The sequence below is a fragment of the Oncorhynchus clarkii genome, chromosome 23 (assembly GCF_045791955.1).
Source record: "Oncorhynchus clarkii lewisi isolate Uvic-CL-2024 chromosome 23, UVic_Ocla_1.0, whole genome shotgun sequence".
Taxonomy (NCBI): Eukaryota; Metazoa; Chordata; class Actinopteri; order Salmoniformes; family Salmonidae; genus Oncorhynchus; species Oncorhynchus clarkii.
This window is the reverse complement of record NC_092169.1, coordinates 821,815-1,098,735: the sequence shown is the minus strand read 5'-3', so window position 1 is coordinate 1,098,735 and position 276,921 is coordinate 821,815. Positions and strand designations below refer to the sequence as shown.

Genomic DNA, 276,921 nt, shown 5'->3' with positions numbered 1-276,921 from the left:
AGAGTATCGTTCAGTACATTACAGCACCGTAGGTGAAGTACAGTAAAGAAACAGCACCAGTCAACGGTTTGGACACACCTACTCTTTCCAGGGTCTACATTGTAAAATAATAGTGAAGACATCAAAACTATGAAAAAACACATGGAATCATGTAGTTAAACAAATCAAAATATATTATATTTGAGATTCTTTAAAGTAGCCACCCTTTGCTTTGACAGCTTTGCACACTCTTGGCATTCTCGCAACCAGCTTCATGAGGTAGTCACCTGGAATGCATTTCTATTAGAAGGTGTGCCTTGTTAATTTGTGGAATTTATTTCCTTAATGCGTTTGAGCCAATTAGTTGTGTTGTGACAATATAACCCTATTTGGTAAAAGACAAAGTCCATATTAGAAGCGACAGTCCGTCATTACTTTACGTCATGAAGTCCAGTCAATCCCGGAAAATGTCAAGAATTTGAACGTTTCTTCAAGTGCAGATGCAAAAACCATTAAACGCTATGATGAAACTGGCTGCCATGAGAACCGCCACAGGAAAGGAAGACACCAGGTTATCTCTGCTGCAGAGGATAAGTTAGAATAACTGCACCTCAGATTGCAGCCCAAATAAATGCTTCACAGAGCTCAAGTAACAGACACTTCTAACATCAACTGTTCAGAGTAGACTGCATGAATCAGACATTCATGGTCGGACCGCTACTTAAGGACAGTAATGAGATGGTCGGACCACTACTAAAGGACAGTAATGAGAAGAGACTTGCTTGGGCCAAGAACCACGAGCAATGGACATTAGACCAGTGGATATCTTTCCTTTGGCCTGATGAATCCAAATGTGTGTTGTTGTTTTTTTCAGTGATATGCCATCCCATCTGGTTTTGACTTTGTGGGACTATCATTTGTTTTTCAACAGGACAATGACCCAAAACACACCTCCAGGCTGTGTAAGGTTTATTTGACCAAGGAGAGTGATTAAGTGCTGCATCAGATGACCTGGCTTCCACAATCACACGACCACAACCCAATTGATATGGTTTGGGATGAGTTGGACCAACAAGTGCTCAGCATCTGTGGGAACTCAAGAGAGGAAAAGCAGAGTGCCAAGAGTGTGCAAAGCTGTCATCAAGGCAAAGGGTTGCTACTTTGAGGAATCTAAAATATTACATGATTCCATAGTTGTTGATTCATAGTTTTGATGTCTTTACTATTATAATACAAATTAAAGAAAAACCCTTGAATGAGTAGGTGTTTCCAAATTTTTCACTGGTACTATAGTTCAGTACAGTGAAGAAAAGTAGAGTTCAGAACAATACACAGTAGAGCACACAAGTTGAGTACACAAATGACTGTACTGAACTACACTACACTACCGTTCAAAGGTTTGGGGTCACGTAGAAATGGTTCATTAAAATAACATCAAATTCATCAGAAATACAGTGTAGACATTGTTAATGTTGTAAATTACTATTGTAGCTGGAAACAGCTGATTTTTTTTTAATGGATATCTACATAGGTGTACAGAGGCCCATTATCAGCAACAAACACTCCTGTTTCAATGGCACGCTGTGTTAGCTAATCCAAGTTTATAATTTTTAAAGGATAATTGACCATTAGAAAACCCTTTTGCAATTATGTTAGCACAGATAAAAACTGTTGTGCTGATTATAGAAGCAATAAAAATGGTCTTGTTTGGTGGCATAGCTCATTAAAATAATAGCCAAGTATGCAAAGAATGATATTGCATATTTCTACCTTTTGGTCTAACTATTTAGGATACATCACCATGAACAGAATTACATCCATCATTTTGCATTTCTGTGTAGTACAGATCAGGGACCCATGATAAAATTCTGTTACCAGGTGTAAATCCACTTCACTTATTGTAATTCCAAACTCAAGCTGTTATCATAGCTGACACCACATTCTTTCTGCAGACATTGAATCTAGATATTTAAACGTTTTTGAAAATGTGGTCATGTAAAAAAACTGAGGGAGATTTGAATGAAATTATGTTACTGAAATTTGCACCTGCACAGTTCTTCCAGTAAATGTGTTTTTGTAAAATGTTCAGTGTAAATTGTTGAAAGTTTTCCTTGTGCATAGATGTGTATGGTTTGTTAAACTTTGGTATCAATGGTTTTTGTTTGGCATAGATTTGAAGTGTAAAATCTGACTCAGCGCAATTCAGTTTACCGTGGAATTTCCCCCCTACAAAATGTTTAAAACCTGGTCCTTGTTGATGATTAACTTACAGGAGAGTGAGACCAAATCATGGATGCTGGACAGAGTGGATTTCAGTTGTAACAAAAAGGCAGTTTATTGAGTCAAAAGATATCTTGTCCTGCAGTTTTAACGTGCACGGACCTGATTCATATAGCTCAAATGGAGTTAGCTGAAAAAAGGCTTAGACAAAGGTTACAACAGTTTTTATACATAGAATGATGTAGGTGGAGTCTTGTCGTGTCGCCTTCTGAAGGGTTGGAGGCGGACCTGCTCCAGCCAGAGCAGGAGCCCCAATGGTGCACAGCAGAATCTTCTGCTCTGGGCACCCGACCAGTAGAGGGGGGATGGAGTGTGTGTGTTTATGCAAGAAGGTATTTGTGTGTCAGGGGATCGTGAGGTAGGGAGAACTGAGAGGGGCAGTTTAAGGTTGGGGGTAGGGTGCTTCCTGTTTGGACAGGGGTGCGTGCAATGAGTCAAGCGGATAAGTTTGGCGCTGTATAATATATGAGCTATGTGTATGAATATATGTATATATGACAAATCCCCCTCTTCACATCTTTTAAGACGTGAAAACTATAGCAGAAACAAGAAGGAGGATATGATGAAAACAAAAAACCCTCTATTATGCAGCGAAACTAGGCAAAAGGTGGTGCTTCTAACCTTGTATGGAGTGCATTGTTGGTCTGTAGGTGTAATTCTGCGTTTGGGACGGGAGTGATTCGAGTGAGTGATGTTAGAGACGGTGTCAGGGATAGGGGACTGGGTAAGTGTACGTGATGTGGTAGGGTGTGATAGTTGTTCTATTAACCATGTGAAAGTGCCCAGGGACACCTCAAATATCAGTAGGAATATCACAAACAAAGGCCCAGATATTCCTAGCCTTGCCTAGGGAGAGAGAAATATCCCTCTAACTGGGCGAGGTTCTTTTGTCAGGGGAGATGTAGTTTGATACTCCATCACCTGAGTCAGGAGTGTCTTAATTTGGTATCGAATTAGGCTGCTCAAATCAGCTCAGACTTCAGTCAGTGTTCTGGAAGGAGTTGGGGCTGGGGTACAATGTGTAAGGTGGTGCCAAGGTGCGCCTGATTTACCTTTGACCTGGACTGAGTGTGAAGTAACCTCCTTCACTTCGTACGGTCCAGTCCACCTGGGTTCCAGCCACTTTCTCTTGTGGACTTTAACCCTCACCCAGTCTCCCCCTCCTGGACCTTGTGAACCTGGGTAGAGAGTGCTGCAGAGAGAACCGTCAGTTTTTCACATAATTATACCTCCTTCCTTGCATTGGTGTTCTCGCTTCTGGGAGGTGTTCCCTGGATGTGGAGTGGTGGTGGTGGGGAGTGGCTCTCACTCTATCTGCCCTCCTGTTATTCCGAAGCTCATAGCCCCATTGAGCTGGCCTGCCTGTATGCTTAGGACTGGGGCCTGTATTGCGGGAGGTGCCCTGGTGAGGAAAGGGTTGTTACCGTGGAATGGGTTGTGTGACGGGCTCCGGTGATTTTGTCCCTTTGAGTATGGCGGGGGCTGAACTGCCTCCATTGACAATTTTGGGTATAGTGAGGGAGAAGCGGCCTCAGGGGGAGCCGTGGGCAAGATCTCAGGCGGGGCTTTAACATCCCCCGACGCCACAGTAGCCACGCACATCATGTCTGGTTTGTTTTTTGGGCTGCACCCTCCTACACTCCTCTAAAGCCCATGTCCCTACCTTCAACTCTGCTTCTGCCCGTTCTTTCTCTCTTGTCCCTTTCTTTTGGAACAAATGAGCTTTGTTCCTCTCTGTCTCACTTGCCGTTGCTTTCCCTACGTCTTCCTGTAGCTCTCTCTGCATAGCTTTGAGCCGCTCCTCAACAGGAGGGGCTCCGCTAAGGTAACCTGCCTGGGTCCATTTTAATTTTATTTCCTCCCATACCGACTTTATTTTGTTATACTGTTCTTTCGCTCCAGCTCTATCCATCATGCTTTGATCTAAAAAGTAATTGAATTTGAGTTTGGGCGTGGTGGCTGCAGACATTTTATCTAGTTCGTCTGATAATGTGTATAATGCGTTATTTAGGTATATTCAATCCTTACTATGTGGTGTTTATTTCTATCGTTGTATGCTTAGCCCGTCCCTGGTCGAAACCAGGGACGTATTCGCGGTGTCGGCACAAACTTATCTCTTCCACCCCCACCCTCGCATACAAAGGGGGTTATCAGTATGTGACGCCCAACCACGTGTGTGTTTCTCCGGTATTTTATTTGAATTTGTTCAACGATTTATTTAGGTATTTTCTAGAAATGATTCGGTGATTTCCTTTTGGAACAATATACTAGTGAAATCAAGCGATCCTATAACAATTGTCAGAATAATTTTATCACTTTGGGAACCAGTATTTTTTATTCGGATTTGTTCAGTGAATTATTTAAATACTTTCCAAAAATAATTCAGCAATCACCTTTTGGAACAATATATTAGTTCATTCAAGCGGTTCTATAACAATTGTCAGAATAATTCTATCTCTTGGGGAATACCGACAGCAGAAAGAGGGGAAAATAACAACCAGTCAGCATTCAGCACGGCGGCTGGGTTAACTCACAGCTCGGCGACTGGTAAGAACAGTATTCAGCTCAGTGTCCGTCAATATTACACCGTTTATCTATTCACAGTATGGCAATCATTCCCCAACAAATGTTTTGTCTGAATGGGGCACAACAAATTTGCGGAATGTCAAATCTGGTTATATTAATTATAGTTTGATGTGCAATGGTCACATCATTCCCGATCTCTGTCTTGTGGAACGCCAAATTTACATGTACTATATCTATTCGACTACACCTCTAACATAACCAATTAAACAGTTTACAACTTATTTAATAGGATCTTTTACATGCAGATTCAGTCGATCTATTAATTAACTACACCTCTAACACAACCAATTAAACAATATACCACTTATTTAATAGGATCTTTTACATGCAGATTCAGTTAATTATCTGTTAACTACACCTCTAACATAACCAATTAAACAGTATACCACTTATTCAATAGGATCTTTTACATGCAGATTCATTTAACCAGTCTCTATTTATGCAAGATATCTTTTAACCATGCCTTGATTTCTTAAAAGCAATTTAACAGCAATTCATACTCACGCTCAGTACTACTGATCAAAATTTGGCAATTGACTAAAATATAATATGCAGATTTTTGATTTAACAGGCTCTGCTTACCTTTTATGTCGAGCGCTCTGATCAGTTTCCTGAGGCAAGTTGAATGGCCGATGACTCCTAGCGAGAGGTCACCCTTCCGTTTGGTTTGCACCCAATGATTTGTCTTCTCTCACATCAACTTGTCCTAGATCGAATTCAGATGTTTAAACCATCCTCTGCTACCATTTTTGTTGATGATTAACTTACAGGAGAGTGAGACCAAATCATGGATGCTGGACAGAGTGGATTTCAGTTTTAACAAAAAGGCAGTTTATTGAGTCAAAAGATATCTTGTCCTGCAGTTTTAACGTGCACGGACCTGATTCATATAGCTCAAATGGAGTTAGCTGAAAAAAGGCTTAGACAAAGGTTACAACAGTTTTTATACATAGAATGATGTAGGTGGAGTCTTGTCGTGTCGCCTTCTGAAGGGTTGGAGGCGGACCTGCTCCAGCCAGAGCAGGAGCCCCAATGGTGCACAGCAGAATCTTCTGCTCTGGGCACCCGACCAGTAGAGGGGGGATGGAGTGTGTGTGTTTATGCAAGAAGGTATTTGTGTGTCAGGGGATCGTGAGGTAGGGAGAACTGAGAGGGGCAGTTTAAGGTTGGGGGTAGGGTGCTTCCTGTTTGGACAGGGCTGCGTGCAATGACTTGAGTCAAGCGGATAAGTTTGGCGCTGTATAATATATGAGCTATGTGTATGAATATATGTATATATGACATCCTCTTAAAAAAAACAATAAAGGAGAGCCGCACACTCAAGGAGCTCGGACGCAAAAAAATATTTATGTCCAACGTTTCGACAGACAGACAAGCTGTCTTCATCTGGGTATAATGACAAACACTGCGGGATGACTCATTTATATAGTGTCAAAAGACACACGTGTCTGTAATCATGGCCGGGTGTAGCCTGATATCATTGGTTAATTCTCATATATTAAAATAGCATAAAAAAACAAATGGGTAGCATACAATCATAGATACAATTTGGCTACATAAGCCTACAAACATTTACAATAGCAAAATCACAAGAATGGATTCAGATCAAAGTCTATGTTGAGACCGAAGGGAGCAAGGGTTCCCACAAGGACAAGTTATAAGATAAATAACTGCTATAGTGGAGCACGTGATAACATCTTTGATTGGGATCTGTTTCCCTGTTTGAATTTCCCTGTTTGTGTTTGAATGATCTACATTTATAAGTGCCATTGCATTGAGCACAGCCATTACACGTAGTTTCCACCCTGTAGTGGCGCAAATACACGTTGTGCAGGGATATCTTGGGGTGGTAAATCAGAGTTTACCAGTTGATCTCTGAGGTTTCTGCTCCGTGAGAATACGACCAAGGGAAGGTCTGAAAACACATTACCGATACCGTCATCGGATCTTAGAATGTGCCAATGTTTGTGAACGATTCCCTTAATTTGTTCAGAGCACTTTGAATAGCGGGTAGTTAGAACGCAAGAATGCTTAATTTTACGATTTTTACCTTGAAAAAGGTAATGTCTCGTTTTGAATTTTCTCAATGGCAATATTAATCTGACCATTTTTGAACCCCCTCTCCTTGAATTTTCTTTGCGTCTCAGTCATATTTCTGTCGAAATCTGATTGTTTTTTTTACAAATTATTTTGATTCGACAGAATTGGCTGTAGGGCAAACTGTTTTTCAAGGGAAGTGGGTGACAACTATCAGCCCTCAACAAACTGTTACGATCAGTGTATAGAACATTATCTTCACACACGATCAGAAGATCAAGAAAACTGATTTGAGGTGTATCAGATTGCATAGTAAATCACAGATGCGCAGAACAGGAGTTAAGAAAAGCATGGGACGCCTGGAGCTGTTTTGCATCACCCCTCCACAGAACAAAAATATCATCAATCTACCGTTTCCATATAATGATATTAGGCAAGAAAACATTTGTTTCTCCATGTAACCCACATACAAATTAGCATAGTTAGGAGCCAAGGGGGATCCCATAGCAGTACCCTTCGTCTGAATAAAGAAATAATTTAGGACCATGAAGTGTGTGAGTACTATTTCAGCCAATGTTATAATGCATGCACTGGAAGGTAGTTCATTATGGTCACGTTGCAGAAGAAAATGTTCCATAGCTTCAATACTGCCCTCTTGTGGAATATTTGTGTATAACGACTCGACATCAAAAGTAACTAACAAAGTATTATCTGGGAAAGGATCAAGAGATTCAATAATAGAGATCATACTGCTGGTGTCCTTTACAAAAGAGGGGAACTGTTCTGCGAATGGAGTAATTAAAAAAGGCAACAAAAGTCAATAAAGGAGCCTTGGAGGTTTTGTAACATTGTGTAATTTTGGCAAAGTATAAAAAGTGGCAATTTTAGGGTGTTGAATAGCCAAAGTCATGTTTGATTATCTGACCAGAACTTAAATACCCATTTTGGACAGTAAAGATCGTGTTCTGAAATTGGGCAGTGGGGTCACTTCTGAGTTTCTTGTAAAAGGTGTTGTCAAACTGTTGTCTATGACACTCATTTACATAAACTGGCCTATCTATGAGTACAACCGATCCACCCTTATCAACATGGCGGGTAAGGACTGGCGTATCGGATTGTAAATCAAGCAAAGCTAGTTTTTCATCCTTAGGTAAATTATGGAAAGATATGTACTTCTGTTTGTTCTTAAGGAGATTAACAACATCTTTTTGAACAAGTCTGCAATATGTCTCGAGTGATTGCGATTGGCTGGAGGTACAAAATAACTCTAACTTCTAAAAGGAGTCGGAGTATGTGAGCAACCTACATGTTCAATAGAAATATCACGATTAGGGGAGCTAAACTATTTCCTTAAACTGATTTTTCTAAAAAAACTTAAACATGTCTACCTTAACATCGAAATCGTTGCACTGAGTTGTAGGCACAAAAGATAACCCTTTATTAAGCAAGGAGATATGGGCAGCGCGCAATATCTTGCTTGATAAATTAAAAACACTCAGTCCTGTGGGTTCTGGGACCGTGTGAACGGTCTCCTTCTTCTTACCCAACTACTTCAAGGTCTCAGAGCAAGTGACGTCACTGATTGAAACGCTATTTAGCGCACACCGCTAACTAAGCTAGCCGTTTCACATCCGTTACACTTGGTTCTGGGCTTGCGTAATAAAGGCCTACCACACTCCAGTACTTGTTTTTTTAAATTATTTAAGACACTCTTTAAAAAGTTTGACATTTTTTTGATATGATGGGCAGGGAATCTGCTGTCTTAGCTTCAGGGGGAAGCTGGTTCCAACATTGGGGTGCCAGGACAGAGAAGTGCTTGGACTGGGCTGAGCGGGAGCTGCCCTCCCGTAGGTGTGAGGGCCAAAAGACCAGAGATGACAGAATGGAGTGTTCTGGTTGGGGTGTAGAGTTTGAGCATAGCCTGAAGGTAGGGAGGGGCAGTTCGTCTTGCTGCTCCGTAGACAAGTATCATGGTCTTGTAGTGGATGCGAGCTTAGACTGGAAGCCAGTGGAGTGTGTGGAGGAGCATGGTGACATGGGAGAACTTAGGAAGGTTGAACACCTGCCTTCAGTATTTTGTATAAATTGCAGGGATTTGATGGCACAAGCAGGGAGCCCAGCCAACAGCGAGTTGTAGTAGTCAAAAAAGGAGATGACAAGTGCCTGGATTAGGACCTGCGCCGCTTCCTGTGTGAGGTAGAGTCGTACTCTACAGATGTTGTAGAGTATTAACCTGCAGAAGCGAGTCACTGCTTTGATGTTTGCTGAGAACGACAGGGTGTTGTCCAGGGTCACGCCAAGACGCTCCGTCTTCTTGAGGTTGAGCTTGAGGTGGTGGGCCAAGCTGAGATTTCTGCGAGGCACACAGAGATGCGTGTTTCCAGCCGGGTGTCAGAAGGGGTGGGAGGAGAAAAGTAGTTGTGTCATCCGCATAGCAATGATAGGAGAGACCATGTGAGGATATGATGGAGTCAAGTGACTTAGTGTATAGAGAGAAGAGGAGAGGGCCTACAACCAAGCCCTGGGGGACACCAGTTATGTGAGTATGTGGTCCTCTCCACGTCACCTGGTAGGAGCAGCCTGCCAGGTAGGATGCAATCCAAGAGTGCAGAGCCTGCCACTCCCAGCCCTGAGAGGGTGGAGGGGAGGATCTGATGGTTCACGGTGTCAAAGGCAGTAGATAGATAGATATTTCGCTTTGGCAGTGCGGAGAGCTTCTGTGACACAGAGAAGAGCAGTCTCAGTTGAGTGAACCGTCTTGAAACCTGACTCATTTCTCTCTCAGAAGATAGTTCTGAGAGAGAAAGCGAGAGAGTTGGTCAGAGACCACACGCTCAAGTGTTTTGGAAAGAAAACGATTACAAGTCTGTAGCTTTTGATGTCAGATCATTCTAGTCTTGGTTTCTTGAGGTGGAGCGACTCTGAACATGTTTAAGTCAGAGGGACCGCAGTCAGTGGTCAGGAATGAGGAAGTTAGAAATGGGAGAAGGTCTCCAGAGATGATCTGGAGAAGGGAGGAGGGAATGGGGTAGAGTGGGCAGGTTGTCAGGCGGCCGGGCCTCACTAGTCAGGATTTCATCTGGAGAGAAAGAGGTCAATGCGTAGGGTAGTTCTGTGTGAGTGAATGAGAAGTGGATGTTCTCAACCTTTTTTGTCTGCAGGTTAGAGGCAATAGCTCGAAATTTAGAGTGATAGAAAGTGGCTTTAGCAACGGATACAGAGGGAGTGGAAGGATGGTAGGTCCTCCGGAAGTGTAGGTTTCCTCCATTTTCACTCAAGCTTCCTGCAGACCTGTTCTGTAACCTCGCAATGAGTCACTCAGTCACAGAGCAGGAGGGCAAGGCCAAGCCGGCCGGGAGGAAAGGGGACAGTGCGAGCCATAGGATGAGGAAAGGGAGAAGAGTAGGGTTGAGAAGGCAGAATCAGGAGGGAGAAGGATTTAGCAAAAGGGAGAGATTAATGGGAGAGCGAAGATTGCAACAGCTCATGGCCATCTGGGTAGGGGCTGAGTGGTTAGGGTTGGAGGAAAGTGAGACAGAAAAGGAAACAAAGTAGTGATCAGAGACCTGGAGGGGGGTTGCAGTGAGATTAGTAGGTGAACAGCCTCTGGTAAAGAAGAGGTCAAGCGTATTGCCTGCCTTGTGAGTGGGAGGGGACTGGGAAAGGGTGAGGTCAAAAGAGGCAAGGAGGGAAAAGAGAGTTGGAAAGAAACAAATCAAATGCAGACGTTGGGAGGTTGAAGTTGCCAAGTACGAAGAGAAGTGAGCCATCGTCAGGAAATGAACTTATCAAAGCGTCAAGCTCATTGATGAACTCTCCAAGGGCCCCTGGTGGGTGATAGATGACAACAATGTTAAGCTTGAGTGGACAAGTGACAGTGACAGCATTTAATTCAAATGAGGAAATGGACAAGTGAGAGAATGAGAAAATAGATGTGATTTAACTTTTTAATTGAGTGATTTATCAACATGTACACCCAATGTCTGTGGGACTTAAAATGCACTCTATTTGTGGTATTACCCATGTACACTGTAGGAGGAGATGGAGTCTTTGATGTCCCACAAACTATTACGAACACCAAGGGCCTGTAATTGGACCCTATTTCCTGTATAATGCACTGCCTTTGGCTGGAACCTTTTTTAGCAGAACCTTTTTGGCATAAGGCCAAATGTAATCTGATTCTAATCATCCATATCAGACTGCCAAAATGGTAGAGAAGCTGTGCTTCCACAATATCTGAATGTTTATCTGTATTTTTTATCTTTAAATTAAATGCTTTTTACCCTGTTTTCTTTACATCATTAAAGAGGTTTGTCTTTTCTTCTCTGGCCTTTTCTCAAAAGTCCATTCACTCCTCCGTCCTCTTCTTGGGTGATAACTGACCAATGCAAGGGTGAAGCTTGAGGAGTTAGGGGTAAAGCTTGACTAGTGCAGGGTTGATATCAAATAATACTGTATTTTATTTGTCATATGCACCAAATAAAACTGTTGTAGACTTTACTGTGCTTTACTTTGCTTAAGAGCCCTTCCCAATGATGCAGTTTAAAAATAATAATACAAATAAAATAGTAAAACGAGGAAAAACATTTAATAGACAATGGAGCTATATACAGAGAGTACCAGTAGCAGATCAATGTGCAGAGTTACAAGGTATTTGCGGTAGTTAAGTACATGAAGGCAGGGTAAAGTGACTAGCCATCAGGATAGAAAATGATAAGAGTAAAATAAAGAACAGAGTAGCAGCAGCAAATGATAAGTGTAAAAGTGCGTGTGCGTCATATGTATGTGTGTTTGTGTTGTGTCGGTATGTGGGTGTGCGTATGTAGTGTATGTGTGTGGGTTTTGTGTGGGAGTGTCAATGTAGTGTGTGTGAGTGAGTGTATACAGTGCATTTGGAAAGTATCCAGAACTTTTTACATATTTTGTTACAATACAGCCTTGTTTTCTAAAATGTATTAATTTTGTCATCAATCTACACACAATACCCCATAATGACACAGTGAAAACAGTTTTGTAATTTTAGCAAATGTATTAAACATAAAAAAAACAGAAACCTTATTTACATAAGTATTCAGCCCCTTTACTATGAAACTCAAAATTGAGCTCAGGTGCATCATGTTTCCATTGGCCATCCTTGAGATGTTTGTACAACTTGATTGGAGTCACACACCTGTCTATATAAAGGTCCCGCATGAGGTCAAAGAAAGTGTCAGTAGAGCTCCAAGACAGGATTGTGTTGAGGCCAACCGAGCAATCGAGGGAGAAGGGCCTTGGTCAGGCAGGTGACCAAGCACCCGATGGTCACTCTGACATGGCTCCAGAGTTCCTCTGTGGCGTTGGGAGAATCTTCCAGAAAGACAACTATCTCTGCAGCACCCCACCAATTAGGCCTTTATGTTAGAGTGGCCAGACAAAGCCACACCTCAGTAAAAGGCACATGACAGTCCTCTTGGAGTTTGCCAAAAGGCACTTAGAGACTCTCAGACGACGAGAAACAAGATATTCTCTGGTCTGATGAAACCAAGATGGAACTCTTTGGCCTGAAATCCAAGTGTCCCGTCTGGATGAAACCTGGCACCATCCCTACGGTGAAGCATGGTGATGCCAGCATCATTCTGTGGGGATGTTTTTCAGCGACAGGGACTGGGAGACTAGTGAGGATAGAGAGAAAGACGAACAGAGCAAAGTACAGAGAGATCCTTGATGAAAACCTGCTCCAGAGCGCTCAGGACCTCAGACTGGTGCGAAGGTTTACCACGAGCCAGAACAGCTTCATTGCACCTTGGCATAGATTTTACAAGTGTCTGGAACTCGTTTGGAGGGATGTGACACCATTCTTTCACGAGAAATTCCATGATTTGCTGTTTTGTTCACCAATGGTGGTGGAAAACGCTGTCTCAGGCGCTGCTCCAGAATATCCCATAAATGTTCAATTGGGTTGAGATCTGGTGACTGAGACGACCATGGCATATGGTTTACATCGTTTTCGTGCTCATCAAATCGTTCAATGACCACTCGTGCCCTGTGGATTGTAATTTTATGGGGAATTATTTATCTCAAATGTTCTTCATCTAAATAAAAATCAGGAAATATATGGCCTGAACAATTTTCTATTTGATGTAGGGTTCTTAATGAACTATATTTACATACATGCATGTATACCATTTTATGGCTGTCTGTTTTAAGAGAAATGGTTGATTAAGCTAAAAATTATATTTCTTGCTGCTGCTGTTTATACTGCGCATGCGTTTCCGATTAATTTGTCGTCGGGACAGTGAACGCCGAGTGAAAGGCGATTAAATCTATAAACAAGCTGCAGATTGATTGCATGGATGAATCCACATGTTTACCTTATCAGACACGGCGCAGGGCGTTTTCAATCTATTGCAAGTACACCAACTCTAGCTTTTATACCGCGGCCTTTTTTATTCGAACGAAAAGATAATCTAGTTTTGGGACGCAGGGGTCAGAGCAGGCACAGTCTTGGGCCTGTGTGAAGCTAGCCACAATAAGGATTAGCCATGCTAGTGGAATGCCTTCAAAATAAAAGTTGCCTCGTTGAAAGTGATTCAAACGGATACAACAAATAGTGGAACCATTTCATATTTTGACCAGATAACGCTTAACAAGGTCGGAATGTTATAAATTAAACAAAATGCAATAATGTGTAGATTGAGGGGGAAAAAACGAATGAATCAGTTTTAGAATAAGGCTGTAACGTACCAAAATGTGGAAAAAGTCAAGGGGTCTGAATACTTTCCGAATGCACTGTAAGTCTCCAATGCAATTCTAAAGTCTAATACATCCAGAGTACTAATTCAACGGATGTTTTCTTTTTTGTGTCAAATTAACTAAATCTTGTCTTTCGTTGAATTTTTATAGAACATTCCGACCCTGTTTAGCATGATCTAAATAAAGTTTTTTTATATATATATATATTTTAAATCTAGTCCATGATTCCACTATTTATATCCGTTTGAATCACGTTCAATGGGGACCTTTATTTTTAAGGCGAACCTCAAATATCACGATTGTGGCTATTCCTTATTACGGCTAGCGTCACACAGGTCAGGCTTGGCACAACGGCTGTGAGAATAGGCACCTGTTGGCGCAAAGGTGACAGGACAGACACAGCGCAAAGCTGCTGACTCGTGTCTCATCTCACGTATCGCTGCAGCTGAATCCAGAACTAACTTTGGAGTTTAAGTTATTTGGATGTGGCAAACCAACTGCAGACAAATGCTGAGTTTAACGAACTGGATATCTGGTAAATAAAAACCTGTTTTGTTGAATTGATTGTTTACAAATGCAATAATTGCAAATAACAGCGCTGACAGAATTGTCTAATGTGTGTAGTTTTTAAGCTACGGTTGCATTGATTTGATAGATACAAAACCAAGACATGTGGAAACAGCCTGAAGACCCGATATCGAATTGCATTCAATTCTACATCGGGCATAAGTGAGCATGTATGTGGATCAGAAAAATTCCTTTCAATCCCACAATCCAGAATGTTGAATGAAATTTGCCTGGGAAGCCGCTAGTGGTTTTATGGATCTTTACTATCATCTTGGCTTGATGTGCACAGCTGGTGATACACTTGTGACCCCCCAGCGACCGGTTCGTACATACACCATTCTCCATTCATGCAAGGCTTGGATTTCCTCCTTAACTAATATTTAATTTTGAAATGGCAGAAAAAAGGGGGTACTATGCTTACTTTCTTCCCCTTCAGTTTGATTGATGCAACCGGATTGGCTGAATGCGACAGGCAACATCTGGGACTAGCATTCCGAGGCTAGAATACAATTATATTGTAATTTACTTTACTGGTTGTCTGTGTGGTTCGTCATTTTGCAGGTAGGAATGTGAGACAATATATCCATAGGACAATATAATTACATTAACGTTTCAAAGTACTATGCCTTCAGATTTATATCATCTAAAGCATCAGCAGGAGCTCGTGCATGTGTTTACATGTTTCTGCAGGTGCTTCAGGTGACTACCAGTGCTTTCCAAAAGTTAGTGTAATCATACTTTCCTGTGGATATATTGTCTCACATTCTTACCTGCAAAAGGACCAACCACGCGACAACCAGTAAAATATAATTTTATTAAACATACTGGGCTTGTAGAGGTTGAGAGAGAACTTCCCTGATCCAAATGCACATTTATGCGGAATGTTGAATCCAATCCAATGCAATTCAATGTCAAGTCTTCAAGCTAATGGAAACAGCCATCTTGCTATCTTAATTGCAGTTTGTGAGCTCGAGCTGTCAGACACATTGACAGCTCATGGTAGATGTGGCATGTAAACGTTGCCATTACAGCATCACCAATTAAACAATGAGCCAATGTCATTGACCATCCAAATCTGAGATGTGTTTTGCAGGTATATATCATACTGACAAGTATTGTCTTTGGATGAATTAAAAAAACACAATGTTTATGATTTGTTTTGTTTCTATATTTCAATAGCTCCCCTTACATTTGTTTGGCAACATTATAACTGATTGATAACTGTTAATCTTTTATCTCTTTCCTGTGTGTGTGTGTGTTTTCCTGATGTTATGTAGCTACTGATGTTATGTAATTGTATGGCTCTGCAGAGACCGTCATGGGCGGGTGTGTGGGGAGGGATCAGCTGGACAGACCAGGGCCTGCCAGGACCTCTACATGGAGAAAAAAACGAGGAGGTAAGAAATTCTGACTGTATAATGCTCTGCAGACAGTGGTGTAGTGGAGGGTATACGTCATATACCCACTTTTCTTCAGTGGGCATTGTGTATACTTCACTCAAAGTAGCCTATGCCTACCAGGCAGAATTATATCATGATTATTTGCATCAATCCAGTGGCCATTTGTTTTGCAAACTCCATCTCAGGTTACAGAAACACCGGTAACTAGGGCTGTTATGGTGACCATATTTCCGCTGGCAGTCAGGAGTCATTACCGCAGTGAAATTCCACGTGACCATTGAGTCACAGTAACTAGACTTCTCCAAAACTGTGCTCTGATGCTTCCGATGGTCATTAGTAGTAGCCTACCAAACATGCTAACTGCCAGTTGCTAGTGTCCCTCTAATCACTCTGACATCAATGCAAATGCAATCAGAAATCAAATCAAACACTTCATTAGAGCCCTGTTATTCAGAGTTATAGCAGAATATGATCACCTGTTGCGCAGAGAGAGCCAGCTCCTCATAGCTGGTTGATGCATAAGATGAAATGTGTTCCTGTTGCGCAACATTTCTATAAACTGTGCTATGAAATTGTGTGAGAAAACAGAGTTTTGATTGCCTCTATTAAAAAGAGAAGGAACCCATCAGCTTTCAAACAGAGTTTAAACTTTGAGCACCTCTAATTCCTAAATATTTTGGCATTCAGGCCCAAAAAGTCCCTTTCTGACCTTCTATGGGCAAACACGTATTGAAAGTTTTGTTTAAATGAAAAGGGGTGTGGTCAAAAAGTGATTTAATTCAAATGGATTTACCTATATACTACATTATTTGTTTACAATGTCACCTATGATAACAAAAACATTTGGTCCTTTTTGTTAGGATTATCATATGATTGTACGTGGTCCTCTGTTGCTCAGTTGGTAGAGCATGGCGGTTGCAATGCCAGGATAGTGGGTTTGATTCTGTGGACCACCCATACATAAAATGGATGCACGCATGACTGTTAGTCACTTTGGATAAAAGCGTAATTGGCATAATATATAAATGATGGTTAAGCTAATGTAAAACCCTTCTACAGAAGCTATAGTCTCTGGTCTAGGCTGGTCTGCAATGGATCATACCTGGAACTTTCCAAGGCCAAGTTTGTTTCTTAACAAACAGGTAACCTATACATTGGATTATACCAAGAAGTACCCCCCCCCCCCCTCCCCCCAAAGAGATGTACAATGGATTCTACCTAGAACTATCTACCCCCAAACAGTTGTACAATGGAGTATACCTTGAACTGCCCATCAACAGGTGCAATCCCATTCACAGCAGATTAGCATGGTCTGACCAGAGTTTAAAGTCTATAATGGGGTTGTGGTGTTGACTTGGGTTATTCTTGACCTCTTCCCCTAAATAGCTAATTGGATTTGTGCTGTTGTGTAAGCATTAGCTGCCTACCTAGCCAATCTGGATAGGATACTATTGATAGATGCTGTTTATGGCATATGCAGCCAGATATTCCATCTGTCATATATTGATCCTGTGGTTTTTTGGGTGGCTGGGTGTGTGTGTGTGTTATTAAGGCATTCGTTAGTAAAGAACTAGGGAAGTGTCACAACAGCTAGCTAACCTAGCTCAGATTCCACAAGGATAACTGTAGTCGTCACGGATAGCCAAAGCGGGAGAATCTAGTCCAGGTGGTGGGATCATACCCTTGACCACTGCAACCTTAGACGTAAGCTTCAATTTCTGGTTGGAGTCTCTGAAGGGCTGTTTTTTTCTGACGCTGAGTCAGTGTTGTGTTTGATTTAAACAACGGTATCTGGAACTAAGAGATTGTGTGTCTAACACACACATAAAATCTCTGGGAGAGAGAAGGAGAAGAACATGGGAGTCGCTAACTCTAGGGACTACCATCCGTACCACCCCTCACAGTCTCCCATTAAGGTGGTGCTGAAAAGTGAGTATGGATGCAGATGGACTATGGATTGTTGGAGTGCTGGATGACTGTGCTAGTGAGCCTCATCGTTCTAGAGCTTCAATTGCCAATAACATAAAAGTATTAAGTCTGCGTGTAGTTTGTTTTCCAACATGTCAAATTGAAGAAGTGTAAGATGTGGTCATTTAGATATTAGTAACAACTTGTTATTAGGTTGTAATACATCTGTCTTAAGCTATAGTGTGACGAGTTAATATAACCTACCTCATTTCATGAATTCAGTTAACAGGGGACAGGGGATGTTTATGAAGGGAAAGGGAAAGGGGGATAGCTAGTCAGTTGTCCAACTGAATGTATTCAACTGAAATGTGTCTTCCGCATTTAACCCAACCCCCCTGAAGGGTTATGAGGAGAAGGAAGTATGTAGTGTAAATAAGGGGATTTAGACTAATTATTATGGAAATATACTGTAGTAGTATCAGGAGTCAAACGTGTGTAATAACTATATAATAGTGACTATTAAAGGGCAATTCCACCACTTTTCAACCTAGTTTTCATTATCTCAAACATAATACCAGTATCTAAATATGTGAAAACGGCACATTTCTACCTTTTTGTAGGAAGAAATATAAAGTTAAAAAGTTCTACCCCATGACATCTTCAAAAGTTAAAACATGATTTTAAAACACTATGAGATCCACAGTGATGTGGGGAGCAACAAAATACCATCCCTCTTGCTAATCCTACCCTGTGGTGTCAGAGAAGCATTTTTTAGGACCTTCTTATTTTCTTTCAAACACAGATCATAGAAAGGCTCTGTTTTCACATATGTAGGCACTGGTTTGGTGCTGGAGATAATCAATATGAGGTTGAAAAGTGGCGGGATCTCCGTTAAACTCAGCCTAACCTGCAGCACACAAAGGATTTGTATGTTTCCCAGTGATGTTTGACTGTTGATGTATTGTGCACCATCTGTCAGGGCTGGAGACCAGTATCAAACTTCCATTATAGCCACTGCCTGTATGAGGGAAACATACATTCGTTAGATTTGCATGAAATATGAGTGCATTGATGCAAGGATTTTTGTTGACTGGTATTCAAGGGAGTCACACATTTAAACTTTAGGGGTCAATGTGCTTTTGGCTGTGCAGTAAGTATTATCCCATTCATCAGAACCTCCAGTTTCTGATCTATTCCTCTAATCTACTTCCTGGAAAGGGTTTGGTAGACGGGCTGAAGTCCAGGTGGCTGCCCTGGGATCATTCTGTTAGCTCTGACCTCTCTCCTATACTACTATACCAGTGCCATCACCCAAGGCATTGTAATGCCTATTATGTGATTCTAGGGGCAAATCAGCACTTTGTTCAGTGTTTTGCAGTCCCTGATAGACACTCCATAGCATTCACTATGTCCCTTTTATGAAATAGTTACATTTACATTTGTCCATTACAGAATAGGAGGCCATGTCTCAAATATGGCTTTTCAGACAATCACATTTCACAGCGTTTAGAAAGTTCTCACAGAGCTTGTTTTCCCACTCACAGTTGTCCGCCAGTGTTTGTTATGACATTTTGAAGATGCCCGAATAGAAGTGTCTTGAGTTTTATTTGCTAGTTATTATGTCTTGTGAAGATAGGGGTGTGATTGGGACAGGCGACGTTACATGTAAAATATGTCAAATATGCCTCTTACATCAGATCGTCTTGAAAATAAAGCTCTCTTTCGTCAAGGTTTTATGTGGTTTATAATTGTTCTCTTTTTTTTCGGTATCCTTTTTCAGCGTTATTATATCCGTAACATCCATAACGGTTGTGGATGTGATGGATATGGATGTATCATATCTTGGCTTCAGAAGCATGTGCATTCACCACATTTTGTATGCTTCTTCTGAAATGTATTCTTTAGACTTACAGTGGGGCAAAAAAGTATTTAGTCAGCCACCAATTGTGCAAGTTCTCCCACTTAAAAAGATGAGAGAGGCCTGTAATTTTCATCATAGGTACACTCCAACTATGACAGACAAAATGAGAAAAAAAATCCAGAAAATCACATTGTAGGATTTTTAATGAATTTATTTGCAAATTATGGTGGAAAATAAGTATTTGGTCACCTACAAACAAGCAAGATTTCTGGCTCTCACAGACCTGTAACTTCTTCTTTAAGAGGCTCCTCTGTCCTCCACTTGTTACCTGTATTAATGGCACCTGTTTGAACTTGTTATCAGTATAAAATACACCTGTCCACAACCTCAAACAGTCACACTCCAAACTCCACTATGGCCAAGACCAAAGAGCTGTCAAAGGACACCAGAAACAAAATTGTAGACCTGCACCAGGCTGGGAAGACTGAATCTGCAATAGGTAAGCAGCTTGGTTTGAAGAAATCAACTGTGGGAGCAATTATTAGGAAATGGAAGACATACAAGACCACTAATAATCTCCCTCGATCTGGGGCTCCACGCAAGATCTCACCCCCTGGGGTCAAAATGATCACAAGAACGGTGAGCAAAAATCGCAGAACCACACGGGGGGACCTAGTGAATGACCTGCAGAGAGCTGGGACCAAAGAAACAAAGCCTACCATTAGTAACACACTATGCTGCCAGGGACTCAAATCCTGCAGTGCCAGACGTGTCCCCCTGCTTAAGCCAGTACATGTCCAGGCCCGTCTGAAGTTTGCTAGAGAGCATTTGGATGATCCAGAAGAAGATGGGGAGAATGTCATATGGTCAGATGAAACCAAAATATAACTTATTGGTAAAAACTCAACTTGTCGTGTTTGGAGTACAAAGAATGCTGAGTTGCATCCAAAGAACACCATACCTACTGTGAAGCATGGGGGTGGAAACATCATGCTTTGGGGCTGTTTTTCTGCAAAGGGACCAGGACGACTGATCCGTGTAAAGGAAAGAATGAATGGGGCCATGTATCGTGAGATTTTGAGTGAAAACCTCCTTCCATCAGCAAGGGCATTGAAGATGAAACGTGGCTGGGTCTTTCAGCATGACAATGATCCCAAACACACCGCCTGGGCAACAAAGGAGTGGCTTTGTAAGAAGCATTTCAAGGTCCTGGAGTGGCCTAGCCAGTCTCCAGATCTCAACCCAATAGAAAATCTTTGGAGGGAGTTGAAAGTCCGTGTTGCCCAGCAACAGCCCCAAAACATCACTGCTCTAGAGGAGATCTGCATGGAGGAATGGGCCAAAATTCCAGAAACAGTGTGTGAAAACCTTGTGAAGACTTACAGAAAACGTTTGACCTCTGTCATTGCCAACAAAGGGTATATAACAATGTATTGAGATAAACTTTTGTTATTGACCAAATACTTATTTTCCACCATAATCTGCAAATAAATTCCTAAAAAATCCTACAATGTGATTTTCTGGATTATTTTTCTCATTTTGTCTGTCATAGTTGAAGTGTACCTATGATGAAAATTACAGGCCTCTCTCATCCTTTTAAGTGGGAGAACTTTTACAATTGGTGGCTGACTAAATACTTTTTTGCCCCACTGTATGAGCATTTGTTGATATCTTGAAAATTATGTGATATCTTAGAGAATACAATATATGCAGAAATACATTGCTCATACATGGCATTAGTGTTTTCTTTAGATGTTAAGATGAAAATAGTGTTTATCCGCAATCTGTGAAACGTCCTGGAGTGTCTTATTCAAATGAAAACCCCCAAAATCTGCTGACTTTTGTGGTGCTGATTTCTTTATCAAATGAGGAGAGACAAAGTTATCACACAAGTCAGAGTTATACTTAAACTAAATATTTATTCACTTATTAATACGGAGAGTATGTCACAAACACACACAAGTGAATGATGTGAGGGCTCTGCAATAACGATGGCTGCTTGACAAACCACCCTTAGATGATTCGTTGAGAGCCCCGAGACAAAGAATACAAACACCTTTTATAGCAAAGATACTTAGTCTACATGACAAACAACAGATGTGTGGAATGGGTCACAACGTGAGACTTCCCATAAAATAATTTTATAATTCACAGCAGACAGTATCTGCCGTAAAGACTGTTCTGATTGTGTGGAAAACAGGGTCACACACAGAGTGTTCTAAGAAACCTATTCTATTCCATAAAACAACCATTTGATGCAATAACATTATTATAACATGATCTTGTAATTTTGCTCTCACACTTCATTTAGTGTCCAGAAAAGTGGTTTGGTGGTATAGGCACAGTATATTTCCTCATTTACATACTTAAATATAATATTTCAGAAATGGTGTAATAAAAAATTTAAAAATTAAACTGGTAAGGATCATTTAGGTATAAACAGTGCATTCGGAAAGTATTCAGACCCCTTGACGTTTTCTACATTTTGTTACGTTAGAGCCATATTCTAAAATTGATTTTCCCCCTCATAAATCTACATACAATACCTGTAGTGACAAAGAAAAAACAGTTTTTTAGATTTTTTTGTAAATGTATTAAAAATAAACTACTGAAATATCAAGTTTTCATAAGTATTCAGATCCTTTAGTCAGTACTTTGTTGAAACACCTTTGGCAGTGATTACAACCTCAAGTCTTCTTGGGTATGACGTTACAAGCTTGGCACACAATGCACACAATAAAGTTATGAAGCAATGAATGGCGGGAGAGAACACATTCTGGAGAGAGACATGCCTTGTGCATCTGAGCCACAATCTCTATAATCTTGGACCGTGTCATCTCTGTGGCCTCAATGGATTAGTCCACAAAAAGAAAAGTCCTCTCACTGTCAACTGCGTTTATTTTCAGAAAACTTAATATGTGTAAATATTTGTAGGAACATAAGATTCAACAACTGAGACATAAACTGAACAAGTTCCACAGACATGTGACTAACATAAATGGAATAATGTGTCCTTAACAAAGGGGGGGTCAAAATCAAAAGTAACAGTCAGTATCAGCTGCATTAAGTACTACAGTGCATCTCCTCCTCATGGACTGCACCAGATCTGACAGTTATTGATGTGAGATGTTACCCCACTCCTCCACCAAGGCACCTGCATGTTCCCGGACATTTCTGGGTAGAATGGCCCTAGCCCTCACCCTCCAATCCAACAGGTCCCAGATGTGCTCAATGGGATTGTGATCCGGGCTCTTCGCTGGCCATGGCAGAACACTGACATTCCTGTCTTGCAGGAAATCATGCACAGAACGAGCAGCATGGCTGGTGGCATTGTCATGCTGGAGGGTCGTGTCAGGATGAACCTGGAGGAAGGCTACCACATGAGGGATGAGGATGTCAGCGTTTAATATTGACTGCAATGACAACAAGCTCAGTCCGATGATGTCGTGACACACCGCCCCAGACCATGACAGACCCTCCACCTCCAAATCAATCCCGCTCCAGAGTACAGGCCTCGGTGTAACGCTCATTCCTTCGACAATAAACGCAAATCTGACCATCACCCCTGGTGAGACAAAATCGCAACTCGTCAGTAAAGAGCAGTTTTTGACAGTCCTGTCTGGTCCAGCGACAGTGGGTTTGTGCCCATAGGCGACGTTGTTTCCACTGATGTCTGGTGAGGACCTGCTTTACAACAGGCCTACAAGCCCTCAGTCCAGCCTCTCTCAGCCTATTGCAGACAGTCTGAGCACTGATGGAGGGATTGTGCATTCCTGGTGTAAGTCGGGAAGTTGTTGTTGCCATCCTGTACCTGTTCCGCAGGTGGGATGTTCGGATGTACCGATCCTGTGCTGGTGTTGTTACACGTGGTCTGCCACTGCGAGGATGATCAGCTGTCCGTCCTGTCTCCCTGTAGCGCTGTCTTAGGCGTCTCACAGTACGAACATTGCAATTTATTGCCCTGGCCACAACTGCAGTCCTCATGCCTCCTTGCAGCATGCCTAAGGCACGTTCACGCAGATGAGCAGGAACCCGGGGCATCTTTCTTTCGGTGTTTTTCAGTCAGTAGAAAGGCCTCTTTTGTGTCCTACATTTTCATAACTGTGACCTTAATTGCCTACCGTCTGTAAGCTTTTAGTGTCTTAACGACCATTCCTCAGGTGCATGTTCATTAATTGTTTATGGTTCATTGAACAAGAGTGCGAAACAGTGTAACTTCTTTGTGCTCATTGGGACGCTAGCGTCCCACCTCGACAACATCCAGTGAAATTGCAGAGCGCCAAATTAAAATGACAAAAATAGTAATAATAAACATTCATGAAAATACAAGTGTTAAAAATTGGTTAAAAGATGAACTTCTTGTTAATCCAGCCGCTTTGTCAGATTTCAAAAAGGCTTTACGCCGAAAGCATACCATGCGATTATCTGAGGACAGCACCCCGCATACAAAAACATACAAACATTTTCCAACCAAGCAGAGGCGTCACGAAAATAAATCACTTACCTTTGAAGATCTTCCTCTGTTGGCAATCCAAAGGGTCCCAGCTATACAATAAATGGTTGTTTTGTTCGATAAAGTCCCTTTATATCCCAAAAACTCAGTTTTGTTGGCGTGTTTTGGTCAGTAATCCACTGGCTCAAAGGCGGTCAAAACATGCAGATGAATACATCCTAATAGTACCGGTAAAGTTTGTCGAAACATGTCAAACGATGTTTATAATTAATCCTCAGGTTGACAATTAACTAAATAATTGATCATATTTCAACCGGACAATAGCGTATTCAATAGAAAGGAAAAATAATGAAAAGCGCGCACACAGTCACATGCAAAAACCAGTACTGCATGATTCCAAAAGGTCTTATTCTTCATAATTTTTCAGAAAACAAGCCTGAAACCATGTCTAAAGACTGTTGACATCTAGTGGAAACCATAGGAACTGCAATCTGGGCCCTAAACCCTTATATAGTCAATAGGCTTTCAATGGAAAACCACTCGCATCAAAAACATCCCATTTCCTGAATGGGCCATATCAGTTCTGTTATACTCACAGACATTATGTTAACAGTTTTAGAAACTTCAGTGTTTTCTATCCAATGCTTCCAATTATATGCATATCCTTGCTTCTGGGCCTGAGTAACAGGCAGTTTACTATGGGCACGTCAGTCATCCAAAATTCCAAATACTGCCATGTAGCCCAAAAAGGTAAAACTCTTTACAATGAAGATCTGTGAAGTTATTTGGATTTGTACTAATTATCTTTGAAAGACAGGGTCCTGAAAATTGGATTATTATTATTTTTTTGCTCAGTTTAGTATGTTCTATGGATGGTCTTAAACTGCAGTAGTTTATGGCTGAGATAATAATATGAACATGACTGGGCATTCAAACATATCTGTATCCATTCATAATCATCAATAGCTTCTCCCAGGTATTCCTCACAAGGACACCAATAAGAAGAAGAGACTTTCTTGGGCCAAGAAACACAAGCATTGGACATTAGACCGGTGGAAATCTGTCCTTTGATCTGATGAGACCAAATGTGAGATTTATGGTTCCAACCGCCTTGTCTTTGTGAGACGCAGAGTAGGTGAATGATTGATCTCTGCATATGATCTCCCATGAGGCATGGGGAGAAGGTATGATGGTGCTTTGCTGGTGACAGTGTCTGTGATTTATTTAAGATTCAAGTCACACTTAACCAGCATGACTACCACAGCATTCTGCATCGATACGCCATCCCATTTGGTTTGCGCTTAGTAGGACTATCATTTGTTTTTCAACAGGACAATGATCCAACACACCTCCAGGCTGTGTAAGGACTATTTGACCAAGAAGGTGATGGAATGCTGCATCAGATGACCCGGCCTCCACAATCACCTGACCTCAACCCATTTGAGATGGTTTGGGATGAGTTGGACCACAGAGTGAAGGAAAAGCAGCCAACAAGTGCTCAGCATCTGTGGGAACTCAAGAGAGGAAAAGCAGAGTGCCAGAGTAAAGTATTCCAGGTGAAGCTGGTTGAGAGAATGACAAGAGTGTGCAGCTGTCGTCAATGCAAAGGGTGGCTACTTTGAAGAATCTCAAATATAAAATACACTTTTTTGGTTACTACATGATTCCATATCTGTTATTTAATGTGTCACTGTTATCGATGTGTCACTGCAACCTTAAAGGTCCTCAATGATGTCACCATTGCCCTTGATTCTAAGCGAAGTTGTGCTGCTATTTTAATTGACTTGGCCAAAGGTTTTGATATGGTAGACCATTCGATTCTTGTGGGCCAGCTAAGGAGTATTGGTGTCTCTGAGGGGTCTTTGGCCTGGTTTGCTAACTACCTCTCTCAAAGAATGCTGTGTATAAAGTCAGAACATCTGCTGTCGCAGCTACAGCCTGTGACCAAGGGAGTATATGGGTCATGTCCCCCCTGTTCCCAGTGATAGTTGCACCCCTGGTTGTATGCTTTTCATTACTATTTCAGGTTTATGTTTGTTCGTGATCTAAGAAATATGGATTTGTTTCAGAATTCAGTTATCATCATTTTGAGGTCTGTTGAGTCTATAGCAGTCACCTGTCAGTCTCCACTCAGCACTCACCTCTCGGAGCAATGCATTGTGGGATAGCAGGAGCTAAATCCTGTTATGTGGTGCCTGATTACTGTGGTAATCCACTGGACTGTTGTCCACTAAAATGAGTGTCTGTGGATGTAACTCTGGATAGTCCACTGCACTATAAATAATCACTTTGATTTCCCCCTCTCTCTCTGAATCAAAGTGACCTTAGGTTCCTGTACTGTATACTCCACTATGACCACAATGACTACCACTATTATACTGAGTCTCTACGCTGAAGATGCTTACAGAGGGGGTACACACACGTCTTCTTGAGATGTGCTTCAGCAGTATAAAGTTAAGCCCCAGATATACCTGAACTCCGGCCAATCTTTAAACCTTGAGAGACCTAGGGACCTAGGCCAACCTGGCAACCACAGTGGAGATTTACTCAAAGGTTTCTGGTTTTCTCAGAGGCAGACATTGACAGAGTGTCTAAATAACTATTCCTGTTGAGGGTTACTTTCTGCCTCGTTACATTTACTTGTCACCTTTTTATATAATGATTGGTGTTTATTGTTATTCTGGAGTTCTGTCCATCTTGTAAGCTGATTGTTATCCACCTTGAAGATGAATGCATCTGATCTTCATGTTTCATGCAAAGTTTTGTTTTTCTAGAATGTGGTGTGCTTGCCAGGACTATTCACTTCTGTCCTATTTTGTCAAATTACACGATTCTGCTTTGGTTGCTTCTGTTCTCCCTATATGTTTTCTCACTCACTGTTCATCAATTGATGCCATGAGTCAAAGACAGACAAGACAAGACAAGAGAATAGTCTGTGGATGTCCTACTTCTGAATATAGACAAGCCCCCTAATAATCCTTTATATAATGGCTAGCTCCAGCCACACATGATTGGCATTTAAAAATGACAATGAATGAGAGCTAGTAAGCTACACTCTGTAATAAGTGTTCTATTACATGATATTCAGAGGAATGGCAGTGTACATTCAGATCGAAACGCTGAATTGAATATCCTCATTAAATATACGCAACCTGATGTATTTACTTTTTCTTTATTTCCATTCAGGACGCAATGAGCCCCTTAAGAAGGAGTGCCCTAAATGGAAGAGTGAGTACCCTATGACCGAGGGCCAGCTGAGGAGTAAGAGGGATGAGTTTTGGGACACGGCTCCAGCCTTTGATGGCAGGAAGGAGATTTGGGACGCGCTCCGAGCGGCAGCAGTGGCTGCAGAGGTTAACAACCTGGAACTGGCTCAGGCCATAGTGGATGGAGCCTGCATCACACTACCACACGGTGAGAAGCGCATACACACACACACACACACACACACACGTTCCATCTTAATAACTAACTTGTAACGTCTAACTAATATAAAATGAGTATTTATAACATTTGGCACCAACCTGACGGACATTATAATGCTATATCAATCATATGCCTAAACCCAAATTGACCCCAAAAGTGTTCTCCGGCTGTCCGGGGAACCCTTTTTGGTTCCAGTTAGAATAATTTTTGGTTTCATGTAGAACCTCCCTGTGGAAAGGGTTTTACATGGAACCCAAAACGGTTCTGCTTAGAACCAACAAGGGTTCTTCAAAGGGTTCTCCTATGGCAACATCCAAAGAACCATATTAGGTTCTAGATAGGGAGTGTAACTCCCTATATGCACTTGTGGAGATCTGAATGGATTGCACTGGCATCAATATAGTAATCGCTCCACCATGTATTTTTATAGCCTGGGTGATGTGTCCTGATGGAACCAGCCTGATCACATGACAGAGGGCTTACCATTTATGTTTCACTTAACACTGCGATCAGTCTGGTTCCACCAGGCTACGGGTGACATAATTCATGACCAGTTAGCTGATTTGAGATCTGTGTGTCTCTGGTTGTCAGATTACTGCTGTGTAGTTATATAATAGTCCTGGGCAGCATGACAAGACCTCAGGGATTTAGCTACATAGACATTATGGACACAGCAGAGGGGGAAAGCTCCTCTCTAATGTATGTGCATGTTTGACATGTGGTATTGCGTCATTCTAGTATTATTTTCTAAACAGATCATTGCAGAATCGGGTGTGTTTCAGCAGGGCTAGAGCAAAAGCCTGTGCTGTAGATCCGGGCAGAGGGTTGGCCACCTCTAGTCTAGGGGTCCCTAGAGGCTGGGGGTTGATTTCAGATAGGGCTTGTCACTGAGTGTTACTGAGGTTTGTTTTGTGTCTATCTGCCCCATCCAGGTACGCTGACAGAGGGTTATGATGAGCTGGGGAACCGCTACCAGCTTCCTGCTTACACTCTAGCCCCTCCCACCAACCTCATCACTGAATGCACCAATGAGAGCCAAGCTCCCAATCTAAAGGAGCAGAAAAAGCCTCCCCCTCCTCCTAAAGAGGAGTTCCAGCTACGAGTACGTCTCTCGTGCGGTAAGAGAGACACCCTTTTCCTTTTCTCTTTTGTCGTTTAGTTGTTCAATTTCTCTCTGGGGTTCTTCATTGAGATAAGAGGGGTATACTATGAATCTAGATCAATGTACTCAGGCTTTTCTGAAATGAGCTACCTTCAGTTAACTTCCCATTCAAGCTCAGGCTTCATTCATGTTACAAAGGTAAATATTGATCAAACACCTGCCTACATTTTATCATTACCAGCCTGCATGTTCATGTCGCACATGACTAGTTGCAAGTCAATTCATGGGGGAGTCAGTGCCACATTTTCATTTTTGCCCAAATCAAAATGAAAGAAAAGTTAACCTGCAAATTCAGCAGACTATGGGGTGAAATGTGCTATTAGAAGTTTTACTGCGTGTGATGTTTCAAATACATCCTATCAATTCTAACTGTGTCGTGTGATATGTATTTGAATATGACTATTAAAAAAAAATATATTCCTCAAATATGGTCCGGAGAACGAAGGGATGATGATGCACTTTTTGCGAGAGGGAGGGAATCTAATTTGATTGGTCCTCAACTCACGGCTCAAAGACTTTTGTCACCGGTTATCCCGAGTTGAACTCAGAGTTGACCAAAGTTAGCTCGCTTACTCCTCTATCTAGATTAAAGTAGTACACCACCCAGGATAAGTCTATGCCCAATCCCCAGGGTCATTCCAATACTAATAATCTGGAGTGTGAATGTCAGCCCCTCAGGCCTAGTTATTATCATCTTTTTTGACAGTGTGTTTAAAGGGGGCCTGAAGCTCTAGATTTTGCCTTGTTTTTTCGGCTTGGTCATGAAAAAGTACAGCTGCCATGACTAAAGCCAAACGAGAGTTTGGGGGGTATTAATGTGGGTGTCTCTTGTGGATGTGGCACGTCTTTGTACATTCACTCTGCCAAAACAGTACACAGTTAGTCACTCACCCTTTTAGTTAACTTGACACCATCTAACCAGGTTTTGGGTCTTGAAATCGCCTATGCCAGGGGTTCTCAAACTTTTGTGATAGCAAATTCATCAGGGACCCCCTCGTAACTTGAGTGAGATACAAAATAGCATACAAGGAGTTTTACTATGACTTCGGCAGTGTATGGCTGGGTGAACCAAGTCTCGGCCCTGGGAAGGAACTTTTTAAAGGCTCTCCTCTTGGCATCTTAGATGAAATGTTGCAGTTTTAAAGCTAATTTCCTGCGATTTTACACATTTTGCCATGAGGCAGAGAGAAATGTTGCCGTTTTAAAGCTTGAAGCTAGAGTCCTTAATTGAAAGATGCCATTCTATATTCCTGAACAGACCCAGATTGTATAAGTAACTTGACCAATGTCTTTCTCCTCCACAGGTAAGGACCTACGTATAAGCGCCTCCATGTCAGACTCCATTTCCCAGCTGAAGACAGCCCTGGAGGGGCAGGAGGATATTGAAGCGGCCCACCAACGCTGGTTCTTTGCAGGGAAACTACTAACAGATAAGACCCGGCTCCAGGACACTAAGATACAAAAAGACTTTGTGGTCCAGGTCATCGTGAACAACTACTCACCCGTAACCAAACTCATACCAAACTGAGAGAGAGAGATGTGACGCAAGGCCTTGTTTCACTCCTCTGGAAGTTAAGTGTTCATTAGCGCACACTGTAGGGAAATGTTTTGCAACAGAAAACCAACATGTTTTTATTGTACATGTTCAGATAGTTCCTCCAAGTTTCGGACCACTTTCTAACATTTCACGTCTAGTGGACACGACCCTGAACTGTTGGTTACTGCAAAGGAATCTGGGGTAAAATATTTGATGATTAGTTTACGTTTGCTTTTGTATTTCCTATCCTCTTTTTGTATTTCCCAATATTTTCCTAATAATCCCACATTGTTAATTTGTGTATTTTCACTCCGTATGTGTAGCCTGGCAAAGAACGGACAAACTGTAGACTGAACTGGAAGAGAATCATGGCATGAGGAGAATTTACTACAGTGCGTCTGTCTGTCTGTCTGTCTGTCTGTCTGTCCACAGATTATCCACTACCATTACACCTCTGTCCCCAACAATATATAAATGATTTCCCTTGTGATTGTGTCCTTGTGTTCATCTGGAACTTTAAACTATGAATAGGGTTGGACAGTGGAAAGTATCCTGCCTGACGATACAAATATTCTATTGGATCTCCATTTATACTGAAAGCCATTCTATTTGTACTATTTCTATTGTCTGATTGTTACATAATGGTAAATAAGAATATTGACAGATTTATGAAAGAATGTTTACATACTGTTTCAATGCGTGTTTAATTGTGAGTATTTATATATTTAATAAGCAGAAATGTATTTTTAAGTGAAAATGTTCATGAAAAGTCAATGTGATGAACAAGTGAAAATACTGGTTTATAAGGTGGAAATAGCTGATTTGAATTTCTCTATTTTTCCAACCAGGTATGGATAACATGCTGTAGTTTTGTATGCTCCAAAGTGCACTAAAAGTGGATGAATATTTGTGAATGAATTTATGAATAAACATTCTAAATGAATCAAATCAAAATTCATTCAGAATTTTGTATATAAAGGCTCTCCAAACAATTTTCTTTTTCATGAAGTAGGTAGATTTATAAATGCCTTCCTAACCCTAAATAATCTACAAGATTAGATGTTTTTAAATCTACTAAATGTCTTCATAAGGTAAGTCTGAATACCAAATACTGAGTGCTTAAATCAAAACGCTTTAAAAAATCATACATTTCCTAAGTCTGAATCGTCCCCTGAGTAATGACAAAGTGTTACTACAAATGGTAACAGTGTCAAAAACTGTTTTTAGGGTAGTCAAGTGTATACATTTAAATTACTAGTGTAGAAAAATTGTGGCTAGTAGTAGAAGTAGTGACTGTACTACAAATATACTGAACAAAAATATAAGCGCTGGTCCCATGTTTCATGATCTGAAATAAAAGATCCCAGAAATGTTCCATAAGCACAAAAAGCTTATTTCTCACAAATATGTTTAAAACCCTTTCAGTGAGTGTTTCTACTTTGCCTAAATAATCCATTCACGGGACAGGTGTGGCATACCAAGAAGCTGATTAATCAGCATGATCATTACACAGGTGCACCTTGTGCTGGGGGCAATAAAATGTGCAGTTTTGTCACACAACACAATGCCACATATGTCTCAGTTTTTTTTGCTGACTGCAGGAATGTCCACCAGACCTGTTGCCAGAGAATTTTATGTTAATTTCTCTACGATGAGCCACTTCCAACGTAGTTTTAGAGAATTCGGCAGTACGTCCAACAGGCCTCAAACCGCAGGCCATGTGCAGCCACGCCAGCCCAGGACCTTCCCATCCGGCTTCTTCACTTGTGGGATCATCTGAGACCAGCCAACTGGACAGTTGATGAAACTGGGGGATTGCACAACCGAAGAATTTCTGCCCAAACTGTCAGAAACTGTCTCAGGGAAACTCATCTACGCGCTCGTCATCCTCACTAGGATCTTGACCTGCAGTTCAGTGTCGTAACCAACTTCAGTGGGCAAATGCTAACCTTCCATGACCACTGGCACGCTGGAGAACTGCGCTCTTCATGGATGAATCCTGGTTTGAACTGTACCGGACAGATGGCAGACATACGTATGACCTCGTGTGGTCAAGCGGTTTGCGGATGTCAATGTTGTGAACAGCGTGCCCCATTGTGGCTGTGGGGTTATGGTATGGGCAGGCATAAACTACAGGCAACAAACACAATTGCATTTTATCAATGGCAATTTGATTGCACAGAGATACCGTGATGAGATCCTGAGGCCCATTGTCATGCCATTCATATGCCACTAACACCTCGTTTCAGCATAATAATGCAAGGCCCCATGTCGCAAGAATCTGTACATCATTCCTGGAAGCTGAAAATGTCCCAGTTCTGTCCCAGTTGGCCTGCATACTCACCAGACATGTCACCCATTGAGCATGTTTGGGATGCTCTGGGTCAACGTATAATGCAGCGTGTTCCAGTTCCCGGCAATATCCAGCAACTTCGCACAGCCATTGAAGAGAAGTGGGACAACATTCCACAGCCCACAATCAACAGCGTGATCAAGTCTATGCGAAGGAGATGTGTATCGCTGCATAAGGCAAATGGTGGTCACACCAGATACTGACTGGTTTTCTGATCCACGCCCTTGATTTGGGAAATCATCTTTTTTTAAGGTACTGTATCTTTGACCAATAGATGCATATAGGTATTCCCTGTCACGTGAAATCCGTAGATTAGGGCCAAATGTATTTATTTTAATTGACTGATTTCCTTAAATTAACTGTAACTCAGTAAAATTTTAGAAATTGTTGCATGTTGAGTTTATATGTTTGTTCAGTATAAGAGAACGGAGTTGAGAGTTACTCAGCTAAATGGGGCCATACTTTGAACTTTTGCTAAGACCATGGTTTAAACCATTTGTCTAAAATGGCTAACTGGTAGCTTTTCTCATTGGCCAACCTGACCAAACAGCTGAGCAGATAATTACGTTACACATTTTGTCTCAGCCAATTAAAATCGTCCAAGTAGTTGGACATATTCCAACATCTTTTCACAATAGCATCTTTACCAGAAGTCCACTTGCACATTATGATTCTCAAACTAACTGCACGTTTGGACACACCTGCTCATTCAAGGTTATATATATATTAAAAAAAAACTATTTTCTACATTGTATAATTGTCACGCCCTGATCTGTTTCACCTGTCATTGTGCTTGTCTCCACCCCCTCCAGGTGTCGCCCATCTACCCCATTATCCCCTGTGTACTTATACCTGTGTTTTCTGTTTGTCTGTTGCCAATTCGTCTTCAAATCAAATCAAATTGTATTAGTCACATGCGCCGAACACAACCTTACAGTGAAATGCTTACTTACGAGCCCCTAACCAAAAATGCAGTTAAAGAAAATATGGATAAAAATAAGAGAAAATAGTAACAAGTAATTAAAGAGCAGCAGTAACAAAATAACAATGTATATAGGGGGGTGCCGGTAAAGAGTCAGTGTGCGGGGGCACCGGTTAGTTGAGGTAGTATGTACATGTAGGTAATGTTATTAAAGTGACTATGCATAGATGACAACAGAGAGTGGCAGTGATGTGGGGAGGGGGGGGGGGTAATGCAAATAGTCTGGGTAGCCATTTGACTACATGTTCAGGAGGCTTATGGCTTGAGGGTAAAAGCTGTTTTGAAGCCTCTTGGACCTAGACTTGGCCCTCCGGTACCGCTTGCCATACGGTAGCAGAGAGCAGTCTATGACTAGGGTGGCTGGAGTTTTTGCCAATTTTTAGGGCCTTCATCTGACACAGCCTGGTATAGAGGATGGCAGGAAGCTTGGCCCTAGTGATGTACTAGGCCGGTCACACTACCCTTTGTAGTGACTTGCGGTAGGAGGCTGAGCAGTTGCCATACCGGGCAGTGATCCAACCAGTCAGGTTGCTCTCGAGCTGTAGAACCTTTTGAGGATATGATGACCCATGCCAAATCTGAGGGGGAATAGGTTTTGTTGTGCCCGCTTTGATAGGCTGTCTCATAGTTGTCTGTGATCAGACCTACCACTGTTGTGTCATCAGCAAATGTAATTATGGTGTTGGAGTCGTGCCTGACCGTGCAGACATGAGTGAACAGGGAGTACAGGAGGGGGCTGAGCACGCACCCCTGGGGGGGCCCATGTGTTGAGGATCAGCATGGCAAATGTGTTGTTACCTACCCTTACCACCTGGGGTGGCCCGTCAGGAAGTCCAGGATCCAGTTGCGGAGGGAGGTGTTTAGTCCCAGGGACCTTAGCTTATTGATGAGCTTTGAGGGCACTATGGTGTTGAACACCTACGGACTTGTTAAAGGAAAAGGTTTCTTCCAGTCAGAGGTGAGTAATCGTTTTTCTGATGTCCAGAAGTTATTTTTGGTCATAAGACACAGTAGCAGCAACATTATGTACACAATAAGTTAAAAAAATAAGTAACACAAAATGCAAAAAAAATACAAAATAGCACAATTGGTTGGGAGAATGTAAAACATCAGCCATATTCTTTGGCGCCTTATTAATGGGGTTATATAAATAAGCATCAACCAGTGGGTCTTGGGACGGGTATACAGAGATGACCAGTTTACAGAGGAGTATAGAGTGCAGTGATGCATCCTACAGTGCCAAAAGTATTCATCCCCCTTGGCGTTTTTAGCAAATTTTTGGTGGTTGCAGCCCTTTTCAACCCCTTTACGTATATAAATGTATTTATGTATGCAAATATGCCCAGTTTATATATTCAAATGAGGCACATATAAAACCAAATTCTTAGAAGGCACTTTATTTTATCACAAAGTATTAAAAACATACCTAATATACTAAGGTACAGTGCCTTGCAAAAGTGTACATCCCCCTTGGCGTTTTTCCTATTTTGTTGCATTACAACCTGTAATTTAAATCGATTTTTATTTGGATTTTATGCAATTGACATACACAAAATAGTCCAAATTGGTGAAGTGAAATGAAAAAAATATGGAAAGTTCTAAAAATAAAAAACGGAAAAGTGTGTGTGTGAATATGTATTCACCCCCTTTGCTATGAAGCCCCTAAATAAGATCTGGTGCATCCAATTACCTTCAGAAGTCACATAATTAGTTCAATAAAGTCCACCTGTGTACAATCTAAGTGTCACATGATCTGTCACATGATTTCAGTATATATACACACCTGTTCTGAAAGGCAGCAGAGTCTGCAACACCACTAAGCAAGGGGCACCACCAAGCAAGTGACATCATTTAGACCAATGAGCTCTCCAAACAGGTCAGGGACAAAGTTGTGGAGAAGTACAGATCAGGGTTGGGTTATAAAAAAATATCCAGAAAATGTGAACATCCTACGGAGCACCATTAAATCCATTATTAAGAAAATGTAAAGAATATGGCACCACAACAAACCTGCCAAGAGAGGGCCGCCCACCAAAACTCACAGACCAGGCAAGGAGGGCATTAATCAGAGAGGCAATAAAGAGGCCAAAGATAAACCTGAAGGAGCTGCAGAGTATCTGTCCATAGGACCACTTTAAGCCTTACACTCCACAGAGCTGGGATTTATGGAAGAGTGGACAGAAAAAAGCCATTGCTTAAAATAAACAAATTAGGCACATTTGGGCAGTCTTGATACAACATTTTCAACAGAAATACAATGGTTCATTGGATCAGTCTAAACCTTGCACATACTCTGCTGCCATCTAGTGGCCAAAATCTAAACCAGGGCTGGATAATACATTATGCCTTTCTCTTGCATTTCAAAGATGATGGTACAAAAAAATACAAAAGAATGGTAGGTTATTTCTTTGTATCATCTTTTACCATATTTATTGTGTTATATTATCCTACATTCCTTGCTTATGTCATTTTAGGCAGACATTTAAAAAAGGGGCGGATCCTTAAGAGGACACATTTGGTGTTCGCACAAAGTGCATGTGTGAGAGTCCCCAAACATATGGAAGAAGGAACTCTGGTCAGATAGACTAAAATGTAGCTTTTTAGACCATCAAGGAAAAAGCTATGTCTGGCGCAAACCCAACACCTCTCATCACCCCGAGAACATCATCCCCACAGTGAACAATGATGGTGGCAGCATCATGCTGTGGGGATGTTTTTCATCGGCAGGGACTGGGAAACTGGCCAGAATTGAAGGAATAGTGGATGGCACTAAATGTAGAGAAATTCTTGAGGGAGACTTGTTTTCAGTCTTCCAGAGATTTGAGACTGGGATGGAGGTTCACCTTCCAGCAGGACAATGACCCTAAGCATACTGCTAAAGCAACGCTCGAATGGTTTAAGGACAAACATTTAAAGTTCTCAGTTACAATTGCGACCTGGCCAAGATAAAGCAAAGAAGTTCGACACATACAACGACACAGAGTTACACATGGAGTAAAACAAACATACAGTCAGTAATACAGTAGAAACAAGTCTATATACGATGTGAGCAAATGAGGTGAGATAAGGGAGGTAAAGGCAAAAAAAGGCCATGGTGGCAAAGTAAATACAATATAGCAAGTAAAACACTGGAATGGTAGATTTGCAGTGGAAAAATGTGCAAAGTAGAAATAAAAATAATGGGGTGCAAAGGAGCAAAATAAATAAATAAAATAAATACAGTAGGGAAAGAGGTAGTTGTTTGGGCTAAATTATAGGTGGGCTATGTACAGGTGCAGTAATCTGTGAGCTGCTCTGACAGCTGGTGCTTAAAGCTAGTGAGGGAGATAAGTGTTTCCAGTTTCAGAGATTTTTGTAGTTCGTTCCAGTCATTGGCAGCAGAGAACTGGAAGGAGAGGCGGCCAAAGAAATAATTGGTTTTGGGGGTGACCAGAGAGATATACCTGCTGGAGCGCGTGCTACGGGTGGGTGGTCGGTAATCTGTTTGTTGACTTGGCTTTCGAAGACCTTAGAAAGGCAGAGTAGAAAAGATATAGGTCTGTAGCAGTTTGGATCAAGAGTGTCCCCCCCTTTGAAGAGGGGGATGACCACAGCTGCTTTCCAATCTTTGGGAATCTCAGACGACACGAAAGAGAGGTTGAACAGGCTAGTAATAGTGGTGGCAACAATTTTGGCAGATAATTTTAGAAAGAAAGGGTACAGATTGTCTTGGAATGGTCTAGTCAAAGACCAGACCTCAATCCAATTGAGAGTCTGTGGCATGACTTAAAGATTGCTGTACACCAGCGGAACCCATCCAACTTGAATGAGCTGGAGCAGTATTGCCTAGAAGAATGGGCAAAAATCCCAGTGATTAGATGTGCCAAGCTTATAGAGACATACCCCTAGAGACTTGCAGCTGTAATTGCTGCAAAAGGTGGCTCTACAAAGTATTGACTTTAGGGGGTGAATAGTTATGCACTCTCAAGTCCTGTTTTCTTGTCTTATTTCTTGCTTGTTTCACAAAAAAAATATTTTGTATCTTCAAAGTGTTGTGTAAATCAAATGATACAATAATACAAATCCATTTTAATTCCAGGTTCTAAGGCAACAAAATAGGAAAAATGCCAAGGGGGTGAATACTTTGGCAAGCCACTGTAGAAGGAGCATTGGTGGCATCTGATGGCCAAATGATGAAGAACATCTAGCCGCTCGAGAGCACTCTTACCTGCCGATCTATAAATTACATCTCCGTAATCTAACATGGGTAGGATCGTCATCAGAATCAGAGTTAGTTTGGCAGTTGAGGTGTATATATAGAGGAAATAGAGGAAACCAAGTCTAGACTTAACTTTAGCCTGCAGCTTTGATATGTGCTGAGAGAAGGACAGTGTCCTGTCTAGCCATACTCCCAAGTACTTGTGTGAGGTGAGAGATTATAAAATGCGATCTTACAGTGTCAGGCTTTAAAAGGCACTTTAGACAAACAGTTTGCAATTTAGGGGTACATAGACTGAGTGTATTCAAGTCATGAGTGTATTCAAGTGCGTGTTTCATGGAACATTTTCTTCACAATACGACAAATATAGGCTCATTGGGCCCGTTTCCCACTCAGGAAATTACGCCTTCCTTACACACTTACCTTATGAAGGTGCAGAATGGGCTTTGCAGGCATGGCTCCCTTGCATAAGTTTCTTAAGACATCTTTTACATACGGTGAACCATTAATTAGAATTTTGTCGACAGACTTGAATACATAAAAAAGGAATCAATAGCTACATTTCCATCCAATTGGCGACAGATTTCATTTGAATATTCTAAAATGAGCTTTAAAACAATGCACATTTTCCCTGCAAAGATTTGTTTCCATCAAATTGACTTGTTGGGGATAAAAGGCTGTGCGTGATGACATAGTGCACATAAAAATACTCTTTGTGGGTAAAGTAGGCTCCCGAGTGACGCAGTGGTCTAAGGCACTGCATCTTAGTGCTAGAGGCGTCATTATGGCGGACCCTGGTTCAATCCCGGGCTGTATCACAACCTGCTGTGTTTGGGAGTCCCATAAGGAGGTGGAGGTTTTGACCAGGGTAGGCAGTCATTATAAAATAAGAATTTGTTCTTAATTGACTTGCCTATTTAAATAAAGGTTAAATAAATAAATACCTGCCCATGTACTGAATAGAAAATGCAAGTTAAATGGGTTTCCATTGCATTTTCAACTCACCAGAATAAGACCCTCAATATTTATTGGAAAGGAGCACCAAGTTCATCACTTTCACCACCCTATGATGTTCATCATAACTTATTTAATCTGTATCCTAATAAACTGCATGACTTCCTGACGAGTCGTAGTGGGAGGACCACTACCAGTCATCGTGTGACTACAAGTTCACTTTGATATGATAGTTATCATATTAATATTTGTGCATAAAAGCATCAACATTTCTTGCCTAATTAATTTTACAGACACAAAAAGATCCCACCTTCTGTAGCGTATTTTGTTTTCTTTTTTTAATTTGGAACGTTTACCAACACATCTTCTGTTTCCATCAGGCCTGTCGTGACATTTTTTTTATCTGACATAAAAGATTGTATGGAAACCTGATTAATGAAAGAATGCCATCTTCCTCACCGTTTCAGCACCAACTGGTAGATAAAAAAATATTCTTATCTTGTAGATTACTTAGGCACATTTTAAGGTTAGGAGTGAATATATGAATCATAAAAAACTGGTTTAGAGAGCCTTTGGTGGTTTGATTCATCCTGAATGTTGTACTATTCAAATTCAATCCATTAAATATTGGAAGGTGGAAAAAAGTGTACAATTGGGGTTGAACAATAGTCCTATAAATGTACCCTGATTCTCACTAATCATGGAACTTTATGACACTAAAGTAATTGTGCACCGTGCTCCAGGCTCCACGTTTAACCTGCTACGTGTGGTTTGAGTTCCATAATGATTCAAATTGTCACGACTTCTACCGTAGTAGGACCCTCTGCTTGTTTGGGCGGTGTTCGGCGGTCGACGTCACCGATCTTCTAGCCCTCACTGATCCATTTTTCATTTCCATTGGTTTTGTCTTGTCTTCCTTCACACCTGGTTCCAATCCCATCAATTACATGTTGTGTATTTAACCCTCTGTTTCCCCTCATGTCCTTGTTGGAGATTGTTTGATTGTATGTTAGTGCTAGTATGTGTTGGTGTGTGACGGTTTTTGTACCCATTTTATGATTTTTTATATATTTCGGTTTTTGGAGTTTGTTTGTGAGTTCTTATTTAATGACTCTGTTTATACCAAGTTCCCTGCTACCAACACGCACACCTTACACAAATAGGATACATGTCCCAAATTATTTCACAATGTTAGCCTAATATGAACCACTAATGCTAGCGACCTTTTGGAACAACTTACACAGACATGACAGAGGGACGAAAGGTCAACAGAATGAAATAATGCAAAATGTAAGCTACAAATTTAAGAAAACTAAAGTGACAGTTATAAATGTATGTGGTATTTATGACGGTTTCTCTCGATATTGGCTAATATTTAACATGATACAAACTGTAAAATAAAACAGAAAAAAACATCATAGTCTATCATTAAAACCTCGGCAGGTTCAGCTCTACAGAAGCTTAGTTTAGCTTGGTTGTCCAAATTTTATCCACGCAAATTATAAGGGCACAATTCAAATTTGGAATAATGGCACAGCTATTTATAGCCTATTTCACTGAGAAAAAGGGGCCGCAATACATGTCATGTTGATATGATTTTCAGTTTGCTTCCATGTGACTGGTTTCACATTCATCTTCAGGGATCATATGGGAAAATCATCTAAAACAATTGCTATATGCATTTACAATCCTCTTCTCCAAACGGACTACCCATTTACCTAGCTCTCATCAATAGCTCTTATCCATTTCTAAATTACAGTGCATGGAGAATGCTGTTATTTCTATCCGAAAAAATGACGTAGATGCTTTTTTCACTTGGAACCGGTAGGTTTGCTCAACCTTATTTATGGTTTCCTCACCCGTAAAGGTAGTGGAATTATGGGGGAGGTCAGAATATGGTTTATCTGTAGACACAACTCCGCCACACCTTAATTTCTTAGTTCTCTACCCTGAACAAATAGCAGGTGAATAGCATGCTATTCTCATGCTAAAGTTCAAGGTCAGAATATGCATAGAGAGAAACGTGCAAAAAAGGTAATTTACGTACGCTTAACTCGGGTCGGAATCGGGGCCATTCTGTTCAGGACAACACAGGGTACAAGGTCCTTTTTACTGTGGCTCAAACATAGCGATCATAAGGGTTGATACTGTAAATGACATGAGTTTTCAAATATGGAGATGTTAAGTGTGCATTTGGACTCATGGGTGTGTGGTTTGCTTGTATGACATCAAACAGTATTTATTATAATCCTCAATGTCTCATCCTTCAGAACACATCGAGTCCTCTCGATTTACAGCATTTCCCTCACCCAGACAACAGCAAATGTGCAATAGTAGCCCAATTAGAGGGAGGGATGGGGGAATCTTCCTGTCGCACACATTGCTCAAGTTGCTATCATTTGTCAGTCAAACCCCATACAGCGCTGTGAATCGGAGAACCTGAGCTCTGGCGTCATGTATAGCATGTTACTGTACAGCCACTGGGTTCCAATTAAGGTACTTATTAATGACAAAATGTGCCATTTTCAATCTGTATACAGGATGACAGGGACTGTGAGTGAAAAGGGCTACATTGTAAAATAACCCTTATGATTTGTGTGAAAGATATGATGACCTTTGTAGACTAAATAGGGTAAACACATAAATGGCATTGTTCCGAAACTTTCTTATGAATCAACAACAACAGGCCTCGTTGTCTGGCCCTTCAGCTGTTCACAGTTGAGTGTTGTTGGTAGAGCGTGTAATAACGGGGTGACTCCGTAATAGTGCTGGGAACAACACAGAGCTTCATGGGCACCATTATGGGCACATAAATGGAGAAGCAGCACAATTATGCCTTGTTACACCAATTTGGGGTGGAGGTGAGGGTGTGGGCACAAGCCAAGACAGCCAGGTATTGACTGCTCCTTTCTACCTTTTTCGTTTTTGTGGAACAACAGAAACAAGGAGTTGGCTGATGCAGACTTATAATGACTAATAACACTCACCAAAACTATTTCTAAATCCACTGTCAGAGTAAACAAAGACACATACTCTTCTTGTTACAGCTTTAAACAAAAAGTGTCTTTAAGAGTGGTGTTGCAGTGATGAGTCTCTCTAACCCCAAGTCAAGAAAAGAGCAAGGCCTCCTCAGACATCTGAGTGACAACAACAAGACAGTTGATCACCTGCAGGTGTCTGTGGCTGGGGAACAGCGGTATAATCATGCGCTGGGCTGGGGGGAGTTTCTTCCAGCTCCCAGATCTTTCTCTGTCCCTTGAGAAGCTCTCAAACCTGGTGTGGCTCTTGAGGATGCTGGGGTGAAGGCTTTAGACATGGAGGTCCTCTCTCTCTCTCTCTCTCTCTCTCAGACCCCTAGCGCTGAACTGAGACCAGGCAAATACAGACACGCATAGAAAACTTCTCACCTCCCTAGTGACTGTGTTTACACACACCAGATGCACACACGCTCTGTCCGTCTCTCCTGCGTGTTTTCCAAGAGTCTAATTAAACCATGTTCCTACTTCTACTCCTCTCCTCCTCTATTCTTTCCTTTCCACTCTTTAACCCTCTTTCTCTCTCTGATTACTGTCTAAGCTTGTTAGTGGTGACTGATCACAGCAACAAACGACTTTGTCCCTAATTCGCTCAAACCAATCTACCAATCCAGCTGCAGTGGCAGAGCGCTAGCACTATCGTTACTGCAGGGCTGGAACTAATGCCTGTACGTCCTGTAGCTATACAAGACCATGTAGAATTGAAGTACACATTGGAATAATGTAGTAAGTAGAAGAGTAACTTACCTTCTACTCACTCACAGCAGGAACGTTTCCTCTATACCAGCAGGCCTCTCATCAAAAGATTAATTATAATCTGTTAATTAACATCACATTACTCTTGCAAATTAATACAGAAAATGTGTGTGTATTTGTGAGTGAGTGTGATTTTGTGTGTGTGTGTGTGAGAGAGAGATATTAATTAGACATGTTCTTAGTATTTATAATTATAGCCTAAATGACACCCCATTTTTCACATAAACGTGTATGTTTGTGTGTGACTAACCCAGAGTTTTTGTGTCGTTGAGTTTGATGCTACAGAGGACCTGGTTGGTGTTTCTGGCGTGAAGAAAACAATTCCCTCGAACCACTACCGGGTACAACTCAGAGAAAGAAACAGAAAGGGTAAAAACAAAATGACCCTAAAAAAAAGGAAAGTATATTCTAGGAAAGTATTCTAGTGAAAATCAATGAGTATCGCAGCAGCACTTCTCTTCCACTTATTTGTCTCATTTGGCCCTGTTTTACATTAGAAAGTGTTCACAGCCAGAGGCAGTGTGTGTGTGTGTAGCTCTTTGCCTGCTCTCTCATGTGCTCTATGCTTAACATTTCAGGAAGACTAAACTCAAGCAGCAGAAAAACAAACGGCATATGCTTCACTGGTGCTAACGCTAAAAGTACTGGTGTTTACAAATCCCCAACTGCACAGCCGGGAGAGATGTGTGTGTGTGTGGATGGGAATATGTGTGTGTGTGTCTCTGATCTTTTAGTCCCCGCAGGCACCACTAAAGCATATTGGCGTAAACTAACCAGCATATGCTGGAATGTGTGTGTGTGTGTGTCAGTGTGTGGATGTGTGTACAGCATATGTTGTAGAGAGGGGGGGGGGGGGCACTCGCTTAGAAAGCGGTCTGCAGGGCTACCAGCAGAGACAGAGTGGCTCTGACTTTACCTATGGCATCAATGGTGTGTCACACACACACACACACACACACACACACACACACACACACATACACACACACACACACACACACTCCATATTGAACATTGATTATGTCTGGTTGCCGCAGAGACAGAGCAGCAAGAGCACTCTGCAAAGAGAGTCCTAATAAGGTCATAAGAGTCCTAATAAGGTTAGACCTCATCGATCCTGCCGCCTCACACCAGACCTCCCTCCGTCTCCCTCTCTCGCTCGCTCTCTCTCACTCTCTCTAGCCTTCTCACGTCTCTCTCTCACTCACTCACTCAAAATGGAATTTTGTTTTTAGAAATGTTTACAAATTAATAAAAAATGAAAAGCTGAAATGTCTTGAGTCAATAAGTATTCAACCCCTTTGATATGGCACACCTAAATAACTTCAGGAATAAAATGTGCTTAACAAGTCATAAAAAGTTGCATAGACTCACTCTTTGTGCAATAATGGTGTTTAACATGCTTTTTGGATGACTACCCCATCTCTGTACATCATACATACAATTATCTGTAAGGTCCCTCAGTCAAGCAGTGAATTACAAGCACAGATTCAACTACAAAGATCAGGGAGGTTTTCCAATGCCTCACAAAGAAGGCCAACTATTGGTATACGGGGGGAAAAAAGCAGACATTGAATATCCCTTTGAACATAATGAAGTTATTAAGTACACTTTGGAAGGTGTATCAATACACCCAGTCACTACAAAGATACAGGCGTCCTTCCTAACTCAATTGATGAAGAGGAAGGAAACTGTTCTGGGATTTCACCATGAGGCCAGGCGTGATTTTAAACCAGTTAAAGAGTTAAATGGCTATGATAGGAAAAAACTGCTGGATCTAATCCCTGAGCCTACAAGGTAAAGAAAGATCTGTCGTTCTGCCCCTGAACAAGGCAGTTCACAGGGAGCCGATGACATGGATGTCGATTAAGGCAGCCCCCCACACCTCTCTGATTCAGGGGGGTTGGGTTAAATGCGGAAGACACATTTCAGTTGAACTATGCTTGAGGCAAATCCAAGAAAACACATCACTGAGTACCACTCTTCATATTTTCAAGCATGGTGGTGGCTGCATCATGTTACTGGTATGCTTGTCATTCCCATGGACTAGGTAGTTTTTTAGGATAAAAAAAGGAATAGATCTAAGCACAGGCAAAGTTCTAGAGGAAAACCTGGTTCGATCTGCTTTTCAACAGACACTGGGAGACAAATCAGCTTTCAGCATGACAATAACCTAAAATGCAAGGACAAATATTCACTGGAGTTACTAGTTGCAGTTTTGACTTAAATTGGCTTGAAAATCTATAGCAAGACATGAAAATCACAATTGTATTCTAATAACTCTTTCGCAAAAGCATCATATTCAAAGTCTCGATTCATCACATTTAAAATGTCCTACACTTTCGAATAACTATCATTTTAATAATGCATTATTAACATATATCATCTTCCTACAGACAAACCATGAACCATCATTTATTACCTCATTCCCTCTGGACCAGCGAGGGTAAATTCCTCCACCACCATGCGACAGTCCTCTACTCCAGTGTACATGTCATGTGCAACATCCCTGCTGGGGCACAGTTCGGCCCGTGCATCCTTCAGAACACGTTCCATGACACCATCGCCTTCATAGCGCTAAAATCCAGCGACAAGAGAAGCAAATCATACGTGTTCAGGGTAAATGTATTTCTATTTAATAACACATTCTGGCTAGCAAGCTGGCATACCACACAGAGACACAAGGATGCAAAACAGAGACTCATAGGCTAAATCAAAATCTTGTTCAAAAAATTATATACCACAAAATGGCTTGATTGTCATCCACGTACCAGTGGAAAATGATTGACCAGCCATTGCATTTACATCTTTACAAATTCCAATCAATTAAATGTTTTCACTATGATTGAGGAGAGGCGATCCTGATGTCTCTATGTCATAATGATTTCTCTGAACAGGTGGGCCCCGAGGCTATGCGGAGCTCTGCTCTCGTGCTGTCCTGGCTGCGTCTGGTGCAAGCGGCACGTCACCGGGAGGAGCAGAACACCGAAGCGTTCCTGAAGGGAGGCCAGCTGTATTTCCGGACCACTAAGGAAATCCATCAGGATGAGGAACTGTTGGTGTGGTATGACCAAGAGCTGTCACATCTACTGGGCTTCACTGACATCTCAACCAGAGGACATAATGCCGGTGAGAGACTTGGGAAAGTGCTATAGAAATACAGCTCTTAATCAGCAACCTAGCCAAAAAATCCTATAGGATTCCAATAAAACAACCCTAATAGACCATCCTATCAGATTTTGGAACCTCTCCTATAGGATTTTATCTCATAGGACTGGTTCCAAAATCTGATAGGATTACTGTATTGGAATCCTTTAAGATAAAATCCTATAGGAAAGAATCCCATAGAAGTCCAATAGGACTGGTTCCAAAATCTGATATGATTTGTCTATTGTATTAGAATCCTGTAAAATAGAATCCTATACTATACAGTAGAATCCCATAAATTCCAAAATGTGATAGGTTTGAATCACTCCGATATTGTGCTGGTATGTTGAAAAGGTTAAGAACCTCAGGGAATTATTACTGGTGTGAGTAGGCAAAGAGATGAAGATCATGCTCCGGAGAGACACGAGAGAGCGAGTGTTCCTCAGTTTACTGGTCTGATTGCAGTTGAACATAAATGTTTAGGTTTCCATGCCATATTTAGCTGTGAGATTGTCCAATAAAGCTACAGATTACATTATTTTATTTTAGAGCTAATTTCCTGTATGTGGACTGTATGTGTTACTAAATTACACAACCTCACGTTTTGACCACATCGAATTGAGGGTAATTACATATCCTTTTTACCTCAGATTAGTGATGTTAGTATAACCGTTTATAGTAATCACGACACAAAATCGATTGCTTAAAACCGATCAATATCTTTGGTTTTTATCATTTTCCAACTCAAATGGCAGGGAAAATGTAGGTCTCCTCTATAAAGGTCACTGGCCTCACACCAATAGATAGTTTGACTCTCAATCCATCACTCAAATAACAGCCAACCCTTGTCACTATTGATATCCTATGGCGGGTCGTGATTTGTTTAAGTTAAATAACAAAGCAACTGACCCATTTTTGGAGCCTTACAAAACTTCCATCCGACATTCTAGAATTTAGATGACTGTTTTCAGCAAATGATCTTCTAACCAGTGCTATACAAATTATTCTCAGATTCAGTGTGCCCTTTGAGTAGTGTTAGTTTAAATCATTCATACACACCAAAGTCTGCCCCCGTTCTATTGATTTCAAATGTATATGATAGTGTTGTGTTTATCTTTCTGATTTGGCGACCCACTTGAAACAAAATGCAACAATCCAAAATGTAGCTTGCTGTCTTCTCGAAGTTGTCCTCCTTTTTTTTTGTAAGGCTAGTTCTAACAGGACGTGCACTCGCCCCTCTTGTTCTATTGATTTCAATGAGACATCAATATGAGTGATTGACAAATAAATGTTGCGTCTCTCTCTCTGTTTTAGTGACTCCCAAATCAAAATTAATAATTCCAAAATGTAGCTGGTTGTCTTTAGCAGGTTTTCCTCTAACAAGAGATGCAAACAATATTTCCAGTTTCCATGTGGTTTTGAGTTGTGATAATTTCCCAATAGCGCATACAACCTGATTTTCCCCTAGTCAATATAAGTTTATTGATTAGGACACTTAGGGCTATTTATCAAAACTTATTGTCAATGGGAAGAATCGACAGCATCCTTTTCAACTTTCAACATTCATTTCCAATAGTATTCTACTTAATTAGGTAAAAACTGCTGAATGAGTCCACAAACGTGATGTTTGAAATCATGAAAACGTGTTTGCCTTGCCTATAATAAGGTACATATATTTAGCAATAACAAACAAGAAACATGTATCATCTGCTATAACAATAGTGACTCAAATGAAATACAAATGACTACAACTTAGCTAGCTAGTCAGCTGATAGGCAAAATGTGGCTAACAGTAGTTTCATAGCTAGCATTAAAACGAGTGCATAAAATACTGCACAATGACAAAATGACTAAAACATCGTCATCTTCATACGGAAACAAATACAAATAATAATGTTAGAAAACCAGAGATTTTCTGCACAGCCACAGGTGGAGGTAGTTAATTAACACTACAAGCCATGCTCGCTGTGACGTCATCAATCACTCTTAAAGGGACAGTTTAAAGGTGAATAAAACCAAAATGAATGAATATAGAACTGTTGTTTCCGGATCAACTAAAATATTGTTATTAATGTTGTTGTATTGTACTGGAACTTAAGACAACTTATAATTTATTGGGTTCAAATAAGAAAAAAGTTCTAATAGGATTTTGATTGGAGATCCAATCGGATCACTTTTGATTTCCAATAGGGGAAAAAGTTGTCCAATAGGATTCTGATAGAGGTGACAAAATCCTATAGGAATGTGAGAATCTATTCCTATCACTAATCCTATAGGATATTTTGACTAGGGCATCCTCATCTTCTTCATGATCATCCTTAAAAGATAGGCCTACTAATGTTACCCTTGTTGTTTCAGCATTTTGTCAGAAGTTTTGTTGTAGCCTGTGCGTAAATGCTTAATGGAAAGGACAAAATTAAGAGATGTACTGAAACTTTTTCAAAGATAATATATGTGGACTATTGTTATGTGCTTCATTTTGCACCAATGTGTTTTGTAATGTACATATTAACTAACAAAATGCATATATCTTCACAGAGCTCAAATGTGCAAAATGTAACCTGGTCTTCAAGAACGAGCATCCCTACTTGGCCCACTGCAGCTTCCTGTGCTCCCAGGTGAAGAATGACATTCCGAGCAGAGAGGCCTATGAACACAAACACATTGAAATAAAACGGCAACACCGCATCACAGACTTCCACAACATCGCCAGGAATCTGGAACATAAAGAATCCAGCGCCAGTGAAGAAGAAGAGATTTCTCTGCGGAAAAGGAAACATGAGGAGACAGATTACCCCCGATGGAGGAAACCAGTGTTACTGGAGAAAACCAACATCTTGAATGACAACATCACACAGATAACCAGAGACTACCACCTCATTGTGCCAGAGTCACCTGGCTCTGTTTTGAAACTGAAGGCGGCTAAGTACCAGCTCAAAAAGGACCAAGTGGAATGCAAAAATAGTGCGTTCACAGAAGTAGGAGCTGCAAAAAGGAGTGTTATGCACAAGAAAGAAATGCCAACAGAGGCTGATTCTGAGATAGTGAGGGCGATAAGCTCTGGTTTGAACTCCAAGAGCAACAACAGTGAGTTTTCATTCTTTCTGCTCAGTGGACAGGAGGAGCAGAAAAGCGCTTTCTGTAAACCCAATAAAGGGACTTCTTCTAACTGCTCTACAGCTCATCCATCCAACACACCTGCCCCATCGAACCACCTAGAAGATGTGAGAGACATTTTTACCTCAAAGACTGTTCTGGGATACAACAATTTGTTGGCATCTAATAACATTATGTTGAATGGTGATTTACCTGGCGCACAGACCCTACCCACACCGGTTACTTGCAATGCTTTTCCTTTCCCACCAGAGCACTGGTCCAGGATTATTGGAGCCCAAATACAAACAACATCATCTCTAACAATTCTTCCTCCAACATTTAGCTCCTTTGGGGTGTCAGTGCAGAACTGGTGCGCCAAGTGTAACCTCTCCTTCCGCATGACTTCAGACCTGGTGTTTCACATGCGCTCCCACCACAAGAAGGAGTTTCTGGAGCGGTCCCAGGTGAGGAGGCTAGAGGAGAAACTCATATGCCCTATCTGCCACGAGTTCTTCCGGGAACGGCACCACCTGTCACGCCACATGACTTCTCACAATTAAAGCCTATTGGACATAAGAAAACGGATATTTACTGAAAACGACATCGGACATTCTGTATCTATTTACAAGAGTAGACCTGAATAATTAAACATTTAATTACAATTTGAAGTCACTAACCCCTGAATGTAGGACCATCCACTTGTGACTATCGATCATTATGTGTAAGGGCACATAGGTGGCCATTCAGGATTGCACAAAGTGTCCACTAGATGTCAACAGAATATGAAATTGAATACATTGCACATTACTTTATTTATCTGCACAGTCCGTGATAGGAATATTTTGGATCATTGTCCTGTTGTATAGGTTGGAAAATGACATGTCTGAACTGTGCCTTATGAAACTCAGGGTGGGACTGGAGAGAGACTGAAGGTAGCTTAATTGCAGCTCTTGCTATAGACCTTTTATTGTTAAACATGTTATCAATGTCTGTTGCTCATTGTTTGACTAGAGATACAGTATTACCAGAGCTTGTATAGAGATGTGTAGATTCATTTAGCTGTTTTTGATGAAAAACATCAAAGCCAAACTCTACTAGCACTGTGTCTTTATACTTAGGCCTAGATAAAGACATTTTGTGTGAAACATATTGACCTTGTATTACTTGGCCCACCAGATTCACTGGGTCACCCATTAATGTGACACCCACAACCTGAACTATTTGACCCATTTCATTTTCATGACCTGAAAGGGGACATGTATTGCTGAATAAAGATATTAGATTTCACCTAACAAATGAAAATGACTGCAAAATAAGACAGTGGATAATAATGTGGAAACATCATTTATCTATTTGAAAAACCATTTTAGCAAGCTGTCGAACGTTTGAGATGGCATTGCCTTTATTCCCTTCTAGACACCAATTTTCCACAAATGCAGCTGCCAGTGAGTCCAGTAATTCAATCACATTCCAAGATACTTGTTGGTCTTTTCAACTTGTTTAATGAAGGTGGGTAATGGGGCCAAGTGGGGCTAGTACCAAAACCAACAATACGAATCAAAGTGTTACACAGGATTAGATCATTCATTATAGTGGTGAAAAACAACGGATTATGTTATGAAAAAAAAAAAAAAAACATTCCACCTGGAACATCACTCACAATAGTCTGAGTCTTGTCTTTATCATTCATCAAGCTTATAATCTAGAATGTACATGCTGCCAGCGATCTTAATCAATGACTTCATCTGTTAATTAGCACAATATCTGGTTAATCATGCTGAGCATTAAACACTGAATCTAATAGCTGGTTACGGTGGCCTTAAGGTAACCAGCCATCTGGACCCTGAAGACAAATAGAACTAATATTGAAAGGCACACAAGGTCAACTCTTTGGCAATTTCTCACATTGACAATGCTGGAAAGGTTACATTTCTTATCAGTTTTAGTAGAGCTCCTAGCACCTTAGAGTGTGTTATTTCCACATTTCAGAAATCAGGCCCAGTTACATTTCAACCTGCCCAAGTCCCTTTCCCCTGCCCTAAGTGTTCACAGATCTGAAAGAAGAGTGATGTCTCCAGGGTGGCGCTTTAGCCATATTGTTGACACCTATCTAGTCCCTTCAGATAGGCCTAGTGAACGCAACACCATAGGGTAGGCATAGAGGTTAGAGGTTGAAATGGAATAATCCCTTTGCAGTGATTCATTTTAAGACAAGTCTTTTGTTTTGCCAAAGTGAACTGAGTTATATCTTGTTGCAGAGATATGAAGACAGCTGACAAAAAGCACAAGTTCTTACAGAGTTTTCAGTTTCACTATTGTACAGTATAAGAACCATTCATTGAGGCTTCAGGGTGAACCTGGCCTACAGAAATGGCCTTTCTATCGCAGGTAAATGAGGTGGGAAGTGGCCACCAGGACCTGAAGGTTCATAGGAAAGTCGGGCATCGACCTTCTCAGAGTACAATCTTTGTAACGTCATTTTATTCACCATGGAAAGCACAAACTCTAACTGACTATTCAGTCAAACAATCATAGTTCTGTTTCAGACGTTGTAGAATAAATGTGAATGTGATTCTATAAACCGACACATTATTAGTCCTAATTAACAGAACGACGATTCGCTTTGGGTTCTAATCACCTGCGGAAAGAGCCATTTCAGGCGAGCACAGAAAACTGCACCCTATTTATAAAACAGGAGTACTGTAGTTTTTCCTTGAACTGTGGCTTTGAACTGTGGCTTTTAATTTTATATGTACAAATGGTCTAGTGTGAAAAGATGATTTCCCAAATTATTCTCAGCATGATTTAAAAGTAGAGTACAGGGAAATTTGAGAACTACTTCAAGTTGAATCCAGAGGCGCAACTTTCACTGGGCACAGGGGTGGACATGACCCCCCACATTCTGAAATTGCATGTTCGTACCCCCCACTTTTATCATTGCACTGTGATACAAAACGTGGCTCCGGTGTGCTTTAGTACCATGCGGACGCCTCAGAAAGGTTGGGTAGGCTGTTTTCCAGTTTCAGCCTGCTGGATTTAAGACCGAACAGGCACTGCAGAGCATGCGGACAGGCTGTGTGAAGGTAGAGCTTCTGCTGTCTGTTGCACTTTTTTCTCAGAGTTGTAAAAACAAGCAGAGCAGAAACTGGCGACTCTAGTCGACTGATCTAGCAGGCAAGGTAAATGATTTTTGACAGAAAAATATTTTTATTCCTAGAGCTAAGCTAATAGTGTAACTGACATGTTACATTAGGTAATGTTTAATTCCCTCTTGACTGAAGTGAATGAACTACTAGCAGCTAGTTATCTAGCTAGTAGCTACCACAGCCAGTTCAGCTCTAGCTAGCCTGTAGCTACAGTATCTGTCAGGTAGCAGTATCTAGCAGCTGTTGTATGTATGGAAATGTTTTGTAGCCTTTGTTTTGTCCCGTTTCAACAGAAGTACCATTAGCTAGCAGAGATAGTGAGCCAACTAGTTAGCTAAAGTCAGCTCACTAACTTTAGCTATTATTTTTGCCTCAATCGCACTTGACCTGAATCAAATTATTAAATCAACTATTCTGAATGTTTTTCAGTGCAATATCAGTTTTTTCTAGTCAGTATAGCAATGTTACGTTAATGATCTGTCAGATTCCCTACTTTCACACTGATACAGTATAAACAGCTCTACAGGCTTTATGGTCATGGTGCACAGTCAGTACACAACACTATGCTCATCGTATCTTAGCAGGATCAGATGGAGACAGGTGTCTCTGCAGGGTCAGACAGCCAGGGAAGACCAATCTACAGACCTCAGGACAATTTTAAAGTATATTATAACAATGGATACAAAGTTCCATCTTGAGTTAATGGGTAAGCTACAGTCTGGGATCTGGAAATAATGGTAATTTCACTTGTTTAAACATTGATTCTGTTCATGGATAATGTATAAATGTATAACTGTACACCAATGTAATTCTTTGTCATGCCTCATCTGAGAAGGATCAGATGGTGAAAGGGGTCTCATCGGGGTCAGGCAGCCAGGGAAGACCAGTCTGTGATGGAGCTGAGGTGAATTTTTGCAGATATACAACCCTTTATTTAGCTTTTCTTGAGACAATGTGTTGGGGAGAGAGTTGAGTTATTGACTAGACTGGTAGGGGTTGGGCTTGCAGGTGGCTAAGGCTGGCTGGGCGGTCTGGCTGAAGTTTTCAGTTTCAGCCGGCTGGATTTAAGACCGATACAATCCTTTGGGTAAAAGTCTTAACTTTATTTGTAAGAGTTGTTCATTTGTTAGGCTATTGGTTAAAGGTGCAACACAATATTGATTATTGAATTATCATTGATCTAGTTCAGTCTTATCACTTAAACATATTTAATAATGATCTCTTACCTAGCTTGATGAATGGACATTTCTGCTTTATGTTGTTCTAAATAAAGATGGCCAGAAAGGCCATGGGTCGTATTAGATTGTGTAGAAATTCAGGAAATGGGTCCCCCACCAAGTTATGTCCCCCCCACTTCTAAAACCAAAGTTGTGCCCCTGGATCTCACTACTACCCTATTTAAACTCACCAGTCTGTCAACATAGGGAATGTCCAGGCTACTGTTTTTAGTGTAAAGATCATGAACCTTTAAAAAGTAGATTTGCCTCAAAGATAGTGGAGGCCATCGTGTCAGACACGCACAAACAAGGTGTGTGCATGAACGAACAACGTAACAAAATGTGCCTTTTGAAAAAAAAAAGCTAACTTTAGAAGAGAAATTGGATCAGCAAGAAAACAGAATGAGACGTAACTACATGAGAATATTGTCTTTACTAGAAGACGAGGAAAAATGGATCTTTCCATTTACGTAGTCAAACCGATATCAGAGTAACTTGAGGTGGGAATATCACCAGAGCAGCTGGAATGACGCAATAGGATCGAACGCTAAATACCCACACAGAGTAATCTTCAAACAATGGAACAATCAGACCAAAGTCAACATTCTGAAGGCACAACCGGGAAAGGGGATGAGAATCCAAGGCTAGACCATTGGATTAGTCCAGGACCTGTCTGCAAAGCTGAGAAAGAAACGTAAGGATTACCTGCCAATCAGTCACTGGAGGAAAATAAGATCAAATCTCAACTCTGCCTTCCAGAAGTGCTGTGGGTATGGAAGGGAACGCAAAATATGGATTTCACAAGCGCTGATGAAGCCTTTATCAAGCTGCAAAAAACCTTTCCAGTTGATGGCCCCAATGAACTGTTCTCTATAGAAGTAGCCGATGCCAACAGGCTACATAGACACCGATAAGACAATGAATGTACAGCACCCACGGAAAGTATTCAGACCCCTTGACTTTTTACACATTTTGTTAGGTTACAGCTTTATTCTAAAATGTATTAAATTGTATTTTTCCTTCATCAATCTACACACAATACCCCATAATGAGTGGCCTCCGTCTAGCCACTCTACCATAAAGGCCTGATTGGTGGAGTGCTGCAGAGATGTTTTGTCTTTCTGTAAGGTTCTCCCATCTCTACAGAAGAACTCTTGAGCTCTGTCAGGGTGACCATCGGGTTCTTGGTCACCTCCCTGACCAAGGCTCTTCTCCCCCGATTGCTCAGTTTGGCTGGGCGGCCAGCTCTAGGAAGAGTCTTGGTGGTTCCAAACTTCTTCCATTTACGAATGGTGGAGGCCACTGTGTTCTTGGGGACCTACAATGCTGCAGACATTTTTTGGTACCCTTTCCCAGATCTGTGCCTCGATACAATCCTGTCTCGGGGGATCTACAGACAATTTCTTTGACCTCACGGCTTGGTTTTTGCTCTGACATGCACTGTCAACTGTGGGACCTTATATAGACAGGTGTGTGCATTTCCAAGTCATGTCCAATCAATTTACCACAGGTGGACTCCAATCAAGTTGTAGCAACATCTCAAGGATGATCAATGGTAACAGGATGCACCTGAGCTCAATTTCGATTCTCATAGCGAAGGGTCTGAATACTTATGTAAATAAAGTATTTCTGTTTTTTATTTTTAATACATTTGCTAAAATTTCGAAAAAACAGTTTTTGCTTTGTCATTATGATGTATTGTGTGTACATTAAATGAGGAAAACACACCATTTGATCAATTTTAGAGTAAGGCTGTAAGCTAGCAATTGAGACATGGATTGGGTATGTGTGCCATTCGAATGCCTTTGAACAGGGTATAGGTTGTAGGTTGCAACATATTGTTAAATATGGTCATGGCAATAAATTGGAGCTGGAATTACCGCGGCTGCTGGCACCAGACTTTCCCTCCAATGGATCCTCGTTAAAGGATTTACAGTGTACTCATTCCAATTACAGGGCCTCGAAAGAGTCCTGTATTGTTATTTTTCGTCACTACCTTCCAGAGTCGGGAGTGAGTAATTTGCGCGCCTGCTGCCTTCCTTGGATGTGGTAGCCATTTCCCAGGCTCCCTCTCCAGAATCAAACCCTGATTCCCCGGTACCCATAGTCAACATGGTAGGCACAGAAAGTACCATTGAAAGTTCATAGGGCAGACATTCGAATGAGATGTCACCGCCACAAAGTGTGCGCAATCAACTCAAGGCTATCTAGAGTCACCAAAGCGGCTGGGGCGTCCGAGCGCACCCCTCATGGGTTTTGGGTCTGATAAATGCACACATCCCTGAAGGTTGGAAATGATTTGCTCTAGATATGCCACAGTTATCCAAGTAAAGTTGGACTGATCAAAGGAACCATAACTGATTTAATGAGCCATTCGCAGTTTCACTGTACCGGGCCGTGTGTACTTAGACTTGCATTGCTTTATCTTTGAAACAAGCATATGCTACTGGCAGGATCAACCAGGTATCCCTCCCGCAATGTAGAGGTTGTCCCTGGGCGCGCTGGGCAGAGAATGGCTGGGGGGAAAGGTCCAACCCCGTGGGGGAAGGAGGCCCCGGTGCAATCCAGTTGGAGGCCCTGAACTGCCCGTGGCCTGAGCCACGGGAGACAGGGCGCGCTCGAGAGGTATTTATCTAGCTGGAGGGTTTAGTAGGAACCGAGCCAACGACAGGGTTTGAGAAACACACATGTCTCTGGCACCGGTGTGTAGAGGGGAGTGGCACACCCATTCAGTAATACCTGTAGCGGTTCCTGCTAAACCCTCCAGCTAGATAAGACCTCTCGAGCGGCGTACCGGAACACCAACGTAGGGCCACTGGGACAGACGGGTCAACTGGGTCTTGCTTGGACGGGGCTCGGCTGGACTGTACCGGAGAAACTGGGTGAACCGTCTCCAAAAGGGGTTCCACCAATAGAAGCGAATCCACATGGGGCGGGAGGAACCGTCCGTCTGAACACCGACCAAAGGCCAACCGACAGGGGCCCCCCCAGGTTTATAACGGGTGCCAAATGGTCAAATAAAGTTAAATAAAGGTTAAATAAAAAGAAATGCACTAAAGAACAGAAATGGGTAAAAAATGTAATATGCGCATGTACATCCCCAGAATATTTAAGTGTCTGTTTTCAAAGGATGGAGCTAAGAACGTTAACACATAAATGGTTAAGAACACTATAACAATATGGAAGAAAATAAAATATATTCTACAAGAACCAATACAATACCAATTACTCTCTAAAAACACACCCCGATGGAACATTTCTTGGATAGCTTAAACTAAAGGCATAGAAACCATAAATGTATATATTTCTTATTACCATGACAGAATTCAAATGCAATTTCGGACTGACAAATGTAGACATTTTAAAACACATGCAAGTTAAAAGTTTTACATTACAACATTTTGATCTGGAATCTTTTGGACGTCAGAGCAATGTTGAGAATTTTCTCATTTGAGTCAGAAAAGGATAGTCATATGATAGGTAATATATACAAAATCTTGCAGAAAGCCTATCCAGAATGTCTATCCAAAGACAGTGAATATCCCTTTTGAGCATGGTGAAGTGATTAATTACACTGGATGGTGTATCAATACACCCAGTCACTGCAAAAATACAGGCGTCCTTCCTAACTCATTTGCCAGAGAAGAAGGACATTTCTCAGGGATTTCAACATGAGGACAATGGTGACTTTAAACTCAAACTTTTTTAATGGCTGTGATAGGAGAAAACTAAGGATGAATCACCAACATTATAGTTACTCTACAATACTAACCTAATTGTACAGAATAAAACATATTCCAAAACATGCATCCTGTTTGCAACAAGGCAGGCACTAAAGTAATACTGCAAAAATATGTGGCAATGCAATTCACTTTTTGGCTTTAATACAAAGTGTTAAGTTCGGGGCAAATACATTACTAACTACCACACTCCATATTTTCAAGCATAGTGCTGGCTGCATCATGTTATGGGTATGCTTGTAATCATTAAGGACTAGGGAGTTTTTCAGGATAACAAAGGAATGGAATGGAGCTAAGCACAGGCAAAATCCTAGATTAAAAACCTGGTTCAGTCTGCTTTTTGACACTGAGAGATCAATTCACCTTTCAGCAGGGCAATAACCTAAAACACAAGACCAAATCTACACTGGAGTTGATTACCAAGAAGACCGTGAATGTTCCTGAGTTTCCGAGTTACAATTTTGACTTAAATCTACTAGGAAATCTATGGCAAGACCTGAAAATGGTTGTCTAGCAATGATCAACAACCAACTTGACAGATCATTTAGAAAATAATAATGGGCAAATGTTGCACAATCCAAGTGTCACGTCTGGAGGAAACCTGGCACCATCCCTACAGTGAAGCGTGGTGGGGGCAGCATCATGATGTGGGGATATTCTTCAGAGTCAGGGACTGGGAGACTAGTCAGGATCGAGGGAAAGATGAACAGAGCAAAGTACAGAGAGGTCCTTGATGAAAACCTGCTCCAGAGAGCTTAGGACCTCAGACTGGGGTGTAGGTTCACCTTCCAACAGGACAATGACCCTAAACACACAGTCAAGACAATGCAGGAGTGGCTTTGGGACAAGTCTCTGAATATCCCCATCCAGCTTGACAGGATCTGCAGAGAGTAATGGGAGAATCTCCCCAAATACAGGTGTGCCAAGTTTGTAGCGTCATATCCAAGAAGACTCGAGGCTGAAATCGATGCCAAAGGTGCTTCAACAAAGTACTGAGTAAAGGATCTTAATATTTATGTACGTTTTTCATTTTGTATACATTTTCAAAAATGTCTAAATACCTGTTTTTGCTTTGTCATTATGCTGTATTGTGTGTACGTTGATGAGGGGAAAAACGATTTGATCAATTTTAGAATAAGGCTGTAGTGTCACAAAATCTGGACAAAGTCAAGGGGTCCGAATACTTTCTAATGCACTGTACATAGCTAGCTCAAAGCTAGGATAGGTTAAAGATACTACTAGTAGCTAGCGACTCTGTTGCCACCTAATCATTAGCGTCACAATAAACGGGAGGCAACGGTCATATAATATAATTGGCTTAACAGCCAATGTGTATGATTTAACATAAATATAAAAATAATACCCACTTATAGGAATGGGTCATTTTTTACAAGTTGCTAGCTATTCCATGAAGCCATAACCGAAAATCAAATATTTTCATCTTCAGTGGTTTGTTCTTCTACAGACTCTGGGTGGACTTAAAATGCCAGCTGGTCAGCACATGCTCTGTACGCGTTCTGGTAATCCATCTGTGAATGTTAACCTGTTTAAAGGTCTTACTCATATCGGCTATGGAGAGCATGATCACACAGTCATCCTGAACAGCTGGTGCTCTCATGCATGGTTCAGTGTTGCTTGCCTCGAAGCGAGCATATAAGGCATTTAGCTCGTCTGAAGGCTTGCATCACAGGGCAACTCGCGACTGGGTCTCCCTTTGTAATCCGTGATAGTTCGCAAGCCACGTCACATCCGACAAGCATCAGAGCCGGCATAGTAGGATTCAATCTTAGTCCTGTATTGACGCTTTGCCTGTTTGATGGCTTGTAAGAGGTCGTAGCAGGATTTCTTATAATGACACAAAGTTTGGAAAATGTAAAAGTATGTGGTGTCCATCTCGCAATGAAGCCTTCAACCGCAAGCGGCCGTTGCGATTCCATCACCTTGTGGATGTCCCCATTGAAATGCTTGACATCCGGCGCAGTGTAATGGAGTGCTTATGGGTAATGTGAACAAGCCTTTAGATTACGAGCGTTTTCAAGTGCAACGTTAATAACGATGGTTTTGGGAAACAGCTCAGAGATTTAACAATGCTCCTACAAAGGTTCTAAAGACGAACTTAGCCTTAATCTGTTTTTTGGAAACCGGGCACAGGTCAGTGATCCTGAAGTTTCTGCATCCTCTGCCACAGAAGTTGAAACTTGTTTATTGTACAATGTTTATAACTGGCTTCCAAACATTATTGTCACCATTCTATGGAGGACCAAGACAGCCAAAATAAAAAATAAATGAATAAATAAATAAATCTATAAATATACATGCACATAAATGTAAAAATAAATGATTGTACATGGAAATCAATCAATACATAAACACAATTTGATATAAATGAGTACTTTTGCACCATTTATTCCTGTATTTATTTATTTGCTTATTTCTTTATTTCTGTCAACTTTTCTTCATTCATTTATCTATTTATTTACGTTTTTCTTCATCCCTATGCAAATGACGAGGCTGTCAATCAAGCATGTCACTGTGACCTTACTCCCATTGGTTGATCGGTATCAGAGCACGAAGTTCGACTTCACATGCCTGGTTGCTATGACACAGACACTACGCAATATGGCTACACACATGCAAGAGATAGCCAGATATTTGAGAGTGTTGGCTAACCTTGCTGAAAATGCTAGTGCTGAATCTGATTATTTACTTTTTCGTATGGAGTCTCTGGCTGACAATTTGTTCCAGTTAGCTGCAACTACTGACACAGAGGTTGACCCTTTAGTGTTCAGCAATTTGGATGAAGTGTGCCATCGCCTGAATCCTTCAATCCAACATTCAGATGACACCGGAGCAGTTGGATGCCCTGCTCACATACTGCCTATGGATGCTGTAGAAAGTTATTTGTTAGCACGTTTGTCTGTTCGTGACATTCGTGACAACTCTTTTTGGGGTTGGTTAAAGAACAGTTCACTATCAAATGGTAGAGCATGGGATAAGGGGAGTGTACCTGATATCATGCGGGAACAAGCCCCCAAAAGAGTCGGTGTGTGAATGCGTCTTGAGGTTAAGGGTAACGTTAGCTGTTTAGATTTGTATGTTTTTGTCTGCTACTGGCTTAAAAGCATGTGGTGACATCTAGCTGATGAGGACCCCGATCCTTAAGAAGTTTAACAATTGTTGGAAAAATTACTTTTGGCTTGCACAAAGTAGATGTCCTAACCGACTTAACAAAACTATAGTTTGCTAACAAGAAATTTGTGGAGTGGTTAAAGAACCAGTTTTAATGACTCCAACCTAAGCGTATGTTAACTTCTGACTTCAACTGTATATTTATTTATTTATGTTTTCATTTATTTTTTATTTTGGCCATAATGGTCCTCCATACCATTCAACATCATCTTCACTAGATGGTTATTTAAAAACAATGACATATTATATTGACAAATTTGGATTCAATTACTTTTTATTATTACAATTCAATATACACAGCTGCCTATATAGAATTTTTATTTTATATATTTTTATTTAATCTTTAACTAGGCAAGGTTGAAGGACCTTCATTTAACTAAACAGTCTTTTACCAGCATTCTAGCTTGAGCGACCAATGTGTCTGGGCCAATAAAACATTTAAAACATGAACACAAACCATGAGGTCCATCCCTTTGACATCCTTGTGCGCATTGTTTGGATAGAGGGAGGTATAGGGATGTACAGTGCATTCGGAAAGTATTCAGACACTTTGACTTTTTCCACATTTTCTAAGGTTAAAACCCTATTCTAAAATTACATTTTTCCCCCCTCATCAATCTACACACAATACTCCATAATGACAAAGACAAAACAGGTTTTTAGACATTTCTGCAGATTTCTGCAAAAAAAAACAACTGAAATATGACATTTGCATACCTACTCAGACCCTGAACTCAGTACTTTTTTGAAGCACCTTTGGCAGCAATTACAGCCTCTAGTCTTCTTGGGTAAGACGCAACAAGCTTGGCACACCTGTATTTCGGGAGTTTCTCCCAGTCTTCTCTGCAGATCCTCTCATGCTCCTTCAGGTTTGATGGGGAGCGTCGCTGCACAGCAATTTTTAGGTCTCTCCAGAAATGTTCGATCGGGTTCAAGTCGGGGCTCTGGCTTTGCCACTCAAGGACATTCAGAGACTTGTCCCGAAGCCACTCCTGCGTTGTCTTGGCTGTGTGCTTACGGTCGTTGTCCTGTTGGAAGGTGAACCTTTGCCTCAGTCTGAGGTCCTGAGCGTTCTGGAGCAGGTTTGCAGTTTGCTCCGTTCATCTTTCCCTCGTCCTGAGTAGTTCCTCAGTCCCTGCCGCATACCCACAGCACGATGCTGCCCCCAACATGCTTCACCGTAGGGATGGTGCCAGGTTTCCTCCAGACATGACGCTTGGCATTCAGGCCAAAGTGTTCAATCTGGGTTTCATCAGACCAGTTAATCTTGTTTCTCATGGTCTGAGAGTCCTTTAGGTGCATTTTGGCAAACTCCAAGCGGGCTGTCATGTGCCTTTTACTGAGGAGTGGTTTCCGCCTGGTAAAGGCCTGATTGGTGGAGTGCTGCAGAGATTGTTGTCTTTCTGGAAGCTTCTCCCATCTCCACAGAGGAACTCTGGAGCTCTGTCAGAGTGACCATCGAGTTCTTGGTCACCCCCCTGACCAAGGCCCTTCTCCCACGATTGCTCAGTTTGGCTGGGCAGCCCGCTCTAGGAAGAGTCTTGGTAGTTCCTAACTTCTTCAATTTAAATATGATGGATGCCACTGTGTTCTTGTGGACCTTCAATGCTGCAGACATTTTTTGGTACCCTTCCCCAGATCTGTTTCTGGACACAATCCTGTTTCGGAGCTCTACGGACAATTCTTTCGACTTCATGGCTTGGTTTTTGCTCTGTCATGCACTGTCAATTGTGGGATCTTATATAGACATGTGTGTGCATTTCCAGATCATGTCCAATCAATTAAATTGACCCCAGGTGGACTCCAATCAAGTTGTAGAAACATCTCAAGGATGATCAATGGAAACAGGATGCACCTGAGCTGAATTATGATCAACTATGATTCTCATAGCAAAGGGTCTGCATACTTATGTAAATAAAGTATTTCTGTTTCTGCAAAAATGTCTAAAAACCTGTTTTCGCTTCGTCATTATGGGATATTGCGAGTAGAGTAATGAGGAAACATTTTTATTTAATACATTTTGGAACAAGGCTGTAAAATTTGGAAAAAGTCCAGGGGTCTGAATATTTTCCGAATGCACTGTATGTACAATATTAGTGAATGAGGACCTAGGGTCTTGTTCAGTAGGCTTAAAACATAAAGAATAGTCCAAAACCGGGAGGTACTCTCTGAACGTGTTCAATAAGAAACCCTCGTTTTAATTTTCTGTTGCAATTTTTTTTTCTGAGGCGTGTACTAATGAAGATGACCCAGGACTCTATTACAACAAGCATGATCAGTGCCACAAAAACAAAACAAATTCCCCTCTCTCTCCCTCCAGTTGTTTGGAGGGAGAGAGAGGGGAATTGAGAAGCGGTGATGCTGTTTTGTGGAGGATATGGTAGATGTGAAGGATATTGTGGTGGTGTGTCTGCTGCTACCAGAGGACTTGACTGGTGCTGCCAACGGCAGATAATGTGCCTCTTCAACACCTCATCATGTTCATCTATCGTTCTCTCAGTGTCAAAGCCTGAGGGATATAAAGGACCAACAGACGGAAAGACACCTCAACTCGCCTTTTTACTTCCCTTTTTTGTCCTTTTAAATTCAGTCCATCCTGTTTAGCCTGGCTTATTCCCCCTCTGACTTCTGCAGCTATCTGCAGGCACAGCTCTCCACAGACATACTGGGATCCAAGACCTTGAGCACCAGATTACCCCTTTCATCCTGGTAGAGAACCCCCAGGAGGCTCATCTTCTCTGGGACACAGCAGGGCTCTGGGACCCCTGGAACTATCCCAACCGCACAGACTATACTCTGGATGGTAGCATGGTTAGAGGGATGCAGTACCTAGTAGAGAGAGGGAAGGGTGGGTGGAGTAGAGAAAGAGGGGGAGAGAGAGGTTACAGCATTTACTGGCAATGCCGATAATAATTCAAATGGAAAAATTACATTAAGGTTACTCTGTATTTAAAAAAAGGAAAAGTGGTCTTGATAAAAGCCGTCTATGATTTAGAAGCACAATGGTTCATTCATTTAATAAAGCGCAAGTTGGAAAACATGATACAGTCGTACAATTAAGTACATTTAAGTGTGTCTGCAATGGCCAGTAATGCTGCTGAATTATACTATTTCCTAAGTGTTGTAGTCATAACATCAGACTATGAGCAACGGAGCAGTTCTAAGTTGGAAACCATAAAAACAGTCTCGGCTGTTGTGCTCACCTTAAAATAAGTGTGACGTTATTCCTCTCTGTCCTATCGTAGCTTTGTTCTGCTCTCTAACATTGACAATGTTTATTACGACTGCTTTAGTTCAGAGGAAGACCAGATTTGAACCAGTTTCAGATTTGACACAGGTTCGTCACAGTCTTTACCTTGGGAGCAGGGATTCCACAGGTGCCAGCGCAGTAGTAGCAATCGAAGGCTTTGGGCACCAGGACCACTCACTCCAGCCAATGTCTGCAAAGTCTACCCTGAGTGTCCTCCTAGCTCCTAACCTGGGGCTTCGAGCCCCACTGTTTCCTTTTTGCCTTATCCAAGGTCGGCTCATCAAAACTCAGCATTGAAGACTTACCTCCTCCTTCATTCCCTATATCACTCTTTCCATCCCTCCTTCCCTCACTGTTGTCTTGCGACCTACTACCTCCAACGCTGCTCTTTCTTGTGGTCCTCTCATCCAAGCTCAGGACTGGCGAATTACCCCCTCCATCCCTCTCCCCATCTTTCACTTCTTCCCCCTTCCTCCTCCAAGCGTGGGCTTGATGGGTTTCAGGGCATGGTAGGCAGTTTCAAACGAGTCCTCTTTCATGGATCCGCTAGGCCTGTACTCCACTTCTGGCAGTTCGTTGTTCTGGATGGAGTATGGGAGGGATGGTACCTCCCTTCTCACATGATCCTTTGACCCCAATTTAGCGTGAAGAAGAGAACGGTGAGGAGACTCTTTCTCCTCCTCAGGATCATACCTCTGTAAAGTCTGTGCCAAACTATTGGGCTCATCTAGCTCCTGGTCGTCAGCATACACCAACAAATAAGGTAGGCTGGCCCCAAACAGTATGTCCTCTGGTTTTCTGTGGTACTGCAGCCCAAAGTCCACCTCCACCGACACAAAATGGCTTCCCTTTCCCTGGCCTCCTTTATCGCTGTGGTTACGTCTTTAATCTGCCACGACCCTCTCTGGTGGGGGTGAACACTGCCTAGCAACAACCCATGAGACCCTGGATTGACCTCTGACCCAGAGGGGTCAGAGCGAAGGAGAAGGTGGATGGAGGAAGCAGAGTGGAGGCGTAGAGATCAACACACCAGGGTTTTGTAGTGTTTGCAGAACCAGGCGGTCGGCCGCGATCGCCGGTCGAACAGGAAGTGGAACGTGTCCTGGAGAGACGTCAGGTTCAGATGGTACAACGTCCTCTGGTCAGACAAGTCTACAGGGGGAGAAATCAGTTACTTCAGAGAGTGTGTTTCACAGTGACCCAGGCCTAAACCCCGAAAGAGTAGGCAGAGGCACAGTGATTCCCTATAGTGGGAAGAAACCTTGAGTGGAACCATACACTGGAAAGGGAACCCATCGTTCTCTGGCTTTTATAGGAGAGTATTGAAGAGGGGAAGTCAGGAAGGAGATGATTTGGATTGACTAAAGATATATACATATTTTTGTTGTTAAAACTCCCTTAACATCTCTCCTTAGAATACATGGTTTCTGCAGAAAAACACAACATGTATGCTATCTTAGAACAGAATATTGAGTCAATGTCGGGCTGTTTGTCCTATAAAAAGATGAGAAAGGCCTGTAATTTTCATCATAGGTACACTTCAACTATGACAGACAAAATCAGAAGAAAAAAATCCAGAAAAATCACATTGTGGGATTTTTAATGAATTTATTTGCAAATTATGGTGGAAAATTAGTATTTGGTCATAACAAAAATGTATCTCAATACTTTGTTATATACCCTTTGTTGGCCATGACAGAGGTCAAACATTTTCTGTAAGTCTTCACAAGGTTTTCACACACTGCTGCTGGTATTTTGTCCCATTCCTCCATGCAGATCTCCTCTAGAGCAGTGATGTTTTGGGGCTGTTGCTGGGCAACACGGACTTTCAACTCCCTCCAAAGATTTTCTATGGGGTTGAGATCTGGAGACTGGCTAGGCCATTCCAGGACCTTGAAATGCTTCTTACGAAGCCACTCCTTCGTTGCCCGGGCGGTGTGTTTGGGATCATTGTCATGCTGAAAGACCCAGCCATGTTACATCTTCAATGCCCTTGCTGATGGAAGGAGGTTTTCACTCAAAATCTCACGATACATGGCCCCATTCATTCTTTCCTTTACACGGATCAGTCGTCCTGGTCCCTTTGCAGAAAAACAGCCCCAAAGCATGATGTTTCCACCCCCATGCTTCACAGTAGGCATGGTGTTCTTTGGATGCAACTCAGCATTCTTCGTCCTCCAAACACAACGAGTTGAGTTTTTACCAAAAAGTTATATTTTGGTTTCATCTGACCATATGACATTCTCCCAATCTTCTTCTGGATCATCCAAATGCTCTCTAGCAAACTTCAGACGGGCCTGGACATGTACTGGCTTAAGCAGAGGGACACGTCTGGCACTGCAGGATTTGAGTCCCTGGCGGCGTAGTGTGTTACTGATGGTAGGCTTTGTTACTTTGGTCCCAGCTCTCTGCAGGTCATTCACTAGGTCCCCCGTGTGGTTCTGGGATTTTTGCTCACCGTTCTTGTGATCATTTTGACCCCACGTGGTGAGATCCTGCGTGGAGCCCCAGATCGAGGGAGGTTATCAGTGGTCTTGTAGGTCTTCCATTTCCTAATAATTGCTCCCACAGTTGATTTCTTCAAACCAAGCTGCTTACCTATTGCAGATTCAGTCTTCCCAGCCTGGTGCAGGTCTACAATTTTGTTTCTGGTGTCCTTTGACAGCTCTTTGGTCTTGGCCATAGTGGAGTTTGGAGTGTGACTGTTTGAGGTTGTGGACAGGTGTCTTTTATACTGATGACAAGTTCAAACAGGTGCCATTAATACAGGTAACAAGTGGAGGACAGAGGAGCCTCTTAAAGAAGAAGTTACAGGTCTGTGAGAGCCAGAAATCTTGCTTGTTTGTAGGTGACCAAATACTTATTTTCCACCATAATTTGCAAATAAATTCATAAAAAATCCTACAATGTGATTTTCTGGATTTACAGGCCTCTCTCATCTTTTTAAGTGGGAGAACTTGCACAATTGGTGGCTGACTAAATACTTTTTTTTGCCCCACTGTATGTATGTGTATGTATATATATATACAGTGCCTTGCGAAAGTATTCGGCCCCCTTGAACTTTGCAACCTTTTGCCACATTTCAGGCTTCAAACATAAAGATATAAAACTGTATTTTTTTGTGAAGAATCAACAACAAGTGGGACACAATCATGAAGTGGAACGACATTTATTGGATATTTCAAACTTTTTTAACAAATCAAAAACTGAAAAATTGGGCGTGCAAAATTATTCAGCCCCTTTACTTTCAGTGCAGCAAACTCTCTCCAGAAGTTCAGTGAGGATCTCTGAATGATCCAATGTTGACCTAAATGACTAATGATGATAAATACAATCCACCTGTGTGTAATCAAGTCTCCGTATAAATGCACCTGCACTGATCACAGTCTCAGAGGTCCGTTAAAAGCGCAGAGAGCATCATGAAGAACAAGGAACACACCAGGCAGGTCCGAGATACTGTTGTGAAGAAGTTTAAAGCCGGATTTGGATACAAAACGATTTCCCAAGCTTTAAACATCCCAAGGAGCACTGTGCAAGCGATAATATTGAAATGGAAGGAGTATCAGACCACTGCATATCTACCAAGACCTGGCCGTCCCTCTAAACTTTCAGCTCATACAAGGAGAAGACTGATCAGAGATGCAGCCAAGAGGCCCATGATCACAATGGATGAACTGCAGAGATCTACAGCTGAGGTGGGAGACTCTGTCCATAGGACAACAATCAGTCGTATATTGCACAAATCTGGCCTTTATGGAAGAGTGGCAAGAAGAAAGCCATTTCTTAAAGATATTCATAAAAAGTGTCGTTTAAAGTTTGCCACAAGCCACCTGGGAGACACACCAAACATGTGGAAGAAGGTGCTCTGGTCAGATGAAACCAAAATTGAACTTTTTGGCAACAATGCAAAACGTTATGTTTGGCGTAAAAGCAACACAGCTGAACACACCATCCCCACTGTCAAACATGGTGGTGGCAGCATCATGGTTTGGGCCTGCTTTTCTTCAGCAGGGACAGGGAAGATGGTTAAAATTGATGGGAAGATGGATGGAGCCAAATACAGGACCATTCTGGAAGAAAACCTGATGGAGTCTGCAAAAGACCTGAGACTGGGACGGAGATTTGTCTTCCAACAAGACAATGATCCAAAACATAAAGCAAAATCTACAATGGAATGGTTCAAAAATAAACATATCCAGGTGTTAGAATGGCCAAGTCAAAGTCCAGACCTGAATCCAATCGAGAATCTGCGGAAAGAACTGAAAACTGCTGTTCACAAATGCTCTCCATCCAACCTCACTGAGCTCGAGCTGTTTTGCAAGGAGGAATGGGAAAAAATGTCAGTCTCTCGATGTGCAAAACTGATAGAGACATACCCCAAGCGACTTACAGCTGTAATCGCAGCAAAAGGTGGCGCTACAAAGTATTAACTTAAGGGGGCTGAATAATTTTGCACGCCCAATTTTTCAGTTTTTGATTTGTTAAAAAAGTTTGAAATATCCAATAAATGCCGTTCCACTTCATGATTGTGTCCCACTTGTTGTTGATTCTTCACAAAAAAAATACAGTTTTATATCTTTATGTTTGAAGCCTGAAATGTGGCAAAAGGTCGCAAAGTTCAAGGGGGCCGAATACTTTCGCAAGGCACTGTATATATGTATATATATTTACATATATATATTGATCCCCTGTTGTCACAGGGGATCACTACGCTCACACTGCATGTACAGCAAAGACATTACACATATTAACAATTCACACGCACGCTTGCGTGAGTCAGATACTTGCAAAACACACACACAGACAGCTGTGTGTGTGCCTCAGATACAGGACTCCTTCAGAAGGCTACAGATCAAACAGAATTGCAATTGTGCACAGGTTTGTCTTTGTCCAAGAGAAGCAGAAATGAGCAAGTTACTGTTTGTGTGTGTTGTGCTTAGGTGTAGGAACTAGCTAGACATCAAGGAAAGCCCTATGAGGTGTTTGCACACACGGAATCCCCTACTTCTGCCAAATATAATTTATTCTATTTATAAATTTGGCTATTTGTCAAGCTTATAGAGCATAATTTTCCATTGATGAATTAGTCAACAATATTGTTTCCTTCCTTGATTCACTCTGAGTGCAAAATCCCTTAGCTGAATGCTCTAATTACATTTTGATAAATTAAAGTCAGTCTTTAAATTCTCCATTGTATAAACAATTTTATTTTCCTGCTTGTCTGCTATGTGCACTGATTTCAAACAATTAGAGTAAATGTGTCATTCTCACACCTTCCTCCAAATCTTAGCTAACATTGTTTTTGATGTAAAGCTGATAATGTTATGGGTGATGACAGATTTACAGGGGTAAGAGGAGCGAGGATTTTCGGAAAAGCCAGATGGTCTTCTACTGTCAGATTTTCACTGGAAGGAAATAAAAGCACAAAAAACAATGATTCTAGGCTTTCTGGATTCGATACAGGGTAAGCGTCGGTGAGTATGTTCATTTTTGGTAGAAAATGTGCCTCCGAATTCGCTACAATCATTCATTCTTGGGTGTGCAACCTTGACTGATGAGCAATATCCTGAGCTCTGTTTTTGAACCAACAATCTTGCTAGGGAACCTGTCTGCCACATATCATGCTGGTGACAAATTACCTTTGGCGTGGCACATCTGATAAAGTTTCTCATGTTCCCGCCATGACAGCGAGCCACATTATTCTGCAGTGACAGCAGGCGTCAGCGGTAATTTATGGTGCTCTGCCACTTGCTAAAGGAGCATTTAATAAGTTGTCCTGCCATGTCTGATGTGTATCATTGTGACAGTAACCTACTTAAAGTCCCTTCGTTTGGAATGTCAAACACATCACTGTATCAGCACGTCTGGGGATGTGCTTGGTCATGTGCTTGGTCATCATTAGCTGTATACGCCTATTTAATGGATTAATAAGACTGTCATGGGTGTGGTTGGAGGTAGACCAAAGTGCAGCGTGGTGAGTGTACATTTTATTTTAAAATGTTGCCAACAAAACAACAAACAAAAGAAACAACCGTGTAGCTTACAGGGCTAAGTGGCACAGACCAAGTTAACTTCCCACACTAACAAGGGGTAAAGGCTGCCTAAGTATGATTCCCAATCAGACACAACGAATGACAGCTGTCCCTGATTGAGAACCATACCCGGCCAAAACAAAGAAATACAAAAACATAGAACATAGAACATAGAATGCCCACCCAAATCACACCCTGACCAAACCAAAATAGAGACATAAAAAGCTCTCTAAGGTCAGGGCGTGACAAAGACTACTCTTCAATGAATAATTATCAGGAAAGAGAGGTGCTATTATGGCTAGCTAGGTTAAGTGAAGATTTCTAACCAGTCTTTTGGAACACTGCACAGTGAGTTTTATTAAGTGAGTGTTTTGTTTCTCCCTGAATGTGTGTATGTGTGCACGTGTGCGCACAAGCATGCAAGTCTATTGGCCTATGTGACGTGTATGCAGGCATGTGGTAATTTAATTGCTCGGTTGGTGCGTTCTGTCTATCCCTCCTTTACACACATCAGTGTCCATCAGAGCGGACATCTCCATTGGAAGCAGACACATATTGATGGTGCTAGCCGCCAGTGACGACTGGTCGTCTTCCTCCTCCACGGTGCTCCTGGTTAAGGACGATTCTCTGAGCCAGAGATCCAAACCAGAGGTCTCATCAGCACCGCGCTGCCTGTCAGTCACATTTTAATCACAAACCCTAATTAGAATTTACACTAATGAATACAAACGACTCCCAGGACTCCACAAGCTGATAGTCATAAATTATCATTGTCGCTAAATAGCATCAATTCACAGCTCCATAGTCATTTTTCAATTACCTGCTCCCGCCGGAGCCACTCGAGGATGATCTGCCGTAGATGAAGATAAACGATGTTTCTATCCATGGAGTTTGTGTGTGTGTATAAAATCGTTTTCTCGTTATGGGAACATCTTTGAAGTGGTGAGCCAGTTATTATTTTCAAATAACAGCTTGACAGAGAGGGTTGGTTAATTATCAGCAGGTGTTAATCATGATTTTCTGACATGGCTGATGAGGGGTGGGGGAGTTCGGGAAGTGAAGACAGTCCTGGCCATTCGATTACATGTACTATATACTGTAGTTGTGCGAACAGAATGCCTGAAAAGGCAGGTAAATCACAGAAGATCATGACCCAAATTATTTGTAGGTTACTTTTTGCTGGATAAATGTCTTTCTGATATGATATATCAGACAGCTTTTTATTTTGAGAAGTGTATATACCCCTGACCTATAGGAGTTTAAAGGGACATTACACTCCAAAATCAAGGTTTGCCAGATGTTTTCATACGTTGGTTCTCGGTTGATACGTAGCAGGCCATCTAATGGAAAAGATAGGCACCATGTAATTTCCAGATTTCTGGTGCTTATCTTTTCCATTCATTTGGGTTGAGACGTAGAGCTGGACCTACACCACCGATGGCGTGATATTTGGACTACTTTTGAGGTCTGAAAAAATTTGATTTTGAAGTGTAATATCCCCTTTCTAAGTAAAGGTGTTTTTAATCCTATAGCTGTGGTGGTGAAACACTCAGATGCACATTCACATTGAGCCTGCCTCTCTCCCTGCAATGAAAAATAAATACAGTAATGGAGCGAAACCACTGTGTGTTTGTGTACGCACTCTCACATGTCTGTGCTTGCATGTGTGTGCCAGTGTTTCCGGTGCTCTGTTTCCAATGCCCTATCCCCAAACCCCTCATGATTCACTCTCTACAGACCAAACCTCTACTATGCTTCCTACTTTTCTGGGAGTGAAGAAAGAGCCCCATAGCTCTGTGTGTGTGTCATTATAAATTTGTGCCTCTTTCAGATCTGCCAAGCACAACTCTGCCTCTGCTAGCCACACAACCACTGCCTCTACTGGTTGCTTGCAGAGCAGCTCTTACAAGCACAGATGTTTTTGTTTACAACTACAAAACGTTTGGCACAGTTTAGACGCTAAATTTGTTCCAAAACATATTCAACACAGGCAAATGTAGTTTTGATTCACAGGAGAAGATTCACTAGTCGCAAAATCTTATTGGATTTGACATAACAAGTTACATGTTTGCAAGTGTTGTATTTATTCACACAATGCCTGCTTTGCTAGGGTTGTTGCATTTACTCTCAAAAGAAGTTTGCAGATATTTTTTGCAACTATACAACTGATTATACAAGTAACAGCTCATATTTTACAAGTGCAAATCATACTTTATATGCTTGTACACAAATATGTATTTTACAGTTATAAGGAAGGTGTAATCTTATAGTTTGTAATTTTATATTTTGATTATGCTATATTTAGAATTTATATAAGTAATTTCAAACCTTATTCAAACAGTTTTGTTGAATAGGAAACACATCATAAAATATTTCATATTTTTTAACCATATTTGTACTATTTGTACTAGCCTACTGGTTAGCGCATTGGGACAGTAACCAAAAGGTTGCTGGATTGAATCCCTGAGCTGACAATGTAAAAATCTGTTGCTCTGCTCCTGAACAAGACAGTAAACCCACTGTTCCCTGGTAGGCCGTCATTGTAATTAAGCATTTGTTCTTAACTGACTTGCCTAGTTAAAGGTTAGAAAAGTCATGCGCTTTTCTAATAACCAATTTCTGTGTTCATGCAAGTGACTAATTGAGCGAATTCTCACTATCAGTATCTGCAATTTGACAGTACACCCAGTACCTTGTTCTGAGAAAGGGATTTAGAGAGAAGAAGCCTTGTGAGGTTGGTCACATGAAGGAAGAAAACGTTAATGATGAATTAATTTTGAATGATGAATAAGCTAAATCATGCAAATATAACTTGTCTGTATATAAGAGAACTAATGGGACAGCCCAGGGTGGAGCTTCTGATCACCATGTGTATGTGGTGCATTGAGTTGGTTGGAATCTCTCCAGCATGCTGATAACAAACAATGATTCATTTAAGATCGACATCGACTGTCCCTGTGTAGAATTTCTACGATATTATTGATTCTGCCTGCTGAGCTTTCCAGTGAGGGTCTGCGAGGAAAACCGATGGCACATTTTAAGAAGTGTGAGGGAAATTTCCGTCTGACCAAAAGACGACGAGACCTGCCCAGACCAGACTCTTACTCTGAGATGCCCAAGAGGAGACATATCATCCACAAACAATTGAGGGACACAGCTGATTTCAGTAAGTCAATTTAAATGAATTTGAAAAATAAAAATTATTAAACCAATAATATTAATGTGAGTAATGCATAAAAAGGTACCAATAGTCGTATAGAGAGAAGGTTATTTACTAGTCTTAAGAGAAGACTAGAGCGATGGTGTAATGGTAACATGGAAAGCCCCACTGATAGCGGTCTGTAGGCATTTATTGAATAAGTGTCTACGTGGTCTGCAGCTACTATCAATAATGTGTTGTTATTATATACAGTGGGGCAAAAAAGTATTTAGTCAGCCACCAATTGTGCAAGTTCTCGCACTTAAAAATATGAGAGGCCTGTAATGTATCATAGGTACACTTCAACTATGACAGACAAAATTAGGAAAAAAAATCCAGAAAATCACATTGTAGGATTTTTTTATGAATTTATTTGCAAATTATGGTGGAAAATAAGTATTTGGTCAATAACAAAAGTTTATCTCAATACTTTGTTATATACCCTTTGTTGGCAATGACAGAGGTCAAACATTTTCTGTAAGTCTTCACAAGGTTTTCACACACTGTTGCTGGTATTTTGTCCCATTCCTCCATGCAGATCTCCTCTAGAGCAGTGATGTTTTGGGGCTGTTGCTGGGCAACACGGACTTTCAACTCCTTCCAAAGATTTTCTATGGGGTTGAGATCTGGAGACTGGCTAGGCCACTCCAGGACCTTGAAATGCTTCTTACGAAGCCACTCCTTCGTTGCCCGGGCGGTGTGTTTGGGATCATTGTCATGCTGAAGGACCCAGCCACGTTTCATCTTCAATGCCCTTGCTGATGGAAGGAGGTTTTCACTCAAAACCTCACGATACATGGCCCCATTCATTCTTTCCTTTACACAGATCAGTCGTCCTGGTCCCTTGCAGAAAAACAGCCCCAAAGCATGATGTTTCCACCCCCATGCTTCACAGTAGGTATGGTATTCTTTGGATGCAACTCAGCATTCTTTGTCCTCCAAACACGATGAGTTGAGTTTTTACCAATAAGTTATATTTTGGTTTCATCTGACCATATGACATTCTCCCAATCTTCTTCTGGATCATCCAAATGCTCTCTAGCAAACTTCAGACGGGCCTGGACATGTACTGGCTTAAGCAGGGGGACACGTCTGGCACTGCAGGATTTGAGTCCCTGCGGCGTAGTGTTACTGATGGTATGCTTTGTTACTTTGGTCCCAGCTCTCTGCAGGTCATTCACTAGGTTCCCCATGTGGTTCTGGGATTTTTGCTCACTGTTCTTGTGATCATTTTGACCCCAAGGGGTGAGATCTTGTATGGAGCCCCAGATCGAGGGAGATTATCAGTGGTCTTGTATGTCTTCCATTACCTAATAAATGCTCCCACAGTGGATTTCTTCAAACCAAGCTGCTTACCTATTGCAGATTCAGTCTTTCCAGCCTGGTGCAGGTCTACAATTTTGTTTTTTAGTGTCCTTTGACAGCACTTTGGTCTTGGCCATAGTGGAGTTTGTAGTGTGACTGTTTGAGGTTGTGGACAGGTGTCTTTTATACTGATAACATGTTCAAACAGGTGCCATTTAAAGAAGAAGTTACAGGTCTGTGAGAGCCAGAAATCTTGCTTGTTTGTAGGTGACCAAATACTTATTTTCCACCATAATTTGCAAATTAATTCATTAAAAATCCTACAATGTGAGTTTCTGGATTTTTTTTCTAATTTTGTCTGTCAAAGTTGAAGTGTACCTATGATGAAAATTACAGGCCTCTCTCATCTTTTTAAGTGGGAGAACATGCACAATAGGTTGCTGACTAAATACTTTTTTTGCCCCACTGTATAGGAGATACATATGGTGCATAGGAAGTAACAACAAGAGAATTGTTGAAGTTGCACATGGGGTAATAAAGGAGATTACCGAGTGTGTTCGGGAATAGTACTAAGTGAATGTGGGTGTGAAAGTTGTGTGATTGTGAGATATGACATATTAAGCTGATTTAAAATTTGGATAATAAATGGATTTAAATTATTACTATTAAGATTTAAATTTGATTAATAAATTGATTGATTGAAATGTGAATATTAAGCTGATTGAAATATGGATAATAAGCAGATTGAAATTTGGATAATAAGAGATTGAAATGTAGCTATAACATACTGAGTGAATAAGAACTGTCAGGGGACTATCTCCAGTGTGAATGTGAGCTGAGTTTTCCAGTTCTGTGTGAGAGTTTTTCAATCTATAACGTTATCTAGGGGTTCTTTCCACCACCGCCCATTGTAATCTGAGACTACTAATAAGTGTTTTTGAGCACGGGGTGTTGTTTTATATGTACAGGAAGAAGGGGTCTATTGGCATTACTGGGAATTGTCCATGTGGTCTTGGACCACTGTCTCTGGAAGGTACAGTGAAATGGTTACTTGCATAGTAGCAATATCAGAAACAGTGTCACTATAAAGAACATAATATACAGTATGAACAAGAACAATACTGCCCTAACAGGTCCACAGACGATGCAATCGCCATCACACTGTACACTGCCCTATCCCATCTGGACAAGAGGAATACCTATGTAAGAATGCTGTTCATTGACTACAGCTCAGCATTCAACACCATAGTACCTTCCAAACTCGTCATCAACCTGGAGGCCCTGGGCCTCAACCCCGCCCTGTGCAATTGGGTCCTGGACTTTCTGATTGAGCGCCACCAGGTGGTAAAGGTAGGAAACAACATCTCCACCTCGCTTACCCTCAACACTGGGGCCTCACAAGAGTGCCTGCTCAGCCCCCTCCTGTACTCCCTGTTCACACATGACTGCGTGGCCATGCACACCTCCAACTCAATCATCAAGTTTGCAAACAACACAACGCTAGTGGGCTTGATTACCAACAACGATGCAACCTCTCGCCCAACGTCAACAAAACAAAGGAGATGATCGTGGACTACAGGAAACAGCAGAGGAAGCACCCCCTATCCACATCGAAGAGACAGCAGTGGAGAAAGTGGAATGTTTTCACATCAACGACAAACTGAAATGGTCCACCCACACAGACAGTGTGGTGAAGAAGGCGCAACAGCGCGTCTTCAACATCAGGAGGCTGAAGAAATTTGGCTTGTCACCCAAAACCCTTACTAACCTTTACAGATCCACAATCAAGAGCATCCTGCCGGGCTGTATCCCAGCCTAGTACGGCAGCTGCTCATTCTGAACCGCAAGGGACTCCAGAGGGTGGTGTGGTCTGCACAACGCATCTCAGGGGGCAAACTACCTGCCCTCCATGACACCTATAGCAGCCGATGACACAGGAAGGCAAAAAAGATCATCAAAGACAACAACCACCTGGCCACTGCCTGTTCCCACCGCTACCATCCAGAAGGCGAGGTCAGCACAGGTGCATTAAAGCTCAGACCGAGAGACTGAAGAACAGCTTCTATCTCAAGGCCATCAGACTGCTAAACAGCAAATCACTAACTCAGAGAGGCTGTTGCCTACATGGAGACCCCATCACTGGCCACTTTAATAAATGGATCACTAGTCACTTTAAGAACAAATTCTTAATTACAATGACGGGCTACCAGGGAACAGTGGGTTAACTGCCTTGTTCAGGAGAAGAGTAGCCTAGTGGTTATTGCTTATTAGAAAAGCACAAACTTAAACATTTCCATCACAAGCCTCCAACCATTGTAATCTCATATTTGGTTCCTAGCCTCCCACGCATAGACCTAACATGAAAACTCCTTCTTCTCAATTTCCACCTAAAGACATACATAAATCTAACTGCCTGTAGCTCAGGCCCAGCAGCAAGGATATGCATATTCCTGGTATCATTTGAAAGGAAACACTCTGAGTTTTGTGGAAATGTGAATTGAATGTAGGAGAATGTAACACAATAGATCTGGTAGAAGAAAATACAAGGAAATAAACATACATTTTCTCTTTTTTATTGTTGCTGCATCATCTTTCAAATGACCAAGAACAGCCAAACATACAGATATGATGCTGAATGAAGAACATAAAATGGCAACAATAGCTGAGCAAAGTTTTAGACAGATAACTTCAAAAATGAGCGAGCTACATGACATTGAGCATGAAGTCACCCAGGTGTCCAACACAAATGTACCCAAATGTACCCAAGTGGCCGAATTGGTACAGTGATACATTTTGAAGGAACGAACTATGTACAATATACATAAATGCTATTCTAACACACACCAAAAATATATATATTAAAAATATTTTGAAAAACAAATAAAAAATAACAAGGGTAACTATTTACACATTTTCTATTTACAATATTGTGAAGACCTTCAGTCCTGTACACTTTGTGCTGCTGGTGCCATGGCCCATAGCGGTCTCTTTCTGCTGTAAAGCAGAGGCTTACTGAACAGGTGGTGCAGGTGATGGGGCATTTCCTGTTACAAAGGGCACAACGACATCTCCCTACTGTGCCCTTTTTGCCCTGAGGCACATTCATGCCTGCAGAGATGAACCTGGGCAGGTGAACACCACGGGTTGGAGCAGAAGGGATAGAGGTAGAGGGGACAGAAGGTGCTACAGTGGACTTGCTGTAGCTAGCAAGCTCCTGGATGAGCAGCTCCCTGAAGGCTAGCTGTGAGATGGGGGGGCTGTCCACAGCTCTTGGCCATTTCCTTCTGGAGGATGAAGGCATTCACCACAGCAATGTCAATGAAATGATAGAAAAATGTCTTGTACCATTTTGTGGTCTTGTGGAGAACATTGTAGTATCCTATCAATTTCTTCTATAATTTGGGTTACATCTGTATATCTAGACTTTAGCTTTTCCTGATTTATTCGCAATAATTTAAATATATAAATTGCTGAAAATGCTCTTCACTATGTACTGCTATGCACAACACTTGTGGCTCCGTCAAGTAGGATTTTCAATGGCGAATTAACCTCTTTTACGCCAGAGTTTACGACAAAGGCTGGTCTTCGAACGTATAACCATTACATATTGCCGTTTACCTCAGCTCATTGGCTATCTTCCAAGCTAGATTTCAAGATAATCAGTGTTCATTGGGCCAAAATAAAGTCAATCAACGATAGACCGCTCCTACCATTGGTGCGCAATGAGGTCATTGATTGGTGTCTTCAAATCGGTGTGTTTCGGTCAATACGTCCCGGGAAAAGAGCCATCAAGTGTGATTGTGTTACTAACAAACAGAGGATTGCAATGAAACCAACCATGACTGGATAAACGTGTTTAGTGTGTGTATTCACCACAAATGTTTCGTCCAAAGTTGAATGAGACGGCAATCACAACGCAAGCGGTTTACAAATGTTTCGTGTTAGGCTATAAAAATGGATTTTATCAAACATAACTAACATTCACTGTGGAGCTAGGACAATTGGCATTGACACTAGAGGAATATTTTCTAAGGTAACAATAAAATAAATCGCTTATTTCTGACTTTTGTGATGCTAATGCTTGGTTGGAAAATGCTAGTAATACTTTTGTTAGCTGGGTGCTCTCCTCAGATAATCACATGGTTTGATTTTGACGTAAAGCCTTTTTGAAATCTGACACTGCGGCTGGATTAATAAGATGTTAAGCTTTGAAATGATGTAAGACACATGTATTTACAAGAATGTTTAATATTACGAATGGTGTATTTAGAATTTTAGCACTCTGCAATTTTACTGGCTGTTGGCCAGGTGGGACGCTACCGTCCCACTGGTGCCAGAGAGGTTAACCTGTTTGGGATAGGGGGCAGCATTTTCACATTTGGATGAAAAGCGTGCCCAGAGTAAACTGTTAGTAGATTTGGATAGAAAACACTCTCAAGTTTCTAAAACTGTTTGAATGATGTCTGTGAGTATAACAGAACTCATATGGCAGGCGAGACCCTGAGAAAAATCCAACCAGCCAAGTGGGAAATCTGAGGTTTGTAGTTTTTCAACTCTTGGCCTATCGAAAACAGTGTCTATGGGGTCAAATTGCACTTCCTAAGGCTTCCACTAGATGTCAACAGTCTTTAGAACCTTGTTTCAGGTTTCTACTGTGAAGGAGGAGGGAATGAGGGCCCAATGAGTCAGTGGTCTGGCAGAGTGCCATGAACTCGTGATGAGCGTTCACGTGAGAGTTAGCTTGAGTTCCATTGCATTTCTGAAGGCAAAGGAATTCTCCGGTTGGAACATTATTGAAGATTTATGATAAAAACATCCTAAAGATTTATTCTATACTTCGTTTGACATGTTTCTACGGACTGTAACGGAACTTTTTGACTTTTCGTCTGCTCATGCGTCACGAATTTGGATTACTGGGCTGAACGCGCTAACAACAAGGAGGTATTTGGACATAAAGATGAACTTTATCGAACAAATCAAACATTTATTGTGGAACTGGGATTCCTGGGAGTGCATTCTGATTAAGATCATCAAAGGTAAGTGAATATTTATGTTATTTCTGACTTCTGTTGACTTCAACATGGCAGATATCTGTTTGGTTTGATTTGTCGTCTGAGCGCCGTACTCAGATTATTGCTTTTTCCGTAAAGTTTTTTTGAAATCTGACACAGCGGTTGCATTAAGGAGAATTATATATTTAATTCTGTGAATAACAGTTGTTCTTTTATCAATGTTTATTATGAGTATTTCTGTAAATTGATGTGGCTCTCTGCAAAATCACCGGATGTTTTGGAAGCAAAACATTACTGAACGTAACGCGCCAATGTAAACTGAGATTTTTGGATATAAATATGCACTTTATCGAACAAAACATACATGTATTGTGTAACATGATGTCCTATGAGTGTCATCCGATGAAGATCATCAAAAGTTAGTGATTCATTTTATCTATATTTCTGCTTTTTGTGACTCCCTTTGGCTGGAAAAATGGCTGTGTGTGTTTTTGTGACTTGGCTCTGACCTAACATAATCATATGTTGTGCTTTCGATGTAAAGCCTTTTTGAAATCGGATTACAATAGGTAGATTAACAAGAAGTGTATATTTCATTTGGTGTATTGCACTTGTTAATGTATGAAAGTTACATGTTTAAAAATTTTTTTTTTGAATTTTGTGCGCTGCCTTTTCAGCGGAATGTTGTCGAGGGGTGCTGCTAGCGGAACCCCTAGCCGTAGGAAGTTTTTAAACAATGCCACTTTAAATAATGCCACCTTAAGAATGTTTACATATCTTACATTACTCATATCATATGTGTATATACCATCTTATATACCATCAATTGCACCTTGCCTATGCAACTTGGCCATCGCTCATCCATATATTTATATGTACATGTTCTCATTCACCACTTTTAAAATGTGTATGTTTTGGGTAGTTGTTGGGGAGTTGTTAGATTACTTAGATATTACTCCACTGTCGTAACCAGAAGCACAAGCATTTCGCTACACTCGCATTAACATCTGCTAACCATGTATATGTGACAAATAAGATTTGATTTGAACAATATCAATAACGATATCAGTGATACATAGTTATATGCATACAATCAGGGGGTAAAGTGGCTGAGCAGCATTAAAAAAAGAAAATAGTAGCAGCAACGTATGGCGTGTGTGTTAGAAGAAAGTAATTTGAATAGTGGCACTGCAGATAGTGCTGATGAACTCACCCCCAGTGACGAACTGTTCCGTCTGCACCATGCATGAACAAGATCATCTATATTCAGAGAGCCTGTTTTGGTCCTACTCTTGACTTTGGTGCAGGGCATGTGATGTCCATAGCCTCTTCGTCATCTATGGGAGGAAGGATGTCAGCATTGCAAAGCAGCTGAAACTTGGTCCCGACTGAGCCCGAACGCTCCTTGGTGACAACAACACCAGGCTCCAGAGCATCAAAGATGTAAAACAGGAAATAACAGAAAAAAGGATGTGAGATTAATAAAAGTAATGCCAGTCATGTTGGAGGTAAATTAAATAATCAAAACGTGTTGTTTATGCTTTACATACCAAGTTTGTCATCGATTCTGCTTTTGTCACATGGGAAGGCAGCAGCTTTCCACCAAGTGTTTGTGTCCTGTGTGGCGTCCTGGTAATACTGCATTATCCTCGGTGTAGCTCGGTGTAGCTGTTGATGAAGTTCACAACTCCTGCAAGTCCTCAAGCTTCAGGTGTAACCTGTGCTTGCTTGGGCCAGTTCTCTTTTTGATGGGACGCATTAGACCATTATCCTTGTATGTTTGGTGGAGGAGAGTCAGACGTGTTCTACTGATGCTAAAAGACAAATTCCAGAAACAACTATTTTGGCATTATTATACAATAGATAGACGTAATCACCGTCAGACACACCTGGTGTTATGGGTGTGTACGGGAGGCGAGGCCAGGTGCAGGAGAGCAGAGTGTGGTTAACAAGCACACTTTTTATTCCGGTCCAAACAAAAGCACATAAGTACATAAATGTGCCCAAAACAAGGAACATAAAACAAAAGTCTGGCGCGTGACAATACCCGCATAACATAAAACAATTTCACACAAAGACATGGAGGGGAACAGAGGACTAAATACAGTGCCTTGCGAAAGTATTCGGCCCCCTTGAACTTTACGACCTTTTGCCACATTTCAGGCTTCAAACATAAAGATATAAAACTGTATTTTTGTGTGAAGAATCAACAACAAGTGGGACACAATCATGAAGTGGAACGACATTTATTGGATATTTCAAACTTTTTTAACAAATCAAAAACTGAAAAATTGGGCGTGCAAAATTATTCAGCCCCCTTAAGTTAATACTTTGTAGCGCCACCTTTTGCTGCGATTACAGCTGTAAGTTGCTTGGGGTATGTCTCTATCAGTTTTGCACATCGAGAGACTGAAATTTTTTCCCATTCCTCCTTGCAAAACAGCTCGAGCTCAGTGAGGTTGGATGGAGAGCATTTGTGAACAGCAGTTTTCAGTTCTTTCCACAGATTCTCGATTGGATTCAGGTCTGGACTTTGACTTGGCCATTCTAACACCTGGATATGTTTATTTTTGAACCATTCCATTGTAGATTTTGCTTTATGTTTTGGATCATTGTCTTGTTGGAAGACAAATCTCCGTCCCAGTCTCAGGTCTTTTGCAGACTCCATCAGGTTTTCTTCCAGAATGGTCCTGTATTTGGCTCCATCCATCTTCCCATCAATTTTAACCATCTTCCCTGTCCCTGCTGAAGAAAAGCAGGCCCAAACCATGATGCTGCCACCACCATGTTTGACAGTGGGGATGGTGTGTTCAGCTGTGTTGCTTTTACGCCAAACATAACGTTTTGCATTGTTGCCAAAAGTTCAATTTTGGTTTCATCTGACCAGAGCACCTTCTTCCACATGTTTGGTGTGTCTCCCAGGTGGCTTGTGGCAAACTTTAAACGACACTTTTTATGGATATCTTTAAGAAATGGCTTTCTTCTTGCCACTCTTCCATAAAGGCCAGATTTGTGCAATATACGACTGATTGTTGTCCTATGGACAGAGTCTCCCACCTCAGCTGTAGATCTCTGCAGTTCATCCAGAGTGATCATGGGCCTCTTGGCTGCATCTCTGATCAGTCTTCTCCTTGTATGAGCTGAAAGTTTAGAGGGACGGCCAGGTCTTGGTAGATTTGCAGTGGTCGGATACTCCTTCCATTTCAATATTATCGCTTGCACAGTGCTCCTTGGGATGTTTAAAGCTTGGGAAATCTTTTTGTATCCAAATCCGGCTTTAAACTTCTTCACAACAGTATCTCGGACCTGCCTGGTGTGTTCCTTGTTCTTCATGATGCTCTCTGCGCTTTTAACGGACCTCTGAGACTATCACAGTGCAGGTGCATTTATACGGAGACTTGATTACACACAGGTGGATTGTATTTATCATCATTAGTCATTTAGGTCAACATTGGATCATTCAGAGATCCTCACTGAACTTCTGGAGAGAGTTTGCTGCACTGAAAGTAAAGGGGCTGAATAATTTTGCACGCCCAATTTTTCAGTTTTTGATTTGTTAAAAAAGTTTGAAATATCCAATAAATGTCTTTCCACTTCATGATTGTGTCCCACTTGTTGTTGATTCTTCACAAAAAAATACAGTTTTATATCTTTATGTTTGAAGCCTGAAATGTGGCAAAAGGTCGCAAAGTTCAAGGGGTCCGAATACTTTCGCAAGGCACTGTACATGCAGTGTGATTAGGGAATGAAAACCAGGTGTGTATGGAACAAAACCAATGGAAACATGAAAAATGGAGCGGCGATGGCTAGAAAGCCGGTGACGTCGATCGCCGAACGCTGCCCGAACAAGGAGAGGAGCCGACTTCGGAGGAAGTAGTGACACCTGGCTAACTTGATGGGTCATCTAATCATCTGGTGAAGTGGAGTCTTTTGTTTAGACATGCTAGCTAAACAATGAACCACAATCCTAATCCATAGAGTACTAGCAATAAAACCGATTGTCATAGCTAGCTAAAGTTAACCAAATAGGTTCATTGTTAGCTAGTCAGCTAGCTAATATTAGGCTATAACTAGCAATGCGATATGGCATTCTGAGAAAACATTACTACACACAGATCATAAATGTAATGTTAGCTAGCGAGCTAGCCATCTAACATCAGCTAGCTAGCTAACAGTAAGCTTAACTTGCAATGAAAACAACTTTCTGACAAAATTAGAAATGTATAACATCTGAAACTGTAGCTAGACTCTTACCCGTATACATGGATGAACACTTCACGGCAGACTGCAACCCCTCCTGTGTCTTTTCCGTTTTGTTTGTACAACTTGCTTGACCTGTTGTGTCAAGTCACTTTGGTTCACACTGACCGTGTGCAATGCCATAAGAATCATCTTAAGCTTTAGCCCCCACCCAAACTTTTACTCGCCCTAGCAGAGATGGTTAGCCTGTTTTCATGTTATCCAGAACGTTGGTGACTGTAACTGTGCTCCTGGCAACAATTTAATCCCGCTTTTTTGCAGAAGTTTACTGACACCGGACATATTCAACCGGTGTTGAGCGTTCGTAAATTCATCAGTTATTCTGCGCAGTTGTTGCAGTGACATTCTATTGAAATGGATACTTGCATTTTGTTAAGTTTTACGACGCAATGCAGTTAAAAAAAAGCAGCATTAGATGGGATTACATACACATACTGACCAGCTCAAATAGACAGAAGCGTACTATATGGCAGACCAATCCAAAATCATCTCCCAGCATGTCCAGCCCACTCATCTCAGCCAATCATGGATAGCGCGAAGGTTGCTCACTTTTTCTGTGGCTTAACAATTATGCTCGAAATTAAAAAATAGTATGCATATTTACAGATGGCATACAACTTTGTTATCAAGGCACATGAAAGTTCACATGTTCGAGAAGGCATTTCTGCCAAAAAATGCATTTTGATAAAAATAAAAAGTTTACGTTCAAACGGTTCTCCTGTGAAGTAGTGACCCATGACATATGCCTAGTTTCCTGAAACGGGTCACTTATGGTGCATATACGCACATCGAGTTGTGTGGATATGAATACCTAAGTATAGTTTATATAAGGAAAATAATGAATACCCCAACCAGTTCTGTGTGAGCTGAGTTTTCAGATCTATAACGTCATCTTGGGATTCTGGCCATTAGCGCCCATCGATCTAAAGGTAGTGAGCCCTGACAGGAGAAGCCATTGAAATATTTGAGAGGGTAACAGCCCCCGGACACTGATTTCCTCGATATGAAAGATATGTGTACCTCTTGGGCTGCTGCGTTGTGATCGTTGCTGTGGTGTGGACATGAATAACTAAAGATTTATAACATTATATAGGGATTCTGTATGGAGATATGAAAGAACAGAGTTTTATTTCCGAATATGAGGCTATTCTATATGTATAGAAAGATGCATATGGTGCATTTCCTATGTAACGACAGGAGAATCGTTGAAGATGCACATGAAGTAATAAGGAAGATTACTGAGTATGTTTGGGAATAGTACTAAGTGAATGTGGATGTGAAAGTTTTGTGAGTGTGGAAAGGATGTGTTAAGCTGATTGAAATTTGGATGATAAACTGATTGATTGAAATTTGGGACAGAGGTATGAATTATTGAATATTTTTTTTGCTGCAAAGAAACCACTACTAAAGGACACCAATAATAATAAGTGACTCGCTTCGGCCAAAAAACACTGGACATTAGACCGGTGGAATGATATGTTAATGATATGTTAGAGGAAGAACCCAATGAACGATTTAGAACATGAATAACCATATTTGTCTTGGCAAAATGTATTTTATAACATAAGGAAGTGAAATGTCATCACCAAAGTGTGCTTTCACCCACTCTGGTCAGAGTTCTACACATTCTGCAATGCAGTTCTACACATGCAGTTCTACACATTCTGCAATGACATGCAATGTTAATTATATACAGTTGAAGTCGGAGTTTTACATACACCTTAGCCAAATACATTTAAACTCAGTTTTTCACAATTCCTGACATTTAATCCTAGTAAAAATTCCCTGTCTTAGGTCACTTAGCATCACAACTTTGTTTGTATAATGTGAAATGTTAGAATAATACTAAAGAGGGATTTATTTTAACTTTTATTTATTTCACCACATTCCCAGTGGCTCAGGAGTTTACATACACACAATTAGTATTTGGTAGCATTGCCTTTAAATTGTTTAACTTGGGTCAAACGTTTTGGGTTGCCTTTCACAAGCTTCCCACAATAAGTTGGGTGAATTTTGGCCCATTCCTCCTGACAGAGCTGGTGTAACTGAGTCAGGTTTGTAGGCCTCCTTGCTCACACACGCTTTTTCAGTTCTGCCCACAATGTTTCTATGGGATTGAGGTCAGGGCTCTGTGATGGTCACTCCAATACCTTGACTTTGTTGTCCTTAAACCATTTTGCCGCAACTTTGGAAGTATGCTCGGGGTCATTGTCCATTTGGAAGACCCATTTGCGACCAAGCTTTAACTCCTGACTGATGTCTTGAGATGTTGCTTCAATATATCCACATAATTTTCCTCCCTCATGTTGCCATCTATTTTGTGAAGTGCACCAGTCCCTCTTGCAGCAATGAACCCCTACAACATGATGCTGCCACCCCCATGCTTCACAGTTGGGATGGTGTTCTTCGGCTTGCAAGCCCCCCCCCCCCCCCTTTCCTCCAAACAAAACGATGGTCATTATGGCCAAACAGTTCCATTGATGTTTCATCAGACCAGAGGCCATTTCTCCAAAAAGTATGATCTTTGTCCCCATGTGCAGTTGCAAACCGTGGTCTGGCTTCTTTATGGCGGTTTTGGAGCAGTGGCTTCTTCCTTGCTGACCGGCCTCTCAGGTTACGTCGATATAGGACGTGTTTTACTGTGGATATGGATACTTTTGTACCTGTTTCCTCCAGCATCTTCACAAAGTCCTTTGCTGCTGTTCTGGGATTGATTTGCACTTTTCGCACCAAAGTACGTTCATCTCGAGGAGACAGAACGCGTGTCCTTCCTGAGCGGTATGCCGGCTGGTGGTCCCATGGTGTTTATACTTGCGCACTATTGTTTGTACAGATGAAAGTGGTGCCTTCAGGCGTTTGGAAATTGCTCCCAAGGATGAACCAGACTTGTGGAGGTCTACAATTGTTTTTCTGAGGTCTTGGCTGACTTCTTTTTGATTTTCCCATGATGTCAAGCAAAGAGGCACTGAGTTTGTAGATGGACCTTGAAATACATTCACAGGTACACCTCCAATTGACTCAAATTATGTCAATTAGCCTATCAGAAGCTTCTAAAGTCATGACATCATTTTCTGGAATTTTCCAAACTGTTTAAAGGCACAGTCAACTTAGTGTGTGTAAACTTCTGACCCACTAGAATTGTGATACAGTAAATTATAAGTGAAAAAATCTGTCTGCAAACAATTGTTGGAAAAAATTACTTGTCATGCACAAAGTAGATTGTCCTAACCGACTTGCCAAACCTATAGTTTGTTAACAAGAAATTTGTGGAGTGGTTGAAAAACGAGTTTTAATGACTCCAACCTAAATGTATGTAAACTTCCTACTTCAACTGTATATACTGTAATGACTTATGATTTTACTTCAGAGTACGTAAAAAAAAATATATATATATATTATAATGACAAATGCATCCCTATACGGTGTTGGTTTCGGGCTAAACTTTGAATATTGAGATATTAAAGACATGATAGACGCATAGTATATAAAGGAGTGAGATCTGTAGAAAGACAGAGTGGCTGTGGAATGTGTTGGGTGGACGGAAGAGAGTCACGGGAGTGCGATAGGTGATACGAGAGGACATCTGTGGATTAGGCGAAGGAGGGGTTTAGGTCAGGAGGTCAGGTCAGATCCCCTGTATCCTGTTACCCTCTTCCTGTTAAACCATACGATGTAAAGATTAGAGAGGAGTGTCCAAAGTGGGATATATATACTTGTGATGGTGCGAGCACGTTTTTTGTCTGAATACAGCTGTGTGGACCCTTTAGGAAGAATTAAACTTGGTCAAGCTTCTCTAGTGTCTGTGAGTTATTTACTCTGAAAAATAAGAACCTAACAACAGTAAACATGTATCCAAAATTAAATTGCCGGGGTCTTTTTGATGGGGGCAGACGCTTTTATCCAAAGTGACAACAGTGACTCCACACATTTTCGTATGTGACCCCAGTGGGAATCGTACCCACCACTCTTGTGTTGCTAGTCGTGCTCATACTGAGTCACATAGGAACACTACAATACACAAGTACAATACAAACTGTAAAATACAATACATGACTACAGTACAGGTGTAGTACAGGCACACTCCCAATGAGTGAGCCACCCCCCATTCAGGTCATGGATGAGGCATGTGATGACATCTTTCCAGACCAATGTCACACTTGGATTCGCCATGCCAAAAGTTTTTTTCTCAGCTGCATAAACAATGAGGACATTTACAGTAATGTCGAAGAGAACCTATGGCCAAATGCTCAGGACAGGCCGGATGCAAACTAGTGCCTGCTAAACATTGTTTATTTTATGTTTAATTTGATTACATTACACCTATCTTGTAATTATATTGGAACAATACATTTTATTTTTTGCATTTTGTGAACGTTGCCTTTAGGGATCACAACTTTGATAACACATGGGATAGAAATTATGGAAATGTGATTTTCAGTCGGTAGTGCAAGTGTATTGCCTAATGTTAAAACGGTGTAATGTCGTGTCATTTATGTTACTATAGCATATTACATTCAAAGGGCAATTTAAAAAAATGATCTAGCATTTTTTACAATTGGATTAACTGGTTGTTAAAACAACTACATTGAGAAGATATCATTATGTTGTGTTTTGGTGAAATGTTAAGTCCCAGAAAGTATTCTACCCCTGGACTTTTCCCACACGTTGTTGTGATACAGCCTGCACTTAAAATGTATTAACAGAAAAGATGGTTGTGTGTGTGTTTCTTTGTGAACCCAACAGAGAGGAGGATTTACTGGAAGTTGGTAAGTTCCTTTCTACATGTTCCCATGGTTTGTAAATCACTGAACACACAACTAATTACTCTACCACCTCCCCATGTTGTCCACACTCCTATCACCTCTGGACGTCCTCTCCTCCACTCCTTTTCTTCTACACTCCTTCTTTCCTCTCCTTACAGATAAAGCAAAGATGTGCCTTATAGTTAGAGAGAAGATTACAGTGTCTACAGTGCTGCTATAGAACGGTGGCTGGTGACAGATGAGGAGAATGTGAGACTTTATCAAGGTTAGAATCTCAAATGCATTTCCTTGATTCCTTGCATCCTCTCGCCTCCTCAAAACCCATTGGATGAGAAGGTCAGAGGTCCCTCACGACTCCTGTGATCACCTTTTATAAAGATGAAAGAACTATTTACACAAAACTATAAAAGGCATTGAACTCGACTCACGTTGGTTGATATCCCTCTCCTTATATAGAAAACTATTCAAATGAACAACTATTTATATAAAACTAGGAAGGCAAGTAGGATTTATATAACTCTATAAACCTATAAAAGTAACTGGACCCTGAATAACCTCGTCGTGCCTATCATGCAATAACTCACAACTATAATAAGGTCTGGGTGAGAGGGAAGTAGGGAAAGAGTGCGAGAGAGGGAATGAGGAAGGGACTTAGTGAGTGAATGAGTGAGTTTGGGAGTCCTGATGGAGACACTGAGTGGGAGAGAGGGAGACTGTACTACAGGGCTTTCCACAAACTCAGGTTTTAAGACTTCCCACTCCAGAGCCTGTGTGTGTGTGGCTAGCTGTTTCGTCTTAGGGAGCATACTGTTAGATTTTTTTCTCTCCCATGCAGTCACAAGGGCCCCTCTGAGACACACTTATTTACCCTTCAGTAAGCCTGCAGAGGGACTCTTTTCCATGTTCTGTCAGTTAGCACTTGTAGGTAAATCTCTCACTCTCTCTGCTTGTAGATATTACTATAGCCAACTGCCTTGTCATATACAGCACCTGTGACCTACCAAATAAAAAATATCAGTTTCTAATTGTGATTCAGCCCTTACGACGCCATGAAACAAAGCAGTATTTCAGAACAACTTTTATTTGATGGTCCAAGGTAATAGGAGGATCAGTGATCAGACCGAGGCTATACTGTACTGGTAGTGAATGTTACAGCATATTATCATGCTACTGAAACTGCAACTACAATGGTGATGTTACTGTACAATGATTTTGTGCATTTGACCCCCATTATATTTCAAACTTCAAGCACTTGTTCAGTGGTCATAGAGATTAGACTGCAAAATGAATAGAGTTTCACCACTGTGCTGCAAAATTCACACACAGTGAATCAGAGTTTTGGGACAACAAGATTTGAACAAAAACAGTATCGGACAGACATTCCTTACAGAATCACACAGAGCATTTGTACTGAGGTTACTGTTCAATCAAACCTGGTTTCCAGGTTTCTGGGGGTGAAACAAACAAAAATATGAGTCTCTTAGCACTCCAAGATCGCATGTTTGGATTCCCCCCCAGAAACCTGGATTATTAATCAGTGTCACATAAAGCTGCAAGTCTTTCCAAGGCACTTGATTCTATTCACTTTTGGTTTCAGTCATGGACAGAATTAATAAATGATTAACATGCACTTATTTCACACATTTTTAAATACTATAATCACAGTTTGAGAACACAGAAAGAACCAACAGTAAGAATGTCTACCTCCATCAATAAATGCATAACCCAAATATCAAAACACTGCAGAAACATAGCCTGGTCTTCCATCTATATGTGCTATAGCCAACTGTTAATAGTCATGTTAGGCATGACAACAAATAAAGTAGTTGGCTAAAACACATACTTACAGTGCTCATAACAAAATAAACTGCTAACAAATGTATAACTTACACAGTCAACTATTCAAATATTACACATCTTCATTGATAAAGTATCTTCTTTGGGAAGGTGGGAAGTAACTGGTTAAACAAATTGGTTATCTTCATGGGGGCTCTCGGGTTGCCATCGGCTACTGTGTTTGTGAGGGCCCATAAGTTTGCGGGGGGCTCTCGGGTTGCAATTTGCGGGGGCTCTCAGGATGCCATCGGTTACCATGCAGCTGCAGGATGCCCTGTAGAACCTCCAACCATACCTTGTAGCAGAACAGGTACTGTTCCTATGCAGAGACAAGACAGGTGTTACAACATGCGCGCGCGCACACACACAGTCTTTGATAACTATCCTCAATTCAGTCCCATTGAAGATCCTATTTTCCCTAAGCCTAAACCTAAACCTAACCTCAACCCTAAACTTAATCCTAACTCGAAAACGAGCGCTAGCTCCTAACTCTAAACCTAATTCTAACCCTAATTCTAATCTTAACTAAACCCCCCCCTAAAAATAGCATTTGACCTTGTGGGGACTAACAAAATGTCCCCAGTTGGTAAAATGTTTGTTAGTTTACTATTCTTGTGGGGACTTGTGGTCACACACACACACACACACACACACACACACACACACACACACACACACACACACACACACACACACACACAGAGTGCAGTAAAGAGCCGACTGTAGTCAAATTATTATAGGATGTTTTAATGACTAATGATGTGGTACATTAGTGGTTAGGGGGAAATAGCTTCTGGGTGGAAGCCTCTTTCTCTAGCTCTCTGGAGGTCCACTTACTCTATTCACACACTGTCATTAATGATGAGGGTGGGTTTCTCGTAAGTTTCTTAGCTAAAATACTTTCTCTGGTCCAACCAGACTCAGGCCACATTGGTTTTATCGTTGTTACTCTCTTGCGGCTGTGTGGCAGAGAAAAATAAAATACAACTAGCTATGAAGTCTTTGGAAACCCACACCAGGTTAGTAGGTCCAAAGTACTACTACTCAACCTGGGTTTCTGGAATATGTGTCATTTAATATCTGACTATGTAGGAAACAATAGAGTGGACAGGATTATGGAAGCCATAGAGAAAGAATCATTGGTACCCTGAATGGCCAAAAAAACGTTTAACCCCTGACCTATGAACACTAACCTCTGTATGGTAGGCCTACCGTACTGACCTTGGTCTGAATCATGCCACATCGCTGCAGTCTCATCTCCCTAACAATGCTACTGACCTTGATCTGTGGACAGAGAGAGGGACAAGGAGTTACTGTAGGTTCATGGTGGTCAGTACAGGTATGTGTCTGTGATATACACACAAACTTTTGTGAACACCAACTGAAGAGCTTAGTTTGTGTCCATATTTTAAGGTAAGGAGTGTGTGCGTGTATGTGTGTGTGTCTGGGTGCGCACCAATGACGTACATAAACACTAGAAGACAGTCTGTCAGTCAACAAGGGCGGCCATTTTAACAAAATGGCTGCCATTCGGGTTTCCTGTTAGAATAAAATAGGGTTGAATCATTCCAAACAATCTAAAAATGACTTTGTAATGTTATCTACCCACTAAATAAACCCCACAATTAATGTAGACAATAATGCTGATCATAAAATACTCAAGACCTTCATGGGGGTCATATTGAGGTCCTTTTAACCACAGTCCAGCGGCGAGGGGAGAACATTTTGGACTTGTGATAGTCACCAAATTTCACACACAGCTGGAGCATGTCTAAAGAAGATTTTGCCCATTACCCCCTGGTGGCCAACCAGCTACATGGGGACATATTGGACAAGATTTTCTTGGTCATACCTCCATCAATAATTTGTACAGTAGATACAGCCCAATGATGGCTTAAAATTGTGAAAACACAATAAAATGGCCCAGAAATGCCACATATAGATGCATCCTTTAAGCTTTAAGTAGAAAAGTGGTGAAAATGCATGCCAAAATACAGTTTTTGTCAATGTTTTCATTGTTAGTTCCAATAGTTTACAAGTAAACACTCTAAAAAAAGTCACATGGGTGTTCCCTGAAGTCTACTGTGATTGCAGTGATATATAATATAACATTCTGTTTTGTTTCAATTGTAAAAAAATAAAATAAAGAGGGAACCTGCCCTGTACACGTCACTTTAGGGCAAATCCCATAGGAATGAATACATGTCCACCAGAGAGACAGGTAACCGAGGGTTCGCCCCAGGATTTTGTAACCCATTTTAACAAAATACTTTTATGTTGAGACCTTTCAGCTAATTGTGAAAGATAATTATTATTGCTTTACGGGTGAAACATCCAAGCTGCATCCGAATGGCAGTTTTAACTGCATCATGAGAAAAATTGTAACCATTCAGCACACAATTTCAAGAAAGGTGACAAGAAACCTTCCCTGTATTGGGGCGTGAGGTTTCCTAGTGGTTAGAGCGTTGGGCCAGTAACTGAAAGGTCGCTGGATCGAATCCCCGAGCTGACAAGGTAAAAAGCTGTTGTTCTGCCCATGAGCAAGGCAGTTAACCCACTGTTCTCCGGGTGCCGAAAATGGCGATTAAGGCAGCCCCCCTGCACCTCTCAGATTCAGAGGGGTTGGGTTAAATGCAGAAGACACATTTCAGTTGAATAGATTCAGTTGGACAACTGACTAGGTATCCCCCCTTCCCTATTTAGGAAACATGGATGTGAAGCCATTCCAATAGAAGTCTACCTTTTTAAATGGGATGTATGGGACTACTAGGCTGCCATTACGCACATGTTGTATATAATTTTAATCCACAGATATCACACAGTATTGTGGAGCATGCTGGAGCATACTGAACCATAATCCGCTCAATTGAGATATGAAAATATTATCAACATCTGTGATTTAGACAGCATTTTGGGCAATTATTTTGTTTATTTTCAAAAACATCTTAAAAAAACATACATGATTCATTATATTAAATTATATTGTATTTACCAAGCTATCCTGAACAAGTTAAGCTATCATTAGGCTAAATAGACCACTTACTAATGAAGTTATGGCCAATTAAAAGTTTTAGGGGGCATTTTCACCACAAGGCATACTTGGGTCATTTTATTGTGTTCTCCACACCAGCACAAACATTTTAAGCCATGTATGTACCAATTATTTATGGCGAAATGGCCATGTGAATCCTGTCCAATTAGAACCAATGTAGCTGGTTGGTGGTTATTTTATAGAGTATAATAGGTCATTACATCTGTGATGGCACTATAGCTAGACATCTTTATGTAGTAGTTGACTCACTTTGTGTAAAGACCGAAAGGTATAATATTAATGGATTACCTGTCTGCTGGACATAATGCATTCCTATTGGATTTTACCTGAAGTGATGTGTACAGGGCTGTTTCCTGTCACGTTTCTTAAAATTGACACAAAACAGAATATCATATTATACTGTATATCATTGCAGCTGTTTGGCAGCTGTACAAAAGCCCTCGGAGTGGAGCAACATACAACTGAGATTAACTTGATCAACCAAGTTGATTTCACCTGTTGGCTCTCTCTCTCAATGCCACACTTGCCACTTATTATCAGGACTGCCCTGATAGGCCGCTCTGGTTGACTGACAGTCTTCCCAGACTGAATATGATCTTTAAAATGTTCCTTAAGGTATCTAGTATTAGTGTACCATGTTTGATACTTGTATCATAAAATGAAACAATGATTTCACCTACCTGCTGGACTATGTGATTTGTATGTGAACTGTATGTCCAATTACACAAAAAAACCTGTTCAGTAATAATCTCACTTGTTAGCTGGTAGTGAATTATGTGGCCATTGAGGACAGCAGTGACGATCAAATGGAAAATTATCTTCTTATACCACTTGGTAGTTTTCCAAGCACATTCCACAAAGCTGTTTATAATGTCTGCTTTATCCACTGCCCACATTTTGAGGTTATCGTCAAGTACAGTCTGACTTGATCTTTCTCTTTCCCGTTAGGTCATGCAGACTCCTTGTGGCTGACATGGTTGCGGTATGGCAAGGATCCTCAACAAGATTCAGCCGTGGGCCAATTGTTTCTTGAGCCAGGGGGCCAGAATATAATAAAACAAATATTTTTAGATTGCAAATTGACTTCAAGAAGCCTAAACAGATATAATATTTGACTTAAATAATCAATTCAAATCTTCATTACATTTGGGGACATTGCCCTGCGTAGGGTGCCGTCTTACAGATGGGACGTTAAAACGGGTGTCCTGACTCTCTGTGGTCATTCAAAGACCCATGGCACTTATTTTACGAGTAGGGGTGTTCACCCCGGTGTCATGGCTAAATTCCCAACCTGGCCACATTCAATCATGGCCACCTAATAAGCCCACTCATTCCTAATTCGCATATATCACTCCTCACCTGATAGCTGATGTGTGGTGAGCAATCTGGCACAAAAATAGTCGGGTGCTACACATTAATGGTGGATGAGGCAAGTTTCTCCCTAGAGCTCTTTGAGTACCTCAGTTGGTACAAAATCACTATATAAATCAAATTAATTATGATTTATTATTAGTATATGACCACATATGTCTCTATAATGCATGATAATATTTGGGAACAAATTTCCTAAATAAAATTACTTGGAGCTGATTTTCTGGTGTTTTTATAATTGTTGTCATTGTTGATAGACACTCACTTCCACACTCACTTTACAGAATTCAAAATTACAATTTGTGTCTTTCATAATTTGGTCAGATATAGAGTACCAGAAAAAAGTTTGGACACACCTACACATCAAGGGATTTTCTATATTTGTACTATTTTCTACATTGTAGAATAATAGTGAAGACATCAAAACTATGAAATAACACATACGTAACCAAAAAAGTGTTAAACAAATCAAAATATATTTGAGATTTTAGATTCTTCAAAGTAGCCACCCTTTGCCTTGATGACAGCTTTGCACACTCTTGGTTTTCTCTCAATCAGCTTCATGAGGTAGTCTCCTGGAATGCGTTTCAATTAACAGGTGTGCCTTCTTAAAAGTTAATTTGTGGAATTTCTTTCCTTCTTAATGCTTTGTGAACAAATCAGTTGTGTTGTGACAAGGGGGTAGGGTATACAGAAGACAGCCTTATTTGGTAAAAGACCAAGTCCATATTATGGCAAGAACAGCTCAAATAAGCAAAGAGAAATAACAATCCAGCATTACTTTAAGACAAGTAGGTTAGTCGATCCGGAAAATGGCAAGAAACTTGAAGGTTTCTTTAAGGGCTGTCGCAAAAACCATCAAGCGCTATGATGAAACTGTCTCATGAGGACCGCCACAGGAAAGGAAGACCCAGAATTACCTCAGCTGCAGAGGATAAGTTCATTAAAGTTACCAGACTCAGAAACTGCAGCCTAAATAAGTGCTTCACAACAGACACATCTCAAAATAAACTTTTCTGAGGAAACTGTGTGAATCAGGCCTTACATGGTCGAATTGCTGCAAATAAACCACTAATAAAGGACACCAATAAGAAGAAAATACTTGCTTGGGCCAAGAAACACGAGCAATGGACGTTAGACTGGTGGAAATCTGTCCTTTGGTCTGATGAGTCCAAATTTGAGATATTTGGTTCCAACCGCCGTGTCTTGTGAGACGCAGAGTAGGTGAACGATTGATCTCTGCATGTGTAGCATGGAGGAGGAGGTGTGATGCTGGTGACACTGTCTGTGATTTATTTTTGAATTAAATTCACACTTAACCACCATGGCTACCACAGCATTCTGCAGAGATACGCCATCCCATCTGGTTTGCGCTTAGTGGGACTATTATTTGTTTTTCAACAGGACAATGACCCAACACACCTCCAGGCTGTGTAAGGGCTATTTGACCAAGGAGAGTGATGGAGTGCTACATGAGATGACCTGGCCTCCACAATCACCCAACCTCAACCCAATTGAGATGGTTTGGGATGAGTTGGACTGCAGAGTAAAGGAAAAGAAAAGTAGCCAACAAGTGCCCAGCATATGTGGGAACTCCTTCAAGACAGTTGGAAAAGCATTCCAAGTGAAGCTGTCATCAAGGCAAAGGGTGGTTACTTTGAAGAATCTGAAATATACTTTGATTTGTTTAACACTTTTTGGTTACTACATGATTCCATATGTGTTATTTCATAGTTTTGATTACTTCACTGTTATTATACAATGTAGAAAAACCCTTGAATGAGTAGGTGTGTCCAAACTTTTGACAGGTACCGCGACCTGTATGCTCTAGTCGGCTGGCCCTCGCTACATATTTGTCGCCAGACCCACTGGCTCCAGGTCATCTACAAGTCCATGCTAGGTAAAGCTCCGCCTTATCTCAGTTCACTGGTCACGATGGCAACACACACCCGTAACACGCGCTCCAGCAGGTGTATCTCACTGATCATCCCTAAAGCCAACACCTCATTTGGCCGCCTTTCGTTCCAGTTCTCTGCTGCCTGTGACTGGAACGAATTGCAAAAATCGCTGAAGTTGGAGACTTTTATCTCCCTCACCAACTTCAAACATCTGCTATCTGAGCAGCTAACCGATCGCTGCAGCTGTACATAGTCTATCGGTAAATAGCCCACCCATTTTTACCTACCTTATCCCCATACTGTTTTTATTTATTTACTTCTCTGCTCTTTTGCACACCAATATGTGCACCTGTACATGACCATCTGATCATCACTCCAGTGTTAATCTGCAAAATTGTAATTATTCGCCTACCTCCTCATGCCTTTTGCACACAATGTATATAGACTCTCCTTTTTTTCTACTGTGTTATTGACTTGTTAATTGTTTACTCCATGTGTAACTCTGTGTTGTCTGTTCACATTGCTATGCTTTATCTTGGCCAGGTCGCAGTTGCAAATGAGAACTTGTTCTCAACTAGCCTACCTGGTTAAATAAAGGTGAAATAAAAAATAAATAAAAAATAAAATACATTATTGATATTATAATAAATATATAATATACAGTGCCTTTGGAAAGTATTCAGACCCCTTGACTTTTATCATATTTTGTTAGGTTACAGTCTTATTCTAAAATTGATTACGTTGTTTTTTCCCCTCATCAATACCCCACAATGACAAAGCAAAAACAGGATATTAGAAATGTTGCTAATTTATTTACAAAAAAAAATAAAAAATAAATAAATAAAATGAATATGACATTTACATAAGTATTCAAACACTTCACTCAGGACTTTGTTGAAGCACCTTTGGCAGCGATTAAAGTCTAGAGACTTCTTAGGTCTACACTACAAGCTTGGCACACCTGTATTTGGGCAGTTTCCACATTTTTCTCTGCATTTTTCTCTGCAGATACCCTCAAGTTCTGTTAGTGCACGTAGCATCTCTGTAGTCACGGTTAGTTGTTAGTTTATTGTTAGTTGTTTGTTTATTTGTTTTTGTCTTTGCTTAGTTTCACTTTCTAATAAATAATGTGGAACTCAACATCCGCTGCGCCTTGGTCCGATATTCATTCCAACGAACGTGACAGAATATCCCATCAAACCAGGACCAAGCAGCATGTTCACCAGGTGAAGGATTTCTGGACATGGTAAGAAGTGATGGGGAGATACGAAACCCTTCCTTGGCGACAGACACAGGGTGGTCGGTGAAGTTGAGGGGTGAGTCAGAGACCGTCGAGGAGTTATTGGATAAATTGGAGGAGAGTGAACGGAGGGGAGAGTTAGAGACCTTCGAGGAGTTGTTGGATAAATTGGAGAAGAGTGAAGCAAGAGAGCTGTTGGTTTGGCATAGTATGCACGGCATTCGCCCTGAGGAGCGTGTTAGCCGTCTGATGCCACCTGAGTCAGCTCCCCGTACTCGTCCTGAGAGGTGTGTTAAAGTTCCGGTACAATTGATTCCGGCTATACGCACCAGGTCTCCAGTGCGCCTTCACAGCCCAGTACGTCCTGTGCCAGCTCCTCACACTTACCGGGTGAGGTGTGTCATCGAACCGGTACCATTGATGCCGGCTATACGCACCAGGTCTCCAGTACGTCTCCACAGCCCGGTACGTCCTGTGCCTGCTCCTCGCACTCTCCCTGAAGTGCGTGGCCCCAGTCCGGTACGTCCTGTGCCTGCTCCTTGCACTCTCCCTCGAGAGCGTGTCCCCAGTCTGGTACGTCCTGTGCCTGCTCCTCGCACTCTCCCTGAAGTGCGTGTTCCCAGTCAAGTACATCCTGAGCCTGCTCCCCGTACTCGCCCTGAAGTGCATGTCACTAGTTTGGCGCCATCTGTCCCGCCGGCTCCACGCACTAGGCCTCCAGTGTACCTTCCCAGTCCGGTGCGTCCTGTGCATGCTCCTAGCCCTGAGGTGCGTGTCACCAGTTCGGTACCATCAGTACCGGCCCCACGCACCAGGCTTCCTGTGACAATCCCCAGTCCAGAGCTTCCGGCTACATTTCCCAGTCCAGCACTTCCGGCGACAGTTCCCGGTCCGGAGCTTCCGGCAACGTTTCACAGTCTGGAGCTTCCAGAGACGTTTCACGGTCCGGAACCTCCAACAACGGTCCACGGTCCGGAACCTCCTGAGACGTTTCACGGTCTGGAACCTCCAATGACGGTCCACGGTCTGGAACCTCCAACGACGGTCCACGGTCCGGAACCTCCTGAGACTGTCAACGGTCCGGAATCTAGTCCCACTCCTTGGCAGGAGTCTTCTTCTGCACCTAGGTCCAGTCCAGGCACAGTGTTCAGACTGGGACTATGGCTGGATCTGCGGGATGAGCGGGTTCTTCGTCCCGCACCAGTACCGCCCTCGATGCACCAGAGCCTCACCAGAGCCGCCCCCGCCCTCGATGCTGGCAGATCCACGGGATGAGCGGGTACTTCACCACGCACCAAAGCCGCCACTGATACATCCTGACCTTTATTTTCTATGGTAGAGTAGGTCAGGGCGTGACTAGGGGTTTAGTCTAGTTTATATTTTCTACGCGGGCTTCTAGTTTTTTTTTTATGTTGGTGTTTTGGTATGATTCCCAATTAGAGGCAGCTGGCTATCGTTGTCTCTAATTGGGGATCATACTTAAGTAGCCTTTTTTCCACCTGTGTGTTTTGGGATCTTGATTTCAGTTAGAGCACGTAGCACTAATAAATAATAAATGTGGAACTCAACATCCGCCTTGGTCCGATATTCATTCCAACGAACGTGACATCTCCGGAGATGTTTGATCGAGTTCAAGTCTGGACTCTGGTTGGGCCACTCAAGGAAATTCAGAGACTTGTCTCAAAGCCACTCCTGCATTGTCTTGGCTGTGTGCTTTGGGTCATTGTCTTGTTGGAAGGTGAAACTTCACCCCAGTCTTAGGTCCTGAGCGCTCTGGATCAGGTTTTCATCAAGGATCTCTCTGTACTTTGCTCCATTCATCTTTGCCTCGATCCTGACTAGTCTACCAGTCCCTGCCGCTGAAAAACATGCCCACAGCATGTTGCTGCCACCACCATGCTTCACAGTAGTGATGGTGTCAGGTTTCCTCCAGGAGTGACGCTAGGCATTCAGGCCAAAGAGTTCAATATTGTTTTCATCAGACCAGAGAATCTTTAGGCTGTCATGTGCCTTTTACTGAGTAGTGGCTTTTGTCGTACCATAAAGGTCTGATTGGTGGAGTGCTGCAGAGATGGTTGTCCTTCTGGAAGGTTCTCCCGTGCCCACTGAGGAACTCTAGAGCTCTGTTAGAGTGACCATCGGGTTCTTGGTCACCTCCCTGACAAGGGCCCTTCTCCCCCGATTGCTCAGTTTGGCCGGTCGGCCAGTTCTAGGAAGATTCTTTGTGGTTTCAAACTTCTTCCATTTAGGAATGATGCGGCCTCTGTGTTCTTGGGGACCTTCAGTGCTGCAGACATTTTTTGGAAACCTTCCCCAGATCTGTGCCTCAACAGAATCCTGTCTCTGAGCTCTACGGACAATTCCTTTGACCTCAAGGCTTGGTTTTTGCTCTGACATGCACTGTCAACTGTGGGTCCTTATATAGACAGGTGTGTGGCTTTCTAAATTGAAATTCATTGAATTTACCACAGGTGGACTCCAATCAAGTTGTAGAAACCTGAGCTCAATTTCGAATCTCATAACAATGGGTCTTTCGGTTTGTTTTATTTTATTTATCTTGGCAAAGAGTAATGCTCACTAACAGGGATGTTAGTGAGCTGCAACATAATCTGCAACAACATAAATTGCAACATAATCTTTTTGTGCATATGAAAAATGTCTGGGATCTTTTATTTCAGCTCATGAAACATGGGACCAACACTTTACATGTTGTGTTTATCAAATCTAATTTTGTTTGTCACATGCGCCGAATACAACATGTAGACCTTACCGTGCATATCAAAAAGCTGATTAAACAGCACGTTCATTACACAGGTGCTGTGGACAGTAAGGCCACTAAATATGCAGTTTTGTCACACAGCATATCCCTAAAGTTTTGAGGGACTGCACGGATGTCCACCAGAGCTGCCCGAAAACTGAATGTTCAATTCTATACCATAAGCCTCCGACCTAAAAACCGCAGACCATGTGCAACCATGCCAGCCCAGGACCTCTACATCCGGCTTCTTCGCTGGGCCTGGCTCCCCAGTGGGTGGGACTGGCTCCCCAGTGGTTGGATCTGGCTCCCCAGTGGGTGGGCCTATGCCCTCCCAGGCCCACCCATGCTTGTGCTCATGCCATGTGAAATCCATAGATTAGGGCCTAATTCATTTATTTCAATTGACTGATTTCCTTATATGAACTGTAACTTGGTAAAATCTTGAAATTGTTGCATGTAGCATTTTACATTTTTGTTCAGTAGCATTTTAGTCCAATGTTTGTAAACAAAGTGAATGTAAACACACACTGTAAGCATCAAAACATGATTAACAACAAACATTTTGGTCAGGCGTTGCATCCATAGCTCAGTCTATGAATGTGAGAGTGGTTACAATTTTCCAGCCCCATACCTCAGATGTTTATCGAAACAGTGGCGGGGAAACACTTTGTTAATGTTTCAATTGCAGATTGAAGAGCGTCTGAACTAACCAATATTGTCTGGGCTTTTCTGCTGCTCAAAACAAGATTTGCGTCTTTGATGTGGGTGTGTTATGTTCGCTATATCGTACCCTGACATTTGTTGTTCTTTGTCCATCTTGAGTCACCATAGCAACAACATTGCCACTACTACTTTTTTCAGAATTAATCTTTGATGAATCAGGAAGAAAAATTGACATTTTTACAGAGGTTTTAGTCGCACAATTTTACATCTAGCTAAGGTGTTTTGTGCATTATTTCTGAAGAAAAACAATTTCCATTTAAAGTAGACAGTGTAGACAGCTGACACAACATTGCTTAGAAACATGCTGTCAGTACGGACTGATTTCTGAGAACACTTATTCATCAGAAAGCGGTCAAACTATTGTCAATAAAGAACACGTACATGTTGTTTATCAGTGCCTAAAATCAGTAACTAGTAAGAACATAGCTCTGTTTATCAATTTGAAATTGGTTACATTTCTCCTGGCCCATCCTTCAGCTTTTATTGTGTCAACTGTGGATTGCCCCTTTAAAATATAATTTGTAGAGAGTACTAATGTTACTGTCCCCACTACAACAATAAATACTTAAATACAGTGTACATGTACTTTTGTCCTTGAAACATTTAATTGAAATACTGTAGAATTCCATTCAATCCGATGGAGGAATGCTCCTTCTGAGGAGTACCAATATGGTGGACGGGGGATTCAAAATCTCTCATTGCCAAAACATATCATCAGTAATCTAGCGTTTACATCATTGGTGAGCACGTGTGCTCCAACTTACCGGGAGATCGTATTCTATGAGACTCAGTATGACATCGGTGCAGATCAGTACTCCTGTTTGTCCTATTCCAGCACTACAGTGTACAGTGACAGGTCCTTTATGGTGGACCGCTCGGAGGTAACGGATAAACCTGACCAGCTGCTCTGAACACTGCGGCACACCGTGATCAGGCCAACGGGTAAACTTCAGGTGACGGACAAAGTGGGTCTTACCAGACTGGAACAGGAGGGAACAGATATCAATCAACTGATCAATCAATAAAATGTCAAATTATAATATTTGTACAAATGCATTTTAACATAACAAAAACCAGGGCCTAAACCCTCTAAGAGATGACAGTGGCTTATTGACGACTTAATTGAAATGAGAGAGATTGTGCATCCTTCAAAACTGCTTTCATTGGATTTAGTAGATACAAAATTAGCACATTATACTCATGCTAATTCATGCTTTACATATTTCAGCTTCTACTATCCTCTCTCCGTCACATCTATGAGTAGATCATATTTGAGCTGTGCTCTCTTTCTGTCATCCCTCTCTCCCCCTCACCTCTTTCTCCACCATGCAGATGATCTTGATGTGGAAGTATTCCAGGATCTGCTGGTTCTCCAAGCTGAGATGGAAGCGTCCCGTGTCCAGGGGACAGCTAACCTTCTTTGGCCAGTAGCGGTGACACTTCACCCTGCCTCTCTCCATATCCTTGGTCATCATGGCTATCACATCAGACCTGGGAAGTGGGGGAGGAGGGTTGTTAAACAACTTTGTCCTGTTCAATTATATGCTATAAGATTTTAGTTAGAGGTCAGCACTGACACACCAGTATAGTGTTCATTAGGCATCAAATAGAATAAAACAGACTGAAACAGGGAGGGAGTACATGGACTAATAAACATGGAATAATAAATGCAGATTTTCTACTGGAAAATGTTTTCTGTCAAAACACTTGTGTGTGCACTGATGTCATGTACTGTATGTAAACACTTTTCACAACACAGTAATCACCACAGACCTGTTCTCCCAGACCATCTGCCAGAAGTCAGGCACGGTGGAGGGCAGAGGACCCTGGCAGGAGATATAGAATAACTCCTCACTGCCAACCTCCATACGGATATAACTGGCGTTAATATAGTCCTGGTTATCACCCACTAGAACACGCGCCTTATCATCTAGAGAATGGGAAGAGAAAGCGAGAGAGGGGTTAGAGAGGGACAGAGAAATTTAGTTACAGTGGGGCAAAAAAGTATTTAGTCAGCCACCAATTGTGCATGTTCTCCCACTTAAAAAGATGAGAGGCCTGTAATTTTCATCATAGGTACACTTCAACTATGACAGACAAAATGAGAAAAAAAATCAAGAAAATCACGTTGTAGGATTTTTAATGAATTTATTTGCAAATTATGGTGGAAAATAAGTATTCTTTCTTTGACGAAAAGCTCATGATCATTAGAAAGCAAATTACAGACTCCTCTTTAAATCTGTGTATTTCTCCAAAGCTCATTTGCAGTCTGCACAACACTGCCAGGACCTAGTATCAAGGGAGACACTCAAGTTTTTCAATATTATATCTCTTGACACGTTGATGAAAATAGTAATGGACCATAAACCTTCAAGCTGCATACTGGACCCTATTCCAACTAGACTACTGAAAGAGCTGCTTCCTGTGCTTGGCCCTCCTATGTTGAACATAATAAACGGCTCCCTATCCACCGGATGTGTACCAAACTCACTAAAAGTTGCAGTAATAAAGCCTCTCTTGAACCAGAAAATATAAAAACTATTGGCCTATATCAAATCTCCCATTCCTCTCAATTAAAACAAAAAGCTGTTGCGCAGCAACTCACTGTCACCCTGAAAACAAATGTACACGAAACGCTTCAGTCTGGTTTCATACCCCATCATTGTCTGAGACGGCACTCGTGAAGGTGGTAAAATACCTTTTAATGGCTTCAGACCGAGGCTCTGCATCGGTCCTCGTGCTCCTAGACCTTAGTGCTGCTTTTGATACCATCGATATCCACATTCTTTTGGAGAGATTGGAAACCCAAATTGGTCTACATGGACAAGTTCTGGCCTGGTTTAGATCTTATATGTTGGAAAGATATCAGTTTGTCTCTGTGGATGGTTTGTCCTCTGACAAATCAACTGTAAATTTCAGTTTTAGGACCACTATTTTTTCCCCACTATATATTTTACCTCTTGGTGATGTAATTCGGGAAACATAATGTTAACTTTCATTGCTATGCGGACGATACACAGCTGTACATTTCGATGAAACATGGTGAAGTCCCAAAATTGCCCTCCCTGGAAGCCTGTGTTTCAGACATAAGGAAGTGGATGGCGGCAAATGTTTTACTTTTAAACTCAGACAAAACACAGTTGCTAGTTCTAGGTCCATAAAAACAAAGAGATCTTCTGTTGGATCTGACAATTAATCTGGATGATTGTACAGTCGTATCAACTAAAACTGTGAAGTGCCTCGGCGTTACTCTGGACCCTGATCTCTCTTTTGAGGAACATCAAGACAGCTTTTTTAGATCAACATAACATTGCAAAAATCAAACTTTTTGTCCAAAAATTATGCAGAAAATTTCATCCATGCTTTTGTCACTTCTAGTTTAGACTACTGCAATGCTCTACTTTCTGGCTACCCAGATAAAGCACTAAATAAACTTCTGTTAATGCTAAACACGGCTGCTAGAATCTTGACTAGAACCAAAAAATATGATCATATATCTCCAGTGCTAGCCTCTCTACACTGGCTTCCTGCTTCCTGTTTCAAGGTTTTACTGCTAACCTACAAAGCATTACATGGGCTTGCTCCTACCTATCTTTACGATTTGGTCCTGTTGTACATACCTAAAAGTACCCTATGGTCACAAGACGCAGGTCTCCTTATTGTCCCTAGAATTTCTAAGCAAACAGCTGGATGTCAAGGCTCCTATAGCGCTAAAGTCACTGTGTACTACTATAATAACACACATCATATATCATAAAAATCTAATTATTTTTCTATGCCACATACTCTCTGGTCAGTTTCATAATCTTCCCTAACCATGTTTCCTCATTACAGGAGTTAACTCGAGGACAAATCCATAAACCATTTTAGGTTTATAAACACTACATTTATTGTCCATGGAACGTCCTGTGAAACACACATTCCTCAGTAGTTTTCCAAAATAGAACAATAAAACAGCATTTCCCAACCCATTCAGGTCAGACATATTGCACACAAACACACACACACACACGCACGCACGCATGCACACACACACTTTACGAGGTGACCAGTGTGTTCCACACTAACCAAGGTAGCCAGGTGCATGGTGTTTCCTCTGACACATTGGTGCGGCTGGCTTCTGGGTTCAATGCGCGCTGTGTTAAGAAGCAGTGCGGCTTGGTTGGGTTGTGTTTCGGAGGACGCATGGCTTTCGACCTTTGTCTCTCCCGAGCCCGTACGGGAGTTGTAGCGATGAGACAAGATAGTAATTACTAACAATTGGATACCATGAAAAGGGGGTAAAATGTAAAAACAACAAAGAAATATATATATATATATATATATATACATACAGTGGGGCAAAAAAGTATTTACCATCAGTATTTACCAAATACTTATTTTCCACCATAATTTGCAAATAAATTCATAAAAATTCTTACAATGTGATTTTCTGGATTTTTTTTCTCATTTTGTCTGTCATAGTTGAAGTGTACCTATGATGAAAATTACAGGCCTCTCTCATCTTTTTAAGTGGGAGAACTTGCACAATTGGTGGCTGACAAAATACTTTTTTGCCCCACTGTATATATATATATATATATATATAATTGCACAATTAGTTAATACAGCCGGAAAGGGCTAGTGTAGGCCTAATTTAGCATGTTTTTTTTTGGTGCAACAGTACCTTATACATCACAGAAATAGGCAAAGCATGAATATATTATCTACATGAAGCAAGAAAAGAAAAGGTCCCACTCCCCTGTTAAACACCCTGTCACAAAATAAATCCGTAGAGATCTTAATAGTATTCTAATTCCTAATTCTATGAACATATCCCTGGATTTTTCATTGAAGTCGGAAGTTAACATACACTTAGGTTTTAGTCATTAAAACTCGTTTTTCAACCACTCCACAAAGTTCTTGCTAACAAGCTATATTTTTGGCAAGTATGTTAGTACATCTAGTTTGTGCATGACACTAATAATATTTCCAACAATTGTTTACAGACAGATTATTTCACTTATAATTCACTGTATCACAATTCCAGTGGGTCAGACGTTTACATACACTAAGTTGACTGTGCCTTTAAACAGCTTGGAAAATTCCAGAAAATTATGTTATGGCTTTAGAAGCTTCTGATAGGCTAATTGGCATAATTTGAGTCAATTGGAGGTGGACCTGTGGATGTATTTCAAGGTCTATCTTCAAACTCAGTGCCTCTTTGCTTGACATCTTGGGAAAATCTAAAGAAATCAGCCAAGACATCAGAAAAAAAAGTAGGCCTCCACAAGTCTGGTTCATCCTTGGGGGCAATTTCCAAATGCCTGAAGGTACCACGTTCATCTGTACAAACAATAGTACGCAAGGATAAACACCATGGGACCATGCAGCCGTCATACCGCTCAGGAAGGAGACACGTTCTGTCTCCTAGAGATGAACGTACTTTAGTGCGAAAAGTGCAAATCAATCCCAGAACAACAGCAAAGGACCTTGTAAATATGCTGGAGGAAACAGGTACAAAAGTATCTATATCCACAGTAAAACGAGTCCTATATTGACATAACCTAAAAGGCCGCTCAACAAGGATAAGCCACTGCTCCATAACTGCCATAAAGAAGCCAGACTACGGTTTGCAACTGCACATGGGGACAAAGATCGTACTTTTTGGAGAAATGTCCTCTGGTCTGTTGAAACAAAAATAGAACTGTTTGGCCATAATGACCATCATTATGTTTGGAGGAAAAAGGGAGATGCTTGCAAGCCAAAGAACACCATCCCAACCATAAAGCACGGGGGTGGCAGCATGTTGTGGGGTGCTTTGCTGCAGGAGGGTCTGGTGCACTTCACAAAATACATGGCATCACGAGGGAGGAAAATTATGTGGATATATTGAAGCAACATCTTAAGACATCAGTCAGGAAGTTAAAGCTTGGTCACAAATGGGTCTTCTAAATGGACAATGACCCCAAGCATACTCTCAAAGTTGTAGCAAAATGGCTTAAGGACAACAAAGACAAGGTATTGGAGTGGCCATCACAAAGCCCTGACCTCAATCTTATAGAAAATGTGTGGGGAGAACTGAAAAAGCGTGTGCGAGCAGGGAGGCCTATAAACCTGATTCAGTTACACCAGCTCTGTCAGGAGGAATGGGCCAGAATTCACCCAACTTATTGTGGGAAGCTTGTGGAAGGCTACCCAAAACGTTTGACCCAAGTTAAACAATTTAAAGACCAAATACTAATTGCGTGTATGTAAACTTCTGACCCACTGGGAATTTTTTATTTATTTTTTTTTTATTTTTTTATTTCACCTTTATTTAACCAGGTAGGCTAGTTGAGAACAAGTTCTCATTTGCAACTGCGACCTGGCCAAGATAAGGCATAGCAGTGTGAACAGACAACACAGAGTTACACATGGAGTAAACAATTAACAAGTCAATAACACAGTAGAAAAAAGGGGAGTCTATATATACATTGTGTGCAAAAGGCATGAGAAGGTAGGCAAATAATTACAATTATGCAGATTAACACTGGAGTGATAAATGATCAGATGGTTATGTAAAGGTAGAGATATTGGTGTGCAAAAGAGCAGAAAAATAAATAAATAAAAACAGTATGGGGATGAGGTAGGTGAAAATGGGTGGGCTATTTACCAATAGACTATGTACAGCTGCAGCGATCGGTTAGCTGCTCAGATAGCAGATGTTTGAAGTTGGTGAGGGAGATAAAAGTCTCCAACTTCAGTGATTTTTGCAATTCGTTCCAATCACAGGCAGCAGAGAACTGGAACGAAAGGCGGCCAAATGAGGTGTTGGCTTTAGGGATGATCAGTGAGATACACCTGCTGGAGCGCGTGCTACGGATGGGTGTTGCCATCGTAACCAGTGAACTGAGATAAGGCGGAGCTTTACCTAGCATGGACTTGTAGATGAGCTGGAGCCAGTGGGTCTGGCGTGATGAAATAAATAAAAGCTGAAATAAATCATTCTCTCTACTATTATTCTGACATTTCACGTTCTTAAAATAAAGTGGTGATCCTAACTGACCTAAGACAGGGGATTTTTACTAGGATTAAATGTCAGGAATTGTGAAAAACTGAGTTTAAATGTAGTTGGCTCAGATGTATGTAAACTTCCGACTTCAACTGTACATTCTAACTGTAGAATTAGAATAATGATTCTATTTCTATAATTTCAACAGATCACCCAAGTGTTTTGATCTAAATCACCAGTCAAAAGGAAATAGCAATATTGGTTTAAGGCCTAGATTTTTTTGCCCATATTGTGCAGACCTATGTGGCAGTGTGTAAATGATCTCAAATGAGATAAACTTTTGGTTGAAGTTTGAGTGATGAAACAATCAGAAAGCCCCACTGAAATGGCGAAAACCCCATTGAAATGGCAAAAACCCCATCGAAATACTTAAAATGTATGTGTTGCTAAGCTAGGGTCATGCACAACTCATAAAGCCAATGTAGAACTTTTATTATTCAGAAAATACCGTAAAAAATAGAATTATATGATATTCTGTCTATATCGCCCAGCCCTAGTGTGTGTGTATGCATTTGAGGATCAGGTCTGATCTTTTCCCATGATAATGTTCTCAACCCCTCTAACGTGCTAAACTGTTAATGTTTGGAGAACTTTCTGTCTCCATCTTGTAAGAGGGAGAGAAGTCTCTGACAAGCAGACTTGCCTCACCTATCACTCACATAGCCGTAAATGACCACAGCAATCGGATTCGTTTCATTTAATTGCCATGCTGCATGTAGTCCAGTGTGTGTGTGTGTGTGTGTGTTGTATGGATTCAAGTGCTCCACTGTTCACCTGTAAACGTGTACCTTCTGTTACACTCTTTCCATCCTGTCACTAGCTGCTGTATATGGGGGTGCTGTGGCAGTTTCCTCTCAGGTAATAGTGATCAGTCAACACTGTAAACATGCTGACTAGAAATGCTTCATTTGTGAGAGAAAAGAAATATCCTAAATATGGGAAGTCATAAAATAAGGGATAAGATTGGTGTAAACACTGCCCAGCAAGCAAAACTGGTTGCAATGACGATATTATGGTCAGGTTATATACTGGTTGTATAAGGACGTTTTGTTGATGTCTTTAAAGCGGCAACCTGCGATTGCTACATCAATTTCTGGACTTTTAAATTTATGACATACTGTATACCCATTGATTCTTGAAGAATACAACTTGTGAATGCCTCATGAGCTTAGTTCAACTGTGCTACCCCTTCAGAACTCAAAATAAAAGCAATGTTTGTAACCAATGTCATTGTAAACAAACACTGTATAGCCTCAAAACATGGCTAGAACTGTACACTTGATCTCATGGATGGTAAGTCCTTGCATCCATAGCTCTGTCCATGAATTTGAAAGTGGTTACATTTATCCAGCCCCATACCTCAGCTCTTTAAGCTACCACAAAAAAAACAATATTTATCTTGAACTATTATCTGACCAGATAACAACCAAAATATGACATCTTTCCCATAATGTCTTGTTATTGTCATTAAAAATACCTCTTCATCTGGTTGCAACAAGGACCACTGGGTTGTAATCTTACAACCAGAAAGTGATGACATTAAGACGTCTTGTGTCAATTTGGCCCGCAGCTGTTCTCTCCAGCCCCAGCCCAGATTAGATAGTTCTAGTGCAGACTACACAGCAGGGTAAAAGGTACTGTAGTTTAACTAGTTTAACAGAACTTACAGGGCAGGATGTCCCGGTAGAGGTTCCTCTCCCGGTTCTCAGGAGCTTTCCCCACCAGACCGTTAACAAATGGCTGTAGATGCTCCAAGGCCTAAAACAAACAACACAAATAACAGCAACTGAAAATGTTTGCTTCTGCTATTGAAAAGGCAGACCAACGTGCATGATATGGTTAGCATACTTCATTAGTGTGTGTTTGCGTGCGTGTATGTGTATGTGTATGAGGAACACAAACTGTATACCTACCATGAACTCTCGGACCAGTTCTTGCTGGTCTAGTTGATGTTGTAGTATCTGTATCAGGGCTTTCACTCTGGGCCCAGAGTATTGACTGGTTTTAGCTGGACTGATCATGGCTAGGCTGGCCAACTCTTCTTCTGAAACTATAGATGGGCCTGGAGAGAGAGGGGAGGGAATCAGTTCTTACATTTTAGTCATTTAGCAGACCCTCTTATCCAGAGCGACTTACAGGCACAATTAGGGTTAAGTGTCTTGCTCAAGGGCACATCGGCAGTTTGCTAACTAGTCGGCTCGGGGATTCGAACCAGCGGACTTTAGAGCAAAGGCTCTTAACCGCTAGGCTACCTGTAGTAAGGTTTTTGTAGACCAACCATTTAACAGTGCTTGAAAAAGAAAAAGCCATGATGCAAGAGCTCCTGGAGCAGTTTAGTGGTTAAGTGCCCTTGCTGAAAAAAAAAATGGGATTTGAACCGGTGGCCCTGCCTTGTACCTGAGGAAGGTGACATCGTCTCCTGACCATTAGCTTCAAACGCCCCATCATCCTCATCCACGCTGCTCCAGCCGTCTGATTGGCTGTTCTTGCTGCCCGTGATGGGTTCGCCCAATGTCGTCACAGAGATTTGGTTCCTGGAAGGGGTGGGGGGGGGGGGGGGGTCAGGGATGAGACCATTCCTACTCTTCTGTAGGGGTCAGACCAGACCATTTAATAACCTATTTATTGACACTATGTGGTGTCCTGTAATACTTTGTTTAAAGTGAGACACCTTCGATCATTCATAACACATACTTAAATGCCTTGTATCATATGACGATGTACTTACTGTAAAGTCTGACACCTTTGGTCAATCATAACACATACAGTGCCTACGGAAAGTATTCAGACCCCTTGACTTTTTCAAAAACAAATTATGTTACAGCCTTATTCTAAAATGTATTCATCGTTGTTTTCCCTCATCAATCTACACACAATACCACATAATGACAAAGCAAAAACAGGTTTTGAGAAATTTTTGCAAATTCATAAAAAATGTAATACTGAAATATCACTTTTACATAAGTATTCAGACCATTTACTCAGTACTTTGTTGAAGCACCTTTGGCAACGATTACAGCAGCGAGTCTTCCTGGGTATGGCACTACAATCTTGGCACACCTGTATTTGGGGAGTTTTACCCATTCTTCTCTGCAGATCCTCTCAAGCTCTGTCAGGTTGGATGGGGAGCATTGCTGCATAGCTATTTTCAGGTCAATCCAGATATGTTCAAGTCCGGTCTCTAGCTGGGCCGCTCAAGGACATTCAGACTTGTCCCGAAGCCACTCCTGCTTTGTCTTGGCTGTGTGCTTAGGGTCATTGTCCTGTTTGAAGGTGAACATTCGCCCCAGACTGAGGTCCTGAGTGCTCTGGAGCATGTTTTCATCGAGGATCTCTCTGTACTTTTCTCCATTCATCTTTCCCTCAATCCTGACAATTCTCCCAGTCTCTGCCACTGAAAAACATCCCCACAGCATGATGCTGCCACCACAATGCTTCATCGTAGGGATGGTGCCAGGTTTTCTCCAGAAGTGACACAAGGCATTCAGGCCAAAGAGTTCAATCTTGGTTTCATCAGACCAAAGAATCTTGTTTCCCATGGTCTGAGAGTCTTTAGGTGAATTTTGGCAAACTCCAAGGGGTTGAAAACTAATGTAAATAATGCTGTAATGCTGTAATTCTGTTTAAAAAAAGATATATTTTGCAAAAACGTCTAAACCTGTTTTCGCTTTGTCATTATGGGTTATTGTTTGTAGATTGCTGAAAAAAGAAAAATGTTTAATATAGTTTAGAATAAGGCTGCAACGTGACAAAATGTGGAAAAATCAGTGTCTCATCAACAACACTAAAAAAAGTACTTTTGGGTCACGAGATTAAAATACAAAATCTAACTAAAAGTCCCCCACGTAATAGTAGAAAAGTGTCAATAACTATTCATGATATATGTAAAATAATTGTCTAAACATTAACAATGATTTATATTTGTTCATATTTAAGTGACATGCATTAAATGACTGTTTTAAAACATGTTCCATTGTCAAATAAATGAAGACAATGCGAATCACTGTATATGGAATACATATTGGCTTAGAGAAATAACTCATTCTGCAACAGCAAAATAATTGTAGTGAATACTCAGTAGGGTCTGTAGAATGTACTGTATGGTAACATTTCATGGGGGTCTGAATGATACGGAGTGGCCTTTTCCTCCACCCATTCCATTGGCGGCCGAATCACATTCAATGTGCGCTTACTGCATTACAGAAAATCTGCTAACCAAACAACAGTGCAGGGCATGCTCACTGAATTAAAGGACAAGTACACTCAAAAATCGATGTTTCTTAGATTGTTTCCAGACCTCAAAAGACATCCCCTGATGTGGTTTAAGCAAGAAACACAGAAAATCAAATGCTGTTGTTTTGTTGTGAAAAAATTGGGGTAAACCGAAACCTGGAAAACCAAAACCAAGAAAACGGAATATTAGAAAAAACAGAAGTAGGCAAAACATTTCAACTGATTTTAAAAGGCCCTACCAACATTTTGGGGGAAGTTGAGATCAGGTCCAATATTGAATATGCACCCTAGTGGGAAAGAGGTTGGGCCATCCTAAAAATGTTTTAGTGAAATATAATATAATTCATAAAATGTACCATACAGTCATGCGTGAATACATTCTTACGTATGGGTTGTCAAGGGAATTGAATCCAATATGTAATCCTTTATGAAGCACAGGTTTATGTCATATTTGACATAGTGGGTTATGTCAGATTTGACATTGGGGGTTATGTCACAAAGTTAGGCCAAAAGTATGAACCCTTTATAATGACATATGGCTATAGATGATTTGTAACACATTTATGTAGAGTTTATGAAGGCTTTATAAGCTGCATGTAATTTAAGCGGGACCAAATACGGTCTAGAAAAGCTGCTATTATATCTGATATCAAACGAGATGGTAATTTTACATGAAGTAAAATGATGTGCCTTGCTTCATCTCTTTAAAATTGTTTTTCTAGTACTGTAAGAAGTGTTCTGGCTTGAGATTTGAATAGTTGAGAAGTAAGATCAATATTTCATACCCACTAAGTTTGTGTCAAAAGTGCTGGTAAATGGTCAAAATGTCTGTTATTTGTAAAAGTTGAGATGAAAAATAGTTGATGTGGTTATTAAAACAGAGGTCACTCTTGATTTCTGTTCTGATTTTAGATTTGAAAAGCAGAAAAGTAAACCAAGATGTCATACCCTCCAAGTTTGTGTCTAAGTTGTTGGGAAATGGTCAAAGTAGCTGATTTGTATCAAAAGTCATAATGTTTACTCATCGTCTCAGGCTTAGAATGTTATAAAGGAAATACTGTAACTTGGACAGGATACCCACTACATGTATAAAGTTTCCTTACTGTGCTTTGAGCATGTATTATTACAAATTATGAACGTGTTTTTGTTCAGAGTGGGATGTGATTTGATTAGCTATAAGAAGTCATTGTTTTTTTAAGACTTTGCAAAGTGTGTAGTCACCGCCACTGAGTGAGATCAGAAAGTGTGTCAGCCTGCCGGAACTGCCCTTTTCCTGCAAAGTATATGGTTACTGTAAGTGACAATAATTTCTGAATGTACTAATGCTAAGTGTCTCTGTCCCTCTCTCTCTCCATATCTTCTTTAACAAGCAGCCATATTGTTGTCATTCTGCGAGGGACCTGTCTTCAGCATATTAAGTCAATAACCGATGCAACGTGAGTATGTTAATCCCGTGTTCCCATTTAATTAGCTAGTAAATAAATAATTAAACCAATTTGTGTAGTACTGAATCATAAGTAAGGCTCAGGTTTTTGCAGAAGCAAGGAGGTTACAACTGTTCAGAGTGATGATATGATACGAGGTTATGATTAATAAGTTAACTGATTATAGATGTGATAGCTAAAGACATTTTAGAGTTTAATTCGAGAGATGGTAACACTTTAAAGAACTGCTTTCATGGTGCCCCAGATCCTAATGAGATAATTGTTACATTAATGTAATCTGGTAACAATTAAATATAGTTAGTTAATTAGATAAATAAGTCTTCAGATTGATGTTAAAGTAAAGTTACGACACTCTTAATTGGTAGAAGATAATTGTGTTCTTATTCCAGATTTAAATAGCAGAGAAGTACATCAAGATGTCATACCCTTTAAGTTTTTGTCTAAAGTACTGGGAAAGTGGTCAAAAATTCAGTTGTTTCTAAAAGTTGAAAAAAATGGAGTTGATGCAGTTACAGCTGTATTGTTTTGATTTTATATTTGAAAAGCAGAGAAGTAGATAAGGATTTCATACACTCTTAAGTTTTGTTTTAAATTATGGGAATGTGGTCAAAGTAGCTGATTTGTGTCAAAGGTCACAATGCTTAGAATGTGCTCACCCAGTGCTATAATTAGACATTTCTGAAAGGTCTTTAACAATTAATTCAACAGTAGGAAGTTAGCTAATGAAAGTAGTTGATGCGGTTACTAAAACAGCTCTACCTCTTGATAGGTAGTAGATAATTCTGTACTTATTCCAGATCTGAATAGCAGAGAAGACAAAGATTTCATACATTTTAAGTATTTCTCTAAGTTGTTGGGAAAGTGGTCAAAGTAGCTGTTCTGCATCAAAAGTTACACTGTTTAAAGTGAATAGAATGTTGAAAGTCATAGCTTCAGCACGGGAGTTTTTAACAATGGGAGGTTTACAATGTTCAATAAATCCCATTAAAAGGTAGATGAAGTTTAATACATATTAATAGTAAATAGGTCAATCGAATGCAGACCATGGGAGATAGAAGGACACTGGATTGGCGCACATTTAACACATCTGATCTAACAGTGGATATTTGTCAAATCTGTCATGATTGATGTATTGTAACAGGCTCACAGGTCTACAATGTGGTTACTAAAATACGATTTAGATATATTTGGCTGCATAGCATTTAGAAGTTGTCCCTTTTAAGGTTTAGAAAAAGTGACTGCCAAATGCTAACTCCCATTCGTATAAGCTGGTAGCATAGCTGGCACACAGAAATCGGTTATGGTAGTCAAAGTAGTTTTTAACTGTTATGTAGTTGATTGATGACAATGGGGTTGAAATCCATACAAGCATTATACTCCAATTTTTACTTCAACTTTGTTTGAAATACACAAATAAACAATAGCCTAAATGTAGGCTAATTTTGCTGAGAAATTTGGTATTGAGATGCAGGTGGGAAAACAGGGCAGTCTTTTTATTTCATGCTATCTTGGCTGAGCTCCTATGTCAAGCACCGGGAAATGAACTCCAACATCTCAGAAGAGGTAAGGTATTTTCATTGAGCCAGTTGCTTGAAATTAACTGGATGGCTATAGAGATTAGCCCTCAATCATTACGAGTAGCGCAGTACAGAAAAATGTATTGGATGTGAATGACAGCTCCCTGAAGTGCAAAAAGCATGAATGCTCTGACTTTTGGGGAGGCAGTAAATGCTGTATGGCCACTGCAGTTCGGATTGACCATGAAGAGCCTTTAAGAGTCAAGTCAACTTCTATTCAACTAGAACATTCTATTGTGATATGGTTATATCATCATAGGAAACATGAGTTTGTGTTTTATTAGTGACTCTTTGCTCCCTCCTTGTGGTCAAAGTCAGTCTACACTACAGTAATGTGTAGTAACAGTGTGTGGTCTGGCACTACAGATGTACACAGGGTACTTTGAGAACAACAACTGAAACATGACTTTAATATTAATACACAGAGCTTACATGGCAGTTAACTCATCATGTAAACATCTATTTTGTGTCTGAAACTGATCATTCAAGTAAAGTGAATTTAGCTTTAAGAATCCAAATCGTACAGGCCCAAATGTGCGATTGTTATTGAGAGACAGATGGAGCAGAGGAAGAGAAGAGAGGAGGATAAAATTAGTCTTACCTGTCAGAGGCTTCATGCAGCAAGTTAGCCACACTCTTGCTAGACAGGCAACAAGCCGGATGAGAGGGTATACTGGTACAGCTCTCCTACACAAAACACACACACACACAGAGAGAGAGAGAGAGAGAGAGAGAGAGAGAGAGAGAGAGAGAGAGAGAGAGAGAGAGAGAACAAGAGAGAGAACAAGAGAGAACAAGAGAGAGAAAGAGAGTGAGGTGACAGGTGGCTCTTAAGATACACTGCAATGTTACAGTGGTGTGTGGGTGTGTATGTGTGTAAGGCTCTAAAGTGCAAACATTTTGTTACATACAGAAAATATTGACTTTTCCCACATTTTGTTGTGTTACAGATTGCATTTAAAATGTATTAAATTGAGATGTGTCACTGGTCTAAACACAATACCCCATAACGACAAAGTAAAAACATGTTTTTAGAAATGTTTGCAAATGTATTGAAAATGAAGTACTGAAATATCTAATTTACAACAGTACAAAAGTATTCACACGTTAGAATCACATTTGGCAGTGATTACAGCTGTGAGTCTTTCTGGGTAAGTCTCTAAGAGCTTTGCACACCTGGAAAAGAACAATATATGTGACCGACTGGCTCAAATCATGTAGCAAAATTTGAAATTGTGTTTTTTACATTGGATAAAAGTAGAGACTAGGAGCTAGGAAATGGTATATCATACACTACAGTTAAAGAGCAATGGGGAAGTTATTTTGCTTTTAAAGTTTATAAACTCACTTTTGAGAAAATGGCCTTTGAATGTTTTGCTACTACTACTGGAGAGACTTTCTTTGTCTACACCCACTCAGCATCGTTCACACCCTTTTAAGCTTTAGCCCCACCCATCTCTTTAAAGGTTTATCTGACCTTTTTTAGTCAGATTCAAAATGTCTATTGATTACAAATTTGTATTTTGTGGTTGTGACCCAAAGACTCTTGACCATTTATTTTGAGACTGTTTTGTCAGAAGATTTTGGAGTACGTTAGAAGATTTTATTATAAAATGAACTACTATTAATGTTAATTTTTTATGATTCATATTTTTTTTTACCCCTTTTCTCTCCCCAATTTCATGGAATCCAATTGGTAGTAGTTACAGTCTTGTCTCATCGCTGCAACTCCCATACAGACTTGGGAGAGGCGAAGGTCGCGTCCTCTGAAACACAACCCAACCCAACCAAGCCGCACTGCTTCTTGACACAATTCCCATCCAACCTGGAAGCCAGTTGCACCAATGTGTCAGAGGAAACACCGTACACCTGGCGACCTGGTTAGCGTGCACTGCGCCTGTCCCGCCAAATCCTCCCCAATCCAGACGACGCTGGGCCAATTGTGTGCCGCCCCATGGGCCTCCCGGCTGCGACAGAGGGCTTGAACCCAGAATCTCAGGTGGCACAGCTAGCACTGCGATGCAGTGCCTTAGACCACTGCGCCACCCGGGAGGCCATTATGTTTTATTTTGATCCAAATTATATGGACCCTGATTTAACTTACATTGTTAATTTGTTTATTTTTCACAGCAGATTCTTTATCCATAAAATGAAGTGTGTGGAGAACAAACCCATCTTTACATAGTTTAAAATATAAAAAACAATACATACCATAAAACTTTTTGACAAATTGAAAATGTATCATCTCGATATGTAATACTGTTAGGTTTATGTACTCTTGTTTGTATATTTCTGTTTTTGTATTTGCTTTGTTGATAATAATAATAATAATAATAATAATAATACAAAACACATTTTAACTTCTAAGGGCTAGGCCCTTTTTTTTCTCAATTTCCGCCTGGAAATGTTTTTTTTTTTTTGAGAGACCATCCTCTTAGAAATACAAGAGAAAGGTCATATTGAAAATGAGCTCCTTGGATGGAATTCCTATGGCTTCCACAGGGTGTCAGCAGTCTATGTTCAAGGTTTCAGGCTTGTAACTTCAAAAATGAATAAGAAATAATAGTTTTAGTTGAAGGACACAGTCTTAGAAATCCGTATTTGCATGCGTCATGAAGAAATTACGCAACTGCTAAAATTTCCTAAATAAATATTATAGTTTGATTACATTTTAGGGTATCTGAGGGTTAAATAGAAATGTATTTTGACTTGTTGAAACAAAGATTTTCGGATTCCTTTCTCTGCAAATTGAACGAGTGGATTACTCAAATCGATGGCGCCAACTAAACAGACTTTTTGGGATATAAAGAAGGATTTTATCTAACAAAATGACACTACAAGTTATAGCTGGGACCCTTTGGATGACAAATCAGAGGAAGATTTTCAAAAAGTAAGTGAATATTTAATCTTTATATGTAAATGTATGAAACCTGTGCCGGTGGAAAAATATGTTGATGTGGGGCGCCGTCTTTAAACAATCGCATGGCATGTTTTCGCTGTAATAGCTACTGTAAATCGGACAGTGCATTTAGATTAACAAGAATTTAAGCTTACATCTGATATAAGACACTTATATGTACCTAAATGTTAAAATCCATAATATTTACGATTATTTATTTGAATTGTGTGCCTGCTAACGGGACACCGATCCTGATTAAAAAGCAGTCAGGCACCCAAGCTAACTTTCTAGCTACTTCCAGACACAAGTGAGGGAACAGCTCACTGAACATTGCTCGCTATAGCAGAGCTGGTTAGGCTGTTATGTTATCCAGAGCGTTGGTAACTGCAACTGGATAAAGCACTAAATAAACTTCAGTTAGTGCTAAATACGGCTGCTAGAATCCTGACCAGATGTCACGGATGACTCGGAGGTGATGGTAGGAATCAGGCGCAGAGAGCAGAGGGTTCACGGAAAAATGCACTTTAATCCGGCACAAAATGGTCATGCCCAAAACACAGGGCGGAAAACACAGACCAACCCAAACACAGGGTAACAATGGTCCGGAGCACAATAACACCTCCAATACAAGATGTGAACAAAATATAATCCCGCACAAACAAGGGCGGGCTACACAAGCTTAAAAAGGAAAGCAAATCAAGAAATCACAAATAGGAACAGGTGCAACTCATAAGACTAAACTAACAGAAAAGGGGAAAAGGAATCGGTGGCGGCTAGTAGGCCGGTGACGACGACTGCCGAGCACCGCCCGAACAGGCAGGGGAGCCAACTTCGATGCAAGTCGTGACACTAGAACCAATTTTTTAAATCATATTACTCATTTGCTAGCCTCCCTACACTGGCTTCCTGTTAAGGCAAGGGCTGATTTCAAGGTTTTACTGCTAACCTACAAAGCATTACATGGGCTTGCTCCTACTTATCTTTCGGATTTGTTCCTGCCGTACATACCTGCACGTATGCTACGATCACAACGCTCAGGCCTCCTAATTGTCCCTCTAATTTCTAAGCAAACAGCTGGAAGCAGGGCTTTCTCCTAGAGCTCCATTTTAATGGAATGGTCTGCCTACCTATGTGAGAGACGCAGACTCTGTCTCAACCTTTAAGTCTTTACTGAAGACTCATTGCTGTCTCTGCCTGGCTGGTTCCTCTCTCTCCACTGGGATTCTCTGCCTCTAACCCTATTACAGGGGCTGAGGCTTACTGGTGCTCTTCCATGCCGTCCCTAGGAGGGGTGCGTCACTTGAGTGGGTTGAGTCACTGACATGATTTTCCTGTCTGGGATGGCACCCCCCCTCCTTGGGTTGTGTCGTGGTGGAGATCTTTGTGGGCTATACTCGGCCTTGTCTCAGGATGGTAAGTTGGTGGTTGAAGATATCCCTCTAGTGGTGTGGGCGCTGTGCTTCGGCAAAGTGGGTGAGGTTATATCCTGCCTGTTTGGCCCTGTCCGGGGGTATCATCGGATGGGCCACAGTGTCTCCTGACCCCTCCAGTCTCAGCCTCCAGTATTTATGCTGCAGTAGTTTATGTGTCGGGGGGCTAGGGTCAGTCTGTTATATCTGGAGTACTTCTCTTATCTTAGCCGGTGTCCTGTGTGAATTTAAGTATGCTCTCTCTAATTCTCTCATTCTCTCTCTCGGAGGTCCTGAGCCCTAGGACCATGCCCCAGGACTACCTGGCATGATGACTCCGTGCTGTCCTAAGTCCACCTGGCTGTGGTGCTGCTCCAGTTTCAACTGTTCTGCCTGCGGCTATGGAACCCTGACCTGTTCACCGGACGTGCTACCTGTCCCAGACCTGCTGTTTTCAACTCTCTAGAGACAGCAGGAGCGGTAGAGATACTCTTAATGATTGGCTATGAAAAGACAACTGACATTTACTCCTGAGGTGCTGACTTGTTGCACCCTCGACAACTACCGTGATTATTATTATTTGACCATGCTGGTCATTTATGAACATTTGAACATCTTGGCCATATTATTTTATAATCTCCACCTGGCACAGCCAGAAAAGGACTGGACACCCCTCATATCCTGGTTCCTCTCTAGGTTTCTTCCTAGGTTTTGGCCTTTCATGGGAGTTTTTCCTAGCCACCGTGCTTCTACACCTGCATTGCTTGCTGTTTGGGGTTTTAGGCTGCGTTTCTGTACAGCACTTTGAGATATCAGCTGATGTAAGAAGGGTTATATAAATAGATTTGATTTGTTGATCATTGCTAGACAGCCATTTTCAAGTTTTGCCATATATTTTCAAGATGATTCAAGTCAAAACTGTAACTAGGCCACTCAGGAACATTCAATGTCGTCATGGTAAGCAACTCCATTGTATATTTGGATTTGTGTTTTAGGTTTATTGTCCTGCTGAAAGATGAATTTGTCTGTTGGAAGCAGACTGATCCAGATATTCTTCTAGGGTTTTGCTCATGCTAAGCTCTATTCTGTTTCTTTTTATCCTAAACTCCCAAGTCCTTACTGATGACAAGCATACACATAACATTCAGTAGTGGAAAAAGTACTAAATTGTCATACTTGCTTGAGTAAAAGTAAAGATACCTTAATACAAAATTACTCAAGTGAAAGTCACCTAGTAAAATACTATTTGAGTAAAAGCATTTGCAATAAGCATCACTGTACTGCTGTTTCCAAGTGCCCTAGAAAAAAAGTGAGTGCAGATTTGTGACCGTGGTGGTTGTACAATTACTACATTGAAAACCGCTTGTCTCTAGCCCAAACTGTTCAGAATTTGTGACCCATATAATCTACGTTGCAGCTGGATGCATCTCAATTGGCGGGCCACATTTTACAGTCATAAACCATCTTGTTTTAAAACTAATTGTAGGCTGTTAACACCTTGTTCAGTCATGTTACCTCAATAGGTAGCTAGCTAACCACCTGCCAACTTTACCAGTATATCCAAGCATTTTGGGGCACAGAAAGAATGGAAATTAGAGATCAATTATCATAGCAATTAATGAATGACATATTTGCATGTTGTCACTCAGAACGTCACTGACATTCTTAAAGAGGCAGTGAACAATTTTCAATGTAATGCATCTCAATTGGAAACAGTGCTTTTTACACTTTGTAATTTCAATGACAGGTATTTGTATCAAGATTTTAGCTTTTATAATAAACAAATGTCTTTACAGGGTTACATATTTGTTTCTAGGGCACAGCATCTGCTTGAAAACTACAATAACTAGAATTATTATAGGCCCAATAAAGACTGTCTCAATCAACAAGAAATTGTATTTTCTGGTGCTCCTAAATTTTATGTGGTACTCCTAACTTTCTAATGTTGGGAGCACCAGTGCCACCATTTATGTTATTTTATTTAGAGCTCTGTGAGTTTGTGTGTGGGTGTGTGTGTGTGTTACCTGTCCAGCCATGCCTTCTGTCAGGGCCTGCAGGCGGTGTGCGGGATGATGGGGAGGAGAGAGGTGGGGGGGAGAAAGGGGGGCATCCTCCTCTACATAAGGTACTGGATCTGAAGTCAACTCTGGAATCAAACACACAGGCAAAATTACATACAGTATAACTCAATTATTTAAGTACATTTTGTTTAGGTTTGAGGACTTCAGATTGGAATATATACTTAGCTAAAAATAGCTAAAAATACAACTTTTTAAGTATGAAACCCCCCCAACAAACATTCATTTGGGATTAACTGGCCCTCTTATATCTCACCAGGGGGAAGGTCCTCCTGCTGGACATCAGGTAAGGAGCAGGCAGCAGGTTTAGAGACAAGCTCTGCTTTATCCCCCATGTTGACTCCTTGGCAGGTCATCATATTTGACCCTGGACAAGGGGAAATATTTGATCCAGGACCGGAGGCCATATTGGATCCAGTACAAGGGGCCGTATTTGACCCAGGGCAGGCGGCCATGTTGTCTCCAGGGCAAGAGGCCATATAGAAGAAACCATCAGTGCAGGGTGCTGTATTGGCCCGTTGTATGATGTCTCTACAGATGTTGAGCTGGACGTTTCCCTTTACCTTACGGAGGATATCCACCACCTTACTGTGGCTCAGACCTGATACTATTATCCCATTCACCTAAAACACATTGGAATACAACAATGACACATACAATGAGTTCCAAAAGTATTGGGACAGTGATACATTTGTGTTGTTTTGGCTCAGTACTCCAGCACTTTGGATTTGAAATGATACAATGACCATGAGGATAAAGTACAGACTATCAGCTTTAATCTGAGGGTATTTTCATCCATATCGGGTGAACAGTTTAGAAATTATAGCACTTTTTTGCATAGTCCCCCTATTTTAAAGTATTGGGACAAATTCACTTATATGTGTATTAAAGTAGAGTAAAGTAAAGTCCCATATTCCCAACACACGATGGCTACATTAAGCTTGTGACTGTACAAAAGTGTTGGATGCAAAGTTACATTCATGTGGGAAGCTGCTTGTTACGGTTTTCTTCTGGTGAAAGAGAGGCGGACCAAAACGCAGCGTGGTTATCTTTATACATCTTTAATGAAAGATGAAAATACGAACAATTTACAAAAAAACTATAAAAGTAACAGAAAACCGAAAACAGTCCTATCTGGTGCAACAAACACAAAGACAGGAAACAATCACCCACGAAATACCCAAAGAATATGGCTGCCTAAATATGGTTCCCAATCAGAGATAACGATAAACACCTGCCTCTGATTGAGAACCACTCTAGGCAACCATAGACTTTCCTAGACTCTACTAAACACAACCCCATAAATCTAATAAACCCCTAGACAAGACAAGACACATAAATCACCCATGTCACACCCTGGCCTGACCAAAATAATAAAGAAAACACAAAATACTAAGACCAGGGCGTGACAGTACCCCCCCCCCAAAGGTGCGGACTCCCGGCCGCACACCTAAACCCATAGGCGTCTGTCCACGGTGGCGGCTCTGGCGCTGGACGTGGACCCCACTCCATAGTGTCCTTAGATTGGCAACCCTCCCCGTCGACCTTGGCCTACTAATCTTAACAAAGGGCCCCACTGGACTGAGGGGCAGCTCCGGACTGAGGGACAGCTCGGGACTGAGGTAGCTTGGGACTAAGGGGTAGCTCAAGACTGAGGGGTAGCTCAAGACTGAGGGGTAGCTCAGGACTGAGAGGACGCTCAGGACTGAGAGGAAGCTCAGGACTGAGAGGAAGCTCAGGACTGAGAGGAAGCTCAGGCAGGTTGACGGCTCTGGCAGATCCTGGCTGAATGGCGCTTCTGGCAGATCCTGGCTGACTGGCGGATCCTGGCTGACTGGCGGATCCTGGCGGCTCTGGCTGCTCCATGCTGACTGGCGGCTCTGGCTGCTCCATGCTGACTGGCGACTCTGGCTGCTCCATGCTGACTGGCGACTCTGGCGGCTCATGACTGACGGGAGACTCTGGCGGCTCATGACAGACGGGAGACTCTGGCGGCTCATGACAGACGGGAGACTCTGGCGGCTCATGACAGACGGGAGAATCTGGCGGCTCATGACAGACGGGAGACTCTGGCGGCTCATGACAGACGGGAGACTCTGGCGGCTCATGACAGACGGGAGACTCTGGCGGCTCATGACAGACGGGACACTGGCGGCTTATGACAGACGGGAGACTCTGGCGGCTCATGACAGACGAGAGACTATGGCAGCGCTGGACAGGCGGGAGACTCCGGCAGCGCTGGCGAGGAGGGAGGCTCCTTGATTTTTTTGTTTGTTGGGGGGGTATGATATGTATGTCTCTGTAACTTTCTCAATCATCATTATTCACGATTCATTCAGGATTATCTGTAATCATGGTAGCATCCACATTAATGTAGAAGTGTTCATTTACAATAAAAGTGACTACAAAATGACACAATACATTATTTACCATGAATTACTATTGGGTACAAAACAATTTGAAACACAAGCGAAACAAACAGCAAATGCATCCAACAAATTGTAGAGTCACAAGCTTGATGTAGTCATTGCGTGCTTTGAATATGAGACCAAATACTTCACTTTTTACTATTTTTATACATATATAGTAAGTGAATTTGTCCCAATACCTTTGGTCCTCTAAAATTGAGGGACTACGTACAAAAAGTGCTGTATTTCTCAAACGGTTTCCTCAAAATGCACTTTAACCTCATAGTCATTATATCATTTCAAATCCAAAGTGCTGGAGTACAGAGCCAAAACAAAAACAAAATGTCACTGTCCCAATACTTTTGGAGCTCACTGGATTTACTACAAATATATTAAAAGTAATGTTAGGACTCATAATCAGTTATTGATAAGTGTGTGTGTGTACGTGCTTGTGCGTACCTCGAGCAGTATGTCTCCCACTCTGAGCCGCCCGTCTTGGTGGGCCACGCCTCCAGTGCAGATCTTCTTCACTCTGAGCACGCTCCCATTGCATCCTCCAATCAGAGCAAAGCCCAGCCACCCTCCCTCTGGCTTACAGACATCTATCTGCAAGATACAGCTCTGATAGAGGGAAAGGGGGACGTTACAAATCCACTCATAAGGGGTCAATTCTAACTTCCACTTAAAGTCAAATTTGCACTAAGTCTCCCATTGATATCAATGCATGATTAAGTGAAAATTCAGTTTAGGAAGTTAGGCATTTCCCCATACCCCTTGTACCAAGACAGTAAAAATATTAGTGCATTAAGCAATTCTCTGCCAACAGGCTGAAGTGAGCAGTGTTTGAGCAGTAAAATATGAATGCATTAATCAGGTGAAGAGAATGCCCACACAGCCCCCCAGAGCCGAAAGCACAGATGACTCTAGCTTCAACCTGTGTCATCACTGAGAGAAAGAGAGAGGAAGAAAGAGAGCGGTAGAAAGAGAGAGAGATAGGTAGACAGCGATATTACTTACATCTTGATCTGAGGTGACAGAGAGACGTGATCTGAATTTCCCAGTGGTCTCGGTCACGGCTTTAGCTGCAGAACAAACACAAAGAGACGGAACAAAATGAGACAGAGGAGAGCTTAAAAAACATATCTCTGCAAGAACATAAAAGTTTGCTATGTTATGTAAGTCCTATGGTCAACGCAAAGGCCAAGTAGGGCAGGTAAGGTAATTGATAGCTACTGTTCCTCAACCCTGATCAACGTAACCAAATCTACTGAGAGGCAAAAGCTATTTGCAAAGTATTAGGAACAACCATCATTGATCAAATCAAATCAAACTTTATTTGTCACATGCACCCAATACAACAACAATACAACATGTAATGCTTACTTACAAGCCCTTAACCAACAATGCAGTTTAACAAGGCTATATACAGCGGGTACCGGTACCGAGTCAATGTGCAGGGGTTACAGGTTAGTCAAGGCAATTTGTACATGTAGGTAGGGGTGAAGTGACTATGCATAGACAATAAACAGCATGTAGCAGCAGTGTTAAAACAAATGGGGGGTGGGGAGTAGAACAGACTATGACTTGAGGGACTGGAGTCTTTGACAATTTTTTGGGCTTTCCTCTGACACCGCCTAGTATATAGATCCTGGATGGCAGGAAGCTTGGCAACAATGATGTGCTGGGCTGTATGCACTACCCTCTGTAGCGCCTTACGGTCAGATGCCTAGCAGTTGCCATACCAGGCGGTATGGGTATCTGGGGACCCATGCCAAATCTTTTCAGTCTCCTGGGGGGGAAAGATGTTGTCGTGCCCTCTTCACAACTGTCTTGGTGTGTTTGGATGATGATATTTCATTTGTGATGTGGACACCAAGGAACTTGAAACTCTTGACCCGCTCCACTTAAGCCCCGTGGATGAGAATGGGGGCCTGTTCGGCCCGCCTTTTCCTATAGTCCACAATCAGCTCCTTTGTCTTGCTCACATTGAAGGAGAGGTTGTTGTCCTAGCCTGACCTCCTCCCTATAGGCTGTCTCATCGCTGTAGGTAATCAGGCCTACCACTGATTAAAAGCAGTGGTTCGCACTTTCAGTTTCACGCGAATGCTGCCATCAATCCACAGTTTCTGGTTTGGGAATGTTTTAATCGTTGCTATGGGAAAGACATCTTCAACGCACGTTCTAATGAACTCGCTCATCGAATCAGCGTATTTGTCAATGTTGTTGTTTGATGCAATACGAAACATATCCCAGTCCACGTGATGGAAGCAGTCTTGGAGTGTGGAATCAGATTGGTCGGACCAGCGTTGAACAGACCTCAGCGCGATGGAGCTTCTTGTTTTAGTTTCTGTCTGTAGGCAGGGATCAACAAAATGGAGTCGTGGTCAGCTTTTCCGAAAGGAGAGCGGGGCAGGGCCTTATATGCGTCGCGGAAGTTAGAATAGCAATGATCCAAGGTTATTCCAGCCCTGGTTGCGCAATCGATATGCTGATACAATTTAGGGAGTCTTGTTTTCAGATTAGCCTTGTTAAAATCCCCAGCTACAATGAATGCAGCCTCAGGATATATGGATTCCAGTTTGCAAAGAGTCAAATAAAGTTTGTTCAGAGCCATCGATGTGTCTGCTTGGGGGGGAATATATACGGCTGTGATTATAATCGAAGAGAATTCCCTTGGTAGATAATGCGGTCGACATTTGATTGTGAGGAATTCTAGATCAGGTGAACAGAAGGACTTGAGTTCCTGTATGTTGTTGTGGCCACACCACGTCTCGTTCACCATGAAGCATACGCCCCCGCCCCTCTTCTTACCAGAAAGATGTTTGTTTCTGTCGACGCGATGCGTGCAGAAACCAGCTGGCTGCACCGACTCCGATAGCGTCTCTCCAGTGAGCCATGTTTCCGTGAAGCAAAGAACGTTACAGTCGTGGGACGTAAGAGGTGGTCTATTAGTTTACCTCCACAGCATCCAGCAAACTCTGCTGCTGAGCCGGAGAGAGATTTTTCAGCATTGCGTCGTTGGGGCTGTTGTCTTAATTCCATTTTCCCTTAGACGGACCCTTCCAATAAGAACACGTTATATTTCCCGACATTGTCGTTGCCAGTGACCAGAAATCCCTCAATGACATTCACCAGGTTTCTCTTCTACTGAACGAATAATGTTGGTTTCACTCGGAACCTGCACAACTCGGACAGCCGGTTTATTACGTTGATTGATGTCTTTCTCCAGTCGTGACAACCTGTTGCCAAAGTTTTGTCTCTCCCAGTCATTAGTTGTGGAAACATGTTGACTCAAAGCCAGGCAATGCTGACCAGATGCTTGAAACCTGATCTGCCTTGCGCGACTCAGTGTGGGTAGATTGAGGGAACAAAGGGTCCACATGTTGGAGCCAAGTCTGTTTTTATGACCATTGCCTATAATTGTTGTATTTCTACTTTCAAGGTTTTTATCGGTTCACCAAGAGCTCTCAAACTATCTTTATCTCTCTGCAATGTCCTGTCATAATTCTCCAGAAACAATTTCTCATCCCGTTTTCTTACTTTGGCAAAACATTTAAAGACCATCTTGTTTTTGTCAACTAGTTAGATTTCCTCTATTTTTCCCCAAGCTTTTTGTATATCAGACAGATTCCATCTTTGTCAACAATGACAGAGTATTTCTTTGCCTACACCTTTCTACTTTGAATTGGTTCTTCAGATCACAAAATCGTTTTCATGCTCACAAGAGCTGTCCCGCCCTTTCCAAAGTGTTTTTTTCACTTAACAATGGCATTGGACGTTGGACTAGTAACCGGAAGGTTGCAAGTTCAAACCCCCGAGCTGACAAGGTACAAATCTGTCGTTCTGCCCCTGAACAGGCAGTCAACCCACTGTTCCTAGGCCGTCATTGAAAATAAGAATTTGTTCTTAACTGACTTGCCTAGTTAAATAAAGGTAAACAAAACAAAAAAACAATTACATTAACTTCAAAAGTTGTATAATGTATTTTTTTTAACCCCCCCCCCCCCCCCCCAAGTTTGAAGGTAGGCCTTGAAATATATCCACAGGTACACCTCCAATTGACTCAAATGATGCCAATTAGCCTGTCAGAAGCTTCTAAAGGCATAACATCATTTTCTGGAATTTTCCAAGCTGTTTAAAGGCACAGTCAACTTAGTGTATGTAAACTTCTGACCCACTGGAATTGTAATACAGTGAAATAATCTATCTGTAAACAATTGTTGGAAATATTACTTGTGTCATGCACAAAGTATACAGTATGTCCTAACCGACTTGCCAAAACTATAGTTTTGGGGGAGAATTAACCTACCTCCCCGCACAATTAGTTATTTTTGAATACATTTATTTTCCTTCACCTGCTTTGGGTTCTAATCAAAATAGTGATAAAGGAAACGATAAATGTTAGGCAGATCATTCCCAGAGCTTGTGGCTGAGCAGTACCAGAGCAAAAATTGAGCAGGAGAGAAGGCCGATACAATTTAATTAAAATCTGCTTGAATTATGCTCTGCTCCAAACTCTCCCCTTTACATGCTCCAGTATTTAAAAGCAACTCGGCTTTAGGCTATCAAAGAACTGTCAATGAATGAATGGCTGCATCCACCATTACATGGTATGACAAACTGCATAATAAAATAGCCCTAATTAGACAAAACAATTAAGTCATTCAAAACTAAATACTAAGGTGTTCAAACAAGGTAACTGCAATAACAAAAAATGGGGGGGCTTGGGCTTCAGTGCTTCCATAGGAAAGCACAATTTATAGTCCAATATTTACATGTCTTGGGGGGCAAGTGTTTAAATTGTGCAGTATGTTGGGGTTGTGATGTGTGTGTAGCATGAATGTCTATGTGGGTGTGTGTGTGTGGATGAGTGTATATCTGTGTGGGTGTGTGCGTGAGTGAGTGCATGTGTGCTAAGGTGCGGAGAGTTCGTGCAGGTGGTTAGTCCAGTTCATGTGTTCAGCAGACTGATAGCTTGTAGATAGAAACGGTCTCTGAGCCTGTTAGTATCAGACCTCATGCTCTGATACTGTCTGCCCGACGGTATAGGTGTGAACAGCTCATGGCTGGGGTGTGTAGGGTCTTTGAAGATGTGGGCCTTCCTCAGGCACTGTTTCAAGTAGATATCCTGGATGGGTGGGAGCACGTTTCCAGAGATGTACTGGGCTGTCTTCACCTTGTGATCTTGGATTGAGCAATTCCTGTACCAGGCCGTGATGCAACGCGCTCAATGAATCAGCGGTAGTATTTTGAGAAGACCAGGGGAAGCATGCCAAACTTCTTCAGCCGCTTTAGGAAGAAGAGATGCTGTTGTGCCCTCTTGACGAGAGTGGTGTTTTTGGTCCATGTCAAGTCCTCAGTGATGTGAATGCTGACTCTCTACTGCAGTCCCGTTGGTGTGAATCAGGGCATGTTCCCTTTGCTTCCTGAAGTCAACCACCAACTCCTTTTCTTTTGCTGACGTTTAGGGAGAGGTTGTTGTCCTGGCACCACAATACCAGTTCACTTACCTCCTCCCTATAGGCTGATTCGTCGTTGTTGATGATTATCAGGCCTACAACCGTGTGGTCGTCAGCAACCCCCCCCCCCCACACACTCACACACAGCACCCTGTCTATTAGCACCAGTCTATGGCTACAAACACAGAAAAAGAGACGAGAAGAGAGAAAGAATGAGCGAGAAGTTTCTTACCCTGCTCAGTAGGTGTCTCTGGCTCAGGAGAGACAGGTTCCTCAAAATGAGTGAAATACTTCCATTCCTTCTCCTTCTTCCACTCTCTCAGGTCACTGAGACCTAGACAGACAGGACCCAGAATCACACTGTCATGTTAATATTTACTGTTGCATTTTTGTCAATTAGCAGATGCTCTTATCCAGAGCGACTTACAAGATGATGACTCAATTAGAGTTAAGTGCCATGCTCAAGGGCACATCAGATGTTTCACCTAGTCGGGCCTGGGATTCAAACTAGTGACCTTTTGGTTACTGGCCCAACGCTCTTAAACGCTAAGCTACCTGCCACCCTATTTTGAAACCAGTGGAGGCTGCTGAGGGGAGGACGGCTCATAATAATGGCCAGAATGGAGTGAACAGAATGGTATCAAACACATGGTTCTCATTGTTTTGATACCATTTCATTCACTTAATTAAAGGCCTTTACACTTCATTACAGCCATTATTATGAGCCATTCTCCACTCAGCAGCCTCCACTGGTTGAAACGCCAAACTATTAAGCCTCTGTCTCTGTCTGAGGTATGGTTATCAACTGGTAACGATTGATCTGAGAATAGCATCTAATCCTCAATGAGGTGTCAATCTACGAACCTCTCATTATATCAACTTAACCTATTGCACCACTTGGCCACCTTCCAGAGTTTCTGTTTCTCTTTGAACCAGCAGTCATCCACATCAAGAGGAGTTCTGAACTGAACATAGTGCTCATCATCTCCCCATATGGTCTGATACACACCATTCCTCTTGGCTTTGGGCGTCACAGGCTGATCATCTCTACAACAAGAAAGAAACTTAATTTAACACAAAAACACACACTTGAGTGCACACACACACGCATGCATGCAGAAGATACACACACCGCCCTCCAAAAACACCTGGTGGCCTTGAGTTTCACTTTGCGTGGAGCGTTCTCGCAGGCCTTGACAGCATCCTCCAAAGTCATTCCCATGGTGCATCGGCCACAGATGTACAGGATCCTGTCGTTTGGTTGGACGCTGCCTTCCTCACAGGCAGGTGAACCAGAAACCACCTCCAGACAGTAGATCCCCTGCCTCTTGCTGCCTATACCACCTGTCAGCTTTATACCTGAGAAATGTTCATTAGACTTGACTAACAATGTTTTCATCTTACAAATATTTGCTAAGGTGTGCCCTAATGAACACCATCCAGATATACAGTTCTGAAAGTATTCATACCCCTTGACTTATTCCACATTTTGTTGTGTTACAGCCGGAAGTCAAAATGGATAAATCAAAGATTCTTTCCCCTCACCCATCTACACACAATACCCCACAATACCATTTTTAGGTCTTGCCATAGATTTTCAAGTAGCTTTAAATCAAAACTGACACTCAGGAATGTTCAATGTTTTCTTAGTAAGCAACTCCAGTGTATATTTGGGCTTGCATTGTTTTCCTCTAGGATTTCCGCATTATTCCTGAAAAACGGTACTTAACGACTACAAGCATACCCATAAGATGATTCCCTCAACTAAATCCTAATTGTTCCGCTCCCTCTCAGTTTTTTACCAAGCTGTCCAGTAGGTGTCTTGTGTAGAATGATGTCTTGCAGGTTGTCTGGAGAAGGTGGAGCTATCAGGTTGGTCACTGCCCTCCCCAGAGTCATACTCAGCCTCCTAGGAGATGACCTCAGGATTGACATGGCAACCTCATCTGTCACGTTTGTCACATCCTGGCCGTTGACCTGGGAGAAGGGAAAATGGAAGAAACCGGTAAGGGATAATGTGTGCCTGTGGGTGTGTGTGTACCGTAGTTCGAGACTGCTGAGTGGAGGACGGCTCATGATAATGGCTGGAATGGAATCATATCAAACACGTGGTTTCCATGTAGTTGATACCACTCCATTGACTCCATTCCAGCCATTATGAGCCGTTCTTCCTTCAGCGGCATCCACTGGTGTACCGTGACTAGTCTGTCCCCTGGTCTGAGCCGTCCGTCAGTCTTAGCAGGGTTGTCCAGTATGTCCTGGATGTAGTAGCAGGCATCCAGTTTGCTGCGTGTGATGGTGAACCCAAAACCTCCGCGCCACAACTTGGTCAGAACAACACACATCTCAAACTCCATCATACCCTGGAGGGAAACAAAGATAGATATATAGACCAAAGGACTGGACACCATCTCTGCTGTTTTATATTACATTCTGTCAGAACATGTTATTGTTAGACATCAGGAATCCTATAGAGAGGAGAAGGGCCAAAGTCTGGTTCCTGTCAACAGGACAGCCGTGAGTTGGGGAGGAATGAGGAATCTGGGCCGAGGTCAGGTCAGATGAAATGAGAAAGAACAGTTCTCACTAATGTCCTGTCTAGCAACAGAGATGTATTGGCTGTCCAGATGTGTAAGGAGGAGACACAGCATAGAAGGAAGGTATAAATACCAGTGCTTGTGTAAATAAAGTGCATTCAGAAAGTATTCAGACCCCTAGGCTTTTCCCACATTTTGTTGCACTACAGCCTTATTCTAAAATTGATCAAATATTTTTCCCCCCTCAATCATATACATACACACACACACAAACACACAATACCACATAATGACAAAGCCAAAACGGGTTTTTAGAAATATTTGTTTTTGTAAATGTTTGCAAATTCATACAAAAAAAAGAAGGAAATATGACATTTAAGTATTCAGACACTTTACTCTGTACTTTGTTGAAGCATCTTTGGCAGCGATTACATCCTAGAGTCTTCTTGGATATGACGATACAAGCTTGGCACACCTGTATTTGGGGAGTTTCTCCCATTCTTCTCTGCAGAGCCACTCTAGGTCTGTCAGGATGGATGGGGAGCGTCGCTGCAAAGCAATTTTCAGGTCTCTGCAGAGATGTTCAATCAGGTTCATGTCCGGGCTCTGGCTGGGCCACTCAAGGACATTCAGAGACTTGTCCCGAAGCCACTCCTGTGTTGTCTTGGCTGTGTGCTTAGGGTCATTCTCTGTTGAAAGGTGAACCTTTGCCCAGTCTGAGGTCCTGCGCGCTCTGGAGCAGGTTTTCATCAAGGATCTCTGTACATTTCTCCGTTCATCTTTCCCTTGAACCTGACTAGTCTCCTGGTCCCTGCTGCTGAAAAACATCCCCACAACTTTGACTTGTACTGTGGGTCCATTTTCTTTTTCTTTACTTATCTTTTGTTTACATAATACCTATTTTTTACTTAAAAGTTGCACTGTTGGTTAGGGCTTGTAAGTAAGCATTTCACTGTAAGGTCTACCTACACCTGTTGTATTCGGCACACATGACAAACTTTGATTTGATTTGAGTGTGGAAGGAATGTAATAGAGTCTAAAGAACTAAACTAGATTTTCTCTTTTGCCGCAGATGGACATAAGGTGCCGGGGTTATAAATCAGCTGAAGGTCAGGTTTCAGATTAATGCTACCAGAACTAAAACCATTTCAGGAGGTTAATAGCATTGACACAACCATTGCTGACAATGGAGCAGCAAAGGATCGTGTTGGGGAAGTGCTATCGCGTAAAAGGAGGTTTTATTCACCAGTGATGCCCCTTAGTACAGCAACTAAGGGAGTGAAGTGGTCAGGGAAAGTTTTAGACACCAGTGGACTAAGAACATGGGGAAAGATAGCTTGTTGGGGGTAATTATATTCTGGACAACATGAATATGTTGTGAATATGGGAACCAAATAATTCTTACGATCAAGCGTCAGGGGGAAGTCTCAATTAGAGGCTGAACTAGTGACTGAGACAGAAATCCATCAGTGTAAATGGTATGATGGCGGGGGAGGGTCAAGGGTCAGTCTTATGGAGTGTTGGTTGCAGATTATGGCATGACCGATGTCAGTGCATTCTATGGAGTCCCAAAAACCAAGGTGTTAACATCACAGAGAATTGGGTAAGCAGAATTTAATATGACTGTGGCGGAGATTTGGCAAATAAATTAAGGAAGTGGGTAATAGAGTCTCTGGGAACGATACCACTCCTCTATGTATATTGTTACAGAGGACAGCTCGTAGGAGAGGAAGGACAGCTAACTGTGCACAATATAGTGACTTCTATGAAGTTAAATTCAACGTCACACATACCCAGATCATGGCTGAGAGTAGCAGAGATCGTGTTGTCATTTCAGACACTATTATCAACTTTCAGTGATGGGATTGTCAAAGAAGGTAAGGTTGGATACTCTTCCAACACCACTAATCTCTCCCCCATTCCTAACAGCCAGCAAACACTTGACACATCTCCCAGAAGAATGGGACCGAGTGACGTTAAACGGAAAGCGTCAGAAGGTGGCTGCTTATCAACCGTTAGGACCCAAAGTTTACACTAAAGAGGGCGTTCACAAAGGGGTGGGGTGTATATCGGCCTTGGGATGAGCGATGTTTCCCTAACCTGAGCACAGGGAAGTGTCATCCACAGGTACCGACTGTAGCAGAAAACAGGAGTTCATTGGAGAGGTTGGTGACTATGGAACCGTGTATGAGTTGGGAGACAGGTAGGGAGTATCTGAAAGTTTCAGTCCTCGATCCATCAGTGAACCACGAAGGCAATAGGAGAGCAGGAGACAGATTCCATGTAATAGCTATTCTCACGGCAGTCACAGTAGGGACAGTAACTGAAGGAGTGATAGTAGTAGTGAAGGATGCTATAGTTACAGCATGGAACTGGACTAAGGTGCAAATGAGGGGTATTTTGAAGTATGCGTCATGGGCAGTGTTAGTAGTAGCAGGGGTTAGCTTGATAGCATTGTTGGGATATCATCTTCTGAGGGCATTTATGTTGAAACTTATATACAGTGCTGATTTTCCTCAGGGTGAGGTAAAGTTGATTAGTGCCACAGCATGTGTATATACGGTGGCCATGGAGGAGGAAGGAGATTGGGAGCAAAGTGAAAATGACATGGCTTGGGAACACCTCTAGTAACCAGTGTCCGGACGGGAAAGACTGGGTGAAAGCATGAGGAAGTTTTCATATTTGTGTAACCCAGCAGAAAATGTTTCAGAAGGCATAGATTCAGGTGAAGAGAGTGGGTATCATCATGTTAAACTTCAGATTTTCTTTGCATATATAATTATGCATAGCTTAACACAATATTAATACTTGTTATGTTTTGTGTTTCTTTCTGCTTTTCAAGTCTTGTGCTATCACTCTCTTAGGAATCAGAAGGAAATGGAGAAAGTAAAAAGCTCCAGCTGAAATGGAGGAAGTCAAAAGCTTCAGCTGAAATGTCATTCTCAGTTGTCTGACGAGAGATGGAAATGAGTGTGCATAGATCAGAGGCCATACATCTTGGAGGTGTAAACATAATAATCAACTGTGAATGTTAATCATGTGTTCTTTTCTGTTCGTTTAAAAGTCATTTCCAAGTTTATATAATTTGAACAGTATGGAGTTAATGTTCATGAGGGGGGATTGATGGGTACAGACTTCTAATCTTGAAATATGAAATATCCTTATTCATGTTACTGAGGGTAGAGAGGGGAATGCAGAAAGTTTACATTCTGTCAGAACATCTTGTTAGACATCAGGTATCCTATGGAGACGAGAAGGGTCACAATCTGGTTACAGACAACAGGACAGTTGTGAGTTGGGGAGGAGTGAGCATTCTGGGCCGAGGTCAGGTCGGATGAAGTGAGAATGAACAGGTCTCACTAAAGTCGTGTCTAGCAACAGATGGATTTGCTGTCCAGATGTGTAAGGAGGAGACGCAGCATAGCAGGAGGGTATAAATACCAGTGCTCGTGTAAATGTCTTGCAGGTGTTTGATCCCTTTGGTGAATGAACGTGGTTTGAGCTTTGACTAGTTGTTCGTTCTAACAAAGAGAGTGAAAAACAATCCCCTTATTTACATACGTATTCAGGCCCTTTGCTATGAGCTCAGGTGTATCCTATTTCCATTGATCATCCTTGAGACGTTTCTACAACTTGATTGGAGTCCACCAGTGGTAAATGCAATTGATTGGACATGATGTAGAAAAGCACACACCTGTCTATATTAGGTCCCACAGTTGAACGTGCATGTCAGAGCAAAAACCAAACCATGAGGTCGAAGGAATTGTCCGTAGAGCTCTGAGACAGGATTGTGTCTAGGCACAGATCTGGGGAAGGGTACCAAAACATTTCTGCAGCATTGAACATCCCCAAGAACACAGTGGCCTCCATCATTCTTAAATGGAAGAAGTTTTGAACAACCAAGACTCTTCCTAGAGCTGGCCGCCTGGTCAAACTGAGCAATCGGGGAGAAAGGCCTTGGTCAGGGAGGTGAACAAGAACCCAATTGTCACTGACAGAGCTCCAGAGTTCTTCTGTAGAGATTGGAGAACCTTCCAGAAGGACAACCATCTCTGTAGCACTAGATCAAGGCCTTTATGGTAAACGGAAGCCACTCCTCAGTAAAGGACACATGACAGTCCATGTGGTGTTTGCCAAAAGGCACCTAAAGGACTCTGACCATGAGAAATAAGATTCTCTGATCTGATAAAAGCAAGATTGGCACCATCCCTACGGTCAAGCATGGTGGTGGCAGCATCATGCTGCGGGGATGTTTTTCAGTGGCAGGGACTGGGAGACTAGTCAGGATCGAGGCAAAGATGAAAGGAGCAAAGTAGAGAGAGATCCTTGATGATAACCTGCTCCAGAGAGCTCAGGACCTCAGACTGGTGCGAAGGTTCACCTTCCAACAGGAAGCCGACCCTAAGCACACAAAGACAACGTAGGAATGGCATCGGGATTAATCTCTGAACGTCCTTGAGTGGCCCAGCAAGAGCCCGGACTTGAACACAATCGAGAGACCTGAAAATAGCTGTGCAGTGACACTCCCCATCCAACCTGACAGAGTTTGAGAGGATTTGCATAGAAGAATGGGAGAAACTTCCCAAATACCCAAGAAGACCCAAGAGTGTAATTGCTGCCAAAAGTGCTTCAACAAAGTACTGAGTAAAGGGTCTGAATAATTATGTAAATGTGATATTTTATTTTCTGCTTCGTCATTATGGGGTATTTTATCAATTTTAAAATAAGGCTGTAACGTAACAAAATGTGGAAAAAGTCAAGGGGGCTGAATACTTTCTTATGGCGCTACCGCAAGCGCTTAGATTGGCCATTGCATTAGGTTTATTACAATAGAGCCCTAGGTCTTACCTTTCTGGGATCCTCATCATCATTTTCATCCTCCTCCCCTTCTGTCTCCTGTCTCCAGCTAGTACATATGCATGGGAGGGGTGCAGGCTGAATGGGGGGAGAGAGTGAGATTGGGGGAGGCTGGGGAGAGGGGTGGTGTGTGGGGGGTTGAGAGAGGGGCAAGGTGTCAGGGGGCTGGGGATGGTATTGGATGACTGTACTAGTGAGGTTGGAGGCATTGGTAGTCTTAAAGGTGATGCTGGGTTTGCAATCAGAGGTGATGCTATGTTTACGATTGGAGGTAAAGCTGTGTTTGCGATCGGAGGTCCTGGAGTTAGGGTTTGCAGTATGGGAGGAGAGGCTGGGAAGAGGGGGTGTAGCAGGCTGGGGCTGATGCACAGAGTGGCTGATGTTGAGGTCAGACATCCTAGAAGAGAGGCTGGATGGAGGCCTAGAAGAGGGCTGAGATCGTGTCTGCTGGACGGAGGTGGTTTTCGAGGACAGATTGGGGTTTGTTGAGCTTGTGGTCTGCGAGGACAAGCTGTGGGGGATGGAAGTACAATTTTGGCTGGTGGATCGGACACTAGTAGGGGTGGTGGATCTGGGCCTGGGTGTATGAGAGGTGGTGTGTGAAACCACACTGGGGGTACATGAGGTGTTTGAGGTGAGGCTAGAGGTACTTTCTGAAGTAGAACTGTTGGTCAAGTACTCTTTATCAGTCAGAATGGTTATTCGATCCCCCATAAGGCAGTATGTCAAACCGCCATCCGCCCTGTCTCTGATGCCACTGGAAGTGCATACAGGGTTCAATCACAGTTAGGTTGTGTGTGTTAATTTATTTGATCCTTTAATTATACGGGTAAATCCAGTTGAAAACAAAAATGTATTTTACAAGCGAGACCTGTTTCCAAAAGGCAGCAATCAATAATATGTTACTGTATATAGAATGTTCAATAATGTTACCTGGTGTACATGGGACTAACGCTGGTCTTGGACCCACCAGATGCCAAGCTAATTTCTTTGGAAACTTCCTCGTCCACAACAGACAACTCTTCATGGTCTGCTGGGTCACTTCTGCTGGCGAGGGAAATCGGGGAGGGGGGTGAGGGAGGGGTGGGAGAGAGTGAGGATGGCTGTTTCTCAGCTGCTTTCATCTCGCTGTCCTGACTCTCTTGACCGGAGGCTTGTTCCTGGGCATATGATGACTTCATAGGCCCCTTCTGGGCCTGGTTCTCCTTGTTGTACTGATGGTTCTGGTGAATCTGGTGTGACTGTAGCTTGAGCAGCTGACTGTAGTCTTCTCCCAGCCTGATGTCTAGAGACTTGGACCTCACCCCACTGGTAGGAGATGGGAAAGGAACCTATTTAAAGAGTGAGATAAAACTCAGTGCTCAGTATGTGTTTGCCTGTTACTGTGTGTGTGTGTGCACAATCACCAGTGTGTCAGCGTCCAGTTGAGACGGTACTCCAGGAACAGGTCTGCAGAGAGTCAGGTGGACCTCAGACAGAGTCCCACTGAGCAGGAACATGACCCTCTGTGGATGAGAGGTCAAGGATCAGTACAAGGAATTATGGGTGTGTGTGTCTGCTGCGGAGGGCAGGGGCATATTGGTAGGGAGGTCTGCAGGCTTTTACTAACCACAACAAATGATCTGAATTAGCCTCAATTTATTTTTCCCCATACTTGTGCACTAATGTAAAATTAGATTGTGTGGTTACATTGGTGGGCCACAGATACATACAGTATCAATTTGCACCAAGCATTCCATGACAACAACTCATTTGCATGTTAACTAGACTGAGGCAGACAGTCTGATCGCTGTGTAATCCTGAATTCAGAGTCAGTGGAAGTGAGACACACAGAGCTAATTTCTACTAGATCAGATAATTAAATGTAACATGGAACAGAGAGGAGGAATAAATAAATAAAGCACAGAGCTAACATACAGAGACACACACTGCATTTTAACACTGAACTAACCCTATTTTCAGATGCATGCTTTAGCTAGCTAGCTGACTAACATAACTAGCCTCCAATTCAAGCAACTACTCCATTCATTTTCAAAATAATCTGTGATGCTGACTCACCAAAAAACATAAAAGATAAGACCCCCATGAAATGGACAAAAATGAAGGGCATCTTACTGGCATTGGGCGAAACATATCCACAATCGCAAATACCACTCAAATGGACAGTAGTTCACATGGCAAATGCCAAGTGTCATTCTCCAAAAATTCCAAAGGCAGTGAACACGCTCCACCATAGGATTTCATATGGGAAATGGTCAAAGTCAGGTCTCAAGGGTGAAATCTTCAAAATCTAAAAAAAAAAGTGCAATTTTAAAACCTCATAAAAAGTGCTTTTTGGACTGTTTTTCGAGAGAAAAAAAGGGGGGGAAAGTGTCAACTATGCATATGCAGCAACCGTAAGGACATACATTTCTTATTTTATTGAATTTGTCCATAAGGCCTATGTTTTGTCCGTTTGCCATATATGATCATAGGAAGTCAGCCAGAGCCCAAAAGTCAGTGAACCATGTCCAAATGGCATATATCAGTATTGAAAGTACTAAGTCAGTATGCTATGTCCATTTGCCATATATGATTATAGGAAGTTGGACAATATAGCATATGTGTAATAGACACTGTCCAATCGCTCGTTTGTGTTGATTTCAGCCTGTCCATTTGGTGATGGAAAATCCCTCATTAAATACATTGGAAAAGTACAAATGTACACTGTCCATTTGCAATGTATTACAATAGGCATTTAACATCACAAGGTGGACATGCTCTAATATACTGCTGAAATGCCCAATTGTCTGGCACGTTGAACTCGGGATGGCCTAGTAGTGATAGTGTTTTCCCTCATTCGCTTGTTGGTGTTGATTTCTGCCTTTCCATTTTATGATGGAAAATCCCTCATTAAACACATTGGAAATGTACACTGTCCATTTGCAATATAAAATGTACAATCCCAATATATTATACTGCCATCAAGTCAGCCATCAGTCAGTATGATTTCATACCGACACCAAACTTATACAGTGGGGAGAACAATTATTTGATACACTGCCGATTTTGCAGGTTTTCCTACTTACAAAGCATGTAGAGGTCTGTATTTTTATCATAGGTACACTTCAACTGTGAGAGACGGAATCTAAAAGTCCAGAAAATCACATTGTATGATTTTTAAGTAATTAATTTGCATTTTATTGTATGACATAAGTATTTGATCACCTACCAACCAGTAAGAATTCCGGCTCTCACAGACCTGTTAGTTTTTCTTTAAGAAGCCCTCCTGTTCTCCACTCATTACCTGTATTAACTGCACCTGTTTGAACTCGTTACCTGTATAAAAGACACCTGTCCACACACTCAATCAAATAGACTTCAACCTCTCCACAATGGCCAAGACCAGAGAGCTGTGTAAGGACATCAGGGATAAAATTGTAGACCTGCACAAGGCTGGGAAGGGCTACAGGACAATAGGCAAGCAGCTTGGTGAGAAGGCAACAACTGTTGGCGCAATTATTAGAAAATGGAATAAGTTCAAGATGACGGTCAATCACCCTCGGTCTGGGGCTCCATGCAAGATCTCACCTCGTGGGGCATCAATGATCATGAAGAAGGTGAGGGATCAGCCCAGAACTACACGGCAGGACCTGGTCAATGTCCTGAAGAGAGCTGGGACCACAGTCTCAAAGAAAACCATTAGTTACACACTATGCCGTCATGGATTAAAATGCTGCAGCGCACGCAAGTTCCCCCTGCTCAAGCCAGCGCATGTCCAGGCCCGTCTGAAGTTTGCCAATGACCATCTGGATGGTCCAGAGGAGAAATGGGAGAAGGTCATGTGGTCTGATGAGACAAAAATAGAGCTTTTTGGTATAAACTCCACTTGCCGTGTTTGGAGGAAGAAGGATGAGTACAACCCCAAGAACACCATCCCAACCGTGAAGCATGGAGGTGGAAACATAATTCTTTGCGGATGCTTTTCAGCAAAGGGGGCAGGATAACTGCACCGTATTGAGGGGAGGATGGATGGGGCCATGTGTCGCGAGATCTTGGCCAACAACCTCCTACCCTCAGTAAGAGCATTGAAGATGGGTCGTGGCTAGGTCTTCCAGCATGACAACGACCCGAAACACACAGCCAGCGCAACTAAGGAGTGGCTCCGTAAGAAGCATCTCAAGGTCCTGGAGTGGCCTAACCAGTCTCCAGACCTGAACCCAATAGAAAATCTTTGGAGGGAGCTGAAAGTCCGTATTGCCCAGCGACAGCCCCGAAACCTGAAGGATCTGGAGAAGGTCTGTATGGAGGAGTGGGCCAAAATCCCTGCTGCAGTGTGTGCAAACCTGGTCAAGAACTACAGGAAACGTATGATCTCTGTAATTGCAAACAAAGGTTTCTGTACCAAATATTATGTTCTGCTTTTCTGATGTATCAAATACATTTGTCATGCAATAAAATGCAAATTAATTACTTAAAAATCATACAATGTGATTTTCTGGATTTTCTTTCTCTCACAGTTGAAGTGTACCCATGATAACAATTACAGAACTCTACATGCTTTGTAAGTAGGAAAACTTGCAAAATCAGCAGTGTGTCAAATACTTGTTCAAATACAGACACCAAACCCACTTTGTCCAACTCTTTTAGAAGCCAACTATCACATATTTCCGAGCCGGCCCACAATTCATAGCACCTTCTGTTAAAACCATAAAAACCTTCAGAAACATAGTTACATTCGAGCTGGAGGGCCAGTTCTGACATTATGTGTAGGCCTAGCTGAGGCGACCTCAAATCTTGGCTCGATAGGTCATTCGGAGCCCGAGCAGTGATGTTAATTAGTGCTGAAAATGCTCTTCTTTTGGGGGTTGCTACAGGGTCCTTGAACGAGCTAGCGAACAGAAACGTGTAGGGTCAGTCTATGGGCTGAGGCGGTTTCAATGCACCTAGTCTTGTGATTCTGGGACTTTTCTAAATGTCGTCCTTTTTACAACGTTAAAAATGTATTGAATATATTGCAAATGGATGAGGCTGTTTCTCAGCCTGAGAACCTTCTAGAGCCACATAACTCACCGTGCACTACTGACTTAGGCTCTAGAACAGGTTTATTAAGTTTCAGCGCTCTAGGTCTGACGGTTCTTTGATGGTGTGAACGCCGGTAACTATTACAGGCTCTGTGTGTCTGTATGTACCACACTGTGTCACTACATCCTGGCAGTGTGTGTGTTTTTTCTTGGACATCTGATGGGAGAAATGACTGATTTACAATTCATGAGGGTTGCTTAATCACCCATATGACATTTTGGAAAGATGTGACCTTTTTAACCCTTTGAAACAGCCCCTATGACCCCAATTTATGGCACTTCCAGTTATCACTGGAAGCTGAAAGTAAACATATCCTCCTTGGGGCAGGCTTTTACAGAATCCTGAGTTTCACGTCTTTATGTTAATTCATCCCCTTTACAGAGGGATGAATGCCGTATCTGTCACTAACTGTAGGTTGTGAAATCAAAACCACTTTTAAGGTCAATTTAACCACTTCCGGTTGTTCCAGGAAAATTGAAATCAGCAGGCAGGCAACGTATTCCTATGGGGAAAGATGTAAATGTAAACTGTTAAAAGAAAACACCCTGTTTTCACGCTTAAGGGTTAATTCCACACGGTCAGGTTATGCTTGTACAGATTGGGAGGACCTTAGGAACGTTCCTGTGGTTGAATTGTTTCTAGCCTCAACGGTGATCTGCCACTGTCACCCAAAAGCACCTCAATTTTAGGTCAGGCTTAATTTTGGGCCTACTTTTTTGCACGCTCACTGCTGTCAGGACGAGCGAGCTACGGTCAAGTGGGGGCATGTTCTTGAACTCAGCATGGCCTAGAGACTATGGAGAGGTTGTCCTGGTACCACACAGCCAGGTCTCTGACCTCCTCCCTATAGGCTGTCTCATAGTTGTCGGTGATCAGGCTTACCACTGTTGTGTCATCAGCAAACTTAATGATGGCGTTGGAGTCGTGCCTGGCCATGCAGTCCTGAGTGAACAGGGAGAACAGGAGGGGACTAAGCACACACACCTGAGGGGCCCCCCGTGTTGAGGATCAGCATGGCAGATGTGTTGTTACCTACCCTTACCACCTGGGAGCTTCCCGTCAAGAAGTTCAGGATCCAGTTACAGAGGCAGGTGTCCACGTGTCCCTTTTGTCCACGTGGGAAAGGGCAGTGTGGAGAGCAATAGAGATTGCATCATCTGTGGATCTGTTGGGGCGGTATGCAAATTGGAGTAGGTCTAGGGTCTCTGGGATAATGGTTTTGATGTGGGCCATTACCAGCCTTTCAAAGCACTTCATGGCTACAGATATGAGTGCTACGGGTCGGTAGTCATTTAGACAGGTTAGCTTAGTGTTTTTGGGCACAGGGACAATGGTGGTCTGCTTGAAACATGTTGGTATTACAGAGTCAGACAGGGTGAGATTGAAAATGTCAGTGAAGACACTGCTAGTCAGTCAGCGCATGCTCGCAGTACTCGTCCTGGTAATCCGTCTGGCCAGTGCTACTTGCCTTGAAGCGAGCATAGAAGTCATTTAGCTTGTCTGGTATGCTCGTGTCACTGGGCAGCTCGCGACTGTGCTTCCCATTGTAGTCTGTAATAGTTTGCAAGCCCTGCCACATCTGACGAGCGTCGGAGCCGGAGTAGTACAATTTGATCTTATTGATGCTTTGCCTGTTTGATGGTTCGGAGGAGGATATAGCGAGATTTCTTATAAGCTTTCGGGTTAGAATCCTGCTCCTTGAAAGCGACAGCTCTATCCTTTAGCTCAATGCGGATGTTGCCTGTAATCCATGGCTTCTGGTTGGGGTATGTACGTACAGTCACTGTGGGGACAACGTCATCAATGTACTTATTGATGAAGCCAGTGACTGATGTGGTGTACTTCACAATGCCAATGTTAGAATCCCGGAACATATTCCAGTCTGTGCTAGCAAAACAGTCCTGTAGCATAGCATCTACTTCATCTGACCACTTTTTTATTGACCGAGTCACTGGTGCTTCAGTTTTTGCTTGTAAGCAGGAATCAGGATAGAATTATGGTCAGATTTGCCAAATGGAGGGTGAGGGAGAGCTTTGTATGCGTCTCTGTGTGTGGAGTAAGGGTGGTCTAGAGCATTTTTCCCTCTGGTTGCACATTTAACATGCTGATAGAAATTAAGTAAAATGGATGTAAATTTCCTTGTATTAAAGTCCCCCGGCCACTAGGAGTGCCGCCTCTGAATGAGCATTTCTTGTATGCTTATGGCCGTATACAGCTCATTGTGTGCGGTCTTAGTGCAAGCATCGGTTTGTGGTGGTAAATAGACACCTACAAAGAATAGATATAAACTCTCTTGGAGTGTGGTCTACAGTTTATCATGAGATACTCTACCTCAGGCGAGCAAAACCTTGAGACTTCCTTAGATATCGTGCACCAGCTGTTGTTTACAAATATACATAAACCGCCACCCCTTGTCTTACCAGAGGCTACTGTTCTATCTATGCCGATTCAGTGTATAACCCACCAGCTGTATGTTATTCATGTGGTCGTTCAGCCACGACTCGGTGAAACACAAGATATTACAGTTTTTAATGTCCTGTTGGTAGGATATACGTGCTTGTAGTTAATCTATTTTATTATCCAACGATTGTACGTTGGCTAATAGGACCGATGGTAAAGGCAAATTACCCATTCGCTGCCAGATCCTTACAAGGCACCATGACCTTCGTCCTCGATATCTCTGTCTCTTTCTCCTGCAAATGATGGGGATGAGGGCCTTGTCAGGTGTCTGGAGTAAATCCACCTCGTCCGACTCGTTGAAGAAAAACATTGTATTTTAATTACGAGGTGAGTAATCAGTGTCCTGATTTCTAGAAGCTCTTTTCGGTCATAAGAGACAGTGGCAGACACATTATACACAAAATAATTTACAAATAACGCAAAAAAAACACAATTGGTTAGGAGTGTAAAACGGCCGCCAAGCTGTTCACTCAGATTCAGCAAGGTACGTCAACATATGTAAATATTTAACACCGAACCTTAACACAAAGAGATTTGACAAAGGGATTGACAAAGGGATTTGTACAAAAAAAGACATTGCGTACCTGGTAGCTGAGTCCTGAAACCCATCTTCCATTGACAGTCAATATGATGTCTCCCTCTCTGATCTGTCCTGACTCCTGGGCTGGTTGACCCTGGAACAGAGTTTTGATCTGCACCACACTGCTGCCCTGGTCAGAACCACTGTTCAACTCACTGATGTAGAAGCTGAAGCCCAAACCACACAGACTCTTCTTCAACCGCACATCCAGAGTGTTGTCTGAGAAGAGTGCATTTTTATTTAGCTGTGTTTGAAATAGGGGGGACGGTGTGTGTTTGTGTTTAATTTAAAGCTGCAATATGTAACTTTTTGGGTGACCCAACCAAATGTACCTGAAATAACAAGGCTAAGAAGCGTTATCCCTGTTCTATGTGCACTATTTCTATGCTTCCCGTACTTAAGTTCCATTTTTGCGTCTTTTACATTTGGTTTTGTACACCAGCTGAAAATGCAAAATCTTTGTTTATGGAAAATATATTAAACAACGGTTTAGATGGTACAATGATTCTCTACACTATACTTCCTTGTTTTGTCACAAACTGAAATTAGACTAACTATTCTAATTTTTGCAAACAGGAAAGGGCAGAGTGATTTCTGCTTAGTGCACCATTAATTCAGCTTCACATTATTTACATGCAACAATGAGCATGTTCTACTGTTAAAAAATGACTGAGTACATTATGCCCCTCCACAAGATTGGAATGTGTGTAAACCGTAAAACCCAGATTGTGCTTCTGACTCGGAACACATACACACTCACGTACAAGTTCACTGTGGAATGCACACACGAACACTGAGCTGTAAGGCATCAGTGTACCTGTGTTACAGTCACAATGTAGCTGTCAGATAAGTCACAGGAGTGTGTGTGTGTGTGTGTGTGTGTGTGTGTGTGTGTGTGTGTGTGTGTGTGTGTGTGTGTGTGTGTGTGTGTGTGTGTGTGTGTGCCTGTTTGTGTGCCTGTGTGTGTGCGTCCTCTCACCATCAGTGACAAAGCTGTAGTCCTTGCCACTCAAGGTCATCTCCATGGAGCTGTCTCTCCTGAGGCTTCCTGATTGGCTCTGTGAAGCCACCTGGAGCTCTTTCTCTAGAAGCAGGCGCACCACCTAAGCACACACAGCAATTGCACATATAACATAAAGATCATTCACCCACAGCGATCATACACTCAGTGAACATACACAGAAAAAAAAACATCAAAAAGCACTTACTGTAACAGCTAAAAACACAGAATGCTGTCCGTAAAGGTTTAGACACGGGTGTTTAGAGACTCATTATGCCAGTGAAGTCATGTGAGGAAAAAGCTAGATTTGTTATGTTACTAGTTATTGTCCTGGAATAGGCTTTATATACATATTGCATTCGGAAAGTATTCCGAATTTATTACATTTTTATACATTGGCAAAAATGTATAAAAACCTGTTTTTGCTTTGTCATTATTCCTATCCTATACCTCACAACTATTTTAAGTGACATTTAAAAGGCTGTCAATAGTGTAACACAAAATTCATATGAACACCACAACCCTTCACTTGACCTCTGCACAAAGTTTTCAAGCATACACAGCTTCTGACACCTGCTTTGGTATAGCCGTAGATTTGTTGTACTTCCAACAATATGTGACTCGTTTCAGGAAACGAGGCGTAAGTCGCACGTCACTACTTCTTCACAGGAGAGGCATTTGAATGTAAACTTTTTTTCGTAATGCGTTTTTTGGCCTAAATGCCTTCTGGAACAACTTTCATGTGCCTTAATAACAAATTTGTATGCTGTCTGTAAATACAAATACCATCTGGTTTAGCCACAGAAAAATACAGGAACCGTCCAGCTAGCCATGATTGGCTGAGATAATGGATGGGATGGACATGCCGAGAGATGAGTTCAGATTGGTCTGCCATATAGCACGCTTCTGTCTATAACATGGGCTTGTCAGTATGTGTAGGTAATCCTTTTTAACGCTGATTATTTTTTAAAGATATCATGTAGTACAACTGCAAAAGTGTTGCTCTCCATGGTGAACCCAAGAGCAGACTCAGATGAGGACACTGGGATGAGGTAAGCAAGATATTTATTGAAACACAGGGGAGAGATGGCGAGAAGCGTCCTTCCTAACTATATTGATGGAGAGGAAGGAAACCGCTCAGGGAGTTTAATGGCTGTGATAGAAAAAAACTGAGGATGGATCAATACTAACCTGCATGACAGAGTGAAATAAGGACGCCTGTACAGAATAAAACATATTCCAAAACATGTATCCTGTTTGCAATAAGGCACTATGTAATACTGCAACAAATGTGTCAAATAAATACATGTTTTCGTCTTGGTAAGCAACTCCAGTGTATATTTGGCCTTGTGCTTTAGGTTATTGTCCTGCTGAAAGGTGAATGTCTCCCAGTGTCTGTTGGAAAACAGACTGAACCAGATTTTCCTCTAGGATTTTGCCTGTGCTTAGCTCTATTCCATTTATTTTTATCCTAAACTCCCTAGTCGTTTCAGGTTAAGCATTTTTAAGGTTAGGGTTAAGTTAAGGAATTAACTCAAATCTTAAGGTTAGGCATTAACCCCAAATATGAATGTACGGGTTAAGGTTTGGGATAGGCTTAAAAAAATTCTTAGAGCTGGGGTTGGCCTATTTTTAGATTCTTAGAGCTGGGCTATTTTCCTGAATTTCCACCTGACTGACGTGCCCAAAGTAAACTGCCTGTTACTCAGGCCCAGAAGCCAGGATATGCATATTATTGGTAGCATCGGATAGAAAACACTTTGAAGTTTCTAAAAATTTTAATATAATGTCATAGACTATAATAGAATTGATATGGCAGGTGAAAATCCAAAGAAAAACCAACTAGATTTTTTCATTTTCTTAGGTCCCAGGCTCTTATAATGGAAAGCTATGGGTCCTATGTAATTTTGGCTTCCAGATTGCAATTCTTATGGCTTCCACTAAATGCCAACAGTCTTTATTCAAGGTTTCAGGCTTGTTAGTTCAAAACCTAGCAAGATTTTGGAGTTTCTGTGAAAAGACCACTGGAACAATATCAGTCTTTCGGTGAGGAAGAGGGCGCGCACTTACTAATTTTACTTTCCTATTGAACATACAACTTTCCGTATGAAATATTATAGTTTATTTACATTTTAGGTTACCTGAGGATTAAATAGAAATGTTGTTTGACTTGTTTGGACGAAGTTTAGCGGTAGCTTTTTGGATTCTTTGTCTGCATGTTGAATAAGTGGATTACTGAAATCGATGGCGCCAACTAAACAGACTTTTTGGGATATAAAGAAGGATTTTATCTAACAAAACTACCATTCATGCTGTAGCTGGGACCCTTGGGATTGCAAACAGAGGAAGATTTTCAAAAGTAAGTGATTATTTAATCGCTATTTGTGATTTTGTGAAGCCTGTGCTGGTTAAAAAATATGTTGATGTGGGGCGGCGTCCTCAGACAATCCCATGGTATGCTTTCGATGTAAAGCCTATTGTAAATTGGACAACGCAGTTAGATTAACAAGAATTTAAGCTTTTAAACTATATATGATACGTTCATGAATGTTTAATATTACGAATATTTATTTGAATTGCGCGCCCTCCAATTTCACCGGATGTTGTCGACTGGTGTCTATCCCTAAGAAGTTTAAATTAAAAGAAAATCTGGAGAAAAAAAAACATTTTATCACTGGATTTGAACTTGCAACCTTTGGAATCTGAGGCAGATGCTTACGCCCAGCCGCCATAACTGTCCACAACACTGAAACCTTCTTGAAGGTAACAATGCTCACTGTTGCCTCTAGTGGCCGGTTTCCACATCATCTCCCAAAATCCTCAGACTTGGATGGACGTTGAATACTGACTTGTATCACGAGTGACCTGTCTGATTGACTCAGCGGGATGAATACTTTTATAGTCAAGATATTTTCCATTAAAGATTAAGGTATTAGAATTTGTCTTCCACTCTGCCATTACAGATTATTGAGCGTAGATCGTTGCAAAAAAATGACAAATCCATTTTAATCCCACTTTGTAACATGACAAAATGTGGAAAAAGTGCCATTTTAGTCAGAAGACACTCTTATCCAAAACAACTTACAGTAATGATTGCATACATTTTCAGACTTGGGAATCGAAGCCACAACCCTGGCTTTGCAAGCACCATGCTCAACCAACTGAGCTACATGTGACACTAAGTGCCACAAGGCTATAACACCCTGCCAGCCACCAAGTATTGGGGATGAGGGGAAATGGTAAACTAAAACACCACACAAGCCACCAAGCGAATATAGTGAAGAAGACCGTTTCACAACGTAAACCCCTTAAGTAAAATACATGATATTGAAATTAGGCTGTTATATTTGGAAGTGAACAAATATAAAACTACTTTGTTTCAGAATTTTAAAAAAAGAGTCCAATATCTCCTTTGTGAGATCCGTGACATTTGTAAAGGCCAGTAGCCTGAGTCAGGTTGAGGAATTCGTCTTTAACCTGAAATAGCCAAAAGAATATTTCCTAAAGATGGAAGAGCAGCTAATGGAGAATGATTTTCTAAAATACATGGTGAGAAATTAAATGTTTCATTGGTGTGAGTTGATGTAAAAAGGGCTTTATATAAACAAATTTGATTGAAATTGGCGTGTTGCTTATAAAGTACATATTTTGTGTTCTATCCAGAACCTTGACAAACGGCCTCATGTCAACGATGAATATGAAAGGAAACAAAAGGAAGAGGGTATTTGAGGTCTCCAACCTTTGCAGCATAATTATAGGTACAGTGGAGACCAAATGATGACATTTTACATGACATTTGAATACCTTCTCTAGCCATTTTCCCCTTTTGCAGCAGGTGTGAGTCTTTGCGAATCAAAGGCTACATTGTCAGAAATACTACAGGCGATGTCAACCTGCCTGAAACATGCACCTGATTGCAAGAGGGGCAGTGGGAGGACCAATGACAAAGGAGATAAAATAGTAATTAAGAAGTTAAAAGCATTAAAGCCTTTACCGACAGTGACCTTTACTGGTCATTTGAATTTATCATGTGTGTTTCCAGAAGCCTGTGCCAGAAATGACTTTTTGGGGCTTTTTATTTTTTAAATGGCTTCTACATCTACAGTATTTTATGGTGCATAGCATTTTCTTTTCAAGTGTAATAAAATGTGATCGTTTTATTTACTTTGCATAACAGTTTTTACATAGACAAAGGTTTACACAATGCTCTTCCAAGTTACTGCTCTAATTGTGGTTACTGCTCTAATAAATTACAATTTTGTGGATTGATGGTAATCCTTGTTGAATTCATGGTGTGTTTTGGTCAAATCAGATCACAATGTTTTCTTAACCTCACTCCAATATTTAAATGTAGTTGATTATTAGTTGTGTATAGTTTTCAAACTAGTACTGAAATTAAAAAATAACTGTTGGATGTCTTTATGAGTTGGTGAATAAAGGTTGAAAGCTCATTGATCAATGTCTCAACCAAATATTACCCATATTTCCACGATGAAATGACGGTGTGCCCAGTGGGCAGTGTTACCTGAGCGTCTAGGATCCGGACCACAGGGTTGTGGAGTCTCTTGACATGTTTAGATGTGGCTATGTTAGACAGGGCTGCCTCTGTCCCATTCAGGGTGGTCTGGGACCCAAAGCCCCTCTCCAACATCAGACCCTGAGTACTGGGGGCCAGAGAAGTCTTACTGTCCCTCAGAGAATCTGCATGGGAGAGAAAGGACTCAGAAGGGCTTTTCACACTAATGAGCCGTATCGAGCCGAGCCAAGCCAAACCAAGCAGTACTGAGCTGGTCTGGTTACTCATCCACCACAGTTGCTGAAAACGTGCTGAAAAAGACTATGTAAAAAGAAAATGTCCAGCCCAGCACAGTTTGGTTCGGTTTGACACGATAGTCTGAAAAGGGTAATATAGAAGTTGTTACTGGTTATACAGCACCAGATGGTGGGTGGCTTTTTGAACTCCCTCTCCAACATCATAACCTATACTGCCAAAGAACAAAAGTGTTTAAGTCAATTCTTCAATGTCATACCCCGGGTACTGGGAGGCCGCGAGCTCTTATTGTCCCTCAGAGAACCTTGCATGGAAAAGAGGGTAGAGGGAGAAACAGACAGACAAGGTCTGTCAGAGAGTGTATGACAGAGAGAGAACTGTGACAATGAGAGAGTATGTAGCGTATAGTTGGGTGGGGATGTATTTTATTGTAATAGGTTCTACGTACTTTTGGGCTGTGAGACGATGAGCTCCACCTCATCAGGGCTGCTCTGGAGGATGGCTGCTGCATTGGTGAATGTCACGCCCTGCAGACTGATCTTATTCAGAGAGATCAGACGACCACCTACATCAAATCAAATGTATTTGTCACATACACATGGTTAGCAAATGTTAATGTGAGTGTAGCGAAATGCTTGTGCTTCTAGTTCCGACAATGCAGTAATAACCAACGAGTAATCTAACCTAACAATTCCAAAACTACTACCTTATACACACAAGTGTAAAGGGATAAAGAATATGTACATAAAGATATACAGTGGGAAAAAAGTATTTAGTCAGCCACCAATTGTGCAAGTTCTCCCACTTAAAAAGATGAGAGGCCTGTAATTTTCATCATAGGTACACTTCAACTATGACAGACAAAATTAGAGGAAAAAAATCCAGAAAATCACATTGTTTGAAAATTATGGTGGAAAATAAGTATTTGGTCACCTACAAACAAGCAAGATTTCTGGCTCTCACAGACCTGTAACTTCTTCTTTAAGAGGCTCCTCTGTCCTCCACTTGTTACCTGTATTAATGGCACCTGTTTGAACTTGTTATCAGTATAAAAGACACCTGTCCACAACCTCAAACAGTCACACTCCAAACTCCACTATGGCAGAGACCAAAGAGCTGTCAAAGGACACCAGAAACAAAATTGTAGACCTGCACCAGGCTTGGAAGACTGAATCTGCAATAGGTAAGCAGCTTGGTTTGAAGAAATCAACTGTGCAATTATTAGGAAATGGAAGACATACAAGACCACTAATAATCTCATTCGATCTGGGGCAAGATCGCACCCCGTGTGGAAAAACGGTGTGGAAAAATCCCAGAACCACACGGGGGAACCTAGTGAATGACCTGCAGAGAACTGGGACCAAAGTAACAAAGCCTACCATCAGTAACACACTACGCCGCCAGGGACTCAAATCCTGCAGTGCCAGACGTGTCCCCCTGCTTAAGCCAGTACATGTCCAGGCCCGTCTGAAGTTTGCTAGAGAGCATTTGGATGATCCAGAACAAGATTGGGCAAATGTCATATGGTCCGATGAAACCAAAATAGAACTTTTTGGTAAAAACTCAACTCTTAAAGTGGCTAGTGATATATTTTCCATCAATTTCCATCAATTCCCATTATTAAAGTGGCTGGAGTCCTCACCTGGTATGGAGGAGGTTGTGGAGGGGGCCTCTGAGAAGCCCTCAGAGTCCTGTTTCTGTAGCGAGGCATTGGAGATGATTCTGGGGATGGGCTCTGGAGTACTGGAACACAAAAACAGTCATGGGTTTACATAGATAATTAGTATAATAATAAACTATCTGATGGAAATAATTCTGGAGTACTAGAACACAACGACACACTTTTTCCCAAGCCTCTGTAACAGTATAAGTTTAGACCATCCCCTCGCCCATACCCTCTGCACACATCAACAACAGTCACCCACGAAGCATCGTTACCCATCGCTCCACAAAAGCCGCGGCCCTTGCAGAGCAAGGGGAACTACTACTTCAAGGTCTCAGAGCAAGTGACGTCATCGATTGAAACGCTATTTAGCGCGCACCGCTAACTAAGCTAGCCGTTTCACATCCGTTACACCTCCTATTAAGCAGGTCCACTCCCATTGGCCACAGTTTAACAAGCAACCTTATTGGTCAAAACTTAAACTTAAAAGTAAACTAACCTATTCACTTATACATTAAATAAATATTTATTCAAAATAAATATTTATCAACATTATAATTTAGGAGCAATTCAATCACCTTTTAAATCTAATACCAATTAATTATAACAAATAAACTCACTACTTGGTTTTAACAAGGGTATTGCAGTAGTTAGTCCACAATATGGAAGAGTGTACAGAATATAAATTTTCCAAAACATGCATCCCGTTTGCAATAAGGCAACAAAGTAAAACTGCCAAAAAATTGGCAAAGAAATTAACTTTATATCCTGAATACAAACCGTTATGTTTGGGGCAAATTCAACACAACACGTCACTGAGTCCAACTGTTTGTATTTTCAAGCACGGTGCTGGCTGCTCAGGTTATGGGTATGCTTGTCATCAGCAAGGCTAAGGGACTTGTTATAATAAAAAGAAAACAAATAGAGTTAAGCACTGGAAAAATCATTAAGGAAACCCTGGTTCAGTCTGCTTTCCAACAGACACTGGCAGACAAATTCACCTTTCAGCAGGACAATAACCTAAAACCAAGATGACTTTGAATGTTCCTGAGTCGCCTAGTTACAGTTTTGACTTAAATCAGCTTGGAAATCTATAGCAAGACTTGAAAATAGCTGTCTAGTAATGATCAACAACCAACTTGACAGAGCTTGAAGAATATTAAACAGAATAATGTGCAAATATTGTACAATCCAGGTGTGCAAAGCTCTTAGAGACTTACCCAGAAGGACTTACAGCTGTAATCGCTGCCAATGGTAATTCTAACTGTCACGAACCTCGCCGAGGATGGTGCCTCTTCCTGTTCGGGCGGTGCTCGACGGTCGTCGTCGCCGGCCTATTAGCTGCCATCGATTCCCTTTCCGTTTGTTTTGGGTTATTGGTTAATTGGGTACACCTGTTTTGTATTAGGATTTGTTTGTAGGGTATTTAAGGGCACTAGGCCCGCTGGGTATTTGTGCGGGCTTGTTTTTGTTACTCTGTGTTTTGTTGGTGTGATTTATTATTGTATTTATTCTCCGGACTGTTTAGTCCTGTAGTTGTTTTGGACTAGCAACGTATTTACGCCCTGTGTGTTGGCGTGACTGTTTTTGTTGCGCTGGGGAATAAATCTGAGGAAAACGACCTAACCTGCTCTCTGCGCCTGATTCCACCCACCACACCTAGTAGATCGTAACAGAAGCCCGCACCAATTGAAATGGAGTCAGCAGGAGCAGCGACCACTCCTCTCCCCACTATGGAGGAGCGCGTTCATCACCATACAGCTGTCCTCCATCGGATTGGTACCGCGATGGACCAGATGATGGAGAGGATGGAACGATGGGAGAGGAGTGGTCTCCCGACATCTACCCCAGCTCCCCCACTCCCGACACCACCTACTCCACCTACATCGTCCTCTGGGTCCGGCGCACTACGTCTCTCCCCCCCGAGGGAGTACGATGGAGCGGCTGCTGGGTGCCAGGGATTTTTGCTCCAGCTGGAGCTCTACCTGGCTACCGTGCGTCCGGCTCCCTCGGGTGAGGAGAGTGTGAGCCTCCTCGTCTCCTGTTTAACGGGCAGGGCCCTGGACTGGGCTAACGCAGTATGGAACAGTCCAGACTCAGCTCGGGACAACTACCTGGAGTTCACCCGCCGTTTCCGAGCAGTGTTCGATCATCCACCAGAGGGTAAAGCGGCGGGTGAGCGACTGTTCCACCTCAGACAGGAGACGAGGAGCGCGCAGGACTTCGCGTTGGAGTTTAGGACCCTAGCTGCTGGTGCTGGGTGGAATGACAGGGCCCTGATGGACCATTACCGGTGTAGTCTCCGGGAGGACGTCCGCCGGGAGCTGGCTTGCAGGGACACAACTCTCTCCCTGGATGAACTAATAGACATGTCTATTCGATTGGACAACCTGCTAGCTGCCCGCGGGCGTTCAGAAGGGGTCCTGTTAATTCCACCGTCCAGCTCTCCCACTCCCACTCCGATGGAGTTGGGAGGAGCTGCATCTAGGGGGATCAGAGGGGGCTCCTCCTGCTCCTATTGTGGACGGAGAGGACACACTTCGGACCGGTGTTGGAGGAGTCCCTCTGGGAGTCGAGATGGTCGGCAGAGCGCTCCTCGGCCACCCCAGGTGAGTAAGCACCAAACTCACCCAGAGCTCCCTGTTGGTCACATGTTTTTGTTAGTTTTTTTCCCTGCATTTTTCCCCTCTCTTCAGCATAAGGCGCTAGTCGATTCAGGCGCAGCTGTGAGTTTTATGGATCGTGGACTCGCCCGTAAATTGGGTATTCCGTTAGTGCAGATAGACCCACCTGTCCCCGTGCACTCCTTAGATAGCCGACCGCTAGGGTCAGGGCTGGTCAGGGAGGCCACGATTCCGCTGGACATGGTAACGCAGGGGAATCATAGGGAGAGGATCAGTTTCTACCTTATTGATTCACCTGGGTTTCCGGTGGTGTTGGGGGTTCCCTGGCTGGCTATTCACAATCCCCTTATTTCCTGGAAACAGGGGGCTCTTAAGGGGTGGTCAGACGAGTGTTCAGAGAGGTGTTTAGGAGTTTCCATCGGTGCCACGACGGTGGAGAGTCCAGACCAGGTTTCCACCGTGCGCATTCCCCCCGAATATGCCGATTTGGCTATCGCTTTTAGTAAGAGGAAAGCGACCAAATTACCACCCCATCGACGGTGGGATTGCGTGATAAACCTCCTGGAGAACGCTGCACTTCCCCGGAGTCATGTGTACCCACTGTCACAGGAGGAGACGCTGGCTATGGAAACATATGTCACGGAAGCTCTGAGACAGGGGTACATTCGGCCCTCCATGTCACCCGTCTCCTCGAGTTTCTTTTTTGTGAGGAAAAAGGAGGGAGGTCTGCGTCCGTGCATTGATTATCGAGGTCTCAATTCGATCACAGTGGGTTTTAGTTATCCGCTACCTCTCATCGCTACGGCGGTGGAATCATTCCACGGAGCGCGTTTCTTCACAAAACTGGACCTCAGGAGCGCGTATAATCTGGTGCGTATTCGGGGAGGAGACGAGTGGAAAACAGCGTTTAGTACCACATCAGGCCACTATGAGTACCTCGTCATGCCGTATGGGTTGAAAAATGCTCCAGCCGTCTTTCAATCCTTTGTAGATGAGATTCTCAGGGACTTGCACGGGCAGGGTGTGGTAGTCTATATTGATGACATCTTGATTTATTCTGCCACACGCGCCGCGCATGTTTCCCTGGTGCGCAAGGTTCTTGGGCGACTGCTGGAGCATGACCTATACGTCAAGGCTGAGAAATGTGTGTTTTCCAAACCAGCCGTTTCCTTCTTGGGTTATCGCATTTCCAGCTCGGGGATGATGATGGAGTGTGACCGCGTTAACGCCGTGCGTAATTGGCCGACTCCGACCACGGTAAAGGAGGTGCAGCGGTTTTTAGGGTTTGCCAATTACTACCGGAGGTTTATCCGGGGTTTTGGCCAAGTAGCGGCGCCCATTACCTCACTGCTGAAGGGAGGGCCGGTGCGTTTGCGGTGGTCAGCAGAGGCTGATGGAGCCTTCAACCAGTTGAAGGCACTGTTCACTGGGGCTCCCGTGTTGGCGCATCCGGACCCTTCGTTAGCATTCATAGTGGAGGTGGATGCGTCCGAGGCTGGGGTTGGAGCCGTGCTGTCTCAGCGCTCGGGTACGCCACCGAAGCTCCGTCCCTGCGCTTTCTTTTCTAAGAAGCTGGGTCCGGCAGAGCGGAACTATGATGTGGGGGACCGGGAGTTACTAGCTATGGTAAAGGCCCTGAAGGTGTGGAGACACTGGCTAGAGGGGGCTAAACACCCTTTTCTCATCTGGACTGATCACCGTAATCTGGAGTATATTCGTGCAGCGAGGAGACTGAATCCGCGCCAGGCTAGGTGGGCCATGTTCTTTACACGTTTTAGATTTACGATCTCTTACAGACCAGGTTCCCTCAACACTAAGGCCGACGCGCTGTCCCGTCTCTATGACACCGAGGACCGGTCTATCGAACCCACTCCCATCCTTCCTGCTTCTCGGCTGGTGGCCCCAGTGGTATGGGAGGTGGACGCGGACATCGAGCGGGCGTTGAGGGTTGAACCTGCGCCTGCACAGTGTCCGACTGGCAGAAGTTACGTACCGCTTGGTGTTCGTGATAAGTTGATTCGGTGGGCTCACACACTACCGTCTGCGGGTCATCCGGGGATCGATAGGACAGTGCGGGGTCTTAGAGGGAAATACTGGTGGCCCACCTTAGCTAGGGATGTGAGGCTCTATGTCTCTTCCTGTTCGGTATGCGCCCAGAGTAAGGCTCCTAGGCACCTTCCTAGAGGGAAGTTACAGCCCCTCCCGATTCCACAACGGCCATGGTCCCATCTCTCGGTAGATTTCCTTACTGATCTTCCCCCTTCTCAGGGGAACACTACCGTTCTGGTCGTTGTGGATCGGTTCTCTAAGTCCTGCCGTCTCCTTCCATTGCCTGGTCTCCCTACGGCCCTACAGACTGCAGAGGCTCTTTTTACCCACGTCTTCCGGCACTATGGGGTCCCAGAGGATATCGTCTCCGATCGGGGTCCCCAGTTCACATCTCGGGTTTGGAAGGCGTTTATGGAGCGTCTGGGGATCTCGGTCAGCCTTACCTCTGGTTATCACCCCGAAAGTAATGGGCAGGTGGAGAGAGTAAACCAGGAAGTGGGCAGGTTTCTGAGGTCGTATTGCCAGGACCGGCCAGGAGAATGGGCAAGGTACGTCCCATGGGCAGAGTTAGCCCAGAATTCTCTTCGGCATTCGTCCACGAATATGTCGCCATTCGAATGTGTACTGGGTTACCAGCCGGTCCTGGCTCCGTGGCATCAGAGTCAGACCGAGGCTCCTGCGGTGGAGGAGTGGGTACAGCGCTCTAGAGAGACCTGGCGGGCAGTCCAGGATTCTCTCAGGCAGGCCAGTGAACGGCAGAAGAGAGACGCTGACCGCCACCGCAGTGAGGCCCCGGTGTTCGCACCAGGGGACAGGGTCTGGCTCTCGACCCGAAACCTGTTCCTCCGCCTGCCCTGCCGGAAGCTGGGGCCGCAGTGTGTGGGGCCATTTAAAGTCCTGAGGAGGATAAACGAGGTGTGTTATAGATTGCAACTTCCCTCTTATTATCGTATTAACCCCTCGTTTCATGTGTCTCTCCTCAGGCCGGTGGTAGCTGGTCCCCTACAAGACGGTGAGGTACCGGAGGTCCCTCCACCCCCTCTGGACATCGAGGGGTCCCCGGCGTACACAGTACGAGCTATTCTGGACTCGAGACGCCGGGTGAGGGGCCTGCAGTACCTCGTGGACTGGGAGGGGTACGGTCCGGAGGAGAGGTGCTGGGTACCGGGGAGGGACATTTTAGATCCTTCCCTCTTGAGGGATTTCCATCGCCTCCACCCGGATCGCCCTGCGCCTCGTCCTCCGGGTCGTCCTCGAGGCCGGGGTCGGCGCGCTGCGGGAGCCGCGCGTCAGGGGGGGGGTACTGTCACGAACCTCGCCGAGGATGGTGCCTCTTCCTGTTCGGGCGGTGCTCGACGGTCGTCGTCGCCGGCCTATTAGCTGCCATCGATTCCCTTTCCGTTTGTTTTGGGTTATTGGTTAATTGGGTACACCTGTTTTGTATTAGGATTTGTTTGTAGGGTATTTAAGGGCACTAGGCCCGCTGGGTATTTGTGCGGGCTTGTTTTTGTTACTCTGTGTTTTGTTGGTGTGATTTATTATTGTATTTATTCTCCGGACTGTTTAGTCCTGTAGTTGTTTTGGACTAGCAACGTATTTACGCCCTGTGTGTTGGCGTGACTGTTTTTGTTGCGCTGGGGAATAAATCTGAGGAAAACGACCTAACCTGCTCTCTGCGCCTGATTCCACCCACCACACCTAGTAGATCGTAACACTAACACGTATTTACTCAGGGGGTTGAATGATTATCTAATCAAGATATATTAGTGTTTTACTTTTCATAAATGTTTTACAAATGTTAAAATGTAGTTTTTTTAAAAGACGTTTAAAACTATTTTAATTCCACTATAACACAACATAAAGTGGAAAAAGTCAAGGGGTGTGAATACTTTCTGAAGGCACTGTATGCGGATTATAATAAATGTACAATATTTGAAGGGGGTAGATGTCAAATCTGTTTTTTTAGATCAATGGTTTATTATATGTTCAGGGCAAGCATCAGACAATATATATATTATCTCAGTGCCTGTGTGGTCCAGCAGTTACTGCTGCGCACGTGCCAGAGTAGGCATGGGTTTGAATCTGGCCCACTACTTACCTTTACATTTTTGGAGGAACTAGTACCTTTCCTAGTTACTCTCCTTGGGTTTTACTTGAAATTTCAAGTAATTTCTGAAGGAAGTAACTTACATTTGACCAAATCTCTTCAGTTGCATAAGATTTACAATGGCTACGGAAAGTATTCAGACCCCTTGAGTTTTTTCCCGTTTTGTTAAGTTACAGCCCTATTCTAAAACTAATTAATTAGTTATTTTTCTCATCAATATAATAATGACAAGGCCAAACAGGTTTTTAGAAATTGGTGCTAATTTACTGAAAATATAAAACTGAAATATCACATTTACATAAGTATTCAGATCCTTTACTCAGTACTTTGTTGAAGCACTGTTGGCTGCGATTACAGCATTGAGTCTTCTTGGGTATCATGCTACAAGCTTCGCACAAATGTATTTGGGGAGTTTCTCCCTTTCTTCTGTGCAGATCCTCTCAACCTCTGTCAGGTTGGACGGGGAGCGTTGCTGGACAGCTATTTTCAGGTTTCTCCAGAGACGTTCAATCCAGGCTCTGGCTGGGCCACTCAAGAACATTCAGAGACTTGTCCTGAAGCCACTTCTGCGCTGTCATGCCTGTGTGCTTAGGGTCATTGTCATGTTGGAAGGTGAACCTTCACCCCAGTCTGAGGTCCTGAGCGCCCTGGAGCAGGTTTTCATCAAGGATATCTGTACTTTGTTAAGTTAATATTTTCCTTGATCCTGTCTAGTCTCCCAGTCCCTGCCTCTAAAAAACATCCCCACAGCATGATGCTGCCACCTCCATGCTACACTTTAGGGATGGTGCCAGATTTCTTCAAGATGTGACGCTTGGCATTCATGCCAAAGAGTTGAATCTTGGTTTCATCAGACCAGAGAATCTTGTTTCTCATGGTCTGAAAGTCTTTATGTGCATTTTGGCAAATGCCAAGAGGTTTGCCGTGCCTTTTACTGAGGAGTGGCTTCCATCTGCAGAGATGCTTTCCTTCTGACAGTATCTCCCATCTCCACAGAGGAACTCTGGAGCTCTGTCAGAGTGACAATTGGGTTCTTGTTCACCTCCCTGACCAAGGCCCTTCTCCCCCGATTGCTCATTTTGGCCGGGCCGCCAGCTCTAGGAAGAGTCTTGGTAGTTCAAACCTTCTTCCATTTAAGAATAATGGAGGCTACTGTGTTCTTGAGGATGTTCAATGCTGCAGAAATGTTTTGGTACCCTTCCCCAGATCTGTGCCTCGACACAATCCTGTCTCAGAGCTCTACGGATAATTCCTTCAACCTCATGGCTTGGTTTTTGCTCTGACATGCACTGTCAACTGTGGGACCTTATATAGACAGGTGTATGCCTTTCCAAATCATGTCCAATCAATTGAATTTACTGCAGGTGGAATCCAATCAAGTTGTAGAAACATCTCAAGGATGATCAATGGAAATAGGATACACCTGAGTCTCATAGCAAAGGGTCTGAATACTTGTGTAGATAAGGTATTTGTGTCTTTTGTTTTTAATTCATTTGCAAAAATGTCTAAAAACCTGCTTTTGCTTTGCCATTATTGGGTATTCTGTCTAGATTGCTCAGGATTTGTATTTATTTAATCCATTTTAGAATAAGGCTTTAAAGTAACAAAATGTGGAAAACATCAAGCGGTCTGAATACTTTTCGACGGCACTGTATATTATTATATCATTGCTGTCGGAGGAAAACCACCTAACCAAATGTTGTGATTTTCATTTTTTTTTACATGAACCGATACTATTGGTTCCCTTTTATGTCTGTATGAACGTTTCACAACCTCTTCACCAATTCAATGTATTCAAAATAGCTTCTCATAAAAACTCTTAAGTCCAATAGCTCTCCAAGTTGTCCATCAAACCCAGTTTTATCTCCACCAAGGCTCTTGACGTGAAGCGCACTTCAATTTGTTCTTGGGTTCTCAGCCAGACGCGATCAGAGGTATGTTGGACTTTAATGAACTTCTGCCTTTGTAATATTATATGTTTCTGGAGTAAGAAATGTATTTCTAAGATACAATTCTGCTGCTGAAATGGTGTTTTGTGGACAAGTGCAAATTAAAGGGCTAAGTAGCTAACTAGCTAGATAGTTAACTAGTTTAGGCTGACCCAGATTCTGACAGAAAAAGTTTAATATCCATTTTTTATATTGCCACATAATCTCTGTTTTTTGGCTAAATAAAGCGTGCACAGATTCATCAAATATGTGTGACAGTGGGAAACTAGCTATCACATTAGGATGCCACTAAAAAAACTGGCTAAGCTATCTAGCTAGCTGCCGTGTCAACCATGTAGTTAACTAACGTTAGCTAGACCATTGGGTCAGTCCACCACAGCATCCTCACATTGCTCTCTCTCACTCTCTGTGTATGTGTGTGTATGTTTGTTTAAATGTCATTCTGTTTTTTTTTTTCAGCCCAATTTTGTGTTATCCAATTGTTAGTAGCTACTATCTTGTCTCATCGCTATGGGAGAGACGAAGGTTGAAAGTCATGCGTCCTCCGATACACAACCCAACCAAGCCGCACTGCTTCTTAACACAGTGTGCATCCAACCCGGAAGCCAGCCGTGTCGGAGGAAACACTGTGCACCTGGCAACCTTGGTTAGCACGCACTGCGCCCGGCCCACCACAGGAGTCACTGGTGCGCGATGAGACAAGGATATCCCTACCGGCGAAACCCTCCCTAACCCAGACGATGCTAGGCCAATTATGCGTCGCCCCACGGGGCGGCCGGTTACGACAGAGCCTGGGCGCGAACCCAGAGTCTCTGGTGGCCCTTAACCACTGCGCCACCCGGGAGGCCCGTCATTTTGTTTTTATGACAAGGTCAATAAGCCCCTTTGCCATACAGTCAGTGTATCATCTCCATAAGCTTTTGGTGCCATATACTAGACATCTAGTTTTTCTGTGTCTTTTTATTTACAGCTTGTAGCGACACAACCAAGGGGGATGAGAATGGGCCAGACAAGAAATTAAAATACCTTTCAAAGTGGAAAAGAGCGGTAAGAAGGAGGATGGAGGGTAAATCCAGTTTTGTCTAGAAGGGACACAGCTTTTGTCAAAAATTTATTTTTTTGTGAGAACTAATATTGCAGTTATATCATTGCATATGTCATTTTCTCTTAGGCCACCCATATACATTTTAGTAATTTAACAGACACACTTAATAACCTCTTGGATTTAGGGGGCGCTATTTAAATTTTTGGATGAAAAACGTTCCCGTTTTAAACAAGATATTTTGTCACGAAAAGAGGCTTGACTATGCATATAATTGACAGCTTTGGAAAGAAGACACTCTGACGTTTCCAAAGCTGCAGATATTGTCTGTGAGTGCCACAGAACTGATGTTACAGGCGAAACCCAGATAAAAATCCAACCAGGAAGTGCCACATTTATTTAAACCACCTCATGCCAATGACTCCTTATATGGCTGTGAATGAGCTACGAATGAGCTTACGTTTTCCACGTATCCCCCAAGGTGTCTACAGCATTGTGACGTCTTTTTTACGCATTTTCATTGAAGAATAGCTGTAAGGGAGCATATTTAGCAAGTGGTCACATGGTGTCTCCCGCAGAAAATCTTGCGTAAAATACTGAGGCAGCCATTTTTCCAATCGCTTCTTATGAGAAACCAATTGCCTCAACGGATATATTATCGAATTAATATGTTAAAAACACCTTGAGGATGGATCCTAAACAACGTTTGCCGTGTTTCTGTCGATATTATGGAGTTAATTTTGAAAAAAGTTTGGCGTTGTAATGGTAGCATTTTCCAGTCGATTTCTCAGCCAAGCATGATGAACAAACGGGAGCTATTTCGCCTACAAAAACTGGGAGTCTCCTATCTAACTGGGAGTCTCCTGAGTGAAAGCATCCGAAGTTCTTCAAAGGTAAATTATTTAATTTGGTTGCTTTTCTTATTTTCGTGAAAATGTTGCCTGCTGCCAGCAGAGCTAGCATAGCATTATGCCATGATAAACGTACACAAATGCCTGTCTAGCGTTGGCTGTAACGCATATTTTGAAAATCTGAGATGACAGTGTTGTTAACAAAAGGCTAAGCTTGTGTTTGAATATATTTCTTTAATTTCATTTGCGATTTTCATGAATAGGAAAAGTTACTAGGGGTATTTATGTCCGCCATGTTATGCTAATTCATTTGAGGCTATGATTACGCTCCCGGATCCGGGATTGCTCGTCGCAAGAGGTTTTGTAATTGAACCCACAACCCTGGCATTTCAAGTGACATGCTCTACCAACTGAGCCATACAGGAGCAATCCCAGCACCCCTCTGCTCTGCATAGCCACAGAAGTGAAACCATGGCCAGACAGACACCTTCCTCTCCACGGAGAACACTTTAGTATGTCATTGTATCTTACTGTCAAGTTCATATAATGTATCCCATCTGTGTTGACATTTCATCTATCCAGGTCTTCATCCACTTTTGACATCACATGACGGTGACGAATATTAGGTTATTCAATTATTGCATCTGAGCTCCTAGTGTGTGCGGCTCTCCTTTAATTTTTCAAGTGTTCTACTCCGCTAGCCAGCACCTCGCCTAAAAAGGTGTGCGTTTCTTTCACCTCTAGCTAGGTGACGTTAGTCATAAGGTTATCCCCTGATGAGTCACTCGCATAATGTGTGCCTTGCCAGGCTACTTACTATAGCCAAGTGAACATCAGTAGCTCATCAGAATAACATTAGCTTTTTTCTTATTCACTGTTTCACCATCAGCCCATTCAACAGCTTCAGATCGAACTAAGTGCAGTGCAGACAAACGTAAACCGTAGCACCAGGTTGTAAACAGGAAGTAATGAGTACGCACATGTACATGTTTTGTAGGTGGTTCCAAATTAACTAAAGCGTGATAAAGTCGTCCCTCGCAAGACGTATAGTCAGACATAAATGTACATAATTTTATCATGAAACACACAGCATAGACGCGAAAAGATCTGAAATTTAACTTCGGATTTCCCTGTTCCAGCCCAAATATATCATACTTTGACAAAAACGATGACTTATTGACTTAAATCATTGAGCAACATCACGGGTAAGCTCTGGGCATCGTCTTTCAGCTGAAAAAAAGTGGATTTCCGCTGGTGTGGGTGTTTAAAATCAGGTGAAATAAATAAAAAATGTCACCAAGTTACACTACTCAAAAGGGACTCATTTCGTGGAAAAACACAGTAGATGAGGTGAATTACCACCATAGAAAGCAGGACGCTCTGAGCTCAAGTGAAAAGCATTTTTTTGATGAGGAAGTCCATTATGCTGTAGTGTTATATAGTTATGTACAGGTAACTGCCAAAATAAAGGAAACACTTGAGTAAATGAAGGATACAAAGCCTATTGAAAGCAGGTGCTTCCTGAGTTAATTAAGTAATAAACATCACATCATGCTTAAGGTCATGTATAAAATGGCCAAATCTCAACCCAATTAAACACTTATTGGAGACTGCTTTCCAACAATAAAACACAGAAGTATGGAATTTCTCAGGGAAGAATGGTGTTGCATATCTCCAATAAAAGATCCAGACAATTTTAGAATCTATGCCAAGGGGCATTGAAGCTGTTCTGGCAGCTCTGGGTGGCCCAACGCCCTATAAAGAAACTTTATGTTGGTGTTTCCTTTATTTTGGCAGTTACCTGCAAGTAGTGTTATGTAGTGTTATGTAATGTTACCTCAAGGCCTGTTCCTTCACCTCTGACAGTGGGCATGGCTCGGGTAGATCTCTGTTGATTTCTCTCATCTCACTTTGTTGCCGTAGACATGCCTCCACCTTCGCTGTGATGTCATCACACAACTTACTTAGCGACTCGCGTTGGCTGAGGTTGGCCGGTATCTCTACACTGTTCAGGACGACCTCGGAACATGAAAGACGCTTCATATGGGAGTCACGTGTCCGACAGAGAGACTGGTACTTCTCAATGTTCTCATCTGAAATGACAACAAATAATCATAATGAATAAACAAATGTGTGTGTATTTGTGTGTGTGCGTGCATGCGTGCCTTCCTGCCTGACTTTGTGCTCTAAGAGCCCTGTACCTTGAGCGATGCTGTAGTTGAGTTGCCTGGAGGTCATTTCACTGTGGAACTTGTGCTGCGCGGAGCAGAGACTAAGGAGGTACTGAGCAATCTTAGAACTCTCTGTCACAAAACTGTGATTCTTACTGCTGGGACCACCACACTCTATTGTCAGCTTACGACGCTGGGGAAGGGGGAGAGAGACAACCGTCAGGGGCTTGTCTTTTAAATCAAGAGCATTGCAGCTGTTAATGTCAAACACACATCTGAAAGCACAGTATAGAATACAACACTAGTATTCCAGTAGTACTCACATTGGCAGAGATGGTATCGGTCTCCCTCCAGAGGAATCGCTGTGTGACGGTACGGAGGTGGTTCTTCAGCTCATAGACAATGATTCCAGTGGCACAGACTCCCAGCACCAGCTCCCCCACCACCGGCTTCTTCTCCCGGCATACCCGATGGAACACAATCCCATACTCTGGAAGCTGCTGAGCGATCTAGAGAGTAGATAGAACAAGTGTGTTGCAAGGTTGATCTCAGTAAAGGAGGAGAACATGCTCAATTCAACATCTTCTTGTGTATACATGTAAAAAAAAAGGGTCCTGGGAACCAAAATAGATTAGAGAAAATTGAAAGGGCAAGCACTCAATTGATTATGATTTGCAATAATAGAAGCTTTGTTTTACTGTATCTTTAAGCTCAGTTGAGATACATCAGCAAAAATAAGACGAGACAAAACTACCCAGTTTTAGAATGTTGTGTTGTAAAATTGACTCAAGACCGGGCATTCAGATCAAACAAACGAGACGTGCAGTTGAGACCATTTCCACTTTAATGGTGCCTCTTTACAATGACGTGATGAAATTTTGAAACAAGTGGCCACTTGTTGTAGCAAGTTGTTGTAGCAAACTAGTATTATGAAATACATGCACCAGAAACAGACCACACATTGGTATTTTGTCAGAGAAGTATCAGCAAGCTAGGCTAGCTAACTAACTGCTTGGCTAACTAACTGCTTGGCTAAAACAGAACATCAGCTCATTTTTCTCTGAATAGATAAACAGATCCGTCTCATTGCAAGACTTTAGCAAAATATTTGACATGTTGACTCCAGCAGCAGACATGAGCTGTTCTAAAACTAGGCTGTTCAGATCAAGCAAACTTCGTTCTAAAACTGCAGGAAACTGTCTTGTCTCGTCTTATGAATCTGAACTGGGGATTCATTTCCAAAACTTTGATTTCTGCAAATAATAATAGATTTAATACAGTGTTCAATCACTGTTCAATTTTCTTACTTTTAGGAACTCAGTCTCAGCCTCCTCCGGCAGCATCTCGGCATTGTTAGCGTGGAACCGTGACAACTCCTCCTTTAGAGTGGGCAGAGCCATCTTCTCCAGCATTCTCTTAGACACATACTGCTCCGGCTGGTAGTAGTTCCTACCATACAACTGAACAGAGATAACAGGCCTGTCAATGACATATACTGACACTAATGCAGCAGTCTTTACCATAACAGGATTGCATTCAATAGGTACCAAACTCAATAAAACTAACTGCATCAGAGAGGGACTACCTTAACTTAATTTTTTTTCTGTTTCAAAATGTTTTGGTTGTGTGTGCCATACTGAACATTACCCAGGTCTGTCAATAAGATACATTGCCATTGATGTTTTTCAGGACAGATATAACAGGTCTATCAATGAGATACTACGTCCTCAAACATACTGCGTTGGCTGGAAGAATGATTAAGAGCCATACAATCTCTCAGGATTTTATGTAGCCTAGTGGTTAGAGCGTTGGGCCAGTAACCGAAAGGTTGCTAGGTTGAATCCCCGAGCTGACAAGGTACAAATCTGTTGTTTTGCCCCTGAACAAAGAAGTTATTATCCCACTGTTCCTAGGCTGTCATTGTAAATAAGAATTTGTTCTTAACTGACTTGCCTAGTTAAATAAATACAAAATGTAGATCATTAAAGAAAAGAAAAACCCTGAAGAAAAATTCTGTTTCTGAGACACTGGTTCACTCAGTTTACCTCAGACATGTAGTCCCCAAACTCTGCCTGAAGAGCAAGAGCTGCCAGGAACATGCACGTCTCCTCATTGCAGTACAACCTGTCCTCTAGGATATCCTTCCGCAGCTGCAAGTAGTATTGGTGACGCGTCAGCCTGTGTCTGGAACACCCAATGTGCAGTTCTTTAAAGAGACAACTAATAACTGCATTTCACTAACAGTTCATGATACCAAAACTAGATACTTTTCAGTCAAATGAAAGATATAAAATAATGATCAGACTCACAATATGAAAGAGATGTCGTCAACGAAAAACTTGACCCGTAGAAAAACAAGAAAAGAAGTCGACACTACTTTTTTCCAACTGTCAGGAGCAACTTTTGAGATTTTAATCTCGTGGTCCAGGAAAAAGTATTCATCATCTAAAAGAAAGAATGACATAGTATATGTAGTATGACTATAAATCAATAAATCAACTACAGTATATGTTTATGAGACACATAAGATGGGTTGTTGTCAGTTTCTTACCATCGATGAAGGCCAGGCCGAAGTAGAAGTGCTCTACCAGGTTAGCGTGAGCCACCACCATGTCGAACACGTCTCTCCCTCTGGAATTTTTGTCACATCTGACCAATACAGACTGACCACTGGGCAACACCACACTAACCTCTCTCTGGGACGAACAAGACCTGCCCTTCTTAGACTGGTCGGAAGAAGATGGATTAGGTGGAGGGGGAGAGAAGGAGAGAGAGAGAGAGAGAAGGAGAGAGAGAGAGAGTGAGAAAGAGAGAGAGAGAGAGAGAGAGAGAGAGAGAGAGAGAGAGAGAGAGAGAGAGAGAGAGAGAGAAAGGATAACCAATCTTTAGTCAACAAAAAATAGACTCAAAACCCAAAAACATAAATCTTCCAAAACAATTCTAGAAAAAAAAAATGTTTTTACCACTATGGATCCGGGAAGCTCCAGACCTACATGGGGTTTGTCAGCCATCCTGATAAACTCAGGACCCAGAGCCTGAAAAGACACAACACGATGTAAACACAGCAACGCAGATACACAATCACATCATGCTAACATCACTACACATGGAAACAATTCATACACCACAATACACACACACACCTTCACACACACAGGATGCATCAGTCCTGACTATGACCGTCACCATGCTCCAGCAGCACTGCAGTTTCAAGTCAAGACTGATAAACCAGAACTGGGTCGGAGGTGACAGCTACCTCGATCTAACTGGGGCAGTGATGTCACAGGCTACGCTGACTACACCCAGCTTACTGTATCTTCGTTTCATCCCCATACACATTCTAGTTTTCAAAGTACGCTGTGCGTACACATCCTAGTTTTCAAAGACAAATGATTTTCAATGAACGTTCATTGAGTAACATACAAATCAATCTAATGATCATATTTGCTTTAGTGTATAAGACTGTGATTATATCTTAAACTGTGAAGGAGCTGCATGCGTCAGAGGAAAAATGTTGAGAGTAAAAAGAAGTATGGAATCTACAGAATGTATGACTCAGAGTCATGCATTCTGTTGCATATTATTTGTGTATTATCACCCCCAGAGCTCAGAAGATAACTCGATGGGGTCTCAGAAGAACATCAACCCACATCACAGGGTGCCATAGATCAGGGATCATCAACCAAACTCAGCAGCGGGCTGATTTTTTCTCAGGTCAGGGGGCCGGAACATAATTACAAATAAATTGTAGACTGCAAATTGTCCACAAAAAGCCCAAACAGATATAATATTTGGGTCCTTCTTTAAATCACATTCAGCTTAATGCCTTCATAAGCACTGCATAAATGTGTTACAAAGCATCTATAAGCGTATGTCATGCTTTATAAAGGGTTCATAAATGTGGCCTAACTGTGTGACATAATCACCAATGTCTAAAGTGACATAACACGGTATGTCGAATATGACTTAAACATGTGCTTTATAAAGGGTGACATGTTGTGCTGAAGGGTGGCATACGCTCTACAGTGATAACACCTTAGTCACATTATAGCTAATCTCATTCCTAGATACTTCTGCCCAAATGTGCAGAAGGTCTGGTGGACCAACCCATCAAACTTAGGACTTCATTAGTTAGATTTAAAAATAAATATAAAAAAGATAACTCGTGGAAATGGGCAGGGTTTAACAATAATTATGACTTTTTGACTGTGTTATGTGTTCTATCACAAATACCTCTCACACCCTGTGGATCATGAGATAACTTTATAAATAAGCAGAACGTTAATAACCTATTTATTGACACTTCATGTAGTGTCCTGTAATACTTCGTTTGTAGTGAGACACAGGAGATAACCGAGAGCACGGGCTGAATTCTGGAGATTGAGTGTACATAAAGATACACCAGGCGGGGGTGTTGGGACAGCGTTGGTCTGGTCCACACACAGAACTCCTTGCAAGCACCTACAGCGGTAATGATTGTCATGTCTCTTGTCGGTGGGTTCACAATTCTCATGTGAAGAGAGATCCAGCTGCATAATGGGTGAGCTTGAAGATGCTATGACAGAGGAAGTGAAGCTAAAGAGAGAGAGAAATACTAGATTCCACTGTAGACATGCAGAGGGGTTGGGTCTGGGAGCTACCTTAACTGCCATAATTGGGTTGGGTTAGTTTCTTTACTGATTAATGCATCATATAAAAGGATAGATGTTGGGGTAATTGTACTCTGGACAATAATCTTGAGGCATTGATGTGAAAGCATATACAGTCGTGGCCAAAAGTTTTGAGAATGACTCAAATATTAATTTCCACAAAGTTTGCTTGCTGCTTCAGTGTCTTAGATATTATAGTCAGATGTTACTATGGAATACTGAAGTATAATTACAAGCATTTCATAAGTGTCAAAGGCTTTTATTGACAATTACATGAAGTTGATACAAAGAGTCAATATTTACGATGTTGACTATTCTTTTTCAAGACCTCTGCAATCCGCCCTGGCATGCTGTCAATTAAATTCTGGGCCGCTGATGGCAGCCCATTCTTGCATAATCAATGCTTGGAGTTTGTCAGAATTTGTGGGTTTTTGTTTGTCCACCCGCCTCTTGAGGATTGACCACAAGTTCTCAATGGGATTAAGGTCTGGGGAGTTTCCTGGCCATGGACCCAAAATGTCGATGTTTTCTTCCCCAAGCCACTTAGGTATCACTTTTGCCTTATGGCAAGGTGGTCCATCATGCTGGAAAAGGCATTGTTCATCACCAAACTGTTCCTGGATGGTTGGGAGAAGTTGCTCTCGGAGGATGTGTTGGTACCATTCTTTATTCATGGCTGTGTCAAAATTGTGAGTGAGCCCACTCCCTTGGCTGAGAAGCTACCCCACACATGAATGGTCTCAGGATGCTTTACTGTTGACATGACACAGGACTGATGGTAGCGCTCACCGGACAAGCTTTTTTCCAGATGCCCCAAACAATCGGAAAGTGGATTCATCAGAGAAAATAACTTTACCCCAGTGCTCAGCAGTCCAATACCTGTACCTTTTGCAGAATATCAGTTTGTCCCTGATGTTTTCCTGGAGAGAATTGGCTTCTTTGCTGCCCTTCTTGACACCAGGCCATCCTCCAAAAGTCTTTGCCTCACTGTACGTGCAGATGCACTCACACCTGCCTGCTGCTATTCCTGAGCAAGCTCTGTACGGGTGGTGCCCCGATCCCGCAGTTGAATAAACTTTAGGAGACGGTCCTGGCGCTTGCTGGACTTTCTTGGACGCCTGAAGCCTTCTTCACAATAATTTAACCACTCTCCTTGAAGTTCTTGATGATCCAATAAATGGTTGAATGAGGTGCAATCTTACTGGCAGCAATATCCTTGCCTGTGAAGCCCTTTTTGTGCAATGCAATGATGACGGCACGTGTTTCCTTGCAGGTAACCATGGTTGACAGAGGAAGAACAATGATTCCAAGCATCACCCTCCTTTTGAAGCTTTTTTTCCTTTTGAAGTCTGTTATTTGAACTCAATCTGCATGACAGAGTGATCTCCAGCCTTGTCCTCATCAACACTCACACCTGTGTTAACGAGAGAATCACTGACATGATGTCAGCTGGTCCATTTGTGGCAGGGCTGAAATGCAGTGGAAATGTTTTTTGGGGGATTAAGTTAATTTGCATGGCAAAGAGGGACTTTGCAATTAATTGCAATTCATCGGATCACTCTTCATAACATACTGGAGTATATGCACATTGCCATCATACAAACTGAGGCAGCAGACTTTGTGACAATTAATAGTTGTGTCATTCTCAAAACTTTTGGCCACGACTGTATATGCTTTCACATCAATGCCTCAAGATTATTGTCCAGAGTACAATTTTTTGGGGCCACGACTGTACAGTGCTGCGCTACCTCAATAGGATGTGGCATTGATTAGAGACACGCACTTGCCTATCAGGTGACGTGCCTATCAGGTGGCAATGGAGGGAGATGGAGATGGGAAACAAAATGAAAATGACATAACTTGGGAACACCTCTCGGAGCCTGTGGCCGGAAAGGGGGCGACTGGGTGAAAGCATGAGGTTCTCTAGGGCATCATGGAGGCATAGAGTCAAGCGAAGAGAGAGTGGGAATTTTCATGTTGTCAGACTTTGTTTTTTCTGTGCATATATAATTATGCATATCTTGCCACATTGTTAATACTGTCTTGTGTTTCTTTTTGCTTTTCAAGTCTTGTGCTATCACTCTCCTAGAAACCATCAGGGATCATATGGGAGGAGGAAAGACGCAGTCTGGTAAGAGTCAACATGACAGCCATGAGTTGGGAAGGAGTGAGCACTTTGGGGCAGAGGTCAGGCCAGATGAAGTGAGGAAGAATAGACATCACTAAGGTTCTGTCTAGCAACAGAGATGCATTGGCTGTTCAGATATATAGGAGGAGACTCAGCATATTAGAAAGGGTTAAATATCAGTGCTTGCGTGAATATGTCTTTTGTCTGTTCAGCTGTTCGATCGTTTCGGCTGAATAAACTTGGTTTAAGCTTTCATAGTGTCAGTTGAGGTTAGACTCTGATATTTAGAACCTAACAGATAATTCATAACACATCATTAAAGACTCTATATCGCATGACGCTGTACTTAATTTAAACTCAGACTCCTTTGGTCATTCATAACACATATCTAAATGTCTTATATCATATGACGCTTTACTTACTATAAAGTCAGACACCTTTGGGCATTCATAACCAATACATAAAGGCTCAATGATGTAAACACTTAGGGAATTATCACTAACAGCTAAAGCAAATAAACATTAAAGACATGTTTAAACCATACATTTCCATTTATTTGTACATTCAACTGTATAACTACAAAGGATCTGGGGGACAAACCAGAGACTTTCTGTCGACTGACTCTCCAGCAGACGGACCGGCGATTTCAACAGAGAGACAACAAAGGCATACAATCGTAAATATGTAAATGGTAAATCCTTTGGAATTAGTGGCATTTCCATGAGCATAGTTATCAGCTGTGTGTACGATAGTAGAGTCCTTTGTCTTTTCACCCACTCTTTCTTACATGCCCCTCCCTTTTCATTTGGTGTAACAAGCCGTCATATCGGTTTAGTCTACTGGGGATTGTTCATTGTATCATGTTACTAACCAATGTATAACCTAGCCTGTGTGTTTATGTACTTCTGTGTGATTATTTAGTTAGTAAATAAATAGTTAAGCCAATTGGTATACCGCTGATTCATCACTTATGCTAGATTTCCAAGAGTTTGCAACATTCCGAATATGACTGATGATGTAATAATACATTAATAAGTGACTGTTATTGACAAGATATGAAAATATCTGAAGAGAGTTCAATTCAGGAAATAGTAACCCTTTAAACAACATAGACATAGATAATTGATTTGATAATATAAAAGTCTTCACATTAATGATAGTCCAAGACACGACATCAGCATATGTGAGAACTCCTTCAAGACTGTTGGAAAAACACTCCAGGTGAAGCTGGTTGAGAGAATGTCCAGTGTGGGCAAAGCTGTCATCAAGGCAAAAGGTGTCTACTTTGAAAAATCTAAAATATGAAAAATATTTTGATTTGTTTAACACTTTTTTGGTTACCAGTTGGCCGCCAGTTGAGGAACCCTGCCATAGATAGATCATAGACGGATGGATGGAGTGACAGACAGACAGATTTACCTTGACTTTCCTCTCGGTGAGGCTGGCTGAGGAGTCACTGAAGGTGATGAAGGGGCTGTGGGGTTGGGGTGCACCCTTTGAGGGGGCACCAATGTAGGGGCTCTGACACAGCCAGCTACTGCTACTTTCCATGTGTCTGAGATCTTGTGGCAGTCTGAAGGGACAGTGGAGAAAGAGAGTCAGAGAGAGAAGAGAGTCAGAAAGAGAGATTCAAAGAGAGAGAGAGAGAGAAAGAGAGAGAGAGCGAGAGAACATTCAGAAGGGGAAAGGGGAGGGGAGAAAGGGAGATGAGCGACAGACACTCAAGTTAAAGACGACAGTTAGCGAGAGACAGATATAGAAAGTTCAGAAAAAGTGCTTCAACCGTACGCCTCAATCCAAAAAAATCTAAACACTTGTCCACATTTTCCAATACTTTTACAACATTAGTTGCTCATTATCAACTTGATTGTAATCAACATAAAATTATGTATTTATGTCCATTATTGTATAGGACACAGTAATGGATGTTTGAGTGCGTATTTCCCCAGAGTCTTACTTGTTGTTAACTGCCTGAGGTCACACACAGGTCAGTCCCACAGTTGTGTGTGTGTCTGTGCAAATGTGTGTGTGTGTGTGTGTGTGTTTGTGTTTATCTGCTTTGTTAGGCATGTATACCTGTCTATGTTAGGTGGGTATGCAGGGGTGGGAGAACTTCTGGGTTTCTGTCTCCAGGGTTTGTGAAGTAAACTCTCTGTAACACAAACACCAAATGACACTGATAAAACACATACTTAAGGAATAGACAGGCCTAATACAAACATTTGTTTCGTTCAAAGATACTTAAATATTCTAAACATGTATCACACATTATACTGTTGAATCTATTTCAATAAAAAGTATACACATATCACTCATTTACTAAAAAAAGGAAGGTTTCCCTTTGGTCACATTTCAGCAGCTTCCATGGTCAACTACAATATTATCTCACTGACTGTACTGAGCAAATTAACCATTAGGAGTGCCTAATCTAGACCATCTACAACATTCTTCAAAAACAGGTGAAACATAGAAATCTAATTTGTTGTACAGTAATAACAAATATACAGTTTTAAAAACACTGAGCCCTGTCTAGCTACCCCTTTGCACATCCAAAATGTATTCACACAATGTACAGTGCATTCATTAAGTATTCAGACCCCTTGACTTTTTCCACATTTTGTTACGTTACAGCCTTATTCTAAAATGGAGTAAATTGATTTTTTCCCTCATCATTCTACACACAATACACCATAACGACCAAGCAAAAACTATTTTTTAGAAATGTTTGCAAATGTATTACAAATTAACATCGGGAATATCACATTTACATAAGTATTCAGACTCTTTACTTAGTACTTTTGTCACGTTCTGACCATAATTCTTTTATGTTTTCCTTGTTTTAGTGTTGGTCAGGACGTGAGCTGGGTGGGCATTCTATGTTGTGTGTCTGGTTTGTCTATTTCTATGTTTGGCCTGATATGGTTCTCAATCAGAGGCAGGTGTTAGTCATTGTCTCTGATTGGGAACCATATTTAGGTAGCCTGTTTTGTGTTGGGTTTTGTGGGTGGTTGTTTCTTGTCTTTGTGTTTTCTGCACCAGATAGGGCTGTTTCGGTTTTCACGTTTAATGTTTTGTATCCTGTTCATGTTTGAGTTGCCTTATTAAATTACCATGAACTATACCCACGCTGCGTTTTGGTCCGCCTCTCCTTCCCAGGAAGAAAGCCGTTACAACTTTGTTGAAGCACCATTGGCAGCGATTACAACCTCAAGTCTTCTTCGATATGACTCTACAAGCTTGGCACACCTGTATTTGGGGAGTTCCTCCCATTCTTCTCTGCAGATCCTCTCAAGCTCTGACATGGGACCTTATATAGACAGGTGTGCGCCTTTCCAAATCATGTCCAATACATTGAATCTACCACAGGTGGATCCAATCAAGTTGTAGAAACATCTCAAGGATGATCAATGGAAACAGGATGTACCAAGCTCAATTTCGAGTCTCATAGCAAAGAGTCTGAATACTTATGTAAAGAAGCTTTTTCGGTTTCTCATTTTCAATACATTTGAAAAAATGTCAAAACCTGTTGTCGCTTTGTCATTATGGGGTATTGTGTGTAAATCATTTAATCATTTTTAGAATAAGGCTGTAACGTAACAAAATGTGGAAAAAGTCATTTCCCGAATGGACTGTACATCATTAATTTTTTTCAGGAGTCACTAAATGAGAGAAAACAATTGTCCAATAAGAACACTAATTCTCCTATTCAAAACACTTTCTATCATTTGTTCCTACCAAAGCAGTCTAACCCATGCATTTTACCTGACTTGGTGTCAGAGTTGTTAGAGTACTGTCTGCTCCCTGCTCCAGCCGCACAGCCCTCACTGTAGTCAGGATACCGATCATGCTTATCTGGTAAAATACCAGGTGAAATACCAGGTAGAACAACAGGTGAAATACCAGGTAAAACAACACATAAAACCAGGGGTGTATTCATTAGTGAACATCGTAGCAAAACATAAGAATATGTTTTGCAGCAGGAAATGGAAACAAGTTTTCTTCCGTTTAGTGCTTTGTGAATACAACCCAGGTAAACAACCAGGTGACTAATGGCTTTACCTGGTTTAAAGGTTCAAATCAATGTTCCACAAATAACATTGACTTTCCATTGCACAGTGTTGTTTTTTCAGTTGAAAAATGCAAATCTTACCCAGCTTCGTTAGCTGTCTATGTCTTTGTTTGTGGCGTTAAAGCCAGTTAGTCCATAGATGCCAAAATAGTATGGTCCGCGATCAAAGAGTTTACAGTTTATTTTCTTTATTGCTTCTAACACAAAGTTCCAGAAATAGGGCTAAGTATGGCTGCCTGTCCGTTTGACCTGGGTAACTACTCCATCTTCGAGTTTGTAAGTGTGTGTTTGTGTGTGTGCGTCTACTCTGCATCCGCAGATTACTAGTTATCACTGCAGGTCCTAATCCTTGCTGTGCCTCAAGGTTAAACTCTTAATCCTTTTTTACCAAAGTCTTACCGCAGGAACAATTTAGGTGGTCTACATCTTTGTGTTGTCAGTAACGCTAAAAAAGGTAAAAATGACCTATTTACATTTACACGCGACATACAACAACCTAATCCAAACTATTAGATGCGATTAAAGGTAGACTCAGCAATTTGAAGACTCAGCAAACAGAAGTCAAATCACATTGGGAAGATAATATAGTGGCAGTCAGGGGGATTAGAATTTTGTTTTTGTTTACGACTCTATTTATCCCTATTACCCACTATTATCACTCCGTTATCATGGAAACAAGAGCTGACAGAGGATGTGATGTACGATGATGTCATGCTGCTGTTTGTCAGGGTAGTAGTTCAAATCTAGAGCTAAGAGCCTCTAACAATGATAGGGGACCTGGACACTCTGACCTGTCCCAGTTTACTAGTACTACTACCGGATTCGTTTATTGTAAGGTCTGGAGATTAGGTCCAATGAAAGATCTGGACATAATGTCATAAAAAGCTAATCAGACAAGATCCCAGACAGGGCTATAGAGATCGTTTAGAAGCGGTCCTTACCGTTAACCCTTTCTCTGATCATCTGACTCCTCCCACACAGTGGAACAAAGGGCTCAGACCCATGGTCCACCTGAGAGAAAAGTATTCTACTGATTAGATTGCGGCATTACAGAGAGACAGACACACACATACACATAGATAGACTCCCCCCCATCTCCCCCGACACACACTCACAGCTTCGTGAAAGACATCCTCCACCAGCTGTCGTATTACTCTGTTGGGCGGAGGCAGGAGAGAGGCTTTGTGCTGAGACTCACAGGACTCCAGGATACTGTTCAGATTGACTCTGCGGTGGGCCAGGTCCTCGCACATACTCACTAGCAGGCCGTTCAGGTGGTCACTCAACTGGACCGGCTAGGAGAGACAGGAATAGAGACGATAGACGAGGTATCGATAGCTCTCCAGGTACTAATACCAATACGGGAATAGAGAGAAGTGTAGTGGTGTGCCCGAAACCACTGGAAGACAGAACATGCTTGAGAGAAAGACTTGAGAGACTAACTTTGTTGTGTAACAAGTTTAATGCTTCTCTGATTTTAAATAAATTAACGTTGAGGGCCATAGTAATGTCAGAGAGCCACATTTGGTATCACTGCTCTGATAAGTCTTATAAGTCTATATGTGGTGTTTGAAAATAAAATGGCCTCACCTGATTCTGAGGTAGATGATAATTGACAGACCAGTAGAGAGTCATACCCAGTGAATACACCAGCATCTGGCAGAAGACAGACAGATTAGACCATGACACTTAATATGAGTCAGACATAAAAAAAACACCCCTGTTTGCCAAAACAATTCACCTCAACAGCGCAGATGGTGTATCCTGGTGTATTGTGTTTGGTTTACACAGGCAAAGCAGTGTCTACACAAGGGCAGCACTTAAAAAACGGTTTTCCTCTCGAGTACCATTAGATGGGGTTATGTGCGAGTTATTACTTGAGGCTCACTGCTGTAAGTGCTTCCATCTACTGTATCAGGAGTACGCACGCACACACACACACGGCACACATGGCACACACACACACACACACACACACACACACACACACACACACACACACACACACACACACACACACACACAGTATGTTAGTGCTGCCCCCTTGTGTATTAGCTTCAGTACAAGGACTTAGCTCGCTGCAGCAGTGTTTGTGCTGATAGTGCCATTAATTCTTTAAGTTAGTGGTGCTGGCCCGAGGCCATGTGAGGGATGGATTACATCATACTGTAAATCCTCTCTCTCTCTGAGGGGAACCATGAAAAACCACATTCACACCTCTCTAACGGTCAACAGCAGAATTGCTTCTAATGTCAACATCAGAAACCACATTGTGATAGACGCTAATCTAATCTTAGCTTTACATTTATGCTCCCTGATATATAAGGATAGGATTTGGGAGGGTAAGCTGATTCTAGATCTGTGCCTACGGGAAACGTGTGTTTGGAGCTGGGACTTGTGTCCGGTGTGTGCTACCTTCTCCATAACATCTTTGGTTGAGGAAGCACAGCCTTGCAGCATCTCTGGCGCAGTAAAGTTGCACTCCTCGTCTGATAGGGCACAGTTCTTAAACGCCAGTGTGCCGGTGCCCGAGAGCAGCAGGGAGGAGGGGCTTATGATGCTACACATACTGTTATGTCCTGGGAAGGGAACAGAAATAAAGATACTGGGAATGACATGCAATAATGTGTAGAATAGCTGGAAATTAGCAAAGGGATTCTTGAAAGTCAGGACAATCCTTGTCCGGCAGTGAAACTTTATTTTGATGTAAAGAAAATTATTTTGTTGCATTATTTGAGCTTAAAATGTACATTTAGGGGAAAAAAGTGAAAAAAGTTGTTTTTTTCACAATATTTTCTATGTCAATAATTTCCATGCCTGCTCAATGCCTGGAAATGCCCTTATCCGGAGAAAAGGATCTCAATTTCAACCTCTCACAACAATTGTTTAATGTAAAAAAATAACTGGCAAAAATTGATATTAACTGAAAAATTGTCTTATGCTGTCATGTATTGTCATATTATGTCTTGTTCCTGTTCTTTCTCTTCACTCCGTCTCCCTCTGCTGGTCGTATTAGGTTACCTTCTCTTCCTCTCCTTCCCCCAGCTGTTCCTCATCTTCTCTAACTACCTCGTTCACCCTTTTCCCACCTGTTCCCTTTTTCCCTCTGATTAGGTCTCTATTTCTCTCTCTGTTCCTGCTTCAGTCTTTGTCAGATTCTCGTTTGAGTTTCTCATGCCAGAACCAAACTATCGTCTCGTTTGCTTCACCCTTGTCCTGTCCTGTCGGAATCTGCCTGTTCATCTGATGCTACGTGTGATCAGGTACCTCTGTCCTCTACGACCCGCGCCTACCCAGAGAGACCAGCAGTCTGTCGCCGCTAACCCAGCTATTCTCCTCTGCTGCTAAGAAGGGGACTCTAACCCAGCTATTCTCCTCTGCAGCTAAGAAGGGGGACTCTTCTGTGAATATCAGAAGGACTTTATGATTCATTTGTCGCCCTCTCTGCGGGTTGTCTATTTTGCCATTATATACATTTGAAGAGGATCTATGTCTCCCCTGTGTTTTGACATTAAAGGACTCTGTTTTTGTTAAACCGCTTTTGGGTCCTCACTCACGTGCATAACATATGGAGTTTATTGCAATAGCCCTATGTGACTTTAAAAATCTTTCATGTCAAAACTTACATTCCCAAAAGATCTGTCCAGAGAGTTGGTTTACTCCGTCAGATTTGTCTAAAATCCTAAATTAATCAGGAATGAGCATGGTCACCCCTTATTAATGTGCCCATTACATGTAGTGCAACAAGACCATTAATGTCTGTAAGCAATATTGTAATCACCATGGTCACAACCATAAACTGTCAACTCCATCTGCCTGATAGAATATAAATTTTGGTTAAAATCTGTTACATGTAATTAGGGTGAAGGGTCACAAAGCAACCGAGGAACAACTAAATTGTCACTTTGTATATCACTTGAATGAAGAAGAAAAATTACATTTTTGTTTACTTCGCAAAACATGAACTCAGTCAGATATTTGTCCAACGTCAATTCCGGCAGAGTGCTGAAACATCTGATAGAATGTTTGCTTTTATTGGGGATTTTCAAAAAATAATTTTCCAAATTTTACAAATGTTTGTATTAAACTTTTATTTTTAGAGGCAAAAATATGTATGTTTTCAGTATCTGTTGTCAACTCTGTCAGTGGGTTGTCAATTTGTTTGTCAATATTGTGATAATAATATTGTAATTATTGTTCTGCAATGTATGCTTAAACAATTTAAGTATTTGCTGTGTTAGACCTAAGGGATAATGCTTGCTTTATAAATGTTGCTTTACATTCTAAATCTAGAAAACATGACAAAATGCTAACAAAATTAGCCCTGGAGCATGCTCTAAAAATTTTAAAAAGAAGTCTGGAGATATGTTTTACATATTTGAATAATCACATTTTAGAAGGAAACAATCAAAGCATTTAAACACTTGTTGGAAAATAATTGTAAAAATCAAATGCCTTTAATGTTGGCTGACAGAGTTGACATAAATTCAGTTAGTTGCATTTTTTTATTGAGGTTGTTCCTTTACATCACATATGTCAGAGTCAAGGCCCGCGGGCCACATCCGGCCCGCAAGAAGGTTTTTTACGGCCCCTGGGATGATCTTGATTTATTATTAGAACCGGCCCGCAGCAAGCCGGCAGCCCGCAGATCTTTTACACGCACCAATACTACATTTCCCACAATGCAAAGGTGACGCACCGAGCAGTAGGCTGCTTCATTTCAATATTTATTGGCACAGCAGTCGTCAGCATCACAGTAAAATTAACTTTCAGATACCCATCAAAAATGGCAAAACGGAAGGTGGATACTGAGAACCGGGGGTTTCAAACAAGGTGGGAGTCGGAGTATATGTTCACGAAGGTAGCTGGAAAACCTGTGTGTCTTCTGTGTGGAGAAAGTGTGGCGGTACTGAAAGAGTATAATCTGAGACGACATTATGAAACGAAACACGCGGACACACACGCGGACGCAACTGTCAAGGCCAGTTTTATTTTGGCAGAAGAGATCGCTAAATCAGCCCGGCCATTTACGGAGGGGGATTTCATCAAAAACTGCATGATTAAAGTTTGTGACGAAGTTTGCCCAGAAAAAAGGCAACTCTTTTTAAATGTGAGTCTGAGCAGAAACACCATTGCCGAGAGAGTAGACCAGTTGTCCATCAATCTAAAAGAGCAGCTTGTGAAAAAGGGAAAAGATTTTATTGCATATTCCTTGGCTGTGGATGAGAGCACCGACATTTCTGACATTGCCCAGTTGTCAATTTTCATCCGCGGAGTGGACTCCAACCTAAGCGTGACAGAGGAGTTTTTGGCTTTACGTCCTATGCATGGCACAACTACTGGGCATGATTTGTATGAAGAGGTGTCAAGATGTGTAAATGAGATGGAGCTGCCTTGGGAAAAACTCGTGGGTTTGACAACCGACGGAGCACCTGCGATGTGTGGACACAGGAGCGGACTGGTGGCGAAGATACGGGAAAAGATGCAAGAGGAAAACGCGACAGGTGAGCTGACAGCTTATCATTGTATCATACACCAGGAAGCGTTGTGCGGTAAAGCCTTGAAAATGGAGCATGTAATGAGCATCATCACGCGCACAGTTAACTTTATCAGAGCCAAAGGTTTGAATCACCGCCAGTTCAAGGCATTTCTGACGGAGTTAGAAACGGAGCATGGTGATTTGCCTTATCACACAGAGGTGCGATGGCTAAGCCAGGGAAAGGTGCTTCAAAGATGTTTCGAGCTTCGTGAGGAGATTTGTCTGTTCTTGGACAGCAAAGGGAAAGATACAACACAACTCCGAGACGAAATGTTTCTGTGTGAAATGGCTTTTCTGTGTGACATTACGAGTCATCTGAATGCAATAAACTTGCAGCTGCAGGGTCGGGATCGTGTCATCTCTGATATGTACAGTACAGTGAAGGCATTTAAAACCAAACTGACTCTGTGGGAGACGCAGATGCGGAAAGAAAATTTGAGCCACTTTCCCAGCTGCCAGACCATGAAAGAGAAGCTCTCTACCAGTGCGTTCCCGAGCACACAGTTGGCTGATAAAATAGGTATGCTTGCCGCTGACTTTCGACGCCGATTTGCTGACTTTGAAGCACAAAAAAGCAGGTTGGAACTGCTCGGTAACCCATTTGCTGTTGACGTGGAAAGCTCACCACCAAACCTCCAAATGGAGTTGATTGACCTCCAATGCAATGATGCACTGAGGGCAAAATATGCGGCAGTGGGTGCTGCGGAGTTCGCCCGTTTCCTCCCCGGCACAATGCCCCAGCTGCGCATCCAGGCTGCTCAAACGTTGTCTATGTTTGGCAGCACATACCTGTGTGAACAACTGTTTTCTTTGATGAACCTGAACAAAACATCACACAGAAGTCGACTTACTGCTGAACACCTCCACTCAATTCTGAGGATTTCTTCAGCTCAGAGCCTTACCCCGAACATTGATGAACTTGTGGAAAAGATGGGACACCACCAAGTATCACCCTCAACCTCAAACAAGTGAACATTACTGTGCAATCACATATTTAGAGTTTTTACTCAGTTCAAGTTTAAAAGTTAAAATTTAATATTTGTTTTCACTGCATGTTACTTCTCCTTAAACAAAGTGTTGTTTTTGATTAATAGATTTTTGCACTTTATTTTTTTGTATTTCAATCCAATTATATTTTAAAAATATTTCAGTTGAGTGGATGATAGATAATTGCTATTATTGTTTTTTCTTTGAAGTAAATTTAGCCCACTTTTGCTAAAATAGAAAATATAGTCTACTGATGGTGCCTTGAATACCGGTTTCTTTCATTTAATGTTCATGTTATGGGGATATTTATATAAAGGAAATTTGTCTTTTGTGTCTGTTGAAAATTAAAGATTACTGACAGAGCCATAAGAAAATATTGCTTTATTTATCTGATCATATTGTAATATATTTGTTAGGTTTTCAGTAGGTTCAATTAGGTTCACTAGACTATATGCGTCATTTAAAAATTTTTCAATGAACATTCGAACAGTCCGGCCCTCGTCTTGTAGCTGATTTTTTTATTTGGCCCTCCGTCCATTTGACTTTGACACCCCTGCTTTACATGGTGCGATAGCTGATACTTTGGTCCATCAAAAAATATATATATTTCAAATTATATTAATATGAATACAAATATTTGAGATTGTCCCTTATTTCAAGGATCCAACAGCAACCCTTAATCTGACCTTGTGGGGGGGACCTGCGAAACACCACTGGTGTGATCACGTAAGTGTTCCAATTTTTTTTTCTGTGATCACATGTGATCTTAATGCAAAATCATGTGGTTTTTCAGTAAGGGTTCCCAGGAGGAGTATTAGTATTATTTAGTGTTTAATAGTAGTGAGTTAGCACATCAGTCGTATTATTGCACCTTTGTATGAGACATCAACCAGGGATTCTGTGGTGCCCAGGAGGAGGGACCACACTTCATCCTCCAGAAGGGGACCTCCTCGAGTCTCCAACACCTCTGCTAGCGTCACAAATGTTCTGCTCATCCTGCTCACACACCTGGAAAATGAGACATTTATCAACTTTTAATTTATCATCAAATCACAGCCTACTTCGCCAAACGGTGATGATTTAACAAAGGCGCATTCGCGAAAAAAAGCACTATCGTTGCACAAATGTACCTAACCATAAACATCTTTTGCCTTTCTTAAAATCAATACATGGAAGTATTTTAAACCTGCATATTTAGGGAAATTGTGTCACTTCTCTTGTGTTCATTGCATGCAGAGTCAGGGTATATGCAACAGTTTGGGCCGCCTGGCTTGTTGCAAACAAATTTTCCAGAATTTACCATAATTATGACGTAACATTGAAAGTTGTGCAATGTAACAGCAATATTTAGACTAACACGGAACCCAAACTGGCTGCCTCGTGCGCCATCGTGTGCTATCGTGCGTAAATGTATTTTGTCCCCCTACACCAAACGCGATCACGACACACAGGTTCAAATATCAAAACAAACTCTGAACCAATGACATTAATTTGGGGACAGGTCTCAAAGCATTAAACATGTATGGTAATTTAGCTAGTTAGCTTGCAGTTGCTAGCTAATTTGTCCTATTTAGTTAGCTTGCTGTTGCTAGCTAATTTGTCCTGGGATATAAACATTGAGTTGTTATTTTACCTGAAATGCACAAGGTCCTCTACTCCGACAATTAATCCACACATAAAACGGCCAACCGAATCGTTTCTAGTCATCTCTCCTCCTTCCAGGCTTTATCATCGTTTAACTTATATGGTGATCTCATCTAAACTTTCATTGTATTACCGGCAAAACAGTTCGTCTTTCAGTCACCCACATGGGTATAACCAATGAGGAGATGGCACGTGGGTACCTGCTTCTATAAACCAATGAGGAGATGGGAGAAGCATTACTTGCAGAGCGATCTGCGTCAGAAATAGGAATGACTTCTATTTTAGCCTTTGGCAACGCAGATGCTCGTTGGCGCATGCGAGCAGTATGGGTGCAATAATTGAATAACATGGATTTCTACATTTATTTTGCGACGCTCGCGCATGCGACGTGTCCGGTCTGGTCACCCGTTTGATAAAATACGTAACAATTCCTTATTTCACTGACAGAATAAAAGTTTTATTCTCGAAATGATAGTTTCCAGATTTGACCATATTAATGACCAAAGGCTCGTATTTCTGTGTTTATTATATTATAATTAAGTTTATGATTTGATAGAGCGGTGGTAGGCAGCAGCAGGCTCGTAAGCATTCATTCATACTTTACTTTATTTGCCAGCAGCTCTTAGCAATGCTTGATCACAGCGCTGTTTATGACTTCAAGCCTATCAACTCCTGAGATTAGAATGGCAATTTTTTTTATTTTTTATTTTACCTTTATTTAACTAGGCAAGTCAGTGAAGAACAAATTCTTATTTTCTTTGACGGCCTAGGAACAGTGGGTTAACTGCCTTGTTCAGGGGCAGAACGACAGATTTTTACCTTGTCAGCTCGTGGATTTTATCTTGCAACCTTTCAGTTACTAGTATGTATTATATTAAGTTAAAATAAGTGTTCATTGTTCATTCAGTATTGTTGTAATTGTCAATATTACAAATATATACAGTTGGGCTACACAATAATAGTTTGGGCTAACAGCGGGATAATCATAATTTTGAAGTTCAGCACCACAAAGCAGTGGACAGCAACCTCTCAGGTGCAGCCCACTCTATTCTAGAAAATCCTTAAAGATAAATGGGAAAAGCCCTAATCAGGAAGTAAGAACCCTATCAGCCAGGAAGGGGAAGGCCCCCTTATAAACTTGGTAGAATAGTAGCACATGTAATAGAATAGTAGATTAGAGAATAGGATAGGACTACTTTGTATATAGTACTACTGACTGTATCCAAAATAAACACTGTACATTACACACTCAACATAATACACACATTACCCATGTCATACATATTGTACATGTCTCGTACAACCACATACATAATGCTTATTGCACACTGCCCTTACACATTATGCCAGTGGTGTATTAACACAGCTCAACTACGCTGTTTAGGTATTTGACATAAAGCAGTGCTTATGCATGTTCAGCATACACACATATTGGTACCCTATAGCGTCTTCCTGAGGGGAGAAGCTGATACTCGGGGTGAAGTACATGGAAGGGGTCTGAAATCATTTCTGAGCTTGTCTGATAAGTGTCTGTTCAAAAATGTTCTGCAGGGAGGGATGCTGCCTAAACAAAAACTTAACAAAAATATAACTCTCCATTGTTTCTTTGAATTTACACCACAACACACAACACATCAGACAATCAGTGGCTCCCAGTCATTTACAGTAGGCTTGGTGATGTATCCCTTTAAATGTGCCACATGACAACAATCCCGCATATCATGACAACCAATGACATAAAGCAAAAGCTGCCGTGTGAAATCACTGTACTGTCGTGGTCTGACACTAACTGTACCTCTTGTCACGTGAATGACAAAGACATACTTTGAATTATATTTTAAATATTTGTTTCAGACATTGAGAGGGATATCTATTGTAGAGAGTGAGTCTGGGAACTGTGTGTGTGTGTGTGTGTGTGTGTCTGTGTTGGAGTTTGCCCATGATATGTTTACAAATCACTGTCAGACTCAGAAATGTACTTTCATTCATACTTTCAACACTTTAGGCTGAGTATCTACCAAAGAACAACCTACAAAGGCAAAGACTGGAAGTAAGTATGCAGTTGTTGAGTAGCCTATATAAGCCCATAAACTTTAAGCCTACCTTTTTGTATTTTGTTTGGCATGAAGCCAACATGGATATGGCAATATACTGTATGGTCTATAATGTTTAGGCCTACTTGTATGTTTAGGCCTACTTGTAACACCAAAAGTGATACAGTGGGTTTACAACAGGATACAGAACAGCTCCTAACTATCCAATTATCTCATTTTATTAGCAGGTGATATACTAAATGACACTTCCCGGTTTAAATAGATAGAAAGAAGAACATTCTGTTTATGTGGGCTTCATTTTACCTGGTCACAATCGATATGTGAAGAACTCGAACCTTCAGTAATATCCTTAGCGTCTTCAACACTGCTCCAATATAATCCTTGTGATCATTGCATGTAGTTTTCTCGTCCTCTCTGTAACTAGGAGCTACAGTCCATCAAGCAACGCAAGACTGTAACCAAACTGTACTCCATGCCAGTGCCTCAACTCAAAACAGCCAAATCCATTTCTTCCATTACCAGATCCTTGAAATGTTACGGTGTTTCAAAACGTTTGGTTTCTTCCTGTAAATTGCCACTATTATTAGCCCGCCCTGGCACTAAGAAGTCAATTGGATTACACATGCGCAGTTTGACAGGCATCAGGTCAGAGGCGCGACCGCCAATACCGAGCAGGGAAGATCTGTGTTCACAGTCCCCATTAACTTAATATGTCTGACCCCCAGAACCAGCGCTAGAAAATACAGGACCTGTTCCATCAAAGCCGCATGACAGTAGTAGCTGTAGAAAGCACTAGAAGTAACCTAATGGCTTTTAATAGGCACTTACTCCGTTGGCCAAAGCCTATGAGGAAATGAATGGGGTTTTGTATATATTTTTTTATATAAATGCCGAGGTCTGTGGTAAACACGCTTAGGAGATCTTATATGTTTTGTCCAATGAGATAACCTTATGTGAATTTTGAAAAGTGTATGTAATCAAAACAAGTACATAAAGGCTTCATAATTCATAAAGGTCATGTTAACTGACTGATATTTTTTCAAACAAAACCACAAGAAGGAGGTGTCCGGGCATCATTGCTCTAAACTACACTGAACAAAAATATGAATGCAACATGTAAGTGTTGGTCCCATGTTTCATGATCTGAAATAAAAAAAATCCAGAAATGTTAAAACTTCTTTGGGAGGTTCAAAATACAAAATACAAAAATTAAAAATACAAAAATTGTAATATTAAAACCTGTTAAGCCTATAGGGGCGCTATTTCATTATTGGATAAAAAAAACGTGCCCGTTTTAAGCGCAATATTTTGTCACGAAAAGATGCTCGACAATGCATAGAATTGACAGCTTTGGAAAGAACACAGTCTAACATTTCCAAAACTGCAAAGATTTTATCTGTGAGTGCCACAGAACTCATTCTACAGGCGAAACCAAGATGAAACGTCTAACAGGAAATGAGCAGAATCTCTGAAGCTCTGTTTTCAAATGTCTCCTTATATGGCTGTGAATGCAGCAGGAACGACCATGTGCTTTCTGTGGTTTCTTCAAGATGTCTGCAGCATTGTGACGTATTTGTAGGCATATCATTGGAAGATTGGCCATAAGAGACTACATTTTCCAGGGGTCCGCCCGGTGGCCTTTATCTAAATTCGTGCGTAATCTCCAGTTGCGGTCATTTTGTCCTGGGATTCAGAACGAAACGCACACTTCCACGAAGGATATATCATCGAAGAGATATGTGAAAAACACCCTGAGGATTGGTTCTAAACAACGTTTGCCATGTTTCAGTCGATATTATGGAGTTAATTTGGAAAAAAGTTTGGCGTAATTGATGACTGGATTTTCGTTTTTTTTTGGTAGCCAAACGTCACGAACCAAACGGAGCGATTTCTCCTAAACAAATAATGTTTCAGGAAAAACGGAACATTTGCTATCTAACAGAGTCTCCTCATTGAAAACATCTGAAGTTCTTCAAAGGTAAATGATTATTTGAATGCTTTTCTGGTTTTTGTGAAAGTGTTGCCTGCTAAATGCTAACGATAATGCTAACGCTAAATGCTACGCTAGCTAGCTACTGTTACACAAATGATTGTGTTCCTATGGTTGAGAAGCATATTTAGAAAATCTGAGATGACAGTGTTGTTAACAAAAGGCTAAGCTTGAGAGCTAGCATATTTATTTCATTTAATTTGCGATTTTCATGAATAGTTAACGTTGCGTTATGCTAATGAGCTTGCCGGGATAAATACACTCCTGGATACAGGTTTTTTTGGTAGCCAAACGTGACGCACCAAACGGAGCGTTTTCTCCTAAACAAATAATCTTTCAGGAAAAACTGAACATTTGCTATCTAACAGAGTCTCCTCATTGAAAACATCTGAAGTTCTTCAAAGGTAAATGATTTTATTTGAATGCTTTTCTGGTTTTTGTGAAAGTGTTGCATGCTAAATGCTAACGATAATGCTAACGCTAAATGCTACGCTAGATAGCTACTGTTACACAAATGATTGTTTTCCTATGGTTGAGAAGCATATTTAGAAAATCTGAGATGACAGTGTTGTTAACAAAAGGCTAAGCTTGAGAGCTAGCATATTTATTTCATTTCATTTGCGATTTTCATGAATAGTTAACGTTGCGTAATGGTAATGAGCTTGAGTCTGTATTCACGATACCGGATCCGGGATGGGTAGATCAGAGAGGTTAAACACTCTCTATATTAAACTCACTCTATGAAAATACAAGTGTCATACATCATTTAAATGCTTAACTTCTTGTTAATGCAGCCGCTTTGTCAGATTTCAAAAAGGCTTTACGGCGAAAGCATACCATGCGATTATATAAAAGCATTAAAAACAGTTCCAAACCAGCAGAGGCTTCACAAAAGTCAGAAATAGCGATAAAATAAATCACTTGCCTTTGAAGATCTTCCTCTGTTTGCAAATCTCAAGGGTCCCAGCTACACAACAAATACTATTTTTGTTCTAAAGTCCTTCTTTATATCCCCAAAAAGTCAGTTTAGTTGGCACGCTTGACTCAGTAATCCACCTGTTCCACTCGTTCAAAATGCATACAAAGGAATCCAAAAAGTTACCAATAAACTTCATCCAAACAAGTCAAACAACATTTCTAATCGATCCTCAGGTACCCTAATATGTCAATAAAATATAACATTTAAGACGGAGAATAGTGTGTTCAATACCGGAGATAAATAACGAAGTGCACGCCCTCATCCATGCTCGCCACAAGACTACAGTCAAAATGAGAGCCACCTTGAAAAACAACTAATTCTAGCTAATTTTTCAAAAAACATGCCTGAAACCCTTTCTAAGGACTGTTGACATCTAGTGGAAGCCATAGGAACTGCAATCTGGGAGGATTTCCTTTGAAATTCCCATTCAAAAAATACAATTCAGGATGAATTCTCCTCGAGTTTTCACCTGCCATATCAGTTCTGTTATACTCACATACATTATTTTAACAGTTTTAGAAACATCAGAGTGTTTTCTATACAATTATACCAATTATATGCATATCCTTTATATGCATAGCTTCTGGGCCTGAGTAACAGGCAGTTTACTTTGGGCACGTCAGTCATCTGAACTTCCGAATACTGCCCCCTATCCCTAAGAAGTTTTAAACACACACAAATAGCTTATTTATCTCACATTCTGGGCAAAAATGTGTTGACATTTTGTGCAGTTTTATCACACTACACAAGTTTTGAGGAAGAGTGCAATTGGCATGTGGACTGCATGAATGTCCACCAGAGCTGTTGCCATAGAGTTTAATGTTAATTTCTATACCATAAGCCACCTCAGACGTCCTTTTAGAGAATTCGCCAGTACGTCCAATCGGCCTCACAACCACGTGTATGGCGTCGTGTGGGCGAGTGGTTTACTGATGTCAATGTTGTGAACAGAGTGCCCCATGGTGGCGGTGGGGATATGGTATAGGCAGGCATAAGCTACGGACAATTGCATTTTAACGATGGCAATTTGAATGCACAGAGAAACCATGATGAGATCCTGATGTTTACAATTCCTGGAAGCTCAACATTTCCCAGTTCTTCCTTGGCCTGAATACTCACCAAACATATCACCAATTGAGCATGTTTTGGATGCTCTGGATCAATGTGTGTGACAGTTTGTTCCAGTTCCCACCACAAATGTGTATAAACAATCATACAGGAGGTTTTGTAATGATTCCTATGTCGAAGATGTGAAAAATATTTGTTGGTCTGATGTGTGTAATGAGGAACATCCGGACGCTGCACTTGAAGCATTTAAGAAACTGCTTCTTTCGGTTACTGATAGGCATGATAGGCCCATCATGAAACTGACTGTTAGAACTACCAAATCCCCATGGATAGATGATGAATTAAAAAAATGTATGGCTGAGAGGGATGAGGCAAAGGGAATAAAAAAATAATTCTGACAACACAGCAGACATATAGTAGGCAAACATATAGTAAATTGAAAATTCACATAATTAAACTAAAAAGAAGAAGAAACTATACTATGGAACCAAGATAAATGATATGAAGAATGATAGTAAAAAGCTCCGGAGTACTTTAAATGATATTCTAGGCAAGAACGCAAACTCGGTTCCATCTTTCATTGAGGCAGAAGGCTTGTTCATAACATCCTGGATGGTAAATTGCTGCGGTTGGTAGCAGAATACATTGTGGCTCCATTTTGCCACATCTCAATTTAAGCCTAGAAGACAGTGTGAGCCCTCAGACATGGGGGGTGGCAAAGGTCATTCCGCCACCCAAGAGTAGTAGAGTACTCTTTAAAGGTTCAAACAGCTGACAAATTAACTACAGACTTTCAGCATGCTTATAGGGAAGGGGGCAGTCACAACATGCTCGGCACTGAAACGAATGACTGATTATAGGTTAAAGTTATTATGTTGTGTTAGACTTAAGTGCAGCTTTTGATGTCATTGATCTTATCCAATGTTGAACATGTTATGGATTTTCCTCCTCTGCCTTATTATGCATTGAGAGATACCTATCAAATAAAAAACAAAGGGTTTTTGTTCATGGAAGCATGTCTCGTGCAAATTCAGTTGAGTGTGGTGTACTGCAAAGCAGCCGGCCAGGGCCATTATTGTTTTCTGTTTTTACAAATTACCTTCCATTGACCTTGAATAAAGCATGTGTGTCTATGTACGCTGACAACTTAACAGTATACTGTACACATCGGTTTCAACAGTAAAATAAATAACAGAGAAACTTAACATAGAGCTCCAGTCAGTTTTAGAATGGATAACTAGCAATAGGCTTTTGGGACAAATCACTTGCTCATTGCTAAACTTCGTTTAGATCTATTACTGAATAATAGCTCATCACTAACCTAAGGAACCTGGGACTAAACACCTCCCTCTGCAACTGGATCATGGACTTCCTGATGGGCTGCCCCCAGGTGGTGAGGGTAGGTAGCAACACATCTGCCACGCTGATCCTCAACACTGGAGCTCCCCAGGGGTGCGTGCTCAGTCCCCTCCTGTACTCCCTGTTCATCCACGACTGCATGGCCAGGCACTACTCCAACACCATCATTAAGTTTGCTGACGACACAACAGTGGTAGGCCTGATCACCGACAACGACGAGACAGCCTATATGGAGTTGGTCAGAGACCTGGCCGGGTGGTGCCAGAATAACAGCCTATCCCTCAACGTAACCAAGACTAAGGAGATGGTTGTGGACTACAGGAAAAGGAGCACCGAGCATGTCCCCATTCTGATCGACAGGGCTGTAGTGGAGCAGGTTGAGAGCTTCAAATTCCTTGGTGTCCACATCAACAACAAACTAGAATGATCCAAACACACCAAGACAGTCGTGAGGAGGGCACGAAAAAGCTTATTCCCCCTCAGGAAACTAAAAAGATTTGGCATGGGTCCTGAGCTCCTCAAAAGGTTCTACAGCTGCAACATCGAGGGCATCCTGACCGGTTGCATCACTGCCTGGTAAGACAATTGCTCTGCCTCTGACCGCAAGGTACTTCAGAGGGTAGTGGGTATGGCCCAGTACATCACTGAGGCAAAGCTGCCTGCCATCCAGGACCTCTACACCAGGCAGTGTCAGGGGAAGGCCCTAAAAATTGTCAAAGACCCCAGCCACCCCAGTCATAGACTGTTCTCTCTACTACCGCATGGCAAGCGGTACCGGGGTGCCAAGTCTAGGACAAAAATGCTTCTCAACAGTTTTTACCCCCAAGTCATAAGACTCCTGAACAGGTAACCAAATGGTTACCTGGACTATTTGCATTGTGTTCCTCCTCCCAACCCCTCTTTTTACGTTGCTGCTACTCTCTGTTTATCATATATGCATAGTCACTTTAACTATACATTCATGTACATACTACCTCAATTGGGCCGACCAACCAGTGTCTGTGTATAGCCTTGCTACTCTTATTTTCAAATGTCTTTTTACTGTTGTTATATTTCTATCCTTACCTACACACACACACATACTTTTTTTCTCTGCACTATTGGTTAGAGCTTTGTCATGACGTTGCCCTCTTTGGGTACAGCAAGCCCCATCCCCATCTCCCTGCCCCCCCCTTTCCTCCTTCAACTAGGCTGCTGTGGTCAGAGAGAGGTCGTAAATTCCCGAGGAGAAGACCCTGCCACATGGCCACACAGTATAAGAGGCAGAATACATTTTCATAGAGAGCAAAGGAATTTCTTCCACCTCATAGAACTTGAGGTACGAACACATTTCATGTTCCGGAGAAAGTATAAACGATCTGTGAGGAATCCAGTTACGAACTGGTCCGTTTGTTATAACTTGGGGAAGCTCATGGGAGACGGTGTGGCCACATTACCATAACGCTGTTTATATAATAGCCTCAGATATGAGGTATACATCAAATTGTTGTATAAGATGAATGAGTGAGTATGATACTGTTTATAAAATTGTGTAATATGATTTTGGACTGTTTAATGAAGGAAAATCCAATTCCCTTTTGATTTGAACTAAATCAGAGGACCGCCCCTGAGCCCAGTTAGGGTCAGGCATCCTGGGACAGCCCCTTTTCTGCAATTCCGAATAAAACCCAACTTTGAGAAATTATCACCAGACCATGTTTTTCTCCATTAGGAGAGGACGAAGGTTGCAGACCATTGCTGAATCTTTTACCCATACCACGTGGTTAAACTCTTAGACTATCGATACCGACAGAATAAGAACAAGTCTTTGATATTAATAACTAGTCTGCAGCTAGGAATTCGGTATCATTGAACACGAAGAACGACAACCGGCGAAACATCCATTCTATAACGAATTAAGGAATGTCACTCAACAATTCACTCTAACCACAACAGAGAGAGAGAGAGAGAGAGAGAGAGAGAGAGAGAGAGAGAGAGAGAGAGAGAGAGAGAGAGAGAGAGAGAGAGAGAGAGAGAGAGAGAGAGAGAGAGAGAGAGAGAGACGGGCAATTCTACAAAAGAAACAAACTTTTCACCAGCGATCAAAACAACACACTGTGAGTAAATATATATACAGTATATTGATTTCAATTGTTCACTAATGGTGAATGGTCAGAGATAACAATACTCTCGTAAGTACACTGCCGAAGGTTAGGCAGAAGTTTTTTGTCCAAAAATAAGTAATCAATCCGGGAGTATGTTTGATGAACATGAGAATAAAAGGAATACTGTCTATCTGTAGGATGTAGGAAACGCCAGGCCTCAAACATAGCATATTTCTGAAGAAAGGATTGAATAAGTAGGGCACATTTAGATGGGCCTGTATTTGTTTGTGAGGACTTGTCAAGAACTGGGGACATTTTACAGTTGAAATCCCCCCCTAAAATCAACAAATGAGAATCTAAATTGGGAATAGCAGACAGAAAGGAAGAAATGAAACTTGTGTCATCCCAATTGGGAGCATAAACACTAGTCAAAACAAGAGGGGTAGAAAACAGTTCACCGGTTACTATGACGTATTGTCCCTTAGGATCAGCAATAACCTCAGAAGCTACAAAGGGAGTAGCTTAATCAACCAGAATAGCAGCACCTCTTGATTTACTATGAAATTTCGAGAGGAACACTTGACCAACCCAGTCCTTACGCATCCTAAAATGCTCACCAGTCCTCAAGTGAGTCTCTTGTAGAAATGCAATATTTGCATTCAAACCCTTTAAGTGTGTCAACACCCTCTTACGCTTCACCGGGTTATTAACCCCTTTGGTGTTCCATGAAATGTACTTGATCGCATTATTTCGGCCCCTCTGGGGATTCCCGTTATTCAACCCTGTCATCAGAGCATAGAATGGAAAAGCAATGAGTGCCCAAAACCCCAAGAATAACTTGTCTCAGAGTAATAATGTACGGTGGTAAATGTTTGGAAAAAGTACAGAAAAAAAAACTAAAAAGACAGAATGACAACATTAGAATTGAACATTTCAACCCACCCCCTCCCCCCATCCCAGACAATACCTCCCCCCATCCCAGACAATACCTCCCCAAACGAGGTACAAGCCTAAATAGAACATGTTCTCTTCGCACAGTATGTCTGTGAGAGTGCGGTCTTAAACCTAAACCCACAGTCCCGCTCTTTAAAGTCGCATTTGTTAGTGGATCAAGCAGCAAAAAGAAAGGTTTGTATGTATTTTTTTCAAATAAACAAAAGGCGAATCCCTTGTGCAAACGGAATGACAAAAGCACCACTTGAAGATGTATATAATTATATTCACAGTTTTATAACAGGCATTGAGAGAGAAAATATATAAAATGTATAAAGGCTCTCAGCCAAAAATCTAATTTGAAGTAAGGAAATCGTAGTAAGACAATCAAAAATAATAGTAATTATAATAGTAGTCTAGTTGACGCTGAGACAGCTTACAGCCAATACCAAAAAACTACGTGTGCGCAACATTGAACGTTTGTTGGGCATAAATGACGGCTCAAAACTTTTAAAATTAAAGTGAGACCCCAAAAACCGTGTAGCCTCGCGAGACATTTACTATTTACTGGGTCAATGCAAACGGATGCAGTAAACAAATAACCAAAAATATTTTGAGTCACTGAGACACTGTGTAAACAAACTAAATAGGTGAGCGAGACAGCCTAGAAACACAGGAGTTAAGTAAAACCTTAATACAATTAAATTAAAATGACTGAATGCTTGTAAGGCACGCACACTAGATGATCAAAACATTAGATCACATCAAATAAGCCTGAATAGTTTCGCCAACTATACAAGACTAGCCTGTTATATCTAAACATAATTGTACCACAGGTGGGTTACTTACTATACACAGTTCGCAAGCAACAGTTGCTGAACTGTGCATGTTCAAGACTTCTTGATGTGACGTTGAATGTGAGCCATAGCCTCATCCGGAGATTCAAATGTGCAGTCTTTACCCTCATGAGATATCCATAAACGGGCCGGGAATCGCAGTCCATACTTCACACTTGGATGGTCCCGTTTGGCCTGTCCGAAAGCTGCGAGCTGCCTGAAAACAGTGGGGGAGTAGTCGTGGTAGATGGAGAAGCTCTGTCCTTGAAAGCTCAGAGTGGTATTGCGGGCTCGTCGGAGGATCTCCATCTTCTCATGAAAAAAGTGCACTCGAAGAATTATGTCACGGGGCCTCTCCCCATCCCGGGGCTTTGGGCGCAGCAACCGGTGGGCTCGATCAATCAGGGGCTTTTCATCTAAGGCAAGAACATCCTTCAGCAGCCCTGAAATGAAATCCGTGGCGCAATGCATTTCCGCTGACTCTGGGACCGATACAAGTCTCAGATTATTGCGGCGAGAGAATCCCTCGAAACTCACACAGCTCTCCTTCACCTTTTTCAAATCCGCAGCTAGGCATTTAACTTCAGCCTCCAGGGATGTAGTTAAGTCGGAGACATTAGTAGCGGAGGTCTCCAGTGCTGCAATCGTTGTAGTGTGTGACGCAGTTGTTGTTTTGAGTAATGTGATTGCTGGCACAGTCTCGTTTCGCAGGATGGTTAAATCTGCTTTGAAAGTATCAGAAACCTCCTGTATTCTGGCCTCAATCGTAGCAAGCACCTGTGTTTTCATTTCAACTATCTCAGAGCGTAGTAGTTTGATGGCCTCGAGAATGTTCATTTCAGCGCCGCCAGGCCAAGCCGCACCCCCGGGTAAAGTGTGCGTCCCCGTGCCCTCAGACTCAGGAGAGGGCAGTGATGAGAGCGGGTCTTGTAGGCCGGGTTTTCTCAAAGTCACGCTTTTGGCCTTATGTTTGGTCGACATGCTGACATTCGGAAGCAAAGTAGTCTTGGGTTTTACGGAAAGGGAATACCAAATTAATATTTGAAAATAAATACGGTTCTGCTGCAAAATTCAAATAAACTTTAAGAATACCACGGGAGCAAATGGAAAACACGTCAGTCGCACATGGCGTCCCCAGTAGACCCCTCAAGCAGGCCTTTCTAATCGACCTGGCCGGGGTATCCTGGAATGACATTGACCTCATCCCGTCAGTAGATGATGCCTGGCTATTCTCTAAAAGTGTCTTCCTCACCATCTTAAATGAGCATGCCCCTCTCAAAAAATTTAGAACTAGGAATAGACATAGTCCTTGGTTCACTCCAGACCTGTCTGCCCTTCTCCCAGTCTGCTGTTCCCACATGCTTCAAGAGGGCCACCATTGTTCCTGTTCCCAAGAAAGCTAAAGTAACTGAGCTGAACGACTACCGCCCAGTAGCACTCACTTCCGTCATCATGAAGTGCTTTGAGAGACGAGTCAAGGACCATATCACCTCCACCCTACCTGACACCCTAGACCCACTCCAATTTGCTTACTGCCCCAATAGGTCCACAGACAACGCAATCGCAACCACACTGCATACTGCCCTAACCCATCTGGACAAGAGAAATACCTATGTGAGAATGCTGTTCATCGACTACAGCTCAGCATTTAACACCATAGTACCCTCCAAACTCGTCATCAAGCTCGAGACCCTGGGTCTCGACTCCGCCCTGTGCAACTGGGTACTGGACTTCCTGATGGGCCACCACCAGGTGGTGAGGGTAGGTAACAACATCTCCACCCCACTGATCCTCAACACTGGGGCCCCACAAGGGTGCGTTCTGAGCCCTCTCCTGTACTCCCTGTTCACCCACGACTGCGTGGCCATGCACGCCTCCAACTCAATCATCAAGTTTGCAGACGACACTACAGTGGTAGGCTTGATTACCAACAACGACGAGACGGCCTACAGGGAGAAGGTGAGGGCCCTCGGAGTGTGGTGTCAGGAAAATAACCTCACACTCAACGTCAACAAAACAAAGGAGATGATGGACTTCAGGAAACAGCAGACGTGGACTTCAGGAAACAGTAGAGGGTAGTATCGACATCGATGGGACAGTAGTGGAGAGGGTAGTAAGTTTTAAGTTCCTTGGCGTACACATCACGGACAAACTAAATTGGTCCACCCACACAGACAGTGTGGTGAAGAAGGCGCAGCAAAAATACAAAAATCTCATCAAAATCAAAATCTGTCAGTTTAAGCTAGAGCTATCCGTTTTTTTGCACTGAATTAGTGCATCATAATCCACCAATGTCACACTTATGTATCTGAGGTGAAAGGTGGCAGAGCTAGAGCAGTGTCTGTCAGACCACGAGATATCCGGGTAAAACGGAAATATCACATTTGAATAAATATTGGAATGCATGCTTAAAATCAATTGTCAGCTCAAGCTCCAGAGGCCCAACTCAGTTCCACAGACACAGATGAGAGAGTACACATCATAGCTAATTGATGCATAAACAGTATTACAACATAGTCCTGTCATTTTCCTATCACAGGTATTTAAGTTTATTTTGAATTTTTAATAGGTTTGTACATTTTTGCAAATTTATCTTCGCTTTGTCATTATGGGTATTGTGCGTAGATTGAGGAAAAACACGTTTTTTTCTAAATTTTAGAATAAGGCTGTAACGTAACAAAATGTGATCCGCTTCAGGAAACTAGGTGTATGTTGCAAGTCACGACTTCACAGGAGAGCCATTTGAACGTCATTTTTTTAAATCAAAATGCATTTTGGGGCAGAAATGACTAAGGTCAGTGGGAAAAAGTGGTGATGGACTAATTTAGGTAAAAACATTTTAATTGAAAAATAAATGTAGAGTTTTCTGATGACAATGATGGGGGAAGAAACGACGATCAACAGTGTTGTTGTCACGGAAGAAGTTGACCGAGTTTTGAAATCAGTGGAATGTCTGTGCAAACTAAATGGAAACGACACAGAACGTCTTATTTTATTAACTGGGTTGCAGTCTATCGTGAAGCTTTCATCCATGTCTACGGGTAAGAGTCTAGCTACAGTTTCAGATATTATACGTTTCTAATTTTGTCAAAGTTATTTTCATTGCAAATTAAAACTTGCTGTTAGCTAGCTAGCTGAAGTTCGATGGCTGGCATGCTAGCTGATATTGAACCTATTTGGTTAACTTTAGCTAGCTATGACAATTACTTTGTATTGCTAGTACTCTATGGATTGGGATTATAGTTCATTGTTTAGCTAGCTAGCTAACAAAACACCCCAGATTAAAGATTGCTGTTAGCTAGTTAACATTAACTGAGGTTAGATAGCTGGCTTGCTAGCTAACATTAACTTACATGTATGAACTGTGTGTAACGTTAGTGATGTTTTCTCAGAAAGCCATTTTGCGTTGCTAGTTAAAGCCTAATGTTAGCTAGCTAACTAGCTAGCTATGAAAATTGGTTTGCATTGCTAGTACTCTATGGATTGGGATTATGGCTCTTTGTTTAGCTGGTTAGCTAGCTACATGTGTAAACAAAACACCCCAAGTTAAAGCTTGCTGTTGGCTAGCTAACATTAGATGACTGGCTAGCTAGCTAACATTACGTGTATGAACTGTGTGTGACGTTAGTGATGTCTTCTCAGAATGCAATTTCGCATTGCTAGTTAAAGCCTAATAGTAGCTAGCTAACATTGAACCTATTTGATTAACTGTAGCTAGCTTTGACAATCAGTTGGTATTGCTAGTACTCTATGGGTTGGGATAGGGTTCATTGTTTAGCTGTCTAAACAAAAGACCCCAACTTCCTGATCACAGGCCACATCAAGTTTGGTTCTTCGGCCTCATCAAGCAGTGCTTCAGAAAGACCAGAGTGAACACTTTGTCTGAGATTGATGGTGTTGTGAAGGACAGCACTGTGACATGGGTCAACATCCCACAGCTGCTTGGACTGGAGGATGTTACAGTGCTGGTGGAAAGCTATGGCTGGCAACAACACCTGACTCCATACTTCAGGCCGCTGCCACAGATCAAGCAGTACCAGCACTTCAGGTGAATATTATTTTCATTAAATTGTATGAGGTTATTCTTCTTATCTAAACTTGGGAGGTGAATTGATGTTGTGCAAGGTTGTAATATCTTCAATTTGTTTCATGTTATTTCCTGTTTTACAGCTTCGATGCTCTGGAGCCTGGTGTTGTTGTCGCCAAGGAACGCTCAGGACCTGCGCAACGCTGATATCCTTCCTCCCATAGATGGTCTGCCTGTACAAGCACCACCTGGACTGGACACAGCTAGACAAACGTATATTTTTGTGAAAATCAGGGAGTTTTGCGATGAAGAGGCAATGTACATCACATGCCCTGCACCAATGTCAAGGGCAGGACAGAAACACTCTCCAAATATAGATTCCCTTGATCATGCGTGGTTCGGGCGGACCAGTCATAAGCATTATCTGCAGTTCCTCGATTCCAATGATTCTCTCCTAAACACACATGCCATACTTTGCTGCTACTATTTTTTTTTTTATCCTGCTGGTCAGCCATTTTACACCTGATTGAATTTATATAACTACCTCATCTATTTCTGATATTGCTACTATGCAAGTGGAAGAATTGTAACGGCTGTTGGAAGGAGAGGATCAAGGTGCACCGAGGTATGTGTCAATATTTATTTAATGAACACAGACATAACAAAAATAACACAGCGAACGACCAAAACAGTTCTGGCTGGTACAGACACACAACAGAAAACAACTACCCACAACTCAAGGGCGAAACCAGGCTGCCTAAGTATGGTTCTCAATCAGAGACAACGATTGACAGCTGCATCTGATTAAGAACCATACCAGGCCAAACACATAGAAATACAAACATAGAACAAAACATAGAATGCCCACCCCAACTCACGCCCTGACCAACCTAAAATAGAGACATAAAAAAAGGAACTAAGGTTAGGACGTGACAAGAATATTTTGCAGATAAATACACAACTCAGAGGATGAGAGGTCAATAGAGTACTAGCGATGAATGGAAATAGGGGTCAGAGACATGGGAGGAATTTCAGTTCGGGGACTCATAGTTACATGCAAGTTCTCATTGGTCCAAATTGTTTATACATTGAAACTGAAATAGGATACTTTTTATTTGGCCATTGGCCCAGGTTTATTGCAAGGAATTCAAATGGTCAACCACAGGGCTAGGTTGTATAACTACATCCTGTTCCTTCTTGTTTCCTGGACGGATATTGATCTCATCCCATCAGTAGAGGATTCCTGGTTGTTCTTCAAAAGTGCCTTCCTCACCATCTTAAATAAGCATTTCCCTTTCAAAAAACGTAGAACAAAGAACAGATATAGCCTTGGTTCACTCCAGACTTGACTGCCTTTGACCAGGACAAAAACATCCTGTGGCGCATTGCACTAGATTTGAATAGTCCCAGCGATATGCAACTTTTCAGGGAAGTCAGAAACAAATATACACAGTCAGTTAGTTTTAGATTAACTAACTTCTTAGTAATGACTCGGGACGTCGGGTTTGATACGAAAGCTTATTATAGTAAGAATACTTGTTTACGTTACATTTAACAACAATTGTTTTGGTACAGAGCAATGCAGGTAAGATGCTGTTGGAAAGTCAGCCACAATCACTCGCACCTGCACATAATTGGCGCGTTATCACTCATTCCTCTCGCAAGGCATTCTGGGACTTGCAGTCAAAAAGCGTAATTCAACACAACCCAATACAATTACATATGCAAATAAATCTAAAGAAATATCTTTAGATACAGTTCAAAGAATAAACTCAAACATTAACTCTGTAACACATTAAAGTTACAACATCCTCCCCCCCCGATGAACAATTGTGTTCATCTAGATCTCTAGGCAGTATATCAACTGAATAGGTCTCCTCAACAAAGTCCCCGAAGCAGTACGAACTGAACATGATCTAACTAAGCCATCTCGGCCTGGAAACAGTTCCTCAATCTTTCCTAGTTTCCAGGTTTGTCTGGGTAGGTTATCTTCTCCAATGAGTACAACGTCACCCGCTTTCAGTGGGGTGGGCTGTGGTGTGTCACAGCGGTGTGCTGACTTTAGATCCAGCAAGTAGTCCCTTCGCCAACTGTTCCAGAAACTGGTCACAAGTCTCTGCCTGTACTTCCATCTGCGTGTCATTTCCCGCTTGTGTAACGTTGGGTGCTGAGTGTCACTTGCTCCAGAATGCATCACCTTCTCATGTTGGTACTGTATCAGCATTTCTGAGTATCTGTACTTATTGGGCAGAACCCATGGGTGCTGCTCTCTGAATGTGAAGTTGGACTGTTGCAGTCTTCCTCCTACACTGAGTAGTTCGTGTTCGTCCAGGAAAGGTTTCAGTTCTCTGATTTTACAGTCATTGTTTAGGCTTTTTCCTGCCTTCAGTAGTTTGATCTCCTGTCCGAAACTCTGTTGTTGTGTTACCTTAATCCAGTACTTTTCTGCATCGAACAGTTCGTCAGCAGTCAGTTCACCTTGCATCTTTATGGTTGTACGAGCATTGGCTATGAATCTCTTTATCCAGGCGGTGACTCTGAACACTCTTTTCAGTTTGCTGTACCTTTCAAGCTCCAACACAGGTTCAGTGCTGTCTGTGCTGTTTGCTGCGAGTTGTACAGTAGCCTGGCAACTGGACTTGAGTTCTATATTCACCTCATCCGGAACCTTGTTATCATCAGTCTCTTCGGACTGATTGGGTGATGTCAGAATTCTGGGTCCATTCCACCATAGCTCGCTCTGTGTCAAGTTTCTAACAGTTTGTCCTCTTGTAGGGAGGTCAGCTGGATTCGTTTTCCCTTCAATATGTGACCATGACTCTGGATTGGTCAAGGACTGGATCTCCGTCACTCTGTTCGCAACAAACTGTTTCCATTTCTGAGCTGAGCTGCAAATCCAATGCAGCACGATCATCGAGTCTGTCCACATGTTAATCTGTTTTTCTTCCATTTTCAGTGTGGTCATCAAGTTGTTTGCTAGTCTCGCTCCAATCACAGCTCCCATGAGCTCCAGGCGTGGCAGCGTCATTTTCTTAAGTGGGGCTACCCTGGACTTGGATGCGACTAGACTTGTTGTTTCCCTGTCTTGTGACTCACCTTGCAAGTAAGCTACTGCACTGTAAGCCCTTTCACTTGCATCACAGAACACGTGTAGTTTCAGGGTGTGGTTATTCTGTGGCCGCATGTCTGTTCTGTACCACCTTGGTATGGTGAGCTGGTGTAACTGGGGTAGTTCTGAACACCACTGTTGCCATTCTCGTGTCAGATCAGGTGGTAATTCTTCGTCCCAGCTGAGTCCCCTCTCCCACATTTCCTGGAACATGCACTTGATCCTGATGGTGAAGGGAGTTAAGAAACCAAGAGGGTCGAAGATACGTGCAGACGACTGCAGAACACTTCTCTTTGTGTTTTCCTTTTGCCTTAGAATGCTCAGTAACGGCCTGAGGTCAAACACAAAGTCATCCGTTTCCGGCCTCCATACTAAACCTAAAACCTTCAGCGCTAATCCTTGTGTTTCTAGCGTCAATGGGTGGTCAGTTGTCGTACTCTCCTCCCATTTTGTTTTCAATTCAGGAGAATTTGTCATCCACTTGCAGAGGTCCATGCCTGCATTCGACAGCATTCGCTTTGCAGTTGTTGTCACAAGGTAAGCCTCTTCAACATTGCGTGAACTTGCAATGAAGTCATCTACGTAGAGTGACTCTCTCAGTATCTCTACAACTTCTGGTTGTTCTGTTTCATATTGTTTCAGGTGCTTCCTGATTGTAGCTGCCAGCAAAAACGGACTTGGGGAAGCTCCAAATACCACTCTTTTCATCCTCAGCACACGCAGCTCCTCTTCATTTTCTCCTCTTGGTGGGCCAGTGAGCCATAGAAATCTCACGGCGTCTCTGTCTCTCTCTGCTAGGGATATCTGCAGGAAAGCTTTCTTGATGTCTGCCATGAATGCGATCTCATGTAGTCTGAACTTTATCAGAACGCTGAGCAGATCCGGATTCAGGTTCGGTCCTGTGAGTAGACAGTCATTGAGAGATGGACAGCCATCTTCATGGGACGAGGCATCAAACACCACTCTCAGTTTTGTTGTCACCTTATCTTCTCGGAGTACTGCATGGTGAGGTAAGTAGTATTTTACGTTGTCTGCACTTGATGCGTTGTCCTTGGGCACGTCCTCTGCCATATCTTGTTGTAAGTAGTCTTCTACTACTTCATTGTATCTGCTGTACAACGTCACATCCTTCTTCAGCCTTTTCTTCAGACATTCAAACCGTTTCTTGGCGATTCTATAGTTGTCTTGGAGTTCTGACATTTCTCGTTTCCATGGCAACTCCACATGGTATCGCCCATCTTTGAAGGTGGTTGTTTCCTCAAACCTTTGTAGAGCCTCGGTTTCCTCTGGGTTCTGTGTTTTCTCTCTTAGAATACCCAGAGACTCAAGCTCCCAGAATGCATGCAATTGCTTGGAGACTAGTGTGTCTTCATCAAGTGGGATGAACATGCAAGTTGCCTCGGCGACACTTGACATGGACACGGGTCCCTGCACCGACCATCCAAAGGTGCTCTCTAAAGCAACTAGCGTCTCCGTCAGTCGCTCCACTCTGCCTGATACTATCTGCCAGTAGTAGTCTGCTCCTATCAGGACAGAGAGTTCAGGATCATTGTCATCTCCTGGAAAGTCTGCGAGCTGCAGTCCCCTTTTACTGAGCTCATACTGAATCCGTTCACCAGGAACCTTCATCACAGCTGTGCACACTTGTGGGGTTTCAATTGCCTCTATCTCTATTCTCTGCTGTTTGTCCCAGACATTCTCCAAGATGACTTTCACTGTGTTGCGTTGGGATGTTGCTGGGGCAGAGGAGCCAAACGTGTGAAGAGTGAGTGCCTCTTGTCTGATTACTGGTAGCTTCAAGCCCTTCACAAGGTTTTCATGTATGAAGCTTCTCTGACTGCCTCCATCTAGTAAGCAACGAGCTATCTTCCTGCCCGATGGGCCTTCTACCCATGCCTTTGCCGTTTGTAGCAACATAGTGTTCTGTCCATCTGGTTTCATCTTCACTGAATGGGGAATAACTGAGGAAACAACAGCATCTACAGAAACAGTAGGGGGTTGCACCTCCCTCCTCTTACTGGTACAAACCGCAATGTGATGTCTGCTTCCACATGTTGCACATGACACATCTTTGACTTTACAGAATTTTGCTATGTGTCTCTGTCCTAAACATACAAAGCATCTTCCCATGTTCTTTAGTTTCTCTTTGCGTGTAGCAATATTGTAGTCAGTGCAGTTTTCTGATTTGTGGTCTGCACTGTCACAAAATAGACACGTTTGTTGTTCCTTCTGGCTGGTTGTATGCAGTGCTGCAGCAGAGGGCATGTTGGGTCTTTTTGTTTTCATTTCATTGGAGAAGCATGACTTGTTCCATGGTTTGCTCTCTTTCTGTTGGTTGTATGATCTTGTCATTTGTAGCGCTCTCTCCCTGCTCTGAACCTCTTTCTGTAGGAAACTGATAATCTCAGACACTTTCCATTCATCATCTACTCCCCTCTGACGACTATAGTCAAGAGCTATGTCCTCTGGAATCATCTGCAGTAAGATTGGGAATAGTAGGCTTCCATAGGTTTCTGACATTACACCCAGTGATTCCAGGCTCCTAATCTGAATTTCACATTCATCATATAGCTGCCTCAATGCATTTAGATCAGAGGATTTCTTCACAGGTGTGAGATTCAGCAGCTTTGACATATGAGCACTAATCACAAGATCTTTCCTTCCAAATCTGCTCTTGAGTAGAGTGATTGCATTATCATAGTTACTGTCTGTTAACATCAGTCCTGCTACTGCCTTTGCAGCTGGTCCAGTGAGATATGTTTTCAGATAGGTAAACTTCTCTTTTTTACACAGGGAATCATTGTTGTGAATAGCAGTCTCATATTGGCTCCAAAACTCCTGCCACATACTGACATCTCCATAGAATTTCTCAATAATCAACTTCGGTAGCCTTACTGATTGTCTCTGTGATATGTTTGAGTTAGCGTCACTCACCCGGGCTGGTAGTGAATTGACGTCCTGTTTCTTCGTTATCACTCTTTGTGCACGGCTCTTCAGCATGATAATGCGTTCTTTGTAATCCTCCGTGCATGCAATCTCTGCCTCCAATCCGTCCAATGGCGTTAACTGTTCAATTCCACGATCGAGCTCAAACAAACTGTCCTCCTTAGCGGATAGCAATTCCAACAATGTACTCAAGTGATCGGTATCCGGATTTGACTGGGATATTTCCACGTCAATCTGATTCAAAATCCGCGTTGTTGCGCCTCGAATGGTACCCCGCTTTCGTCTCATTCTTTCTGCTTCATGCCGACGTTCCTCCTCAGCCATTTCAGCCACTTCTTCGTCGCAGCTCATCTCCCGGGTTTCGGCACCAAATTTTAGATTAACTAACTTCTTAGTAATGACTCGGGACGTCGGGTTTGATACGAAAGCTTATTATAGTAAGAATACTTGTTTACGTTACATTTAACAACAATTGTTTTGGTACAGAGCAATGCAGGTAAGATGCTGTTGGAAAGTCAGCCACAATCACTCGCACCTGCACATAATTGGCGCGTTATCACTCATTCCTCTCGCAAGGCATTCTGGGACTTGCAGTCAAAAAGCGTAATTCAACACAACCCAATACAATTACATATGCAAATAAATCTAAAGAAATATCTTTAGATACAGTTCAAAGAATAAACTCAAACATTAACTCTGTAACACATTAAAGTTACAACAGTTAGGAAAGCAAAGGCTAGCTTTTTCAAACAGAAATGTGCATCCTGCAGCACTAATTCCAAAAAGTTTTGTGACACTGCAAAGTCCATGGAGAAAAAGAGCACGGCCTCTCAGCTGCCCACTGCACTGAGGCTAGGAAACACTGTCACCACTGATAAATCCACCATAATCGAGAATTTCAAGAAGCATTTCTCTACGGCTGGCCACGCTTTCCACCTGGCTACCATAACCCCGGCCAACAGCTCTGGACCCCCCGCAGCAACTTTTTGGGGTATCTGTATCTGTACTTTACTTTACTATTTATATTTCTGGCAACTTTTACTTCACTACATTCTAAAATAAAATAATGTAAATTTTCCCTGACAACCAAAAGTACTTGTTACATTTTGAAAGGAAAATTGTCCAATTCACACACTTATCATGAGAAAATCCCTGGTCATCCCTACTGCATCTGATCTGGCAGACTCACTAAACACAAATGCTTCTTTGTAAATGATGTCTGAGTGTTAGTATGCCCCTAGCTATCTGTCAATAAAAAAATATTTTAACAATTGTGCCGTCTGGTTTGCTTAATACAAGGAATTTGAAATGATTTAATCTTTTACTTTTACTTATGATACTTAAGTATTTTTAAAACCAAATACTTTGAGTTTTACTCAAGTAGTTGTCTGAGTCTATCTAGAAGATAGCGAAGGAGTCAGGCGCAGGACAAGCCACCACCGGCCTGAGGAGAGACACATGGAACGAGGGGTTAATATAGCAAACCTCGTTCAGTCTCCTCAGGACTTTGAATGGCCCCACATACCGCGGACCCAGCTTCTGGCAGGGCAGGTGAAGGGGCAGGTTTTGGGTCAAGAGCCAGACCCGATCGATCCCCTGATGCATACACCGGGGCCTCACTGCGGTGGCGGTGGGCACTCATCTTCTGCCGCCTGGTGGCCCTTTGCAGACACAGATGGGCAGCGTCCCATGTCTCCTCCGAGTGCCGAAACCATTCATCCCATCGCAGGAGCCTCGATCTGGCTTTGATGCCATGGTGCCAGGACCGGCTGGTAACCTAGCACACACTGAAAAGGTGACAGGTTAGTGGAGGAGTGCCGGAGGGAGTTTTGAGCCGTCTCTGCCCAGGGGAGAAACATTACCCACTCCCCCGGCCGGTCCTGGCAATAAGACCGCAGAAACCTACCCACCTCCTGGTTGACTCTTTCCACCTACCAGTTGTTCTCGGGGTGAAAACCTGAGGTAAGGCTGACCGAGAACCCCAGGCGCTCCATAAACGCCCTCCAGACTTTAGACATGAATTGGGAACCCCGATCAGAAACTATATCCTCAGGCACCCCGTAGTGCCGGAATACGTGGGTGAATAGGGCCTCCGCAGTCTGTAGGGCCGTAGGGAGAACGGGCAAAGGAAGGAGACGGCAGGACTTAGAAAACCGATCCACGACGACTAGGATCGTGGTGTTACCCCGCGAGGGTGGAAGATCCATCAGGATATCCTCCGAGAGGTGTGACCACGGTTGCTGTGGAACGGGAAGGGGTTGTAATTTCCCTCTGGGCAGGTGTCTAGGTGTCTTGCACTGTGCGCACACCGAACAGGAGGACACATAAACCCTCACGTCCTTGGCTAACGTGGGCCATCAGTACTTCCCAGCAAGACAGCGCACTGTCCGGCCGATGCCAGGATGACCAGAGGAGGGTGAAGTGTGGGCCCAACAGATCAAACGATCGTGGACATCGAACGGAACATACTTACGCCCAACCGGACACTGGGTAAGAGTGGGCTCTGAACGTGATGCCCGTTCGATGTCCGCGTCCACCTCCCACACCACTGGTGCCAAGCTGGAATAATGGGAGCGGGATCTGCGGACCACTCCTCTGTATCATACATCCGGGACAGTGCATCTGGGAACCTGGTCTGTAGGAGAGGTTGAAAGAAAAGCGGGTGAAAAACATGGCCCACCTTGCCTGGCGAGGGTTCAGTCTCCTCGCTGCTCGAATGTTCTCCAGATTGCGGTGGTCAGTCCAAATGAGAAAAGGGTGTCTGGCCCCCTCAAGCCAATGTCTCCACGCTTTCAGAGCCTTGACAACAGCCAACAACTCCCCGTCCCCCACATCATAGTTTCGCTCCGCCGGGCTGAGCTTCTTCGAAAACAATGCACAGGGGCGGAGCTTTGGTGGCGTTGCTGAGACAGCACACCCCCTATCCCTGCCTCGGACGCGTCCACCTCAACTATGAAAGCTAAGGAGGGATCAGGAGCCAGCACAGGAGCCGAGGTAAACAGAGCCTTCAGGTGACCAAAAGCCCTGTCAGCCCCAGCTGAACACTGCAGTCGCACCAGTCCCCCCCTTCAGCAGTGAGGTAATGGGAGCCGCTACCTGACCAAAACCCCGGATAAACCTCTGGTAGTAGTTGGCAAACCCTAAAAACTGCTGCACCTCCTTTACCGTGGTTGGAGTCGGCCAATTACGTAGGGCTGAAATTCGGTCATTCTCCATCTCTACCCCTGACTCGGAAAAGCGGTACCCTAGGAACGAGACCGACTGTTGGAAGAAAATACATTTCTCAGCCTTGACATACAGGTCATGTTCCAACAGTCGACCAAGCACCCTGCGTAGCAGGGACACATGCTCGGCGCGTGTAGCGGAGTATATTAGAATGTCATCTATATACACCACTACACCCTGCCCGTGCAGGTCCTTGAAAATCTCATCTACAAAGGATTGGAAGACTGATGGAGCATTCATTAACCCGTACGGCATGACGAGGTACTCATAATGCCCAGAAGTGGTGCTAAATGCTGTCTTCTACTCATCTCTCGCCCAGATACGCACCAGGTTGTAAGCGCTCCTGAGGTCCAATTTTGTGAAGAAGCGCGCCCCGTGTAATGACTCGGTCTTACTGGCTATGAGCGGTAGCGGGTAACTGTATTTTACTGTGATCTTTTTAAACCTCGATAATCAATACACGGGCGCAAACATCCATCCTTCTTCTTCACAAAAAAAGACTAGAGGAGACAGGTGAGATGGAAGGCTGAATGTATCCCTGTCCTAGAGATTCGGCGACATATGTCTCCATAGCCGTCTCCTCCTGTGACAGAGGATATACGTGACTCCTGGTAAGTGCAGCTTCTACCAAGAGATCTATCGCACAATCCCCCTGTCGATGGGGTGGTAATTGAGTCGCCTTCTTTTTACAGAAGGCGAGTGCCAAATCGGCATATTCGGGGGGAATGTGCATGGTGGAGACCTGGTTTGGACTTTCCACCGTAGTGGCACCTAAAGGAAACACCTACACACCTCCCTGAGCACTGACGGGACCATCCCTTGAGAACCCTCTGTTGCCACGAAATAGTGGGATCATGCGAAGCCAACCAGGGAATCCCCAACACAACAGGGAACGCAGGAGAGTTGATTAAGGAAGAGACTAATTTGCTCCCTATGACTCTCCTGCGTTATCATAGTGAGTGGAGCTGTGACCTCCCTAATAAGCCCCGACCCCAAAGGACGACTGTCTAAGGCATGTATAGGGAAGGGAACATCAACAGACACAATAGGGATCCCTAATCTCATAGCAAAGGAACGGTTGATAAAGTTCCCAGCTGCGCCTGAATCTACTAGCGCCTTATGCTAGGAACACGGGGAAAACTCGGGAAATTCAATCAACAACCACATGTGTGCAACAGGGAGCTCTGGGTGAATGGTGTGCCTACTCACCTGGGATGACCCACCAGCACTCCGCCTGCTACCTCTACCTCCTGGGGAATCCCCCCAGCACCGACCAGCAGTGTGCCCTCTGCGGTCCCCCTCGTTGCAACGCCCCCCAACTCCATATGCGTTGGATCAGGAGCGCTGGGGGATGGAACTGACGGACCCCGATCAGGACATCCGCTGGAGGCCAACAGGTTGTCCAACCGGATCGATAAGTCCACCAGCTGGTTCAGTGTAAGGGTGGTATCCCTGCAGGCTAGCTCCCGACGGACATCCTCTCGTAAGCTACACCTGTAGTGATCGATCAGGGCCCGCTCATTCCGTCCAGCACCGGCCGCCAGAGTTCTAAAGTCCAGCGCAAAATCTTGAGCGCTACTCATCCCCTGACATAGATGAAATAGGCCCGGAAACGGCGGGCGAACTCCTCATAGTCATCCAACGTCTGTCTTTCCCTGCCCCAGATGACGTTGGCCCATTCCAGTGCTTTACCGGTCAGACAGGAGATAAGGGCGCTCACTCTCTCGCGTCCCGAAGGAACTGGCTGGACAGATGCCAGGTAGAGCTCCAGCTGGAGTAGGAACCCCTGACACCCGGCAGCTGTCCCATCATACGCCCTCGGGAGCGAGAGCTGAATCCCACCGGATCCTGATGATGGAGAGGCGGACATCTCGGTAGGCAGTGGTGGAACCTGAGGAGACGACACAGGGTTCACAGGAAAAACCCCTCTCTCCCATCGGTCCATGGTTTGCAGCACTGCTGAACGCGCTCCTCCATTTGAAGCGGAGGGCTGGCTGCACCTGCCATGTATGAGGTGCGTGATTCTGTCAGAGTCTATCTAGAAGATAGCGAAGGAGTCAGGCACAGGACAGTGTATTTACTCAATCAAAGAACGTAACAAAAATCCCGTTATCAAACAAGGACAAAACAGGATAGAACTCCAACACACGAAAGACAATCACGCACAAACAGAAAGGGAAACCAGAGGGTTAAATAAGGAACAAAATTATGAGATGGGAACCAGGTGTGTAAACAGACGAAACAAAAGGAAAAATTAAACATGGATCGGTGGCAGCTAGAAAGCCGGTGACGTCGACCGCCGAACGCCACCTGAACAAGGAGAGGGCACAACTTCGGTGGAAGTCGTGACAGTAGTATTTTACTGAGTGACTTACTTTTACTTGAGTCATTTTATACTAAGGTATCCTTACTTTTACTCAAGTATGACAATTTGGTGCTTTTTCCACCACTGGATGTGGCTGGGGCTTATAGCATTCCTTTCACATGACCCATCAATTTTGACAAGTGTGTCTTGGTAAGCGTCATCTAATATTTATAAAATATTTTTATCTGGACATTTTCTGTTCACCTGGATTTTTTCGTTATTGTAGGCTACTACTTTTACCACTTTTAGTCTTAATCTTTACTACACTACTCAATGTTTAGCACATGACCTCACATGTGACTCCTTAAAGAGAAACTTCTTAGGGCTAGGCATGTGTTGTGAGAATGCTCCCTGCAAAGTAACTGAGTACCAAACCATATTGAGCTGTTTGTGTGTGTGTGTGAATGCGTGTGTACGTGTGTGCATGAGAGAGAAAGAGTGAGAGTAAAACATGAGGGCTGATGTTATTTACACAGGAACACCAGGGGCTCATGTCTGGCCTGGGGTAGGAGTGAGGGATCCATGCTCTCTGTAGAATGAGAGAAATGTAGACCTGTGTGTGTGTGTGTGTGTGTGTGTGTGCCTGTTCACTCATTGCAGCCTGGGCATGCTTCTCTAATTAAGGCCAATGCAAGGGAAAAACAGAAGAGAGGTGGAAGAACAGACACAGAGTTATACATAAGATAATACTGGCAAACAAATGAGTGGTGAGGCTCCCACAGGATTCAGCTTTTATTTAATACATTTTTACCCTTTTTTCTCCCCAATTGGTAGTTACAGTCCTGTCCCATCACTGCAACTCCCGTACAGACTCGGGAGAGGTGAAGGTCGAGAGCCGTGCGTCCTCCAAAACACAACCCAGCCAAGCCGCACTGCTTCTTGACACAACGCCCACTTAAAATTTTAAGAGGGTGTGAAGAATGATGAATGGGTGTAGACAAAGGAGAGCTCTACAGTAGGTACCAAAACATTCAAAGGTCATTTTCTCAAAGGTGAGTTTACAGGTTTATCAACATTCACAGCGGAATTACTTTCTCATGTTTCTCAGAAACACAGCATATGATATATCATTTTGTAGCTCTGCGTCTCTACTTTAATCCAAAGTAAAAAACACAATTTCAGATTTTGCTACATAAGACTAGTTTGAGCCGGTTTCCACAAGTGGAAAAAGTCAAGGGGTCTGAATACTTTCCGAATGCAGTGTGTGTGTGTGTATTAGTTTGTATGTACAGTGCCTTGCAAAAGTATTCATCCCCCTTGGCATTTTCCTATTTTATTGCATTACAACCTGTAATTTAAATGGATTTTCATTTGGATTTCATGTAATAGACATACACAAAATAGTCAGAATTGGTGAAGTGAAATGAAAAAACTAACTTGTTTCAAAAAATGCAAAAAAATATAAAATTGAAAAGTGGTGCATGTATATGTATTCACCCCCTTTGCTATGAAACCCCTAAATAAAATCTGGTGCAACCATTTACCTTCGGAAGTCACATAATTAGTTAGATTGCACACAGGTGTACCTTATTTAAGTGTCACATGATCTCAGTATATATACACACCTGTTCTGAAAGGCCCCAGAGTCTGCAATACCACTAAGCAAGGGGCACCACCAAGCAAGTTGCACCATCAAGTCCAAGGAGCTCTCCAAACAGGTCAGGGACAAAGTTGTGGAGAAGTACAGATCAGGGTTGGGTTATAAAAAATTATCCAAAACTTTGAACATCCTATGGGGCACCATTAAATCCGTTATAAAACAAATGGAAAAAAATATGGCACCACAATAAACCTGCCAAGAGAGGGCCGCCCACCAAAACTCACAGACCAGGCATGGAGGGCATTAATTAATCAGAGAGGCAAAAAAGAGACCAAAGATAACCCTGATGGAGCTGCAAAAGCTCCACAGCGGAGATTGGAGTATCTGTCCATAGGACTGCTTTAAGCCGTACACTCCACAGAGCTGGGATTTATGGAAGAGTGGTCAGAAAAAAGCAATTTCCTCAAGAAAAAAATAAGCAAACACGTTTGGTGTTTGCTAAAAGGCATGTGGGAGAATCCCCAAACATATGGAAGAAAGTAGTCTGGTCAGATGAGACTAAAATTGAGCTTTTTGGCCATCACCTCTAATCTCTCTGCAAACCCAACATCTCTCATCTTCCCGAGAACAACATCCCCACAGTGAAGCACGGTGGTGACAGCATCATGCTGTGGGTATGTTTTTCATCGGCAGGGACTGGGAAACTGGTCAGAATTGAAGGAATGATGGATGGCGCTAAATACAGGGAATTTTTGAGAGAAATCTGTTTCAGTCTTCCAGAGATTTGAGACTGGGACGGAGGTTCACTTTCCAGCAAGACAATGACCCTAAGCATACTGCTAAAGCAACATTCAAGTGGTTTAGAGGAAACATTTAAATGTCTTGGAATGGCCTAGTCAAAGCCCAGACCTCAATCCCATTGAGAATCTGTGGTAAGACTTAAATATTGCTGTACACCAGCGGAACCCCATCCAACTTGAAGGAACTGGAGCAGTTTTGCCTTGAAGAATGGGCAAAAATCCGTGGCTAGATGTGTCAAGCTTATAGAGGCATACCCCAAGAGACTTAAAGCTGTAATTGCTGCAAAAGGTGACTCTACAAAGTATTGACTTTTTGGGGGGTGAATAGTTATGCACGCTCAAGTTCAAGCTCTGTTTTTTTGTCTTATTTCTTGTTTGTTTCACAATAAAAAATATTTAGCATCTTCAAAGCGCTAGGCATGCTGGGTAAATCAAATGATACAAAACCCCCCCAAAAATCCATTTTATTTCGAGGTTGTAAGGCAACAAAATAGGAAAAATTCTAAGGGGGGTGAATTCCTTCGCAAGCCACTGTATGTGTTGGGCTTTATGGATTCTTTATTTGTATGTGTTGAGCTTTAGCTGAGATTATTCTTTACAGAGTCTAACACCATTAATCCTCACTGTCGATAATTCTTATGTTACAACTTCTAATAGCAACTGTATCCACTCATGAATTTCCAGAGTGAGGTGATAGCCTTTCAAGAGTGGCAGTGCTGCCTGCCAGCAGTAATCATCTCTTACTGATTGAGAGATTCAAGAAGCTATCATTGTCAAATAACATAATAGATGCAAAGCGTTGAATATTTACATTCATGCACTTCGAAATAAATGTAACTTTGCCCCAGAAGCATTTAACTGCACGGCACTCCCACATCATATGGAGGAATGTGCCTACCTGATTTAGGGGAAACAGTTATTGAACAGTTGGGAGTTGCGGCTTATTTCATTGTAAAACGTTTCCTTGCTGTTCAATACAGTCTGTGAACAAACTTCAAATGTATAATTTGTTGGTTTGAATTACGGGATGCCAAGGTCATATTTTTTCATATTGTTACACATGGTCTGCCACTGTGAGGATGATCAGCTGTCCGTCCTCTCTCCCTGTTGCGCTGTCTTAGGCGTCTCACAGTACAGACATTGCAATTTGTTGTCCTGGCCACATCTGCAGTCCTCGTGCCTCCTTGCAGAATGCCTAAGGCACGTTCACACAGATGAGCAGGGACCCTGGGCATCTTTCTTTTGGTGTTTTTCAGAGCCAGTAGAAAGATCTCTTTAGTGTCCTGTTTTCATAACTGTGACCTTAATTACCTACCGTCAGTAAGCTGTTAGTGTCTTAACAACCGTTCCACAGGTGCATGTTCATTCATTGTGTATGGTTCATTGAACAAGTATGGGAAACAGTGTTTAAACCCTTTACAATGAAGATCTGTGAAGTTATTTGGATTTTTACTAATTATCTTTGAAAGACAGGGTCCTGAAAAAGGTAAGTGTCTTTTTTTGATGAGTTTACGTGTTAGTTTTGGGCTTTGTCCCTGTCGTTTTCATGACATACTTTATTTTGGGTGGAGAAATTTTAAAAAACTATTACGTATTCCTGCGCCTGTCTCCTATCATTATACAGCGTGACAATCGTTAATTCTCTTGAGAGGAATTATGGTGCGTTATTTCATTGTCAATTGGGCGTAGAGATTGTTGACATCACTGTTTAATGTAATATTGTATATCGGATTTAAATTGTAGTAATTTTCTATTTATTTTATCTTGTTTCCCTCTGTACACAGACCACATGTATACTGTGTTTCATCATTAAACTCCTAGACTGGGTTTCTGTGTCTGTCATCACTCTTTGACCAGAGTGCAGTCGGTATCTGTTTACTCCCAGTGGCCTATCCACACATTAGAGAGCACCAGACTCCGTTTTAATAATATAACTTATTTTGAATTGAAGTTAGGAATGAGTGAGTCAGTCAGCCCATTGCTGTTCCTGCTTCTGTTGCCTATTTGAGTGTTAGTTTAATATCCTACTGATCTTCTGATCACCAAGCCTGATGCAACTGCAAAATGTTGCACAAAGTAACTTCACACAAAAAAACACACTTTTTTTCCTACTTTCTCAGAAGAAATAAACTGAACCATCTATCACACATATAGATGCATATACAGTATTTGTTCATCAACGTCTTTATGCTTTCGTTAATAAAATACTATTTCAAAATGCAGATGTTTATTTCAACTACATCTCAACTACATTTTAGTTGCACTTCCCCCCAGCATCACGACCACGGGTAAAACCTTGCTGAGATGATCAATGTATTTGTTGCAACTTGAGGAACTGCTCACCAGGCACAGCAAGGGTCGTCTGGACCGTTATGCTCTTCTGCTATTCTAAGGATGTGTAACAGAAGAGAGATACCATGAGTGGACACAGAATACCAACTTGGATGGATCCCGAGGCAAATGTGGCTTACCAGTGAACCTCTGAGTGTTCATCATTAATACTGTGTCTCAGAAATTTCTGTCCATGAGTGATGCAACCTGAAAAAGCATTAAAGACAGAGTTAATGAATACGTGAGGTCACGGAGAAAGTCTGGACTTGGCCTGCTCTCCCTTATGTAAGGAATTAGGCACTTTACTATGTTTACTTTGTAGGCTACAGTCTCATTGTCCTGTTGATTTTTGTCAGACAGCACAGTAGCCTAATAAACATACACACTTTCAGACAGTTTTATTTTTCGCATACCATGCGATTATCTGAGGACAGTGCCCCGCATACAAAAGCATGAAAAACATTTTCAGAAAGAGCGATAAAATAAATGGTTTACATTTGAAGATTTTCATCTTTTTGCAATCCCAAAGATCTCAGTTACACAATGAATGGTTATTTTGTTTGATAAATTCCTTCTTTATAGCCCAAAAATGTTTGTTTATTTTTCCGCGTTTGATTCGGAAATACATTGGTTCCAACTCGCCCAACATACCTACAAAGGATCTAATAAGTTACCTGTAAACTTGGTCCAAACATTTCAAACAATGTTTCTAATCCAACCTCAGGTACCCTAAAATGTAAATAATCGATAAAATTGAAGACGGAATAAACTGTTTCCAATACCGGACAAAAACAACACGGAGCGCACTCTCGTTCACGCACTCCAAAAGACTAGAGTCCACCTGAGTGACACTTAGAAAGAATACAACTACTTCTTCAATAATTTTTTTTTAAAATCTAACAATTTCTAAAGACTGTTGACATCTAGTAGAAGCCATAGGAACTGCAATCTGGGTCCTAATAATTTGGCTTCTCCATAGAAAGTCCAATGACCTCAATATGTTTTTCTTGGATGGATTGTCCTTGGGACTTCACCTGCCAAATCAGTTCTGTTATACTCAAAGACATTATTTTAACAGTTTTAGAAACTTTAAAGTGTTTTCTATCCAATACTACCATGCATATGCATATTCTAGCTTCTGGGCTTGAGTAACAGGCAGTTTACTTTGGGCACCTCAGTCATCCAAACTTCCAAATAACATACAGCTGGGTTTTACACTATCGGCAGGATAAAACAGCAACCTCTGGTAAGACAACGGGTGGGAGTCTATGTATATTTGTAAACAACAGCTGGTGCACGATATCTAAGCAAGTCTCAAGGTTTTGCCCAACTGAGGTAGAGTATGTCATGATAAGCTGTAGACCACATTATCTACTTAGAGATTTTTCATCTGTATTTTTCGTATCTGTCTACATACCACCACAGACCGATGCTGGCACTAAAACCACACTCAAAGAGCTGTGTACCGCCATAAGCAAACAGGAAAACACTCATTCAGAGGCTGCGCTCCTAGTGGCCGGAGACTTTAATTCAGGGAAACGTAAATTACTTTTACCTAATTTCTATCAGCATGTTAAATGTGCAACCAGAGAGGGAAAAAAAAATCTAGACCACCTTTACTCCACACACAGAGACACGTACAAGCTCTCCCTCTCCCTCCATTTGGCAAATCTGACCATAATTCTTTCCTCCTGATTCCTGCTTACAAGCAGAAATTTAAAGCAGGAAGCACCAGTTTCTCACTATATAAAAAAGTGGACAGATGAAGCAGATGCTAAACTACAGGACTGTTTTGCTAGCACAGACTGGAATATGTTCCGGGATTCTTCCGGTGGCATTGAGGAATACACCACATCAGTTACTGGCTATATCAATAAGTGCATCGAGGACGAGGTCCCCACAGTGACTGTACGTACATACCCCAACCAGAAGCCATGGATTACAGGCAACATTCGCGCTGAGCTAAAGGGTAGAGCTGCCGCTTTCAAGGTGCGGGACTCTAACCCGGAAGCTTACGAGAAATCCCGCAATGCCCTCCGACGAACCATCAAACAGGCAAAGCATCAATACAGGACTAAGATCGAAATGTACTACACCGGCTCCAACGCTCGTCGGATTTGGCAGGGCTTACAATCTATTACAGACTACAAAAAGAAGCACAGCCGAGAGCTGCCCAGTGACAAGAGCCTACCAGACGAGCTAAATCACTTCTATGCTCGCTTCGAGGCAAGTAACACTGAAACATGCATGAGAGCATCAGCTGTTCCGGATGACTGTGTGATCATGCTCTCCGCAGCCGATGTTAGTAAGACCTTTAAACATTCACAAGGCCGCAGGGCCAGACGGATTACCAGGACGTGTACTCTGACCATGCGCTGACCAACTGACAAGTGTCTTCACTGACATTTTCAACCTCTCCCTGTCTGAGTCTGTAATACCCACAAGCAGACCACCATAGTCCCTGTGTTAAAAAACACTAAGGTAACCTGCCTAAATGACTACCTGCCCGTAGCACTCACGTCTTTAGCCATGAAATGCTTTGAAAGGCTTGTAATGGCTCACATCAATACCATTATCCCAGAAACCCTAGACCCACTCCAATTTGCATACCGCCCCAACAGATCCACAGATGATGCAATCTCTATCGCACTCCACACTGCCCTTTCACACTTAGACAAAAGGAACACCTATGTGAGAATGCTATTCATTGTCTACAGCACAGCGTTCAACACCATAGTGCCCTCAAAGCTCATCACTTAGCTAAGGACCCTGGGACTGAACACCTCCCTCTGCAACTGGATCCTGGACTTACTGACGGGCCACCCCCCAAGTGGTAAGGGTAGGTAACAACGCATCCTCCATCCGCCTCAACATGGGGGCCCCTCAGGGATGTGTGCTCATTCCCATCCTGTACTCCCTGCTCACTCACTGCATGCCCAGGCACAACTCCAACACCATCATTAAGTTTGCCGATGACACAACAGTGGTAGGCCTGATTACCTATAACGATGAGACAGCCTATAGGGAGGGGGTCAGAGACCTGACCGTGTGATTCAAGGACAACAACCTCTTCCATGACGTGATCAACACAAACGGTGCCGGAGGGCCAAGTCTAGGTCCAGGATGCTTCTGAACAACTTCTACTCCCAAGCCATAACAAAGTACCGAAACCGGGCCGCGTGCGTGCACTATCGTGCTCCATAGTGCGCAAATAGATTTTGTCCCCACACACCAAACGCGATCACGACACACAGGTTAAAATATGAAAACAAACTCTGAACCAATTATATTATTTTGGGGACAGGTCGAAAAGCATTAAACATTAATGGCAATTTGCAGTTGCTAGCTAATTTGTCTTATTTTGCTAGCTTGCTGTTGCTAGCTAATTTGTCCTGTGATATGAAAGTTGAGTTGTTATTTTACCTGAAATGCACAAGGTCCTCTACTCTGAAAATTAATCCACGCATAAAACGGTCAACCAAACCGTTTCTAGTAATCTCTCCTCCTTCCAGGCTTTTTATCCTTTGGACTTTATATGGCGATTGGCATCTAACTTTCATAGTTATCCCGACGGCCGACCAAACTCAGTTCATCTTTCAATCACCTACGTGGGTATAACCATTGAGGAGATGGAATGTGGGTATCTGCTTCTATGCACCAATGATGAGATGGGAGAGGCAGGACTTGTATCCCATTCAGTGTCACAAATAGAGCTGACTTCTATTTTAGCGCTTGGCAACACAGACGCTTGTTGTAACATGTATGTTTACATTTATTTTGCAATGCTCTCACGCGCGATGCGAGCGGTGTGGTCAGCATGTAAGACTCCTGAACATCTAATAAAATGGCTACCCAGACTATTTATATTGCCCCCCCTTCTACGCTGCTGCTACTCTCTGTTATTATCTATGCAGAGTCTCTTTAATAGCTCTACTTACATGTACATATTACTTAAGTTAACAATTTTCACTCTAGTGTCCAAAAGTCTTTCAAGCTTTCAGGCATTCGTTTGGCAACTCTCGGTGGATGCTGCAGTGTACCTAAGTGGCTTCGGGAGCAACTGCTGGCATGCGTGTTATCACTCCATGTCTCCCTGTCATGGCTTTTAACCATCAGTACAGATACCAACACATATTGACCACCAAAGTCCATTTGATGTCACAAAGCTGTCTGGTACTTAAAAAATATCCTCTTCTGTTGTCCTGGTTTCCAACGGTTTGCAGAAGAGCATGTATTCCTTAATTGACCTCCATAAACGTAACGGACATATACCAGGAGCTGTGCCAGGCTATGTCTATTGACTCCATGTCTATTGACTCCTCCAGCTGAAACGCATTGAATTCACGGGCTTGTATGCCAAGCAGTAATTGTTTCAGAACATCTCCAGCCATATAGTTTTTTGGGCCTTTTACCTCAGCACTATCCTAGCCTATCCGCGGCAGCAGGAAGAAATAAGTCCTCCACAGCTCACCATATAAGATATTTCTAGCCCCTCAAAAATCTTCTGTGGCTTATTTTTCAAATTGGCATGTTTCGTTTCTAAATGTCTGAGCAAGAGTGAAGGTTTTATCGAGTTGTGAGATAGTACTTTTGCACATATAAAATATACATGTGAATCACATTTTTATTTGGTGTGACGGCTTTGCGCATACCCCAGTTTGGGAATAGCCGGTATACATAAATGAGGGATCATAGCTTTCACCTGGACAATCTGTCATGGAAAGAGCAGGTGTTCATCATGTTTTGCACACTCAGTGTATATTTTACAGTCTGCCTCAACAAACAAAATATCAACAGATGTGCTTGTGACGACAATATTTTCACTCACATGGAGGTATGCATTATACATAGTCTGACGAATTCAGCGTTGTTTGATTTTTTTCCCCCCGTATTTTTTCAAGCCTCTATTTGTTCTTTCTTTGTAGTGCTGTGGGGTCCTACCCAAGGGTTTGGGCACAGTTTGGACACGTCTTTTTTGTTGACCCCTGAATTTCTGAAATTGAGGACAATGTGCATCTTTATAATCTATCAATGTCAACACAAAAGGCTAATTGTTTTATATCATACTCATACCATCATGTTATATTATGTGAATCATAATTCCAGAATGAGGTAGTACGTAAAGGGTTATTTTGGATATTAAGTTGTCCATGTCAGGAACAAGATCAATAAACTGATTAAGAAGGCTGATTCAGTTATTGGAGTTAGTTATTGGCAGAGAACCAGTGTCACGCCCTGGTCGAGGTATTTTGTGTTTATCTTCATTTATTTGGTCAGGCCAGGGTGTGGCATGGGTTTTTGTATGTGGTGTGTTTTGTCCTGGGGTTTTGTTAGGTATTGGGTTTGTGGTTTAGTGGGGTTCTCTAGCAAAGTCTATGGCTGTCTGAATTGGTTCTCAATCAGAGGCAGGTGATTATCGTTGTCTCTGATTGGGAGCCATATTTAGTCAGCCATATTCTTTGAGTGTTTCGTGGGTGATTGTCCTTTGTGTCCTCTGTGTCAGCTTGCACCAGTTTAGGCTGTTTCGGTTTTCACATTACGTTTATTGTTTTTGTATTGATTTGTGTTTACGTTGTTAAATAAACATGGATCGCAATAGCCACGCTGCATTTTGGTCCGACTCTCCTTCTACCAAAGAAAGCCGTTACAACCAGACAGAAACTGAATATCTGTATAGTACTTCCAATGACTCTGAGTACTTTTAGTAACTGGCTTGTAATGCCAAAGTGCTCAACAGAAAGATTTAGGAGGTCTGTTTTTTATTTTATGACTATACTTGACGAATAGCCTACTTAGACTGGGTTCCTCCATGTTTGTAAAATGTTGTAGACCTATATTTTATTGTATAGTTGCTATATATTCATAGTAAGATATGATTATTAGGCTCCCACGTCTACCCTAAAAAGTTAAAACGCAGGAACTACGCAATTGTTTTCACTGCAAAATCTAGACAGACAGCAAGATCTGATAATCCATGATATATTCTGATCAACTGGCGTGTTCTTGTGTCAGGAAACCATTACAACAGATCAAATATGTTTGACTAAATTTGAAGTTACTGCGTTTTGCCTTTGTAGGGCAGCATTGCCAAAGTCATATAGTGTTGGATCACATCCCTGTTGCCCCTGTAGACTTGGACAGTAAAGCCTTCACAGTCTAGTCCACTGATGCTGCCGTTGATGCTGTCCCAGTGCACAAACTTAGGCTACAACAGTCATTCTGTGTTTTACTTGATTGTCAATAAAGACAGTGAGCTGTAGGACAATGAACAACCGACACTCTCAGAAATAGTTTTTATCTGATCTTAAATGGTTCAATCGGGAACCTATTTTTAGAGGGTTCCCCTACAGACACACATGGTGCCCCAAAGCACTCTTTTTTTCAGAGTCTACTGTGACTAACATCTCGATATACTATCAGCAAGGTTTCCTTGAGCAACTACTAAGGCTCAAATATTCTCATTTCTTTTTTCTCTCTAATCACTTTAATGGTTGTGCAGACAGGACATACCAGTAATTTTTCAGGACATACCAGTAAACAAGCTACACTATCACAGATCTAAATAAAATGCTAAATGTAATTGTTACTTTTATTATACATTATATGCAGAGTAATATATGCAGAGTAATATATGCAGAGTAATTATATTACAAAGGACAACACGGTCAATTCCTGTACTACGAATCATGGGAGATTGAGTTTCACAGTCCATCAATCACAGCCCGCCACTTAAGTCATGTGTCTGAAATAAATATTTTGCTAAAAGGTATTTCCATGTGCTTACACGATTGATATTATTGATTGTCTTTTTACATAAATGATAACAACAGCGAGTAGATTTTTAAACAGCTAGCTAAAAGGCCTACAATCTCACAGGAACCAACAAGCTAAGGTTAATGTTAGTATACAACAACAATGTTGGCCAGAGCGAATAAAAATCACTTCCAGTATACAATATGATAAAGCAATACATAAAACTGATTAAGATAAAATAATAGCCTAGAATTATGCGGGTCGAAATACATAAAATACTAGATTATTGTTAATTTCTTATCCTATAATTTACCTCACTTTTATTGTAAAATAGGTAGCTATGTCCAAATAAGCAGTTATGTTTATTTGTACTAATAGCACAAACTCCGAGAGCATTTGAGTTAAAGGATTCAGAAAGGGCTGAATGTGGAATGTGGAAGTGCAACATAGGTGGATGCAGCAGATATCTCTAGCTCAAACTGACACATTTTTATTGGGATTGTTGTATTATGCTAATCCGATTTCTGAGGGGGCGCGGACATCGACCTTAGGCAATATGATGTTTAGCCTTGACAAGTTTTAGGAAATACATCTGTTAGTTCATAGTAATTTGCAAAAGAAAGCAACGAAAAGGCCACGCAATACATGCCACCAAAACCGGAATGTACTTTTTATAGCTTTCATTGAAAAGGTTATCAACACAACTCAGATTATGGAAAGCAGAAATGCCAGGTTGATGGATGGTTTCAGCATGAAGGAGGGAATGTTTGAAGAGGTTGTGTGTGTGTGTGTGTGTGTGTGTGTGTGGGGGGGGGGGGGGGGTGGAATGGTTTTGGGGATAAGGGACCGTTTTTTTTAGACGTTAGTAGGGATTTATATGTTTGTTATTATAAAACATTTTCTTTATAGTACAGAATTAGGCAAATCATGATTGATCACAAACTCCAGCACAGTAGGTGGCTGCATGCACCTTAAACGTTTGTTGGTGGAGCACCATTATAACGTAGAGGAAGAAGAAGAACCTCCAAATGTTGTCTATTATATTGATAAGATATTCGACTGGCCATTCTAACAATGGAAATGCACGTCCTCAAAGATGGAAGGCAGGCGAGAGGAGGCGAGATCAAGTGTAGCCATTCTGGTCAATGAAAGGGCAGATACATGTGCGAACAACCGGCCATAGAGATAGATAGAGGACTCTTTTTTGTATTTGTGCCTTTATAACGTCTGTGACAGCCTCAGTGGTGCTGCCCATTCTATCTCAAGTGTAAAATAGTCCATTTTCTTCTTCATTGACTGATTGCTTCCAACTCATAGAACTCTCCATCCAGTTAACTAATTTCAAATGGTGGAAGCCCTCAATGGCGATGTCGATACTAAAATGTGTTATATCCATGAGAAGTTCTCTATCTATTTTTATGACAACAGGCACAACTCCTACATAAAGTCGTTTTTCGGTAAGTTGCCAAAATGCCACGTACGTCCACTTATATCAGTGCATTCAGAAATTACAATCTAACCATTACAAAATGTAAATTATATCAAATAAGCCTAATGTGCAAATGATCAATTACATTTTTTGCTGACCAAATTCGACACTTTCTCATTGACCTCCAATACAAAACAATCCTCACTTTGTGGGCTTCTTTTTTGTGGACCGATTTTGGTCGGAGTGAAACCTCTCGCTTCACCTCTTCCTCTTGGTAGCTCCGCTTTTACCCACACGTAGGGCTTGAGTGACGTGGTACGCATGTCTTCTGCAGTGCGCGCACAACCTGGCAATGCAGAGAGCGTAGTGCATTCGGGGAGGTCATGTTTGAAGCTGGACAACATAATAGCGAAATTTGTATTATTCTTAAAAATAAACTGAATTCATCGTCAAGGACGCGGACTATTGTGGACAATCGAGGAGTGATCATTCTGTATTTTGTTGACGGAGGTAAGCGCTAACGTTTTTGCGCCGCTGTCCATGGTATTGTTTAGCTGTGGGGGAGGGTCGTTTGCGGAGAATCGCACGCAACTACAGATGCGGTTTGTTGTCAACATATTATAATGTCTATGATTAAATGTAACAGGGAAGGCTACCACATTATATTCGATTGTTGGATTGGCATAGGATAGTGCTCAAAATAGGCTATCCCGCTATGTGCATGTTAATAACGTATCGCATAGGCTGTAAAAACAAGGCTATTACCAAAATGCCTGCTTGGGAATTATAGATATACTTGCTACATTTTTAGCGAGGTTGGTTATCGTCATATCATCATCATATTGTCAAGGCGCCGATGTTTTGTTTTACCTGGCAGCCACAGCCACCGTAAGGGGCGTATAACGGTAAAAGGTCGGCTGGCCAAGGTTATTATGACGGTATTAAAACACTGTTGCTTGTCAGGGCCATTTATAGCAATTGCATTACTGTCAAAGTTAAACTATGCAAGTGTTCAATATAGCTATTATAATAGGCGTAATGTCTTATTTCTAACCTGTTCTAAGCCGGAGAGAATTAACGCTTGTTGTTTCTCGTATGGGACAGTGTAGAAACTGTTGAACAGATGCAGCTTGCGCTCATCAGTCAATTTTCCACAATCCTTTCTGCACGTCGTGGAACACACACTGTATCCTGCAGGGAAGAGCAACTAGCTAGCTACTGTAGCCATGTCGAATCATCCGGTGGATTGAGAAAAAGTAGCTAGCTATGTTTCTTCTATAATCTAGCAATAACATTTGTAACGATAATGTATGAGTTAGTAGCCAACGAACTTTAGCTAATATGTTTTCTCTATAGTTACAAATTAGACAACCCAGAACATACATGTTAGTTACTGTACTCTATAGCTAGCTAACTTGATTGTTTGATATACGGTTCTTCCACATACCTCTTTTGGACAGCTTTTCTCAGTTTTTTCTTGACCCTTACGATTTGTATAGGGTTTCCCGCATCCCGTAAGATCTTCCTTTGCCTGTCTTTCCATTCTTTTAGTTTTGTTTTACGTTTCTTTCCCACATTTCTGCGATTTTCATCAGCAACAGAAAGGTTGTGCGCTTGTCCGTCCATTCTGAGTGGTGCACATAAACGGTTATTCTATAAGAGCCTATCTTTAAATTTGAAATGATTGTTAATTAGCGCGTGGTAAGCTTGTGAAACCGGTTCACTATAGAAAAAAGTTGTCCAATAATGATTTTTCATGTATATCTCTTTGTTTTTTTTTAATGTCACATATATGGTTCTTCGTCTGTAGGATTCAAATGTTCACAGCATCACTGGGGCTGGGTGCTAACATTCAAACACAGAGCAAAGAACTGAGGAAAACTAAGGGTTTAAATACAATCAAGGGAAACGAGGCACAGGTGCAAATAATAACTGGGAACAAGGGAAAACAAAAGGGTCAAAAAGCACAATGGGGGCATCTAGTGACCAAAACCGGAACAACCCTGGCCAAATCCTGACACTCCACAAATTTCTTGTTAACAAACTATAGATTTGGCAAGTCGGTTAGGACATCTAATTTGTGCATGACACAAGTAATTTTTCCATCAATTGTTTACATACAGATTATTTCACTTATAATTCACTGTATCACAATTCCAGTGGGTCAGATGTTTACATACACTAAGTTTACTGTGCCATTATACAGCTTGGAAAATTCCAGAAAATTATGTCATGACATTCGAAGCTTCTGATAGGCTAATTGACTGTCATTTTAGTCAATTGTAGGTGTACCTGTGATGTATTTCAAGGCCTACCTTCAAACGCAGTGCCTCTTTGCTTGACATCATGGGAAAATCAAAAGATCTCAGCCAAGAATTCTAGACCTCTACAAGTCTGGTTCATCATTGGGACATGATGATGAATCATTAGGAATTTCCAAATGCCTGAAGGTACCACGTTCATCTGTACAAACAATAGTACGCAACTCTAAACACCATGGGACCACGCAGCTGTCATACCGCTCAGGAAGGACACGCATTCTGTCTCCTAGAGATGAACGTACTTAGGTGTGAAAAATGCAAATCAATCCCAGAACAACAGCAAAGGACCTTGTGAAGATGCTAGAGGAAAAAGGTACAAAAGTATCTATATCCAAGTAAAACGAGTCCTATATCGACATAACCTGAAAGTCCGCTCAACAAGGAAGAAGCCACTGCTCCAAAACCGACATAAAAAAGCCAGAATACTGTTTGCAACTGCACATGGGGACGAAGATTGTACTTTTTTGGAGAAATGTTCTCTGGTCTGATGAAACAAAAACAGAACTGTTCGTCCATAATGGCCATCATTATGTTAGGAGGAAAAAGGGGGAGTCTTGCAAGCCGAAGAACACCATCCCAACTGTGAAGCACAGGGGTGGCGGCATCATGTTGTGGGGGTGCTTTGCTGCAAGAGGAACTGGTGCACTTCACAAAATACATGGCATCATGATGAGGGAAAATGATGTGGATATATTGTAGCAACATCTCAAGGCATCATTAGGAAGTTAAAGCTTGGTTGCAAACGGGTCTTCCAAATGGTCAATGACCCCAAGCATACTTCCAAAGTTGTGGCAAAATGGCTTAAGGACAACAAAGTCAAGGTATTGGAGTGGCCATCACAAAGCCCTGACCTCAAATCCCATAGAACATTTATGGGCAGAAATGAAAAAAGTGTGCGCGAGCAAGTAGGCCTACAAACCTCACTCAGTTACAGCAGCTATGTCAGGAGGAATGGGCCAAAATTCACCCAACTTATTGTGGGAAGCTTGTGGAAGGCTACCCGAAACGTTTGACCCAAGTTAAACAATTTAAAGGCAATGCTACCAAATACTAATTGACTGTATGTAAACTTCTGCCCCACTGGGAATGTGATGAAATAAATAAAAGCTGAAATATATCATTCTCTCTACTATTATTCTGACATGTCACATTCTTTAAATTAAGTGGTGATCGTAACTGACCTAAGACAGGGAATTTTTACTAGGATTAAATGTCAGGAATTGTGAAAAACTGAGTTTAAATGTATTTGGCTAAGGTGTATGTAAACTTCCGACTTCAACTGTAGGTAATGCCACTTGTGAACAATGTATTATTCTATATTAAATGCAGAAGGAATGTTCTATTTAGGAATGAAATCAGATGTGTACTGTGTATGTTCCAGTGTTACTCAATGCTCAGTTATACTGTATTAATAGTTTGAGATGAGATTAATGATTGTGGATGTTTTGCCAGATGTAAGATATAGTCAGTTCCCAATGGGTGGGGCTCAGGATTGACTGCCAGTGTTGAGGGGCTGTTTATCATGTTCATTATGAACACAGTTCATCAGTCATTACAATGGAGTGGAGGTTGAAATGGAGGGTCGCTTACTGGAATTGCAGGGCTGTAGAAGTGTATCAGCTGTCCTAACTCACAGGCCCCTTGATAGACTACCCAAGCCTTCTGACTGGAGGGTGGAGGTGGAGAGAGAGGGAGAGCGCAAGAGAGTTGTTCTTGGTGCAGCCAGTCACTGACTGAAATGGAAGCTAAGATACTGCAGTTATAGCCAGTATTCATCCTTTTGTCTCATACTGATTACTCACAATAAACAGTTACTGTAAAACATTAGCAGGTGTTACTGTTTACTCTGCAACTCACAGTAACTGACAACACCCAAGAACTAAGCACTTTAGCTCCATTGTTATAGCATAATGTTGGCTACACAAGGTTATGCTTCATTCATTAACCATTGTGTGTTTGTAAATCATTATACAGTAATTGTTCATTTATTCATTCAGACATACACTATATATGCATGTTAGTAACTGTATAGGTGTCCGAGATTAATGTTATGACCCATGCAGGCATATAACCTACAACTAAAAGCAGTAAAGCTAAGCACCACACTCCATCCACCCAGCTAATCCATCTGAACAATGATCTTATGACTGCCTGGCTTCTGTCTGATGATTGATATGAGGAATGGTGCGATTATACTGTGACTGTGACTGTGTGTGTGTGTATTTTCCTGGGGTCCACAAAAAAATACAAAACATGACAAATAAAAAAACACTGACACACTGATAGACAAGGACAATCACACACATGTAAAATACAACAATATACAATCAATAAAAATATAATAATACAATACAACAACAAAAATAAGGTGTGTGTTATTGTATCTGTGTGCATGTGTTTGTGTGTCCCCCCCCTTACAGTCCCTGCTGTTCTATGAAATGTTGTTTGATAATTTTGAAGGTCATTTTGCTGTTTGCTTGAGTAATTGGAGATGGACGGGAGTTCCATGCGATTATGGCTCTGTGTAATACTGTGCATTGGACTTGGGGACTGTGAAGAGACTCCTTGTGGTATATCTTGTGGGGTATGTATGTATGTATATGTCTTGGGGGGTATGTGTGTATGTATATGTCTTGTGGGGTATGTGTGTATGTATATGTCTTGTTTTTGATTTGTTAAAAAAGTTTTAAATATCCAATAAATGTCGTTCCACTTCATGATTGTGTCCCACTTGTTGTTGATTCTTCACAAAAAAATACAGTTTTATATCTTTATGTTTGAAGCCTGAAATGTGGCAAAAGGTCGCAAAGTTCAAGGGGGCCGAATACTTTCACAAGGCACTGTATCTCTCTCTAATTACTCAAGGAGATAGAAAGAAGAGAAGATTGCATGTCACACGTCTGACAGCTCATAACATTTTCCCCCATGAGAAGTAACAAAATACAGAAATCGCCACAGGGTGAAGATCATAAACACCCATTGGGAGGTCAGTATCAGTGTGACCTCATCCGATTGGACCCTGAGCCCTGAAAAATATATTCCTAGGCTGATGATTCATATATTAATGTGGTGTGAGATATAAACCACTTACAATCTTTGAAAAAATGGTGTCAAATGGGTTATTTGGCTGTCCCTATTGGAGAACCCTTTTGTGTTCAGGTAGAAAGAACCCTTTTTGGTTCCAGGTAGAAAGAACCCTTTTGGGTTCCATGTACAACCCTCTGTGGAAATGGTTTTACATGGAACCCAAAAGGGTTCTACCTACAACCATAAGGGTTGTACCTGGAACCAAAAAAGGTTATTCAAAAGGTTCTCCTATAGGACAGCCGAAGAACCCTTTCACATTCTAGATAGCACTTTTTTTCCTGAGTGTATGGTTCACACTCAGTCCAGTAGCTTCTGATTATATTATATTCTCCCACCTCATGTTTGTATAGTTAAGGGGACATTACACTCAAAATGCACATTTTGTCAGGCGTTTCAGATCACAAAAGTACTCTTATGTCAAGACGAATCTACATTCCATGCCATCCGTTTAGATCCAGCTACAGTGCCTAGTATGTTTTCACATCCCTTGCATAAGTGTCACTTACTGTTGAAGTCGGAAGTTTACATACACCTTAGCCAAATACATTTAAACTCATTTTTTTTCACAATTCCTGACATTTAACTTCTTTGGAATAGGGGTGGTATTTTGACATCCGATGAAAAGCATGCCCAAAGTAAACTGCCTGCTACTCAGGCCCAGAAGCTAGGATATGTATATAATTGGTATATTTGGATAGAAACACTCTAAAGTTTCTAAAACAGTTTGAATAATGTCTATAACAGAACTGAAATTGCAGGCGAAACCCCGAGGACAAACGATCCCCCCCAAAAACATTTTCATTCTACCACTGATTTCAACGGCTGGCTCTTTTATAATAGCGTGAAATCGTGCCCGATTGCAGTTCCTAGGGCTTCCACTAGATGTCAACTGTCTTTAGAAAGAGTTTCAGGATGGTTTTTGGAAAAATGAGCCAGAAATTGTAGTTTTTCTAGGTGGCTCCCATTTTGGCTGTAATGTTTCCAAGCGCGTGAATGAGAGTGTGTTCTTTGGTATTTTTCTCCGGTAAAGACCATAACGATTCTCCGTCTTAAATGTTATTGTTTATTTGCATATTAGGGTACCTATTGTTTGATTATAAACGTTGATTGACTTGTTTGGATAAGTTTATTGGTAACGTTTGGGATTCATTTTGTATGCATTTTGAAGGAGGGAAACCGAGTGGATTATTGACTGACGCGCGCCAGTTATTTTTATATAAAAAAGGACTTTATCAAACAAAAGGACCATTGGTAATGTAACTGGGACCTTTTGGAGTGCCAACAGAAGAAGATCTTCAAAGGTAAGGCATATATTATATTGCTATTTCTGACTTTCGTGTCGCAACTCCCTGGTTGAAAATGATTTGTTATGCATTTGTATGCTGGGCGCTGTCCTCAGATAATCGCACTGTTTGCTTTCGCCGTAAAGCCTTTTTGAAATCTGACACGGCGGCTGGATTAACAACAAGTTAAGCTTTATTATGATCTATTGCACTTGTGATTTCATGAAAGTTTCATATTTATAGTAATTTAATTTGAATTTGACTCTCTGCAACGCTAGCGTCCCATTAATTCGCAAGTCAAAATTCCCTGTCTTAGGTCAGTTAGGATCACCACTTTGTTTTAAGAATGTAAAATGTCAGAACAATATTAGAGAATGATTTATTTCAGCTTTTATTTCTTTCATCACAATCCCGGTGGGGCAGAAGTTTACAAACACTCAATTAGTATTTGGTAGCATTGCCTTTAAATTGTTTATCTTGGGTCAAACGTTTTTTGGAAGCCTTCCACAAGCTTCCCACAATAAGTTGGGTGAATTTTGGCCCATTCCTCCTGACAGAGCTGGTGTAACTGAGTCAGGTTTGTAAGGCCTCCTTGCTCGCACACGCTTTTTCATTTCTGCCCACAGATGTTCTATTGGATTGAGGTCAGGGCTTTGTGATGGCCCCTCCAATACCTTAGAGTATTGTCCTTGTCATTGTCCATTTGGAAGACCTGTTTGCGTCCAAGCTTTAACTTCCTGACTGATGTCTTGAGATGTTGCTTCAATATATCCACATACTTTTCCTCCCTAATGATGCCATGTATTTTGTGACATGCACCAGACCCTTCTGCAGCAAAGCACCCCAACAACATGATGCTGCCACCCCCATGCTTCATGGTTGGGATGGGGTTCTTCGGCTTGCAAGCCTCCCCCTTTTTCCTCCAAACATAACGATGGTCATTATGGCTAACAGTTCTATTTTTGTTTCATCAGACCAGAGGACATTTCTCCAAAAAGTACGATCTTTGTCCCCATATACAGTTGCAAACCGTAGTCTGGCTTTTTTTATGGCGGGTTTGGAGCAGTGGCTTCTTCCTTGCTGCCTTTCGGGTTATGTCGATATAGGACTTGTTTTACTGTGGAATATAGATACTTTTGTACCTGTTTCTTCCAGCATCTTCACAAATTCCTTTGCTGTTGTTCAGGGATTGATTTGCACTTTTCGCACCAAAGTACTTTCATCTCTAGGAGACCGAACGCGTGTCCTTCCTGAGCGGTATGACAGCTGCGTGGTCCCATGGTGTTTATACTTGTGTACCATTGTTTGTACAGATGAACGTGGTATCTTCAGGCGTTTTTAAATTGCTCCCAAGGATGAACCAGACTTGTGGAGGTCTACAATTTTCTTTCTGAGGTCTTGGCTGATTTCTTTTGATTTTCCCATGATGTCAAGCAAAGAGGCACTGAGTTTGAAGGTAGGCCTTGAAATACATCCACAGGTAAACCTCCAATTGACTCAAATGATGTAAATTAGCCTATCAGAAGATTCTAAGCTATGACATAATTTTCTGGATTTTTCCAAGCTGTTTAAAGGCACAGTCAACTTAGTGTATGTAAACTTCTGACCCACTGGAATTCTGATACAGTGAAATAATCTGTCTGTAAACAATTTTTGGGAAAATCACTTGTGTCATGCACAAAGCAGGTGTCCGATCCAACTTGCAAAAACTACAATTTGTTAACAAGAAATTTGTGGAGTGGTTAAAAAATGAGTTTTAATGACTCCAACCTTAGTGTATGTAAACTTCTGACTTCAACTGTAAATATAAAAAGGGATTAAATTAGATTTTTTTCCCACTACTGATTTACACAACCTACTCCACATTTTCAAAGTGAAAGAAAAATTTGAAATTTTCTCAAATAAAATAAAATATTAAAATTAAGATGTCTTGATTGCTTATGTCTTCACACTCCATAGTTACTTGTTTGAATACACCTTTGGCAGCAATAATTAAAGCTGTGAATCATGTTGAATAAAATGTCACTAACTTTGCACATATCTTGTATCAATACATATCATTTGTGTTTGGAAAAATTGCTGAAGCGGTCAATTTGGTTGGGGATCATTGGTGGACCGCAATATTCAAATCTTTTCTCAGATATTCAAACAGATTTATGTCCGGACTAAGACTGGACCGCTCAGGAACACTCAACATCTATTAGAAAGTAATTCTGATGTGTCCTAAGAGTTAAAATGTGTGTAATCGTCCCACTTTAATAAAACTACCACTGTGTTGGGTCTTGAAAAGACTGAGGCAGGTTTTCCTCAAAGTTTTTACATGAGCTTTGCCCCTTTCATATTTATTTTGGGCCTGACAAAACTCCCCAGTCCCTGCCTGTGACAGGCATACCTATAACTTGATGCTGCCACCACAATTCTTGAAAATAAACTCAGCAAAAAAAGAAATGTCCCTTTTTCAGGACCCTGTCTTTCAAAGATAATTTGTAAAAATCAAAATAACTTCACAGATCTTCACTGTAAAGGGTTTAAACACTGTTTCCCATGCTTGTTCAATGAACCATAAACAGTTAATGAACATGCACCTGTGGAACGGTCGTTAAGACAGTAAAAGCCTACAGATGGTAGGCAATTAAGGTCACAGTTATGAAAACTAAGGACACCTAAAGAGGCCTTTCTACTGACTCTGAAATACACCAAAAGAATGATGCCCAGGGTCCCTGCTCATCTGCGTGAACATGTCTTAGGCATTCTGCAAGGAGGCATGAGGACTGCAGATGTGGCCAGGGCAATAAATTGCAATGTCCGTACTGTGAGATGCCTAAGACAGCGCTACAGGGAGACAGCTGATTGTCCTCACAGTAGCAGACCATGTGTAACAACAGATGCACAGGATCGGTACATCCGAACATCCCACCTGCTGGAGAGGTACAGAATTACAACAACAACTGCCCGAGTTACACCAGGAATGCACAATCTTTCCATCAGTGCTCAGACTGTCCGCAATAGATTGAGAGAGGCTGGACTGAGGGCTTGTAGGCCTGTTGTAAGGCAGTTCTTCACCAGACATCAGTGGCAACAACGTCGCCTATGGGCAAAAACCCACCGTTGCTGGACCAGACAGGACTGGCATAAAGTGCTCTTCTCTGATGAGTCGCAGGTTTGTCTCACCAGGGGTGATGGTAGGATTCGCGTTTGTCGTCGAAGGAATGAGCGTTACACCAAGGCCTGTACTCTGGAGCGGGATCGATATGGAGGTAGAGGGTCCGTCATGGTCATGGGCGGTGTGTCACAGCATTATCGGACTGAGCTTGTTGTCCTTGCAGGCAATCTCAACTCTGGGCGTTACAGGGAAGACATCCTCCTCCCTCATGTGGTACCCTTCCTGCAGGCTCATCCTGACATGACCCTCCAGTATGACAATGCCACCAGCCATACTGCTTGTTCTGTGCTTGATTTCCTGCAAGACAGGAATGTCAGTGTTCTGCCATGGCCAGCGAAGAGCCCCAATTTCAATCCCATTGAGCATGTCTGGGACCTGTTGGATCGGAGGGTGAGGGCTAGGGCCATTCCCCCCAGAAATGTCCGGGAAGTTGGTTTTCCTTGGTGGAAAAGTGGGGTAACATCTCACATCAAGTACTGGCAAATCTGGTGCAGTCCATGAGGATGAGATGCACTGCAGTAGTTAATGTAGCTGGTGGCCACACCAGATACCGACTGTTACTTTTGATTTTGACCCCCCCTTTGTTCAGGGACACATTATTCCAGTTCTGTTAGTCACATGTCTGTGGAGCTTGTCCAGTTTATGTCTCAGTTGTTGAATCTTACGTTCATACAAATATTTACACATGTTAAGTTTGCTGAAAATAACCGCAGTTGACAGTGAGAGGACGTTTCTTCTTTTGCTGAGTTTATATACAGTATTTAGTCAGCCACCAATTGTGCAAGTTCTCCCACCTAAAAAGATGAGAGAGGCCTGTAATTTTCATCATAGGTACACTTCAACTATGACAGACAAAATGAGAAAAAAAAATCCAGAAAATCACATTGTAGGATGTTTAATACATTTATTTGCAAATAAGTATTTGGTCATTAACAAAAGCCTTTGTTGGCAATGACAGAGGTCAAACATTTTCTGTAAGTCTTCAGGTTTTCACACACTGTTGCAGGTATTTTGGCCCGCTCCTTCATGCAGATCTCCTCTAGAGCAGTGATGTTTTGGGGCTGTTGCTGGGCAACACGGACTTTCAACTCCCTCCAAAGATTTTCTATGGGGTTGAGATCTGGAGACTGGCTAGGCCACTCCAGGACCTTGAAATGCTTCTTACGAAGCCACTCCTTTGTTGCCCGGGCGGTGTGTTTGGGATCATTGTCATGCTGAAAGACCCAGCCACGTTTCATCTTCAATGCCCTTGCTGATGGAAGGAGGTTTTCACTCAAAATCTCACGATACATGGCCCCATTCATTCTTTCCTTTACACGGATCAGTCGTCCTGGTCCCTTTGCAGAAAAACAGCCCCAAAGCATGATGTTTCCACCCCCATGCTTCACAGTAGGTATGGTGTTCTTTGGATGCAACTCAGCATTCTTTGTCCTCCAAACACGACGAGTTGAGTTTTACCAAAAAGTAATATTTTGGTTTCATCTGATCATATGACATTCTCCCAATCTTTTTCTGGATCATCAGAATGCTCTCTAGCAAACTTCAGACGGGCCTGGACATGTACTCTCTTAAGCAGGGGGACACGTCTGGCACTGCAGGATTTGAGTCCTTGGCGGCGTAGTGTGTTACTGATGGTAGGCTTTGTAACTTTGGTCCCAGCTCTCTGCAGGTCATTCACTAGGTCCCCCCGTGTGGTTCTGGGATTTTTGCTCACTATTCTTGGGATCATTTTGACCCCACGGGGTGAGATCTTGCGTGGAGCCCCAGATCGAGGGAGATTATCAGTGGTTTTGTATGTCTTCCATTTCCTAATAATTGCTCCCACAGTTGATTTCTTCAAACCAAGCTGCTTACCTATTGCAGATTCAGTCTTCCCAGCCTGGTGCAGGTCTACAATTAGTTTCTGGTGTCCTTTGACAGCTCTTTGGTCTTGGCCATAGTGGAGTTTAGAGTGTGACTGTTTGAGGTTGTGGACAGGTGTCTTTTATACTGATAACAAGTTCAAACAGAGGACAGAGGAGCCTCTTTAAGAAGAAGTTACTTGTTTGTGAGAGCCAGAAATCTTGCTTGTTTGTAGGTGACCAAATACTTATTTTTCACCATAATTTGAAAATAAATTCATTAAAAATCCTACAATGTGATTTTCTGGATTTTTTTTCTCATTTTGTCTGTCATAGTTTAAGTGTATCTATGATGAAAATTACAGGCCTCTCTCATCTTTTTAAGTGGGAGAACTTGCACAATTGGTGGCTGACTAATTACTTTTTTGCCCCACTGTACCTCACCCAACAAATGAATGGTAAAGATTAGCACCGCAGATCTGTAAATTGCATTATGCTTATCTTCTCTATTCATTTTGGAATGTGGCATTTACATTGTAGCTCCTGCTACAAAACAGAATGTCTGGGATATGGACTTATCTGAAGAGAAGATCGCTTTTGAGGTTTGAAAATATCATCTGATTTTGGAGTGTCATGACCCTTAAGCAGTAATTTTGATAGGACTGAGTGGTTTGAGTTGGGAGGAGAAAACTGGAAATGATCTGTTATTGGCATAGAGGTTTGGAACTCTCTTATTGGTCTATTAACTAATTTACTGCCTGGTGATGTCACCAGCAGGGTTGGGTAGGTTACATTTGAAATATAATCCATTACAGTTACTAGTTACCCGTCCAACTTTTTTTTAATCAGTAACAGAACTTTTGGATTACCCAAACTCAGTTACTTTTAGATTACTTTCACATTAGAAGAATACATAAATTAATTTGACCATTTGAATGACTTCTATTGCAGGATAAATCACTGGTAGATTTTACATAGCTGGCCATCATTTGTTGTTGCCTTTTACTTGGGTTGGTTAACTAGGCTTATTCTAACCCATTGCTTTTTACTTTAATACATATAATAATATTATTAGGCTATATCTTTACAAAATCAAAGTCTGTCAGATTTGCAATGTGATTACCATAACAAAACAGAAACAATAACAAAGGCACTGGGGCGAACAGTGGCTCTGTTTCCCCTAATGCAGATTTGATCTTTAAAGCTAAAACATATGCATTTCAGAACATACGTAGCTACCTATGTTCTGTATCATAATAATATGTTATTCTCTCTCTCTTTCTCTGTGTGTATGTGTGTGTGCATGCGTTTGTGTGGGTCAATAGTCCAGAGAGTATAGTTTGGATGCCCAGAAAGCAGCTCCTCAAGGTTTCATCATGAATAAAAACAAGCGAGGAGAAGAGAGGGAGCTCTACAGTTTAGATGTCGGAGATTCCACCTTCACTGTTCTGAAATGCTACCAGAATCTAAGGCCCATCGGCTCAGGAGCACAAGGAATCGTCTGGTAAGTGTAATCACTATGCAATTACTAGTTACTGAGAAAAAAAAACAATGTGCTGGTTTAAAAAAAAACTATATGGCCTTAGAGACTTGGTACAAGGTACTTTTTGAAAAGGGTAGTCTATGACTGGCAGAAGTGGTCACCTCTTAGTAAATGAAAATTGTTGGATTGGCATAGTCATTTTTGTGTATATATTTTTTATTTAGGCTATCTTTTACATTTGTGTTGCTACTTTTATTATTCATAAATAATTTACTTTAGGTTCACATCACTGTTTTATTTTCATATGTTGTTATTTTGTTTATGTGACATGTTTTCTTATTGGTTATTGTGCCACCCAAAAGGTGATTTATAGAGCTCCCATGTGGACACTCAAATCTTTATGCCTTGATGAAGGCTGACACAATGCCAAGATGCGTTGGAGTTTGTTTGTCATGCTTTTAACTATTTATTTTTTGATTTTGTTGTGAATTTTACCCCAATTTCGTGAAATCCATTTTCAAATCAATTATGATCTTGTCTCATTGCTGCGGGAGAGCCAGGTCAAGTCATGCGTCCTCTGAAACGTGACCCTCCAAACCACGCTCCTTAAGCCAGACACACTGATGTGTCAGAGGAAACACTGTTCAACTGACGACTGAGTCGTTCCACAGGCACCCGCGGCCCAACTTAAGGAGTCGCTAGAGCGCGATGAGCCAAATAAAGCCCCCCTGGGCAAACCTTCCCCTAACCCGGGCGACGTTGGGCCAATTGTGTGCCGCCCTATGGGACTCCCGGTCACGGCCGGTTGTGACACAGGCCCGGATCGAAACCGGGTCTGTAGTGACACCTAAAGCACTGTGATGCAGTGCCTTGACCACAGTGCTACTCAAGAGGCCGTTTTGAACTATTTCTAACGAAATGCCCCAGAAAATACCTGCCAAGAAATTAAGTTCATCCCTAATTAAGTTCATCCCTTCTTTTTGTTGCTCCATGAAATACTTTTTTTTTTCAGATTCAATTAGTTTACAAGGCAACAAAATGAAAAGCTACATAGCAAAGTACCCCAGTTTGAATTTGTCTAAATACTGTGGTGCTTAATCAATGGAGGAAGGTTGATGCCAAAGCTGGTCCATCAATGACACAATGGACCATGGAATGTTTCAAGGTCTCATGCTGTAAAACATCCAATGGAAAGAAACCCAAATTAGACATCCATTTCAATTCCTATTTCCTACGGTCTCTATCACCCTATTGTTAGGTATGTGTTCATGTATTGCCATGCTCTTGGTCTTGCCTTTTCAGTTCAGCGTATGACAACAACCTTGAGAGAAATGTGGCTATTAAGAAGTTAAGTCGGCCTTTCCAGAACCAGACGCATGCCAAGAGAGCGTACAGAGAACTGGTGTTAATGAAATGTGTCAATCACAAAAATGTAAGTCTGCCTACCAACGCTGGTCAATGACTTCTTCCTGCTGTTTTATTATATTCTAGGTATGACTCTGACAATTATCCTCAATTATGTTTATGAATGGCCTGGCTGGACATAGAGAGTAACTCTAAGAATATTATTTTATGAATGCATAATGGTACTTCAGAAGGAGCAGTAAACAGGCATTTGCTTTGGTAGCCCATATAGTTAATATACACACAGCTAAAATGCAGATTCATTCAACCAGCATCCAGAACTGCAGTTACCTGTTTTTATATTTGTTATTGTTATATTGAATAATACATTTGAAAATGATTTGATTACAAACGTGTTATGATGGACTGTTTTCCTTATATTGAGGAAACTAATTTAGCAAGCATAGTGTATGACTCGTGTGTTCATGTTGTTACAGATCATTGGCCTAATAAACGTATTCAGCCCACAAAAATCATTAGAAGAATTTGCAGATGTGTAAGTACATTATAAGCCTTGAGCCTTTTGCGTAAAACACTGGGGGAAAATCCTCAATGGAAATGCACATTAATTGATGTATAATAACATGATAAACCTTTGACAGTGTAAAATAATTACATGATGTTAGGAATTAAGACATAGAAGGATCATAGAATGATATTTTAATAGGGCCTGTCTGTCATCAATTAAATAATTACTCAGCTATTACCAGAATAACTGTCTGAAATCTCTCTGCATACCTTATCCCTCTCCGTTTAAGCCTTCCAGCTGGCTCCACAGATGTAGGTGTGTGCGCCTGCTCGGTTTGTGTGTGTGTGTGTGTGTGTGTGTGTGTGTGTGTGTGTGTGTATTTTAATCTCTCTTCCTTCCTGTGTAGATACATTGTGATGGAGCTGATGGATGCCAACTTGTGCCAGGTGATTCAGATGGAGCTGGATCATGAGAGGTTGTCCTACCTGCTCTACCAGATGCTGTGTGGCATCAAACACCTCCACGCTGCCGGCATCATACACAGGGTACAGCTCATACTGGCTCATACACACTAACGCTAAGCTAACAGGTAGACACAGGGTATAGTTCACACCAATAACAATAAGCTAACAGGTAGACACAGGGTATGGCTCATACTGGGTAACACTAAACTAATAATGGGGGATTGTTGTATTTCCAAAGATTATACTGTAAACTAAAAATATTATACAGTAACTCCTCCATGTCAGAGCTGTGATGTTGGCTATATCCACAGGAGAGCAGGAGGAACATGCTAATGATCTAAATAATCTGAATACTTCAGATTTAATGACTGGGATTGCATCCGAAATGTCACCCTATTCCTGAGCTCTGGTCAAATAAATGCAATGTATAGGGAGTGATAGAGTGCCATTTGGGATACATGCTTGGCCCAATGGAGCATGTAAAGTTGATTCAAGGGTGGGAAAAAACTGAGATTCTGAGATGAATGTATATTCTAGAATAATGTAACTGGTTTGTATGTCATACTACCAGGCCGTTTGCCTACATGCAAATCTGTGAAAGATGACTCACTACTCAGTAACTGTAGTTAAAATGGAGTGACTCATTACTGTTGTTAAGATGGTGATGAATATGGATTCTGCCCTGTTTTATAATATTATCATGACAACATTCCTATAATCCTACATAGCTTCATTGAGGTGCCCCACCTTACAATAATAGCTAAAATAATCTGCCAAGACGGCAAATAGTGCTCTCTGATGGGATTGTCTGCCATAATCTCTTAGTAAAAAATGTCATCAATCAGCAGGCTATAGACAGTTTTCGCTGTGTCTGGGCTTTAAAATATGCTGCTGCTATTGATGATGATGACGATGACAAAGATCATGACAATGATGATGTTCTCTTCTTGTCCCTTCTCTAGGATCTAAAGCCCAGTAACATTGTCGTGAAGTCAGACTGTACGTTGAAGATCTTGGACTTTGGCTTGGCTCGGACAGCAGCTACAGGTCTGCTGATGACCCCCTACGTAGTGACCAGATACTACAGAGCACCAGAGGTCATACTGGGGATGGGCTACCAGGCCAACGGTCAGTACCTGTCAATCAATCAAGCAAATATTAATTCACCATAATGATTTTATGCATTAACCACCACTGCAGATTCTTTCATTACATTGTTTTAATGTTGTATTACTCTTGTAAATAATAATTATGTCTATAATGACATATTGCAAATCACAGCTATAATCAAGTTTCCATCCAACCTTTTTGGGTTGGCAGGTAGCCTAGTGGTTAGAGCGTTGGGCCAGTAACTGAAAGGTTGCTAGATCGAATCTCTGAGCTGGCGAGGTAAACATCTGCCGCTCTGCCACTGTTCCTAGACTGTCATTGTAAATAATAATTTGTTCTTAACTGACTTGCCTGGTTAAGTAAAAAATGTCAGTCAAGTACATCGGAAATAAAATGTCACGAAATGCCTGTTGGAAACAGCACATTTTTCAGTAAACTTTCCGAATGTTGACACAACAAAATATACTAGACAAGGTGGGATATTTTTGTGTCTGTAACATTAATTCTGTGAGAAGGTTCTTCTTTTATTTTCTTAGTCAACCTTGTGTTCTGGAACGTAGCCCTGTCTTTCATTTTTGTTAATTGATTTCACCTGTGTTCGATTCCCACCTGGTCTCATCAGCTCCCTATTTAGTTCAGTTCTTTCTGTTTGTATGGTTGTGTGGTGTTGTTTGACCATTGCCTGCCTGTGACCACGATTCCTGCCTTCTGCGACGGCTTAATAAACATCTGCGGCTCTTTGCTTTGTGAATCTACACCTTGTTCACCCTGATTATTCAGTACAAAGTGGAGGTGGAAATGCCTTTATGCACAAATATATATGGAATACTTAGCTTGTATGTTTTATTTGGTGCACGGGAATTTAACCGGTAAAAGTCAATTTGATGGAAATCTCTGGTGGGAAAATGCTCATATTGTTTTTATGCAGATTATTTTCTATTCTCTTGAAAATCTGTCTCCAATTGGATGTAAACCTAGCTAATGACAACAGCACTGTTTTCATTACATTTGTTTTTATAAATCATGGAAATTAATTCAATAACAACACTGTTTTTTTTTGCCAGCTTGTACATTAGCCATCCACTTCTCTTCAAGCCTCTGGGAAAGTTGTTCACAATGAGAAACAATGGTCTCTTTACTAACTACTAATAGCTAACCCCCCCCCTCCTCCTCTACTGCCCATGTTGTAACAGTGGACATATGGTCTGTGGGATGTATTCTGGCAGAAATGATCCGCCACAAAATCCTGTTCCCAGGAAGGGACTGTATCCTTGGTGCTTCTGGATTTAAATTGTCTCCTGCCAAAATGAAACAGTTTGCATCCTGTATGTGGCCATTCCTCTTCAGTCTCTCGGTTTATGAGATGGCCCTTTATTTCACGTCCTGATTTCCTTCCTTTTCCTTCCTGTGCCTGGAGACTGGCAGACCCTGAATGCTGCATCCATTTTCACTCTCGTTCACCCAATTTACTCGTTCATGCTTTCCTTTTTCTCCTTCATTCATTCACCAGACTTTCCATTTTCAGTTTCATGTGTCGGATTTATTTGTGTTGTACATTTTTTGTTAATCATTCACATTTCTCTCTCATTTCCTTAATCTTTAATTTTTTTTCTCTCTGTGTTTGTATGTCATCCCTGCCTTCATCGTGCAGTGGACGTGTGGTCAGTGGGTTGTATTGTGGCTGAGATGGTCAGAGGTAGTGTGTTGTTCCCAGGCTCTGACCGTATCCTTTCCTGTTTTCCTGTGCTATCATTTCACCATGTCTGTGTTTTTACCTTGTTTTTACCACCGACCACCGCCCCATGGAGCACTCCTCTTGCACTATTCCCACCACCGTATCCAGGTACACCCATACTCTCATCCTCCCTCCCCATAACCACTTAAGCTTCTGGCAATACACAGAGATAGTTCTAGAAAAGAGGAATAGTTCTGGAACAGTACTTCTCTAGCATAGTTATGTGTGTCTGTGGAGAAGGCTATGTCTGTGTGTAGTGTTTCCCTAACTCCCCCTGCTCAGACATTGACCAGTGGAACAAGGTGATAGAGCAGCTTGGGACTCCGCCACAGGAGTTCCTGATGAAGCTCAACCAATCAGTGAGGACGTACGTAGAGAACAGGCCGCGTTACGCAGGATACAGCTTTGACAAACTCTTCCCTGACGTCCTCTTCCCTGCAGACTCAGAGCACAACAAACTGAAAGGTACTGGAAATGGAGTGTGTGTGTTTGTATGTGGGTAGGGTGAGTGTGTGGTGTGCGTGTGTGTGCATGCTGGTATGAATCATATTCACTTTCCACTTCCAGCGAGCCAGGCCAGAGACCTGCTGTCTAAGATGTTGGTGATCGACTCGTCTAAGAGGATCTCTGTGGACGAGGCCCTGAAACACCCCTATATCAACGTGTGGTACGACCCAGCAGAAGTGGAGGCGGTAAGTGTTTAACAAATAGTAGAATCTATTGGAGGGGGAACTTGGTTGACACTTTTAGTCAGAAGAGTGAACTACGGTTGATGGTTTGATGTAGGGATGAACCTTTCTTCCCTCTCTTCTCCTTTTCCTGTGCTCTCTTCTGCTCTTTTCCTCTCTTTCTTTTTCTTTCTTTCTCATCTCAGCCCCCTCCGAAGATCACAGACAAGCAGCTGGATGAGCGAGAGCATACGGTGGAGGAGTGGAAAGGTTAAAGATGTTACTACAGCTATCACTTTTCACTAGACATGGGTTACATGCAAACAGTGAGCTCCAAAGTATTGGCACAGTGACATATGTTTTGTTGTTTTGGCTCTGCACTTTGGATTTGAAATGATTACAATGACTATGAGGTTGAAGTGCAGACTGTCAGCTTTCATTTTAGGGTCCATATCGGGTGAACCGTTTAGAAATTACAGCACTATTTGTACACCCACAGGCCCACCCAATCGAATTGTGCAATTTTTACATGTGTATATATATATATATATATATTATAATTTTTTTGGGGGGCCAACCATCCCATGAAAGTGAATGCTTGCTATGAATTATATCTGATGGTGTTTGCATGTTTAGGTAAAAATACAAATAATGTCCCGTTTGGAACACTGACCAGTAGAGAGCTTAATTGTGTGGTGTGTGTGTGTGTGTATATATATATATATATTCCACCTCATGGCTTGGTTTTTGCTCTGATATGCACTGTCAACTGTGGGACCTTATATAGACAGGTGTGTGCCTTTACAAATCATGTCCAATCAATTGAATTTACCACTGGTAGACTCCAATCAAGTTATAGAAACATCTCAAGGTTGATCAATTGAAACAGGATACAGATGAGCTCAATTTTGAGTCTCATAGCGAAGGGTCTGAATACATATGTAAATAAGGCTTTTCTGTTTTTTGTTTTTGTATACATTTGCAAAAACAAATGATAAACCTGTTTTCGCTTTGTCATTATGGGGTATTATGAGTAGATTGATGAGGGCATTTTATTTAATCAATTTTAGAATAAGGCTGTAACGTAACAAAATGTGGAATAAGTCAAGGGTCTGAATACTTTCCGAACGCACTGTATTATGCTCTCTACTTGTCAGTGTTCCAAAAGGGGTATTATTTGTATTTTTACCTAAACTTCCAAACACTATCAGCTAGAATTCTTAGCAAGCAGTGCACTGGAATGACATTCAGATGAACTGGAAGGACATTCAGATGAACTGGAAGGACATTCAGATGAACTGGAAGGACATTCACTTTCATGGGATGGTTGGCCAAAAATAACTAAAAGCCACAACACCAATAAGTCACAAATATGGCTGCATTGAGGCAGATGTCCCTGTGCTTCTATGGCTGTATGCACCATGTTACTGCATACTTAATTTGTTCATTTAGCAAACAAAACAGCTCATAATCCAGTGCCTTTATAAGTCAACACACCTATAGTTGTTTGCATTAATTAGCTTTAAAAATGCAACATTTTCTCTCAGCCTCATGGAAAGATGTGTAGAATAGCATCCAGAGGTGGTGCTCCTAGTAGCCGGTGATTTTAATGCAAGGAAACTGAAATCTGTTTTACCTAATTTCTACCAACATGTCAGCTGTACAACTAGAGACAAAACTAGATCACCTTTATTCCACACACAGAAATGCATACAAAGTTCTCCCTCGCCCTCTATTTGGCAAATCTGACTACAACGCTATCTTCCTGTTTCCTGATTACAAGTAAACACTCAAACAGGAAGTACCAGTGAAGTAATCAAAACAGGAAAAACTCAAAACAGGAAGGTCTGACAAAGTGGATGCTAAACTACAGGACTGTTTCACTAACACAGACTGGAATGTGTTCTGGAATTCATCCATTGGCATTGAGGAGTAACTGTATGTACATATCCCAACCAGAAGCCATGGATTACAGGTAACATCAGGACTGAGCTAAAGGTTAGAGCTGATGCTTTCAAGGAGCAGGACACTAATCAGGACGCTTGTAAGAAATCCTGCTACGACATCTGACAAGCCATCAAACAGGAAAAGCGTCAATACAGGACTAAGATTTAATCCTACTATGCCGGCTCTGATGCTCGTCGGATGTGGCGTGGCTTGCGAACTATCACGGATTACAAAGGGAGACCCAGTCGCGAGTTGCCCTGTGACGCAAGCCTCCAGATGAGCAAAATGCCTTATATGCTCGCTTCGAGGCAAGCAACACTGAACCATGCATGAGAGCATCAGCTGTTTTGGATGACTGTGTGATCATGCTCTCCATAGCCGATATGAGTAAGACCTTTAAACAGGTTAACATTCACAGACGGATTACCAGAACGCGTACAGCGCATGTGCTGACCAGCTGGCATTTTAACCTCCCTGACCATGTCTGTAATACCTACATGTTTCAAGCAGACCACCATAGTCCCTGTGCCCAACAATGCCAACGTAACCTGTCTAATTGACTATCACCCTGTAGCCCTCACATCTGTAGCCATGAAATTCTTTGAAAGGTTGGTCTTGGCTCACATCACAACCATCATCCCAGACACCCTGAACCCACTCCAATTCACATACCACCCCAACAGATCCACAGATGACGCAATCTCTATTACACTCCACACTGCCCTCTCCCACCTAGATAAAATGACACCTATGTGAGAATGCTGTTCATTGACTACAGCTCAGCATTCAATACCATAGTGCCCTCCAAGCTCATCACTAAGCTAAGGACCCTGGGACTGAACACCTGCCTCTGCAACTGGATCCTGGACTTCCTGACGGGCCACCCCGAGATGGTGAAGGTAGGCAACAATCTGCCACGCGTACCCTCAATACGGGGCCCCTCAGGGGTGCGTGCTTAGTTCCCTCCTGCACTCGCTGTTCACTCATAACTGCGTGGCCGCACATGACTCCTACGGTGGTAGTCCTGAGGACGATGAGACTGTCTAAAGGGAGGAGGTCAGAGACCTGGCAGTGTGGTGCCAGGACAACAACCACTCCCTCAACGTCATCAAGACTAAGGATCTATCATGGTCCACACACACCAACACAGTCGTGAAGAGGGCATGATAACATCTCTTCCCCCTCAGGAGGCTGAAAAGATTTGGCATAGGCCCTCAGATCCTCAAAAGGTTCTACAGCTGCACCATTGAGATCCTGTTGACTGGCTGCATCGCCGCTTGGTATAGCAACTGCTTGGCATCCGACCACAAGGCTATACAGAGGGTAGTGCGTACGGCCCTGTACATCACTGTGGCCGAGCTCCCTGCCATCCAGGACCTCTATACCAGGCGGTGTCAGAGGAAGGCCCTAAAAATTGTCAGTCTCCAGCCACCCAAGTCAGACTGTTCTCTCTGCTACCGGATGTTTGTTATGTTTGTTAATGAATGCGCACATTTTAGGATTGAGCATTTTCATTTTTATTTCTATAGTGGATGAAAATTGCTACTTGGTTCAGAAATAGGCTAAATTTTCTTAGCTAAAATGCATATTATTCCATTATAATGTTGATAACGATAATTAATAAGTTAAATATGTATGTTGATAATGTCCTTAAAACATGTAATATTTTTTCTCTCCTTCTTTCCCTCCTCTCTGAACTGTCTCTTTCCCCTCCTTTATATCTCTCTCTCCACCTCTCTTCTTTTCTCTCCTTGTCCTTGTCTTTTCTCTCATTTCCCCCTTTATCTCCCCCTCTTTCCCTCTCACTCTCTCTGTGTCTCTGTGTTTCTGTGTCTCCGTCTCTCTTTCTATCTCTCTCTCGCTCTCTCTCTCTCTCTCTCCCTGTATTCACCCTGTTGTAGACCTGATCTGGAAGGAGGTGTATGAGTGGGACGATTGGACCAAGCAGAATGGCGTGATCAGAGGACAACCTCTTTTAGGTTAGTTTATTTTGCTTATGTGAGCTGGTGTCTGCTGTTATTGTGTTAATGTTGACTAAATCTGTATATTTCACTATGAAAAAACATGGATTAAAACATTGTTTATGGTATGAGACCGTACAAAAATTACTGGCGAGGGTCCAACTTGAGGTGTCATTTTAAAAAATGCACCCCCCTCCCCATCGTAAAACATATTTTCACGTGACCCTCCCCTTGTACATACTTTTCCCTTCCTCGTCATTTTAATTAACTTAAATTTTTTTCTGATTTCATAGGCAAGCAAGCTTCAATTGGGAGAATACTAATACCATTTCAACTCACTATTATTGGATTCCTGATGCTAGCTGGCTAAAGAAACGCGGCTTATTTTTTTGCTTACAGTAGCTATTTGACCATAGGCTATTTACTTGCCTGTTCAAATATCTCATGTATATTCTGATTAGTCAATGTGCTAAAATGGCAATTACTCAATGACTCGTGTGTCACATTCATGTTTTTGGAAATTGCATATCATGTCTATGTAGGCTAGCCTGCCACTGTAACTACAATGCTCTGGCAGTCACGCTGAAAGGTTTAGGAGACTACTGTCAGAATATTCACGTCAAGTCTATCGAATCAGCTCGTGTTGTGGGTGTGATTTTTATTTTTATTTTTTACAAAGATGCTTCAGGGAGGCTCGCAGACTAGTCTGTGCTGAGTTTATTGATTACCCATCCCGTGTGCTAAGTGGGGAAATATATACAGTGGGGCGAAAAAGTATTTAGTCAGCCACCAATTATGCAAGTTCTCCCACTTAAAAACTATGACAGACAAAATGAGAAAAGAAAATCCTGAAAATCACATTGTAGGATTTTTTATGAATTTATTTGCAAATTATGGTGGAAAATAAGTATTTGGTCACCTACAAACAAGCAAGATTTCTGGCTCTCACAGACCTGTAACTTCTTCTTTAAGAGGCTCCTCTGTCCTCCACTCGTTACCTGTATTAATGGCACCTGTTTGAACTTGTTATCAGTATAAAAGACACCTGTCCACAACCTCAAACAGTCACACTCCAAACTCCACTATGGCCAAGACCAAAGAGCTGTCAAAGGACACCAGAAACAAATTGTAGACCTGCACCAGGCTGGGAAGACTGAATCTGCAATAGGTAAGCAGCTTGGTTTGAAGAAATCAACTGTGGGAGCAATTATTAGGAAATGGAAGACATACAAGACCACTGATAATCTCCCTCGATCTGGGGCTCCACGCAAGATCTCACCCCGTGGGGTCAAAATTATCCCAAGAACAGTGAGCAAAAATCCCAGAACCACACGGGGGGACCTAGTGAATGACCTGCAGAGAGCTGGGACCAAAGTAACAAAGCCTACCATCAGGCTCGTCTGAAGTTTGCTAGAGAGCATTTGGATGATCCAGAAGAAGATTGGGAGAATGTCATATGGTCAGATGAAACCAAAATATAACTTTTTGGTAAAAACTCAACTCGTCGTGTTTGGAGGACAAAGAATGCTGAGTTGCATGCAAAGAACACGATACAGTGCCTTGCGAAAGTATTCTGCCCCCTTGAACTTTGCGACCTTTTGCCACATTTCAGGCTTCAAACATAAAGATATAAAACTGTATTTTTTTGTGAAGAATCAACAACAAGTGGGACACAATCATGAAGTGGAACGACATTTATTGGATATTTCAAACTTTTTTAACAAATCAAAAACTTAAAAATTGGGCGTGCAAAATTATTCAGCCCCCTTAAGTTAATACTTTGTAGCGCCACCTTTTGCTGCGATTACAGCTGTAAGTCGCTTGGGGTATGTCTATCAGTTTTGCACATCGAGAGACTGAAATTTTTTCCCATTCCTCCTTGCAAAACAGCTCGAGCTCAGTGAGGTTGGATGGAGAGCATTTGTGAACAGCAGTTTTCAGTTCTTTCCACAGATTCTCGATTGGATTCAGGTCTGGACTTTGACTTGGCCATTATAACACCTGGATATGTTTATTTTTGAACCATTCCATTGTAGATTTTGCTTTATGTTTTGGATCATTGTCTTGTTGGAAGACACATCTCCGTCCCAGTCTCAGGTCTTTTGCAGACTCCATCAGGTTTTCTTCCAGAATGGTCCTGTATTTGGCTCCATCCATCTTCCCATCAATTTTAACCATCTTCCCTGTCCCTGCTGAAGAAAAGCAGGCCCAAACCATGATGCTACCACCACCATGTTTGACAGTGGGGATGGTGTGTTCAGGGTGATGAGCTGTGTTGCTTTTACGCCAAACATAACGTTTTGCATTGTTGCCAAAAAGTTCAATTTTGGTTTCATCTGACCAGAGCACCTTCTTCCACATGTTTGGTGTGTCTCCCAGGTGGCTTGTGGCAAACTTTAAACGACACTTTTTATGGATATCTTTAAGAAATGGCTTTCTTCTTGCCACTCTTCCATAAAGGCCAGATTTGTGCAATATACGACTGATTGTTGTCCTATGGACAGAGTCTCCCACCTCAGCTGTAGATCTCTGCAGTTCATCCAGAGTGATCACGGGCCTCTTGGCTGCATCTCTGATCAGTCTTCTCCTTGTATGAGCTGAAAGTTTAGAGGGACGGCCAGGTCTTGGTAGATTTGCAGTGGTCTGATACTCCTTCCATTTCAATATTATCGCTTGCACAGTGCTCCTTGGGATGTTTAAAGCTTGGGAAATATTTTTGTATCCAAATCCGTCTTTAAACTTCTTCACAACAGTATCTCGGACCTGCCTGGTGTGTTCCTTGTTCTTCATGATGCTCTCTGCGCTTTTAACGGACCTCTGAGACTATCACAGTGCAGGTGCATTTATACGGAAACTTGATTACACACAGGTGGATTGTATTTATCATCATTAGTCATTTAGGTCAACATTGGATCATTCAGCGATCCTCCCTGAACTTCTGGAGAGAGTTTGCTGCACTGAAAGTAAAGGGGCTGAATAATTTTGCACGCCCAATTTTTCAGTTTTTGATTTGTTAAAAAAGTTTGAAATATCCAATAAATGTCGTTCCACTTCATGATTGTGTCCCACTTGTTGTTGATTCTTCACAAAAAAATACAGTTTTATATCTTTATGTTTGAAGCCTGAAATGTGGCAAAAGGTCGCAAAGTTCAAGGGGGCCGAATACTTTCGCAAGGCACTGTACCTACTGTGAAGCATGGGGTTGGAAACATCATGCTTTGGGGCTGTTTTTCTGCAAAGAGACTGATCCGTGTAAAGGAAAGAATGAATGGGGCCATGTATCGTGAGATTTTTAGTGAAAACCTCCTTCCATCAGCAAGGGCATTGAAGATGAAACGTGGCTGGGTCTTCCAGCATGACAATGATCCCAAACACACCACCTGGGCAACGAAGGAGTTGCTTCGTAAGAAGCATTTCAAGGTCATGGAGTGGCCTAGCCAGTCTACAGATCTCAACCCCATAGAAAATATTTGGACGGAGTTGAAAGGCCATGTTGCCCAGCAACAGCCCCAAAACATCACTGCTCTAGAGGAGATGTGCATGGAGGAATGGGCCAAAATACCAGCAACAGTGTGTGAAAACCTTGTGAAGACTTACAGAAAACGTTTGACCTCTGTCATTGCCAACAAAGGGTATATAACAAAGTATTGAGATAAACTTTTGTTATTGACCAAATACTTATTTTCCACCATAATTTGCTAATAAATTCATAAAAAATCCTACAATGTGATTTTCTGGAATTTCTTTTCTCATCTTGTCTGTCATAGTTGAAGTGTACCTATGATGAAAATTACAGGCCTCTCATCTTTTTAAGTGGGAGAACTTGCACAATTGATGGCTGACTAAATACTTTTTTGCACCACTGTATATTTATTTATGCCATGGCCCGCCGGGCCGGTGGCAAGCCAGGGAAAAAACACACTACTGTCCCCTGTGCCCAATAAAACCCATGCAACCCCCCCAGAAAGCAAAAAAAATTGACAAGTAACAGTAACTAACGCACTTTTGTACATTGTGCTATTCTGTACAATTTACCTGATTTTAGTGCCCCAAAAACGTAATACTTCCAGGTCAACTGTAATATGAATACCATTGTAAAGCACAAATTCCCCCCTTTCCAGCAAAATCAATGACGAGACCTTCATATTACCCGTCTCTGCATGTTTGAAGAAGGCAATGAGCTCCTTCAGGTCTTTAAAAAAATGCCGGGTGGGGAAGGGAATCCTACTGGGAGATATGTTGTGTAGGGAATCAGCTTTTTTCACCCGATCTTTCCAACTTATCATATCTAAAATGTAAATAAAACACTATAAAGTGTTTATATAACATGTCATTACATACCTATTTGAAGGTTTGTGTCGAATTTGAATTGGGTTTTTAGGGCGGCGCTAAAGTTATCTTCAGAAGTAAACGGCGGCTGTCGCGGCTTTTGAGAGTCTTGATAGCTTGCAGTAATGACACAAAAAATGAATGGATTCAGTTGTACAATTGACTAGGTATCCCCCTTACCCCTTACCCTGTCCCTTTCTTGTTTTTAATCTGCGAGAGAAGTGCTACCCCTGATGGAAAGAGGCTGTACGGCACAAAATGAGTTACAAATGCTACGTATGTTACGTAGTGACACGTCACGATGTAACGTACCGCATCAGAGGGGTCCATATTTTTATATTTTCTCGAATACTTTTAGACCATTACCATGTCACTCAACACTGAATCAAAACTTATTTCACAGCCCCGATTTTGATGCCAACACAGAACGCTACAGTCTCATTAGTTTTCATTGCAGCCTCCTTTGAATGCTGCGGTTGCAAAAAAAAATTGTACAGAATGGGGTTAGTCACCGTTACATTTACTGAAGTATGGTATGCTTGCTAGTCTAGAAGTATTTATGGTTGAGAAAGAGTAGTATTAGTGGTAGCAATGGCAGTAGTAATGGTATTAGTAGTAATGGTAGTAATAGGGATTTCATACAGGCTATGTGTTAGTTATATTGACCTATTTTGGGGTGGTTTGTAGGTGTGGCGTAATTATAGTGGGTTATACTGGGCTAGTATGGTAGGTCAGTACTATATCATCATAAGCCATATGCATTTTTAAGCACACAAAATGTATTTAGAATTTTTAAGCCTGCAATCCGCCATTGAATTTTGTATTTATTTTTGTACCTTTATTTAACTAGGCAAGTCAGTTAAGAACACATTCTTATTTACAATGACGGCCTACCCCGGCCAAACCCTATCCCGGACGATGCTGGGCAAATTGTGCACCACTCTATGGAACTCCCAATCACGGCCGGTTGTGATACAGCCTGAATCAGGGTCTGTAGTGATGCCTCTAGCACTGAGATGCAGTGCTAGAGGCATGATAGCAAAAAGCTGAAGCCATTTAAGTTGCGTCTGTCTGCACATGCCAATGTTGGGGTGGTGTTTGTAGCTGAAACTGACCAAGAGCAGTGGTGAATCAAAACTTTATGTAGCCCTTCATTGTCGTACCCACGGAAAATGGCAGATTTGGATGAAAAAAAAATGGCAGATTTGGATGATAAGCACCTAAATTGGACCAGAGTGACTGTATAGTAACATGCTATACATGATGTCAGAGCTCTATGTCTCTCCACAGCTCTGTATGGGTTTTACTGAGAGTTCTGAACTTGAGCACTGCACTGCACGCGACAATAAGTTACCCCCATTCCTCCCAGAAACTGGGCAACTTTAGCAAATGTTCTGTTGTCTGAGTGAGGCAAATGCTGTAAATTAAGAGGACTCATAGTATTTTGAAAGGTGAGACGTTGAGGATTACAATAAATACCACTTTGATGTCATACAAGCAGCCAGACACCCTTGAGTCCAAATGTGCACTTCACATTTCCATATCATAAAACTCATATATACAGTGTCAATGTTTATGATCATTATGTTTGATGTACAGTTACAAGATGACATTGCGTCATACCCTGGGTAGTCCTGAACAGAGTGAGCCTATGTTTGGTGTATTGTGAAGAAAACGCCACGGAACACGCATCTGAATGCGCTCATGACGCCATTCTATGCGCACCAATATTACGATCTGCTTTTCTGAATTGCCTTGTGAAAGCCTAAAACTGAAAGATAATATTATATAATTTAGCTAGTAATGTTGGCAATATAACAAGCTTTCAAATGATGACGACCTGACTCAGATTTAGATTTATAATGGACCGTTTTTGGATTGCGTAAACAACAACAATAATTGTGTGATGGCGCGGATGCAGGGCTGTGTTCCAAACAAAACAACTACAAGTGCGCTTGCTCTAACTCATAGAAGGGAGGTGAATAATGTAGTAGGCTGCTGGCTCCCTATGGTGTGTGTGACTTATTATGTGTGTATGTCGCAGGACTGTGTGTGTTTGTTTGTTTGTGCATGTGCATGCTAGTTCCTAGTACAGGTGTATCAGTCATCCTGTGTGTTTTCGCAGCACAGGTGCAGCAGTGATTGACAGCTCCCCTCAGCACCCCTCGTCCTCCTCCTCAGGCAATGACGTATCCTCCATGTCGACTGACCCCAGTGACCCTAGTGAACCTACCATGACCTCTGACACGGACAGCAGCCTGGACAGCCACACCTCCCTGGGAGCACTGGCCTGCTGCAGATAACATGCACACACACACACACTTCTGTCACAGTATATCGTTTAAAACACTTAAAGGGGCAATCTGCGATGGCTACATTTTTTTCTGCCTTTTTATTGAATGATATATACCAATTGATTCTTGAAGAATATAATATATAAATGCTTTTACTCCATTGTTTGTAAACAAACACTGTGTATAGCCTCAAAACATGGTTAAAATTATACTTTTGATACTGTATCATGGATGGTCAGTCCTTGCTTTATAGCTTTGTTTACGAATTTCAGAGCGATTACATTTCTCTAGCCCCAACCCTAAGTTGCTTACCAAAAACAGTGGTGGGGTGACTGCTTTATTGTTGTTTAAACTGCAGATTGCCTCTTTAAGAGTCCGTAATAAAATAAAAATGTTTTTATTTATTTTGTAAATGCACAGCTTCTTTCATTTGCTATGTCCCCTATATCAGGCATTGCCGATTGTGTACATGCTGTAAATTACTATATTTATTTATTTTCTTGTTAGCTTCTGTCCCACCAAGCTGTGTATGTCTATGCTGTAAATGATAGTGGTTCAAATCTCACAGTGGATGGAACTTTTTCCCCTTTTCCCTATTAGAAAGTGTTTTCTTACAAACACACACTTATTTTCTATTATAAACTGGGTTGTTCGAGCCCTGAATGCTGATTGACTGACAGCTTTGTTATATGAGACCGTATACCACGGGTATGACAAAACATTTATTTTGCATTAAATTAAACCATTAAATCACCTGGCCCAAATACCTTTGTCACTTAGCCATCTTTGTTGCTTTGTTTCTTCAACCAGTGGCCCATCCCACTTGGCTCTAACCCTTCAATGTTTGCAGATCTTTAGGTTTTGGATAGGTATGTACAGGTCTGCAAACATCAAAGGGTTGGGGCCAAGGGGAAGGGACAAAGGCTGCTTATGTTTTATTGGCGGGGCCAGGAGTCTTTCCTCAGGTCACAGGACCAGGAAAAACTCCCAGCCCCATTGATTTGATTTAAGTGCTCTTACAGTTCAGGGATTTTTGAAAGTCGGGACAATCCTTAACCGGCATAAACTTTATTTTTAATGTTTATTTTGTTGCATTATTTGATCCTAAAAATTACATTTAGGGGAATTTTATAAGGTGAAAGATTTGCTTTTGGAATTTTCTAAATATTTTCAATATTACAAATTTCCATGTTGGCTCTATGCCTGGAAATGTCCTTTTCTGGAGCCAAGGGGGGCAATTTCAAACTCTCCAAAAAAGTGTTTAAAATTCTTAAAACGGCAATAATGAATATTAACTGAAAAGGGATCTTAGGTAGTTTTTTGCATTAGACCTCTGACTTAAAGGAATATTTCTCTCAAAACTGTGATTCCTAAAAGAAATTGTCAGGAGATTTGATGAACTCTGTCAGATTTGTCTACAATCATAAATTAATCAAGAATGATCCGGGTCAGCCACACCTCATGAACCTTTTCTTATTGTCCTCATTACATATAGTGCAACAAAACCACGCATGGTCTGCAAAGTGATCTACTTTTGATAGATTTAAAGAAACAATATTGAAATCAAAGTCCGTCACATTTTTGTCTAACGTCAACTCCGTCAGAGTGCTGAAATATATGATATAATGGTTATATTTTTATTGGGAATTTTCGAATAAATAATTTTCTATATTTTACAAATGTTTGTATTGAAGTTTTATTTTTAAATGCAAAAATATGTATTTTGTTGTCAACTCCATCAGTGGCGTGTCATCTCCATCACTGATGGCTAACCCCCTTAAGGTCAATATTTTGTCAATATTCTGAAAATATATACAGCTGAAGTCAGATGTTTACATACACCTTAGCCAAATACATTTAAACTCAGTTTTTCACAATTCCTGAGATTTAATCCTAGTACAAAATACCCTGTTTTAGGTCAGTTAGGATCACCACTTTATTTTAAGAATGTCAGAATAATAATAGTATAGAGAATTATTTATTTCAGCTTTTCTTTCTTTGATCCCATTCTCAGTGGGTCAGAAGTTTTACATACACTCAATTAGCATTTGGTAGCATTGCTTTTAAATTGTTTAACATGATCAAACGTTTCGGTTAGCCTACCACAAGCTTCCCATAATAAGTTGGGTGCATTTTGGCCCATTCCTCCTGACAGAGCTGGTGTAACTGAGTCAGGTTTGTAGGCCTCCTTGCTCACGCACACTTTTTCAGTTCTGCCACAAATTTACTATAGGATTGAGGTCAGGGCTTTGTGATGGCCATTCTAATACCTTGACTTTGTTGTCCTTTAGCCATTTTGACACAACTTTGGAAGTATGCTTGGGGTCATTGTCAACTTGGAAGCCCAAGCTTTAACTTCCTGACTGATGTCTTGAGATTTTGCTTCAATATATCCACATAATTTTCCTACCTCATGATGTCATCTATTTTGTGAAGTGCACCAGTCCCTCCTGCAGCAAAGCACCCCCACAACATGATGCTGCCACCCCCCATGCTTCATGGTTGGGATGGTGTTCCTCGACTTATACAAGCCTCCCACTTTTTCCTCCAAACATAACGATGGTCATTATGGCCAAACAGTTCTATTTTTGTTTCATCAGACCAGAGGACATTTCTCCAAAAAGTACGATCTTTGTCCCTGTGCAGTTCCAAACCGTAGTCTGGCTTTTCATGGCAGTTTTGGAGCAGTGGCTTCTTCTTTGTTGAGCGGCCTTTCAGGTTATGTTGCTATAGGACTCGTTTAAATGTGGATAGAGATGCATTTTTTCCTCCAGCATCTTCACAGGGTATTTTGCTGTTGCTCTGGGATTGATTTGCACTTTTCGCACCAAAGTACGTTCATCTCTAGGAAACAGAACACGTCTCACACCCATGGTGTTTATACTTGCGTACTATTGTTTGTACAGATGAACGTGGTACCTTCAGGCATTTGGAAATTGCTCCCAAGGATGAACCAGACTTCTGGAGGTCTACAAAGTTTTGGCTGATATCTTTTTATTTTCCCATGATGTCAAGCAAAGAGGCACTGAGTTTGAAGGTAGGCCTTGAAATACATCACAGTACACCTCCAATTGACTCAAATGATGTCAATTAGCCTATCAGAAGCTTCTAAAGCCATAACATAATTTTCTGGAATTTTCCAAGCTGTTTAAAGGCACAGTCAACTTAGTGTATGTAAACTTCTGACCCACTGGGATTGTGATACAGGGAATTATAATTGAAATAATCTGTCTGTAAACAATTGTTGGAAAATTACTTGTGTCATGCACAAAGTAGATGTCCTAACCGACTTGCCAAAACTATAGTTAGTTAACAAGAAATTTGTGGAGTGGTTGAAAAACAAGTTTTAATGACTCCAACCTTAGTGTATGTAAACGTCCGACTTCAACTGTATATATCACTGTTCTGCAACATATGGTTAAACTATTGAGATATTTGTTGTGCTAGATCTAAGGGATAATGTTTACTTTTTAAATGTTTTATATTCTGAATCTAGAAAAACATGCGAACAAAATTTTCCCTGGAGCATTATACAGTATGGTGCTATAAAATAAGTTAAAAATAAGTAATAATCTACTGTTAGAATTAAACAATCAATACTTTTAAACACTTGTTGGACAATACCTGTAAAAATGAAATGGTTTTTATGCTGTCTGACGGGGTTGACGATCCAGTTAGTTGCATTTTATGATTTTGTTTTTGTTGAATTATGAGGTTTTTCCTTTACATGGTGTGATGGCTGATACTTTAAAGTTTTATTAGCCATATGTACAGGATACACAGGGTATACACCATCCAATGAAATACTTAGGTTTTTTCTTTACAATGCAAACAACAATCAGAAATAATAAAAGATTAGAATACGAACATAAAGTAAATGGCTCAGTAGAATATAATACACATTTGAGCATAAGTATAAAACAGGATGGCACAATTTATAGTCCAATATTTACATGTGTTATGGGGAGATCAAGTGTTTCAATTGTGAAGTATTTAGCATACATATTAAGTCTGGTAGCAGTTGTGATGTGTGTGTGTGTGTATATCTGTGTGGGTGTGTGTTGAAATGCGGAAAGTCAGTGAAGGTGGTCAGTCCAGTTCAAGTGTTCAGCAGTCAGCAGATGGCTTGTAGATAGAAACTGTCTCTGAGCCTTTTGGTATTAGACATCATGCTCCGATACCATCTGCCCGACGGTAAGGGAGTGAAAAGCTTGTGGCTGGGGTGTGTGGGGTCCTTGAGGATGATGCTGCAGGCCTTCCTCAGGCACCGTTTTGAGTATATGTCCTGGATGGGTGGCAGCACGGTCCCAGTAATGAACTGGGCCATCCTCACCACTCGCTGGAAAGCCTTGTAGTCGTGGACGGTGCAATTCCCATACCAGGCCTTGATGCAACCAGTCAGGACGGTATTTGAAAATATATATTTCAAATGTTGTTAATATTAAGAAGAATATTTGTGAAAAGAAATTTGAGATTGTCCCATCTCTTAACAATCCCTGAGTTCTGATTTTAACCTCTCTATATTTCTCTCTAGAGTAGAGGCACTCAGTGTTTAGTTAGCTTAGTTAGCGTCAGCTCCTCTCTACTGTGATGTCTCTGTTAGAGGACTTTGTTTTTATTAACTACCTCACCGATATGAGTTTCTGAATGACATCAGTCCACAGCATATGGTCTAAAAAAAACTATGTAAAAGTTTTTTTTTTGTGTTTTTTTTTTTTTAAATGTACCATTGTCAATGTTAGAAGACTGCTAGAGTTGTATGTAATGTATATTTAATTCAAAAGTACTATGTCTTTTCATTTCTCTATTTTTTGTAATATGATTTGTAGACTATAGAGTAGGTAATGAGTGGTTGATTTGTATGTTAGATGGATGTTCCCCAGGGGATATTTTCCTTTTTTTTGGATTAAAATGTATTTGATGGCTCCTCGCCGTTCAATCCCTATAGGTCCTGTTTATGGTTGGAACTGGACCCATTCCCTTGCTGTGGTCAGGCCTGTCGCACACCAGAAACAAGGCTGCATTCAGGAGCATCTCAGTTCTTATTCATGGAATCAATATAGTACGTTTCACACTCTTGAACGCAACCCAGGTTTCGTGGTGTTTTACACAAAGGCCGGTTATGTAAATGTTAGCCTTTTGATCTGGACAAGGTCTTACTACAGACCCACAGTAATGTGCACACTGGAAATGGCCGGTCAATGTCAACCTTCAACTTTTGCAAATAAAGGGTTGAATTTGATTCTGTTTGAATTGTTTTTATTCTCAACGCATACTTCTTGTAAGGACATTAGTTTATAATGACAAATGCTCAGAGGCTTTCATTAGTCTGGTCAGTTTGAGTCTGTACAAAAGTCTGTACCTGATATCGCTATGATAAACAAGGCCTGTTTCTTAAATCAGAAACAAGTCAGCAAAATGTTCTGTAGTGTGGTGAAACCGTGGCGTGGTAAAAGTCGTCTATTTCAGAAGAGTATTCAAGTACGGGAATAGAGATACATTATCTCTCAGACCAGAATATTTAGAACACCTGAGAGGTTGTTTTTTTAACAGTACAGTGTTAGCTCAGTAAGTATCACATTTAACCATTTAGAGGTTCATCTTTAAAGAGATCAATAACAGTCTAGTACACACAAAGGTGGTTTCTCAGACAAATATTAAGGCAGGGATTCAAACCTATCAGCAGGCGATCCTGCGTTATAATGCGCTTGACATTTAAAGGTAATTTCCAATTTAGCCAACATACCATGAATGCTGTCTCCACAAACGCAGGAAAATTACCTTTAAGAGGTGCATAGCCAACAAAGTGCAATCGGACTGAATCCTGGCGTAAGCCTAATCCTGAAATAAACTCAATGGGCCATCTCCATTGAAAGTGCTTCATAGTCCAGGATTAGGCTAAATCTGTTTCTGTGAAACTGGCCCACAGTTACCAAGAATGACGATGCATACAGAGTAATAGACAGCAGTAGACTTCAGTTAAGAAAAACATAAAACCCCTTCTGTATCACAACAGTCTTGAGCAACCTCTGAATGAATACTCTAGGGTCCGGTTTCATGGACACATATTAAGCCTAGTCCTAAATACACAGGCGGAGAGACACTTAGGTTGTGTTCATTAGAGCACACAGTAGCAAAACATTTAGCAATGGAACACAAAATATAGCATTTCTTGTTGAACAAGCTCAGATAGTACTTTCCTGTTTAATTCAAGACTTTCATTATTTTTCTTACATTTTTTCTGAGTGTAGCAGAATTAAACTTGACCTGTGTTAGCTCCCATAGTGAATGCCTAGGCTTTAGCTCAATGGGCTGACACTGTCAGCTCAGGTCTAGCTGGTTTGTGTGCCAGTGGTCAGGTCTCCCATAACTTTTTCTCTTTCTGCAGAAGAACATTCCAAGTCTCTGCATCCTGCCTTGCGCGTTTAGAGTTCCCCAGTCGGATCTCCAGCATGCGGAACCTCTTCTTCTCCTGGTTAAGATCCTCTTCTAAACGACCAGACTGGAGACGAAGACTTGAACATGACTCCTCCAATCTGGGAAGTAAGAGAGCAGAGAGAGAGGGTTAGAGAGTACAGCAGACACACATGGATGTTTACACACACACATAAGTCCTCTGTAGTTCAGTTGGTAGAGCATCGCTAGTGGGTTTGTGGGTTTGATTCATGGGACCACCTACATGTAAAATGTTTGCATGCATGACTAAGTCGCTTTGGATAAAAGTGTCTGCTAAATGACATATATTATATTATGTGCATGTGTGCACACATGCACACATAACACAACATACTGTACCATTACCATTGCAACAAGAAGGTAGTTTTTACTTGCGTATTTGTGTCTCATAGCTGAACCTCTGTCGCCTCAGCTCCTCCTTCAGATCTGTCACCAGGCTAAACAGACCCTCATTGACCCCTGGCCTCAGACCTGTGATGTCATCTCCAGGGTCACCCTTGCTGCAGCCAGCGCTGCTCACACACAGCTCCAGAGCAGAGCTACTGGACACTGCCACCGAGGACCCCGCCACAGCCTTGCCAGACCCTAACCCAGAGTTCAGTGTGGTGCGATCAGTTTCTGTAGATTCAGCCAATGAGATCTCATAGGAGGTCCAGGGGGAGGGGCTTCCACCGGGCAAGCTCAGACTGCAGGAATTGATGGTAACGTTGTCATAGGTCGAGAGCCTGTTGGAATGGGAGGAGTTTTTGACAGAGATGGAGGTCTTTATATTGGGAAAGGAGGAGTCTATACTAGAACTGGAAGAGTCTATATGTAAAGGAGATGAGTATTTTAGCAAGCTTCTTTGGGAGTGTGAAGAGTATTTTATCGACAAAGAGGACCCAGTATAGGAGTCTGGCAGAGAGTCTTTGTGTGTCTCTGTCAGGGAAAGCGAGGACTCTTTGAGTCGTTTGCCGGTCAAAGCGGTCCATCGGTGACTGTGGAAGGGTGACAAGCCGTTCATCCGCCAGTTGCCCCCGGTGACAGTCGACATGTCAACCGCTGACCCTCCTATCTTCCCCCTCACCCCTATTGACCCCGACCCGCCCTTCAAGGAGGACCTCCATGAAGACAGGCTTTTGGACTGTTTACTGGGACCGAGGGCTACACCACTACCACCCGAGAGCGTTCTTTCATTCTTTCCTTCACTCTTTCTCTCCATCTTTCCTTCTGTTCTTCCGTCACTCTTTCCCTCAGAATACCCCTCTTTTCTTCCCTGGGTGGTTGATCCAGGGTGGTCAGTATTGAGAGAGGAGCCACTGGAGGTTGGGATGGGTTGAAGTGGTTCCTGACTTGGGGTGTTAGGGGTCTGTCCCAGGGAGGGATAGGGCTGGGTGGGGTTGGTGGGGCTCTGCTGTGAGAGCCACTCCACCATGCATTGGTGAATTGGGAGGGCCTGGGGATAGGGAGTTGGAGCAGGGGCAAATTGGTCCTCCCTGGGAGTCTCTGCCTCTCCCTGGTACAGACGAGAGTGTTCACTGATCAGTATGGTCATCAGGTGCTGCACCTGGGAACTGCCTGCAGGGTAGAAAAAAAGAAAATCGTTATTGATAGGATTTATACATAGCGTTTTTCCAGACTCTGAAAATGCTTTCTCCAGCCCAATGCTTCACATTATCAACAACAAAAATGACAGGGTTGCCGATTAGCTGAGAAATAAATGACATATACTGGCTTTAAACTCTGGTTAAACAATTCCTCCTTTTCATTGACATTGTAAAAGAAAAGATAGAACTTAAATTTTGCTTCCTTTTATCATTTTACAAATCCCCACATGAAATGTTATGGTTAGTTTGCTCTGGTTAGGGATTATTGTCTTATTTCACTGTAGAGCCTCTATCCCTGCTCAATATACCTTATCCAACCCTTTCGTTCCACCTCCCACACATGCGATGACATCACCTGGTTTAAATTATGTTTCTAGAGACAATATCTCTCTCATCATCACGCAATGCCTAGGTTTACCTCCACTGTATCCACATCCTACCATACCTTTGTCTGTACATTATGCCTTGAATCTAATCTATCGCGCCCAGAAACCTGCTCATTTTACTCCGACCAGTTCTTATAGCCTTTAGCCGTACCCTTATCCTACTCCTCCTCTGTTATTCTGGTGATGTAGAGGTTAATCCAGACCCTGCAGTGCCTAGCTCCACTCCTATTCCCCAGGTGCTCTCATTTGTTGACTTCTGTAACCGTAAAAGCCTTGGTTTCATGCATGTTAACATTAGAAGCTTCCTCCCTAAGTTTGTTTTATTCACTGCTTTAGCACACTCTGCCAACCCAGATGTCCTAGCCATGTCTGAATCATGGCTTAGAAAGACTACCAAAAACCCTGAAATTTCCATCCCTAACTATAACATTTTCCGACAAGATAGAACTGCCAAAGGGGGCGGTGTTGCAATTTACTGCAGAGAAAGCCTGCAGAATTCTGTCTTACTATCCAGGTCTGTACCCAAACAATTCGAGCTTCTACTTTTAAAAATCCACCTTTCCAGAAACAAGTCTCTCACCGTTGCCGCTTGCTATAGACCACCCTCTGCCCCCAGCTGTGCTCTGGACACCATATGTGAATCATCTATCTTTGCCACCCATCTAGCTCGTGCTGCTAGGTGACCTAAACTGGGACATGCTCAATCTCACATAAATTATCAATGAACCTACCAGGTACAACCCAAAAGCTGTAAACACGGGCACCCTCATAGAAATAATCCTAACCAACTTGCCCTCCAAATTACAACTCTGCTGTTTTCAACCAAGATCTCTGCGATCACTGCCTCATTGCCTGCCTCCGAAATTTGCATCCTGCAGCACAAACTCAAAAAGTTTCTGGGACACCGTAAATCCATGGAGAACAAGAGCACCTCCTCCCAGCTGCCCACTGCACTGAGGCTAGGAAACACTGTCACCACCAATAAATCCACTATAATTGAGAATTTCAATAAGCATTTTTCTACGGCTGGCCATGCTTTCCACCTGGCTATCCCTACCCCGGTCAACAGCCCTGCACTCCCCACAGCAACTCGCCCAAGCCTCCCCCATTTCTCCTTCACCCAAATTCAGATAGCTGATGTTCTGAAAGAGCTGCAGAATCTGGACCCCTACAAATCAGCCGGGCTAGACAATCTGGACCCTCTCTTTCTAAAACTATCTGCTGACATTGTTGTAACCCCTATTACTAGCCTGTTCAACCTCCTTTCGTATGTCTGAGATTTCCAAAGATTGTAAAGCAGCCACGGTCATCCCCTTCTTTAAAGGGGGAGACACTCTAGACCCAAACTGCTACAGAGCTATATCTATCCTACCCTGCCTTTCGAAGCTCTTCGAAAGCCAAGTTAACAAACAGATTACAGACCATTTCGAATCCCACCGTACCTTCTCCGCTATGCAATCTGGTTTCAGAGCTGGTCATGGGTGCACCTCAGCCACGATCAAGGTCCTAAACGATATCATAACCGCCATCAATAAGAGACAATACTGTGCAGCCGTATTCATCGACCTGGCCAAGGCTTTCGACTCAACACATTCTTATCGGCAGACTCAATAGCCTTGGTTTCTCAAATGATTGCCTTGCCTGGTTCACAAACTACTTCTATGATAGAGTTCAGGCTGTCAAATCGGAGGGCCTGTTGTCTGGACCTCTGGCAGTCTCTATGGGGGTGCCACAGGGTTCAATTCTCGGGCAGACTCTTTTCTCTGTATACATCAATGATGTCCCTAATCCTGCTGGTGATTCTCTGATCCACCTCTACGCAGACGACACCATTCTGGATACTTCTGGCCCTTCTTTGGACACTGTGTAACCTCCAGATGAGCTTCAATGCCATACAACTCTCCTTCCGTGGCCTCCAACTGCTCTTAAATGCAAGTAAAACTTTAACCGATCTCTGCCCGCACCTGCCCGCCCGTCCAGCATCACTACTCTGGGTGGTTCTGACTTAGAATATGTGGACAACTACAAATAGGTGTCTGGTTAGATTGTAAACTCTCCTTCCAGACTCACATTAAACATCTCCAATCCAAAATTAAATCAAGAATTGGCTTCCTATTTCGCCACAAAGCATCCTTTCACCCATACTGCCAACATACCCTCGTAAAACTGACCATCCTACCGATCCTCGACTTCGGCGATGTCATTTACAAAATAGCCTCCAACACTCTACTCAACAAACAAGTCTATCACAGTGCCACCCGTTTTGTCACCAAAGCCCCATATACTACCCACCACTGCGACCTGTTTGCTCTCGTTGGCTGGCACTCGCTTCATACTCGTTGCCAAAACCACTGGCTCCAGGTCATCAACAAGTCTTTGCTAGGTAAAGCCCCGCCTTATCTTACTGGTCACCATAGCAGCACCCACCCGTTGCACACACTCCAGCAGGTATATCTCACTGGTCAACCCCAAAGCCAATTCCTCCTTTGGCCGCCTTTCCTTCCAGTTCTCTGCTGCCAATGACTGGAACGAACTGCAAAAATCATTGAAGCTGGAGACACATATCTCCCTCACTAGCTTTAAGCACCAGCTGTCAGAGCAGCTCACAGATCACTGCACCTGTACATAGCCCATCTGTAAATAGCCCATCCACCTACCTCATCCCCATACTGTATTATTATTATTTTTTGCTCCTTTGCACCCCAGTATCTCTACTTGCATAATCATCTTCTGCACATCTACTTTTCCAGTGTTTAATTGCTATATTGGAATTACTTCGCCACCACGGCCTATTTATTGCCTTACCTCCCTTATCTTACCTCATTTACACACAATGTATGTAGATTTTTTTCCTACTGTATTATTGACTGTATGTTTGTTTATTCCATGTGTAATTTGTGTTGTTGTATGTGTCAAACTGCTTTGCTTTATCTTGGCCAGGTCGCAGTTGTAAATGAGAACTTTTTCTCAACTAGCCTACCTGGTTAAATAAAGGTGAAATAAAAAATAAAAAAATAAAAATAGAAATAAAAAAAATTTAAAATTAAAATAGCGCGTGTGTCATTCGAGTGGAAAATTCATTGGTATCTACCCTCCATCATGGTTTGTGCATCCTCCATCTTGGGTCGGAGGATGTTGGGTCCGAACACAGTGGCCAGGTTCTGAACACTCATCTTGTTCTGACTGGAGTGAGACTGGACCTCATCTAGGAATCTATAGTGCAAATACACACACACACACACACACACACACACACACACACACACACACACACACACACACACACACACACACACACACACACACACACACACACACACACACACACACACACACACACACACACACACACACACATATATATATAAAGGCTGGTAAGCGTAAAACACCGTGGAAGGACATTTTATTTAATCCAAGATTGTCTGAATATCAAATTTGTTGTATGTTCAGTATGATACAGACTGAGACAGATTTAGTATGAGAGGTGGTGGTGAGTCATAATGTTTGCACCGTCTGTGTGATCTGCCTTGTTCTGCTGCCTCAGCTGCCTTCTGATGTCATTAAACACCTATTTATAGTATTAGGTGATGTCATTAAAGATGTATATCTAGAATGATGATGTCATTGAAGATGTATTGATAGTAATCATAGAGATGGAAGCCAGACATGTATTAACATCAGTATCTATAGAGATTATGTCATTGTGTATTAATAACATTTACAGAGATAGAGGAGATTAGAGAGAGATACTGTAGGAGAGACTGCAATACTCAGTTCTCATAGATTACATAATAATAATCTGTTTACCTGCAGATGTATTTCAGGAGGTTGTAGTTGACCTGAGGAAGAGTCCTCACCTGCCTGCCCAGCTCAAAGATCCCCTTCAAAAGGACAAATGTTGCTATCATTATTCATTAGGGTTTGAATGAGAGCATTACTACTTGAGGCGCGCGTGTCACTCACACACACACACACACACACCTCCTCCTTGTCCTTGGTCAGTAGCTGAGCGGTGGAGAGGAACTCTGTGTATTTGTTGAAAGGCACCACAGGCTCCGGCAGCTCTCTGAGGTAAAGCTTCAGCAGGGATGCCACCGTGTGGACATCAGTGTTACTTTCAAATCAGGACAGGTCAGGGTGAGAGGTCAGTACAGTTCAAAGTCATACATTGTGTTTTCCTCTTTACATGATAATATTTAAATATTCTGTATCTGTAGATAATCTGTTAAACATCATTAAAACTGAGCCCATCTACGTGTCCGTGGTGTGTGTGGTGTTACATCATGTTGTGTTACCTGTCATTTGATGTGAAAGTAAAGTACTTCTCCTACCTGTCAAAGAGTGGTTTCTCCCCGCAGTCGAAGGCATCCTGCAGCTCTTGTACATGATTGGTCTGTCCAGGCATTCTAAACAGCCCCTCCTCTGTAAGGCCGTGCTGGTGTATAAAACACACACACTGGTGCACCAGCAGAGGCACCACAGTCTTGCTGCTGCTGCCACACCCACTCTCACACTGCATTGTCTCTTCTAGATGCTGCCCGAAGATACCTAGTGCAATGGCACCCAGATGCCAAGCGCACACACAAACGCAGGCACACAAATGTAGGCACACACACACACACACACACACACACACACACACACACACACACACTAAACTGGCTTACATGTTTTTGTGTGTGTGTGTGTGTGTGTGTGTGTGTGTGTGTGTGTGTGTGTGTGTGTGTGTGTGTGTGTGTGTGTGTGTGTGTGTGTATGTGTGTGTGTATGTGTGCATGTACAGCGGCAAGACAAAGTATGTGAAAACTTTCGAACATGGATTTCTACATAAATTGGTCATCAAATTTGATCTGATCTTCATCTAGGTCACAACAATAGACAAATACAGCCTGCTTAAACTAATAACACACAAACAATTAAACGTTTTCGTGTCTTTTTGAGCACACCGTGTAAATATTCACAGTGCAGGGTGGGAAAAGTATGTGAACCCTTGGATTTAATAACTGGTTGACTCTCCTATGGCAGCAATAACCTCAAACAAATGTTTTCTGTAGTTGCGGATCAGACCTGCACAACGGTCAGGAGGAATTTTGGACCATTCCTCTTTACAAAACTGTTTCAGTTCAGCAATCATCTTGGGATGTCTGGTGTGAACTGCTCTCTTGATGTCATACCACAGCATCTAAATCGGGTTGAGGTCAGGACTCTGACTGGGCCACTCAAGAAGGCGTTTTTTCTTCTGTTTGTAGCCCTTCTGTTGTTGATTGTCTTCTGTGTTTTGGGTTGTTGTCCTGTTGCATCACCCAACTTCTGTTGAGCTTCAATTGGCAGACAGATTCTCCTAACATTCTCCTGTAAAATGTCTTGATAAACTTGGGAATTCATTTATCCGTCGATGATAGCAAGCTGTCCAGGCCCTGAGGCAGCAAAGCAGCCCCAAATCATGATGTTCCCTCCACCTAACTATACGGTTGGTATGAGGTTTTGATGTGCCATTTTCGTTCCAAACATAGTGTTGTGTGTTCCTTCCAAACAACTGAACTGTAAGTCTGTCCACAGAACATTTTGCCACTAGCACTGTGGAACATCCAGGTGCACTTTTGCAAACTTCAGACGTGCAGCAATGTTTTTTTTTAACAGCAGTGTCCTCCAATGAACACCATTCTTGTTTAGTGTTTTACGTGCCGTAGACTCGTCAACAGAGATGTTAGCATGTTCCATAGATTTCTGTAAGTCTTTAGCTGACACTCTAGGATTCTTATTAAACTCTGAACTCTGAACTTAAACATTGAGCATTCTGCACTGTGCTCTTGCAACCATCTTTGCAGGACGGCCACTCCTAGGTAGAGTAGCAACAGTGCTGAACTTTCTCCGTTTATAGACAATTTGTTTTACTGTGGACTGATGAACATCAAGGCTTTTAGAGACTCTTTCCAGCTTTATGTAAGTCAACAATTCTTAATTTGAGGTATTCTGAGATCTCGTTTGTTCGAGGCATGGTTAAACCTGTTGGTACTAGGGGGCAGTATTTTCATTTTTGGAAAAAAAACATTCCCGTTTCAATATGCATATAATTGACAGCTTTCGATAGAAAACACTCTAATGTTTCCAAAACGGTAAAGATAATGTCTGTGAGTATAACAGAACTGATGTTGCAGGCGAAAGCCTGAGAAAAATCCAATCCGGAAGTGCCCCAGGTTTTGAAAGCGCTGCGTTCCAATGACTCCCTATTTGGCTGTGAATGTACCAACGAGCTTACGCTTTCTACGTATTCCCCAAGGTGTCTACAGCATTGTGACGTAGTTTTACGCATTTCTGTTGAAGAATAGCCGCAGGCGGCCACATTGCGTAAGTGGTCACATGGTGGCTCCGAGAGAGATTCTCGAGTAAAATACAGAGGTAGCCATTACTCCAAATCTGTCCTAGAGAAAAACGAATTGTCCCGACGGATATATTATCGAATAGATATTAGAAAAACACCTTGAGGATGGATTCTAAACAACGTTTGCCATGTTTCTGTCGATATTATGGAGCTAATTTTGTGGTGACCGCTATTTCCGGGCGATTTCTCAGCCAAACGTGAAGAACAAACGGAGCTGTTTTGCCTACAAAAATTATCTTTTGGGAAAAAATGAACTTTGGCTATATACCTGGGAGTCTCGTGAGTGAAAACATCCAAAGTTCTTCAAAGGTAAACGATTTAATTTGATTGCTTTTCTGATTTCCGTGACAAGGTTGCCTGCTGCTAGCAAGGCATAATGCTATGCTGGGCTATGATAAACTTACACAAATGCTTGTCTAGCGTTGGCTGTAAAGCATATTTTGAAAATCTGAGATGACAGGGTGATTAACAAAAGGCTAAGCTGTGTTCCAATATATTTCACTTGTGATTTTCATGAATAGGAATATTTTCTAGGAAGATTTATGTCTGTTGCGTTATGATAATTCGTGTCAGGCGATGATTACGCTCCCGGATCCTGGTTTGAGAGTCATCAGGAAATGTTTCTTGTGAATAGCAAACTCAGATTTTGTGAGTGTTTTTTATAGGGCAAGGCAGCTCTAACCAACATCTCCAATTTTGTCTCATTGATTGGACTCCAGATTAGCTGACTCCTGACTCCAATGAGCTTTTGGAGAAGTCATTAGCCTAAGGGTTCACATACTTTTTCCAACATACAATGTGAATGTTTAAATGATATATTCAATATAGTCACAAAAATACAATAATGTGTGTGTTATTAGTTTAAGCACACTATGTTTGTATTTTGTTGTGACTTAGATGAAAATCAGATCAAATTTGATGACTTATTTATGCAGAAATTCAGGTAATTCCAAAAGGTTTATATACTTTTTCTTGCTACTGTTTGTGTCTGTGTGTATGAGAGAGTGTGTGAATGAGAGTGTGTGTGTGTGTGTGTGTGTGTGTGTGTGTGTGTGTGTGTGTGTGTGTGTGTGAGAGAGAGTGTTACCTCCTCCCAGCGGGGCCCATATGGCTCTTCGTATGGCTCTGACCCACTCCTCCATGTCTCTCTGAGAGTTAGCCATCAACAAGAAAGACTCGCTCAGACCTGAACGATCCTTCTTTCCACTGCCTCCTGCAAACAAACACACAAATCAGTGGAGGCTCCTCAGGAGGAAAGGGAGGACCATCCAACTCAGTGAATTTCTGAAAAATAAAAATATTGAAACATTCAAAATGTTATACTTTTTTTTAGATAAAATTATACTAAATATATTCACGTCACCAAATAAGTTATTAAAACACACTGTTTTGCAATAAATGTCTACAGTAGCCTCAACAGCACCCTCTAGGGTAGCACCGTGGTGTAGCCGGAGGATAGATATTTTATGTCCTCTGGGTACATTGATTTCAATACAAAACCTAGAAGGCTCATGGTTCTCACTCCCTTCCATAGATTACACAATTACTTTGACAACTTCCAGAGAACGTCCTCCATGTTGTCCAACCAATCAAAGGATTAGAGAATGAATCTTGTACTGAAAGCATGAGCTACAGTTATCTAACACTGCAGTGCATAAAGTATGTAGTTGATTCAAAGAGAGATAAAGAATAGTTGAACAGTTTTGGACATTTCAATTTCTTAAAAAATTAAAGAGAAGCATCAGAGACAGAGAGAGAGATAGATATGTTTTGTATTTTTCCCCCCTTTTAGTTTACCTTCGAGATAAATGCAGCTAATTTAGTCTACTCAACAACCTGACTCAAAAGGACAAGAATGCTATTTATGTTAGCTAGCTGGCTAAGGCAGTGTAACTCGTCCAAGTCAAGGTAAGCTGTCGGTTTTATTTATTTATTGCCACCGGGGCCCACCGGTGTAATTGCTAAACTGTTGCTGTACACTGTACTTAGTCATTGTACTCATGGATTGGATTGTGGGTTTACTAACGGGTTAGTTCTACACTGAACAACAATATAAACATGATGCTACAATTTCAAAGATTTTACTGAGTTACAGTTCATAAAATAAAATCTGTCAAATAAAGAAATGAGGCCCTAATCTATGGATTTCACATGACTGGGAATACAGATATGCATCTGTCAGTCACAGATACCTTATACCAGTCAGTATCTGGTGTGACCAGCATTTGCCTAATGCATCGTAACACATCTCCTTCACATATAGTTGATCAGGCTGTTGATTGTGGCCTGTAGAATGTTGTCCCACTCCTCTTCAATGACTGTGCAAAGTTTGTGGATATTGGCGGGAACTGGATCACGCTGTTGTACACGTCGATCCAGTGTATCCGAAACCTGCTCAATAGATGACATGTTTGGTGAGTATGCAGGCCATGGAAAAACTGGGACATTTTCAGTTTCCAGGACATGTGTACAGATCCTTGTGACCGTGCATTATCATGCTGAAACATGAGATGATGGTGGCGGATGAATTGCACAACAATGGGCCTCAGGATCTCGTAACGGTATCTGTGTGCATTCAAATTGCCATCAACAAAACACAATTGTGTTCGTTGTCCGTAGCTTATGCCTGCGATAAACCCACAGCCCCTATTGGGCTCTCAACGTTTACATCAGCAAACCGCTTCCCCACACAATGCCATGTCATCTGCCCGGTACAGTTGAAACCGGAATTTATCCATGAAGAGCACACTTCTCCAGTGGCCATCAAGTCAGTTACGACGTCAAACTGCAGTCAGGTCACGACCCTGGTAAGGATGACGAGCATGCAGATGAGCTTCTCTGAGATGGTTTCTGACAGTTTGTGCAGAAATTCTTTGGTTGTACAAATCCACAGTTTCATCAGCTGTCCAGGTGGCTGGCCTCAGACAATCCCACAGGTGAAGAAGCCGAATGTGGAGGTCCTGGGATGGCGTGGTTAAACATGGTCTGCGGTTGTGAGGCCGGTTGGACGTACTGCCAAATTCTCTAAAACAACGTTATGGTAGAGAAATGAACATTAATTTCTCCGGCAACAGCTCTGGGGGACATTCCTTGCAGTCAGCATGCCAATTGCACACATCCTCCAAATTTGAGACCATTTGACAAAACTGCATCTGTGTAATGATCATGCTGTTTAATCAGCTTCTTGATGTTCCACACCTGACAGATGGATGGATTATCTTGGCAAAGGAGAAATGCTCATTAACAGGGATGTAAACAAATTTGTGCACAACATTTTAGAGAAATAACATTTTTGGGCATAAGGAAATGGGATATTAGGGATATTTAATTTAAGCTCATGAAACATGGGACCAACTCTTTATATGTTGCGTTTATATTTTTGATCAGTGTTGTTTGTTGACTATAACGTTAATATGTTGACAACGATGTGGGCTTTGTTGCGGTTAGCGGTTATGGTATGAAGGTTTGGCTTGGAGAAGCTTTTGCTCCTGGTCACAGAGAGCGATTATGTTGTGCACTGAACTCCACAAGATGTGAGAAGGAATTATACAATGAGCAAAGTAATGAATCTGTATGTGGCTGCTATTAACGTGAACTGTGAGTGATCAGGGGTGTCTTCATTCCACCAATTCTGTTGCAAAATGTTTCTTAAACTGATGCAAACGGAATTAAATGGAGAGGGACCTACCTGAATTTGTCCAATAGAAACTCTTGTTTTAGTTGAAAAATTGAATGTTTTGCAACTGTTTGGACTAATGATTACACCGCAGATCAGGTAGATGCAGGCAAGAGTGTGCAAGGCGGTATTTAATGTGTCACTGTCTGTCACCTTGATTACTCCAATTTGTCTCTCTACCTGTGCACCTATGTTATAAACTTTAATTTGTAGCTAGGTTGTAGCAACCTCATGATGGGTACAGTGCCTTGCGAAAGTATTCGGCCCCCTTGAACTTTGCAACCTTTTGCCACATTTCAGGCTTCAAACATAAAGATATAAAACTGTATTTTTTTGTGAAGAATCAACAACAAGTGGGACACAATCATGAAGTGGAACGACATTTATTGGATATTTCAAACTTTTTTAACAAATCAAAAACTGAAAAATTGGGCGTGCAAAATTATTCAGCCCCCTTAAGTTAATACTTTGTAGCGCCACCTTTTGCTGCGATTACAGCTGTAAGTCGCTTGGGGTATGTCTCTATCAGTTTTGCACATCGAGAGACTGAAATTTTTTCCCATTCCTCCTTGCAAAACAGCTTGAGCTCAGTGAGGTTGGATGGAGAGCATTTGTGAACAGCAGTTTTCAGTTCTTTCCACAGGTTCTCGATTGGATTCAGGTCTGGACTTTGACTTGGCCATTCTAACACCTGGATATGTTTATTTTTGAACCATTCCATTGTAGATTTTGCTTTATGTTTTGGATCATTGTCTTGTTGGAAGACAAATCTCCGTCCCAGTCTCAGGTCTTTTGCAGACTCCATCAGGTTTTCTTCCAGAAAGGACCTGTATTTGGCTCCATCCATCTTCCGATCAATTTTAACCATCTTCCCTGTCCCTGCTGAAGAAAAGCAGGCCCAAACCATGATGCTGCCACCACCATGTTTGACAGTGGGGATGGTGTGTTCAGTGTGATGAGCTGTGTTGCTTTTACGCCAAACATAAAGTTTTGCATTGTTGCCAAAAAGTTAAATTTTGGTTTCATCTGACCAGAGCACCTTCTTCCACATGTTTGGTGTGTCTCCCAGGTGGCCTGTGGCAAACTTTAAACAACACTTTTTATGGATATCTTTAAGAAATGGCTTTCTTCTTGCCACTCTTCCATAAAGGCCAGATTTGTGCAATATACGACTGATTGTTGTTCTATGGACAGAGTCTCCCACCTCAGCTCAGCCCACCTCAGCTCTCTCTGCAGTTCATCCAGAGTGATCATGGGCCTCTTGGCTGCATCTCTGATCAGTCTTCTCCTTGTATGAGCTGAAAGTTTAGAGGGACGGCCAGGTCTTGGTAGATTTGCAGTGGTCTGATACTCCTTCCATTTCAATATTATCGCTTGCACAGTGCTCCTTGGGATGTTTAAAGCTTGGGAAATCTTTTTGTATCCAAATCCGGCTTTAAACTTCTTCACAACAGTATCTCGGACCTGCCTGGTGTGTTCCTTGTTCTTCATGATGCTCTCTGCGCTTTTAACGGACCTCTGAGACTATCACAGTGCAGGTGCATTTGTACAGAGACTTGATTACACACAGGTGGATTGTATTTATCATCATTAGTCATTTAGGTCAACATTGGATCATTCAGAGATCCTCACTGAACTTCTGGAGAAAGTTTGCTGCACTGAAAGTATAGGGGCTGAATAATTTTGCACGCCCAATTTTTCAGTTTTTGATCTGTTAAAAAAGTTTGAAATATCCAATAAATGTCGTTCCACTTCATGATTGTGTCCCACTTGTTGTTGATTCTTCACAAAAAAATACAGTTTTATATCTTTATGTTTGAAGCCTGAAATGTGGCAAAAGGTCGCAAAGTTCAAGGGGGCCGAATACTTTCGCAAGGCACTGTATAAGGCAAATTCCCTTATGTAGTAGGCTAAACCTATCAATGTTAGATTGAGCTGGGTGAATGGAATCTGAATGACAGTCATCCAATATGCTGTAAGAGAAATAACGCCATGCTCAAAAAAAAGTAATCCTTCTCCCTATCCCTTGTTGCAGTTGTTAGTTGTACATTCACTGTCTCCCCTTCCCTATCAGTCCTGTCTGCCATTCTCTAGCTCGTGTTTTGGTAGTAGTTCGTTTTATCCAACTGCTTACACACATTTTCAAAACTGTCTCCTATTTTCAAAACTCTACACACAATTCCCAAAACTGCACACACAAAATGCCTCACATCTCCTTCAAAATGTAACACTGCATTCAAAATGCCATAAACACATGCCAGAATTGGTAGGGGGGGGGGGGGGGGGGGGCAGTCACCAGTGCTAGGCCACGCTTCATCTCTTCTCCGGCCTGGGTTTAGCCACAATACTTCGTCCACATCACAAGATAAGTTATCTCTTGCCAAACATCGAGGGAAGTATCTCCTAGCATGGCGTATCCAACCTTGGACAGAGGCAACCTCTATGTCCCCACATGCGTCCTCCATTGCCTGGAGAAGCGGAATGCGGGCATAGGGTTGGCGATCATACACTTTCCAGCGCCAGGCTGAGAATAATTCCTCTATGGAATTTAGAAAAGGTGTATATGGGGGTAGGTACAAAACTACAAATTGTGGATGGGTGGCAAACCAGTTTTGGACCAGAACAGCCCGGTGAAAACTAACATTGTCCCATAAAACCACAAATCTAGCAGGCTCCTGATCTGGATCAGGGACAAGCATTGTGTAAATTGCATCCAGAAAAGTGAGCATATAGCCGGTGTTGTACGGACCCAGTGTGGCATTGTGATGGAAGACCCCGTTTTGAGTGATGGCAGCACACAGAGTTATATTACCCCCATGCTGTCCAGGGACATTGGTAAATTTCCCTCTGTCCTATTACATTTCTTCCGCGGCGCCTGGTTTTGGTGAGGTTGAAGCCAACCTCATCCACATAAATAAATTCATGCGAATTACATGGGCATCCAGCTCCAATGCTCTCTGTAACAGAGAAAATGATATACCGATGAGTAAATATGGTATGTCTGAAGTACTGGAAGTAGTGTTGCATACATACCTCTACAAAGTCATGTCGCATATTCTTGACTCTATTCTTGAGTTTCTCTCAAATGGCACCTTGTAAAGTTGTTTCATCGTCACTCGATGCCGTTGGAGGATGCGTTGTATGGTCGACAGGCTTACAGCATTGATGTTGTTAAATATGGTGTCATTATTCAAGATATGCTCTCTTATCTCTCGAATCCTAATTGCATTGTTGGCCAAAACCATATTATTATAGTCATTAGATAGTTGCATACCTGTTCTCATTTCTGAAGGTTCGAATTATGGACGCCACTGTAAATCAACTCAAGTTGGGCTGGACTCTCAGTTATCAGTTAAGCTATTAGTGTTTGCACATGTGAGGAGTGTGTGTGTGACCTGGTGAATAAGTGTAGCATTTTGATTGGTTGTGTTTGGAAAAGGGAAGCAAGTCACTTCCTGTTAGATTTTTGTGTTATAGGTAGAGAATTGTGTGTAGTGTTTTGAAAAAAGTGTTTTATGCAATTGACAACTGAGTCAAAGGCTGAGAAATAGCTTATGAAATAGCTTATGGTTTTGGGTATTTGGTATGTAGTTTTGCACTTTGAGTGAGAGGTTTCAAAAATCGTGTGACATGAAAAGATTTTATGTGTAAGCAGTTGGTAAAAACTGTAATGTAATGGCCCAAGGTGACACTGGACACCTCTCTCTCTCTCTCTCTCTCTCTCTCTATCATGAAGCAGTCACAAGCGCGGTCGTCTAGCAACCAGTGGGTGTTGACATTATTGACATTCATGTGGTTTATATAGGCTGTCAGTGGCTGTTCATGAATGCCGGTCAACAGGGTTAGCACTTTCCCTTCTCTGAACAGAGGGACAGACAGACACACACTTTCTCTTTCAGATTTATCACCTGAGTCAGAAGAACAGACAGACAGGGGGAGGGAGGGAGGGTCAGCTAGAGCACATACATACACCAAAGCCAAATGTCTGTGTAAATACAGTAGCAGAGAAGGTGGAAAGAGCCCAGATTAAAGTGATGGATTTGGATATTCTGTCATGTATTAATTGTGATGATACTGCATTATTGAATGTTCTGTCAGAGACACATGCAAACCCCAGCAGTAAGTAGTGACAGGGTGTGGTTGTGCGTGTGTGTGTGTGTGCGTGTGTCCCCGGCTGTTTGGTGTGTGTATTTGTGTGTGTTTGAACAAATACAAGCAGTTTAGAGTTCCGTTGCTTCTCTTCTGGTTGCCCCGCTGCTTCACACAGTAATTTACAACTGAGATAGCCACACATTGCATGATCGTCGCTGAACATATACAGAACCCTCAATAACCTGTTCACCACCAAGGTGTTTACACCTGAACACTGCAGACACAGCACACAGTGGCAGGCAGGCAGGCAGGCAGGCAGGCAGGCAGGCAGGCAGGCAGGCAGGCATGCAGGCAGGCAGGCAGGCAGAAAGACATACAGACACGCACGCACAAGGTGCTCTTACCCACAGTGTAGACCATCTGGGGTTTGTGGAGCTTGCAACAGTCTTGCCCCATACTAGCTCTGGAGAAGCAGGGCCAGACGACAGTGTAACAACGTGGCAACCGAGCAAGGAATGAGGGCGAGGGTAGCCAACAGGAGAGTGCACACCCAGCCGGGTGACAGTCACAGAGCAGCGAGAGCAGAGCAAGTGGAGAGGTTGGACGGGGGGAGAGGACAAGGGGAGAGGGGCTACAGCTGTGCCATGTCAGTTATCAGCTGTCTGGCTTTGCAGGGGGTAGAGTCCACAGTCTACACGCAGCCAGGTGTGTGTGCCAAGCAGGGCTGGTCCTGTGTGCCAGCAGGGCATGACAGGACAGAGAGAGTTAGCAGCCCAGTGTAGCACAGTACACAAGCCCACAAAGTCCTTATGTGTCCTCTTACAAGTCATGTTTCAAATCTCCTTACAAGTCATACAAAAAGTATTCTTATTTAATTCAATTCATGCATTCATTGATTCAATTTTTTCCTTATTTTCTTCCAAATGGCCCCTCCTCCCCCCTTCCATCTCATTCCTCTCTCTTTCTCTTAATTTCACTGTTTGCACAAATAGCTAATCTTTATCAAACAACAACCAGAGTGTGTGTGTGTGTATTTCCACAATACCACCATGCCTATGCTGCCACGTTTAGAACCAAATTAAATAGATCCCTTGTTGGAATGTCTGACATCTTGTTTGTTATGCAAGTTATGTTTTATTAAAAGTATTGAGTGTATTATGCACTGCACAATATTAATCAAGACTGATAACTTTCTAGTCTATGAACTGCTTTGCTACCCAGAGTTCCCTGAGAA

General features: G+C 42.0%; 4 protein-coding genes and 2 pseudogenes across 8 annotated transcripts; 3 read left to right on the top strand and 3 right to left on the bottom strand.

The window, feature by feature from the left end:
- Positions 1-13,943: 13,943 nt before the first annotated feature.
- On the top strand, positions 13,944-30,876 carry LOC139381640 (ubiquitin domain-containing protein 1-like). 2 transcript variants are annotated; one of them, XM_071125314.1, is made up of 5 exons: positions 13,944-14,149; positions 15,492-15,578; positions 26,990-27,217; positions 28,162-28,347; positions 29,696-30,876. In XM_071125314.1, exons 1-5 carry the CDS (start codon positions 14,098-14,100, stop codon positions 29,917-29,919), a joined length of 777 nt encoding a protein of 258 aa, XP_070981415.1. In that variant the 5' UTR covers positions 13,944-14,097; the 3' UTR covers positions 29,920-30,876. The 2 variants fall into 2 exon arrangements, with proteins under 2 accessions (XP_070981415.1, XP_070981416.1); XM_071125315.1 differs by lacking the exons at positions 13,944-14,149; positions 15,492-15,578 and adding an exon at positions 17,115-17,510 and having other exon boundaries at positions 29,696-30,571.
- A 13,733-nt stretch (positions 30,877-44,609) lies between these two features.
- LOC139381106 (zinc finger protein 488-like) lies at positions 44,610-49,009 on the top strand. The gene is made up of 3 exons (XM_071124393.1): positions 44,610-44,825; positions 45,104-45,335; positions 47,892-49,009. Exons 1-3 carry the CDS (start codon positions 44,610-44,612, stop codon positions 49,007-49,009), a joined length of 1,566 nt encoding a protein of 521 aa, XP_070980494.1.
- A 13,366-nt stretch (positions 49,010-62,375) lies between these two features.
- Positions 62,376-69,909, bottom strand: LOC139381966 (growth/differentiation factor 10-like; annotated as a pseudogene).
- Positions 69,910-89,524: 19,615 nt separating this feature from the next.
- Positions 89,525-186,275, bottom strand: LOC139381965 (tyrosine-protein phosphatase non-receptor type 13-like). Its single transcript, XM_071125849.1, is given in 44 exon segments — positions 89,525-89,614; positions 89,616-89,717; positions 90,620-90,682; positions 101,205-101,420; positions 101,754-101,931; positions 102,214-102,370; positions 109,141-109,231; positions 109,387-109,535; positions 109,871-110,007; positions 115,330-115,415; positions 121,061-121,182; positions 121,371-121,737; positions 123,982-124,143; positions 124,540-124,604; positions 129,214-129,315; positions 129,991-130,028; positions 130,130-130,340; positions 130,784-130,958; positions 131,177-131,344; positions 136,367-136,886; positions 137,309-137,706; positions 137,782-137,880; positions 144,484-144,698; positions 145,459-145,582; positions 150,005-150,180; positions 150,699-150,815; positions 151,893-151,993; positions 164,373-164,628; positions 164,737-164,899; positions 165,030-165,215; positions 166,014-166,166; positions 166,752-166,890; positions 167,016-167,151; positions 167,258-167,432; positions 167,670-167,741; positions 172,903-173,056; positions 173,560-173,635; positions 175,246-175,335; positions 176,494-176,563; positions 176,668-176,847; positions 177,143-177,208; positions 177,968-178,131; positions 182,950-183,086; positions 186,080-186,275. Coding segments are annotated over 43 exon segments (6,633 nt in total). The 5' UTR covers positions 183,074-183,086; positions 186,080-186,275.
- Positions 186,276-223,846: 37,571 nt separating this feature from the next.
- Positions 223,847-258,351, top strand: LOC139382023 (mitogen-activated protein kinase 8-like). Of its 4 annotated transcripts, none has more exons than XM_071125948.1 (12): positions 223,847-224,060; positions 236,571-236,749; positions 238,031-238,160; positions 238,570-238,628; positions 239,008-239,146; positions 240,028-240,193; positions 241,827-241,898; positions 242,193-242,375; positions 242,478-242,602; positions 242,785-242,848; positions 246,427-246,504; positions 252,946-258,351. In XM_071125948.1, exons 2-12 carry the CDS (start codon positions 236,622-236,624, stop codon positions 253,116-253,118), a joined length of 1,317 nt encoding a protein of 438 aa, XP_070982049.1. In that variant the 5' UTR covers positions 223,847-224,060; positions 236,571-236,621; the 3' UTR covers positions 253,119-258,351. The 4 variants fall into 4 exon arrangements, with proteins under 4 accessions (XP_070982049.1, XP_070982050.1, XP_070982051.1 ...); XM_071125949.1 differs by lacking the exon at positions 241,827-241,898 and adding an exon at positions 241,369-241,440 and having other exon boundaries at positions 252,946-258,349; XM_071125950.1 differs by having other exon boundaries at positions 252,941-254,789.
- Positions 258,352-259,333: 982 nt separating this feature from the next.
- Positions 259,334-276,244, bottom strand: LOC139382022 (rho GTPase-activating protein 22-like; annotated as a pseudogene).
- Positions 276,245-276,921: the final 677 nt, after the last annotated feature.

Coding starts and splice junctions, on each gene's coding strand:
- LOC139381106 (XM_071124393.1), top strand. CDS start 44,610: ATGAACCATCATTTATTACCTCATTCCCTCTGGACCAGCGAGGGTAAA. Junction 44,826..45,103: donor GCAAATCATACGTGTTCAGG/GTAAATGTATTT, acceptor TTCTCTGAACAG/GTGGGCCCCGAGGCTATGCG. Junction 45,336..47,891: donor AACCAGAGGACATAATGCCG/GTGAGAGACTTG, acceptor ATATCTTCACAG/AGCTCAAATGTGCAAAATGT.
- LOC139381640 (XM_071125314.1), top strand. CDS start 14,098: ATGTGGCAAACCAACTGCAGACAAATGCTGAGTTTAACGAACTGGATA. Junction 27,218..28,161: donor CTGCATCACACTACCACACG/GTGAGAAGCGCA, acceptor TGCCCCATCCAG/GTACGCTGACAGAGGGTTAT. Junction 28,348..29,695: donor ACGAGTACGTCTCTCGTGCG/GTAAGAGAGACA, acceptor TCTCCTCCACAG/GTAAGGACCTACGTATAAGC.
- LOC139382023 (XM_071125948.1), top strand. CDS start 236,622: ATGAATAAAAACAAGCGAGGAGAAGAGAGGGAGCTCTACAGTTTAGAT. Junction 238,161..238,569: donor AATGTGTCAATCACAAAAAT/GTAAGTCTGCCT, acceptor ATGTTGTTACAG/ATCATTGGCCTAATAAACGT. Junction 239,147..240,027: donor CTGCCGGCATCATACACAGG/GTACAGCTCATA, acceptor TCCCTTCTCTAG/GATCTAAAGCCCAGTAACAT.